Below are 288358 nucleotides of genomic sequence, written 5' to 3'. Positions count from 1 at the left end.
CAATGGCACAGGTCCACAGTGGCTGCTTTATCAAGGCAATGAAGGACATTGAGTGCCCACAGATCATATCCCAGCTGGAATCAGTGCTTTCAGGAAAGCACAAAGGAACAAGCTTGCAAAAGACCTCGAACAAACTGTGCCGAGAAGGCTGTGCTCTAACACTTATTGTTGCTACTCTGACATCCTATCACTCCTACATTGCTGTCTGACATAGGAATCAAAGCTCAGTGTATATTATAAGCTTTCAAGAACGACCAGAATTATTAAAACAAGGCTTTTCATTGTGCATTATTTCAACAAAATAACTGATCAGAGTAATAGATAATTGGTAGTGATGCCATAAGCCATGCAATTAACATCTGATTTGATTTGATTTATTATTGTCACATGTATTAGGAATCAGTGAAAAGTATTGTGTATTATTTCTTGCACGCTATACAACCAAGCATACCGTACATAGAGAAGGAAAGGAGAGGGTGCAGAATGTACTGTTAAAGTCATAGCTAGGATGTAGAGAAAGATCAACTTAATACAAGGTAGGTCTATTCAAAAGTCTGATGACAGCAGAGAAGAAGCTGTTCTTGACTCGGCTGATACGTGACCTCAGGCTTTTGTATCTTTTTCCCGGTGGAAGAGAGAATGTCAGGGTGCGTGGGGTCCTTAATTATGCTGGCTGCTTTTCTGAGGAATCGGGAAATGTAAACAGAGTCAATGGTGGGAGGCTGGTTTGCGTGACAGTCTGGGTTTCGGTCATGACCCTTCGTAATTTTTTGAAGTCTTGGGCAGAGCAGGAGCCATACCAAGCTGTGATACAACCAGAAAGAATGCTTTTGATAGTGCATCTGTAAAAGTTGGAGAGAGTCGTAGTGGACATGTCAAATTTCCTTAGCCTCCTAAGAAAGTAGGAGGTGTTGGTGGGCTTTCTTAACTATAGTATTGGCAGGGAAGGACCAGGACAGATTGTTGGTGATCTGACCAATGAGAAACCTGAAGCTCTCGACCCTTTCTACTTCGTCCCCATTGATGTAAACAGGGGCACGTTATCCTTTACGCTTCCTGAAGTTGATGACTATCTCCTTGGTTTTTTGTTAACATCGAGGGAGAGATTATTGTTGCCACACCAGTTCACCAGATTCTCTATCTCCTTTCTGTACTCCACCTTGTCATTGTCTGAGATCCGACCCGCTATGGTGGTATCATCAGCAAACTTTAAAATTAAAGTGGAGGGGAATTTGGCCACATAGTCATAGGTGTATAAGGGGTATAGTAGGGGGCTGAGGACACAGCCTTGAGGGGCACCAGTGGTGAGGATGATCATGGAGGAGGTGTTGTTGACTATCCTTCCTGATTGCAGTCTGTGGGCTAGGAAGCCTAGAACCCAGGCCATGGAATTCAGAGATGGGTTTTGTGGGAATAATGGTATTGAAGGCTGAGCTAAAGTCAATAAATAGGAATCTGACATAGGTGTCTCTGTTATCCAAGTAATCGGTAGAACTGTGACCCAGAATTACTGCTTAAACCCACTCCTGTTAATTTGCTGGTCTTTGTATTCTGTCGTCCCAAATAACTTATCCGGAAGCATAGAAGCTAAAACAGGAGTAGATCATTCAATGTTTTAAATTGAATGGCCTACCACAGAAAGAAGTTGAGGCCAAAAACGTTGTCCGATTTCAAGAAGAAATTAGATATAGCTCTTGGAGCTAAAGGGATCAAGGGGTATAGAGGAAAGTGGGGCAGGGGGTTGGAGGATCAGGATATTGAATTTGATGATTAGCCACAAGTATAATGAATGACAGAGCAAGCCCAATGGCCTACTCCTACTTCTAGTTTCTATGTAACATGCTCATTATCAAAGATTCTGTAGATAATAATAAATCACAATCAAATAAATTACTGGTTTTATAGGTATACCAGAAAATGTACTTTCAAATCAATGGGGGAAATTATTTTTTCCTTTGTTATTTATTCCTGATTATTACAATATTAATGAAGAAAGTTTTAATGCCTGCTGTCTTCTTCTAATTACATTTTAACCATCTATTGATTTTTGTACACTCGATATGATGGAAAGGATGTGTGCAATTTGAAAACTGGAAAGAAGTTATTGATAAATTTTTCCCACACTAAAGTTCCTCTGCATTCAATATATCCCCTCATACATAGTGGTCTCAGCGTTTGGGAACAACTGCCACATGGTAAAGATGTTTGAGGATTCAGGATGCAGGTGAGGAGACATTTCTTCACCCAAAGAGTGGTGAGCCTGTGGAATTCATTACCACAGGAAGTAGTTGATGCCAAAACATTGAATGTATTCAAGAGGCAGCTGAATATAGCACTTGGGACGAATGGGATCAAAAGTTAAAGGGATTAGGCTATTGAGTTGGACAATCAGCCATGATCGTGATGAATGGCGGAGCAGGCTTGAAGGGCCAAATGGCCTCCTCTTGCTCCTATGTTTCTGTGGCTAAAATCCAGAGGGGGATGGGCAGAGTAGACAGCAAATCACCTTAAAGCTGTGCCATCTACTTCTTGATCCTTTTATGAATCGGGGGCAGTTTCTCTCTGTCCACTCTGCCCATCCTCCTGAAGATTTTGAACATCTCTACCACAAGGCAGTTGTTTCCAACACTCTCAAACCACTGTATGAGGGGACATATCAGACACAAAAAGTCCTTATTCTCCATTCTTAATATTACAGAATGGAAACAGGCCCTTTGGCCCAACTTGTCAATGCCGCCACTAAGCCAGTCCCAATTGCCTATGTAATGTCTAAATGTTTTTTTAAAAGACAAAATTGTACCTGCCTCTACAAATACCTCTGGCAGCTCATTCCAGACACTCACTATCCTCTGGACCTTTTGTATCTCTCCCCTCTCACTTTAAATCTATGCCCTTTAGTTTTAGACTACCTTTGGGAAAAGATGTTGACTATCTAGCTTATCTATGTTCCTCATTATTTTATAGACCTCTTCAGATTATCCCTCAGCCTCCTACGCTCCAGAGAAAAAAAATCCCAGCTTCTCCTTAAATTTCAAACCATCAAGTCCCAGTAGCATCCTAGTAAATCTTTTCCACACTCTTTCCAGTTTAATGATATCCTTTCTGTAATAGGGTGACCTGAACTATACGTGGTTAAAGTTGCTTAATTGAAAAGGCTTAAAATTAGAGAATTGTTACTGCACAGAAGGAGGCTATTCAGCCCATCATGTCTGCACTAGCTCCCCGAATGAACATTATGACTTATTCAGCATTATGACTTACTGCCATTCTTCTGCCTTTCCCCTGTACCCCTGCACTTTGTTTCATAATCATCAAATGAACTCTCGAATGCCTCGATTGAATTTACCTCCACCACACTGCAAGGCAGTGCATTCCAGACCTGAACTACTGGTTTTGTGGAAAAAAAAGTCTTTTCTCACATCACATCTGCTTCTTTTGCAAATCATGTTAAATCTGTGCCCTCGTTCTCGATCCTTTTACCAGCAGGGACAGTTTCTCTATTCTGTCCAGCCCTGTCATGATTCTGAACATCTTTATCAAATCTCTTCTTAGCCTTCTTCTCTCCAAGGAGAACAGAACCAAACTCTCCAATTTATCCTCGTAACTAAGGTTTCTCATTCCTGGAACGATTCTTGTAAATCGCTTTTTCACTCTCTTAGATATATTCAAATCCTTCCTATAGTGTGACTCCCAGAACTGTGCACAATATTCCAGCTGAAGTCTATAGTGCCTTGTAGAAGTTCAGAATAATCTCCTCACTAATGTACTGTACGCTCCTATTAATAAAGCCCAGAATGCTATGTACTATTAATGGCTCTCTCCTACCATCTTCATGATTTATGCATTTAGACAACCAACTCCCCCTGTCCCCAGATTCTGTTAAGAATTGTACCCCTTATTTTATATTGTCTCCATGTTCTTCCTACCAAAATACCATACCTGCACCCTTGTCTTTTCTTCTTGATGAACGGTATGCTTTGTATAATGTGTAAGAAGCAATATTTTCCACTGTATGCCAATACATGTGACAATAATAAATCAAAAATACCTCATACTTGTCCACATTGAATTTCATCTGCCACCTATCTGTCCACTCCCCAACATGTCTATATTCTTTTGAGGTTCTACATTCTCCTCCTCACAGTTTACAATGCTTCCACGTTTTGTACCATTTGCAAAATTTGAAATTGTCCCTTGCACACCAAGATCTAGATCAATAATATATATCACGGAACAAAACGGTTCCAAAATAGACCCCTTGGGGACTTCTCTACCAACCTTCCTCCAACTGAAAAATATCCAATGACCACTACTGTCTGTTCCCTATTGTTCAGCCAATTTTTTATCCATATTGCTCCTGTCCCTTTTATTCCCTGAGCTATAACTTGACTCAAGTCTGTTGTGTGGCACTGTACTGAACACCTTTTGAAAGTCTATGTACACCACATCCACAGCGTTACCCTCCTCAACCCTCTGTTTCTCCTCAATAAACGTCCAACAAGTTAGTTGAACATGATAACTGCAAAGCAAAACATGATTTTGAGATCATCAGTGATACTTCAATCATACTCAAAAGGTGTAAGTAAAGAGTAGAACGAGACGTTTGATACGAATTTTCAGGCTAGGAAAAATAATTAAGATGGGTTCAATTTGAAAAACTTCACTTGCAGACAAAGCAATTGAAACTGAGTTCCTGCAGGGTGTAAATAACTATTGCAATTAGACTTTGTGGCACTAAAACAGCAGGCACTTGAATGCAGACATATATGGTCTGTACCCTGGCAGCAGATTAAGTAGATTGTGCGTTACACATTAGTGTGAAGAACTGATGAAAGATCACAGACTTAAAACATAAGCTGGAATTCTCCAACTATTCACGCCCTGCCACAGCTGCTAGCGAGGATGGAAAATTTGGCGCTCAGCCAACTCTCCATTCACTGCAGCAGGACAGGAGAATCCCACTGGCGTGAATGGCTGGAGAATCCGTCCATTTATTTTGCTTCTCTCACCACAGGTGCTGCCTGACCTGCTGAGCATTTCCAGCATCTTCTGCTTCTATTCCTGATCTTCATGAGGAACGGCTAAGGACTCTGGGTCTGTGCTCATTCAAGTTTAGAAGGATGAGGGGGGGATCTTATTGAAACTTAGAGAATGGACGTGGAGAGGCTGTTTCCACTAGTAGGAAAATCTGGAACCAGAGGGCACAACCTCAGGCTAAAGGGATGATGCTTTAACACAAAGATGAGGAGGAATTTCCTCAGCCAGAGAGTGGTGAATCTGTGGAACTCTTTGCCGCAGAAGGCTGTGGAGGCCAGGTCATTGAGTGCCTTTAAGACAGAGATAGATAGGTTCTTGATTACTGAGGGGTTATGGGGAAAAGGCAGGAGAATGGGGATGAGAAAAAAATATCAGCCACGATTGAATGGTGGAGCAGATGGGCCGAGTGGCCTAATTCTGCTCCTATATCTTATTGTCTCCAACACCTGAAATATTTCACCTTTTGTGCATTTGGTACCATGTTTCCGACGTCACAAACTAGAATGTCATCTGACGCTGAGCAACAACACAGGAGACTGCCGGCAAATGTCAACACTTTCGAGCTCCTCCAGCTTCTGAGCATTTGTCAGGAATACAGCGATGATCGTTTTCTCAGGGTAAAGTGGCAAAGTTCAAACCTTGCCCTTTTCAGTGGCGTCTCACTGCAAGTAATATAACTCAGAAAAATAACCACAAAACAATCTACTAGTTTACTTTGCTCTTGGGTTTTAAGTTGTGAAATTGACAGCTATGTACTGCTGCTGTTAAAAAAGCAGCAAGAATCTGTCTGTCACAGGAGAGCTACACCATGTAGACTGTGTTTGGGCCATTCCGCTAAAGTCTAGACACAGTGAAGGTGACTGAGCTGCAGATGGCTCCCTTGCCAGTTAAGAATAAAACCAGTGCCGGGAAAGGAAAGCTATGAGAGGGGTTAATTCAGAATGGTTTAAAGAAAGGAAACATTTCTCAGAGCGGCGAGAATGTTCACCACAAACTTTTATCAGAATTGAACCACGATGCTGACCTTGTGGTCACAGCCCGGGGGGGGCGGGAGAGATGTTGGATCACCTGTAATCATGGTGCTCCTTGACAGGACCAAACAGGCAGCATTAGGGGAGCCATGGCTATGAAGCAGAAACCAAATAGCTTGGAGATGAAAGGATAGGGGCAGCACGGTGGTGTAGTGGTTAGCACTGCTGCCTCACAACACCAGGGACACCAGGTTCACTTCCCGGCTTGGGTCACTGTCTGTGCAGAGTCTGCATGTTCTGCCCACGTCTGTACAGGGTTCCTCCGGGTGCTCCCCATTCCTCCCACAGTCTTAAAGACGTGCTGGTTAGGTGCATTGGCCGTGCTAAATTCTCCCTCAGCGTACCCAAACAGGCGCAGAGTGTGGTAACTTGGGGATTTTCACAGTAACTTCACTGCAGTGTTAATGTAAGCCTACTTGTGACACTAATAAATAAATTTAAACTTGGGATCATCATTCTGCAGTGTCTGAAGGACAACCCTAGTCAGTCACCCAAGTAAAATACTGCAGAGCCCACCACTTTTTGCTCAAAGTAAGGATATTATAGTACGGATAAATGACCAGGGAAGGGGCAGGGGAAGAAGAGAGGCAGATGAGAGAGAAAGAAAATGGAAATGGGACTTCAGGGAGTGAATTTTTGATTTAATTGTGCAGTAATGGAAAATGATTGATTGCGCAGCAACTCATTTACATCGCTTCCCGTTGAAGCCAATGCAAATAAAAATTGGGAGATGTGAAATAGGCTGCAGATTCGCTAATGCCTTTTTAGCATTGTCGCAGAAAGCCAGTAATGTTTTAAACAAGTGAAAAGGTATTTGTAAATCACTCTCGAGCAAACAATGCATAAGTAATGAAAGGCAGAACTTGAAAAGACATTTCCTTCTGCACTTCCAATTGTTTTACCCAAACAGGTTTTAAACTTGTTTTTTTTTCGTTGTGATGAGCTTGAGTGCTTGTTAACACAGATGTGCCAGATGTTGAAAGTGGGCCAGTGAGACTGGCTGTCAATCACAGCTACAATGAACTGTGGTGATGCCATCTCTCCACCTGTCTGCATGCATTTCATACACATTCCAAACCTCTTCATTAACCTGCAACCTAACCTAGAATTGAGAGGACAAAACTCTGGTGACTTCAGTAGAAAGAATTGAGGTGCTGACCATGTTTTAAAGTTCCTTTTAGTTTAATTAGATTTGATTTATTATTGCCCACCCCAGTCCAATGCCAGCATCTCCACATCATGATTTATTATTGTCACATTAGGGGAAGCTATGACCTAGTGTTATTATCACTAGACTATTAATCCAGAAACTCAGCTAATGTTCAGGGGACGCAGGTTTGAATCCCACCACGCAGATGGTGGAATTTTAATTCAATAAGAATATCTGAAATTTTAAATCTACTGATGACCATGAAACCATTGACCATTGTCAGAAAAACCCATCTAGTTCACTAATGTCCCTTAGGGAAGGAAATCTGCCGTTCTTACCCCATCTGGCCTTCACGTAATTCCAGAGCCACAACAATGTGGTTGACTCTCAACTGCCCTCCAAGAGCAACTAGAGATGGGCAAAAAATGTTGGCCAGCGACACTCATGTCTCATGAATGAACAAAAAAAATTGGGATTTAGTGAAAATTGTTTCTTGTGTGCTATACAGGCAAAACACTGTTCATAAAGTACATAGGGGAGAAGGAAAGGATAGGGTGCAGAACATACTGTTGCAGTTGCAGGTCGGATGAAGATAAATATCAATTTAGTATTGTTGAAAAGTCTGATGACAGCAGAGAAGCTGTTCTTGAGTCTGTTGGTACATGTTTTCAGACTTTTATATCTTTTTCCTGACAGAAGAAGGTGGAAGGGAATATATCTGGGGTCCCTGATTATGCTGGCTGCTTTTTCGAGGCAGCAGGAAGTGTAGAAGGAGTCAATAGATGGGAGGCTGGTTTGCATGATGGACTGGATTATGTCCACAACACAGAGCAGGAGCCATACCAAGCTGTGATATAACCAGGAAGGATGCTTTCTATGGTGCATCTTTCACTTAACATTCTACGTGGACGAACAGGGAAAGCACCCTCTGAATGTTGCAGAGAAGTTTGATGAGTATTGTTTGGAATATGAGAGACTTCAGCTACAAGAACAGATTAATGAAACAGGGGCTGTTTTCTTTCAAGAAAGGAGGGATGCAGGGAAACACCACTCCCTGCAAGTTCCCGTATGAGCCACACATCACTCCGACTTGGAACTACTACACAACCGCTTCACTGTCACTGTCAAAATCTCAGAAAACTCTCCCTAACATTACTGTGGATAGACCACAGACTGCATCGGTTCAAGAAGGCAACTCACCACCACCTTCTCAAGGGCAATTAGGAATGGGCAATTAATGCTGGCCTAGCCCATGTCCCATGAAAGAAATTTTTATAAAACCTCTGGTTCAGAATGCATACGCTTTTCACTCTAGCCAAAACCATGTGACAATATAAAACAAACATTTCTAAATCTTAGGAATAGTTTTAAAAGGAATTTTATATCATATCTTGTAACGTTGTCAGATTCCAAAATGTCACGTGATTTCAAGAAAAAATTAGATATAGCTTTTGGGGCGAAAGGGATCAAGGGTTATGGAGGAAAGGTGGGATCAGGATATTGGATTCGGTGATCATCAAAATGAATGGCAGAGCAGGTTCGAAGGGCCGAATGGCCTACTATTTTCTTACATTTTCTATATAACTGGGTCAAAGTGGTGACCTATGTAGTTCTGCTTCAGAACAGCAGATAAGAGTTAAGATAATCCCAACAAAATTCCATTGAATTCCCTTCAAAGACAGATTGGAAGTCTTTCATAACTTGCTACATTTGATATCCCATATCGAGAAGCAGACCAGAGAATATTTTTGTTAAACGATCCTCCTAATTCATAAGACGTCACACTTGCCTTCATCAGATTTGACATATTTGTGTGGACAGATCTAAACATACAAATTAGTTTTGCAGAATAAAAGACTGAAATGAAAGCAACTAATCAGAGGGTATTGAAATTGTAGCGATTGCCCGCCTGTCAACACTGTCGCCTGTAATGAAAGGACAGTAATTACACCCCATGTTGAAAAAAATTATAGTCACTAGCTGTTGTCACTGTCAGGGTGATCAGTAGATTCAGCTGTTAGCCCCCAAGTCTACGAAGCTTCCTGCAGATGGTAAGTGGGTTGATCTCTCTTTTGCTTGATTAGACAAATCTCACTGGAGCTAATTTAAGGCTTATAATGAGTACATATGGCTCGGGTATTGGGCTTTCAATATCTTAAGTTAAAAAGCCATTAAAGATAAATGCATGAGGATCATAAACATTTGTTTACCCTTGTGAATACTCAGCGCTTTTTCTGAAGGCGATTATTAAAACATATACATTTAAAGTAACTTATCTGTACTGAAAAGTGAATGACTGCAAATTGGCTAAATAATTGTGATTTGTACCTAATTAATCCTATGTAAATAGGAAGAGGTTACGTTGTGCCTGGGCTTAGGAACACCAAGTTTCCATTCACTCACTTACCTGTAATCAGCATCTCTCGGTGAGGCCTGGTAAATGGTGTGGGTCTGGGATGGCATCACAGTCAATAGTGTCTCACTCATATGAAGATGCAAACATGTGAATTAAGAGCAGGAATGGGCCATTCAAGCCTGCTCCAACATTTAATTAGATCATGGCTGATCTGATTGTGATCTTTTCTTCCTACCTCACTATACCCTTTGACTCCCTTGTCAGTCAGTTATCTAACAATAATGTGCAAGGTCCTTGCATCCACTGCCCTCTGCACAGTACTCCAGATGTGGCCTCACCAACACCCAGTGCAACAGTGCCAAAATGTCCCTACTTTTATATTCCATTCCCCCTTGCAATAAACAACAACATTCCATTTGCCTTCCTAATCATTGCTGTACCTACATACTGAATCAGGTATCAGGACTTCCGCATCTTAATTTGATTTATTATTGTCACATGTATTATTATAAAATAAAAGTATTAATCTTTGCATGCTATACAGACAAAGCCTACTATTCATAGAGAAGGAAAGAAGACGGTTGAGAATGTAGTGTTACAGTCATGGCCAGGGTGTAGAGAAACCTTAATATGGGGTAGGTCCATTCAGATGTCTGATGGCAGCAGGGAAAAAGCTGTTCTCGAGTCAGTTGGTACACGACCTCAGACTTTTGTATGTTTTTCCCGACGTAAAAAGATGGAACAGAGAATGTTGGGAATGCATGGGTCCTTGATGATGTTGGTTGCTTTTCCAAAGCAGTGGGAAGTATAGACTAAGTCAATAGATGGGAGGCTGGTTTGCGTGATGAACTGGGCTTCGTTCACAACCCTTTGTAGTTCCTTGCGGTCTTGGGCAGAGCAGGAGCCATACCAAGCTGTGATACAACCAGAAAGAATGCTTTCTATGGTGTATCTATAAACGTTGGTGAGAGTTGTAGCGGACATGCCAAATTTCCTTAGCCTCCTGAGGAAATGGAGGCGTTGGTGGGCTTTCTTAACTATAGCATTGACTTAATTTGTTTCCTCAGGAGGCCAAGAAAATTTGGCATTGCTTTATCTTTCTGTGCTGCAGAGTTCTGCAATCTCTCTCCATTTAAATATTGCTGCTGAAGTGGACAAGTTCACATTTTCCTACATTATTCTCCATCTACTTCATTTTCTGCCTACTCACTTAAGCTGTCTATATGCCTGTGAAGGCTTTATATTTCCTCCTCAAAACTTACTCTCCTACTCATCTGTGTCATCAGCAAATAGAGCAACCAGACATTCAGTCCAACCTCCAACTCATTGACATACAATATAAATATTGAGGCCCTTGAAATGATTCCTCTGGCACTCCGCTCATTGGATCGTGCCAACCCAAATGTGACCCATTTATTCCTACCCTTTGTTTGCTGTTGGCAACCCCATCCTTTATTTATGCCAATTTATAACCCCCTCACTCATGAGCTCTTATTTTGTGGTGACCATTGATGGGGCCCCTAGTTAACTGCTTTTTGGAAAGCCAAATGTACCACATCTACAGGCTCCCCTTTATCCCCTTTACAACATAATGAAGTGCAAAGTTATTCACGTTGATCATATGAATGAAAAAAAAGCAGATTTTTCCCCTTTGCTTAATTGTTGCATCCTCAAAGAACGTTGTTAGCCAAAAAACATTTCTCTTCCATGAAAATATGTTGACACTGCTTTATTGCATTAAGATTTTTGAAGTTCCCTGCTATAAAGTTCTTAATAGATTCCAGCATTCTCCCTATGACAGACATTAGCTAACTGCACTGTATGTTCCTGTCTTACGTCTCCCTACTTTCTTGAATAGAGCACTTACATTCATTATTTTTCAATCTGATGGGACCTTTCCAGAATTTAGGGAATTTTTGAAAATTAAAATCAATGCATTTACTTGCTCAGCAGCCACGTCTTTTAAATCCCAAGGATGAAGTCCATCAGGAGCTGAGGACTTGTCAGCATTTAGTTCTGATCATTTTCTTCATACCCTTTCGCTGGCATTCTAATTGATTTTGGTTCCTCCCCTTTGAGGATAAGGGGGTAAACCATTTAGAACTGAGGTGAGAGAAATTTCTTTACCCAGAGTGTGGTGAATGTGTGGAATTGAGCTCCACAGAAAGTAGTTGGGGCCAAAATATCTGATTTCAAGAAGAAATTAGATATAGTTCTTGGGGCTAAAGGGATCAAGGGATATGAGAGGAAAAGGGGATCAGGATATTGAATTTGATGATCAGCCATAATAAAAACGAATGACAGAGCAGACTTGAAGGGCCAAATGGCCTCCTCCTGCTTCTAGTTTCTATGTTTCTATTTCTCAGCTGTGATTTGTCTCTTCCACAGTGAAAATAGATTCAATTCCCTAATCTTATTCACCCTCTGCCAATTTGCTTAAATTTCAGGTAATAATCCAGAGGTTAATACTTTTGAGATTCTGCTCATTAATTTAGCCCCTAGCTGCTCATACTTCCTTCGCAGGAGTTCTTTCTCAGTGCTATCTATGTCATTAGCACCTACATGGACCACAATAATTGGATTCTCCCCCATCCCACTGAGGTTCCTCTCCAGACCCGAGCAAATGTCCAGGACCCTGGCAACACAGCTGTCTGGACTCTCACTCTCAACTGTAGAGAATTGTGTCTATTCCCGATTATGCTGTCCCTTACTGCCACCACATTCCTGTTTCCCCTGTTTAAATAGCTTCCGGTACTAGGTGCCGCATTTAGTTTTCTCACCCACACTGCAGCCTTCACTTTTATCTACACAGCTGTAAGAATCCTGCCACAGGCTTCCTCCTCCTGGATACCTTTTTTTGGACATGAGTGGCCAGCATTTATTGCCCATTCCAAGTAGCCTGAGAGCAGCTGAGAGTCAACCACGTTACTGTGGCTCTGAAGTTACATGTATGCCTGTCCAGGTAAGGACAGCAGATTTCCTTCCCTAAAGGACACTAGTGAACCAGATGGGTTTTTCCAACAAATCGGCAATGGTTTCGCAGTCAACAATAGATTCTTAATTCCAGGTATTTTTAATTGAATTCAAGTTCCACCATCTGCTGTGGCAGGTTTTGAACCCAGGTCCCCAGAACATTAGCTGAGTTGTTGGATTAATAACCTAGCGATAATACCACTAGGCCAGCGCCTCCCCTCTTCCTGCCAATTAGAGCTGGAGTAACTCCATAATTATGGGGAGTAACTTTTCTTCAATATTTCCATTTCCTGTTCCACGCACTTAATCAGACTAAGGAAATGTTTGGTGCAGATTACAGTCGGCAGGTTATGCCCCATTGAGCTGCAACTTTGAGGCCTACACCCTTTTCTTGACTGTTACCACAGCCTACCATATTATTAGCCCCCTGCTGTGTTTCTGTGAGCTTGTCCCCAAAGAGTGAAGGCTTGACAGTCTGTTTTGCCTCTCGTTTGCCAAAGTCTGCAGCTTCATTGACAATGTGGGCCAAAAAGCCATACACGCATGCACACACCCAAACCTCCAAGGCCCCGGGTTCAATTCCAGCCTTGGGTCACTGTCTATGTAGAGTTTGCACGTTCTCCTCACGGCTGTGTGGGTTTCCTCCGGGTGCTCTGGTTTCCTCCTTCAATCCAAAGATGTGCAGGTTAGGTTGATTGGCCATGCTAAATTGCCCCTTAGTGTCAGGGGGATTAGGAGGATAAATATGTGGGGTTACAGGGATAGGGCCTGGGTGGGATTGTGGTTGGTGTAGGCTCGATGGACCAAAATGGCCTCCTCCCGCAGTGTAGGTTCTATGATTCTACAAGAAGAGTGCAAGGAAAATAAGTGAAGAAGAATCCAGTTCTGAGCTGCATTTATTATCCCAGTGAGATCTCCCATGGTGCTTTTAAGTGTCGGAACATTGCTACCATGATTTCCTGTACAGTAAATTTCTGTTCGCAGACAGCCCATTGCTTGGACACTCGGTGAAACCATTTCATAAATTTGGGGAGAGGAAATTAGAAGCCAGGTTTGTGTGGGCTAAGGGGTGCCACAGAGAAAGCAGCCAGCCTCTCCATCACTGTTGTCAATGCAGAAATCATTTTAAGAGTGTAAAAACAGTTAAAAAGGGCCATTTGTACTCTGCAAGTTCTTTGCAGACAAGGCAATACTTTATCTCTACATGCGTTGCTTAAAAAAGAAAACAGGTTCATGACTCTTGCTGTTCATTAAGGTGAGAGATGTCAGTGCTGGGTAATGGAACAATTTTCTTTGAGTACTTACTGCGAGCATCAAACACCTGGGTACAGCTCACACAGGCAGGAAGTGGAGTTAAAAGTGAAAAGCTCCGTTAGAATCTGCTCTGATCCCAGCTTCAGAAAAGAGTATTCCTTAATACACCAGAGTGATTGCTTTTTCATCACCCACACAGAAATAGCCTGATGGCCTGGCTGAGGGAACGCTGCTAATTTCTCACAAAATGGTTGCTGAGTGCCTGTGTCTGTTCTGAAAGAAATAAAAGCTGACCGTGAGAGAATTAATAAACCGCTCCAAAAATGAAATAAAAGAGGGGAAGCAGCTTCTACGAATCCTTCGGGGAGAAAGGCCAAGGCACCCTGAGGGAACGAATGGGGTGTGCGTCACCCTATTCACTCACACAGTCACATTAAAATGGAGATCAGAAGGGCAAAGAGAGCGAGACAGAAGCATTGCCACAAAGGCAAAAACATCCACGGTAAGGAAATTCTTTCAATATTTCACTTTTAAAGGGGACAGAGAGAAGGTGAAGAGAATAGAAATTTCGACCAGGACTGAACCGAGGATGAAGACAAAGAATGGGGATTTCCTTCCCCCTCACTGCCCCCCCAACAAATCCCCCACCACCGACCCCACTGCCAGTTTTGTGGTGGTGGAGGCAGCCCTCCATATGTTGGTGGTGGAGTCTTCCAGTCCCACCGCTGTCAACAGGTTCTCTCATCATTCCCACCCTCCACAGTCGGGAAACCTGTGGCAGGGGCTTGCTGTCGGTGGGATCAGGAGATCCCACTGATGAGAATGGCCTGAAAATCCCACACAAAGTCGTATTCAGGTATATTATGAACTCTCTGCCAACGCCTTAAAAATTCTGAGTGCAAACAGTCTTTTAAAATGGCCACTGAAAATCATGTGACATTTTGGCTTTGGCACTCTGGACAGTCTTGAGTCTCATGCAAATAACCAATAAATGATGCACATTCATAGCTATCCAGGGAATTCATACATCCTTCTGTTTAAGGATGGACAATAAACAAAAGAACTGTAGCATTCCAGCTGGCTCTTCCTTTGGTTTAACCATGGACAAAAGAAATATGAAAACGCAATTGGTGCTAGACCAACGTGTATGGATTTCCATTGACATGATGTGGAGATGCCGGTGTTGGACTGGGGTAAACACAGTAAGAAGTCTCACAACACCAGGTTAAAGTCCAACAGGTTTATTTGACAAAGGGGCAGCTCTCCGAAAGCTAGTGGCTTTTGCTACTAAATAAATCTATTAGACTTTAACCTGGTGTTGAGAGACTTCTTACTGTGTTTTCCATTGACATGCCATTGTATTGTGATGGTCTCACATTCAAATCTAGACTGGGTGAATTTCAAAGAGTCAAATAACAACATGGGAGTTGTAATCAATATACACCAGCCCTTTTTGGAAAAGGACTTTGAATTTATATAAATCACAAGGTGAGGAGCATGTGGTCTGCTTTAAAAAATTAGCAAGAAAGTGCTCCGACGCAGAGATTCCACTGAGAGTTATCATCCAGTTGCAGGACATCCAAGTAGCCAAGGTAATAAACATCAATGCTTTGAAAGTGGGAGATTCCTAACAAAGGAAAAGAATTTCCATAATCTGTTCCCATTTTTACAGATGTACCATAGAAAGCATTCTTTCTGATTGTATCACAGCTTGGTATGGCTCCTGCTCTGCCCAAGACGCAAGAAACTACCAATGGTCGTGAATGTAGCCCAATCCAACTTGCAAACCAGCCTTCCAGACATTGACTTGTCTACACTTCCCACTGCCTCAAAAACAGCCAGCAAAATTAAGGACCATATGCACCCTGCATATATTCTCTTCCACCTTCTTCCGTTGGGTAAAAGAACCAAAATTCTTAGGTCACGTACCAACCAACTCAAGAACAGCTTCTTCCCTGCCGCTGTCAGACTTTTGAACGGACCTACCTCGCACTAAGTTGATCTTTCTCTGCACCTAGCTATGACTGTAACACTACATTCTGCACTCTCTTCTTTCCATCTCCATGAACAATATGCTTTGAATGTATAGCATGCAAGAAACAATACTTTTCACTGTATACAAATACATATGACAATAATAAATCAAATCAAAGCTTCAAGTTCACTTGAGATAAAGTAATGTTTATTTATTTGTCACAATTAAGGTTTACCTTAACATTGCAATAAGGTACTGTGAAATTTCCCTAGGCACATGTTCGGGTCAATGCACCTAACCAGCATGTCTTTCAGAATGTGGGAGGAAACTGGAGCACCCAGAGGAAATCCACGCAGACATGGGGAGATAGTGACCCAAGCCGGGAATCGAACCTAGGTCCACTAGTGCTGTGAAGCAGCAGTGCTAACCACTGTGCTATCTTGCTGCCCACAATATGTACTGGATATTTGACTTTACAGCTTACTGAAAGGCCTCTGCTTTACGAGACCTTCATGCCCAGTAAAGTATCAACTCATCGAAGAAACTACATACTGCTACTAAAGAAACTGAGACAATCATAAATTGTACTTGTATTGCTTTGTGCGAGTGATTAGTGATAGTGATGATAAATTACCTTTCTTATTTTTAAATTCACAAAGTTTCCTGCTGGGATTATTTAAATTGGGACAATCTCTGAGGGTAAGAAAACACACACTCCTCACTTTTAGAACTATTGATTATGTGCCATAAAGGGAACACATAAACATTGTCCGTTACAACAAGAAATTTATTATGCTAAATTAATACTTCCTCCTAATATTTATGAAGAAAAACCTGAGGAACATGTCATCCTTAACAGAGATAACCAAGGCAAAATGAATTACATTGATTGAAATGAGATGGAATTCCTAGACAAGCTAAAAGTTCCAAAAATAAATCAATCACCGGAGATCGATGGTATTTATCCTAAAATGCTAAAAGATGTAGAAAGATTTGTGAGCCATTAGCAGAGCCATGAACAATTATCGTGAAGCTGGCTGATATACAAGAACAACCACGTGACTGATAGCCATCAATTTGCTGCACACCAACTCCCTGTAACATAATGAATTCCAAAATCTTTACATCAGCATGATAATGCTTAATGCATTATAATTCATGGATGTATTTTTACCCATCCCAGATTGCTTTTCAACCGAGATGCCATTTCAGAAGGCAGTCAAAAGTCAACCACCTTGCTATGGGTTCAGAGTCACATGTAGGTCAGACCCGGTAAGGGCAGCAGATTTCCTTCCTTATAGAATGTGGGATTTTCTGACAATCATCATTACTAGATTTTTAATTCCCAACACATGCTGTGATAGGATTTGAACCTGGGTCCACACAGCATTTTGTTAGGACTCTGGAAAAGGTAGACTTCCCCAATGACCATAGGTTACTTTCCCCTATGAGGGGGAAAACTGACTGTTCATGATTTAACCTGAGGATCACCACACCATAGACAAGGGGCAAGGTTGACCCATCATGAATAAACTCAGCTGGTCTAGGAATTGAACCTGTGCTGTTGGCATCCCTCTGTATCACAAACCAGCTGTCCAGTCAACTGAGCTAATCGACTCTGGATTACTAGTCCAGTGACAAAACCACTATGCCACCGTCCACCATGTTGTTCATTATCCATCAGACAATTCCTTGTTGGTACCTAAGATTTCATAGAATCGCTACAGTGAGGAAGAGGCCATTCAGCCCATTAAGTCTACATTGACAGTCTGACATTGTATCTTAGACAAGCATTCTCCCCACACTCATTTACCATGGCTAATCCATCTAACCTACACATCTTTGGACACTAAGGGGCAATTTTGCATGGCCAATCCACCTAACCTGCACATTTTTGGAGTGTGGGAGGAAACCAGAGCACCCAGAGGAAACCTGCACAGACATGGGGAGAATGTGCACACTCCACACTGATGGTGACCCATAGCCGGAATCTAATCTGGATCCCTGGATCTCTGAGGCTGCTGTGCTAACCACTGTGCCACTGTGCTGCTGAGTTTCCTTAGCTTCTGGCTTAACAAAATGTCTTTCACATAGAACAAAGGTGCAGCACTTTGTAGATTCTTTCGCTTCTTGAGCTGACACTTCTTGAAAGCAGTCAAACAGAATCTCCCCTTTCTGGATCCATGTTGTTTACGTGGCCATTATTGTGCAGGTTATCAGTTCTGATGAATGGCCTGAAATCTTAACACTGTTTCCTTCTCTCCCTTGGATATTTCCAACATTTTCTGTTTTAATTCCAGCAAAATGTTCTAAGCTTTAACCAATAATAAAGGAAAATGGAATATGAGTTGGCTGGCACCATGAACACTAGGGTTAACTTTGGTTATGAAGGAAGCATTCAAGCTTTGGAGGCATTGCAGGGAACAGAAAGAGCACTGGGAGCCCAAGTTGTGAAAATACAGAAATATGAGATTTTCAGCCTTAAAACAAGTCACCTGAGATGTGATATGGGCAAGATATTATGGAAGAGGTAGACCTGGGACTACTTTAAACTGTGAAAGGGGGACAGGATGTTGGTAGTAGTGATAGCTTCAAACAAATATTTGACTGTTTATTGCTCATCCTGTTCTCCAATTGTAAACATAACTCTTCTTAGAAAGGAAAGCAACAGTGGCTCACAGATTTTAAGGTTTATTAATGTCTTCCAAAATTGAGAGAACAAGGGTTTCATTAGTAAGTCCAAAGACGTGCAGGTCAGGTGAATTGGCCATGCTAAATTGTCCCATAGCATTCCAAGATGTATAGGTTAGGGGGATTAGTGGGGTAAGTAAATATGAAGGGTTACTGGATTAGAGCAGGGGAGTGGGCCTGGGTAAGATGATCTGCCGGCACAGACTCGATGGGCCGAACGGCCTCCTTCTGCACTGTAGAAATTGTATTCGATGAAAAAATTCCGTTTCCTCCCCTCTGATGATATGACACCTCCAGGCATTAAGGGAAAGATTCAGCATTCCCTTTTACATTTCTCCTAGTGGCATCTCAAGGATGTGCAAACGTTCCGAAGGAGGGCAGGAGAAGAGGCAGGGGCCACGAGAAAGCCATTTGGTTCATCCAACTGCGCTTTTAATATCCCTAATGGCTTTGTATTTACCCCCCTGCCTGGAAGATTGTTCCACACATTTGTCAGAAGAGGCGAGATGCTGCCCTGATGCCAGGTTTAAAATGATGCTTCACTCATTTTTGTTGAATGGCCTCGGGTTCTCGTGGCTTTTCCGTGCGCACAGGCCCTCAAAGCTGCACGGGCAGGGGCCAGAGACCAGAGTGATTCGTGGAATAGACAGGATAGAAGGAGAAATAAAGAATAATTCTATTAAGTATAAATGGATAAAGTAATTAAACTGCCATTTAGATACACAGGGGTTGAATCTATTAGCATGCATTCTCACTGTTGAGATTGTATCATTTGCCATTTTCTCGCAGGTTTAATGGAAAACTCTTGCTGTTGATATGGTCCCATTCTCACAGTCTGTCAATTTATGCCGAACTAACTCTTGTTACGTGCTTCCAAAGTGATGAATGATAAAAGCAGTGAGGAATGCGAAATGTTTCGACTGTATGCCCATGTAACATTTAGCATTCTTAAGTTAGGTCTGTATTAGACCAGCTGCAATGCAGGACTTGCTCTGAATTAGCCCAGCAAAAAGTGGCTCAGCTGCATCATCACTTGGGCACCTCTGCGTTATTGATTCTTTCAATCCCTCCCTTTCGTTGGAGCATTACTGAATTACTATTAATTAGTGCTAAATGTACAGGCGGCTTTGTGCTGTAGCAACTGGCTCGTAAGTAGCTAAATTGCATTGCACTGGTGATCCATAACAGCCAAGAGCGAGAGAGGAGAAGCCATTATCCACCCATCTGTCTGGGTTAGTATTGAACCCAGAAACGCCCCAAGGTGAAGGGGCTGTTCTGACACACTGGGCCACCCAGGGCTTTTAGAAAGAAGATTGGATTATAGTGTGCCAAAATACTGTAGAAATGGAACTAAATCTGACCCCCTGGTGTGCAAATAACGCACCATTCTTCTTTAAACCCCTTGCAGGTTTGCAATTAAAGCGACAGCTTTTTCTCTTGTTTCATTTTGACATCGGGAACTGGGGCTGAATGTTATGTGGAAGTGAGTCCCTGGGAGAGAGATACCTGTGTGACGAATGTGGATTCTCCCATTTCCTCCAATTGAAAGGAGGGGCATTATTTTCTGAAAGAAAAATGGTGGGGTGGCACATCGTGCGGGAATAATGGCAAGGAGGTCGCCAACCCAAAGGCAGTATTGAGAGCCCAGGGAGAAAAAGAGGGCAAAGGGAATCCCAGCATTACACTGGTGAGATCAACAACTTAAAAAATAGAAACCACCTCCATCACCAAATGCCCACATTACAGAACATTCCCCTCTCCACCCCTCACCACAGAACTTGCCCCCAACACTACCACGGAACTCCCCCCCCCCCACTCCACGCCCCACCATTGGAACACTGCCCCCCATGCCACAGAACCCCCCCTCCCACCATGGAACACTGCCCCCCATGCCACAGAACTCCTTCACCTCCATATGAAACTCCCCTCTTCCCTGGTGGGGTTGGGGAGATTCTGTGGTGAATTCCCCACCACACCACAGAACTCGCCCCTCCTCTCACCACAGAATTCCCCATCCCACCATGGGATTTCCCCCATGCGCCGCCACCCTCCTCCATAGAGCACACCTCCCCCTCCCCCACATTCTCTCCCCCTGCCATCACTACCCGAGCACTGCTCCTTGGCAATGTCCCGGCTCAGTGGCAGTGTGAGGATGAAATGACAGTGCCCAGGGCAGTGTCCAGGCCATGCGTGACATGGGCAAGTGCCAGGGGCAGTGACCAGGCAGTATAGATGGCAATGCCAAGGTCAGTATCCAGGCAATGACAGGGGCAAGTGCTGGGGGCAGTGCCAGGATACTGTCTGGGCATGACCCATGTACCCCAGGGACTGTACTGACCTGTGCAACTCCAGCGGGCCATGGTGGGGGGATTAGCCCTGATGAACAGACCAACATGAATAGGCAATCCAGTGGTGGTGGTGGGGGTGCGGTGTAAAGGCCTGATAATGACATTTACGTCTGTGCAAATAGGGATCCTGACTTTCAAAGTCAGGATTTCCATCACATCATTTGCGGGGAGCAGGAACAACCAGTCAGGGAAATCTCACTGACATTAAAGATGTTCTGGGGTTCCTGTGGGAGTTTCTGCCCCTGCTGTGGAAAATGTCCCCCCAGTAAGTTTTGACTTTGGAATTTTGTGTCTGTAGCTACCCATATAGCAAGATGCACGCCACAACCTTTTTGTCAGAAACGGAATTTGGAGAAGTGGGATAGGCTGTGGGATGGATACACAAAGAGCAAAGGCAGAGACTGGATTTGCTTCCCTGGACTGGACAAGCATTTTCTCAGCAACGGGAGGATGGGACCTGTTGCTGTCAGCAGCTTTTAGGTGTCCGGATCGCCAACAAACTGTCCTGGTCCCCCCATGCCAACATGATAGTTAAGAAAGCCCACCAACGCCTCTACTTTCTCAGAAGACTAAGGAAATTTGGCATGTCAGCTGCGACTGTCACCAACTTTTACAGGTGCACCATAGAAAGCATTCTTTCTGGTTGTATTACAGTTTGGTATGGCTCCTGCTCTGCCCAAGACCGCAAGGAACTGCAAAAAGTTATGAATGTAGCCCAGTCCATCACTCAAACCAACCTCCCATCCATTGACTGTCTACACTTCCCACTGTCTCAGCAAAGCAGCCAGTATAATTAAGGACCCCATGCATCCTGGACATTCTCTCTTCCACATTCTTCTGTCGGGAAAAAGATACAGAAGTCTGAGTCATGTACCAACTGATTCAAGAACAGCTTCTTTCCTGCTGCTATCAGACTTTTGAATGGACCTACCTTGCACTAAGTTGATCTTTCTCTATACCCTAGCTATGACTAACACTACATTCTACACTCTCGTTTGCTTCTCTATGAACGGTATGTTTTGTTTGTATAGCACACAAGAAACAATACTTTTCACTTATGCTAATAAGAACATAAGAACTAGGAGTAGGAGTAGGCCATCTGACCCCTCGAACCTGCTCCGCCATTCAATAAGATCATGGCTGTTCTTTTTGTGGACTCAGCTCCATTTACCTGCCCGCTCACCATAATGCTTAATTCCTTTACTGTTCAAAAACTTATCTATCCTTGCCTTAAAAACATTCAATGAGGTAGCCTCAACTGCTTCTCTGGGCAGGGAATTCCACAGATTCTCAACTGTGTGTGAAGAAGTTCCTCCTCAACTCAGTCCTAAATGCTTCCCCTTATTTTGAGGCTATGCCCCCTAGTTCTTGTTTCACCTGCCAGTGGAAATAACTTCCCTGCTTCTATCTTATCTATTCCCTTCATAATCTTATACGTTTCTATAAGATCTCCCCTCATTCTTCTGCATTCCAATGAGTATCACTCCAGTCTACTCAGTTTCTCCTCATAAGCCAACTCTCTCAACTCCAGAATCAACCTAGTGAATCTCCTCTGCACCCCTTCCAGTGCCAGTATATTCTTCCTCAAGTAAGGAGACCAAAATGGTACACAATACTCCAGGTGTGACCTCACCAGCACCTTATACAGCTGCAACATAATCTCGCTGTTTTTAAACTCCATCCCTCTAGCAATGAAGGACAAAATTCCATTTGCCTTCTTAATTACCTGCTGCACCTTCAAACCAACTCCTTCAGATTCCTGCAAAGGACACCCAGATCCCTCTGCACAGCAGCATGCTGCAATTTTTTACCATTTAAATAATAGTCTATTTTACTGTTATTCCTATCAAAATGGATGACCTCATATTTACAAACATTGTACTCCATCTGCCAGACCCTCACCCACTCACTTAAATTATCTATATCCCTATGCAAACTTTCAGCGTTCTCTGCACACTTTGCTCTTCCACCCATCTTAGTGTCATCTGCGAATTTTGACACATTATACTTGGTCCCCAACTCCAAATCATCTATGTAAATCATAAACAATTGTGGTCTCAACACAAGCCCTGAGGCACACCACTACTCACAGATCGCCAACCAGAAAAACACCCACTCTTTGCTTTCTGTTAGTTAACCAATCCTCTATACATGCTAATATATTACCCATAACACTGTGCACCTTTATCTTATGTAGCAATCTTTGGTGCGGCACCTTGTCAAATGGCTTCTGGAAATCCAGATACACCACATCCACAGGTTCCCCATTGTCCATTGCACATGTAATGTTCTCAAAGAATTCCACCAAATTAGTCAAACATGACAAATAATAAATCAAATGACAGTAATAAATCAAATCAAAAGCAAGGCAATGTTGGAAGTAGTTGAGCAGCTGCATTGTGCCTAGCTGCCAGTCTGGGACACAGTTCAGGAGATGCATTAACGATCCAGTCAGGAAGAATGAGGACATTTATTGATTCATCGACATGCTGTGGCTTAAAGCCATTCTCCTCTCACCCATCCACGTATCCACCTCATCATTCCATTACTTCAGCAGCAGCACAGCTTTCAGTTTCTTTGATAGACACAGAAAATGCTGGATAAACTCAGCAGATCTGGCAATATCCGTGGAGAGAGAAACACGGTTAAGGTTTTGAGTCTGTATGGCCCTTCTGCAGTTCAAATAGGCTCGAAACGTTAACTGTGTTTCTCTCTCCACAGATGCTACCAGGCCTGATGAGTCTATCCAACATTTTCTGTTTTCATTTCAGATGAGGGAGGCGATGGCCAAGTGGAATAAGTGCAAGACTATTAATCCAGAAATTTAGCCAATGTTTTGGGACCCGGATTCGAATCCTGTGATGGCAGATTGTGGAAGTTGAATTCAATAAAAAATATCTGGAATTAAATATCTATTGATGACCACGAAACCATTGTCGATTGTTGGAAAAACCCATCTGCTTCACTAATGTCCTTTAGGAAGGAAATCTGCTATCCTTACCTGGTCTGGCCTACATTTAATTCCAGAGCCACAGCAATGTGATTGACTTTCAACTGCCCTCAGGCAACAAGAATGGATAATAAATGCCGGCCGGCCAGTGATGTCCTACGAATGAATAAAAAAAATCCACAGTGCTTTTGTTTTTATTTCACTTTCTATGCATTTCTTCACATCCCCATTTATCCATCACCTCATCGTCTTGATAATTGGATCCTAAGACAGAGGCCAAGTACATCTTAGCCGTCAGAACAACCTGCCTCTCTCTCTGCTGAAGCTCTATGGGATGTACCATGTAGAAGTAATGAGAAGCAGAAGTTAAAGAAATTGTAATTTACCAAAGTATTAATGCACATGGGTGACTGACAAAAATGTTCTTATTTTGTATGCCCCTTCTTTCTACAGTGGCATATAAAATTTATTGATTAGATCATAGAATCCTAAGTGCAGAAGGAGACCATTTGGTCCATCATGTCTGCACCAACCACAATCCCACCCAAGCCTTCTCCCCGTAACCCCTTGCATTTACCCTAGCTAGATGCCCCTGGCTAAAGGGCAATGTAGCATGGCCAATCCACATAACCTACACATCTTTGGACTATGAGAGGAAAATCGGAGCATCCGAGGAAACCAATGCAGACACGCGGAGAATGTACAGACTCCACACAGACAGTGACCCAAGCTGGGAATCGAATCTGGGTGAGGCAGCAGTGTTAACCACTGTGTCACCTTGCACATTAATGCATTCCGAGTGCAAACTCCTTTTCATGTGTTTAATGCTGAATGTCAGTATGTAACAAGATCCATGGGGTGGATGAGTGGTTCCAGGATTGTTTGATGCAAAGCAAGGGGCTTGGGTGATGCGGAGGGAGTGTGAGATTGCTGTGATTTTATTTGTTATTTATAACAATCAAAGTAATTCACTGAACCTTACAGCTGGGAAGGCAATACCAGGGATAATGAAACTGGCCACCCTGGTCTTGCTCTAACTGCAACTGTGGGGTGGCGATGACCTAGTGGTATTATCACTAGATTATTAATCCAGAAACTCTGCTAATATTCTGGGGATCTGGATTTGAATCCTGCCATGGTGGAATTTGAATTCAATAAAAAAAATCTGGAATTATGAATCCACTGATGACCATGAAACCCTTGTCGATTGTCAGAAAAACCCATCTGGTTCACTAATGTCCTTTAGGGAAGGAAATCTGCCGTCCTTACCTGGTCTGGCTTACATGCGATTCTAGCAATGTGGGTTGACTCTCAACTGTCCTGTGAAATGGCTTAGCAAGCTACTCAGGACAACTAGGAACAGACAATAAATGCTCACCAGCCAGCGATACCATGTCCCACGGATGCATAAAAAATATCCTCTCTGCTGCACAGTGTTGTGCAGGACACTACAATGTTTCTGACCATACTCACCAGGAAGTACAGGGGGATGATTCTTGTCCTATCTAAGCACTTGAAATACATCTTCAACATGGTGATTTCTTGTTCTATTGCAGACCTGGTGGTTATGTAGCTCTTGTTGGAGTACTCCTGTGCCTACATGGTGGGGTTCTTCCTAGATGTCAGGAGCCAGGCTTGAAGGAGTATGTATCTCTTGTCTTCTACCAGCCAGCTCTTCATTCTTGTTCCTGGAATGAAAAGTTACGAAATGTAGGACTGTTGCATAATGGGCGGCATAATGGCACAGTGGTTAGCACTGCTGCTTCACAACGCCCGGACCTGGGTTCAATTCCAGCCTTGGGTGACTGCCTGCATGGGTTTGAAATGGGTTGAGCCCTGCTGAGTGCCCTGTCAGACATGGTGGGAGTGGGGTTGAACCTCAGTTAAGGAAAAAGCCAGACAGAAGTGCCACTTTTGAAGACGGCATCAACAGAAATACTGTTCTATTGATATGCCTAGGTAACAGTGGTTTCTGCCTTCTGTGATCTCTGGGGGGGGCAGGTCGCCTTCTCGTCCTGTGTCGCCTTCTCGTCCTGTGTCACCTTCTCATCCTGTGTCGCGCCTTTCCTATGCGCCTGCTGATCTCACCACAGGATGATAATGTTGGCCTGGTTGGAATCAGATTCAAAGGAAAAATAAAATGATTTGAAAATCTGTTTGAGTCTATTTAATTATCATATAAAATCCTGCGTTTATCGCTGACCAGCCTGTGATCTAGATTATGCTGATTCCGGTTAGGATCCTTGTACACAGCCAAGCATCTCCCAATGAAATCCAGGACAGGGCCCATTGGAGCCAGTTGCTGTTTAGTTTTTATTTCTCTTTTAAATGTAGTAATCAGCTACACTCCTCCCACAAAACTAACCCCTTCAGTGAGTGATGAAACTAACCTATTTTTCATCCCGAAGGAAAAAAAGCAGTAAAACAGGGAAATGAGAATACTGGTCTGAACTGTTTTACTTCCTTCTGGGAATGTAGCTAAATGAAGAAATAATTGACTAATTCATTGAGATAAGAGTATCATGGACCAGGATGATCCATCCATTCATGTTTTACTGAGTGAATGGATTCAACCCACGCATCGTCTCCTGCAATGTTTCCAACCCCAGCACTGCCTCACAAAAAAAAATCTGCTGAAGCCAGTGAAAGTTTTAAAGTCTTTTAAAGTTTATTTATTAGTGTCACAAGTAGGCTTACATGAACACTGCAATGAAGTTACTGTGAAAATCTCTTACATTGAGGGAGAATTTAGCACGGCCTAACCAGCACGTCTTTCAGACTGTGGGAGGGAACTGGTGCACCCGGAGGAAACCCATGCAAATACAGGGGGAACATGCAGACTCCACAAAGACAGTGACCCAGGCTGGGAATCGAACCTGGGTCCCTGGCATTGAGAGACAGCAGTGCTACCATACCATACCTTGTCCATGTGACTTGTTCATTACAAAAGAAGGGAAATCAAGGGGAATATTGCAGGCGATTGTCCCCATCCCAACTTCGAACAGCCAGCTCAGGGACAAGACCTCCAAAGACACCCAAGGCTGGAAGATCCTTTCCAATTGTTTAATACCAACTGAGGAGATCTGAAGACATTAGGATTAAGCATGTTTTAAAATAGGATATGAAAGAAAAAGTTGAGTACAAAGCTAAAACTCCTTTAGTCAGGCATCCCTCAGTGACTGCTGACTCACACCCATTCCTGGGGAATATTATCTCTATGAGCTATGTGTAATGAAACCACGAATGCATTCTTTATTAACGGGTTTGCAATTCCATTACACAATGCACAGAGGAAATCTTAGCTCCTTAGTAGGTGTTCACTTGCTGTAGATGATAATCAAGATGCCCCCAATTTTCGCCTGGCAGTGCTATTTCCTGAGGCAATTTCTTCTCTTAACTGGCACTATAATTTTAAGCAGCAGTGGGTTTTATGGGGGCCACATTTTTGCCCACCTAACACTGGAGGAGGTCTCCAGTTTATCATTGCAACATCTGTTGTGAATCTGCTCACCAGCCATTTCCTTTCAACTCTTAATTTTATAAATAGTTTGTGGGCTGAAGCTAGGTATTTGCAAACTTCAAGATGGGGAGAGAGAAAGAGGTGGGGAGACCTGTTACTTTAAAACTCCCTTCTGGCTAACTGTATAGGGCTGGTGAAGAGAGACCCTAAGAGTGTCCTCCAAACAAAAAGAAAAATTATTCCTGCTACACTCGCTATTCTTTGCTCACAGTATAAAAAGAAGTCCACAAGGCATTTCTTCCTACATTGTGCACAATAAACTATGCCACAAGCATTTCCATTTCTCCGCAGAGTTCTCCAGTCTCTTGCTGTGTCCATGCACAAGCATCAAAACATTGCAATAAATCAGAATTGCTGGGCGTCTGTTGTTAATAGCAAGTATATGGTGCAGGCACACTAACTGCAGTAGGCATGCTGCTGCTGCACTGAGAGGCATTATGTTTGTATGTGGGATGAATATGTTGCTAGGCAGCAAGATACAGCAAAGATGCTCATAATGTCTTGTCTCCATCCAGCTGCGATGAATATTATCATGTCTTAGTTAAGCATGGAGGCAGGAACAGCATTTCGTTTGAATTTTGAGTAACCTCTGACATAATTGCAGCTCCCGTGTTCGTACCGGTTAAGGCCCTTTTCTGAATGTGACATTTCTGGATTTACAGCGAAACCGCAATTTAAAGTCTCCTGAATTGCAGGAAATGTAACATTTACTTTATTCCGACAATGCTATTAACTCCGTTTTGCTGCATCTAAACAGCTACTTGACGTTTGACATTGGTGTATGATTGTGTTATCAGAGAATGCTGGAAAGGCCAAGGGATGTACACATGACTTGCCTTATAAATCTTCATTTAACTTTGATAAACCATTATAACCACCAAGCAAGTCATCTAGTTAAGAAGTTTATGGCTCCCTATTAGGATGGTCATTAAATAACTATTAGAAAACAATACTGCCATCCACCATTGAAGTATTTAATGAGTTAACACCAATCATCAAATACTCATTATGTTTTAGGCAATAAATTCATTCAGGCTTTGAAACCTTCTGTTCTGGGTGTCTCTCCCTAAACCTGCAGAAAGCAAGTGCTTTTCAGCATCTCACAGACACATCCTTTGTGATAAAGATAAAAGTTTAATAACGTCAAATTTCTTCTTAAAACTTAAGTTGATAATTTAAATCACAATATTAGACTTTCTGCATTCTCTAAAAATATTTCCAATTAATAATTATGAAGATTTTAGGTCCATTTTAGAATTGAAGTTTAATAACACACAACAGCCTGATATAGGGAGTTATCTAACTATTAGTATTGTCAATGATGTGGAAATGCCAGTGTTGGACTGGGATGGACACAGTTAAAGTCCAACAGGTTTATTTGGAATCACAAGCTTTGAGTCCTGATGAAGGAGCAGTGCTCTGAAAGCTCATCATAGAGTCATAGAGGTTTGCAGCATGGAAACAGGCCCTTCGGCCCAACTTGTCATGCCACCTTTTTTTTAAAGCCCCTAAGTCAGTCCCAATTGTCCGCATTTGGCCCATATCCATTTATACACATCTTACCCATGTAACTGTCTAAATGCATTTTAAAAAGACAGAATTGTACCTGCCTCTACTACTACTTCTGGCAGCTTGTTCCAGACACTCATCACCACTGTGTGAAAAAATTGCCCTTCTGGACCCTTTTGTATCTTTCCCCTCTCACTTTAAACCTATGCCCTCTAGTTTTAGACTCCCCTACCTTTGGGAAAAGATGTTGACTATCTAGCTGATCTATGCCCCTCATTATTTTTATGGACCTCTATTAGATCACCCCTAAGTCTCCTACGCGCCAGGAAAAAAAGAGTCCCAGTCTATCCAGTCTCTCCTTATAACTCAAAGCATCAAGTCCTGGTAGCATCCTAGTAAATCTTTTCTGCACTCTTTCTAGTTTAATAATATCCTTTCAAGAATACGCTGACCAGAACTGTACACAGTATTCCACTTGTAATTCCAAATAGATTGCTGGACTTGAACCTGGTGTTGTGAGACTTCTTACCATATTAATGCTGCAAAATATTTGCACTTGGCCTGCTTAATCAAGTTGAATGGTCATTATGTTGGCGTTTTCTCCTTTCATTTGCCTTTATCCATTTTTTTGACCACTGAGCTACACAGCCTCACTCCAGCTTTAAAAACCTCCCCAAATCCCACTTCTTGGATCTAGTTTGCAATTAGCCGTCTTATTCTTCTCCTTCCTGGCATCCATTTTTTTTGATGCTTGTACCTGCACGATACGTGGACTGACCCATCATTGTCACTGCCCAGGGGAGAAGTGGGGGGGGGCGGCAGGACCTACTCACACTTGCAACACTTAACAACCTGTGACCTTGCAGTGGTTGGCACAGCATAGCAACATTCTTCTGCAAGAAGACTGCAGAACAAAACACTTGTTTATATTCTAGCCAGGGAGCAGCAAGAAAATATCTTTATATCCCCATCAGCCTAGTTATTTCATAATACTGTTTTTTCTTTCCTCCTTGTTTTTCAAAATGGACAATAGCTGGGTTAATAAAAAAGGCTGAACGCATGCTGCCTTCTGGAAGTTTCTGAGCAGCTTGAAAGTCAGCAAAGGCTAACACCTCACACCACAAGGAACGTAACATTCCAGCCAAGGCAACACAATCGATTAGCAGATGAGTTGTCAGCCCCAACCAGCTGCTTGGGACCCCTACAGTGGGAGTTTCCAGCCACACTCGCCCCAAGATCGGAAAGTACCACCGAGGTCAATAGGTCTGTGTTCCACCCCCTACAATTCCCATGGCAGGCAGGACAGGAAGATTCCGCCCCTAATCTCCAACATGGTGTTAATGGCCCCACTGTTACCTGCCTGTTTACAATAAGTTCCAACCAAGGGCCTTGTTAGCTGAATAGCTGAACCCAAAACCATTCTGGCACATTACCAAGATCTGAGCTGTGGGTGGCATGGTGGCACAGTGGTTAGCACTGCTGCTTCACAGCTCCAGGGGCCCGGGTTCAATTGCCAGCTTGGGTCACTGTCTGTGAGGAGTTTGCACATTCTCCCTTTGTCCGTATGGGTTTCCTCCGGGTGCTCAGGTTTCCTCCCACAGTCCAAAGATGTGCAGATTAGGTTCATTGCCCATGCTAAATTGCCCCGTAGTGTCTCAGGATGCGTAGGGTAGGGGGATTAGTGGGATAAATATGTGGGGTTATGGGGGTGGGACCTGAGTGGGATTGTGGTTGGTGCAGACCCGATGGGCTGAATGGCCTCCTTCTGCACTGTAGAGATTCCATGATCTCCATGAATAATGTTACAACTTTTGGATTTTATCCCTCGTCACTGTTTGACCTTAGACAAGAAGCAGGACTCTAGGTAAGCAGCCTATCTCTGTTTACCATTTAGGTAACTCTGTTTAGGTACATAAGAACATAAGAAATAGGAGCAGGAGTAGGCCATCTAGCCCTTCGAGCCTGCCCCGCCATTCAATAAGATCATGGCTGATCTGTTGTGACTCAGTTCCACATTCCTGCCCTCTCCTCATAACCCTTAATCCCCTCTCTTATCAAAAACCCATCAACCCGCATCTTAAAACTATTTAGCGAGGCAGCCTCCACCACTTCAACGGGCAGAGAATTCCAGAGATTCACCACCCTTTGAGTGAAGAAGTTCCTCCTCAACTCCGTTCTAAACCGCCCTTCCTTTATCTTGAGGCTGTGCCCCCTAGTCCCACTGTCCTTTCTGAGCGGGAAGAGTCTCTCCACCTCTATCCTATCCATCCCATTCATCATCTTATATGTCTCAATGAGATCTCCCCTCATTCTTCTAAACTCTAACGAGTACAAGCCTAGTTTATTCAGCCTCTCCTCATGGCTCAACCCCCTCAACTCCGGCATCAGCCTAGTAAACCTCCTCTGCACTCCCTCCAAGGCCAAAATATCCTTGCGTAAGTACGGTGCCCAAAACTGCACACAGTACTCCAGCTGCGGCCTCACCAATGCCCTATACAGCCACAGCAAGACCTCCCTACTTTTATATTCAATCCCCCTTGCTATGAAGGCCAGCATCCCATTTGCCTTCCTGACCACCTGCTGCACCTGCAAGCTGGGTTTTTGCGACTCATGCACAAGGACCCCGAGGTCCCTCTGCACCGTCGCCTGCTGCAGTTTTTCTCCACGTAAGTAATAATCCTTCCTACCATTATTCCTACCAAAGTGGACCACCTTGCACTTGCCAACATTAAATTCCATTTGCCATTTCCTGGCCCATTCGCCCAGCCTATCTAGATCCTTCTGTAGACTCTCACCACCCTCCGCACAATTTGCCTTTCCACCAATTTTGGTGTCATCAGCAAATTTCGACACCCTACACTCGGTTCCCTCTTCCAGATCATCTATATAAATGGTAAATAGCACAAACCCCTGGGGCACTCCACTAGTCACCATCCGTCAATCCGAATAGCACCCATTGACCCCCACTCTCTGCCTCCTATTTGACAACCAGTCCTCTATCCATGCTAACACCCTACCCCCAACTCCATGCCCCCTGACCTTCTGCAATAACCTCTTGTGAGGTACCTTGTCAAACGCCTTCTGAAAATCAAGGAAGACCACATCCACCGGCTCTCCTCTATCCACCGCCCTAGACACATCCTCATAGAACTCCAGTAAATTTGTCAGACACGACTTCCCTTTAATGAAACCGTGCTGCGTCTGCTCTATCAAGCAGTTTCCCTCAAGATGCCTCGCTATTTCCTCCTTGATGACGGATTCTAACATTTTACCTACAACAGACGTTAAACTAACAGGCCTACCATTCCCCGCCTTTTGCCTGGCACCCTTCTTAAACAACGGCGTAACATTAGCCGTTTTCCAATCTTCCAGCACTTCCCCGGAATCCAGCGACGTCTGGAAAATAACCACCAAGGCATCCACTATCACCTCCGCCATTTCTTTCAGGACCCTCGGATGCATTCCATCCGGTCCTGGGGACTTGTCCACAATCAGCCCCTCCAGTCTGTTGAGCACCGCCTCTCTAGTAACAGTAATGTCATCGAGACCCTCCATTCCTACCACCTTTCCATCTCTAACATCCGGCAAATTATTCACGTCCTCCTCCGTGGAGACCGAAACAAAAAAGTTATTCAAGACCTCAGCCATTTCCCCATCCCCTACCACTAAGTCCCCCTTCTCATCCTCTAAGGGACCAACGTTCACCCTAGCCAGCCTCTTCCTTTTTATATATTTATAAAAACTCTTGCTATCCTTTTTTATATTAAGCGCTAGCCCAGCTTCATAGTTTCTCCTACCCTTCTTTATCAACTTCTTTGTCAATCTTTGTTGTCATTTAAACCTCTCCCAATCCTCTTCTCGCCCACTACTCTTAGCTACTCTAAACGCCTCCGCTTTTAATTTAACACTTTCCTTCACCTCCTTCGTTATCCACGGCTTATTACCTCTCCTCCTACGGTCCTTTTTGACCATCGGAATAAATTTCCGCTGAGCACCAAGAAAGATCTCCTGAAAGATCCTCCACTGCTCCTCAGCAGACCTACCTTCCAACGCGCTCCCCCAGTCCACATTCGCCAATTCTTCTCTCATCCTACCGTACTCCCCTCTGTTCAAACAAAGGACGCGCGTCCGGGAACCCACTTTCTCCTCCTCCATCTGCACCAGAAACTCCACCATACAATGATCACTCTCCCCAAGAGGATCCTTCACCGCAAGTTCCCTAATTCTACCCGCCTCATTACATAGCACCAGATCCAAGATAGCTCGCTCCCTCGTCGGCTCCAACACACACTGTTCCAGGAAACTATCCCGGCAGCATTCCAAGAACTCCTCCTTGAGCCCACCACGTCCAACATGAGTCGACCAATCAATATGCAGATTGAAATCCCCCATAACTACAGCCGTCCCATTCCTGCATGCCGCACTTATTTGCGCGTTAACAGCCCGCCCCACCTCCAGATCATTATTTGGGGGCCTATAGACGACACCCACCAGCGTCTTCCTCCCTTTGCTGTTCCTAATCTCCACCCACAACGATTCCACGTTCTGCTCCTTGGCTCCAATATCATCCCTAGCAGCTAAAGCTAAAGAACTCTGTCCAGGTAAACTGCAAACTACTGGAACATTAGGACTTCTGGATTTGTGCCTTTTAGTACTAATTCAACTCTACATGCTGTTTCCCTTCATGGAAGTTCTCACTTCTGGAAATTCAGATCATCCTTTTTTATATATTCATTCTTGGGACACAGGCATCCCTGGCTGGCTGGCATTTATTACCCATCCTCAGTTGCCCATGGAGGGCAGCTGAGAGTCAACTACACTGCTGTAGTTCTGGAGTCACATGTAGGCCAAGCCAAGTAAGGATGGCAGATTTCCTTCCCTCAAGGACATTAATGAATCAGATAGGTTATCCTGACAATCGGCAATGGTTTCATTGTCATCAGTAGATTCTTAATTCAAGAAATTTTTTGTTGAATTCAAATTCCACCATTTGCCACAGTGGGATTTGAACACGGGTCCCCAGAACATTAGCTGATTTTCCAGATTAATAGTCAAGCAATAATACAACTAGGCCACTGCCTCCCTCAAAATTCAACCTGCTACCCTGTGATAAAAATTAAAATTATGGTTTAGCATGAGTCCAAAATCAGAATCCACTGCTGCATTCCTTCACAGGGTAAGAACATAAGTTCTTACCCTGTGAAGGAATGCAGCAGTGGATTCTGATTTTGGACTCATGCTAAACCATAATTTTAATTTTTATCACAGTCTTATCCTATAACCCTTTCTTTCCCTAATCCCTTTTTTATTGTATGAGTACAAAAGAAGTGAATGTTGCAAAACCCCTTTTCTGCATTTTGAGTGTGTGTAAATTGAACCAAACTCTCATTTTATCTTACCTTGGGTTTGCTGTGGGAACATTAACAGAGGATTGGAACACTCCAAACTGAAAGTCTGGAGAAAATACACCATCACTCTTAAACAGGGAAATCAGAAATCAAAGGTACTCTTGCACTGATGTTCATCCAGCAATAAGGATACCTCAGTAGCAAATAATAAAGAAACTAACTTCACAAAAGTAAGTCAAATAGAAGATTTAATAAAGAAACTTCATTACACTATCACTAGGCCCATAACCTGGACCATAAATGCCCCCCACAATTGCCATCTGCTTTCTAGTTATACCAGGTCAGCTGACCACTACACCGCTTTGCCATTGGTTACATATCTACCGGGTCAGCTGACCTTCACAGCATGTTATCATTGGTTACATTATAACAGATTCCAATGTTATCATTGATTACATGATGACAACAGGTACTGAGGGAAGAAATCAGAACCATTCAAGTTAATCCTCCCCTTTGTCCATAACAATGCATGGAATTTAGAAAGCGTCTTTTATACAGCCACTTTGGAAGTGGTCCCGTAGCAAATTTATGCAGAGCGAAGTCCCACAAACAATAAGATGCTGGTGAGAAAATAATCTGTTGGTTGGCAGATAAAGATTCACAGAATCGCAGAACTGTTACAGTGCAGAAGGAGGCCATTTGGCCCATCATGTCTACACCACTGTTGTCCAAGATATTGAGGTGAATACTTGTGTTCTTCTTTGATATAGTGCCACGGAATCTTTCATGTCCATCTGAAAGGACAGTCTAACTGCTCACCCCAGAAAACAGCACCTCCAACAGTGCAGACCTCCTTCAGTACCACACTGGAGCATCAGTCTACGTTTGCCACTCAAGTCTCAGGAATACAATTTAAACCAGCAATCTCTGAGATGTTAGAGGCACAAATTGGTGGCACGGTGGCCCAGTTGTTAGCAATGCTGCCTGACAGTGCCAGGGACCCGGTTTCAATTCCAGCCTTAGGCGACTGTCGAGTTGTGTAGAGTTTGCACATTCTTCTCGTGTCTGCATGGGTTTCCTCTGGGTGATCCAGTTTCCTCCCACAGTCCAAAGATATGCAGGTTAGGTTGATAGGTCATGGTAAATTGCTCGTTAGTGTCAGAGTGATCAGCAGGGTAAATACACAGAGTTAAGGGGGATTGGGCCTGGCTGGGATTGTCAGTGCAGGCTTGATGGGCTGAATGGACTGTACGGATTCTGTGATTCTATAGATCTATTCTAAATGCAACCAACTGAGCCACAGCTGATAATGTGTGCACAATGCTTAAATGAATAGCATTGAAATTCACACACGTGTCATAATCCATCATCGCAAATATTAGCATATTCGACAGAAAGAAGACTGTGAGTGGGATAATAAACCCTACACCATCCTTAGTAAGCTCCTATTGTTACTGCCACTGTTTCAAAGTGCTCACAGTTTGAATGGCAGAAGCCATGCAGGTGGATTATGGAGACAATGGAGACAGACATCAGAGATCACCATGGAGCGTGTATAGCTCTGGAGCACAGCAGACAGATGAGCAGCAGATTAGGCCAGGCGGAGTAGCTAAAAGAATGAACATCAGTGAGGTTCAAGAAGCCAGCAAACCTTTGCAGGGTGGCACAGTGGTTAGCACTGCTGCCTCACAGCAACAGGGACCCAAGTTTGATTCCAGGCTTGGGTCACTGTCCGTGTGGCGTCTGCACATTGTCCCCATGTCTGCATGGGTTTCCTCCAGATACTCTGATTTCCTCCTACAGTCTGAAAGACATGCTTATTAGGTGTATCGGCCATGCTAAATTCTCCCTTAGTGTGCGTGAATAGGTGCAAGAGTGTGGTGACAAGGGGATTTCTCAGTAATTTCATTGCAGTGTTAATGTAAGCCTACTCGTGACACCAATAAATAAACGTTAACCTTTATCACCATTTGAAAGTAAGCATCTGCTTATTACAATAAAACAGTTGTTTCAAACTGTATTTGATTTATTATTGTCACATTTATTGGGAGACGGTGAAAAATATTGTTTCTTGCACGCATATCATTTATAGAGTAACATGGGGGAGAAAGAAAGGAGAGTGTACAGAATATAGTGCTGCAGTTACAGGTAGGATATACAGAAAGATCAGCTTAACTTAAAGTAACTTCATTGCAGTGTTTATGTAAGCCTACTTGTGATACTAATAAATATGAATTTCGGTGTAGGGAAAAGATGCAGATTCTTTCAAATAACTGCATGCACCTCACTCACTTGTTGTGATTCTCAGATACAATCCTTTGCTGTGAAAAGTTGCATATCACTTTTTGAAGACATATTAACAAGGAACGTTTGCCAATAGCCAAACCATGGGGAGCAGGCAATAGAAGAGCCTGAGCTGGATAGCAACATTTTGATTTCCCTCAACTGTTCAAGTTACATTTATTGTAATTCACAGACATATTCCAATATATATAAATAAACAATGGAGATAAATTATAAATATTTATACCTGAATAGATCACAGCGATGTACCATGAATCTTGACAGCAACATGGACACACATACCATTTTTAAGTTCAGACCTGTCATGTTCTGACTGAGAAATATTTACCTGAAAATTAGGAACGATTTGCTCTTTTAAGATGTCTGAGCTCACATCAATTATTCAGAGATGAGCAAACAATTTTGCAAAGGGAATGAATGATATTCCACTCCAATTGAAATACACCAAATCATATCATGTGGGGTATACTGATCTCCGGAGAGTTTGCTAGATTGAGCTGGATGAGTTCAGAGTGAGGGCTTCATGTCTTGTTTTGTGGGCCATCATTGGAGGCACTTACGCAGATGGAGGCGCGGGGAACCTCAAGTGCAAGTGGGACTGGGATGGCAAAGGAGGGGGGGTAATTTCACCATTACAAGCTTTTATCTCGCCTGCTGCTTGCTTCCCATCGTTTGTGAATATGCGATGACGTGCAAGAAATTTAATGAGCCAGAGTTCTTTGCTGTGCTTGCCGGCAACAGCACAGAGACAATGGAAAAAGAGGAGGGCATGAAAAGCTGTCGACCTCTCCGGAGAATGAAACAAGTGTAAGGGAGTATGTCAGGAAGTCAGATTAGACAGATACAGTAACAAGGGAAATAGATAACACAGAAATGGCTGAAAGGAGGCAAAAACAGATGTGAAAGGTATCGGTGGATACCGTCGAAACTGAATTGCAAATAAAAGTTGATCATTAGGGAGGAGGTCAGGGTTAAGAGATTGAGGAGGACAAGTCAAAGAGGTGGGGAGAATACATGGGGGAAATCTAAACTAAACCTAACTACAAAAATTGTATCTAGATGGAGATTTTGCATTTACTCTCCTTGTTCAGATCACATCTGAATGAGTTACTGATGTAAATATGAATAAAGTGGATATTTTTTATAGTTTATTTATTAGTATCACAAGTAGACTTACATTAACACTGTAATGAATTTATGGTGAAAATCCCCTTGTTGCCACACCCCAGCGCCTGTTTGGGTACAATGAGGGAGAATTTAGCATGGCCAATGCACCTAACCAACACGTCTTTCAGACTGCGGGAGGAAACCAAAGTAACCGGAGAGAAAGCCCACACGGATGCAGACTCCGCACAGACAGTGATCCAGGCTGGGAATCAAACCATGGTCCCTGGTGCTGTGAGGCAGCCGTGCTAACCATGGCGCCTCCGTGCTGCCTGGTTGGTCAAACTGATCATTTAGTTCAACTCCACTTTCCGCTGTCTCCCTATATTCCCTTAGTGTCCAAAAACTACACACAAAACAGCCTTCATTTATTCACAGCAGTGTGTGCTTGCTTGTTATATTTCAACAATCGTGAAAGGACTTCTCAAATGCATCGTCACCAGTTCAGTGTCATAAATTTGCATAAAGATGGCTGACCAACAGTGATAACTGTGGCACTCGGCATTCAAAACTGCACCCTCCTGATGCCTCTATCTGGACTTGATAGAAATCAAACAGATTTTATGGGTTGCAAAGGAAACCCAGACATTGATGAAAGTGTTGTTCTACAACAGTAATTTAAATTCCGAATCACCATTTCCAGGTGCATTCATTTTTCCTCCTCATTGTTAGCTTTCCCCACTCTTGTGCCTAATTCTCTTGAAAAAGAGACAATCCACTCTCAGTCCTCTAATAACCCCATTCTTGGTAGTCTTCAGGGCGACACAGCCTCCCTGTCTATGGAGAAATGCCAAACTTTGTATTGTCTCCTGTGCTTGAAGGCATTGCTACACTCAGAAACGGCCGTGTTCATTTTTATTTTGGCACTGTGGAGAAGTGGTGGTTGTGAATTGTGTGTTGTATGCCCCTCATGAATTGTTTTTTATCTGACTTCAATGTAAAGGGAAATTGGACCCAAATTGCATCAGAGCAATGAGTCTTTACCACCACTATTCCTCTCCAGTTCCATATCCTGTCCTAGAATCCCCCTGCCCTCCCCCGCCCCACCCCATTGTGGCTCTGCATGAATGCATTCTGCCAAATTGGAATACGTATCACAATTTCTAATATTTTAATGCCAGAATTTCTAGTCACTCAAACCAAACCCCCATCCATTGACTCTGTCTACACCTCCTGCTGCCTTGGAAAAGCAGCCAGCATAATGAAGGACATCACACACCCCACACATGCTTTCTTTCATCTTCTTCCATTGGGAAAAAGATACAAAAGTCCAAGAACACATACCAACCGACTCAAGATTAGCTTCTTCCCTGCTGCCATCAGACTTTTGAATGGACCTATCATATATTAAGCTGATCTTTCTGTATATCCTATCTGTAACTGCAGCACTATATTCTGCACATTCTCCTTTCCCTCTCCCCTATGTACTCTATGAGCGGAATGTTCTGTCCATATAGTGTGCAAGAAACAATACTTTTCACTGTATCCCAATAAATGCGACAAAAATAAATCATATCAAACACAATTTGAAACATCTATTTTATTGTAACAAGCAGATGCTTACTTTCAAATGGTGATAAAGGTTAAAGTTTATTTATTAGTGTCACAAGTTGGCTTACATTAACACTGCAATGAAGTTACTGTTACTGAAAATCTCCTAGTCGCCACACTCTGGCACCTGTTCAGGTACATTGAGGGAGAATTTAGCACGGCCAATGCACCTAAACAGCATTTCTTTCAGACTGTGGGAGGAAACTGGAGCACCCAGAGGGAGCCCATGCAGACACAGGGAAACAATATCTCTCTTTTCCTTTTCTGAAGGCTGTGGAATGCTTTTGTAATCAGCCACTGTCATATCATTTTTCATGCATGAGTCTAGGCAGCAAGTTAACAAGCTGTTTGACAATTCAGATTATTGGGGCAAAGCCCGATTGTGTCCTTGTTCTAATGTGGCTAATTCTTACTTTGGGTCACAAGCAATATTGATTCACCACTTACTGAATTCAACAGACTACATACTCACTCACTTTATACTATCACCCAAATCTAAAAATGACTCCCAAAGGCTTCCCTAAGAAGGGTGGCAAAATTTTGGATTGGAAGATGAATTCCTGGTTGACTTTAATGCAAACCCCAATCATAAGACATAGAAGTAAGCCATTTGGCTCATTGGCTCCACTATTCAATGGAATCGCAGCTGATCTGACGTAATAACCATCATAAAATCCCTACAGTGCAGAAGGAGGCCATTCTGCCCATTGAGTCCACATTGACCACAATCCCTCCCAAGCCCTATTCCTGTGACCCCACATTTTTACCCTGCTAATCCCCCTGACACCAAGGAGTAATTTAGTATGGCCATTCAACCTAACCTGCACATCTTTTGACTGTGGGAAGAAACTAGACTATCCAAGGAAACCCACATAGACACGGGGAGAATGTGCAAACTCCACACAGACAGTGACCCGAGACCGGAATTGAACCCGGATTCCTGGCACTGTGAGGCAGCAGTGCTAACCACTGCGCCACCATGCTGCCCCTCAACTCTGCTTTCCCACTTTATCCCCGCAACTCCTGATTCCCCTAGCAATTGAAACAACCTAATTGAAGAAAACTAAATTAGAATAGGCTAGGAATTTAATCTGTTTTTCTTAAAAAATAAAAAAGTTAGGAAAGCATTTCATTTGATATGGTGATCTTTATTGCCACTTATTTCAAATTGTAATAACATATTTAGAAGAACATCCCTAGATAGCTGTATTGGGGAATTATATCATCGACTATGAGTAGTTTATATTTTCCAAAGTATTTATATCAAAACAACTTTGAGAATTTTAACTGATGCAAAAAAAAAGAGGATAAGAGGGCTAGTATTTCTCAATATATCAACCTTTGTCTGCAATAGGCCAGTTGTGTCACACAATTTGGCATCTACATGAAAGAAACAGTTTTGGTGTAAAATTGACCTGAGCTTTTTAATGTAGTTAGTGAGTGAAACTAAGTATGGTCAGAGACGAGGTCTACAATGATGCTCTCACATTATTTGGTCCCCAAACCCTGTCCGCTTATCTTCGTTTCATTGCTTCTGGCCTCACAGAATGTAACTTGCACTTGAATATCACTGCAGTGCATTCAGAGTTCCATTAACAGGAGCCTGGAATGTAACTCACATCCGCCAGCCCCACATCACTCTCTTGAGCCTGTAGCTAGCCTGCGATACAAAAAAAAATGCTAAGGCATTTCTACAAATTGAACCTCAGATATCTGCTGACACCCACTTTTCTACACTAAATGATACATGACACCCACTTTTCTACACTAAATGATGCAGCCATATAATTCATTCAGAACTCGAACCTTCAGTCCTTAATTTTCCAGAAATAAAAAAAAGGTGGGGGAGGGTGGAATCAGAGCAAATCTAGTGTGACAGAATACTTCCTAAATTGCAACTGCAGTCTCAAACATCTTCCGCTGTACAATTAATTCAAATCAATCAGTAGAGATTAAGATTAATGACACTCACAGCTCTGTCAAAAGGCTGGTAATAAGATACAAAATGAGTCACGGCAGATCTGACTCAAGTTTAAACTTGCTTGTGACATTAAAGAAAATTAACCTGTTTCTTCACTCTGAGACAATTATTGTAGATTTGGTGGGGGAGGGGGATATTGCTAAAATGCTGTTAATGATTAAAAAAAGCTCCCGATTAGGGCACCTCATTAGAAATTTTTAAATGTCAAGTACTATTAATTGCAGTGGATGTGTAAAACTATCATTTTGCATTTTATTCAGATGTAGGCAATAGGCTTCCAACCTGTGGCCCACCAAGAGGGATCTACAGATTTCTGTCTGTCTGGGACCAGTCATGGTCGACAGCACAGTCCTACACTCTTGGGTAATTTCTGATAGACTGGCATACAATTTCTGTTGCTGCATTACCTCAAGAACAAGTGTTCTCCAAATGTACTGCTTTCTTCTGGTGGCTGAGACGGTTTACCAAAAATTGAGACAGGGGTCTCCAAAACAATCAATATTTACAAGGAGTCCCCACTGACAATGCTAGCGTTGAATAGTAATTAGGTGACAGCTGGAACTGTACCATAAGACAGTATAAACTTGCACTTCACAGCATTTAACACCTGACATGTAAAAGATAGCACATGTTGTAAATTTCACCTGTGGACTTATGTTTAAAATTGCTCATTTAAAAAAGAAACTTTTTTTTAAGGTAACCCACCTGCTTCACAACTATGCCAACTATTCCCAAGCCCTGTGCCAAGGCCACTTTGTAGACTGAAATTAAGAAGGTTTGCCAGAGTAGCCCTGAATCACAGTATCCGATTTGTACAGCTGTCCCTGTGGCAAGTGCCTTGCTTCCACTTAATGCCTACCCAAAGCAGCCAAATTCTGCAAGGGAGTCAGAGCAAACACACATCTGAACATTGTATTGCCTACCACGTTCTGCTTATAATGCAGAAGCTGTATTCGAATGGATCTGAAGAACAAACGTTGCAGCTTACAGTGGTTAGAGTAAGAAATCTCACAACACCAGGTTAAAGACCAACAGGTTTATTTGGAATCACGAGCCTTCGGAGCGCTGCTCCTTCATCAGGGGAGAGCGGTTAGATGAGACAACCACCCTGTGCAAACTGATGGAGACTTCATGGCAGATCCTCAGCGGAGCTGTGTTAATCGTAACTGCGTCAAGCTGGATCGTATGGACTAGGAGGACAAAATGGGAGCAAAAAGTATAGAAATTAAGCCTAAAGACCGCACACAATATTTTATCTGTGACCTTTTCTTCCAAGTGCACTGTCACAAGGATAATGTATGTCAAAGTCATTCAGACAGCTTGTCAAGTTGAATCAGTCAAACAGAAGCCCTTTAAGCTTAGTAATTGACACAGTGCAAACTTTCAGAGAGTTTTTCATTCTTTGTTCTGTAACTCATCAGGTTATGAATGGAATTGTGTTTTTTAGATGAATTGCACTGTTGGTACATCAGCCCAACTTCCCCCACGCGGAATGGTGAATTTGTTTAACCAGAGGGTGAGTCCTAGATGATAATTCCAGTGATTGCATGTTGAGATAAGATGAGTCTGAAGCTAGCCTATAACCTTAAAATTTTGATTTGATTATTGTCACATATATTAACATACAATGAAAAGTATTGTTTCTTGTGCCCTATACAGACAAAGCATACCGATCAAAGAGAAGGAAAGGGGAGAGTGCAGAATGTAGTGTTACAGTCATAGCTAGGGTGCAGAGAAAGGTCAAGTTAATGCAAGGTAAGTCCATTCAAAAGTCTGCCAGCAACAGGGAAGAAGCTGTTCTTGAGTCGGTTGGTACATGACCTCAGACTTTTGTATCTTTTTTCCAACGGAAGAAGGTGGAAGAGAGAATGTCTGGGCTGCGTGGGGTCCTTAATTATGCTGGCTGCTTTGCCAAGGCAGGGGAAAGTGTAGACACGGTCAATGGTTGGGAGGCTAATTTGCTTGATGGATTGGGCTACATTCATGACCTTTTGTAGTTTCTTGCGGTTTTGGGCAGAGCAGGAGCCATACCAAGCTGTGGTACAACCAGAAAGAATGCTTTCTATGGCGCATCTGTAAAGGTTGGTGAAAGTCGGAGCTGAAATGCCAAATTTCCTTAGTTTTCTGGGAAAGTAGAGGTGTTGGTGGGCTTTCTTAACTATAGTGTCAGCATGGAGGGGACCAGGACAGGTTGTTGGTGAAATGAACACCTAAAAACCTGAAGCTCTCGACTCTTTCTACTTCATCCCTGCTGATGTGGACAGAGGCATATTCTCCTTTACTAGGATTATTCCCCCAAAACAGCAACGTCACACAGTGGTCAGGGGAACTGGGGGGGCGGGGGGGAGGGGGACACATTCTAGCCTCCCCCTGGAGTGTTTCTTGTGACAGGAGCATGGCGCACCATTTGTCGGAATCTTCTGGTCCCTCAACTGTCGATGGGGTTCCTCATTGATTACAGCCCACATCGCCGGCAAACCCACACCAGAACCAGAGGATTCAGCCGGTGTGAACAGCCAGAAAACTCCAGGACTCTGCCGGTTCCTCTCTGACACCCAGAGTGAACTGATTTAGGTACTCTTACACTGGTTTACTAATGCTTCCCCAACTGGGAGCCAGCAGGGCTTAATTACCAACTTAATGTTGAAATATGTTGTAACAGAATGCACAACTTAACACGCATCCCAGACATACCCTTTTCCATCTTCTTCCATCAGGAAAAAGATACAAAAGTCTGAGATCACAGACCAATCAACTCAAGAACAGCTTCTTCCCTGCTGCTGTCAGACTTTTGAATGGATCTATCGCGCAGTAGCTATGACACCCTAGCTATGACTGACACATACATTCTGCACTCTTTCCTTTCCTTCTCTATGAACAGTATGCCTTGACTTTGTAACATGAGTCATAGAACTCTACAGTGCAGAAAGAGGCCCTTCAAGTCTGCACTGACCACAGTCCCACTCAGGCCTTATCCCCATAACCCCATGCTATCCTAGTTAGTTCCCCTGACACTAAGGGGCAATTTAGCATGGCCAACTCACCTAACCTGCACATCTTTGGACTGTGGGAGGAAGCCGGAGTACTGGGAGGAAACCCATGCAGACATGGGGAGAACATGCAAACTCCAAGCAGACAGTGACCCAAGCTGGGACCTGGCACTGTAAGGCAGTAGTGCTAACTGCTGTGCTACCAAGCCACCAAACTCAAGAAACAAACATTTTCACTGTATACTAATACATGTGACAATAATAAATCAAATCAAAAACTGGATTTTATCCTAAATATCTTCCTACAGGAGATCATGAGTAGTTAATTCATGCAGATTCTCACAATGCAATTCAAGTGCTGTAGTCTTAGGAAAATGTTTTTGAGATAAGGCTTCCAAAGTTGAGGCCCTAACTGCTGGGATTAACACTAAAGATGGCACCTGCAGTTTAACTAGCATCCTGGCCACCAGTTACATCATGAGCACTAGTACCATTCTCTTTCAATTTTTTTATATTGGTCCTGGTTGGGCACACATTGACTGGCAGTGGGGGCAGTTCAAAGAGCAACTAACTGGTTATAAGGCACTCTGGGACATCTACGGAAATATAAAAGACTGTAAATATCATCCACAGTGCTCTCCAACTTGGGAGTCCTGTAGCGACACACAAAGGATGGCAGGATATGGAACAGAATCAACTGATTGCAATTCATCATTGCATTTATTTTGCTCCTGTAAATTTTCATGAAGTTCATGTTTGCTCTGATGGTGCTTTCTTGTCAGAAAAACCCATCTGGTTCACTTATGTCCTTCAGGGAAGGAAATCTGCCATCCTGGCCTGGTCTGGCCTACATGTGACTCCAAAGCCACAGCAACATAGTTGACTCTCAACTGCTCTCCAAGGACAATCATAGAGTCATAGAGGTTTGCAACATGGAAACAGGCCCTTCAGCCCAACTTGTCCATGCCACCCCTTTTTTTAATCATTAAGCTAGTCCCAATTGCCTGCATTTGCTCCATATCACTCTTTACCCATCTTACCCATGTAACTGTCTAAATGCTTTTCAAAAGACAAAATTGTACCCATTTCCATTACTATCTCTGGCAGCTTTTTCCAGACACTCACACCCTTTGTGAAAAAATTGCCCCTCTGGACTCTTTCATATCTCTCCTCTCTCACCTTAAACCTCTAGTTTTAGACTCCCCTACGTCTGGGAAAAGATGTTGATTATCTAGCTGATCTATGCCCCTCATTATTTTATAGACCTCTATAAGATGACCCCTAAGTCTCCTGCGCTCCAGGGAAAAAATTGCCAGTCTATCCTTATAACTCAAACCATCAAGTCCCGGTAACATCCTAGTAAATTTTTTCTGCACTCTTTCTAGTTTAGGGATGGGCAATGAAAGCTGACCAACCAGCAATGCGTATGTCCCAAGAACGAAAATGAAAATTGTCAACCCTGCAACTCAGTTATTTTGCAGGAAATTTTGCTGATTCCTGGGATGGCAGGTCTGTAATATGAGGAGAGATTAAGTCAGTTAGGATTATATTCACTGGAGTTCAGAAGAGTGAGAGAGGGTTTCATAGAGACTTATAAAATTCTAACAGGGTTAAAGAGGGTAGATTCAGAAAGAATGTTCCCAATGGCGGGAGGGGTCCAGAACTAGGGGTAATAGTTTGAGGATAAGGGGCAAACCTTTCAGTACTGAGGTGAGGAGAAATTTCTTCCCCCAGAGGATAGTAAATGTGTGGCATTCACTACCCAAAGATAGTAGTTGCGGCCAAAATATCTGATTTCAAGAAGAAATTAGATATAGCTCTTGGGGCTAAAGGGATGTGGGAGGAAGGGGGGAATCAGGACATTGAATTCGATGATCAGCCATATTCAAGATGAATGGTGGAGCAGGCTCGAATGGTCTACTCCTGCTTCTAGTTTCTGTAAGTGTTGCTGTGTGTACCCAAACTATCATTTTCAGATCATTTCACTCAAATTAAAATTTTCACAGCTCCCTCTGAATGAGGATCACGGTCATAATCCAGCACAAACATTTCAGTCGCAGTCATTGTGAAAAATAGTCAACATGTTTCCTAATGATCATGTGGCAGAATGGTTCTTGTGCTATCACATCGCTGAGAAATTGTTGCCCCATGTTGGAGTGAACTTCACTAATGATTACTTTGCAAGGAACAAATTCATTGTGACAAATCCACTGGCTCTCTTATTCACGATTCACTGAGGTGAACCAGCAATTAGACCATGTCCTGAAAGCCAATTTGGATTTCAGAACCTCAACTCAGTCAAGATTTTTTTATTATTCATTCATGGGACAGGGGTGTCACTGGCTGGCCAACATTTATTGTCCATCCCTACTTGCCCTTGGAGGGCAGTTGAGAGTCAACCACATTGCTCTGGAGTCACACGTTGGTCAGACCAGGTAAGGCTGGCAGATTTCCTTCCCTAAGGGACATTAGTGAAGCAGGTGGGTTTTTCTGACAATCGACTTTTAATTCTTAATTCCAGATTTTTTTTAAAAAATTGAGTTCAAATTCCACCATCTACTGTGATGAGATTCGAACTGGGGTCCCCAGAACGTTAGCCGAGTTTCTGGATTAATAATCTAGTGATAATACCATTAGGAAGTAAACCCTAGCCTAAGGCTAGGTTAGACTCTTAGGTGACCTCTAAAGAAGTACCATTATCATTGTGTCCAGGCCCACAGCGATAGTGTTTGTGTAAGGTCCCTGCAGACAGAATGTGTATGATAACAAAATAAAATTATCCACACAAAAAGCAGTTGCTGCAGTAGTTCTTTTGCTGATTATTTATTCATTGAATTCTGGTTGCAAATCAATCCTTGATTGCATTTTGCAATGTTTAACTTTTAAAAAAAGACAATTAAATAACATGTAATGTCAGCTTATTGTATATTTCTGTAATATCAACATAGGTGGTTAAGGCTCGTCAGGAAGCCAAACCCCAGTTTTCTGTCATTTCGAACACAGCAAAGAAACATGATTTTCAGGGGTTAAGTGCAAGATCTGATGAACATTGTAGGGAGTATTTTTAAATATGCATCAGCTGCGAGTCTATTGGAATCCAGAACAGAATTTAAGAGCCAGCTACTGTCCAAGCTGCAAGGCTAACATGGGCTCCTGCAGTGATGCCTAAAGCTGTGGCTTTCCTGTTCACACACAATTGAAGCTTTAGCTTAGGGCTCTTTCAGGATTCAAAGCAGGGGTCCCCAGGGGGCTGCAGTCATAGCCAGAGACATTGAAGCACTCGCTCGAAACATATTCAGAAGTTAAAAGCCATAAAGGGATATTTAAGATTCACAGGAAAGCGGAGCACACATTTGGGTTGAGCTTGAAATCGCCATTCCCGTCAGTCAAGGAAACCAATGCTAATTAATGAATAATGAAAATTACATTTTAGTAAGTGAGGCTAATCATGTTTGACATTTCATCATGCAGATAAAAACAAAATACTGGAAATTGAAATAAAGGTACTGGGAATACAAAACAGGTTGACCCAGATTGCTAAGAACTAAACCCACCAATTTAGCAGAGGTAGGACGAGGAGCAGGCAACCAAACCACCTGCAAGTCATTTGAACAAAGGACAAAGAACAGCACAGCACAGGAACAGGCCCTTTGGCCCTCCAAGCCTGCGCCAATCATGTTGTCACAAACCAACCACCTGTATCTGTCTATACCTTGCCTGTTCGTGTCTAACCAAAAGCCTTAAATGTCATTAATGTGTCTGACCTCAACCACCTCACTTGGCAGTGAAATCCAGGCCCCCACCACTCTGTGTAAAAAAACTTCCCTGCATATCTCCACTGAACCTTACCTTGAAGTTGTACCCTCTTGTAATTATTTCTATCCTGGGAAAAAGCTTCCAACTGTTCACCCTATCTATGCCCCTTATAATTTTATAAACTTCTTTCATTTGATAATGGTGTCTTCATTTTAATCCTTATTCAAGTCTTAAAAGGACAGGCAGCTGGGCTTTCTAGACCACAGAAAACTCAGCATCTTAACAAGGTGAGAATGGCTGGATCCATGAAGTGCCTTTACAGCACTGCTTGTGGGCCAGGAGCAGTTGGTGTGTTTCCTCCAGGTCCAACAACTTACCCAGTTAACATTTCTCAGCCAGAGATCTACCTGCTCCATCACTAATAAACATTGGATCCTCAAGATGCCCATCCAAATCTCCTTCCACCACAAAGGGAGCCTCCAACCTCCCCTCAAAATCTCGCTCAATTCCACCCCTTCTCCATCAGCTCTCAGAGATTGAACTTGTGAAGCTGGCTTCCACATGAGGGGTCTCCAATCAGCCCGCCTGAGAGCGGGAACCCCACTCGAAGAGGCCCTGCGATTAAATTGTGCAAAGCATTCTGGAAAGCTGCTCTTCCAGGTTTCCCAATCTCAACTCCTCAGCACAGAACTCCTATCCAGGCTAACGTCCAGGCCTATGTGGCCCAAATGAGTTGGGGTGTTCAACGTTTCAGCACTCGATTCCTTCACCTTCCTTATATAAATCATTTTCTCATTCTTCATGCTAATTACTCAAGCGGAGGCCATATAGCAGGCTTCCCGTTGGGTACCATGGCCTTCGCATGTCTCCGACCGCTGGATTGCTGGCATTGTCTGCTCTATGACAGAATTCAGCAAGTGGCTGAATACATTCTTTAAATAAGATTGAAGGGGGGACTAAAGTTTCCAAGCACCCTAGCCTCTCCTCCCCTTCCCCAAAGTGGGGAAGGGGCAAAGTGCCAATGCGCAGATGGTATCTTGGCATTATCCATTTGGCATTAGGCAGTGCCAAGAGGGTGGGGCCTCTGGGAGGGAGAGATTGGTGGACGTAGGGAGTCCTGCAGCCACATGACACTCAGGCTTTGTGACAGAGGGAGGGAGGTCAGTGATCAGGGCTGCCAGTGGGGAGGTGGGGTTGGGTGGGAGGAATCAGGAGATTGGAACTTCTGGGGGTTGATCAAGATTTCTGGGAGATGGGGAGTGCAAGGGAATCGAGGTGGACTGCGGTGGGCATGTGATTTTAAACATGCGGGCATGTCAGAGAGGCCAGCATTGGGCTGTAATGGGGAAATCAGAGCCATGATGGGTTGCTGTGCAGGCCAACAGTCGGAAGGCCAGCAGTGCAGGCTACTGTGCATATGTTGATCTCCGCTCTGACAGATCGGTAGTAGCCCGCTCAGCACTATGTTGCCGGCCTCTCCAGTGGGAATAGGCCCCACCCAAAGCTTTTTAAATAAGATTCACGTTAGTGCATTCTGCAGTGCACAGTGTGGGAGATTCATTTTCAGACTCCCTCTGAAAAAAACAGCAGGATAAGTTTTACACAAATCCAGCACTGAATTTTTTTGGGAGAATTCCACCCAGTGCGTCTAACGTGAGATCTTAGGCATCACAGTTTGAAGACCACCACATTTTGGGGAATCACATTTCACTGGGCAAATAGTAGTGATTACCTGAAATGAGAACTGTTATCACTAAAATATTCAATTTGACTAAATAAGAACACACGTCAAAAACCATTCAACTTCATTTGTCTTGCTTGTCCATCACTGTGCAAACTGATCATTCAAGTTGACTTCTTAGTTACTTGAAAAATACCATGTAAAAAATGAGAAGTTGGAACGATTTAGAGAATTTATTCTTGCTCAAAATTGTCTCTCCACTAAATTAAATCTCTAAAATTTAATCCTACATTAGGACCTAAAACTTTGACTACTGGGTCGAATTGATTGCACCTTCATTTTCTGCCAATCCTCCTCTTTCTGGTTTCAGATTCTTGATAGGATGTACTTAATTTACTATTGTCACATATATTGGGATAAAGCAACAAGTATTGTTCTCTGCGTGCTACAGAGACAAAGCATACCATTCATAGAGAAGAAAAGGGGAGGTGCAGAAAGTAGTCATAGCTAGAGTGTCAAGAAATATAGGTCCATTCAAAGTCTGACGGCAGCAGGGAAGTTTTTGAACTGGTTGGTACATGATTTCAGACATCTGTATCCTTTTCCCGATGGAAGCAGCTGGAAGAGAGAACATCTGGGGTTTGTGGGGTCCTTGATTACGCTGGTTGCTTTTCCGAGGCAGCAGGAAGTGTAGACAGAATCAATGGATGGGAAGCTGGTTGGAATGGGTTTCATTCATGACCCTTTGTAGTTTCTTGTGGCTGTGATACAACCAGTAAGGAGTACTTTTTCTGCATTGGAAGAGTTCCAAGAAGGTTTGCCAAATACCTGAAATGGACTGGTTGTCTCATGAGGAAATGTTGGACAAGCTAGGCTTGTTTCTGCTGGAGTTTAGAGTGAAAGGCTGTTAGGTTGAAACCTGTTAGATCCTGAGTGGTCTTGACAAGGCAGTTGGGGAAAAGAGTTCTGGATTCTCCAGAAACTATCATGGGGTCACTGCTGAGAAATAAACAGTCACTGATTTAAAACAGAGCTGAGGCTAAATTGTTTCTCTCAGAGGGTTGTCTTTCTCTCTTGAAAAAGGCGGTGGAAGCAGAGTCTTTCAATATTTTTAAGACAAAGGTGAATAGATTTTTGTTAAGCAAGAGGGTGATAAGTTATCAGGGTAGACAGGATGCAGATTTGAGGTTATTCAGTTACGTTAGCCATGACCGTATTAAAGGATGGGATAAGCTCGAGGGGCTGAATGGCCTACTCCTGCTTCTTGTTTGTACAATAGTAGTTCTTACTTCTGATCTTAAAAAGTACCATATTTTGGATGGGGTTTATTTTACGATCAGAATGCTTTGTTAACAAGGAACACATTTCAAATACCTAATGGTTTCTGATTAAATGAAAGGCCCTGGACCAAGTGCAGCATGGTGGCACAGCGGTTAGCACTGCTGTCTCACAGCACCAGGGATCCAAGTTCAATTGTGGCCTTGGGTGACTGTCTGTGTGGAGTTTACTCGTTCTCCCCGTGACTGCAGTGGGTTTCCTCCCACAATCAAAGATGTGCGGGTTCGGTGGATTGACGACACTAAACTGCGCCTTAGTGTCAGGGGGATTGGCACGATATATACATGAGGTTACAGGAATAGAGCCTTGGTGGGATTGTTATCAGTGCAGGCTTGATGGGCTGACTGGCCTTCTTCTGCACTGTAGGGACCTGGTGCTGACAAGAAGGATTATACAGCAGAAGGGGCTGTGATTTAAAAAAAAGGGGAAAATATATTAAAAAAATTGAAGTAAAAGCAGAAAATGCTGCATCCAGCAAGTCAGGCAGCATCTGTGAAGATAGAAACAAAGTTAATGTCGGCCCTTCATCAAAACTGAAGGTGAATTTAAAGTTGAAGTTTATTTATTATTGTCACAAGTAGGCTTATATTATCACTGCAATTAAGTCTGAAAATCCCATAGTCACCACACTCTGGCACATATAAAAGGTACACTGAGGGAGAATTTAGCATAGCCAATGCACCTAACCAGCATGTCTGTCAGACCTGTGGGAGGAAACTAGGAGTACCCAGAGGGAATCCAAGCAGACACGGGGAGAACGTGCAAACTCCAGACAGTCATCTGAGGCCAGATTGAACCTGGGTCCCTAACGCTGTGAGCAGTGCTAACCACTGTGCCACCGCGCCGCCCTAACAGCAGTGAACAGAATTGTGGCCTCGATCATTTGTCAGAATAATTCACATCTTCTGTGCCATAGATATCTGACAGTCAATTAATTTTATTTGCATAATTCTAGTTTATCAGTGAAATTAGGACTAGGACTCTGTAACAGCTGCTGCCCTGCTTAAAGGTTGTTCATGCACCTTTCCACTATAATCAGCCTCTCCAAGAAAAAAAATCCCAAACCAGCAATGTTTTCCTATGCTATCAGCCAAGATTCTAACCCAAAACAATACTCTAACGTTGCGTTTATGCAATGTGTTACACATGACTGAAGTCAAAACCTGTCCGCAGTTTAGGAAATTAGTTACATCTCCAATTATTTAGAATTAATTTTTAGGAATGTATTCTGTAAGTCTGTCAAGTGTATTGATACATTATCCCCAAGGAAAAATACTGAGGCTGGCATTGGAACTTAGAGCCTCAAGGTATGGGAAAAGCAATTAAAGCAGTTTATAATCTCGTTTTTTTAAAAAAAATCGTAGATATAGGCAGACTCCACCATAGAACTGAAGGATAAAAGTCAAATCTTGCAAATGCCAGTTGAGACTAGAAATTGGAAGGAATGTTTCCTCCCTACCTACCAAGGGTATGCAGAAAAGACTCTCAGAACAAGCAGTTACAGCAACGTTGATAAAAAACGGCTGCACGAACATTTGTTTAGGAATGAGACTGAAGGTTAGCGAGATAAGCACAGAAGAAGATAATCAAACTAAATACAATCAATTCTGCGCTACAAACACAATGGAAGGATTATCCATTGAACGCAAATACCGATATTTGAATAATGCAGAACATCGCCTCCGGACATTAAACACGCAGGTTAGAGGCTCTGAGGGGATGAATTCGTTAGTCAGTCAGTCAAAAAAAAGCAGGCAGGCAAGCTGGAGCAAATGGCATTTTAAAGTTCCCCGATTTGCTATGATGGCATTAAACTGGAGAACAGGCATTAAAAAGACACTTATTCCAGAATTCTATGGGAAGATAATGAATTGCACAGATGTGAAGACGTGTTAAATGTAGCCCCAGATGCACAAAGCCGGTTCATTTGTTAACTACGTTGCAATAATGCAATGTTAGCTTTTATCACACATTGATTCTAATCAAGCAGGGCTCATTTAATACAAAAAAATTAAAAAACATAAAACAAGCTGCCATTAACTTTGATTATATTAGTTAATTAATATTGCGATAGGTTTCTGGGTGGTGTCATTAACAATTCATTTAAAAAATATACTGGTCATTTCTGTTGCCCGGCCTGAAATCACTGTCACTTCCGTCACACAAGATTTCAGCTCAGGCCAATCTTGGCCCTGTTCCCAAATCTTCAGATAATTGACTACGAATCTCAAAATTGTCACTGCCGTTTTTGGTAGTCGTTTTGAAGCTTTAGAGCTTGATCTCTTCCCTCTCACATTATCATTACTCTCATCAGTTTGGGACATCTTCCATTTCCATCTTGCTTTTGTTAACAAAAATAGACGCAACATTTTCTCTCCCTCATCATTACCAGAGTTGGGGAATGGGTTTTGGCTAGCCAACTACTGGTCCGGTCCAATTGGCACAGCCTTTCTTCTGCAAAAACTCTGCTAGGACTGATCATAAATCTTAAGAGCCAGTCAGCTCAGCACGACATAGTTCCTCCAGTGGTCCAAGCAGCAGAACCATTGCTCCAGAAAACTAATGGTCTGCGCTCAGGTTTCTCATATACCTGCTGAGTACATACTTGGAGGTTGTGGACCAGAATTGTGAGTATTGAGTACATATGTGGACGTTGTGGATTAGAATTGAGAGTCCTGTGGTCAGCAGAAAGCCCTGGTTGCTCAGTGGCCGCCTTTTGGTTGTGATGGTTGAAACACAGCTAGCACAGTGAGTGGACTCACAAAATGAATGCACTGGGACTGCCATCAGGAATTGGCCTTTGTGATGTGTTGCCTATGATCACACACTAACTACATAGAGAGGGAGTGAATGAAATCCCCATTACATGGCAAGAGTTACTCGCTACGACAGACCTTAAACATTGGCGAAAAGAGATAGGCATATTGCAGCAGCTTTTCATCTTGCACTCAGCAGGACAAATGCAAAAACGCCAAATTTCAAACAAGAACAATTTATGAATTTTTTTTAAAGTTCATTTATTTGTCACAAGTAGGCTTACAACAACACTGCGATGAAGTTACTGTAAAAATCCCCTAGTCGCCACATTCTGGCACTTGTTCGGATACACAGGGAAAATTTAGCATGGCCAACGCACTTGACCAGCACATCTTTGGAGTGTGGGAAGAAACTGGAGTACCAAAGAAAACCCATGCAGACACAGAGAATGTGCACACTCCGCACAGACAGTGATCCAAGTCGGGAATCAAACCTAGATCCCTGGTGCTGAGGCAGCAGTGCTAACCACTGTGAAAAAGTGCTGACCGGTTGGAAAGTTGATTGATTGGCTGAGGTGCTGCCATGGAGAAAGCAACAGAGAACTTTAGGCTCCCCAAGCTCCCAGGTAATCCTAAAAAGATACAAGGCTTGAACATATTCCTTTCGTTTGCAGAGAATGGCTCCCTGTGCCTGAATGTGTGTTCCTTCAAGAAAGCACACCTTTAGGCTTCAGTAATGTCTCTCTTTTCCACAACATACACAGCAAGAGTTGACATGAGGTACATGCAGTCAATGGAATTCTGCAATTCCTTGCATGCTTGCTCTGCCTGCTTCATTTGGGCTACAGGAGATGCAATAAAGTAGTGTTTACTGACAGAAGTTCAATGGCCCCCTTTATGGATCACTTTTTGACCATGTTTTTGATTCCTCCTGAAATATTTCCCCATCTGATTCAGCTCATGTTTTGATTACACTTCCATGAAGCTCCTTGGGGTGAATTTCTGTTTTGAAGGCGCCATATACATTGTCAAGGCAGTACTGCAGCTACAAGAAGGTGGACAAGTAAATTGCTCATTTCTAGTTAATTAAACAATTAAACTGAGTGAGCAGAGATTGTGTTCACTTAACAGTTGGATTTGTTTTGCCTTAGAACAAAACATAGCTTTACTTCAGCAGAATGGCACCTACTATTTGCAAACAGCAGAATTCTTCAGGCAATAATTAAACTGAGTGATTTGCCACACACATACACAAACACGTAATTCTATAGTGTGATCAGATCCTCAAAATAGATACAAGAGTGGAACAAAATACTCCTATCTTTACACATATCTGATAGTGGAACCTAGCTGGTAAGATACTACTTTACAACACAATTGTTACACACGAATCTCTGGAATTCATTCCTAGGGACACTGCTTTAAGAAAAAAGGTAGATAGAATAAACCGATTTACATTTTAAACCACAGCCCCATTTTTGAAGATTTTGGTTGCCCTTTTCATTTATATACTTCAAGCAGCTTCATTCCCAAAGGATACCTCACTACTGAGGACAACCAGAAATATGCAGATACCATTCAATTCATCTTGCTCATAAAAAACTTTACCTGCAGTTAATTGCCTAGCCTTCCAGTCCCTGAAACCGTAATTAAGAGAGACTTGGCTGTGCATGATTTTGTACCATTTTGATCAAAGTAGAGTGAACTCAATTTACAAAGGGCAGCTCATTGAGAATGTTCGTAATTTGTTTTAATCACTATTGTCAATTGCACAAAAATTTATACAAAGGCTTATAAAGGTATTTTACATCTCTGTACAAAAAGAAGTTACATTGTGCATCAGAAGCACAGCTTGTCCCATTTTACCCACATGTTTGGGAAATGAAAACCTGTGATAAATTGGGCCAGCAATCGGTGCAAAGAAACTGGTACAAATCTCTACTGCAGCACAGAGTTCCAAAATTCAGTCAGTTGTCAAAAGGAGGTGCTCATTCCACATTAGTCTATAATATCATACATAAAGTGGATAGAAATGAACTCCAAATTAGTTGCCATTTTTATCATAGGGCAGAACTGTAATCAGGGTGAAGAAGAAAAAAAAGTTGTTAGTGGTATTAAGCCTTCAATTAATCATTGAAACATTCTGCAAAACTTACCAAGATTACAGTTCTAAAAATATTAAGAGCCAAAAAGGTGGGGCCTTTCTTCCTGATCAATTGAGACAGCATAGGTTAAAAAGTAAAACGACCCACTTCATTAAATGAAGAGCAACAATTATTTCCTAGTTAAAGAGGAGCTATAGTTTATTGAGCCTTCCTTCTACACCCCTGAAAAATAGCTCTAAATACACAAAGGAACAATAACTGCAAATATGTCTGAGTGAATGAATTCTGTCGTGACAATATAGATAGATGATGGACATCTGAGAAGTTTAAGTGAAAGAGAAACTTGCATTTATGTAGCACCTTTTACACAAACTTCTCAGTCAATTTTAAGTGCTTCTGAAACAGTCATTGAATCATAGGAAAGAGGCAGTCAGCATGCTCCCACAACAGCAAGTGATGGTTTATTTGAGGGATATCAGCTAGGATTCTGGGGATAAGTCCCCTGAATCTTCTTTAACGCAGTGCCATGGGGTCTTTAATGTTCACCCAAGATCTGAAGGGGTTTTGGCTCAACCTCTTGCTAAAAAGACAGTAATTTCAACAGCTGAGTGTCAGCCTAGATTTTGGTGTTCAAGTCCCCAAAGACACATTTGAACACTCAACCCCTGACTCAGGGTGCGACCTACTGAGCCATGGTTGATGTTAAGTGGGGGAAAAGCTGGAGGAAACAGGTATGTTTAAGTATAAACAGAGCCTAAAAATAATTTTCATCCACAATAGCAACAGGATTTACTAAAATACACAGCTGTTTTGTATTAGTAACTGAAAAATGCTAGTATAATAACTACAGATTTTGTGGATTAGAATATTTCTTCTGCTGGTGAGGCTGCAAATGGAATTGCCATCACCTTTAATCTACAGTATTACTTTTGAGGCTGAATTTTATCACAAGGATGCTATGCACCAGTTGGTGACAAAGTGAAGTTCTACATCTACCATTTAATATTGTTTTGATTGTATGTTTAAAAAAAAGCTTTTCATTAGGCCCAACATTTAATAATAGAATATTATGGTATTAACACTCAAGTATTTGAAAGAAATGGCATCGGACCACCTCTGAAAACCACAGACTATGAGGCCAACAACAAAATAAATTTGAACAAGTTAATTAAAATGCAGTTTCTCTCTGCTCCTGCTTTTATGATCACAATTTTGCTCAGTCTTTTAATAATGTGAAACCAATTCACGGTTTTCTGTTATTTACATTCTATTTAAATAACAAATACATCTTCAGAATGCCCACTTTGTGCAGCCTTTCAATGTGGATGGCAGACCAGATAAGGTTGCAGATGATGGTTCTGATAGCAAGCAACGCTGTCCAAAATCCATTCTCTGGTAACTACAATGGTGTTGTATTGTCTCTGGATTGCTGCAACAACATTACGACATTGTATATTTTCATTATTCATTTTATAATAGGTTTTCATATAAAGTGTCAACCATTTAAAAAGAATCCCTGTGAACATTAATTATCCCTCTCAGTTGCAGCACAGTAAACATTATCAATCTTTACTTGACCTGAAACACACACAAATGGAAACGAACCCATATCGTGAAACCAACCTCTAAGAAATTCTGGATGCAAATACTTGTATAAACTAATTGAACTCAATCTGTTGGAGTCCATTGCTCCACCACAGTCTTCCCAAACTTTTCCAGTCGCAGAATCCTTTTGCGCTCCCCAAGAATACTGAATAAATCCGAGAACCTTATTACAAACTAAAGAATTAAACCACAAAAAATGACTATTATTGTGCAATTAGTACAGATTTCTTTTATTTGTTCATGGCCAGCGTTTATTGCCCAATCCTGACAGCCAACCACACTGCTATGAATCTGGAGTCACGCATAGGCCAGACTAGGTAAGGACAACAGATTTCTTTCCCTCAAGGACATTAGTGAACCAGATGAGTTTTCAGAACAATTAACAATGTTTTCATGTTCATCACTATACTTTTAATTCCACATTTCTATTGAATTCTAATTTCACCATCTGTTGTGATGGGATTCAAACCCAGTTCCCACAGCATTACCCTGGGTCTCTAGATTACCAGTTGAGCGACAATATCACTGTGCTACAGCCTCCCCTAAATATTAAAAAGCAAACTTAAAAGCTGTTTCTTTGTCCTATATGTATGCATTTATTATAATAAAAAAGTTCTGTTATTCAACTTCGCTTATCCTCCTTTTCCCCTCACAATCCTCTCGGGGACCTCACCTCCACCCCGGTCTGGGCTCTTCACAAACCCACTCACCCCTACATACCACCACCATCAGCCAAACTGACAGTGGAATCCTTGCAGAGATCTTGTGGAACCCAGTGTGGAAACACTTGATCTACCACATGCCTATGAGACTCGTCAAATCTTGTGTTTTTTTGGGGGGAAAAAAATAAATCTACAACAGACATTATCTACTCACTAGGCTGGAAGGGCTGTGGAGATGGAAACAGCTTTTAAATTGGGTCTGCTCTTTTAGCACTCATTTATTTCTCTTCCATTCACCTCACTATGTTCTCACCTCTTTTGTTTTTAAGTGCAAAACACAAGCAGACATCTTGGACCTACAAGTAGGTCACCAAACCTGGAATTGTTTCAAACACATGTACCACATCCATTATTCAGCTACTACAGAGGAATTTGAGTTCAGCAATTTTTTCCCAGTATCACGAGTCTTTATTACAGGGATAGATTTGTTCCAAATAATAGGATATTTATCAAATGCAAAATTTAATCGCTGCAAAACAGATGCTTGCTGATAGTTTACTGTGCTTCAATAAAAGCATATGCCATGCAGTAATGGTATAGATTTAACTGTATACTCACCTTCATAGTCAGTATTTGCTGAATTAGCATCAGGCTGTACAACAACCACTGCAGTACGATCCTGACAGAAGCAAAAAGTATATAACAGGGACGAAACAGTTAATGAAAATTACAAATGGCAGTGTCAAAACCATTCCCATTTTATTAATAAGTGTTTCAAGCAGTTACTTTAAATTCTGTAAAAGGAGAAAGAAAACACTTTGTTCAAGGAAATAGCTTTTCTAAAATGCAAAATTTTCAGCATCCACTATTTCATCATATGAATATTTTCTTATCATATTTTGAGCTCTTCACAGATTTTAATGGCATTTTCAGATTAAATTTAACTATGCTGCTGGTCATGATAAAATATAGAATTCACACCCAATTTGCATACAATGAGATTTAATTCCAAACAGAATAATTTAGATGACATTTTTTAAATAAGTGACCAAACCAAAACATTTGCATTATAAAGCCACACAAATATATAATTTCTTATAATGTTTATTTCAGAGATAATGAGATCCTGATTTTCGAAGGCTGTGGTTGTAGCACAGTGGTTAGCTCTGCTGCCTCATAGTACCAGGGACCCGGGTTCAATTCCCCGACTTGAGTCACTGTCTGTGTGGAGTTTGCACGTTCTCCCTGTGTCTGCATGGATTTCCTCTGGGTGCTCCGGTTTCCTCCCACATTCTGAAAGATGTGCTGGTTAGGTGCATTGACCCGAACAGGGGCCAGACTGTGGCACTAGGGGAATTTCACAGTAATTTCATTGTAGTGTTAATGTAAGCCTTGTGACTCATAAATAAACTTTAAACTTTTAAACCCCTTGCATGGGGTTATGGGGATAGGGCCTAGGTGGGATTGTAGTCAGTACAAACACAATGGGCTGAATGACTTCCTTCTGCATTGTAGGGTTTTATGGTAAACGGTCATGTTTTATTTAGAGATTGATCATGCTGATCTTGGCTGAACAAAAGGAAGCATATCATAAAATATATAGACGAGGAGACAACGCAGTTCACATGATGAAGTCATCTTTCACCACAAACAGGCTCACATCTACCTGCTCGCTCATCCAATGCAAAACTATATCATCTTTCACATTTCTAAGAAAGGCACAAGTAATCAAACTGCACATTAAAATTTTTCACAATAACGGCAGACATTGAGAATTTCCACACACCCTGCACTATTGCCCCATTTGTGCTTCCATTTTTCTTTTGCTGGAGTGGTGGTGGTGGTAAGAAATTGCAGAAAAACTGCTGCTTAAAGAAGAAAGCAACCTGATAATTTGTCCCACAGCCTTTAATGTTCTAATGGACCAAACCATAAATGCAAAGATTTCTCAGGTTAATAATTTCAGCAATGCAAAAAAAAGTGCTAGGAGTTGAGGATGTTTTGGAGAAAGATTGGTAACAGAACCGGTGTGGGGTAGGAAGCAGAGGTTGAGGTCGAGTCATATACTAAGCTCTGCAACATTAGATTTAACCTGACCCCAAGTCAGGGAGAATGTTTGCAAACCCTTATGCAGCACCATCCTCAGTTCCAGAGTCATGTAAGGAAACCTTCATTGATAGTGACACGTAGCCGGAGGAAATGGAAAGGCAGTTGGAGAAAGTGCGAACAGCCTTGGGGGAATGTAAAAGCATCATAGCTTAACTGCTCAATTTACTCCCCAAATCATTAAGCAGACATAATGTAGTATTTAATAATACGGGATTTCAATTTCTCTCCATTAAGACACAAATCCAATTTTCTCATTTTAATGGTTCTATGACCTTAAGGCATATTATCTTGTACTTACAGGACTATAGGTGAATAAATAAGGTTCCTTAATTATGGAAGCACCGCAGAGTTCTACCAGCCACTCCAGTTGATCTGCAAGAGAGCAATATTCATTTATGACATGTCTCATACCTACATTTTAGTGATGGCAAGACTGGAGTTTCTTTTAAACTTCCAACACAATTCAAAATTAATTTGTTCAGCTTCAATTCCCAACGTCAGTTGCATAGGAAACAAAACAACTGAGGAAAAAATAATTATGCATCAAGTGTGACCTTATGCAGGCATTGTACAATGCCATTAATCCTCATCCCTGTGAAACATAACCATCTATGATCCTCATAAGAAGAGAATAATTAGAGTCTAATTTTCCACTGTACTGTTTGATATTGAAACCTTCTTAGTATTACTTGGAGTGCTTTGAACTACAAGTCCTCACTATTTCCAAAGCAAAATTTTACCTATTGGACTCTATACCCTGAAACAACGCATGTGCTGCGTCCAATTTTCTATCCATTAATTTTAATGGGCAAAAAAGAAAAATCAGGGGTCATGCCCCCAGGAAAACTCTACACTGTTAACATAAAACCAGATAATTACCCCTTGTATTTGCATGGAAAGTTGGCCGTCTTAATACAACAATAACATTTTTGTTTCAAAAAAAATGGAGGAAGCTTTTATAACACAAACACACATGCATAAATATAAATAGAATGGAGAATGATTTCTATACTGCAAAAAACTGACAACACTAAAGCAAGCCCTTCAGAGCATCAAACTTGGGCTAATGTCAGCTCTTTAATTAATCTAATTTCATTTTCCTATATCTTTTCATGTTTTTCCTTTTGAAATACTTATTGACTTCCTCTTAAACAACATCAGTGTCTACCTCAATATACATGTAATTTTCTAAATATTTCCTTTGTGAAATTCTGTATTCTAATCTTCAGTTTCGTTTTTTAGCAATACACTTCTGAATATATGCCCATCATTGCTGGTATGCCAATAAGTGGAAATGAAGCTTTTGCCTTGTTTTTTTAAAAGTCATCTCAAAAATCTTCAACTTTTGAGAGTCTCCATCGGGTGCTATTTGAACTTTCTCTGTTTAAATAAGAAAAAAGTTCTTCTTTCACTTTGGTAAACCCTCGGGGATTGTCACAGTAACTTCATTGACACCAGTTACCCTGCAATCCACAGCCCAGTCAGCGTGACTTCCGACATATGCAGCAAGATGCCAAGAAAGTGAGGGTGCCCAAGCTTATGGGCTATTGCTTCTCGGCTTTTTGGCTTGTGTCCTGCACTTGGTTGAATGTGAGCCTACTTGTGACTAATAAATAAAATTTACTTTATTCTACTTAGTCCATGGTCCTAATATACTGCCCAGAGTGGAATAGTACAATCTCTTGGGTCCATAAACATTACCATTTAACGTGCAATGTTTTTCTGTTCAGGGGCTGTGCTGCAAGACCAATGTCAAACTTCTGATAATTCAAATCCAGGACATCCACCTGATGGCACGGGGCAGCATGGTGGCACAGTGGTTAACACTGCTGCCTCACAGCATCAGGGACGCGGGTTCAATTCCAGTCTTGGGTCACTGTCTGCACACATTCTCCCCGTGTCTGGGTTTCCTCCGGGTGCTCTGGTTTCCTCCCACACTCCAAATATGTGCGGTTTAGGTTGACTGGCCATGTTAAATTGACCCTAGGTGTCAGGGGATTAGCAGCGCAAATATGTGGGGTTAAGGGAATATAGCCTGCGTGGGATTGTGGTCAGTGCAGACTTGATGGGCTGAATGGCTTCCTTTTGCATTGTAGGGATTCTATTCTATAACTTTACCACAGGTCGGACTTGGATCAACACAACTTATGTTTAGAGCAGAAAAGCTTTTCCATAAGTAGGTAGCTTTTATGAACTGCAACTTGCAATCATATGCATGGAAGAGGTTTAAGATCAAGAGTGATTCATTTATCGTCATTCTAAGTCACACAGACCACCGACAATAACTTTTGAACAGTTTTATTTTCTTTAAATACTGTGACTCCTGCCAATGCAGGATGCCCGATACTCAACGAAAACCCATTTTTAAAGCCTGTATTTTAAATGTGGTTTCAAAAAAGGGAAACAAGGACCTCAATCATCATGGTACACAGTCTTGTGGGATGATGGTGCAGATTGGAAAATTAAGTATGGAGGTCAGAATGCCTGCTTTTCTGTTCCGTTAGTAAAGGTGCCAACAGCAGTTATGTAGTTTTGGAACAATGCCGCCAGTTTTCCGCTTATTCTCCCACAGAGGTTTTCCTTTGAAACATAATATGGTAAGACTAACAATTCCTTTCTTCCCACCAAGATATTTGCATTCAATTCTCTCCTCTTCTTCCTTCCACTCCAGAAAATGCTGATGCTGAGCAGGAGTTACGTGTTTAAAAAGTCAGCTGGTTTCAGTGGTCAGGACTGCTGAGAGTTTGAATTTTGCTTAAAAGAAAACTAGAAACCGAATGAAGAGAATAAGCATCACACTGAGATGAGAGAAATGAGTCCTGGTCTCTGGTATAACTGTGCATTCACCACATTAGCATCAAACACAGCCCTATAAAACGTGGTGACAGGATGTGGGTGTCGTCGGCTAGGCTAGCCAATTCTTAATTGTCTTTGAGGTGGTGTTGGTGATCTGCCTTCTTGAACCACTCCTATAGTGGAGGTACACCCACCACGCTGTTGAGAAGGGAGTTTCGGAATTCTGACCCAGCAAGAGTGAAGGAACTGGGATATAGTTCCAATTCAGAATGGTGCGCAGCTTGGAGGGAAACTTGCAGGTGGTAGTGTCTTCATGTATCTGCCACCCTTGTCCTTCAAGGTGGTAGAGGGTTAGGGCTTGGAAGGTGTGCAGCAATGCATCATAGATGATACACACTACTGTGTGTCATTGGTGGAGGAACTGAATGTTGAAAGTGATCACAGAATTCCTACAGTGCAGGAGGAGGCCATTACTAATCTTATAATGGAAGTCTGACAAAACATTATTTATCCAAGATTCACAGAACCTCTCCCCTGTGCAGAATTGGTACAGTCAAAACTGGAAATTGAAGTCCACCAGCTCAAACAATCCTGAAACATGACATAGTTTTTAATACCCAAGATTGAAGAGTTTCCTCCTCAACAGAAAAAAGGAGGATGAAAAACGAGACGCCAGCAGGAGGGCAATAAAGTAGTCAAGTCCAGAGAAACAAAAAGTCACGGATGAGGGGTTCAGTCACAACTGAGCTGAGATAGAGGCAGAAGCGATAATGTTACGATTGCCGACACAGTAGTATTTTGTTAGAATGTGCAGATCAGATGATTTTCAGCTCAAGGTTGAATAGGCCACCAAGGCTGAAAATGGAATAACTCAACCTGAGAGAGAATGGATGGGGAAGAACATTAACAGTGGTTACAAGAGCAGATCAGAGGCTAGGAGTACTGCAGTGACTAACTCACCTCCTGACTCCCCAAAACCTATTCACCACCTACAAGACATAAGTCGGGAGTGTGATGGAATACTCCCCACTTGCCTGGATGGGTGCAGCTCCAAGAAGCTTGACACCATGCAGGACAAATCAGCCCACTTGATTAGCACCACGTGTATTAACATCTACTCCCTCCACCACCAATGCTCAATAGCAACAGTGTGTACTATCTACAAGATGCACTGCAGCAATTTACCAAAAGGTCCTTAGGCAGCATCTTCCAAACCCACGACCACTTCCATCTAGAAGGACAAGAGCAGCAGATACGTGGGAACATCAGCACCTGCAAGTTCCCCTCCAAGCCACTCACCATCCTGATTTGGAAATACATTGCCATTCCTTCACAGTTGCTGGGTCAAAATCTTGGAATTCCATGCTCAATAGTATTGTGGGTCAACGCACAGCACATGGACTGCAGCGATTCAAGGCAGCAGCTTGACACCATGCTCTCAAAAGCAATTAGGGATGAACAATAAATGCTGGCCAGTTAGCGACGCCCATGTCCCACAAGTAATAATAAAAAAATAGAAAATCGGTGGCGAGCATATGCAGCACAGATAAAAGACAATGGGTTCTGTTTTGATGCTTAATTTGAGGACATGGTGATTCATCCAAGACTGGATTATGACTGGTCATACTTTGACTTTGGGATAATGCAGGTGATGGCTGTGATTATAATTGTGAAAGTGATCCCAAGGTCTGCGGATGAAATCCAGAAGGCAGCATGCATAGGAGAGGGCAAACATAGATATTTAGGGGACTCTAAATGCAAAACACAAAAATCCTGACAAAGTCATTTTAAGAGTCCCCAATATGCTAAGGGTAAATAAAGCAAGGTAATCATAATCCTGTATTTTTGTTGTTGAACAAAAGCATCAGAAGTCTTTTTCTAAACTTGTTTACGAACTGCTTCATATGCAGATAAGTAAAAAAGAAACTTAATAAAGATGACAAAAACTGAAATCAACACATTATTACTAAACTGATGTTAAAAAACAAAATGTGTGGGCGCAGCACCGATGAAATGTCAGGTATAATGTGTCTACTTCCAGCTAATAGAAACTGAAGAAAGCAAGTTAAATTTATCATAACATCCTGAAGCTTGTTATTTACTAATGAACCATTATTAATGCTGTTTTCACTCTTTCGAGTGTTTGAGGAGGCATCCAAGAAACCTCAGATTACCAACTACTGGTGTGTGGTCTCCAAACAGTAGTTTATTTTCCTTTGTAAGGATGGTTTAAGGCATGTGGGAACGAGACCAAAATGTCCAGGAGATTCCTGCCTATTGCACAGCATGCTTTTGAAGTTTCAATGGGAATAAGCAAAATGACCCATGACCTCCAATAGAGGTAGCACAGTCGAAACCTCACCCCAGCCATCAAACAACAAAGAGCTCCAATATTCCAAAGCCCATCACGCAAGGTTAAACATGCACTTAACCAGTGAGCATGCAGCATACCGCAATCTGAAATTCCCATTGTGCACAACCAGGGTTGTGGACATTTGAAATGCAGTGAAAGTGATGCACAAGAAAGGAAGAGGTCTTCCTGGGGTCGCTTGCTGTAAATCATCCTTGAATGTGGTATATTTTATCAAGACATTTGCAAGGTCAATATCATCTTCGAGAGAGAGCCCATATAAAATCATCGGACTGAGCAAATACAGACATTAAACTTCAGTTTTTTTTTACAATTACCCTTTTACAAAACTGTAAAAAGAATGGCTTAAAATTGATATAATCCCTTATATCTTGACAGGCCGCTGCTTTCATTTGGTAAATAAAACTACTAAAGAAACCTTAAGCATAGCAAGTAGACAATTTAAGAATCTTGTAGTTGATGACCGAGATCAATCCTTGGCATTAATGAAGATATTAGTCAAGCATTTGATTGATATTTTAATAACTTTGAATGGAATTCACAGCTCAATTCAAGCAAATAAATATGTAATCTGATAATACACAAATACACCAAATTTCCTGGTAATCAACTGCAAATTACCATTTGTGACAACGACATCACAACCATTAACTCTGTTGTGTGCAGCAGCAACAACATGGATTGCATTAACAGCTGGTGCTGGAACTGGCAGCCAATACCCCGAACTACTGAATTAATCTTATTTGCATTGTTTCAATGACAAGTACATCCATCATTTGCTATCAATGACTTCCACAATTGTTATATCTGCTCAACATTCTCTAGAACATGAGAGTTTAAGATGAACCTACATAGCCGACAGCATAGTACACTTAAAGATGACAGTAGCAAGAGAAAATCTACATTTCAGAGATAATATATTCTTATAACTCATACTGCGGAACTCTTGATGAGTTGTTTGGGGGGGGTGGGGGGAGGGGAGGTTTGCATAAATGGCAAAGTAAGGAAAAATCTATTATGCAGTTAAGTTTATGTTTTAAGTTTAAAGTTTATTTATTAATTAATAATCAGGCTTACATTAACATCCCCTAGTTGCTAGACTTTGGTGCCTGTCCAGGTATATTGAGGGAGAATTCAGCACAGCCAATGCACCCAACCATAGCATGTCTTTCAGACTGTGGAAGGAAACTAGACCACTGGGAGGAAACCCAAGCAGACATGAGGAGAATGTGCAGACTCCGCACACACACTGACCCTCCAAACAAGAACTGAACCCAGGTCCCTGGCACTGAAGCAGCAGTGCTAACCACTGTGCTACCCCATTGGCATTGATAGCAAAAGATGGATGCACTTGTCATTAAAACATAAGCTTAATTCAGCAGTTTTGGATATTGGGGCTGCCAGTTTGTCAAAGATGGCACGAGTACAAGGCCTAGGAGCAACTTTACTCTCTTATCTTGGTAACGTTTACCAAGTGGTTTACCAAATTACCAGAAAATGAAGTAAAAGAACGTTCCATCAACCTCACCAATTGTGAGAAAACGTTTAATTTCCAGTTGGGATGTTAGTACTTGGAAAGAAAATCTTTTTTGCACGTGCGGCAACTAAGGGCATCATCAGATAACTACAGAAGAGCTCCTACCACTATCCCTACTGAGTGACATCACCACAGCTTCACCCATCACTATGAGCTTCAAGTGAGGTCAACAATTTAAAAGCAGATCCATGGATCTAAAACCCTCTAGGAACGGAATTCCATTCAGAGTCAAAAATTATGGTTCCAGGTTATTGAAAAAAAAACATACAACTCTCTACTCTGATTACTTGACAGTTGAATCTTTAACAGTAATTTCACCTGTTTGCCTCCAAGCTTCTACTGTTAGTCAGGTAATGGTTTTAATTAAAAGGCCTGATAACACTATCAGGAGTTGGAGAGCTGGCTGAATTTAAGAATGCAGGGGAGGACTTCTTTTTTATTTAAAAAGTGCTATTTTTTAATTCCTCTAAATGCATCTGCAGTTTTCATGTGTTGAAGAAGAAAACAATAACACCACCAACAATGGTGGGTTGGGCAATGTTAGGAGACATGGGTAAAGACAGATTAAAGCATACCTTCAGCATAAAGTGAAATGTGTTCACAGTATATCGAACCATTAGAGATGAAATTTCCAGGCACCCATGAGAGTGAAGCCCTATTAAACGTTATCCCACTAGGCAATCAAAAAGGTGACTTTAAAATAGCTGGGAGCACCAAATCAGAGGTTTACTTCAATAAAGATATTGCTCTAAGTATTTAATCACGCAACATAAAAAGTACATTATTGTGCAGATACACCTACACAAGTGCCCATATGTCAATCTGCCACCCATGCAATTCTGCTTTAATTCAATGCTCCATTTTTAAACAATTATGGATTCTGATGTTAAACCAAGATCCCATCTATATGTTCAAGTGGGGCAGTAGACCATGGCACTATACAAACAGAAGTAGAGATTTCTCTGCAACATGCAACACTGCCTTTAACGAGCATATTGAATGTAATTGCTTGTTGTGTGATTTTTTTTGTCTGCAAACCAGCTGTCACAATTGCCGATGCAAGAACAATGCTTCAACAATAATTTGCCAATTGTGTAGCACCACAGATGCACTGAAGGTGTGGCAAATGATTGTCAAATAGTTTTCTCTTTTCTGCTTCCGTTAGTCTGCTCATAAACACTATGGATGGGTTGAATGGCTTGCTTTTGAGCTGCCCATTCTATGTCAATAACAAAAATGACAAAACTTAAATGACAGGGATATTAATGAATGATGCAGACTCTTTTATGGTATTCAAGAAGTTTACCTGTGACATTAGGGCCGCACAGGTGGCAGGCACAGTGGTCAGCACTGCTGCCTCACAGAGCCAGGGACCCAGGTTCAATTTTGGCCTCAGGTCACTGTCTGGATGGAGCTTGCACTTTCTCCCTGTGTCTGCGTGGGGGTTTCCTCCTACAGTCCAAAGATGTGTGGGTTGGGTTGACCCTAGTGTTAGGGGGGACTAGCTAGGGTAAATGTGTGGCGTTATGGGAATAGGGCCTGGGTGGGATGTGGTTGGTACAGATTTGATGGGCTGAATGTCTTCCTTCTGTACTGTATGGATTCTATTCCATATGGTTGATTGGAAAAGTCTTACACGTACCAAGACAACTTTAGTTACAGATTTCCGGTTAGAGTGGATGTTATGGTTGTGCAGTACGGAGAAGAGAATAAAAGGGCAGGCGTCACTGCAGAACTTGTGCTGTTTGAAGAAAGCGCAGCGATGACAGCAAGTCTTCTGATTTGACTGCAGTGGGAAATTTGTTTCACCCATTTTATTCAGGAAGTACCTGGTAAAGTAGACTATAGGTTGCATGAGCATTTTTTGTTTGGGTCAGCTGTACATTCGTGAGTTGATTTTGTACTGATATTCCAGACTGCTTAAGGGTAATCGTAGTTACCATGGTTACAGTTGGCACTTAGTGAAGATGAGACCAGATGCACAGCTGTTTTGATTTATTTTTAAAATGCTGGTGGCTTGCAGGAAAGTAGTTTTGGTGATGTGGATGAAATTCTGTGTTCAAGGACAAAATGCTCTTCTGGGCTACAATTCTACAACCAAGAAAAAGGGTGTCTTATGTTTTGCTTTTGCTCCAAGTATTTGTTCCCATCATCTCCCCCCTCCCCAATGTTTCCACAGGAGACACCTTGCTCAGGTCAAATAGGTGCTCAGGCAACCTGTTTCCATAAGTAAGCCAAAGAGGTGCTATAAGCAGCTGCTTACAAAGGTGAGGGGTTTCACAAAGGATAAACTCTCCCTTCAGTTTTCCTCCTCTCATGAGAAACAGCCCAACCCTGCAGCATCGAGCATATTTAAGTAACAAAACCCACTAAGTGGACATTGCAGGCACTAAATGGTGTCCTAATACTCTGCATCATTATGCGGTAGAGTTGCAGTGTGCTGCCCAAGTACAACAGTTTCTTAGTCCCTCCTCTCCTGATTTCACCTCCAGAGTGGACACGGGCAAAGGAAGAGGTGACTCCAGCTGTTCAACACAGATCTAACGACTTGAATAATGATCACTTGGAAAGAGAGATAGTGTGGAAAACAAACTGGCACTTGTGGTACTATAACTCAACAACCAGCAAATAACAAAAAGAAATTGGGGGGAAGAAACTTTGCAATTTAAATTAGTGGCATTAGTTAAAACTGTCACAAACAAGGCTTAAATTAACGATGACAGTTGCATAGTTTGTATTTCTTCAAATTAAGGTTGAGTGGTGATTTAGTCAGGGGTATTTAAAACGATAAAGGAATTCAATGCTGTAGATACAGAGAGACTATTCCCTCTAGTGGGGGAAACCTAGAACTGAGTTAGAATGCTGAAATCAGAGCTTGGAGGAGGACAGAGTTTCAGAACTGATTCAGCTACACTTCCAATTGGCCATCCACGTTAAGTCGATTGAAATTTTAATGACTGAATTTGATTGATTGTTCTTAGGTTAGAGTATCAAGATATGGTGTGTAAAAAGCAGCTAAATTAATGTGAAGTACAGATCACCCATTTTCTAATTGAATGATTTGCATCTGATATGACATAACTGTTATACCATAGAAACCCTACAGAAAGAGGTCATTTGCCCCATTGAGTCTGCACCAACAACAATCCCACCCAGGTCTTATCCCTGTATCCCTACATATTTACTGCTAACCTACGCATCCCAGGACACCAAGGGGCAATTTAGCTTGGCCAACCAACCTAACCCGCACATCTTTGGACTGTGGAAGGAAACCGGAGTAACCAGAGGAAGCCCACAAAGACACGAATGTGCAGACTCCACATAGACAGTGAACCAAGCCGGGAATCAAACCCAGGACCCTGGTGCTGTGAAGCTCCGTGAAGTGCTAACCACTATACTACTGTGCTGTCCACGAGCGCAAACCATTTATACCTTTATGAAAAGTACCAAATATTTGTAAAACATGCTACAAGACAAAAATTTTTCACAAAATCCTCATGACGTACATAAACAGTTGTACATTGAATAGGTATATCACTTAATTAAGCTACATGGATTTTTTTAAAATTCATTGGACATGGGTGTCACTGGCTGGCCAATGTTTATTGCCCATCCCTAGTTGCACTTGTTCAGAAGGCAATTGAGAGTCAACCACATTGCTGTGGCTCTGGAGTCAAATGTAGGCCAGAGAAGATGAAGACAGTAAATTTCCTTCCCTAAAGTACATCAGTGAACCAGATGGGTTTTTACAACAATTAACAATGGTTTCATGGTCAATGGTAGATTCTTAATCCCAGATTTTTTTTATTGAATAGAAATTCCACTATCTGCTATGGTGGGATTCAAATCTGGGTCCCCAGAATATCAGCTGAGTTTCTGGATTGACAGTCTAGCAATAATACCACTCGTCCTCCCCCCTTCCACAATGCTATTGTCATGGAACCAGAAAATAAATCCAATGGCCGACCACATCAGCAAGCTCAAACACCAATGCTAGCTCTCTACATTGTCCACAAGCCATTATGAAAGATTCTCTATTTATATGTAAGATACACAACTACAAAAAGCAGTATATTGTGCCAGTAGTATAGGCCTATGTTCTAAACAGGCAATAACTGCATCAAAAAAGTTTTATGGAATCATTCCATTATTGAATGGATAATTCATACTGCACTTTTCAAATGTACATTTATAAACTTGAAGCCATGAATTCATTAGGCTCTGGTTTAGTATTGCCATGGACGAAGCATTGATTTCATAAGCTCATAAGATATAGGATCAGGATTAGGCCGTGAGGCCTATCGAATCTGCTCCATCATTCTTTCATGGCTGATATGCTCCTCATCCCCATTATTCTGCCTTCTACTTGTAACTCTTCAACCCATTACCAATTAAAAATCTAACTCATCCTTAAATTTACTCACTGTCCCAGAATCCACCATACTTTGGGGTAGCGAATTCCACAGATTCACAACCCTCTGGGAGAAGTAGTTTCTCCTCAACTCTGTTTTAAATTTGCTACCCCTCATCCTAAGACTATGACCTCTTGTCCTAGAATGCCCACAAGAGGAAGCATCTGCTCCACATCTACTTCATCCATACTTTTTGTCACCACAATTTGACTTCCCCTTCAGTCTTCTAAATTCCAGAAAGTATAGACGTAAACTGTTCAATCTCTTTTCCTACAACAAACCTTTCATCTCTGGAATCAATCTAGTGATTTAATGTTAATTTAGCATAAAACCGACACAAATTTACATTATGTAGTAACTGGCATGGATTTAATGCATTTTCTTACCAGAAGGCCAGAGTAACCTACCAAAATTTGCATGGATTTGAAAATCAACATTAATAGTTTCAGTCTGAATTACTCACACAGCAGTTTGACAGGTAACTGAGAAATTCTTACCTCTACTCATTCCTGTAAAAGAACCAAAGCAGCAAATCTCATATTGGCTTAAGAGCAGCTGAAAAACAATGTTTAAAAAAAAATTAACAAAAGCATTTGTGGTAATTTATCAAGAATAGATAATTGCTTCAATATTAAATGTAAACAACATTGCTTTTAATATAAAAGACCAATACAGCAAATGCTGGACATCTGAAATAAAACAGAAAATACCGAATAAACTCAGTAGGTCTGGCACCATCTGTGGAGAGACAAACAAGAGTTAACATTGAGTTCTTGTGACCCTTCTACAGAAGCAGGACCTGCTGAGTTTATCCAACATTTATCACTTTTATTGTTGTTTTCATTGTATTTCCACAGTACCCCTAACTTTGAAAGATGTCCAAAGCTTTGGGCACAAAAAAAGGGTTACGATTATAATTTTTGTAAAATTAAAGAGGTGAGAGATGTGAATAGAGAAAAGAGTTCAAGAAGGGAGTTCCAGAGAATAGAGCTGAGGCACTCAAAGGTTCTACCAGCGGCTAAGAAGGCTTTGAGCTAAAGCTTGCTGCTGGTTAAAACCACTAAAAATCACTTGCGGGCTTTTAAATTGGTAGCCAACCCACAACTCTCCACATTTACATTTCACAGCAAGTATATTAACATATTAACAGTATATTCTACTTCAGATGGCAATTGGCTGCAAAATAATTTTATTAAAAGAAATTGAAGCTATCAATTAACAAAAAGCCAGCAGAGACAGTTCAGTTTCAGCACTCCCACAATTTTTAATATATTGAATAGCAAATAACTTGCACAAGTTGTGAAAATAAATCATACCAATGGGGAGGGAAGGACAAGGGAAAAGAGCAGCTGCTATTTTAACTCTTACTTTTCCATCCATTGTTTTTCTTGCTTTTCTTGGGCCATTGTGGTTTCTTCCATTAATTACATCACCCCTCACCTCAAACATGTCCTGAAATATTTCAGAACAAAAATACATTATTGTAATAGCTTATAAAAAAAGCAGATATTTGACAATACCAAAATGTCTCAAGATATACAATGCCACACAATGTTTTGAAAGGTCTTACATGTTGTAATTCGCAGAATGTACAAGAGTAACAAAAAAATTAAATTCTAAAATTAATTTCTCAGGTTGCTTAGTAGTTTAGAAAACCACCTTCCCTACTCTGGAGCTTGGATTAAGATATTACTTTTCTTTCTCCTTGGTAAGGAGCTCATGTGAAAGACAGTTCAGAAATATAGAACAGAATTGTACAGGGAGCTAATCTAGTCTACAGGTACAAAGTTTGAGATACTTTTTTTATTTCATATTAATGGGGCGTAAGATCTACCCATCCAATCCAAATAGTGTTCTTAAGTCTTCTGAAGCAGACAGAGCCTGATACAACCTTTACCTCTGTTAACTATAATAATTTTAAATCAATTGGACCACTGAACTGATTACGTGCAAGAGTAGAATTTAATGCAGGCAACAGGGATCACCCTGCTGGCTGGAGAGCCAATGAGAGCCACATGTCGCTTTGTTTTGATCGTCCCTTTAAGGGCAACACAGCAGAGCAAGGGTCACTAGGCCTCAGTGACCTATCTGGATTCAAGAGTGGAGAATCATCCCAGGGGTAGGAACTCTTCTTGGGCACAGGGACTTTAAAATTAGCTGCAAACGTGCTGTTCTTAAAGACAACTGTAAATAAATCCCTTTTTGTTCACTCATGGGGCGGAATTTTCTCATCCCGCCTGCTATGGGAATCACAGCGGGCAGGACATAGACCATGCAATGGTCCGTTGACCTTGGGGCAAGCACAGCTGGAAAATCCCACCCACAAATTCTCAGAAAGTGCACCATTACATACTTTCACCCAGGAAGGCCTGTCACTCTGAATGAAAATAGGGCCTTTAATTTGGCAGCAGCATTTCTTTCCCAGGATTCAGGGCTTGCCCGCCAAGAGCTGCTGGCCAAAGGCTGAAGCCTTTCATTGCTTGGCAGTGCTACGAGGGGAGCAGTGGCTGTTGCCAGTAATACATCCATTTGAGCTTCCTCTCAATAAGTGCCCCCCACCAAACTCACCAAGGAAGAGGGTATAAACCTGTACCCACAGTTATTTTTATTGGTGATGGGAGAAGAATTAAGTATGAATCCACTTCAGTTTTCTTTTCCTCCTAATACAAGCATTTTGCAACATGGATATTTTGTACCCTCAATTTGGATAAAACACTTGATTAATAAATAAAATGAATAAACGAGCACTTTATGATTATGAAACTCTATATGAATTTGGGTCAATACATGGGCAATTCATCCAAACTCATCTATAAACTGTGTATTAGTTGCTTGGAATCAGAAGGGACTGTGGCACAATAATGTTGTTAGGTATCAACATCGCACTGTCAATGATAATAATGATAATAATGTTGTTAGGTATCAACATCGCACTGTCAATGATATCCCACTGCACATGATTCAGCTGGTGCAATGCAGATGTCATTGCAGCCAGTAGGTCTGTGATGTTAAAAGATAGCACTTAAAATCGATGACAAGACAATGCAGGGGCCAATATTCTTTATTTTATGAAGTGTAACGTTAAAGCTTTGCTGAGTACAATTTTCAGATACGCAAATCAAATTGAACTATTTGTAATCCAAATATAATTGGACCATCAAAACACAGACTTGACAGAACTGCAAAGTCGGTGGCATATTTGGACTTCTATATCTCAAACCAATAACTTTAAAATTGGTTATACATGTAATCTTCAAAAACAAGTTATGCTATGTCCATGTTGCACTGTACAAAGCTCATGGTAACACAAATAAAAGTGACAAGGTGGGCAGAGTTACACAGCTATAGTTTGTTACAGGGGCATGATGTGAAACCAATCCAATGTTATTAAAAACACAAGTGGCTAAAAGCATTAAATAAAACTGAGCCCTCAAAATACATTTAGGTCAAAGTCCTGAATTTACTTAAGAAAATAAATAGCCAAGGGTCAAAATTAATATTCATATCAGGGAGTTAGGAAAGGTTTAATGTAATGCATCAGGGATGACACAAGGCAGAAGACAGCAATGTCATCTATCTCAGCAACTATGGAGAGGTTTTAGTGCACTAATTTCTGCATGACTAAAACTATAAAATACTATTCATGTCAAAATGAAAACCAATGTTCTCAGTAGAGAAAAAAAAAGTAACCTTACCTCATCAATTACTATGCATTTTCTAAAACACTCGACAATCCCTGAAAATAAATCACTGCAGTCATTTTGCAAGCACAATACAATCTTAAAGGTTTTGGCTATATTAAGTACTTAATGATAATAGTTTTCAATCCAAAAGGCAATCATTGTTTTACACTGCTGGATCTCTAGGTGTTAGCTTTTGTTCAGCGGTAGAAATGTCACTGATTCAGAATGTCACAGCTTCATGCTCCACTTCAGAGTTGAGCCAATAACCTAAGCTGACCCTCTAACACAGTACTGAAGGAATGCTGCACTATCACAGGGGCAGCCTTTCAGATAAGGTGTTAAAGTGAGGCCTTATGCACCTTCTCAGGTCAACATAAAAGATTCCATGGCACAATTTGAAGAGCTCGAGCGTTCTCCAAGTGCACTGGCCAATAATCCATCCGTCAACCAACATCGACAAAAACAGGTTAGCTGTTCATTTGTCTCATTGTTGTTTCCAGGACTCTGCTGTGCAAGCTGGCAACCACTTTTGCCTATATTACAAAAATGATGACTCCTCCAAAGTACTCAGCTAGTGAAATGAAGCACTCTGGGTCATGCTGCTGATGTGTGGGTGCTATGTAAAAGTATGCAAGTTCTTTCACATTCTCTTTCACGTGCACTTCAGTTTAGGAATTTTTTGATTCTCTAATTAATCAACAATCACCAGTTTCTTATCAATTTTAGGCAGACACAAATAGTTTTAAAGTTACTTTTTATTAGTGCCACAAGTAGGCTTACATTAACAATGCAATTAAGTTACTGTGAAAATCCCCTAGAGTCACTGGTTTACAGCATGAAAACAGGCCCTTTGGCTCAACTTGTCCATGCCACCCCTTTTTTAACCACTAAGCTAGTCCCAATTGCCCACGTTTGGTCCATATCCCTCTATATCCATCTTACCCATTTAACTGTCTAAAAGCTTTTTAATAGTCACCACACTCTGGCGTCTGTTCGGGCAGCTATTACATTAGTTTAATGTATCAAAGTTTAAAAAAAATTGTACTTACATTGATAACTAACAACCCATCTCCTCCCTGCTATCCCCATGAAGTACTTCAGGGTCCTCTCACAAACTAAATCTGCATCTGAAATGGAAATTAGAAGACAAAGGTAGCATTAACATACCAGGTTGGCTTTGGCAATGATTTTTATTAAAGCATTTTTCCAAGACATACATAGCTGGATCACCGATTTCCCTTATCTACTATATCAATCTTCATCAGTAAGCTCACAAGTTGCACTATGCTTGAATTCTGAGAGATACCTTGTATTTTCATTTAAAAAACTAATCATGTTCAAATGGCACAACAGCACCATCTCATATTAATAATTCACAACATGTCAAGCTAAGTTGTTTTTTAATCCCATGTCAAATAAGCGGTTTGTTTTTTTTTACTGGGATCAGAGATGAATGGCAACCAAGCAAATATTAGACATTCAATTCTAGTACAATTGTAACCAAAATAGTGAGAAATTTGAGGCAAGCATTTTAATACATCAACAGGATGCCTAGGATGGCACAGTGGTTAGCGCTGCTGCCTCACAGTGCCTGGGACCTGAGTTAAATTCCAGCCTTGGGTCACTGTCTGTGTGGAGTGTGCATGTTCTCCCCATGTCTGCATGGGTTTCTTCCAGGTGCTCCTGTTTCCTCCCAAGGAATTTAGGGGCAGGGTATCCAAGAGATCAGAGTGAAGGGAGGAGGTTTGTATGTAATAGACCAGTTGGACCAAATGACTCAGTTCTGTCTTGCAACTTTCATAGAAATAGAATCCTTACAGTGCAGAATGAGCTCATTCAGCCCATTGAATCTGCACTGACTAACAGAACATTTTATTCAGGCCCTGTCCCTAAATTCCTCTACAATAAAGGCAAAATACTACAGATGCTGGAAATCTGAAATAAAACAGAAAATGCCCAGAAAGACTCAGCAGGTCTGGCAGCATCTGTGGAGAGAGAAACTGAAGTACCATTTTGAGTCTGTATGACTCTTCAGAGCTGAAGAAGGGTAGGAATATAATGAATTATAATGTTGGAGGGGTAGGTGGGTGGGGGGAGAGGGGGTGTGCATGGAGAAAGTGGAGCAGAATAGGTGGGAGACAGCGCTGTAATGGAAACAAGACAAAGGAAGCGTTAATAGTTTTGGTAAAAACTAAAAAAAAAGCACTACGGTAAGTTAGCAAGATATGTTAATAGCAAACCAAGGGTCAGCACTCTGAAAGCCAAGCACATTACAGTATTTACCCCGCTAATCTCCTTAATTTACACATGTTGGGGCAATTTAGCATGGCCAATCCAAAAAACGTGAAGCTGGGTAAAATTATAAGAGGCAGATACCTGTTTTCATGATGACATGCGTTGTACTGGGTGAAAAATTACTGAGGAATGCGGCTCCTGTTTTTCTTGCAAATGTTTCAACCAGCAACTGAAATGGGAGATGGGGGGGTGGTGGGGAGAGGAAAATAAGACTCATTTACATTCAATTTAATAACTTTTAACTTGGTATGTCATCATTACTTAAATTTAACTTCTAACACGTTTTAAAATAAAACATGATAATACCACTGGACATGAAAGTAAGCCAGAGGTTTACTGAAAAGTACGGTACAGAAATAGGCCCTTCGGTGCAGGCTTGAAGGGTTGAAGGGGCTGTTCCTGTGCTGTACTTTTCTTTGTTCTGTACTTTTCTTTGGTTGACAAGCTGTCTGCACACTTAAAGGCAGCAGTGGGGCAAAATTGGAAAAACTCTCATTTCACCCAGTTTTGATAATCCAACACCCTCACTGAGCACAACTCTCAAATTTATTCAACATAATTTCTTTCAGAATATAAACATAAAGGAAGTGAGATCCCTTGACAAATTAACAATGGGAAAAAAATGCCTTTTCAAAATCAAAACCCAGGAGTAAATCCCGAGGAACATGAATTAAAAGAAATTATTAGTGGCAGATGTGGTTATCCCACCAATTATGCTTCTTTTTTGTATGCTGGCAGCAAAAAGTGGTGCAGCTTGTAGATAATTACATCTCATTGTTTAACTGGGATACTCCGTCAAAGTCAGCGTGCTGTCACCAGCGACATTTCCATACAGAACTGAACACTTCAATGTCATGGTCGTCAGGTTTTAGCATTTCCCAGTTTTTTTAAAAAAAAATAACAACAGCCACATTCAATGGCTGAACATGCAGCTGACATATAAATTAATCCTTTATCCACTTTGGCTTAAAAATTGGTTTCATAGCTTTCGCTGGACGCCTGTCCAAAACAAAGATGTCAGCGTTTGTTTAGACGTGTGAATATGACATCCCAAGCGTTCCTGAATTCCAATTATATTTGCATTCCAGCTTTGTGTGCATGTTTGATACAATAGGTTACACCAAGGTGAGTGATATATTTCCAAATCCTTGGTTGTGGTGTCGAAGTATGTTGTGAAATGATTGGTTCTTGTAATAGTATGTGTCAAATACTTTAAAAAAAAGTCTGACCGACTTCCAATCCTTTTTCCTCCCTCTGCACACACTGTTTTTACTGACTGCTGAAAAGATTCTTCTGTGTGTCCTTAAGTTACATAATTTGTTCTGAGCTTTGGACAGCTGAACATCAGTTCAACCTTGGAATAGACAGCTAAGTGGTCCCACTGCACAAAGAACAAAATGAATAATTATGTATTGTACATAAAACAAAGGCCATTATGGACCACCAACTTCTGGAATATTCTAGATAACAATGAAATTTCCATTATAATGAACTTGTAACTGTAGATTAGACAGATAGCCTTCATAACACAGCTGCAGCAAATCATTAATCTGATATCATCGAAAATGTCACAAAATAGTACTCTGGTTTTAACATCACAATGATTTTCAGCTTTAATTTTACAGGCAAGTATCTGACTCCGTTGCAGGTTTACTTGCGTCATATGTCGTCAGAAAGTCAAGAATGAAATTCAGATACGTTCTGTCTCAAAACGTGCACCTCCACAGAATCTCTGCATGCTCTCCCAGTGTAAACCTAAGCAGATTATTTTGTGCATCTTGGTAAATTCCACCAAATTATTGGATAATTTAAATAGCTACGGTCATCACCTTGCTCACTTCTGTCACTCTTTTTTGGGGGAAACCTTTAGCTATTGAGAGCGGATGATATTGAGGGAATTGGCTTGGAGGCGTTGCATTAACATCTAAGTTGAAATACACCTAATTTTCTCCAAAGGCTTGTCAACTCTTGCTCTGCTGAAGGTGTTTGAATGTCTTAGTGAGATCTATGAAAATAAGGCAAAGTGTCTCCTACACTTCCCCATGTAGCTGATGTATGGAGAAGATCAAGGCTACAGTAAATCTGCCAGCATGGAAACTTCACTGCACTTCCAGGTACACTTGGTCTGCAAGGAGATGACATCTTTAAAGTATTACCCAAGAAAAGGCCTTCCCAGGACATTAAGGGGCAAGATGCCAAGGTGGTTGCTGTCTCCACTGAGATTGAAGTGTGTCTGCATCACACTTCTCCTGTGAAATGGAGATTAATGTCCCAGAGAAGGTCATAAGGTCAATTCAATAGATAGGACTTTGTGCATGAGCAGATGAGCTGGGTTCCATCCTTGCTAGGTATTTTGTTAAGCAGTCTATAGCCTCCTCAACCTCATGCAAGAATTATTCTTCATCTAATTCACCCATGAGAAAGCTGCGGGAATGTGTCAAGTGCAGACTGGGTGCTATCCATCTTATAGTAATGCTCAAACCAACTGGACATCTGTTCATTTCTGCCAGTGAGCACATTCTCACCTGCTAACTTGGCTTGGGTTGGGGGTGAAGAAGAGGGTCAACACTGGTGACGGGAGGACCAAATGCTCCCTCGATTTTGTCAAGGTCAACAAAACAAAGGAGATTGTCATCGATTTCAGGATGTGTAAAAGGAGAACATGCCTTTGTCTACATCAATGGGGTGGAAGTAGGAAGGGTCGAAAGCTTTAAGTTTTTAGGTGTCCACAATCACTAACAATCTGTCCTGGTCCCTTCATGCTGCCACTATAGTTAAGAAAGCCCATCAATGCCTCTACTTTCTCAGAAGACTAAAGGAAATTTGGCATGTCAGCTACGACTCTCACCAACTTTTACAGATGCATCATAGAAAGCTTTCTTTCTGGTTGTACTGCAGCTTGGTATGGCTCCTGCTCTGCCCAGACTGCAAGGAACTACAAAATGTCGTGAATGCAGCCCAATCCATCACGCAAACCAGCCTCCCATCCACTGACTCTGTCTACACTTCCTGCTATCTCAGCAAAGCAGCCAGCATAATCAAGGACCCTACGTACCCCAGATATTCTCTCTTCCACCTTCTTCCATTGGGAAAAAGGTACAAAGTCTGAGGTCACATACCAATCGAATGAAGAACAGCTTCTTTCCTGCTGCTGTCAGATTTTTGAATGGGCTTAGCTCAAATTAAGTTGATCTTTCTCTACACCCTAGCTATGACTGTAACACTACATTCTGCACTCTCCCATTTCCTTCTCTTTGGACGGTATGTTTTGTCTGTACAGCACGCAAGAAATAATATTTTTCACTATATGAAAATACACGTGACAATAATAAGTCAAATCAACATATTTTGTAAATTTTCACGATCACAGTCAGTTTGCATAACTTGACATAAGTTAATCCAGTGTTTATTTGTGCAGTTTCTCCCCATCTTTTTTAAGGCTGTCTTTATCTAATAAAGCGCCTCAGTCTCAAACTTCCACCATGACATTATGCACTGCACTATACAGTTTGATGGCTTTACGTCCAACAATTGCAGAATGAAGAATGGAGTGAAACAGAGTCTTCACCCCACTCTCTTTGGCACCTTCTCTGTGCTCCTGACCTACACCTTCTCTACGATTTTATGGTACAGTGGTTAGCATTGCTGCCTCACAGTGCCAAGGATGTGGGTTCAATTCCTAGTTTGGGTGACTATCTGTGTGGAGTTTGCATTCTTCCCACGTCCATGGGGGTTCCCTCTGGGCGCTCCGGTTTCCGAAAGCCATGCTAAATTCTCCCTCAGTGTACCCAAACAGGTGCTGGCCGAAGTGTGGCAACTAGGGGATTTTCACAGTAACTTCATTGCAGTGTAAGTGGAAGCCTATTTGTGACTAATAAATAAATGCAGGATATGGAGGGGTCTACTTGCTCACTAGGTCAGACAGGAAGCTCTACAATCTATCAAGGCTGAAAACGAGGATAAAATAATTTGTGTCTCCTCGATGCTTTGCTCTAGTCACTTTCACAGAAGCTCAGCTACGCAGTCTCATGGACTATCTCTCCCAAGCCTGGTCTTATTGTCCATTATAAGCAGCCCAATAATTGGTGATGGTACATCTCCATAAGAACATAAGAAATAGGAGCAGGAGTAGGCCATCCAGCCCTTCGAGCCTGCCCCGCCATTCAATAAGATCATGGCTGATCTGTCGCTGCTCAGTTCCACTTTCCCGCCCTCTCCCCATAACCCTTAATCCCCTCTCCTATCAAAAACCCATCAACCCGCATCTTAAAAATATTTAGCGAGGCAGCCTCCACCACTTCAACGGGCAGAGAATTCCAGAGATTCACCACCCTTTGAGTGAAGAAGTTCCTCCTCAACTCCGTTCTAAACCGCCCCCCTTTTATCTTGAGGCTGTGCCCCCTAGTCCTATTGTCTTTTTTGAGCGGGAAGAGTCTTTCCACCTCTATCCTATCCATCCCATTCATCATCTTATACGTCTCAATGAGATCTCCTCTCATTCTTCTAAACTCTAACGAGTACAAGCCTAGTTTATTCAGCCTCTCCTCATAGCTCAACCCCCTCAACTCCGGTATCAGCCTAGTAAACCTCCTCTGCACTCCCTCCAAGGCCAAAATATCTTTGCGCAGGTGCGGCGCCCAAAAATGCACACTGTACTCCAGTTGCGGCCTCACCAATGCCCTATACAGCTGCAGCAAGACCTCCCTACTTTTATATTCAATCCCCTTCGCTATGAAGGCCAGCATCCCATTCGCCTTCCTGACCACCTGCTGCACCTGCAAGCTGGGTTTTTGCGACTCATGCACAAGGACCCCGAGGTCCCTCTGCACCGTCGCCTGCTGCAGTTTTTCGCCCCGTAAGTAATAGTCCTTCCTACCATTCTTCCTACCAAAGTGGACCACCTCACACTTGCCAACATTAAATTCCATTTGCCATTTCCTGGCCCATTCGCCCAGCCTATCTAGATCCTTCTGCAGACTCTCCACACCCTCCGCACAATTTGCCGTTCCCCCAATCTTGGTGTCATCAGCAAATTTCGACACTCTACACTCGGTTCCCTCCTCCAGATCATCTATATAAATGGTAAAAAGCTGAGGCCCCAGCACCAACCCCTGGGGCACTCCACTAGTCACCATCCACCAATCCGAATAGCACCCGTTGACCCCCACTCTCTGCCTCCTATTTGACAACCAATCCTCTATCCATGCTAACACCCTACCCCCAACTCCACTTCTGATCACCAACACCCTGCTAGAAGCGGGGTGTTTGCCCAGAGACCCTGGTGACAGATAACATGTCCCTTGTAGAACATGACACATGCACGAGGAAAGCAGGTACTGCCTTTAGCCGATTCACAAAACGTTAACTGAATAACATTAAACTGACCCTCAAGATCAAGCTAATGGGTTACAAGGAAGGTTCCCAGCACCTTCCTGTATTGCTGTGAAACATCGACAACACACAGCTTTCAAGAAAAGAAGCTCAACAGTATCCATCTTTAGTACCTGTGGCACATTATGGGTATATCCTGGCAGGACAGAATCATTAATGTGACAGCCCTCTCAAAGTCAGAGCTACCATGTTGTTAAGCACTCAAACAGTGGTGCATTATTGGCTTGGGCACACGTGCAGGATGGAAAATACCCAAAGTCATATGGCAAGGTGAGGTAGCTGGAGCCAGATTTTCAGTAGGACACCCAAAGCATTTTGTTCAAAGATGCTTGCAAGCATGACACGAAGGCCCAGAAGATCAATTACTGTATCCGAGAGTTATGAGTTGACAATTAAGGAAAATGCTAACATCGCCTGTGGACTAACATGACCACTGGCTATGCCAACAGACACCAACACGAAAACAACAATCCACAATGGCACATGTGGCAGAATGTGCATTTCAAGCATCAATCTCTTCAGCCAGCAGCGTGAAGACTTCATGAAGACACCCCAACTGAAATGGATTTGTTTGATGCACATCCATCATCTTCCGTAACTGGAAGATGGAAGCCAGCCAGTGAACTGCCTCTGGGTTAATGATCTTAACTGTTAATTCTGTTCCCTCCAGCAGTCAGGTTCAGTGATTCCTCATTCTCAGTAAAAACTCCAAGAGATTTAATCAACAGGAAACAAAGGAAAGACATTAAAACAAAATCATAGAATCCTACAGAGCAGAAGGAGGCCATTCTGCCCATCAAGTCTAACTGTCCACAATCTCCACCCAGGCCCTATCCCCATAACCCCATGCACATAGCCTAGCTAGTCCCCCTGACACTAAGGGGCAATGTAGCATGGCCAATCAACGATAACCTGCACGTCGTTCAGACTGTGGGAGAAAGCCTGAGCATTCAGAGGAAACCCACCCAGACACAGGGAAAATGTGCAAACTCCACACATAGTGACTCAAGCCAGGAATCAAACCCAGGTCTCCAGTGCTGTGCGGCAGCAGTGCTAAACATTGTGCCACCATGTCACCCAAAGTTAATTCGTTATGTCAGCTTTGCTAATGGTACTGGATTTTTAAACTCGAGGAGGATTGATAGCTCATTGCTTTGAAAATACTAAAAATTTGACATAACTTAAAACTTACAATTTCGTTTTTGTTCAATCCTGAAGCTACAAAGGACATTTTTCTTTTAATGGTCACAACCGTGCTCTTGCTGGCATTCGCACTTTTGTTAAAAACAGGAGATGAAGTTCGTGAAGATTTGCTATGCTTGAAGCTTTTGGACATTGCCCTTCTGTCATGTTGGGGTTTCTCATGTTGGGGAGGTGACGTACTCTCGTCGTCAGCAACATCTTCTGTAGGCTGGCATCTTATCACAGACAAAACAGAAGGGCTACTTGCTGATGCCAAAACACAGTCTCCCTTTCCTGCACTCTCTAATTTGTTTGTCAACGTAACGTCTTTCAGCAGTTCCTCACCATCATGATTTCCTTGAAGAATAAACACATTCATTAGCAAATTGCAAAATATTAGAAGTTGTAGTATCATGGCATTTCTGAAGAGAATTAACAATCCTTGCTATTTTCATTGGGACTTTTGGCCTTTAATTTTGGTAAAATTATGGTGATCGTATAATCTGTTCTGGAGTCTGCCTGGCAGCAAGCCTGGGTTTGATTGTTAAAGGGGCCCAAGATTGTTTTATTGGGAAGATGATGCAAGATGTCTATGCTCAGGAGACATGGGCAGCAGCCTCTGTGTTTACGCTGGATAGGCTGAGAGTCTCTAAACCCCAGAAGAGTATTGAAAATGTCAGGTTGTACGCTTTATATTGTCCATTTAGTTCCAGTCTGAAAGAGATGGGCTCTCAAGGATTGTGAACCAGAATTTCTACCTGGATACAAAGCCCATGTGATTAATGTCACCATGGAAATGGGCTTTGAGAAGGGAAGAGTATCTAAGAGATTCCTGAAAACTCTCAGACAGTTGGTCTGCCAGACTCCAGGAGAGGGTGAGAAGCTATTGACGAGATGCTGTGGTTCATCATACAGGAATCTGGATGGGAGCTTGTGCAAGGATTGGAAAGATCCAATTTGTTGGGAGTTAAAACAAGGACGAATGGTTTGCCTAGCTTTAGCCTGAAGGATAAATCTCCAGAAAAACACACACTGAAAAACAGTTCTGGAGTTCAAAGTTTCCAGGCTAAAAATGGAAAAGATCCAAAACAAACTCTTGTGAATCAAGAATCACTTTGGACTGATTCTGGGAAAATTAAATATCTACTTAAAAGACAGTGTAACATATGCCAGCTAGAATTTTTTCTTTCAGTTGCGTTAAAAGTTCCATCTGCATTTGAAAGTATACAATGACGACAAATATGGTGTTTTGTCAATGCTTTTTGTCTGTTACAGTATCAGTTTTAAAATGTGAAACTTTGGTGTGACATCCATTCAAATATTAAATAGGAGTTTTAATTTCATTTTAAAATATAACAGTCTCCATGGAGATTGGAAAATGGTCCCTATAATAGTTACAACTCCTTAAAAGGTACATTACAATCATCAAGACCAACAACGAAAATAGTGACCAAAATGTCACTTTCCTCAAAAGAAAATTAAGTAATTGAACGTAATCTTCATCTTCATCAAGAATAGAGTTCTTTTCTTTGCAAAAGTTTTTTTAAAAATCAATTAATCTTTTCCTCACTCTAATTTGAAAACTTATTTTCTGGTGATCACTTTTCAGGACAAGGTATAGAATGTGACCAAACTAAAAAAAAATTCCACCATTTTGTAGAAATTTAAACCCATCTCAATTGCAGTGTAGTTAACTTGATAAAGTGCAAGAGCTCAATTCATCTGCAGCAGTGGGGAAACCAACAAACCTGGTTTCATTCTCAATCAAGCCAATAAACGGATCCATTTTAGTTGCACTCTTAATTTCTGGCTATCACTCTGTTGAGTATTTTGTGAGATTGCTAGAGCACTGTAGATATTAGCATTTTCTAAAGGTACAGGTTTGTCCCAGCTACAACACTGTTAAACAAAATGGATCAACATTATTAGTAAGACATCAGTGGTCAGAATTCTTCCCTCACTCTTTGGGGAGGCTTTCATCTGCAACAGGAGTGGCATTAGAAAGTTTGCAAACCAATGTTAACAGCACATTTATACTTGTGAATTGCTTCCTGAGTAAGTTATGTTCTTGATCACTATTGTGTAAAATTCCCCTAGTTATATTGTAACTCAGCGGCATCACTTGGTGTCACTGTAAATGATCCACACAGGTTAAAAAGTAGCAATGAGATCATAAAAAAACACAAAGTGAAGCGCCATAGGAGATTAACTAGCATGATGAGCTAAAGTTTTGAATGTGGAAGCCGAACCCCTCTGAACAAAGGAAGAAGACCATACATCAATTCTTATTTTATTCAACATCCACACACAAAACAGGAGAGAATAACAAAATTTCTGCAAAACCCTTAAAGGTCTACAAGTGTAGTGGGAACTCTGCAGCTCTAAAGCACTTAAGAATCAGAGGCATTAGGACAGGACATGGATGCAGACTGAGCTACATTTTACTCCATTCCCAGGCTGATCTTTACAGATTATATCAACTGCTTGTGTTTTTACTACATACAGGACATATTGAGTTTTTTAAATTCCAAACTTTTATTATTTATTAGTGTCACAGGTAGGCTTATATTAACACTGCAATGAACTATTACTGATCTGTGGTGGATGTTTTAATCTGTAAATACCTTCACTATCTGAGTTTGTGTGTTTCTTTATCTCCTCTTTCTTTTGTGCGGCATTTGGCGAGTCAGTAATTTCTCCCTGAGAGCCTGCTTTGGATTGGAATTGATGTGGCGAGTCATCCACTGCTTGAAGCCTCTCTGGTTTCTGTCTAATTTCCAAATCCGTACCAGATATTGGGCTGTCAAAAATAGAAAAAAAGCAGTTAAAAATGTCACAATATTAACATTCAGCATCATTCCCAATTCCTCAGATACTGAAGCAGTCCCTACAGCAAGGCCTGGACAACATACAGACTTGGGCTGAAAAGTGGCAAGTATCATTTACATGACACAAGTGCCAGGTGACGAGCATTTCCAACCAAAGAGAATCTAACCAACTCCTATTGATAGTTAATGACATTACCATTAATGAAAAACTAAATTGGACCAGCCATATACACATTGTGGCTACAAGAGCAGGTAAGAGACTGGAGATTCTGAGGCTGAATTAACCCACCTTCTGACTCCCCAAAGCCTGTCTACCATCAAAAAGAAGTCAGGAGTGTAATGGAACACTCTCCTCTTGCCTGAATGAATGTAGCTCCAACAACACTCAAAGCTTAATACCATTCAGGACAAAGCAACTTGATTGGTCAGCACCCCATAAACTTTAAACATTCACTGCCTCTACCACAGACTCTCAAGCGGCAGCAGTGTACATCAAGTGCAACATGCACTGCAGTAACTTCAAGGTTCTTTCAACAGCACGGTCCAAGCACATGACCTCTACCACCTAGGACAAAGGCAGCAGATGCATGGGAACATCTCCACCTGCAAATTCCCCTCCAAACCACACACCACCCTGACTTGGGTTTATATCACAGTTCCTTCACTGTTGCTGATCAAAATTCTGGAACTTCCTTCCTAACATCACGGCGTGTACCACCACCTTCAACGGCAATTAAGGGTGGGCACCAAATGTTGGCTCTGCCAGCAATACCCACATCCTGTTAAAGGATAAAAAAGCAGAAAGTTTTTGCAGACAATATTGACACAAGATATTATATTCATCTACATATTTCTCATTCCCAAGGTACCTAGAATACATGTACAAAATATTCCAAATTAACTTCTGTTTTGTAGCCTCAAAAGCAATGTAGAACTTCTTTGTGGGAGGATTTGGCACTGCAGATGTTCCTATGCCATGACAAGCTGCCTTTGTCCTTCCAGGTGGTAGAGGTCACACGTTTGGAAGATCTATTGAAGGTGCCTTAGAAAGTTGCTGCAAGGCATGCTGCAGAGATAATGCAGCCAGTAACAGTACTTTGGGAAAAGTCAAACACGTTGGCTCAAATTATTCTTGGAGAAAACAAAAAGGGAGACAATAGGAATGTACTTTCCAGTTAAGCACTATATAAAACATTAAACTTGTTCAAATAAAGTTTATTTATTAGTGTTACAAGTCAGTTTACATTAATACTACAATGAAATTACTGTGAAAATCCTCTAATTGCCACACACCAACACCTGTTCAGGTTCACTGAGGGAGAATTGCAAGGGAGCTCGGCCAATGCACCCAACCAGCCCATCGTTCAGACTGTGGGAGGAAGCCAAAGCACTTGGGAGGAAACTCATGCAGGCGCAGGGAGAACATGCAGACTCTGCTCAGACAGTGACCCAAGCCGGGAATCGAACCCAGGCTTGGTGCATTGCCCATGCTAACTTCTCCCTCAGTATACCTGAACAGGTGCCGGAGTGTGGTGACCAAGGAATTTACACAGTAACTGTGTTAATGTGAGCCTACTTGTGACACAAATAAACAAACTTAAACTTAAGGCTTGTCAGTGGTTTACTGTGATCCAAGTATCTTCTCTGAAACCAAACTAAATTCAGTAATGGTTACTCTTCAGGCAATTTTTTTAAAAACAAGATAATACACAAATTGTTTACAGAAGTATTGACGATGGCTACAGAAATAATTGTTCATTGACCTCTGTAATAGTTTGGGGAGCCCAGTTTAAGGGAAGGAAACATGGAGAACAGGATAAGGCATTTTCATCTCACACTAAACATGTTCAACACCTACGTGCTGTTTCTTTAGTCAATAAATATAAGCAAATTTAAACAAGTCCTGGTAGAACCTTACCATTCAGTCTCCTCTTTGTCCTCATGTGCAAAGACTACACTTGTATTTAGCAGTGGCTGAGGTCTTACAGCTTCAGTTGCTGGAAGAAATTGTGATTTTGAGCTGCTTTGCAAATTTTCAGGAAGCCCCAGGTGAAATTCAGCAGTAACTGTCAATATGAAGAATATGCTTTTAAAAAAAATATATACATTTACCTTTGCAAAGAAGTTGCAATGTGGAAGCTGCTCGTGAAGCCCAACCAGTCTGTCAGTATGTGAGGTTTTAGATAAGTGCTGGAATTTCATATTTGCTCATAAAATTTGATTAAATATATTCCACCCTAGGCCAATTAGGCTTCGCTGCACTGATGATAATGAAGAATTAATGAGCATAAATAATTCATAAGTGGATCATGAAGGTTTGCCTAACTGATAAAAATTAATCTGGTGATCCCCTGCTACCTGTGTAATAATAATGGATTGGTTCTTTCATTTGCCGCCCTCACCACTAAGTTAAGTACTTTTATTCTTTGACATTTTCTGGTCAGGATCTTCCATTGTTCTCAGGGTTGAATGGTTCAGGAGGCGTGGGAAAGCCAACAAGGGAGAAAATCAGGGAACAAAAGAGGGTTTGGGTCTTCATAGGAAAGCATACCTCATTAAAAATGATCTGTGTTGAATTCTACCTAAATGTAGCAGTAAGCCCATAACTTGCTGGAAGTAATTTTATAGCAATATGGAAGTGTCCTATAAAGTAGAAACAACTGAAAATTAATGGACATCATGTGTAAGCTTTAAAGTTAATGAAGTAGTTCAGGGTTTCAGGTGGGGGTGAGTGGAAAGTAGGGAAATAATGAAACCGTTCTCAAGACAGATTCTAGATTTGGATCATATGAAATGAGGACATGAACGTAAAGCAGCTTTGATACACAGAGTGCCGAATCTTTCTGTCCATGGAACATTTAGGGACTGAATTTTAAAGTCATAAGCTACAAGTAAAAATCATTGATAGCTTTTTTCAAAAGCCGCTTGGCCATGTCAAAGCTCTGGATGAAAACACAATTCAAATGCCATGTCATAGACAGCACAAGGTTATATTACAATTACTATCATGTAGCAATAAGTCTCAAAATTAACAGATAAAAATGATCAATTGTAAGTGCCATTGCAGTTAAGAGTTTAAAATCTTGCTGGAATGGCATCCTACATGCAGCCAGATCTCAGGCGAATCAACTGAATGTGTCTTTGATAAAAGCAATGGAATGATTTTGGATCTCATACCTTGTGGTTACCCACTTAATTGTAAATGGCAAAGTCAAAAGCCTCATCTGCTATCACCAGGTAGAATGAAACACATAGAATCAATGAAATGATTCTATCTAGATGGAATTAATTTGAAACTAAAATGGCAATGTTAAGTGTCTTTGTCATCAGCTCCCAAACATCCGTTTGCCTCTAGAACAGAGCAAAGGCGATGCCAGGTTTGTTAGCGACTGTTTGAGAAGGCAAATCAGCTTCTGAACCAAAGACAATCCTTAACAAATCATGCAAGGATTTTAATCCCATTCCTCTACTCATGCAATTCAGAAAATTTACTCTCTAGTACAGCGATATCTCAGTTGAAATGGGCTTTAATGTCAAGTTGTTTCTTTGCATTTATTCCAAATAGCATGCACATTAAATCTTTCAGGAATGCCACATAAAAAGAAAATAGTGAGCTTTAAAATTAGATTAGAACTTCCAGCGTTAAAGGTAATGAAGTCTGAAATAATTTAATTTTTTAAAACTGGCTCGTTCCATTCTAGGTTTCAGTTCTGTAGAGTCAGCTACAATTCTTATCAGAATGACTGGAAATTGGCAGCGAAAAATCACAGCTTATCTTAGAAAGTACTTTGACGAAACTATTTTTAATTGCACATTTAAATTGTATTCCGTGGAGAAAGATTTCAAGTTTCTAAGCGTAACAAATGATTCTTCATTGTATTCTACTCAATTTCCTCTACCACCTTGCACATGATTGCCCCTGTCCTGAAGCAATTATAAATCTGCTCAAAAAAACAGGCTCTAGATTTGGATCATCTAAATATGTAGACATGTCCTTGCAACTACTCCTTTGGTTTCAAATTGGTTTTGGGAAGTTAGATTTCAAACAGGACATCGATGGCTCTACGTAACACAACAAACGTTAAGATCACAATACACAAACTCCCCATCCTGTATAAATATGCAGTGGTTTTTAATTCGTTTCTGACAAACTACTCCATGGATTTTCATTAACGCAGCATGCAAGAGTATATTTTGCTGGTTCACCTTGTTGTGATTCCCTCAGAAACCAGCAGCATTTAAAAAGAAATATCAACTTCCAGTTTATAGCTGCATAAAAGGACAATATGCACAAGATCTCATGTTTTAAAATTTTTACTGTTAAATAAAACACAACTGACTAAAGCCCATTTTCTTTTAGTAGACAATTTATATTTTAAACTCGAGAAAGGAAAGTTCCCCTTTTATATGTACCATATATGGCACTCTCTGTGGAATTACAGTCCTTACAGCAAACAGTCCACAGTAACTACCAGTTTCCAACAGGTTTGTATGTCCCATTTTGCTAAGTAATAACTGAGTAACCAACAGCAGGCACCACCTTTAGCTTTTGGAGATTCCCACAAAGTGCAACAGCTGTAAACCTGATGATTATTTACCTCTGCCCATGCCATGGCTCCTAGAATCCTTAGGTGGCTGTGGAGTGTGTCTCTTCAACTAGAAACCACCTCCCTCCCACACCTGATAGCTCAGACTCTTCTCTGCTGACCATACCTGAACAGATTTCTGATAATCGCTTATTTGCAGGGAAGCCTGTAACCTGATCTCAAAAATAGCATCCCCAATGGCAACGAGAACCATATGAACCTTATATCTAGGTAGAAATGTTAATGCCTAATACTCCAAAATCTGTTTCTTTAAAAATGGACACTTAAAAATAAGTATTTCATGGACATTTGTGTCTAAGTAATGAATGGAAACAGTGGAGTAAGTCATCCAATGTGCTGAGTGCCTGCAAATACTCTTAAAAAGATAAACTGCATCAGGATACCTTTGAACTTGTATGTTTGAAATTATATTTGAAACTTGTACATCTGATGTGCTCTGTGTAATTTAACTAAGATGTAAATTTAAAATTAAAATTAGATATCCTTGAAAGCCCAACTCTCTTCCCTGAGTGAAACTAAGTGGACAGTTTAAAATAACTATTCACACAGCCTAACATTCACAACACTTCTTTGGGACTTGAGACTCTCAGGGTGGGATTTCACGATCTTGCTTGGGCGAGATCATAAAATCCTGCCCGAGTCCAACTAAGATTTCCAATCTGTGAGCCTTGCCCACTCTGGAATCAGGAGAGTAAAATTTTGGCCTCGGTCTCCACTGTTAACACACAGACTGCTGTCTTTGTCTTGAAGCATAAGTATCTTGTATCTTCTTTCCAGTTAAAGAGTCTAAACCTTCTTTTGATCATGAATAATCAAACCATCCAGGCTCGTCAGGTTTGATGTGGAGTTGCCAGCATTGGACTGGGGTAGGCACAGTAAGTAGTCTCACAACACCAGATTAAAGTCCAACAGGTTTATTTGGTAGCACAAGCTTTCAGAGCACTGCTCCGACTAACCTGATGAAGGAGCGACACTCCAAAAGCTCGTGCTACCAAATAAACCTGTTGGACTTTAACCTGGTGTTGTGAGACTACTTACTAACACTGTCAGGTAGATTTCAGAACAGGTCACATAATCACTTCCACTTTACCTTGGAGACACAACTCCAAACATAACCTTATAAACGCCACAACTGCAACAATCCAATTTAAATCACAAGGCATTTTCATCTGATATTTAATTTTTGTAAATGCCAGGAACAACATCTGCACAAAAACAGCCCAATAAAACTCTCAAAATCTACCACTCTGGCGTTATACAATTTTATTTATTAAGTACTTTACCCTTTATCAATCAACAAAGTACCTGTTCTATCTCGATTTTCAACCAACTCTGGATAGTCCTCTGGATGTTTTGTTGAGAGCAAGTCTTCAGTGTCTTGGCTTCCCTGTTCATCCAGGACTGCTTCGAGCACAGCCATTTCATGCTCGAGCTGTTTTATGTTATTCTGTATTGCATACCTTTGCTTGGGAGGTAAAACAGAGTTTCCGGTTGATATAAAATGTTTAATATTAAAAGAACTGTTCACTACATGCAGCTTGTGATTTTAATTCAATGTAATATTTTAGTAACAATGCAATTGCCATTCTATTATGATTGCAAAAGCCACTTAGGTCTTAACAGCTTCCAGGTTTAAGTGGAGGATTTTTAACCCTATTGCTATGCTGATGGCAGACCTCATAAAAAAAAATCAATTTTCACCTAAAAAATCAATTATTTTCCTAAAGTCCTGAGTGAGAACATACAAGCATGCATCAAGATCTAGGATAAGGCTACTTACTGTACCAAAAACCGACTTTCAATGAGACCACATATATATACACCATTAAGATCTTGACGCTACCTAATGTCACGAGAGAGGTGAATAGCTGCAGATGAAATTTCCAAGATGGGGCTTTGGGAACTTTGTAGCTCACTCCTTATGATAATTGGGTTATAACTCTTGACATTGATTTAGCTGATATTATTCAACTCTGACCCTCTGCTGGTTCAAAAGGAACTACCATGTTTTACATAGTATTTAACCATCTTTTTTCAACTTGCTATTGACCAAGAATTAAAAAGAAAATGGGAGAAACAGGATTGTTTTAGATGGCTGTCAATTCTATAGACTTGTTCTGTGGGAAAAAAAAACTGCTCTCTCACTTCCCTCACCACCAAACCACACCTCCCCCAACCCAATCAAGTCGTTTATCTTAGCATGAATTAGTGATTAGAGGTGATTTTCACTGCACATTTCAACTTTTGAATTTGATATTAATTTATACCATTGTGTTACCTGTGTGGTTAGAATTTCGCTCTCTGGCAAGGAGTCCTCTGTATAGCTGATATCACTATCATTGCCAGGTACCTTCACATCTTCTGCAGGCAAACACATTTGGAAAACTACAATTATAACAACTTATACTTGCATATTGACTCTGGCATAGGTGCATCTGAATCCTTAGATGTGGAAAACGAGTTCAATAAACAACATACTCTCACCCTGCACTAATAATTTATAGCAGTAGTTCTGTGTTTAAATCAGACACCACCAAAATAAAAATCTAATGCTCCATTCCCCCTCACCTTCTCAAAATTTGGATTTTCCCTGGTGCGTTATTGAGAGGATGCAATTTTGTACGTGGGCCGGGATTTTCCTAAAAGAGACTTAAGCGCTCAATGAGCAGGAAAATGGGAAAATTTCCCGCACGTCTTTTGGCAGTACATACCTGAATGAATCTCCAGAGTGCCTCAAAGATTCACGCTGCTAAGTGGGGGACAGGGTCTCATCCAACCCAAGAGGCCAGCAGCATAGTGCTGAGCAGACCAGGGCACATACTCCAATCTGTCAGTAGGAAGATTGGCACATGCGCACTGGCTCTCCCATTGCCAGTCTCCTGATTACTGACCTCCTTATTTCTTTTGCAGCCCCCTTCACCCATCGCCAACACAACCCCCTGAACATTTGCTGGCCAGCCCGACCCACTGCCTGCTGATGTCTCCCAGCCTGCTGCACTACTCAGTTGGGAGAATGCCAGCTGTGGAATGTGATAAAAAGCAGTAAAGGCATTCGTTGTATTAACTGTCCCACCTTTACAGAGATGCAGACATCAGATTGTGCCACCATTGTGTGGAATAAAATGTGTGGGTTGCAGAGATAGTGGGTGGGTGGGTGGGGAATGGTGGGTTGGGCCTGGGTAAGCTGGCGCAGACTTCATGGGCCAAATGGCCTCCTTCTGCACTGTAGGGATTCTGTTGAAAAATATTCCTACCTCCAAGGTTACCTTTGATCCTCTTTGCATCTTTCTTACTGATTATCGTGGTTTCTATTTCCACCTCCAGAACTATCTTTCCTTTTAACTCCTACAAGACAACCTTCATTAACAGACCCACAGACTATTTACGTCCATGCTCTCCTTGTACCGAATCCTAAAAAAGGACAGTAGCAGGTCTTGGTTCATCCATTACCTGACAAGTCTCTGAACAGTAAAAATGTATGAAAATTTAATATCTGTGACAATGGAGCCACAAAATGGAGAGACTAAGACCATTGCTGAACCTACAACATATCTTGGATGCACCTTCCAGCACATGTACATCTTATCGTTTGTCAACAAACGACAATATCATTGCAGATGAAAAATGGGCTTACTGTTATCAAAGGCAAAATACTGTGGTTGCTGGAATCTGAAACAAAAACAGAAAATGCTGGAAAAATTCAGCAGGCCTGACAGCACCTGTGAAGAGAGGACAGAGCTCTGATGAAGGGTCACCTTGACTTGAAACATTTGCTTTATTCTCTCTCAGGTAGATGCTGTCAGACCTGCTGACTTTTTCCAGCATTTTCTGCTCTTGTGTTGTTAATAGTACAATTTGTTTTTCTTTTTGAATGAAGTTGTGCTGTCTGCAGTTTCAAGTCAGACCAGATTTGGAATATGAAATGTCTAGTCGCCTTAATTGCTTAATCTCAATCTTTACGTGCAAATTTTCCTTGAATGGTTACTCAAAAGGGAAAAAGAGTACAAACCACTATTTTCTCAGATTCAAAGTTGGAAGTCACCAGAAGTTTTTGCCTAAAAAAATTGTTCAAATTTCCCAGCCAGCAGCTAAGTCACCAACAGAACTTTGCTGCCTCATGTCCAACACTTATGTTAAATGTTGTAGGTCAAGGCACATTCCAACCATGATAGTTTCCTAAAATGACTATTAATGGCTACCATACCTAAACAGCGTGGCTGCAGATATGGAGCTTCCCAAGTTTCTTCAACATTTCCGTCAACTTTTTCATCCTGATTATCTGATTCAGTTAAAGCATTTATTTGCTTGCGAGTCTTACTGCTCGCTTTTGGTCGTGGACTGGCATCAGGCGATGAACCATCAGAGTGAGAAGAGAACAGGTCAGGGGACTCCCCAGATTCTTGGCTTAGAGCAAGGCATTCATTTCTGGGAGAGCTCCCGCCATCTACATTTTCTTCTAATTTATTTACTTCAGTCTTTTTAACTGCTGTGCTGCTGCTTGGCAATGAAAAAGATTGTACGAGCGAGCCTTTTGAAGACAGGTGGATTGCGCTTAAGGGACTTTGTAATACGGATGGAGCATTTGACCCCAACCTATTGAATCCAAAAATTTGAAAACAGGGTAGCTCTTCATCGCTGGTTTCAGACTCTGAGGTCGACAGTTTAACTGGTCGCTTCCTCAAACGTTGAATCTGGTCTGGTGTTGAAGATTTCCCAGAGCTCCTCTTCAATTTCTCTCCCGCTGCTTCATTTTGTTTCAGATGTTCTTTGTCCTCTCCCATTTCACATTTACTTTGTACTTCATCCAGTTCATCCTTGCTTTTATTTAGGCTTTCTTCAGTACTCTGTAGCAGCCCATCAGGAGTCATGAAAGACATCTGTGAATTCTGCGGGCATTTGATGTTGCCAGTTTTATTTCCTCCAATAATGCTTTCTTGTGCATTAGTAAACATAGGCTGAGAGTAGTATCTTTCAGCATCAGTTAGTTTAACTAATTCACCTTCTGTAGAGCTTTCTACAGCCATAGGAACATTTTCAAGCAATTCACAATTTTTATACAACTCTCTCTCTTTTAACAATTGATCTGGTTTCTTTTCTTGATAAGTATCTTTTTCATTATTTTCTTGACTAAGTGGATCTCTAGTTAAAAACAATAATTCTGACTCTGGATGGGCATTGGAATCAAGTCTTGTACTTAAACCATCTTGCTGAATATCTTGGTTGATAGTTATTTCTAAGGCTCTGTCTTCAACTGTGTTTGGGCTTCTTTCAATACAAAAATTGTTGTTTGTGTTGCTATTCAAAGGTCCACTGACTGTGGCTTGGCTTGATCTATCAAAGTCAAATACTTTTTTCTCTACGTTAACCAGTGAACTACTGCTTTTTCTCAGTCGGTTGGTGTTCCGTTTTCCCTTCGATCTGCTACTTGATAGAGGCACCACCTCCTGGATATGCTGTGGAAGTACAGGAGGAAGAGGCGATCCAAAGGTTGAGGCTGTTGGAGGCACAATTTCAACAGAATCATGGCCTTCCCTGTTTGATAGCTGAAGTACAGTATCCAACTCAGACGTACAGGGTTTACTTTTAATGGCATCGGCAACCTCAGCTTCTTTGATCAGAGAACCAGCTTTGTCCAAATTCACGTTTCCCATTTCCTGATCTGTAGCAACATTTCCATCAGAATCTCTGTTTACTGCACCTCCTCTGTTGATCTGCTTTGATTTACAACTGGCGATAGCATCAGTGCATTTGGAGACTGGAGCTGTTGCACATCCATCTTCTACAGACTGACACTCTGGTTTTGACATGAGAATGAATGATCTTCGTTTTGATAATTTGAATGACTTTAGAAGCAACTCAGTGTTCTCCTCGCTGTCATCATTTACCTCCTTGGATCTTGTCTGTTGTTTGATAGATAAGCCTTCACTGCTCTTCTCTTCACTGTTTACAGTTCCTACTCTGGAATCACACACAGCCAAAGGTGTCGCACCATTCAAGTGCACTTTATCTCCACCTGTACAACTGGAATGTACTTTTAGGTCACTATGGTTTTCTCCAGGAACAGGCCGTAGTAGTGACAAGCTGGTTTGTGAACCCAAACCTTCCGAGTGCTTACAAGATGCTACTGTTGGACATTCAGCTGACATGGTAACATCCTCTGTTTTATCCCTTAATTGTTGATGCATACTCTTCGATAATCTTGACACATCATTGTCTTCAAGCTCCTCCATCTTAGAGTTCCCAAGTGATCCAGGAGAAGCTACATAATCTTGTTTTGAATAGCTATCATTAGATAACTGTTCATTGTAAGTTTGAACGATATCTTGCATGGGTAGACTCTCAGTTTCTACACATATCATTCCTGCGTCAGTATTTTCTTCACAAGGCTCTGCTAAAGGTTCAATGCCTGTATCAGGTGCGAGGAGTGAATGCAAGGTGGTTATTTTAGATTTCTTCCCTTTGTTTTTGTCTTGCAAGATCAACTTTTCATCCAGCAATTTTAATCTGCTGCTGCTTCTTCTGGTGGTCCTCATTTCTAGTTCAGCCTTCACTGGTTCTTCGCTACTGGGGAAGCTATCAATCTTGTTCTCATTCACGTCAATTGGGTTGCTTCTCGGACTTCCATCGGCCCTTACAAGTTGACTGACCAGCTGCAGAGGTTTAGTTTTTTTTCTCATCTGTTTTATTGACGATTTTTTGCCTTTTTTCCCCAAACCTTTGGCTATTTTTTTCTTCACTTCAGCATTAAGTTTGCATAATTCCAAGTCTAGATGCTGCACATTTTGCTTAGAGTCTTCCATCATGTCACCACAAACTGCGACTGCAGTCAGGGTAGTAACAGCTAGCTTATCAATTTGTTTAGTATCAGATGGTGCATTTTGTATTTCATCATTTGTCTCAGATTCAATGTTTGTAGACAGAGGAACATTCTCCTTGGGGTCTACTTGTCTTTTTTCATTCTGGACACCACTATCATAGCTGTCTTCTTCATTAACAGTCCTCTTTATGAAGTCCTCAGGATGGAGTCCAACGCTTTTCCTTTTTCCTTTTTGAGTTTTATTGCAACTGGTGTCAAAGACGTCTCCTCTGTAAGAAGCCAATTCATCACTTTTGCTGTCAGAATTAAAACTCCAGTTTACTGGAGCACTTTTTCTCTTGTCTCTCTTATAGGTTTTCCCAAAGATTTTGTTTTTAACATCAGTCGCGGTTATCTTCGCCACATTTTTTTCTTTTAAAGATGAGACAAGATCACATTTGACTTTTTCAGTATCTTCTGAACTAGAAGCTTCCTCACCAGAGGCAGGGCTCTCTCTTTCTGCTACGGAATCTGTCTCCGTATTCTTCTCACGTGGGTTAGAGTCAACACCAAGAGCTGTCACCTCATCAACATTAATTCTGGATAACCATTCACTGACTTTCTTGACAATTTGCTGGCCTTTTCTTTTGGACACCTTTGGAACTGATTGGCTTGCACCTCCATCTCCAACCACCCAAGTAGAAGTTTTCTGGTTCAGTTCTTCATCGTTAACCAACTGATTTGTGTCTTTTTCTAATACACATTTTTCTGAAAAGGGCATTGCACCGTCAGCGCAAAGTTTGTTTCCATCAATGCAATTTTGCTCATTTGCCCATTCTGCAGCAACTTGCAATGAACTCTCATTTGCAAAGGTCTTGCCAGGTGCCTCTGGGCTACAGAAGTTACTTTCAGATATGTTTTCAATCATTTGTTTTTGCTCTGTTTCAGATTCAGCTGCACAGGGATGATCGCCAGCGTCTGTGTTTGCAGTTTCTTCCGACACTTCATTATCATCTACAAATTAAACACGTTTTCAGACACAATAACTTAGGATTAGTTTTGATTGGCAAAATAGCCCTTTTTTCATCTCTTACTTTGCTTGTATAGATATTCTTAATGAGCTTAAAAGCTGAATTTAAATTCAAAACCTTGGAAAGCAACTCCCCCATTCCACCCTCCCCCCACCAGCCCCACAAAAAATTTCCAAGTTACCTGCTAATTGACTTTTTAGTGAAATTAATTAATTAATGTTCAGTTGCTGACAACAGAACATTAAGATCCAGAATAGGGAACAGACAGTTCTGGATTTGGTGATGTGTAACAAGACAGATTTGATTAGGCAACTTAAGGTGAAGGAACCCTTAGGGAGCAGTGACCACAATGTGATGATTCCCTGCAGTTTAAGAGGGAGAAGTTGGAATCAGATATAACAATATTACAATTAAATAAAGGTAACTACAAATATATGAGGGAGGAGCTGGCCAGAGTTGATTGGAGAGGGAGCCTAGCAGGGAAGACAGTGGAACAGCAATGGCAGGAGTTCTGAGGGGTTATTCAGGCGGCACAACAAAAATTCATCCCGAGGAGGAGGAAACGTGCTAAGGGGAGGATGAGGCATCCATGGCTGACGAGGGAAGTCAAGGACAGCATAACAGCAAAAGAAAACGCATACAAAGTGGCGAGGATTAATGGGAAACCAGAGGATTAGGAAGCTTTTAAAAACGAGCAGAGGGCAACTAAAAAAGCAATAAGGGGGAGAAGATGAAATATGTGTGTAAGCCAGCTTGTGATATAAAAAAAGATAGAAAGAGTTTTTGGGGAAAATGCTTTGGAATTCATAAGCGCAAAGGGACTTGCGAGTCCTTGTTCAAAATCCTCTTAAGGTTAACGTGCAGATTCAGTCAGCAGTTTGGAAGGCAATTGCAATGCTGGCATTCATGTAGAGAGGGCTAGAACACAAGAGCAGGGATGTACTACTGAGGCTGTATAAGGCTCTGGTCAGACCTATTTGGAGTATTGTGAGCAATGTTGGGTCCCGTATCTAAGGAAGGATGTGCTGGCCTTCGAAAGATTCCACAAGAATGATCCTTGGAATGAAAAGTTTGTTGTGCGAGGAACAGTTGAGGACTCTAGGTCTGTACGGGTTGGAGTTTAGAAGGATGGGGGGTGGGGGTGTCTTATTGAAACTTACAGGGTTCTGCGAGGCCTGGATAGAATGGTCGTGGAGACAATGCTTCTGCTAGTAGGAAAAACTAGTTCCAGAGGGCACAATCTCAGGCTAATGGGGCGATCCTTTAAAATAAGAAAGAGGAATTTCTTCAGCCAGAGAGTGGTGAATCTGTGGAACTCTGCCGCAGAAGGCTGTGGAGGCCAGGTCTTTGAGTGTCTTTAAGACAGAGATAGATAGGTTCTGATAAGGGGACCAGGGGTTATGGGGAAAAGACAAGAGAATGGGGATGAGAAAAATATCAGCCATGATTGAACAGTGGAGTAGACTCGATGGGCCGAGTGACCTAATTCTGCTCCTATGTCTAATGGTCTAAGATCACTGTTTTTATTTAATCATTAGGAAGTTTCATGTTAGAGATTTTTCCCCATGAAATGGAAAAAATTGATAGACAATAGTCTATCAATTGATACAGTCTATCAATAGTCTATAAAATAATAAGGGGCACAGATCAACTAGATAGTCAATATCTTTTCCCAAAGATAGGGAAGTCTAAAACTAGAGGGCATAGGTTTAAGGTGAGAGATACAAAAGTGTCCAGAGGAGCAATTTTTTCATAGAGGGTGGCAAATGTCTGGAACAAGCTGCCAGAGTAGTAGTGGAGGTGGGGACAATTTTGTCTTTTAAAAAGCATTCAGATAGTTACATGGATAAGATGGTTATCGAGGAAATGGGCCAAATGCGGGCAACTGGGATTAGCTTAGGGGTTTGAAGAAAAGGGCTGCCTGGACAAGTTGGGCCGAAGGGCCCATTTCCATGCTGTAAACCTCTATGATTCTAATACCAGCAAGTAACAATTTGTGAGCATCCAATATCATCCCTGGACCAAGCAATAATTAAGTTACCATAATCATATAGTTTGTGCTCCTCACACTGCTCCAGCAACCCTAGTCAGAGGATAGAACAACCAGCCTAAAATCTCCAAGAATGGGAACAACAATTCTTGGACAAAAAGCATTCTTGGCCAATGTAAATGGAATAGTTAACCGGCAAAGAGCAAGTTAGTGATGTAAAAAGATGTTTAATGCATTATTTAAACTCACCTCCCACACAATCCATGGCTAACGCCTCAATCTTTCTGTTTCTCATGGGCTCCCTCAATACAGGAACATCTCTGTTGACTTCCTCCTCTTCTTTATTAATACCATTCCCCCAAACCTCATCATCTGTCTCTTGGGCAAATACTATTTTTCAGTTACCCTCAGTAAAACGCTCTCAAACTCCCATTTTTTTCTGCCCCTGCTCAAGTTATCCCTCACCTCTACCTTTGATTTCCCTGTTGCAAACACTGTGCTATACTCACATTTTTATACCCTTCAGGTTCCTGAATAGAGGACATCTGGCACATTGCTGGTCCAGTCATTCATTTGCTATATTTAAGACAGCACGGTGGCACAGTGGTTAGCACTGCTGCCTCAGTGCCAGGGACCCAGGCTCAATTCTGGCCTCGGGTCAGTGTGTGGAGTTTGCATTTTCTCCCCGTGTCTGTGTGGGTTTCCCCTGGGTGCTCCGGTTTCCTCCCACAGTCCAAAGATGTGAGAGTTAAGTTGATTGGCCATGCTAAATTGATCCTGGTGTCAGGAAGGTTAGCAGGGTAAATGGGAATAGGGCCTGGGTGGGATTGTGGTCAATAGAAACTCAATAGGCTGAATGGCCTCCTTCTGTAATGTAGGGATTCTTTGATTCTATAGTATGTTAAGAATCATTGTGCCTCATTATCCTCAGTCAAGTCATCCCAATGGTCCAGGATCATCTTGGGAATAAGAGCAATTCAAACATTCCTGTACTTTATGGTAAGTGATGGTTCTTATTTCCTAACATCCTCCCCCAATCTCAAACTGATTACCATGTCCCAGCCCAAAAACCTATGGATTGCTTCACCACTGAGATTGAGACCACATGTAGTTGCCACTCTAACAACCTAGTCTTCCTCTCACTCTTCGTCTGGATTCCAAACTTCTCTCAGCTTTTTTTCCCTGCGCATTTCTCACCCTGCCTCTCCAAACTCATACCTTCTGCAAGAGCCACCTTCAGCCACAGCCTTTTTTTTAAACTGAGGCCTTCTGCACAAGTGTCATCCCTTTCCCATTCAAAATGGTGATCACTGCCTTCCTCAAAAAGTCCACCCTTACTCTATCTAGCCTCTCCCAATTACCATCCCATTTTTAAATATTCACTAATGAAGAAAATATGACAGCACTTCTTCCCTCCATGTCCATCTCTCGGAAAGTTCCCAGCAAAGTCGTTGAATCAACCCGCTGTATACCTCAAAGTATAGAGGCCATTTTAATGTGATAAATTATCCTCCTTGATCTTTGCAGTGTCTGAGATCCTGTCTTTTCTAGGATATTTAGCTTCATTACTACTATATGAATGTAACAGAGCTTCTCCAGCAAAAATTGCTCTCTCCACTCCCGAATTCATCTCCACTGAATCTTAAGATGTAGTCCATAACATTAGGTCTCAACAATAAATTGCAAAGCATTCCCACCAATTCCACTCACTAAACACATACTCAGACTGCACAATACAGGAGTGTCACGTCTGGCCAAAAGTGGAGTATTTGCCACTATTTCCCCACCCATTATGAAGATGTTAAGTTTCCTATCTCACTGCTACTTAATACTTATACGTGTCATAAGTAAATGGGGCGGTACGGTGGCACAGTGGTTAGCACTGCTGCCTCACAGCGTCAGGGCCAAGGCTCGATTCCTGGCTTGGGTCACTGTGCGTGTGAAGTTTGCATATTCTCCCCATGTCTGTGTGGGTTTCCTCTGGGCACTGCGGTTTCTTTGTTGGTAATTTATAGGGCGAGCCTGAACCCTATGTTTGAATGTATGAAAGATCTTAATCTTTAAATTAATGTCTGATCATCTATTTTCCAAATGCATTCTCCCTGAATTCCTAAGGATCAGAAGCAGCTGCTTATCCCAAAAACGTATGTTTGTCTTTTCATTACGTCACTCAGCATAATCCTGGCCCTACGTAATGTGTGTTGGCTTAAACATGCTTCTTGCAGAATTTTTCTAGCTGAGACACATTTCTTCATGTAGGGGTTCTCATTTTGCTTTCCAGGCATCCATTTTCATATACGTTCCACAGTTAGTTCTTCTCCCACCAGCAGGCCCACTCACCCTGTCTAAAGATGTGCAGGTTAGGTGGATTTGCCATGCTAAAATTGCCCCTTAGTATCAGGGGACTAGCTAGGATAAGTGCATGGGATTATGGGAATAGGGCCTGGGTGGGATTGTGGTGCAGACTTGATCGGCCGAATGGCCTCCTTCTGCACTGCAGGAATCTGTGTCACCTCTAGACTAGATTTGTGTAGTTATCTTCCTTGCCAATTTTCCACCCCCACAAACTCCAACATGTTGAAAATTCAGGCATTTGTGCCACAGTGATTCCTGCTTACCCATGGGCTCCATCTTCACTGATGTACAATGACTTTGTGCGTTTCAACCCAAAGAAAATAAAATTCTTGTATTATTTGTCCAAATCTTTTTCATGGGTCTGTCTCAATCTACTCCTTTAAGTTTGTCCAACATTAAACCTGACAATGGACTATTATATTCTCAATCTGGTCTTTTGCACATTGCTCCTCTTCTCACATCATCCTGTCATTACATCAATGTTTCAGTCACCTCAGACTACTCTCTGCACTGCCACACTAACCTTTCACCCCTCCTCTTGCAGCTTCAGGCTTTTAAAAAAAGTTTTAAAATTTATTTATTAGTCACAAGTAAGGCTTTGCAATGCAACACTGAAACGAGGTTACTGTGAAATTCCCCTAGTTGCCACATTCTGGCATCTGTTCAAGTCAATGCATCTAACCAGCACATCTTTCAGGCTGTGGGAGGAAACCGGAGCACCCGGAGGAAGCCCATGCAGAGATGGGGAGAACGTGCAGACTCCACACAGACAATGACCCAAGCCAGGAATCGAACCCGGGTCCCTGGCGCTGTGAGGCAGCAGTGCTAATCATGTGCCACCGTGCAGCTTAAAAATACGTGGATTGCAGGGAAATATCAGAGTGGGTGGGCTGCTGGTGGGAGAAGAACTGACAGTGGAACACATATGAAAATGGATGCCTGGAAAGCAAAATGAGAACCCCTACATGAAGAAATGTGTCTCAGCTAGAAAAATTCTGCAATAAGCATGTTTAAGCCAGCACACGTTACGTAGGGCCAAGATTATACTGAGCGACATTGTAATGAAAAGACAAGCATACGTTTTTGGGATAAGCAGCTGCTTCTGATCCTTAGGAATTCAGGGAGAATGCATTTGGAAAATAGGTGATAAGATGATAAATTAAAGATTAAGATCTTTCATACATTCAAACCTAGGATTCAGACTTGCCCTATAATTTACCAACAAAGAAAACCTGACCAGCTAGCCTTGAAGTCCACTTCTTTCAGACAAAAAAAGAGTCCGGTTCACACCGTTAGTTAATCTTCCAACAAAGGAATTGAATAATCTCCTTTAGAATATCCAATAAAGAGACTGTGCCTGTAAATTTTCACCCCAGGACCTTCAAGATAATGAAACAATATCTCCAGGACATCAATCAATTCCACATGACACAGAAACCAAATGATGCCAGGCACTTCTGTTCTGCGCAATATTGATCAGAATAAGGCGATCAAAGAAACATTGTAATCTACATAACTACCTACTTTCTACTGATGCCAGCAGTACAGGAGCCATCAGACTGCAAAAACTGCTTGATCATTTGGATTTGTCTTACTTTAATCAATTTCCTCCAGCTCTTCATCAAATAGGTGTTATTTATCAGTAATTGTTTTAACCACGAGATGGCAATAGGTGAAACTTGGGAGGTTGTAAATTACCAAAGTTTGACAATAAGTACTGTCTTGCCCAGAAGGAGAAATACAGAGATTTATACAGATAAGGGCAAGCAGAGAAATGATAGAAGAATGGCAGATAGTAATCGGTAGAGCAGCAAAACGGTTGAGGAGAAAATCCTTAAAAACAGTGCGGGAAGCCATGGGAAGTTGAGGTTGGGGGGAGGGGGGAGGGAAAGCAGCATGGTGGCAGCAGCAGCACAGGTCGGGAGGTTGTTGGGGGGGGGGGGGGGGAGGGGGGGAGTGGGGGGAGGGGGGGGGAGAGACCACTGCAGCGCAGGGGGGAGGTGGGGGCGCTGCAGCAAGAGGATGGCAAGCATTGCAAAATGAAATTACAGGAGAAACAAACAAACAAACAGCCATGTGGACTGAGTATACTGCTAAGCATTTAATTTTAATTAAAATAACTCACACAGTAACAGCCACTGTTCAAGTGATCAGTCACAGCTCAGAACAAAGTTGAAATTAAATAGAAAGGAGTAACAATCTTAAATGATTCTGAATTTTTATCAAATCCAAATGTGAGAAACATGGATAATAGTCAAGTGTTTGTAATACTAGTCTTTTGGTAGTACAGAACTTGGTAATTCTTAAAAGAAAAATAGAAATTTGTTGTTGATCATTGTATTCTTGTGAATTTCCTGGGTCCAAAACAACGTTAAGGAAATGAACAAATTTATGTTGTATGAGGAGTGTTGGTCGCCAAGTGGATTCTAACCGCTGTGTCATCATGCTGCCTACTTCAGTCTCACATGCCTATAACGGCATCATGCGTTCAAAGGGTTCTTGAACTAGAGACTGTATTACTGAAGGACAGATTACCAACCTGTCCTCCTTCTCTTAACATTCCATTCTTTTGGCTTCATGCAGGCCAAGATGACAATAAGGAGAGATCCCATACTGGAGGAGAGGAAGCCAACATTCTGGATATTCTGGAGGAGGACGCCAACATGTTAGTGAAAAGGACTTTAGTCGGTTCCTATGGGGAAGGCAAGATCAGCCTTCCCCAGGTGTTTTGGGGCGGGGGGGGGTACAGATGAGCCCCCCATAAAGGTCATCCCATCTTGACATTCTCAGTGAGTGATATTCAATGTTGTCTTCAGTCTGTTCATAAACTTTTAGTACAGGCTCTCTCATACAGGCACCATGTTACGGAGAATACAAATTCTCCTTACTCGATAAGGATCACATTCTGGGGAATACCTCACGAACATGTTTTCGCAAAAGAGGCAATGTTGGTCCAGGTTTCTGGCACTCAGAAGACTGCTGGATATCAATCACACATTGTTTTGAAAAGCCCATCATCAGACTTGGAATCAGTCATTTCACACAAGCTGGAGATGAAATGACAGGCAGTGGCAGAATTGCAAGAAGCAGTCAACAGACTAGAGCAAAGGATGGAGGAGTCTGTATGCATTTTGATGTCATGTCTCCAACATGCAAGCATCTAGATGTCTCAATGGAAAGGGTGGCGACTGCCTTGGAAATTCCAGTCCAGCAGATCTTGTTGGATTTGCACTCTGGCTGCATTCCATTGTTATTGTCTTCAGTGGGATCTGTGGCTAGCAAGAGGGCAGAGGTGGGCACCTGGATCTTCTCCCAGGTAGCCCTTCTCTTCAGAGTCAGGCAGAGGTCCTTGGGAACCCACAGAGAATAGGACCACCAGCTGGAGACTACATTGCCACTCTTTATTGGAAATGTATGCAAAATGTATTCGCAACCATTCTCTTTATGAGATAGCATGGAATTCAGCAAAAAACAGAAAATGCTGAATAAGCTCGGTTTACGTAGCGTTCATGTGACCCTTCTACAGAACATGGAGTTTAGCATCCTTACTAGCCATAGAGATGCAGTTATAATTACATTTCCAAATGGGAAGGCTGCCTTCGTTAAGCACAATACTTGCAGCCATGATGCTCTCTCCAACCATATGCGTTCTGTGTCTGCAAAATGTTTCTCATAAAAGTATCCACTACTGCATCAAATCTTTTAATGCAGCATTTCAGATGTTGAAGCCACTTTCACTTTCCAGATGCAAGGTTTGCCACTGGCTTTTCCAAAGATTAGGGACCATTGAATCATGAGGGTTGAAGATGAAAACCTGAATCTGAACTCATTCTTGATGTCACTGGTTATAAATTCATTTCAGTCCACAGGCATCGCACTAAGGGCCTGAAGGAATGTGGCTATGTCCAGGTGTACATATCTTAATCTTCCTGGAATCACGTGGTATCAATGTGGCACATTCCACGTACTGCATCTTCAGTCCCTCATCTCCCAATTCAGGTTCTTGCCTTCAGAGTCTGAGAAGCTCTTAGCCTGCTTCAGATCACCCTTTGGAAGCAGATCCCTCCCTTTGAAGCACAAGATTGTGAAGAATGCAATGGACGACAATTATGCAGGACATCCTCCTTGGAGTGTACTGCTCAGCCCCACCTTAGCAGTCCAAACATCCAAAGTGCACTTCACAATGCCAATGGCCTGCTTAACGATGGATCGTTTTACTTTATGCACCTCGGTGTATCTCTCCAAGTGACTCAGAGGGTGATGTGCCGATATCATGAATTGGGTGAGTCACCTTTGTACATTGGATAGGTCTAACCTTCTCATCCCCCAGATCCAAGGGTGGTCTCCTCTTGAAACTGGGCCAGGTAGTACAAAGCCCTTCTCCTCTTCAGTCAGATCACTATCATCAAGAAGGCAGCATTGAGTACAGAATTCTAGTCCATCCTCCTTCGCCCCAGGTGCAAGAGATTAATAAACATTGTCAAAATATAGTTGACTTCCTACTTGCATTCAGAAAATCAACGTCTCGTCACTAGCTTTTCATTGATACAACTCTGCAGCTGATGTGAATACTCATATTGAGTTGACCATGACATCAAACATCTCAATCCTACATGGAGGGAGAGGTTTGGGCACATTCATGAAATGTACTACCTCACCAAAGGCACTCTTGCAATGGATGATCTTGTTTGCTGATCAAGGTCATCTTGCACTTCAGCAATGACTGGGTGCCCTTTGGTCAGTCATCCATGCCAACTGGAGAAAGCACATCTGGCCGACATGAAGCAGCTGTGCTTCCTTAACAGTTACCTACATTTTCCAACTTCACATACCTCTGTTAAAACTCAAATGGACAGACTCTATTGTGAAGCTAATGACTCCTGCAGTTTCTTGTTAAAGTGCAACCAAAGGCAATGGCTCTAATTGCACCTTCTCAAGGAAGTCCTCCTCTTTCCTCTCAGCTGTGGCTCCATTTCAATACCGAGATTCCAAGCAGCTTGAGTGCGCCCCGTAAAGGGCCTCTCCCACTGACTCAGACACTTCCTGCGGAGATTCTTTCAGTTTTGATTTCAAAATGCAACACGTCTTTGGGCTCATAAGTTGGTGACAATGTGCTGTTAACGTCAGATCACCTTTGACCCTCCCCTAGTGTGTTTGGATCCCTTTGATCTTCCTGGAATCCATGGTGTGCACATGGAGCTCTCTCTCTGATCTTCAGCCTTGCCTAGGAATCCAATCTCAATTTCAATCCTCCCAACTGAACTCATGATTGTCGATGTCCCCGTGCCTCATGTGGGCCTCACTTTGTCGCATCTTAATGCTGAATTACAGCATTAGAGACCCCCCTCTGTATTACATATACCCCCTTCATAGGCTGCAGATACCTCCTCTAACTCTGACCATCCCATTTACAACACAGTACCAAGCCAGACAAAATCATGGCCACACACCATATACCACGCTGTGCCTTGAAAGAATTGAGCACAAAAGCCTTGTTGGAAGACAGTTTTCCAGAGAATGGAGGATTCAGAGCAATCCTACAGCCCCACCAGTGTAGCGTCTCATATTGGTGAGAACCTGGGCAGTGCTACTGCAGGTAAGCTCTGAATGTTGCTGTCACCTTGAAGTCGTGAGCAAAGTGAGGCCCAACAGCAGCACACCACTTATTCGCAAACATGATTCAGGCCGGTCTAATTTCCTATTTACATAGTGCTAGACAGGGAGGATGGTGTGGCATATTTAATAAACTTCATGACACAGTAATGCACGCAAATGACGTTGCTGCCAATGGATCAGTGGGAAATACAACCCACCCACCCACCATCAACTTGCCATTAAAGTGGTGAGGGGAAAATTCCAAACTGTTTTCCTGCTGATGGGAATCATTGTTTTTGGCCTAAGCCCAAATTTTCTGCTCCCATCTGACATGACAATCACCACAGACAGGAGGGGTAAAATTCCACCCAGTCATTGCAGCAGGAAGTGTTTAGCTCTTCACAAGAACACACACAAGAAATCTGGAAGTCTGCAACTTTGACAAAGATAACCGTACCCATTTCTGATGAAAACAGTTCCTCCAATACTGGTTTAGATAATTGTGATTTCTTTCCCTCACAAGGTTTCTCATCATTGTCACATCGATCAATTTTCTCCTTTTGAGAAGCAGCTTTCTTATTTGCGGGTTTTTGATGTGGTGTTGACCTGTGGAAGGAACCAAAGCAGCAACTTAAGAGTCCAGTCTTTGGTAAGTTAATTATTGGTATCCATGTGGAGATGCTGGCATTGGACTGGTGTGGACACTGTAAGAAGTCTCACAACACCAGGTTAAAGTCCAACAGGTTGATATGGAATCATGAGCTTTCGGAGCGTTGCTCCATTCCCCTTATGAAGAAGCCCTGATCTGAAAGCTCGTGATTCTAAATAAACTTGTTGGACTTTAACCTGGTGTTGTAAGACTTTTACAATTATCGGTAATGACAGTTGTTCATTCAAAACTAAGTGGAGTCAGGGTTTTGAAAAAGTATATATATTAATGGTTGTCAAAAACAATGTTTCAGGTGAAGGGGTTAATTAAATAAGATGCCAAGAGATCTGGATCAGAATGATTAATCAGTACTAGCAGAATGGGAAAGCACATCTCCATGATTGACCAGCTATAACATCAGGTTTTGTACCCATGGCTTCACACAGTAGCAGGTGCTGAGAAGATTTCTTTGATAAAAACAGGAAGCACTGGGAAAACTCAACAGGGCCCGTCAGCATCTGTGGAGAAACAGAATTGGCATTTCTGAGTCCAATATGATTCTTTTCTGTAACAGATGCTGCCAGACCTGCTGCGTTTCTGCCCCCCCATCCTTTCTGTTTTTATTCCAGAATCCATGGCATTTTGCTTTTATTTTGATTTATTTTCCTGCTGCCCATCTTTCTGAGCAGATGAGGAAATTAGCGTGGAGTTGCCATTAGTGGAAAAGCAACAGCACTTGCTGCTGACCTCAAAGAAAGTCATGGTGAAAGATTTATTCATCTCTTCCAAAACTTTATAGCTCTTACTGTGCAGTACATTGCAATGGGGCTTCCCAGTGTGGAGTTGCACTGATGTCATCACACTGTCTAAATGGTCTAGATCACATTAAAGAATTTTCATAGACAACCAACCAGGAAATGAAAAGCACTAAATTCCAAATCATTTAAAAAAAAACAGGGAGAAAAACAAAAGATTAGAGAATAATTAGTGTGAAGGTAGAAGCTGAAATATTCAAATATTTTAATATTTAATAGTTTAAAAATATTGTAATAAAATCATTATGGCCATATTTAATAATGCTCCACAATGGAGAATTACATTTTTCAGGGCCAGATCTGTCGCTGAGCTTTTGCTCACATTGCTGTTAAAATCCTAATTAAACAGTGTACAACTTTTTTGTGGTGTTTCAAAAGGCAATGTGAGCGCTAAAAGGAGAAGCTCTTACCACCTCAAATAACGTCAAAGATTGGTGGCTCTGGTAGTATGGGAGCACAGTGCAGCCTATGGCAGATGTCAATGGCAGAGCACAATTTCAGGATTTCAATCTTAAAGTTGCTCACGTGCTAAGTTCTCAAGTTGCAGGCAGTCTCAGAGGAGTAATGAGGCTGTTCACTGTCAACACAACATCCCACTCTAACAAGTAAAATCTGGGCCAATGTTAGAAAACCCACTTGTTTGAGAATTCAGAAAAGTATGTTGGTAAATAGCAGCAACTTCAAACGGCTACCCAACCAAAATTACAAAACCTGCAAGCAGTATTCAAAAAACACAAAAATCCGAATGGGTGACTAGTCAACAAAACCCTATCCTGGCCATTACAGCTAATATAACATTTTGCTGCAGTAATGAAATGGCAAGTCAACAAGCAAGCCCATCAGATCAAAAATTTGTCCAAATAATATCAATTATTACAAATAAAATTGTTCGTTCTTCCTTCATGTATCCAGATGTATATTAAGATTGATCACCTATTTTCACATTCCCACAATAAATAAAGATATAACAGTATTTCAGAAACATTTAACTTTGTAATTAATGTTTTTTTAAAAGTGCCATACAGGACATACTGCCCCTGATCTGCACAGCTTCACTTACTTTACATTAACATGTGTTTTGAACAAAGGCTCCTCGGAAGAATCCGAATCTGTAATACAGAAGACAAACTTCAAACAATTGTACAATGACTAAATGCTAGTTATCATTCAAGCGGCAGCATTCTCTATTCATACATTTAATCATAGAACTCTCCAGTGCAGAAAGAGGCCCATCAAGTCTGCACTGACCACAATTCCAGCCAGGCTCTACCCCCACATCCCTACATATTTTACCCACTAATCCCTCTAATCTAAGCATCCCAGGATACTAGGGGCAATTTTAGCATGGCCAATCAACCTAACCCACACAACTTTGGACTGTGGGAGGAAACCCATGCAAACACGAGGAGAACGTGCAAACTCCACATAGACAGTGACCCGAGCCAGGAATTGAACCCAGGGTCATGGAGCTGTGAAGCAGCAGTGCTAACCACTGTGCTACCATGCCGCTTTGCTCTCGTGTATAATCTAAACCGGTAATGTGGCGTTGCCAGAAGGACCATGTTCTTGCGCAAAGTATTAAATGACAACCTCATTCACAGTAGGGGAGCCAAAGCTGTATCCAAAAAGCAGGTAGGAAGGTCTCCCAGTGCCCTGGCCTGCATCTACTTTTCAACCAACGCCATAAAAAAAATGGTCAGACCCTTTATCTTCAATATAAGATTCACTGGTGCTTGGAAATTATTCCATGGAGCAATATAGGGCTTTTCCCAGGAAGGTGGCACAAACAGAATTGGCCAGAGCTCACCCACCAGCCGAACAACATCACTGCCAGTGTACTAAGGGGCAAACTAATTTTTTCCTCTTGGGTTTAGGTGGGAAAAGGTGGGTACTCAGTCCAGATAACAAACAAATCACATAAAACAAAGATCATCTCTTCATACTGGTCAATTAGAATTCTTACCAAGTCCAATGTAGACTGAAGTGCCCTCTATTTTCTGCCTTTTGTTTCTCGAGGAAACCTTTCTTACAAATTCAGGAGGGTCAGAGCACACCTTATGTACAAGAGAACAAGAAGCTACTTCAGAATTTCTTTAACATTCAATATGGTCATTTCCTGATAAACAATGATGGTGATGATGATAAAACTACAGTGATTACATCACAATTGTCAATATTTCAGTGTAAATGTCACATATGAAGCCCATTGACTGATGTCTGACACAATACCTGCCACCGACAAATAAGGTCAACTCAGAACTCCAAAAACAAAGAACACACAAAAAAATCACGTGGAAGTGACTGCAAGACTGTGGTCTCAACTCAGGCTTCAGAATTATCATATAAATTGATTGGATCATCATCTGAATCTCATAATGAAACCACTGCTGTGTGGCTATCTTAACAAACCATTATATTAACATGGGAAAGTTTTTCAGATAAAGTTAATACTAAGTTGCATAAATGTATTCTCAGCTGTAATCTTATGGTGAAATCGGAGGTTTGATTAGCCAGCAATGAAAATTTCTAACTGCCAACTCAAGCTGTTAAAAACAGAGGTCCACTACTTGCATATAAAAAAAAACTCTGTTCATTCCCTATATAGCTTATCCACCTCATGTTCAAAGAACACAAGGAAGTTAAGAATATGTGTGAGGGGAGAGGGAGCAGAAATAATTGTAGAGGCTGGGTGGTTAAGTAAGTTCAAGGTTGAGATAGACAGATTTTCAATCAGTAAGGGAATCTAGGGTCATGGGAACAAGGCACGGAAATGGAGTTAAAGATTGTCACAAACCACGCTACATTACCTGCAAGGATGTCCCAACTTGAAACATAGGTTCATGGTGGTGTATTTTTTTTGGAATATTGTGAGGAGTCAGATGAAACCCAGTGGTGTATTTTTTTTTGGAATATTGAGAGAAGTCATAGTGAGAAAGTAGACTAGTCATTGTATAAATAATTATTAAAGAATATTAATTTGAAAATAATAATACACAACAAAAAGGACTACAATACTCTAAGATACTTAAGTACATGAATAACTAAACACACACACAGTTTATGAAGAAGCTACCCTTGTTCCAAAATTGATCTACAATCCCTGAACTCACTAAAGACTTCCCTTTCCCAAACACCATTCAAATTAAATAACTCCAAGGCAAATTCAGCTTATCTAGTTACCACACAATACAAGGCTGATGATCAAAACAGCTTTTCCTGGTCTGGTGAAAATATTTAAACTGCCTTTACGAAGGTTTCCTGCAACGCTTTGGTTCTAAGACCCAGATACATTACAGCATCTCCGAGAAGCAAGAGATATTACAGAATCCCTTGGCTATGAAATGGGTCCTGGCTTATTGGTTGTGAGGTGTAGATTGACCTGCCTGCTTCCGAGGGAGTTAACAGCTATATTGTTTCCCTTTTTTATATATTTACATAAGAACATAAGAAATAGGAGCAGGAGTAGGCCATCCAGCCCCTCGAGCCTGCCCCGCCATTCAACAAGATCATGGCTGATCTGTTGTGGCTCAGTTCCACTTTCCCGCCCTCTCCCCATAACCCTTAATCCCCTCTCTTATCAAGAACCCATCAACCCGCTTCTTAAAAATATTTAGCGAGGCAGCCTCCACCACTTCAACGGGCAGAGAATTCCAGAGATTCACCACCCTTTGAGTGAAGAAGTTCCTCCTCAACTCCGTTCTAAACCGCCCCCCCCTTTATCTTGAGGCTGTGCCCCCTAGTCCTACTGTCTTTTTTGAGCGGGAGGAGTCTCTCCACCTCTATCTTATCCATCCCATTCATCATCTTATACGTCTCAATGAGATCTCCCCTCATTCTTCTAAACTCTAACGAGTACAAGCCTAGTTTATTCAGCCTCTCCTCATAGCTCAATCCCCTCAACTCCGGTATCAGCCTAGTAAACCTCCTCTGCACTCCCTCCAGGGCCAAAATATCCTTGCGCAGGTGCGGCGCCCAAAACTGCACACAGTACTCCAGCTGCGGCCTCACCAATGCCCTATACAGCTGCAGCAAGACCTCCCTACTTTTATATTCAATCCCCCTCGCTATGAAGGCCAGCATCCCATTCGCCTTCCTGACCACCTGCTGCACCTGCAAGCTGGGTTTTTGCGACTCATGCACAAGGACCCCGAGGTCCCTCTGCACCGTCGCCTGCTGCAGTTTTTCGCCACGTAAGTAATAGTCCTTCCTACCATTCTTCCTACCAAAGTGGACCACCTCACACTTGCCAACATTAAATTCCATTTGCCATTTCCTGGCCCATTCGCCCAGCCTATCTAGATCCTTCTGCAGACTCTCCACACCCTCCGCACAATTTGCCGTTCCCCCAATCTTGGTGTCATCAGCAAATTTCGACACCCTGCACTCGGTTCCCTCCTCCAGATCATCTATATAAATGGTAAATAGCTGAGGCCCCAGCACCGACCCCTGGGGCACCCCACTAGTCACCAACCGCCAATCCGAATAGCACCCATTGACCCCCACTCTCTGCCTCCTATTTGACAACCAATCCTCTATCCACGCTAACACCCTACCCCCAACTCCATGTCCCCTGACCTTCTGCAATAACCTCTTGTGAGGTACCTTGTCAAACGCCTTCTGAAAATCCAGAAAGACCACATCCACCGGCTCTCCTCTATCCACTGCCCTAGACACATCCTCATAGAACTCCAGTAAATTTGTCAGACACGACTTCCCTTTAATGAAACCGTGTTGCGTCCGCCCTATCAAGAGTCGGCTACCTATGTCTTTCAAATTCTTTCCTTTGTGGAGCTTAGCATTTCTATAGCCCTGAATCACCCAGTCATTTAGGTGAACTGTTTCTGCCTGTGGAATTTAACATTTCTATAACAGTCATCTACATAATCTGTCTCTACTACTGGAGCAATTCACACCTGATCATTTTTAGATGCTTTTACAGAATCATACAGTGCAGTAGGAGTCATTTGGCCCATTGAGCCTGCACTGATTACAATACCCACAACTCCTTACATCTACCCCAACCAGTCCCTCCCAACAGTAAGGAGCAATTCAGCATGGCCAACTGACCTAACCCGCACATTTTGGACTGTGGGAGGAAACTGGAACATGCAGAGAAAACCCACACAGACATGGGGAGAATGTGCAAACTCCAGACAGTGACCCAAGCAGGGAATCGTGCCTGGGTCCATGGCGCTGTGAGACAGTAGTGCTAACCAATGTGCCACCGTGCCGCCCCTTTATGCATTTGAAATGCTCTGATCACTTTGGCGGCTTGCCTGCCCCTGGAAATTCTGGCTGTTACTGTTGTTAGGCAAAATGTTGGCTTTTCAGGCCTTTTTAAATTCTTGTTACTGCTGCGAGGTAGATCCCTGACAATTATCATATCAGATCACTCATGATTTACTGAATGGTGGAGCAGGCTCAATGGGCCGAATGGCCTTCTTCTGCTCCTATATCTTATGGCATGGTCATCGCACCCACTGTTATTAGCATGCAAAAAACCTCAACAATTTGTGAGGAGGAAAACATACGCCACAAGCTGCAAATGCTCTCAAATTGCTGGACAAGTTGCACCTATCGCCAACCTCCCCACGAAGGTCAAAGCATTGCTGGGTTTGCACCGTAAATGTGAATGAATCTCATCATAGCTATTTAAAGCAGGAATTTCACGCTGTAATGACTCTGTTAATGACATGATGTACGGTCCTGACAGAGAACTAATAAAACTGTAACACTTCACTTCTGCCCAGTACTAATTTGTTCCTGCTGAAAACTTTTTATTTTTCCTGCATCTTCCCTTTGCTCTTTCTTTCCCTTTCTGCATCTGATCGGACCCCAACACACCCCATCTCCCTCTCCAATTGCAACTTTTCTTTCCATCCGCAAATGTCATCGCTGAAGGAAATAGACCAGTGAGTCCAACATTCAAGATGTCTGAGGCCCTGCTTCCCTATCAAAATCGTGTTTCCAGCAACAAGCAACAAAAAATATTACCCCGAAATGGAGAGAGAACAAAATCCAACTATTTGATCCAATACAACCATAAAGCATTAAATAAATTATTGCAGTACCAAAGTGCGATTCTTGGAGATTCCAGTAGCTATGACATTCTGTGGTGTATTGTTACTCCAAGTACCGCTGTCATCTTGCCATAACTGTCTGTAAGCATCGATCTCAGCTGGAGTTCCTTTTGGCGTGTTGCCTATGGAGACTGTTCAAAAAGATGCAAGATTATTAAAAAAATCCAAATATTACATTTATTACTCAACATACATTCAATCATCTTAACAGATTGCTTTTTAATGGTTTTATTCCATGCAAAAAAAACCGGTAGGTACACAGAAGAGCACACAATATTTCTAGTCTTCCTTTTGTTGTTTCAAAGAGACGTGTGATTTTCAAATGCATCATCTCAAGGTCAGCAGCTAAAATATCGATTTTAAAACTGATTTCAACCACCCCCAATCATAAAACAAATATATGTTAAAGATGAAACATTTAATCTCAACAGCAATGAAAAGCACATCATTTTTTATAATTTAAAGTTTGTAGTCAAAAATGAGCAACTGCACTGCACTGAGAAACATCAAACAGTCTAACATCAATAACTACCCAGAAAATAGTAGTAAAACCATTTCCAGCTTCTGGGTAACTAATGTACAGGCCCAGGCCAACTTGCCTCCACCTCCTCCCCTCTCTATTCCCATCCCACCCAAGATGCTGCCGGGCTTCTGACTCCCCCTAAGGGATTTCCCTCAGTCCCTGAACCCCGAGAAGTACCTTACCCCTAGCACAGCTCCCCCAAAATCCAACGGAATCCACTCCACCAACCCTCCTGCCCCCAGCCCCGCAGGGGACACCCAAGCTTCCAGAGTGTCCCCTGAACTTCCACTCCAACATTGCCTGCACTGCCCCCCCCACCACCCCGCCCCCCAGGTGTCTTCCTTTATTCCAGGGCCTTTCCCCTCACTCCCAAATCATCTGGGGACCAACACCCCAACTGTCTGACAGCCCTCAGGCTGCATCCCCTCTCCCCCTACCTCCAATTCTGCAGTGCTTGACTGAGGACTTTCGGGGGTGTGCTACCGGGCACATTTCTTGCCCGTATTTGGAAGGTCAACATGACAGGTTTGAGATTTCCTGCTAAGAAACTAGGAGCTAAGAGCAAGCAACCCACTGCCTTTAGCAAAAGTTCAGGTCGATGATAGGTTGATGGAGAAAAAATAATAGTGAATTAGCTTCGAAACATATTTAGGGAATTGCATTTGTACATTCAAACATCTGAAAATTTGGAAAATGTCTATTCATAATCAATTAACATAAAAGAGGCACATTTAGTACTTTTTTTAAAGATCACAATTAAAATGGAATAAAGTTAATTTTAAGTTGGTTGCCAATTTCATAAATAATTTGTAAAATCAGTTTTGATGCTTCAATACATTCCTTCTCAAAGGCTCGAATTCTTGCTTCAGAAGATGCTGAATTTATTTCTTGACCAAAAAAAAGCTTGATATCCTGTTCAACTAGAAATTCAAACTTTCTTAATCCAAATAGTTAATGACAGTGGTTAGTACTGCTGCTTCACAGCACAAGGAACCCAAGTTCAATTCCTAGCTCAGGTCACTGTTTGAGCAGAATCTGCATGTTTTCCCTGTCCGCCTGGGTTTCCTCCAAGTGTTCTGGTTTCTTCCCACAGTCCAAAAGATGTGCTGGTTAGAATACATTGGCCATGCTAAATTCTCCCTCAGTGTACCTGACCAGGTGCCAGAGTGTGGCAACCAGGGGATTTTCACAGTAACTTTATTGCAGTGTTAATGTAAGCCTATTTGTGACACTAATAAATAAATTTAACTTAATTTTAAGCACTAACTATTCATTTTGTTATTACCTATGTTACGTAATTCAAATTACTTGATGTGCAAAAATAAATTAACTTAATAAAATATACTACAGGGTATTAAGAAGTCACAATTAGGAATGAAAGGGCATAATACAATAAGCCATAGGATGTATATCTCTTTCAATTCCATTTCTAAATCTCAATTTTTTTTGGTATGCAACACAAGGCTTTTTTTATAATGTCTTCTGAGCTGCTATATGGAACTAGGCAACATATCATTTTTTGATAATTAAGTTTAACTTTGCTTTTACTCATCCATGTGTGAGTGTAATGGATTTGAAACATTGATAAACACCAAAGCAGCAAGGCTGGCAAAACTGGTACAACAAAATTAGCATGACAAGTGTGACTTGATTAAGCACAACACAGAAAGTAGAGCTTTGGAGATAATCTAAACGCTTCTTTCAAACAAGGCTGCATTGAATCTCCCATTGTCAAACAGATAAGTGGGATGCCTGCAAACAACTTATTCTTCAATTTTGCTTCTTTAAATCCAGAGTAAAAGTTTAAGGATTAGAACACAAGACTAATGAGAATCCTAAAAGACAGTTAGGTTATCTATCAATGCATTCTATGTTATGTGACTAGTTACAAATCATGGAATGATAGTGATGGATTTCGGAACAACTATATTCTACAAACTATTCCATCATTTTGACCTATACTTACAACCTCTATTAGTCAGGTGTTGTAGCATCTCAATCATAGACTCATAGGGAGAATTCTTGCATTACTTATAGTGGGTAGATAACCTTCAATAATTGTCTAGAATTACTTGTTGTCAAAGTGATATCTGAGTATTTGGGGTTATTGCAAGGTCCGAATTACCTTCTTATTGAAAGGGAGCTGGGAGCTCCAGGTCCCAATAGGCCTCAGGTGTTTTGCACGTGTGCAAATAGCACATGTATAATCCTCGGTTTTGGAGATTTTCAGGCCAAGGTCAGTGCATCTCCATGCAAAGAAAAGAGCACAAAAACCCCTAGCACGTGACCCAGATACAGATCACGACCATCAGAGAACAATCCCAGACAGGGAGAGTACCGGTTAAAGAGAAAGAGCAAAGAAATAGGTTCCGAGCAGAAAAAGGGTGATGATGTGGAGATACCAGTATTGGACTTGGGTGGGCACAGTAAATAGTTTCCCAACACCAGGTTAAAGTCCAACAGGTTTACTTAGAATCACATGCTTTCGGAGCACTGCTCCTTCATCAGATGAGTGGAGAGTTGGGTTCACAAACACAGGATATATAGACAAAGACTCAATTACAAGATAATAAAGAAAAAGGGCAGTGATAAATACAGTTTAATTAATGAGGGCTCAGAGGAAGCCCTGGAAAATCAAAGAAACCAGCAAGCATTGATGATTCAGTGCTGTTGGGGCAAACGTGCCCACTTTGGAGCAATAGTATACTCTCTGCAGTGTACCCGAAATGCTGAAATTGCGCTGCAAGTTAGTGCTGGAGTGTAGATTTGGGAATCCTGGGGATTGGGATCTCAGGAAACAAGATCAAAAACTTGTGAGGTGGGCCATTATTGAAGCCATCACAGTTGGACCAAATTTTGTATAGACTTCCAAGGTTAGGTCTTCAAAAGATGAAGACTGGAATCCCTAAGGAGAGAGGGACAGTTTCAATGAGCTTGATTGACTCATGTTGGGATGGTTTACTGAGAACTTTGTGGAACCTGCCTGGTCATATTTTCTACTTAATGTAAAGTGTGGGTGTCAGATCACATGTTCCTGATATTAATCCTGAATGTTTGATGATAAGTTGTTTTACCCTACTGACTTTGTCTAGTAAAATTTATGTTTGTTTGTTCAGAAACCATGGTATTTTGTGGTTTTATTCTCTCATCAAGTGTCTTGGATTTCAGAAATTTTGTCTATGTTACTGGCCCCTATCCGGATTGTACCAAACATTTGAGGGTCTGGTTCAGGATCATAACGTACCCAAATTGAAAACTGTTCGATAGCATCACAGGTGCACAGGTCTCAAAATGTCATGAATAAAATGCTGCTTTGACTCCTGATTTCTGTGATTTACCATGTTTTAAGAAGCATTCATGTTTATTTGTTAGTAACTACATTTTCCCAAAATGTAAACCAATGAAAAAGCCAAATTGTGTTCCTAGGACTGCCTTACACTTAAAAGGACAAATATAAAAAAAAGCATTGAAAAGAAATGTGAACACTTTGGAAGAAAATAGTTTCATGAGTTATTATGCCGCTATGCATTCAAGTCCCGGAACTGTAATTTTAACTCAAAACACTAAATTATCCTCATAGTTGTTAAAATTTGTTCTTGGGTGAAATTAAATTGGGGATGTCAACCCAAATTGTATCAACTTCCTTTTCTCCACTATTGAAGTACAGCATTAATCCATTGATCAGAGCACATTAAATGTTTGCATGAATATTGCAGACTGCTCTCATCTCCCTTCGGTTTATAACTTCTGGATCCATTTAATTTTGTAATAACTTTCCAGTTTTGTTCATTTTCCTGCCCATTAGTCACCAGTTCAATATGTACATCTAAGAACTAAAAGCAATCATTCTCCAAAATATACTTCTTGGGGAAAACAAAACACACTTCTTAGGTGCTGAATGCTATGAAATGCAAGAATTATCTCAGAAATAATAAAAGCAGTTTACATACTTACATTCATAACCTGTATCCAATTCGAAGGCATGGATTGCTTTCATAATACCCTCTGTAAGTTGCTTAAAGCGCGTGCTTTCCTGCAGACTCCTAAAACGTGTGGTAATATTCCTTTAGTATTTCAAGATTGATCACGAGGTACACGTCATGATGGAAAGTGAATGTCGTTTAGATATCAAGTGTAAATTAAATGTTATACAATCACTTGCACTAAATCGCAATCAATGATAAAACATAGCAAGAAAGAGCAGCAATAAAAAAACATACATCTGAAAACACTTCACTGTCATCAAGAACAGTACTGCAAATATTAAAATCTACTGATCTACCAAAACAGACAAATCGGTGACCCTTATAATTTTCTTTAATCCTATTTCTCTCGTGAGCACTAAGATGGCTATAAATATAGTGAACACTCCAATAAAATTGCTACCTATATTCAGAATAAGTCTAAAATATAATTACATATATCCATACACATTTCCACTGTGCAATTTCTGGATTGATCTCAACACGATAATAAGACACAGTACCATTGAGCTTCCATTAATTGCACACTCATTTTTCTGCAGGTGCTGAAATGTTTTCCTGATTTTATTTATTTATTACCCAGGGGAATATGAGCATTGCTGGCAAAGCCAACATTTGCTGCCCATCCCCAAGTGTCTGGTGTTGAGCCATTTTCTTGAAGGTTTGTAGTCCATGAACTTAATAGATTGTCTAATTATTTTCCGTGTTTTATTATCTATTCTAATATTGCCAAATGTGAACACTCAGTGTTAAATGCATACAGAAATTTTGTGGATGTCCTTTTAATGTCCTTCCATTATATTTGAAGTCTCAGAATTATCCATAAAATTGCTCTTCCCGCTGACACTGAGAAGACAAATTTGAATGCAAAATCCCATAACATGCAGCACTAACATTTGCGCTGAATACAAATTCAAGTCCTAAGTACAGTTTGGTATGGATCTGGAGACGAAAATAATCAAATTGAAAGCATCTAGGAATGTGCGTCTAAAGTCTGACAGACTGAAGTCTCTGGGTTTGTGAATGTCTCCTCCCCACCCCACCAGAATGGTTCACTCCAGCGGAGTTTACTACTACTCCCCACTAACAGGGAACATGAGGCTGACCCCTCACCAGGCAAGACTGTTCCCTTCCTGTTGGCGAACACTTCAGTGGTCACGGGCATTCAGCCTCTGACCTTCGGGTAAGCATTCTCCAAGGCGGCCTTCACAACACACGACAGCGCAGAGTCGCTGAGCAGAGACTGATAGCCAAGTTCCGCACACATGAGGATGGTCTCAACAGGGATCTTGGGTTCATGTCGCACCTGCTGGAGGGAACAGAGGCCATTGAGCCCTACCAGTAGGATGGGGAATCTTAGTACTGCCCATTAGGCAGTGCCAAAGCCTATTACGGCCACAGCGGCGGCAATCATAAGACGTGGGGGAGGCCCCCACTGCCATTCTGCAAACGAATTGGTACATCCGTGGCACAGGGTGGATGGCAACCAGGGCTCCCAGAGGTTAAAGAAGGGTGAGGGGTTGGGGGGGGGGGGGGGGGAAGAGAGAGAGAGAGAGAGAGAGAGAGAGAGAGAAAGAGAGAAAAAGAGAGAGAGAGAAGATAAACAAACTTCGGGGCAGCGATGCAGGGTCATGCGGCTGGCCAGCAATTGAGCTGGCTAGCTTTTGGGGGCTGGAAGTGTGGGCCCGTTGTGCTTGCGTCGATCTCCGCACTGACAGGTCAGTGCATGCACAGTTGCCCACTCACAGTATTATGCTGCTGACCTCTCCACATCATGACTCTCCAACAGGAACAAGCTTTGCCCACTGATTTTCAGACTGAATCTCCCCAGGGCACTCCGCAGTGCTTAGAAAGTTGGAGATTCATTCTGAAAATCCTACTAAAAAAACACCAGAGGGAATTACTACTGTTTTCACATAAATTCAGTACTTAGAATTTTTTTGGGGAGAATTGCCCCCAAAATGTAATAATTAATGAAAAACGAAATGCAAAAACAAGAGACTATGAACATTGAAGTAGTGGCATTGGGGGAATATTCAATGAGTCAGGATGTATAAGAGTCACATTTCTTTATTCTTATTGGGATATGTTGTCTATCTCTAAGTTCCATTTCAGAAAGGGCAGTTAAGAGTCAACCACGTTGCTGTGCACCTGGAGGCACACAGAGCCCAGACCAGGTAAAAATAGCAGACTGCCTTCCCTAAAGAACCAGGTGGGGTTTTTTTTTTAGAACAATTGATGGTTTCATGGTCACCATTATTAAGACTAGTTTTATGTTCCAGATTTATTAATTGAATTTAACTTCCACCAAGTGATGGTAAGATTTAAACCCATAACCCCAGAGCATTAGCCTGGGCCTCTGAATTACTAGTCCAGTGACATTACTATTATGCCACCATATTCCCCAGGTGTATGGAGCAGATAACAACAAAACCTACAGAGGCACATGTATGTGGAGCATAAGCTTTACCGGTGTAACCCAAGATACACCAACGCATAAGCCCTTGGGCAAATTGTCTTCTTTTTCTGGTGAGAGCATCCTCCAATATAGTACATGAACAAAATCAGGAACAACAATTTTTACCTACCTCTTGCTAAACGTGTTGTTACACAATGGACACTGTATAGTACTTTTCTTCTTATCAAAAAGCTTCAATATACAGAACCTTCATAAAATTAGAAAAAAAATTAAAAATTAGCTGGAGAATAAGTGACAGAATAACCAATGTTTTACTAACTGCACTGAATCACTGCTCTATTGGCAATTTTTCAATGAAAACATGCACAACATAACATTCACAAATTTTGTTTCATTCATTTATTAATTAGTTTCAGTATCACGTCTCACCATTGGTACTCATAGCAATCAAAACCAGATGATTTTTAAAAAATACTTTCACATATCCAGTGGCATTGCTCACTCGAGCTAAAGCAATGGACGGTGGGATTGGGGTGACCACACCACCTTGGATACCTCTTCCCTGTTCATTGATCAGAATTGGAACAAGTGATTGACATAGGGTAAACTCCCAGCCCCTGGAAATGAAGCAAATTATCAGTTCCTTGGAAGCAGATGTATTTTCAGATGGAAGTTAGACCGAGCGAGATGGGGGAAGAAAGAGTTTCCCGACACTTTGGCTGGAGAGCAGAATGCTTTTGTCACAAGTTACAGATGTTAGCATACTGCCTTATCTGTCAGTTTGTCCTCTGGGGTCAGTAAACCGCTCAAGTCACAGATCTTTACTTTTCCTATCTATTTAACTGATGTATCACATTTAAACTACTGCTCCAATTAAACTACTTTAACATCACTTATGGAGTTCTCAACTGCCTAATGTGTGATTCCAGAATCTTAAAACTATTTGTAAATTTCAGGCCTTGTTTTAAAAATAAAACATTGTTTTACATTTTACAAAGTGTGGCAGAGGAGGTGCAAGATTTTTGTAAATTCCAATAATTTAACGTAATTTTTTTGTAATTAAGCATTTTGACTAGCTTACCTTTCTTCTTTAAGCAGTTAAGAATGGTGACAGTTTGAAATGCTCTGCCTGGGAGGGAGTAGGGGTGAGTTAACTTATCCTTTAAAAAGTCTCTGGATGAGTAATTTGCATGTCATAGATTCCCGACAGTGCAGAAGAAGGCTATTCGGCCCATCGAGTCTGTACTGACCACAATTCCATCCAGGCCCTATCCCCTTAATCCCATGCAATTCCCTCCCCCGACACTAAGCATGGCCAGTCTACCTAATCCACACATCTTTGGACTGTGGGAGGAAACCGGAGCACCTGGAGGAAACCCATGCAGACACGGTGAGAATGTGCAAGCTCCACACGTGACCCGGGATAACATAACATGACATTCAAGGCTATGGGCCAAGTGCTGGTAAATGGGATTAGGTGGGAGGTCAGGTGTCTCCCATGGGTCGGTGCAGACCCAACAGGCCAAAGGGCCTCTTCTGTACTGTATGATTCTATGAGTTATATTTTAACATGGAAATACATGAGTCTCTCTTCAAAACTAAGGGTTTAGCACAAACCTACACAGAGAAAGTCCTATAATTCAAATCTAAATAATGCCATGAGATTGGATTTAAATAATTGGCACTCAGTTCAAACAGAGCTGTCAGTAATATAAATGGCTGGAGTAGAATCTCAGCATTTTGTTTTAAATGAATTGTCTAACTCAGGGGGCGAGGGCGAGAGAGAGAGTGTGTACATGTACACACTTAAATACATACAAAAATGCTAATTCAGCAGAATCATAATTTACAATAGAGATTTAAAAATGATGACTGCGCTGCGAAAGAGCATAGTTTCTGCTGTAAATACAATCCGTATACGTTACTGTTACTTGTTGGTGTAATGTTAAACACATTTTGAACAAACTTGCATTTATGTACTTTTCACAACCACAGGTTGACGCAGAGCTTTACAGCTAATTAAATACTTTTGAACTGTAGTCAGTCATTGTTGCAATGTGGGAAGTATGGCTGCCAATTTGTACTCAGCAAGGTCCTACAAATACAGTGTGATAATGATGAGGTTATTTGTTTTTGTGATGTGGATTTAGGGATAATGACTGGCCAGGACAACAGGCATAACACGCCAACTCTTCTTTGAAATAATGCCATGAAATCTTTTACATCCACCTAGAAGCACCTCAGTTTCAAAGTCCCATCCTAAAGATTGCACCACCAACGCTGCAGCACTGATCAGTATTGTATTGGAACATCAAACTTCATTTTTGTGCTCAAGTCCTGGAGTGATGGCAATTCAATCATGGCCGACTCCCTTGACAGTCAAGGTCTGCGATAAATGTCTCTTCACCTGCACGAGTTAGCAAGTGCCGATTCAGCAAGCAATAAGGCCAGAAAATCTGTCAATCATTTATTTTTAAACTTAACAGGATTACTAAAAATGTCTTCAGATGAGTGCATATTTTACTTACCGACAGAACTGATGATCACATTTTGTAGAAATTGGTTCTTTCATCAGTTCTAAGCTAATACATAAATGAAAGGGTTAATTCATGAATGCTACGCAACAGCAAAAAAAAACAACAACCAACAACTATTATCACTATCTGGTTACAGCATAGGAAGCCATTCAATTAGAATCATAGAATCCTACAGAGCAGGAGGAGGCCATTCAGCCCACCAAGTGTGCACTGACCACAATCCCACCCAGCCCTATCGCCATAATCCCATGAATTTACCCTAACTAGTCTCCCTGACAGTAAGGGGCAATTTAGTATGGCCAATCCACCCAGCCTGCACATCTTTGGACTGTGGGAGGAAACGCACGCAGACGTGAGCAGAACGTGCAACACACAGTCACTCAAGCCAGGAATCAAACCCGGGTACCTGGCACTGTAAGGCAGCAGTGCTAACCACTGTGCTATCATGCTGCATTCTTAAGTCCATGCTGGCTTCCCGCAAAAGTAACTCAACTTGTCCCACACCACTGACTCAATACCTCTGGAAATTCCCTCTCCAAGCCACAATTGAAAATATTTAAGATTTGCAAAGCAGTGTGTAAAGATCTCATTACTTTAATAATGAATTTATTTGGAGATGGCAGATAAGAAGCACCCCTGCATCGTTAAGGAGAACAGCACCATGTCCATTCACAATTCTTGAAAAATGAGATTTCAAAAGTGCAACAAACAGGACATAGCCAACTGTTGGCAGACTGAACATGCTGTCTAAAGCAGTCAATTAGATACAAATTTCAGGCAAATTGTATTCAAAATAAGCAAATGACATATTCTGGTATTTCAGAAACAGGCAAAATTATGACTCACCATATCGGACATTCTAAATTCTTCAACATTAATGAGAGAACCTTGTGAACACGTTCAATCTCTGACTTGCACAAAGACATTTCTGTCTACTTTGATTTGATGACCTCTGCAAATAAATTTATACCTTATTAGAAAAAGAACTATTGGACCCTTTGGATCCTTTCCCCAAGATTAAGTGTTATATATAAACTGCAATTTAATTGAACATTATCACAACTTGTGAATTATATGAATTGTATAATCACTTACTATCATTTTTGCTGCTTGATTTCTTGAGGCCATCTCAATAGAATATTAATCACATAACTCAAAAGGAGGATAATTAAGTATTTCTGCAGTTGTAAAGACATTGAAACCTGATACCCAATACACAGATATCATGCAGCAAGATGAGCACAGAAAGCAGATCTAGTTAGTGCAACGAGCTGAGTCCAGCACACAGGTGCAGACGTCTACAGAAAGCAAGAAAGAGACAGAGGGGAGCTGCTCATCACACTCAGGAAGGGGGTCAGATTTTCTATTTGACAAAAAGAAAGATCAAATGTATTATGAGAGCTGGCTATAAAGGTCCAAGGGTGGGAAGGTTGTGTGAAAAACTCAGACGGTGCTGGGTGTTTTCCCCAGAAATGGTCTTGATGATGATAATCTTACTCATGAAACTCACAGGTGAAAGCTGTCGTTGGACGGACCTCCTGTCCTACCCTGCGTGAATAAAGAATGTCAACCTCTGGAGCTCTGTCGCTCCATAGGTACATTGGGGAGACCATGCAGACGCTACGACAACGGATGAATGAACATCGCTCGACAATCACCAGGCAAGACTGTTCCCTTCCTGTTGGCGAACACTTCAGTGGTCACGGGCATTCAGCCTCTGACCTTCGGGTAAGCATTCTCCAAGGCGGCCTTCACGACACATGACAGCGCAGAGTCGCTGAACAGAGACTGATAGCCAAGTTCCGCACACATGAGGACGGTCTCAATAGGGATCTTGGGTTCATGTCGCACTATCTGTAACCCCCGTGACTTGCCTGGGTTTGCAAAACCTCACTTACTGTACTGTCTGGAGACAATACACATCTCTGTAACCTGTGATCAGTGCTCCTTCCACTCACATTGTCAGCCACTTCAGGTCTTGAACAGCAGGTTAGGTGTAAGGATTCGCATTCTAATCAGTAATCTCTAAACTGTCTGTGCTTTATATGCTCTGTCTGAGGCCAGAATTCTCCATTCACCTGACGAAGAGGGAAACCTCGAAAGCTTGTGAGTCTATTATCAAATAAATCGGTTGGACTAAAACCTGGTGTTGTCAGACTTTTTACTGTGTTTGCTCCATAGTGCCACATTTGTGAAAGGAGTGATATGAATGCTTGAGGTTGTTTAAGACATAACTTTCTTGTTTCCGCTGTTCAAAATGAATATTACTGTCTTATTTGAAGTATTTGCCTGTAATTCATGTTTCATTTGTATTGGTTCTGTTTCAAGTTAAAGTAAAAGGTATAATGTAAAACAGTATTGATTATTTCTTCATTTCAAGGTCACTCAGTAAATTTGGCTACTTTGGTTTACAGTTCCCCTGTATTCGCTCCCTAAAATTTCTTGCAAATCTCATTAGTGCAAGCATGAGCATAAACAATCACGGTCCAAGGAAAGTGCCAAGCTAACGCCATATAATCCTTTGCCAAATATTTTCCTTGTGTCCACTTAGATTTCCTCCCACAATTCGAAAGACATGCTGTTTAGTTGCATAGGGTGGCAGAAGGTTAGCACTGCTGCCTCACAGCGCCAGGGACCTGGGTTTGATTCCCGTCTTGGGTGATTGTGAGGAGTTTTCACATTCTCCCCATGACTGCATGAGTTTCCTCCCACAGTCCAAAAGACGTGCTGGTTAGGTGCACTGGCCATGCTAAATTCTCCCTCAGTGTACCCAGGCACCGGAGCATGGCAACTAGGGAATTTTCAAAGCAACTTCATTGCAATGTTAACATAAACCTATTTGTGACTCTAATAAATAAACTTTAAACAAATATGAAAATTAAAGTTTCTAGCTATCACTCATACAGATTTAAGTACAGCAAACTTAGTACCTTGCTAATCTGGAAGCTACTGATTTTTAATAGTACATACTGTCGCCAGTGCAATTGCAGATTTGTGGTGGTTCACATCCCCACCCCTGTCCAGCACATAACCACCCTACCATCTAGCCAATCACCCTCCCCCGTGGCTGAAATTAGAAAGAAATTTGGCACAGAAATTGACAGGCATATGGAAAAACAGCAAGGAAATCTGAGTATAGTGCAATTAGTCGTACAATATACTTGTGACAGCGTTCCCTCAATCTTTTATGTTTGTTATTGTGTTGTAAACCAACCTCACATGTCTCTGGACACAACTACATTGGAAATTCCATTCCAGCACGTTGCACCAGTATATCAGTGCAACAAAGCACAGAGCAAACAACTTATTAACTAGATCTCACTCATTCAAATCCAATGCTCACCTTCTGTTTATATCTTAACTGTTATAACTTCTTATACCTTTCTAACTCAAATATATGCTTGGTCTTAGAAATACAGTTTGTGTTGTATAGATTTCCCCAAATCATTGTGACTCCCTCACTCACTATAACTGTGTCCCAATCTTTCATATTGTCTAGATTTTGTTCTTTGTCTCAGTATCCAGAGATGTCTATACCCCATGGCCCAGTCTCTCCATGTGACCCAAATCTGCCTCTCTCCCTAACTTCCGGTTGCTCCATTTCCTCCTGACTGCAGAATCAGAGATATAAATTTTCAATCCAATTCGAAATGAAATATATGATCCATTCAATATCCATTTTATAAATCAAAATGCCATGAAATACAAACTAATCTCCCAAACTGATGAAATTACTACAGAAATCTTAGCCACTGGAAACAGCATTATGAATGAGGTGGCACGGTGGCACAGTGGTTACTACTGCTGCCTCACAGCGCAAAGGACCTGAGTACCTTTGGGTCACTGTCTGTGTGGATGTTCTACTTATATCTGCGTGGGTTTCCTCTGGGTGCTCTGGTTTGCTCCCATGGTCCAAAGATGTGGTTAGGCGCATCGGCCATGTTAAATTCTTCCTTAGTGTATCCAAACAGGCGGAGTGTGACAAATAGAGGATTTTCACAGTAACTTCTTTACAGTAAGCCTACTTGTGGCTAATAAATAAACTTTAAAACTTTTTTAAATATTCCACATTTCACACACCAGCTCCCATCCTTTGCATCCAGAAACAACATATCCATGCATTGCACCTTTTTCAAACTAAACAAAAGCTTGGGGGTCAGCCATTCCTTGTCCTGGTTCATTCCTCCATGGCAACATGCCTTGTTTCAATTCAAACAAAACCTAGCAGTTAATCACTCCATGGTGAATTCACCACGATTCTAGATGGGCCTGGGTAAGACGCTCTTTTGGAGAGTTGGTGCAGACTTGACAGACTGAAGGGCCCCCTTCTGTACTGTAGGATTCCATGGTACCAGGGTTCTCTTGCCAACAAATTAGCATCCTCTTTGCACACAGTATAAATTGTTTGTCCCTTTGACATTTGTTATTCTTACATCTGGCCTGATGAGAGCAAGACAAAAAGCTTCAACAACATGTGCCTTTTCAGCAAACCCAAGTTCTGCAGAATCACGGAATCTTACAGTGCAGAAGGCTGCCATTTGGCCCATTGCGTCAGCACCATCTCCCAAAAGACACCCAACCAGTCCCATTCTCTAGCCCTATCTCCATAGTCCTTCAAATCAACAGTTTCAAATATGTATCCAGCTCTCTTTTAAAGCCTCCTGTGGAATCTGTTTCCACCACTCCCTGCCATGCATTCCAAATCCTAACAACTGTGAGTAAAAGAAATGTCTCCTCATCTCAGTCTTAGCTCTCTAACTGACCGTCTTGAAATTGTGGTCCCCTAGTCACTAGCTAATGGAAACATAATATCATTCTTTATCCTGTCAAAATTGTTCATAATTTTGAACACCTAAATAAAGTCACCTCTTAATCTTCTCTGCTCCAAGGAGAATGAGGTCAATTTCTCTAATTTTCCTTGTATCTAAAATTTGTCATCCCTGGTATCATTCCAGTAAATAAATCTTCTTTGCACACTCTCTCAGGCTTTAAAATTCTTCTTTAAATGCAGTGCCCAAAACTGAATGCAATACTCCCAAATGTGGTCTGACCAATGATTTGTCCAGGTGTAGCATCAGTTCTTTCCTTTCATACTTGATGCCTCTATTTATAAAGCCAAGGATCATATAAGCTTTCTGAATAACTGTTTCGGCTTGCCGGGCCACCTTCAGAAAACAACGTCCTTTAATCCCTCTGCTCCTGTACTCCCTTTGAAGTTGCACCATTATCTGTACTCCCCTCAACTCTTTACTACCAAGTGACTGTATATACTCTCTGTGGGGGACAACAACTTGCTTTTGTATGACACCTTTAATACAAGATCACAAGGTGCTTCACAGCAGTATAATCAGATAAAAAATGACAATTCCAGAACAGGGGACAGTAGGATGAATGATCAAAAGTTAGGCCAAAGGCCTAGAGAGTCTCAAATGAAGAGGAAGAGGCAAAGAGGTTCAGGGAGACAATTTCAGGCCTTAAAGGCCCAGGCAGCTGAAGGTTGGGCTGCCAAATGATGAGGTGAATGTAACGGTGAATGGACAATAGGGCAGAGTTTGAGAAACACAGTCTTCTCAGAGTTTAGAGATAGAGAGAATGAGACCTTGGAGGAATCTGAACACGCGGGTGAGATTTCTTTTCAAAGCATTTGAAGGATAGGCCTTAGAATACAGAGGTGACGGATGAGCAGGACTTGATGCTTCACTGGTTAAAAGATAAGAAAAGATGTGCACATGTATGGGCGCGCGCGTGTAGTGTGTGTGTGTGAAGAAGCACACCAGAATAATCGAGCCTGGAGATAACAAAATCACAGTTTATCCAAACATACAAAGTAGAAGTAGGTCTTCAGTTCCTCAAGCTCGCTCCACCATTCCATAAGATCAAGGCTGATCTGCTGAAGTTTCAAGTTCGACATTGCTGTCTACTCTAGACAATCTTTGATGTCCTGCACTAACAAGAATTATCAACCTCCACCATAAAAATGTTCAATAATTCCGCCTCCAGCAGCATCTGAGGTAGAGTGTTCCAAAGTCGCACAAGCTTCAGGAAAAAAAATCATCTGTCTGAAAAAAAGGTGGCCTTTAATTTTAAAACAGAAGCAGATGGGCTGAGATAGGGGTCATTATGGAGATGGTTGTATGTGGCATTGGTAATGAAAGTACAGAGGTGGTTGGATGCACAACAAATGGTTATGGAGGATGCTTGGGTTGTGAACAGTATGGTTCAAAAGACAATGATGTGGAACACCCCACTCACCTGACAAAGGGGCAGAGCCCCAAAAGCTAGTGGCATATGCTACCAAATAAACCTGTTGGCCTTTAACCTGGTGTTGTGAGACTTCTTACTGTTAAGACAATGGCCAGGTTAGGGGACAGAGTCAGTGTGATTTGTGAATTTAAAACATCTTTAGTCATCCTGGTTATTAATTGCTCAAAGTGTATTACCATCACTGAATCCCCCACTATCAACATCCAGGGAGTTACCATTGGCGAGAAACTCAACTGGACTAACCATATAAATACTGTGGCTACAAGAACAGGTCAGAGGCTTGGATGTGACAAGTAACTCACCACCTGATCCCCATAAGCCTGTCCACCATTTACAAGGCGTTAGTCAGTAGCGTGATGGCATACTCACCACTCGTCTCGAGGGTATAGCTCCAACAACACACAAGACAGGTGACATCATCCAGTACAAAGCAGCTCACCTGATTTGCACCACATCCACAAACACTCCCTCCTCCACCACTGACACACAGTAATAGCAATGTGTATCATCGACAGGATGCACCACAGGCACTTACCAAATACTCTTCGACAACACCTTCCAAACCATGACCACTACTATCTAGAAGGACAAGAAACAAGACATGGGAACACCATCACCTGCAAGCTCCTTCTAAGTCACTCACCATCCTGACTTGGAAATATATTGCCCATTCCTTCACTTTCGCTGGATCAAAATCTTGGAACTCCTTCCATAAAAGCTCTGTTGATGTACCTACACCAAATGGACTGTAGTGGTTTAAGGAGGCAGCTCATCACCATCTTCTCAAAGGCACCCAGATAAAGATGGGCAATAAGCATTGCCCTCTCCAGCAAAGCCCACGTCCCTTGAATGAATTTTTTAAAAAATGCAGTCATGGGAGTGGTTTTAACCAGATTTTTTTAACCAGATACTTATGCATATGAAAAATCTATTGCAGTTTCCAGGAATCAAGGGAGTTTAACACTTACTTCCCGGTCACTAAACACAAGCTCCTCAATGTTCAGGTTTACTTGTGACCTCCGAGGAACATATACAAAACTCACAACTTGTCTTCAGCAATACCACAAGAAATCACAGTTTAAAAATTAGTCCACTTTGATTCAAGCCCTCCAAATAAAACACAATTCTTGTTTAAGCTAGGAGGAGGGCATGTTAGATTTGGATCTGGCATGCAATTGCCTTCAGTCAACAGTTGGTTCAATAATTTCCAGTCATAACTTCTGCTCCCATTTTTTACTTGCTGGTAGTGGTTCCAGCACCTCTCGATCTACTTTCAGTTTCTGTTCTTGTACGACTGCCTTTTTCCATCCTTTTTCTTACACAATCATCCCTTTCCTTATTTCTGCATGATCGCGCATATTCCTCTTCCTTCATCACTGCTTCTGTTCATTCATTTACATGTAGTCTCCCAAAGCACCAGGGAATCTCTCAAGTGCAGAAGGTAGCCATTCAGCCCAAGTCTGCACGACTCTAAAAGCATTTTGCCCAGGCCCACGCCCTTCCCTCCCTCATCCCACAACTCCGCACGTTCACTATGGCTAATCCACCTAACCTTACACATCTTGGGAAACCAAGGGATAATTTAACATGGCTAATCCACATAACCTGCATCTCTTTGGGCTGTGGGAGGAAATCAGAGCACCCAGAGAAACCCATGCAAGGCAAGTCATTCACTCACTCTGCTGATACTACATCCTAAGCTATTTTTCTTGGTCTGTTTTTTGTTGGTGATGTTGCCATCACCTACTACTCTCAGGGGCAAGGTGAAATGATCAGTTCCCAGTCTATCTCGGCCACAAGAATCAAACCTGCACTGCCAGCATTGCCTCTGTACTTCATCAAAATCCAATATATTAAGATAGCTTTTCCCAGTTCTGATAAAAGGTCACTGATCTGAAATTTTTAACTGCTTCTTTCTCTACAGATGTTGCCTATTCTGCTGAGTATTTCCTGAATGTTTTTGTCTCTGATTCCCAGCATCCACAATATTTTCGCCCTTGTTTATTTCGACAGATTCAATTGGTTTCACACACCTTAAATCTTTCTCAATATCCACAACACTGTTACGAAACAGTTAACTTTCTAAACACAACCAGTCCATGTAAATCCACTGCGCAAAATCTAAATTATTTCAGCATTGAAATAAAGTTCACTTGAACGAGTTTCTCAATCGACACAACACTTCCTAGATCAACATCCAGGCAGCAGCATCATCATCCCACAATAACAGAAAAAAATTGCTGGAAATACTTAGCAGATCCGGCAGCATCTGTTGGGAGAGAAAACATCATCCCACTTCTTTAAACAGCAAAAGGAAACAGGCACTGGAGTGTGGCAACTAGGAGATTTTCACAGTAACTTATTTGCAGTATTAACATAAGCCTACTTGTGACACTAATAAATAAATAAGTGAACTTTAAAACTTTAGAAACAATCTTTTTCTAAGATAAAAGTAAAATCTGCAATGCTAGAATCTGAAACAAAAACAGAAAATCTGTGCAGTTTCCCACCATTGACTTGTGATTGTAATAGGAGTAAAAGACAGTGAGAAAGAGGACAAAAACAGAAAATCTCAGCAGCTCCGACTCAAAACATTGGCTCTTCTCGGTCTGCAAAGATACTGTAGACCTATTGAAATTTTCCAGCATTTTCTGTTTCTGTCCTCCATAGTGGAGGACATGCCCCTGTTTACGTCAAAGGTGATGAAGTGGAGATGGTCGAGAGCTTCAAGTTTCAAGGTATTCAGATTACCAACAATCTGTCCTGGTCCTCCACGCCAATGATATAGTTAAAAAAGTTCACCAATGCCTCTACTTTCTCAGAAGGCTAAGGAAATTCAGCACACCCACTACAACTCATCTATTTTTGCACCATACAAACCAGCCTATCTTGGTATGGCTCCTGCTCTGGCCAAGACCGCAAGAAACTACAAAGGGTCGTGAATGAAGCCCAATCCATCATGCAAAACAATCTCTCATCCACTGACTCCGTCTATGCTTCCCGCTGCCTCGGAAAAGTAGCCAACATAATCAAGGACCCCAAGCACCCTGGACGTACTCTCTTACATGTTCTTCTGTCGTGAGAAAGATGCAAAAGACTGAGAACACATACCAACCAGCTCAAGAATAGTTCCTTCCCTGCTGCCATCAGACTTTTGAATGGGCCTATTGTATATCAAGCTGATCTTTCTGTACATCCTATCTGTAACTGCAACACTATATTCTGCACCCTCTCCTCTTTCTTTTCCCCATGTACTATGAAATATGTTTTTGTCTGTATAACTCACAAGAAACAATACTTTTCACTGTATCCTGGTACATATGACAATAATAAATAGAACCAGATTTTTAAACAAGTGGTTTGAACAAGTTTCTCAATGACATAGCACTTAAGCTTTCCTCAGATTACCATCAAGACAGCAACAAAACAAAAGTACTGGAAAGATTCAGATCTTTGGTATGATTTACTGTCACATGTATTCGTATACAGTGAAAAGTATTGTTTCTTGCACGCTTTACAGGCACAGAGAAGGAAGCGAGAGAGTGGAGAACGTAGTGTTACAGTCATAGCTAGGGTGTAGAGAAAGATCAACCTAATGCAAGGTAGGTCCATTCAAAAGTCTGATGGCAGCAGGGAAGAAGCTGTTCTTGAGTTAGTTGGTACATGATTGCAGCCTTTTTTTATCTTTTTCCTGACAGAAGAAAGTGGAAGAATGTCCAGGGTGCGTGGGATCCTTGAGTGCGCTGACTGCTTTTCTGAGGCAATGGGAAATGTAGACAGTGTCAATGGATGGTAGGCTGGTTTAAGTGATGGACTGGGCTTCATTCCTGACTCTTTGTAGTTTTTTGCTGTCTTCGACAGAGCAGGAGCCATACCCCCAAGCTTCGATACAACCTGAAAGAATGCTTTCTTTGGTGCATCTGTAGAAGTTGGAGCGAGTTGTAGCAGACATGCCAAATTTCCTTAGTCTCCTGAGAAAGTAGAAGCATTGATGGGTTTTCTTAGCTATAACTATTGAGATATTATGGGGTTAAATATCGCATACTCCTGCGAGTTGATTTTGAAATGACAAGCTTAAGACATCTGTGATTAACAAACTTACCAATTAACAGTTCTCTTTCTTTCAACATAACCATATTACAACCTTAGAAATGGTTAACCTGACTAGAACAAAGGGTATTTTGTGATTAGCTATATTGTATCAGACTGCATGTGACCATAAGGATTGTAAAAGTTACATAAAGGGGCGCCTTTGCTACCTTTCAATGAGTGGAAGTTATGTAGCAAAGGCTTACCAGCTTGCATATGTAAGAAGAATAAAGAACTTTTGAATCGGACAATGATTGGCGTTTGCCTTTGTACCAAGGATGGAAGAGTCTCGCTAAAAATGAACTTAGCACTATAAGTCTGACAGCATCCGTTGGGAGAGAAAATGTCATCATCATCTGATTTGTTTAATCTCTTGGATTTCAAAAGATTAAAAGGAAATACCCACTAAGATAAAATTAAAATACTATGGATATTGGAATCTGAAACAAAAACAGAAAATCTATGCTGATGTATCAGCTTGGTATGGCTCCTATTCTGTCTAAGACCACAAGAAACTACAAAGAGTTGTGAATGAAGCCAAGTCCAACACAAACCAGCCTTGCATCCATTGACACTGCCTAGGAAACACAGTAGGAAGTCTTACAACACCAGATTAAAGTCCAACAGATTTATTTGATAGTAAACGCCATAAGCTTTCAGAGCATGCTACCTCCTCCCTCCCATTACCATCCTCCCCCAACTCCCTCCCTCCCATTCCGAACACACTGTTCTGAAAGCTTGGGGTGTTTACTATCAAATAAACCTGTTGGACTTTAATCTGGTGTTGTGAGACTTCTTATTGAGTTTACCCCAGTCCAATACCGGCATCTCCACATCATGACTGCCTAGGAAAAGCAACAGCATAATTAAAGACTCCAGGCACCCAAGACATAGGAGCAGTTGCAAGACTGTCAGAGACGACAGAAATCTGGGATCAAATACTAACCAAAGCAAGAACAGCTGCTTCCGTACTGCCATCAAACTTTTGAATGGACTTATCGTATATTAAGCTGAAGGCAAATTGTTGTGGATATTGGAATCATAGAACCCTACAGTGCAGGAAGAGGCCCTTCAGCCCATCAAGTCTGCACTGACCACAATCCCACCCAGGCCCTACCCCCATATCCCTACATATTTTACCCACTAACCCCTCTACCCTAAACACCTCAGGACACTAAGAGGCAAGTTTTAGCATGGCCAATCAGCCTAACCCACACATCTTTGGACTGTGGGAGGAAACCAGAGTACCCAGAGGAAACCCACACAGACACTAGAAGAATGTGCAAACTCCACACAGACAGTGACCCAGACCAGGAATCGAACCCAGGTCCCTGAAGCTGTGAATCTGAAACAAAAACAGAAAATGTTGTTTGACAACATCAGTGGAGAGAAAATAGAGCTAACGAATCAAGTCAGGATGACCCTTCATCAGAATTGATCTTTCTGTACACCCAAACTGCGACTATAGCATCATATTCTGCACCCTCCCTACGAACGGTATGCTTCACCTGTATAGCGCACAAGAAACGGCACTTATCACTGTTTCTCAACACACAGACAATAATAAATCAAATCCTATTACAATTACACATCAATGATGGAAAGTAGACAGATTCAGCCATCGCTCCACTGATCGCCCTCCAGGCTTTCCAGTCAACCTTCACTAACAAGACAAATTCTAGGGGCCCTTTACTGGAAGCACAATGCGCGCACGTTAGGTACCCTTGGCCTCTTTTAAAGTCAAACTAAATAAACAAACTCAAGTTAAATCAGGACAAAGTAAAAGGGGCAACTTCCCAAAAGGAGGTGGAACAACCCGAACAAAATCAAAGTACAAAGGAAACTTGAAAACATCAAATTAAAATATGATTATTAGGGTCAATAATGCACCCCAACCCCTACATTAGGACACCTTGGAACGATGAAAAATTGGATCGGTGCACGGCGACGATTCCCAACTAGGCCCAGCCGTCTCCCCTCAGATCCGAACACTGTTTACAACCTGCGCCATATTTCGGGTTTCCCGCGCCACCAGCCCGCGCCTCACGTGACATAACACGCAACGTCACGTCTCCCTCGCCCACGTGACACGAGCAGTGACGACATGACGCTGTACATCACATGACATCCACTCTTGACGTCATGACGCAGCCGGCCTGCCGATTGTACATTAAAAACTCAGTCGACGTCAGCAGCGCTTCAGGTTTGAATTCAAAGCGGATTTTTTTTATTTGCCGTCCCGCTTTTTGAGATTCAACGTCCCTCTCTTTCGTTTTTTTGACGAAAGGTGAATTATATCTTTAGTGAAGTGTGTGGGTTTTGACGTCAGGTGTTGTTAGCTGACCAGGAGGCGGCCAATGGGCGGCCGTGTTTACCCGGGACCGCGGGGGTTGCTGGGTGGTGTCAGGGCTCTGATGTAAACAGAAGCAGCGGCGGCCTCTGTTCACTGAGAGGCCGACAGAGGCAGGAATTACTGTGAGTGGCTCGCCGCCACCTTCTCAACCATCCAGAGTGGGGGAAGGGGGGAAGGGGGGAAGGATGGAGCAGCAAATTAAAGTTAATGTGAGCTGCGGTGGACAGACCCAAACTTTCCTAGTTTGCGACCCTCGGAAGACGACCTGGGCGGATCTAGAAGCTATGGTGAGTGAGTGAAGGGACGCCCTCCTTTCCCCCCCCCCCCCCACCCCATCTCGTTACCACCATTTCCCCTCCCTCCCCCCCCCCCGGTCCCGTTACCACCATTTCCTCTCCCTTCCCCCCCCCGGTCCCGTTACCACCATTTCCCCCCCCCCCCCGGTCCCGTTACCACCATTTCCCCCCCCCCCCCGGTCCCGTTACCACCATTTCCCCCCCCCCCCACCTCCCGTTACCACCGTTCCCCCCCCCCCCTCCCGTTACCACCGTTCCCCCCCCCCTCCCGTTACCACCGTTCCCCCCCCCCTCCCGTTACCACCGTTCCCCCCCCCCTCCCGTTACCACCGTTTTCCCCCCCCCCCTCCCGTTACCACCGTTTTCCCCCCCCCTCCCGTTACCACCGTTTCCCCCCCCCCCTCCCGTTACCACCGTTTCCCCCCCCCCCTCCCGTTACCACCGTTTCCCCCCCCCTCCCGTTACCACCGTTTCCCCCCCCCTCCCGTTACCACCGTTTCCCCCCCCCCTCCCGTTACCACCGTTTCCCCCCCCCCTCCCGTTACCACCGTTTCCCCCCCCCCCTCCCGTCCCCACCATTTCCCCCCCCCTCCCGTCCCGTTACCACCGTTTTTCCCCCCCCCCCCCGCCCCGTTATCACCCTCCTCCCTCCCTCTCATGAAATCATCATGAGATGATTTCTCATCTCACCCAACCAGCTGAGCTGAGAAATTAAAATCAACTGCTGGAAAGGATCACTAAGTCTGACAGCATCTGTGGAGAGAGAAACAGTTAATGTTTTGAGTCCATGACTTGTTGGGAAGCTGACGTGTAAACATGGACTCTAATTACCTGGTTGCAGAGGTCAAGGCATAGCTTTGATTCCAGTCATTGTCAATTCACTTTCCATGTTTGATATTTTTGAAATTGGATTTTTAGAAATTATCACTCATGCTTTTTTTTGAAATGTACTCAAATGTTTTTCCTTGTAATAATTGATAAATGTTTTGGTATGAATTATTTGCAAAATTTATCCTGTGGTTTCTAGGTTTAGTAAAGTTTTTAAAGTCAGTTTAAAATCATCGTGTCTGTTTCTCAAATCAAAATAATTTTTTTGACCTTTCTGATCTGTAGCAGGCATGAAGTAATATGTTTGATTCATCCTAAAGTAAAAGCAAAGCAAGAGTTTAAAATAAAAGAAAAAAGTTGTTGTTAAACTGAGCAGGCCTGGGAGCATTTTGTGGATAGAGCAGCAGAATTAGTGTTGAGTGCAGAATGACTGTTCATCATGTCTTTGATTTATCAAGTTTTTTGCACAGTTCAAGAGAAACCACATCTATGATTCCTTGTACAATTGATTCTGATCCATGGGTGTTAGTTAAAAGAACATTTGGTTTGTAGTTGTCAGTACATTTATAACAAATAGATATAAAGATTTATGGTACGTTGTGACACTGTTCATTGTTTTCAAATGAATAAAAATTAGATTGTGAGGTTGCTTGGATATACATGAACATATCCCGTTCATTAGACAGATCATGGTGTTGTGGCATTGCTATGGATCTAGGAAGGAATAGTTTCAGATGTAAAATCTGTTCATGATACAATGCATCCCTTGGTATGTGCTTGTCATGTAATGCTGGCTAACAAATCTGCAGTTTAAAAGCCTTTTCAGGTAGTGTTAAACTTATTCTGTTAACAGGATTTTGAGTGGTGCTTGCGGTTGGAGAGGCTTTGTTTTTCATATATTCCTGGCCAAAGCTATGCTGATTGAAAACACCCAAATTCCTGGGAATTGTCCTACTGTTTTGGTCTATCACAACTTCCTGTATTAGTCGAATCTTGTGTTGTGCAGGTTTGTCTGTTTATTCTCTTGTATGTAAGCAATCACCTAATAATCCAATTGGCTTATACTTGTACATGTCGAGTCGTAATTCATTCCAAATGATTTTAAAACATTGTAAGAAGTGGAATATTCCCTCAAATAATTTAGTATTTGTGTGTTTGTAACCTGTGAATAGTTACAAATATTAAAACCTGCTAACTGACAGTTCAGCGAATTGATGGAGAGAACAAATGTGTTTAGTTTGTTACAAGAATTGTGCTTCTCTTGAGATTTTGTAGGTCATTATCAAGTTGCAAGTAAAACCCTTTTAACAGCCCTTTGTCTTAATTTGTCCTCTAGTTAATAAACCAAGTTGCTAATCCTTTATTTGCATCAAACATTATTGTGTTTGTAAATAATACTGATTACAGAACCATGAGCAGTTTGGAGATATCTAATTTAACTCATTTAGAGCACCAAATACCAACATTAGATGGGGGAATCTGCTTTTAGCTAAGCTCTTAAAAGTATGAGAACAGTCTGGAATGACATTCCCGTACTCAGTGCTCTTATCTAGTATGAAAACACATTAAAAAAGATGTACTCCATTAAGTTGCTATGTCGTCTTTGTATTATTCTTTGAAAAGGGTAATAAAAGCATAGCCATTTGATCTAGGTTATTCGAGTTGAGTTTTTTAATTATACAATTTCAATTCATTTATCCTGCTGACTTCCAGTCATCCAGTTAGGTGGAATTAACATAATACTAAGCCAATACTCTGCCCTCTCAAATGCTGACATGTAGCATCAGTGGTTGATAACTTAAACACAATCATTTAAATAAGGTGGCTTCTTTAAAGTATTGCTTCCTTGCGTAACACTAAAGATATGCTGTAAATGTCTTGATTAATGAAACATTTTTTGTTTTTGGTATATAAACAGCATAACAGGGTGCAGCTAAAGATGAAAGTCACCCAATAATTACAACCCTGCTTCAGCAAATTTCTGTGTAAAGGTCAGGTTGCCTGTCCAGAAAAGAGTTACAAATAAAAATCTTTGTAAAGTTTTACATTTGTTAATCCCCTATTAGATTTAGACAAAATATTAATATGCTGCTGGAGGATGTTTTGTTTTATAAGCCTTTTATGAGACACTGTCATGATCTCAGGACTTTCAAGGTGTCTCACAGCATTTGTTGTACTTCTGTAGTGTAGTTGTTGATGTAGAGGAACTCGATGGGAAAGTTGTCCAAGGTAGCATCCACAGCTAACAATAGGGTAAATGAGCATAGAACATTACAACACAGTACAGGCCCTTCGGCCCTCAATGTTGTGCTGAGCTATGTTCAATAAATGTGAAATAAGAGGAACCAAGGGAGAGTATGAACACAAATACATGAGAACAGATTAGTGGCTAACAAGGACAGCACAGTGGTTAACACTGCTGCCTTACAGTGCCAGGGACACAGGTTCAATTCTAACTTTGACTGTATTTTTAATAATTCTAATTGAAGGGTCATATAGAAGAGGAACTATCTAATTTTAGGCAAACAATTTGACTAGGCAATATTTAACACTGTTGTGTTGAATAATAATTTCACTGTAGAATGTAAGAGGAGACGAAATGGAAACCAGAGTAGGCCCCTCAACACTTCATCTTGTGCCACCACCATTCATTAAGATCATGGCTGATCATCTGCTTCATCCCTTCCTTTCCACACCATCTCTGTGTATCCATTGGTTCCCTTACAGATCAATAGATTATATGATACTACCTTTAAGGTACCCACCAATTGAGCATCCATTATCCTGTGGAATGGAGAATTCCAAAAATTCACAATCCTTTGAGTGAAGAAGTTGCTCCTCTCCTCAGTCCTATATGGCCAATTCCTTATGACATTGTGACCTCTGGATCTAGATTCTTCTGCCAAGAGGAACATTCCAGAATGAACTTTGTCCAATTCCTTATGATTTGGTTTCAACTAAATCACCCATCATTCTTCTAAATTTTAAAGACTATGGGCCTAGTCTGTTCACTTTCTCCTCATAGGACAGTGCTCTCATTCCAGGAATCCATCTCAGGAGTTTCATTGCACTCCCTCCAATACAAGTATTTATTTCCTTCAGTAAGGAAACTAAAAGTGTGCACTGTGCTCTAGATGTGGTCTCACTGTAACAAACTTGATTATTTGTATGCTCCAATCCCTTTGTAATAAAGGCTAAAATGCCATTCACGCTCCTAAATGCCTGTTGTACTTCTCTATGATTTGTGTATGAGGGCACCCAGATCTCTCTAGATACCAGCATTCCCAGTCTCTCATCAAGAGATGAATGTAGGCCACAACATTAAAAATTATTCACTGATCATAAAGTAATGGCATGGAATTAATTTCATCCACTTAGCTGAACGAGCAGAGACCTTGGTATGATGAGTCTCGTGAAAAAAGACTCCCTCGTCACAGCAAAGTATCAGCCTAGATTGTGTTCAAGAATGGAGTTTGAACCAATAACCTTCCAACTTGAGTGAGAATGATATTGCCAAATCAAACAAATTTAATTTAAAGCTCAAATATTAAAACTTGTGCAATAATAGACTCTTTATGCTGTGTGTGGAGCTAACTGAGTTCATGTAGAGAATTGCACTTTTCTTTCCAGCTCCTTTCTTCCTTCCCATATTGGATTCTGTTCAGGTTCATAGCCCCTTAAAATGCCATAAACAAGTGCAGCAAACAGAATGTTGGTCTTCATATCTGAAGGACTGGAGATGGGGGATGCAGATGCTATGCTGCAGTTGTACAAAACCCTAGTTAGACCCCACTTAGAGTACTGTGAACAGGCATGGGCATCATACCTTTTAGCTCTGGAGGGAGTTCACTAAAGGTTTACAAGAATGACACCGGGACTTCAGGAGTTAAGTTACGAGGAGAGATTAGGCAGATTGTTAATATAATGCATAAAAAAAAACTTAATTTGAATTGTCTTCAATAAAATAATCTATGGTATATAGTTTGGAATCCAATTCATTGCAGAATTTGATGTGTTATCTTTTATACCATGTGGATCAGTCTGTAAAAGCATGCCAATGAGAGAAAATCTTCACAAAACTATTGACAGGCAATTTGACTCTTGAAGGAACACTGATTTTAACGAGGAACAGACCATGAGATAATTTGATGCATTTTACGTTTAAAATTTCTCAGTTTTCATTTGAAGTTGAGCAATCCTGGATTGCAATACTTTTTGATGTTTTTTGTATCGAGAGTTTTCCTGTAAATATGTTCTGACGAGTTGATTGAAGTATACCAATGCAGTAAATTTGGGTTCAGCAACAGTGGTTAACCATCAGATCAGCTTGAGGAGAAAAATTGGCGTCAAACTTGCATGAAAATATTAATTTGAGTCTGCCTTGTAAGCTGAAAAACATGTCAGAATTGTGGAAGTCTTATTGGAAAAGCTGTGGAACTAACTATGAATCTAGTGTAGTGCATCATTGAAGACTAGATACATGTAATGATGTAACCTTTAGTTCTACTGTCTGCATTGTTCAATCCAAAAGTTAGATTTGTGCTGCAATGTTTCAGATGTGGGTGTAGCAGAATGCATTGGGGAATCGTGCAAATGAAGTGAGTTGACAGATGCTGTATCTTGGACGTGAGTGGAAGCTTTTAAACACAAGTGATACCAGTCGCAGCTCACGTCAAGTTACCAGCTGGTGTCCATGGAATAATCACTCCTCAAAACGATTGGTGATTTAAAAATCATTTAGGAATTGAATTTTAGCCATGCAACCTGAAAACAAATCTACCTTCATAGACTGAAGTTATACTTGTGTATGCATCCATCAGACACGCCCAACATCATTATGTACGGGAGTTGCAAATGGTGAGATTCCCACCAATGTTGTGAACTGAACAAGGTTCTGGTGGGCTGGGAGTAGCGTAGGGAAATTATTGATAGACTTTGCAGACTGGGAAATGTTAATTTGTTATTCTGTAACATGCTGATGATTGGTTCTTTATTATTTACTTTTGATAGGTTGTTGCAACCAGAAGGTTAACACAAATATCCATCCAGGAAAACCCAACAGCTGCCCACCCACCCCCCCCCCCCAAAAAAAAATTGCAATATCAATATCCAATTGTTTCTTGATTAATTGCAAAGTTTGTTTTGCTGATCAAACGTCCACTCCACTCATTGATCATGTTTTTTTTTGAAACACTTCCTGAATCACTTCCTAAATTTACCTTTAACTTGTTTGAACCCAAGTTTCTCTTGTTTATCCTGATAATACAGGTAAGAGACCAGTTTTCATCTTTTCACCAAAAAAACTTGCAACTGAGTGCAGCAAAGGTTCACCAGACTGATTCCTGGGATGACTGGATTTTGTATGAGGAAAGATTGGGTCGACAAGGCCTACATTCGCTGGAGTTTAGAAGAATGGGAGGGGATGTCATTGAAACATTTGGGGCTGGACAGTCCAGATGTAGGATTAATGTTTCCCCTGGTTGTGGGGTACACGTGTCTAGAACAAGGATATGGGTCTCAAGATATGGGGCAAGTCATAAGGACGGTGGTGAATCATTGGAATTCTCTATCATGCAAGGCTGTGGAGGCCAACTCAAAGATTTCTGGATACTAAAGATTTCAAAGGGTATGGGGGGGTGGACAGTGGGAGAGTGGTTTTGAGATTGAGGATCAGCCATAATTACAGGCTCAATGGGCCAAATGGTCAAATTCCTCCTATTTTCTAAGTTTAAGACTTCAACACTAGAAGCTGTCACTTATCTTTGACTGAGCAATCATTTGATGTAGCACACACCTGCCGGTTATAATATTTACCCAACTTTCATTCCATAGATTTCAGATTTCAGCCCCATGATGTTTCTCACCTTTTTTTGGTTCTGCAAGGAAACATTGGCTTGTCATTCCAGGCTCCTCTTACAATGAATTACCTGGAAACCTGTTTCATGTTCATCCAAATGATTGATTTCAGCTTTAATGATGTACACTGTATAGCATTGGACATACCATAAGGATACATATATACTAAAACTATCCTCTGTTCATGAATTTACTTGCATGTTGTTTAGAATATTGTTATATGCCTAATAGTTTGTGGCCAAATAAGTCATCAAGATCAACATACAAATTACACTGAAATGTAATTTAGATCCTATTCATACTTTGGTTCCATAAACCTTGTCACCTAAACAACAACATTTTTGAAGATTCAAAATACATGCTTAATTAATTATTTATAGGCCTACTTGTGTGCTCATGGATTTCTGGAGCACTTTTAGATGTCTTGGTAGACTTTACTGATAATTGACTTGGGCCTTGTACCCGAACAACAGAAGTAAGTAAATTGATACGACTTGTAGAGTACTCTGCAATATATGTTCACTATCAATAGTTTTTACCTGCAATTTATTCCTTCCCCATTTGTGGGAAGGAAGTGCGTTTACTACCTTTGCTTGGTTGTCTTGTGTTAATTGTGGGGGATTGCCTGCAGGGGTGGCCTGAGCTTGGCTCCTCCCTTCCTAACCCACGTACTGCAATCAGTATGGCAACAACACCTCCTCCATGATCATCTTCAAGGCTGTGTCTTCAGGCCCTTACTGTACTCCTTATACACCTGACTTTGGCCAAATTCCCCCAACTCAATTTTCAAATTTGCTGATGACACCATTGTAGTAGATTGATCTTAAACAATGATAAAAGATAGTACAGGACTGAGAGAGAATCTGGTGAACTGGTGCGATGACAATCTCTCCCTCAATGTCAATGAAACGAAAAAGATAGTCATCAACTTCAGGAAAGCGTAATGGAGGACATGCCCCTGTCTACATCAATGGGGACAGAGTAGAAATGGTTGAGAGCTTCCAGTTCTAGATGTACAGATCACCAACCTGTCCTGGTCCCTTCCCCCCCCCATGCTGACACTATTTGGCATGTCTGCTATGATTCTCACCAAATTTACAGATGCACCATAGAAAGCATTCTTTCTGGTTGTATCACGCTTAGTGTGGCTCCTGCTCTGCCCAAGACTGCAAGATACTCCAAATGAAGCCCAGTCCATTATGCAAGCCAGTTTCCCATCCGTTGTCTCTGCCTCAGAAAAGCATCCAGCATAATTAAGGGCCCCACAAACCTTGGGGTCTTTAATTACATCATCTTTTTACTTCAGGAAAAGATACAGAAGTCTGAGGTCGAGTACCAACTCAAACAGCTTCTTCCTTGCTGCCATCAGACTTTTGAATGGACCTACCTCGCACTGTTGATCTTTCTCTGCACCACAACCATATGACTCTAACACTACATTCCATAAGACATAGGAGTAGAATTAGGCCATTTGGCCCATCAAGTCTGTTCTGCCATTCAATCATGGCTGGTATTTTTCTCATCCCCATTCTCCTGCCTTTTCCCCATAACCCCTGATCCCCTTATTAATCAAGGACCTGTCTATCTCTGTCTTAAAACACTCAATGACCTGGCCTCCACAACCCTCTGCAGCAAAGAGTTCCCCAGATTCACCACTCTCTGGCTGAAGTAATTCCTCCTCTGGACCCAGAATCCTCAACTGTTCCTCATATGACAAGCTCCTCATTCCAGGGATCATTCTTGTTTACCTCCTCTGGACCCTTTCCAAGGTCAGCACATCCTTCCTTAGATATGGGGCCCAAAACTGCTCACAGTACTCCAAATGAGGTCTGACCAGAGCCTTGTACAGCCTGTATCATCCTCAAGGCTGGAAGAAACCATACTTTGTCACATGCATTAGTATACAATAAAATGATAAATCAAAATCACAACAGAATTTCTTACAGCCATGTGGATGGTGCGTGTAATTTCTCTTTGCAAAAAATGGTGGAATGTTTGCTTTCTTCAGTCACCAAGCTAATGAATAAGAGGCAGCTTTGTAAGCAGTGGGTTTTTATTCCTATCATTGAGAAATTTTGGGCCGGAAGCTATTGTGAGGTCAGGCTTAATCACTGGTTTTCTTGAATATTATAAATCTTTTTCTAGGTTTTGAAAATATTTCAGAATCTGCAACATTAACTGACTAGGGACATTTCAGAAGTTAATTTGTTTGGATTGATTTCAGTTGGTCACAATTTAAACTTGTGACCTTTAGTCTGTTTTTAAGTGACCTGCTATAATGTAGCTGCCAAATGGGTGGCTCTGAGGTTAGCACTGCTGTCTCAGTGCCAGGGATCCAGGTTTGATTTCTGGCTTGGGTCACTGTCTGTGTGGAGTCTGCACGTTCTCTATCAGCGTGGGTTTCCTCTGGGTGCTCCAGTTTCTTCCCACAGTCCAAAAGACATGCCAGTTAGGTGCATTGGCCATGCTAAGTTCTGTGTCTTGAACAGGTGCCAGAATGTGGCGACTACGGAACTTTCATGTTCATTGTGGTGTTAATGTAAGTTTACTTGGGTCATGAATGACTAAACTAAACCATCTCCCCCAAGCTAGAGAGGAGAGAATAAGTCTGCTGTGAAGTACATATGTGGATGTTGGAAAGGTCACATCTGATTGCTTGACATTTCTGGTAAAACAGGCAGCAACAGTCTTTGTCCAGATTCATGCACTCAAAAAACAATGGGTGATACTCATTGACCCTAACATTCCATTTATAGAATAAATAAACCACTTGTGCATTCCTATCTACCAAACTGACCAAGGCACATAACGCTCTGAGTAAAGATGGTCCACCTGTTAGATTTAAATTTCATTGCCATCATTGTCTAATCTCTACCTTTCTCCAAAGCCATCAGTTTGCAGTTTTGATCATTCTTCATTGCGATTTGAAATCTAAATTATTTTGTATAAGTAGATGGTACAGTGGTTTGTTAGCACTGCAGCTCAGTTCCAGGGATCTGTGTTTGATTCCGGCCTCAAGTGACTGTCTGTGGCATTTGCACGTTCTTGTGTGTACATGGATGTTTGCTGGGTGCTCTAGTTTCCTCCCACAGTCCAAAGATTATGCGGGTTAGATGAATTGGCTGTGGTAAAGTGGCCTTTGTATGTGTGTGTGTGTGTGTGTATGTAGGATTATCTCCTCTGCGTTGGAGCATGCTTCAGCAGCTCCTGCAACCAAACTGATGCCAAATGTTGCGATTTGGGTCCCCATATGGGTGGGCGGGCAGGGTGGGGAAGGCGTTACCTTTGCTATGAGCCAGTTCATTGCAGAATTTAACATTTTCGAATGGGGACAAGAATCTGTACACGATGGACTCCATTGTTTCAGTGTTACACAAAGCTTTAGCATTGTTCTCTCTGTACTGACCTTGTAGTTTTTTAGTGTTAACTTGGTGCCCTAATTGCAGAGCAATCTGGATAGCATTTGAGGATGGCCAATTGCAACTTTTAATGTAGAAATCAATACTGTAGAATGAAGTGTAGCATTTTTAGCTGAGTTCTCTGCAAGTAATCCTAAATGCAATTTATTATACTTCATCCACAAGATGTTTTTAGAATTTTTATGAAAAGAAGCTTGCATTTATCATGTCTGAAAGGAATATGTACCTTTTGAAAATGAAATGACTTTCTTAAAAAGTAAAAATGTTTTTAAAAATTAAATATTGCCTTGAAATTGAATTGTACAGATTTCAGGAGATTGGTGCAAGTCTGTACAATATCTACTTACCTGACCTTTCATAATCAGACTAATTTTTTAAAACTATTTTGGAAGTGGGGCTTGACAGTTTCTGCCATTTCTGATTAGTAGAAATGCATTGCTTCAGCTGTTAGCTCCTTAATAAACAGACTTCACTGATCACACTGATTAAATGTAATGCTGATGTTTCTGGCTTCATACATTCTTAGCTCTGCATTAAAAACTTGAATACAAAACTTGTGACCAGTTGCATTAAAAAAAACTTAAAACAAGACTTGTGACCAATGCAAAGTAGTAGAAATCAAGTGTTATAAGATCAGAGCAGAATACTCTCATTTTAAGCATGATTTGTCTGAGGAGATTTGTTTCTGCCATTGACAGGGGACAAAAGGAAATCTGATTTGAGTGGGTTAATTTGAGGCAATGCTGTGTTGCCTCCCCACTGACCTGACGAAGGGGCAAAGCCCTGAAAGCTAGTGATGTTTGCTACCAAATAAACCTGTTGGACTTCAACGTGATATTGAGAGACTTCTTACTGTGGTTGCCTCCTAACATCCAGTGCAGATTAGCTGGTGAGATGGTAATGGGTTTGTATTCTATCTGGGTCTAGTAATGGAAAGCCTCCCTAAATATGTGCAGCACCACCCCACCCCAACTGACATGTGGTAATCACTCACCCTAGAGCACAGAAACTGGAGAGGAAGCATTGACTGTGGCAGCAAGTACCTTGAGTATTGGCAAGTGGAGGTGGATGCCAAGTGGCAACAGCAGAAATAATGTGCAGCATTTCACCCACTGCCTGATCAAGCACCCCCTGCCTCACTTGGCTCCAGGATTAGACTATTTAGCCGCTGCAAAAACCATCCCCCACCAAAAAGTTTGCTAAATATGGACAAGGATGTGGTGGGCTGTGTGGAATGGTGGGAATAAAAATGGGTAGGGAGGGGATGGAGAAGAGTCTGCTGTTGCGTTTTGTTTTAGGTGAGTTCTCAATCTTAATTTGAAATAATGGTGCTAATTAGAACTAATTGTTGCCTTCTACTTTCAACAGTGCTGTTTAGTAATTCACCTCCCACAAACTGTGGTGCTGGAGAGTTGGACTCAATGTGTGAGATGTGTAAAGTGTTATTATGGGTGACATGTTCTATAACTGATATTTTCTGTATTTTAACTAGTATATTTTAATTTTTAGGTACAAGTTTCCTTTGATCTCAGCAATATGCAGATGAAGTACTTTGATGAAGATAATGAAGAAGTGAGTTCCTGTTGTGCATCAGTATCTTGTTTGGTTCTAATTTTGGCTCTTCGTTGACAGCACTATTTAGAACATTAATCGCAGAAGCCATCACAATTAATGTAGTCTTATTTTCTGTGCTGAGCTGTGCTTCCCAAGGAACTCCTGATGCTTTCTGTCTGTAATAACGTGAACCTGTGCTTGAATGTTATCTTAATGACCAAATAAGATTATTTATGTGGGGAGGGGTTTGGGTTATCTTGGCCCAGGTGGCTGAGAGGACGCACCAATGAAAGACTGGAGCTCTGAATTCCTAGCAGATCTACTAAACTGAAAATTGAGCCAGTGCTGCAGGGCACCATTGATGAATGGCTAGCCGGCCTGGGTTATTAATGGGATGTGTCAGAATAAATTTGTCTCGGGGCTTAGATAAAGCTGACTCATAGTTTGGTTAGCTATATCAACAGTGGAAGCTTGCCAGCGGTCTGTGCTGGTTTGGAGTGTGGAGGATTTTTAACTATTTAAACTCCACCTCTTTTCCTGTGCATGCATGAGGTCCAAAGTCTTGTCAATCTGCAACAAAACTCTGAGATTGAGTACAGTGTGTCCATAATTGCACTTCAAATGAGGTGAGCTGAAACTACAGGTGTAACTTTCTCATAACTTGAACTGGAGGCATTTGTGATGGGTTTCTGCATGAATCAAATGCTCAGCTAACCAAAATGCATGTTATCACATATTAACTATGTGATACTGTTTTAATGTTCAGCTCCCAACTAACTATCTCTAGTGTGTTTAAGGAATGGAAATCTGTGTAATTCAATACCTTAATCATTAGCTTTGTTAGTGATTATTTTTGTAAAAGTAATGTTTGGAATTTTTTTGAACTATATTTTATTTCATGATCTTTTTCCCCCTTTAGGTGTCTGTTAACAGTGCAGGTAAGTGCATATTATAATTAAATTTGTAAATATAAAAAACTGTCAGATTATTTAACTTAGCATAGTGCACATTTTAAATATTTAACAGTATAATTTTGTTTGGCTTCAAAAACTTGTGGCTTGCTTGCAAGAATTTGAAAAGTGCAAAATAATTAGTTGTGCAGTGATGCCAGTACTTGTAATGAATAAATTTAAAATCTAAGTTTTTTTTTCACCCCTTTTGTTTCTGTCTTCACGGAGGAGGACGTGAATAATTTGCCGGGTGTTAGCGATGGAAAGGTGGTAGGACTGGAGGGTCTTAATGACATTACTGTTACTAGAGAGGTGGTGCGCGACAGACTGGAGGGGCTGATTGTGGACAAGTCCCCAGGACCGGATGGAATGCATCCGAGGGTTCTGAAAGAAATGGCGGAGGTTATAGTGGATGCCTTGGTGGTTATTTTCCAGACGTCGCTGGATTCCGGGGAAGTGCCGGAGGATTGGAAAACGGCTAATGTTACGCCGTTGTTTAAGAAGGGTGCCAGGCAAAAGGCGGGGAATTACAGGCCGGTTAGTTTAACGTCTGTGGTAGGTAAAATGTTAGAATCCGTCATTAAGGAGGAAATTGCGAGGCATCTTGAAGGGAATTGCTTGATAGGGCAGACGCAACACGGTTTCATTAAAGGGAAGTCGTGTCTGACAAATTTACTGGAGTTCTATGAGGATGTGTCTAGGGCGGTGGATAGAGGAGAGCCGGTGGATGTGGTCTTTCTGGATTTTCAGAAGGCGTTTGATAAGGTACCTCACAAGAGGTTACTGCAGAAGGTCAGAGGACATGGAGTTGGGGGTAGGGTGTTAGCGTGGATAGAGGATTGGTTGTCAAATAGGAGGCAGAGAGTGGGGGTCAATGGGTGCTATTCGGATTGGCGGTTGGTGACTAGTGGGGTGCCCCAGGGGTCGGTGCTGGGGCCTCAGCTATTTACCATTTATATAGATGATCTGGAGGAGGGAACCGAGTGTAGGGTGTCGAAATTTGCTGATGACACCAAGATTGGGGGAAAGGCAAATTGTGCGGAGGGTGTGGAGAGTCTGCAGAAGGATCTAGATAGGCTGGGCGAATGGGCCAGGAAATGGCAAATGGAATTTAATGTTGGCAAGTGTGAGGTGGTCCACTTTGGTAGGAAGAATGGTAGGAAGGACTATTACTTACGTGGCGAAAAACTGCAGCAGGCGACGGTGCAGAGGGACCTCGGGGTCCTTGTGCATGAGTCGCAAAAACCCAGCCTGCAAGTGCAGCAGGTGGTCAGGAAGGCGAATGGGATGCTGGCCTTCATAGCGAGGGGGATTGAATATAAAAGTAGGGAGGTCTTGCTGCAGCTGTATAGGGCATTGGTGAGGCCGCAGCTGGAGTACTGTGTGCAGTTTTGGGCGCCGCACCTGCGCAAGGATATTTTGGCCCTGGAGGGAGTGCAGAGGAGGTTTACTAGGCTGATACCGGAGTTGAGGGGGTTGAGCTATGAGGAGAGGCTGAATAAACTAGGCTTGTACTCGTTAGAGTTTAGAAGAATGAGGGGAGATCTCATTGAGACGTATAAGATGATGAATGGGATGGATAGGATAGAGGTGGAAAGACTCTTCCCGCTCAAAAAAGACAGTAGGACTAGGGGGCACAGCCTCAAGATAAAGGGGGGGCGGTTCAGAACGGAGTTGAGGAGGAACTTCTTCACTCAAAGGGTGGTGAATCTCTGGAATTCTCTGCCCGTTGAAGTGGTGGAGGCTGCCTCGCTAAATATTTTTAAGAAGCGGGTTGATGGGTTTTTGATAAGAGAGGGGATTAAGGGTTATGGGGAGAGGGCGGGAAAGTGGAACTGAGCCACGACAGATCAGCCATGATCTTATTGAATGGCGGGGCAGGCTCGAAGGGCCAGATGGCCTACTCCTGCTCCTATTTCTTATGTTCTTATGTTCTTATGTTCTATGCATCTGTTTTCACAAAACGATCCAAACAACCCTGAGTTTCAACGAGTAAATTTCTTAGTATGCAAGGGTATCTTCTCTATACAAAGAGGCTCAGGGCACACTGGGTGCTCAGTATTGCACCTATTGTCACCTTATTTCCTAACTGACCAGGTTGAATTGATGTGTTTTGTATTCTGTTATGATTCATACCTTTAATTTAAATTAACCTATGCATCTGGCATGTAATAATGAAACGTCCAATAAAAATGCACACTTAAATTATCTAACCTCAAATGTTTTCACGTGGATGATTTTGACTATTCGGGTGAAAATAGGTCGAAATGGTTCTAATACACCCTTTCAAAGTCTTGATTTGTCACAGTTTTGGGCCTAATTGTTGATTGCTGTGACTTGATCTTGCCTGGAAATGCTGAAACAGACACCTGCAGGTTTAACAGTCAAGCGCTGACTGAAACTCTTTATGGGCTCAACTCTTGGTCCTTCATGCACTACAGCTAATTACATATACATAGAACACTACAGCACAAACAGGCCCTTCGGCCCACAAGTTGCGCTGATCACATCTATACCTACCACCCCATAGAACTATCTGTAACTTCCAATGCCATTAGATCCCAGATACTCATGCAGAAGTCTTTTAAAAGACCCCCAGCGAGTTCGCCTCTACCACCACTGATGGCAGCCGATTCCACTCACTCACCACCCTCTGAGTGAAAACTTTCCCCGAACATCTCCGAAATACCAGAAATCAGTTGATTTTGATTTATTATTGTCACATGAATTAGTATTGTTTTTTACACGCTACACAGACAAAACATACTGTTCATAGAGAAGGAAACGAGAGTTCAGAATGTAGTGTTATAGGCATAGCTAATAACTATGGTATAGTGCATGTTGGATATTTTATATATTGTATACTTGCACTCATTTGTGACAATTTTTAAAAACCTATTGTAATTTTTTTCTCTAACAGAGGAATATGAAGAAGTTTTAAAGGTAATTGTATTATTTAATCCTGTTCCTTTTGCTTAATTTTCCACAACATTAAGCATTGTTATTAACTTGTATGCTAAGGAAAATGGTTCAGAATACAATGATAAAGATGACATGTGCACTGACATTGATATGCGTTTGATCACAAAGCAATTGTATTTCCTATAATTTATCTTGCAATCAGTAATTCTTTCATGTGGAGATTATTACTACTGTTGACTATGAAGTCACTTAAATTCGACACCACCTGCATTCAAACACCTTCCAACGGTTGGTTGAATATATGAAGACTTGAATTCTCTAATTTACCAAACAATACTAATGTAACTTTATCATTTTCATTTTCCTTTTCTCTTTATTACTGTTTCCAATGTTATGTCCTACCACTCAGCTGAAGGCACAGATTCTTTGTGGTCTAGTTCTACCAGTCAATCTCCAGTTCCTTGTCTAATTGATTCATTCTCAAATCATTTGTTCAAATAAATCAATCATGGGTGGGGAGGGGATATCATAACAGCCATTGCTCTTGCGCACAAGTCTTAGTCGACAGTGAGTAGGATTAACTAGGCTAATTTCTGTATCCAATCCTGAAACATAGAGCCAAATTGTAGTTCACCTATCACCGCCCTACTTAGACCAGCTACCTCAACAAAGATGGGGATCAAATTGGAGTCCTTCATTGTCGATATAGTTCAGCCACATGGAATAGTAGAGGAACACATCCCAATTTTTAGTCATTGTTAGGTATGAAATAGTTGGGTTTAAGGTTTTAAAACTAGGATTAGTGTCATTGAATGACTTCTTTAAAAAAGTGTAATTCTTCAATGATTTGTTGATTTTTCTTTCCTAAATGCAGCATTTTATTATTTTGTGATCTCTGCTGTTAATGGTAATGCACTCCACCTGTAGTGCACGTAATGGATCTGCAAGCGTTATCTTGAGTGGAATTTTATTTTGCTTGTTCCTTGGGTGTGAACAGTGCTGTCATGTTGGTTGACTAATTCAGAGGGAGTTCAAAGAACAGTACAGCACAGGAACAGGTCCTTCAGCCCACCAAGCCTGTGCTAATCACATTTACCTATCCAACTGCTTATCCCTTTGTTCCCTATCAGGATAAGTCATAATTGTGGCTAACGTAACTGCCTCAACCACCTCACTTGGCAGTGCATTCCAGGCCCCCACCATCCTCTATGTAAAAAAAAAACTTGCCCCACACGTCTCCACTGAACCTTCCCACCCCCCCCATATTGAATTTGTGCCCCCCTTGTAATTATGAATGGATTCAGCAGTAAACCAAACAGTTGAACATTTTCCCTTTCCTTATTGCCTTGTCTTTTATTAATAATCCAATTTATTGAATTCAAGTTCACAGCTTGGCAAAATTTGAACTAGCATCCTCTAGCCTGCTCTTACTATTTTACCATAAGCACTACAATTTCCACTGCCTGTTGAATATCTGAGTTTTTTTTAAAAAGTATCAGTGACCCATTTGATAAAGTACTTTTTAGAATTGCAAGTGCTCTGTGATGTACTGTCAAGTTGATTATGTAAAATGCTGTGGTCTCTATCTTATTTTATGCTTTTTATGCTCCTTTTGTAATTAGAGTGCAGTTAAACAAGGAAATAAAATTCAAATGAATGTTTATGAAGTAAAACAACAGAAGGAAAAAGCAGAAAGCCAGTGTGCAAAGCGAACCTTTGAAAATAATGAAATGAAAGTATCTCAGAACAAGAAAGCTAAGAAAAAAGAAATGAAACAACATTCACAATTGGCACAAGTCATTGGCCAGGACATGAAGGTCAAAGAAGAAGCTAAAAAAATGGTATGTTTTTATAAATGTTAGAAATTTCAATGCCAAACAAGCAAGTTAGTGGTTAGACTGAACATTGCTTCTCTTTGATATTCATTCACACTGGGATTGAATTAGAATGCAGTGTGCCAAAGCATCCCTCCTTTAATTTTCCCCTCATTTTTTTCCTCTCCCCTTCCTGATAGAGAAGCCTGTTTGTAATCTTTTTCCCAACTTTTTTTATATCCTCACCTGCCACTTGATTTGCATTCTCAAGACACACGTCATTCCATACAAATTTCAGGTGACCTGCTTTCAGAGTTTAAGAGCCTTTCTTTAGCTAGCTAGACAGAGCTGCCCGAAATAGGGGAGAGAAAAGAATTGCTCCTTGTGGAAAAAACACATTGCTTTGGCTTCCTGTCATCTCACTTGATACCACAGACTGGGAGATGAAAGTGTAGTTATGGAGCTGTGTGTTAATACCATATTGCAGCTTGTTGATGTACCACTTTGTTTTTGAGATCTATCAGATTTGTGTTATGAACCAATGGGCAGTAAATAAGTAACAATTATACAGTCTGAATTTCTTATTTAAGGATTTTTTTCCTATCCTAATGGTGCAGCGATGTACAACTGCATACACTATTTTCTTGCAATTAACACAAGGTAACTTTGTGTACTTACCATTATTCTTGTAGGTGATGCCAAAAGATGTAGATATAGAGAAGGATAATTGGCGACTGCCTCCAGTTTGGTTTACACAGTACATGGAAACAGTAAGTATAGGCACATTTCACATCTAGAATGAGATTATAAGGCATAATTTGAAAGCCCTTATTGTGTGAAGCACCACTAGCTGAGCACAGTTGAACAGGGATTGGACTGTAACTTTGTAGCACTGATTCTTTGCATTTGTGTCTCTAAATTGCCAACTGTCTTGTAATTTCTGCCATTCTATTTCTAAAGTATATATTATAGTGAAGAATATACATTTCCAGAGCTTTAATCTGTTTCTCAGCCACTATAGTTCTTACTTTTTAGGGCTGGCATAACTTTTGTTTATAGATTGATATTTTGTGGTAATCTTGTAATTTACAAGTTTGTCAGGCTATCTTGTCTCTTTAACAGAAGAAGACAATTAGGTTTTGTACAGTTATTTTTGATTTTAAAGCTCAAGTAACATGCAGTCAGAACCTTGAAAGTAGTGAAGTATAAAGCAACACCATAATGTAACATTGACAATGTAAACATTGCTGGCAAACATAGAAGATTACTAACAGAACGTTGACTCAATTGCAGTTATCTTTCTATAATTGTTACTTTGTGATCTGAACAAAATGAGTCACACCAATTGGCATTTGTTTTTCTTGTGTTGTGCAATCTACCTGCATATACTTGTGTTTTTAAGACAAAATAAGTTGTCCCCTGCCAAACAGCAAAACAACAACTTTGGATCATCTTTCATGACCTCTTGACAGCCTAAAGGACTTCACAAAAATTGATCATTTTGAAGTGCCGTTACCTTTACGATAGCTAGGATTATGACTAATGATATTTAATTGAGAAATCAATGTTGACCAGAACACTTGAAGAATCTGCCTGCTCATTGAATACTTCCATGTGATTTTTTTTTAGAAATACATTTTGGGAGTGTAGGAAAAGCCTCTGCTTGTTGTCTCCTCTGAAATTCAGCACAGAAGTGTTGGGCAGGAATGTGCTAAAAGTCTCTGGGTTGGCACTTGAACTCATAACCTTGACATGTGCATTGAGCAGAAGTTGACAACCTCAGTGTAGTCAGAACCTTGAGGGGACAGCTCCTACTGGCATCGTGTTTGTGTGATACAATTTCTCTTCTATATGACAGATTAGCCCTGATAGGTTTGAAAGCTTCATTTCAGCTGTTTGCCTTAATTTAGACTTGGGCTTGCTGGGAATAAAAATGTCAATTCAGTTTAAAAGAAAAATCCAATAATTGATGCAGTTTTGCAAAGCAAGCTGCTGTTACACTAGACAGAACATAAGAAATAGGAACAGTCAATTGACATTGTCCAGTGATTGATCTATGTTCACCTGACCTGAAATTTCTTTACTGGGGATTTGTCTCATTTGCAATGTAACTGAAAAGACCAAGAGACCAAAAGGGAATTGTTTTTTAATGTAAGTAGTGTATTGTTGAGTCATGAGATTCTACATAAGAACATAACATAAGAAATAGGAGCAGGAGTAGGCCATCTAGCCCTTTGAGCCTGCTCTGCCATTCAACAAGATCATGGCTGATCTGAAGTGGATCAGTTTCACTTACCCGCCTGCTCACCATAACCCTTAATCCCCTTATCAATCAGAAAAGGAAGGTGAATGGGATGCTGGCCTTCATAGCGAGGGGGATTGAATATAAAAGTAGGGAGGTCTTGCTGCAGCTGTATAGGGCATTGGTGAGGCCGCAGCTGGAGTACTGTGTGCAGTTTTGGGCGCTGCACCTGCTCAAAGATATTTTGGCCTTGGAGGGAGTGGAGAGGAGGTTTACTAGGCTGATACCGGAGTTGAGGGGGTTGAGCTATGAGGAGAGGCTGAATAAACTAGGCTTGTACTCGTTAGAGTTTAGAAGAATGAGGGGAGATCTCATTGAGACGTATAAGATGATGAATGGGATGGATAGGATAGAGGTGGAGAGACTCTTCCCGCTCAAAAAAGACAGTAGGACTAGAGGGCACAGCCTCAAGATAAAAGGGGGGTGGTTTAGAACAGAGTTGAGGAGGAACTTCTTCACTCAAAGGGTGGTGAATCTCTGGAATTCTCTGCCCGTTGAAGTGGTGGAGGCTGCCTCGCTAAATATTTTTAAGACGTGGGTTGATGGGTTTTTGATAGGAGAGGGGATTAAGGGTTTTGGGGAGAGGGCGGGAAAGTGGAACTGAGCAGCGACAGATCAGCCATGATCTTATTGAATGGCGGGGCAGGCTCGAAGGGCTGGATGGCCTACTCCTGCTCCTATTTCTTATGTTCTTAAATCTATCTACCCATGACTTAAACATATTCAACGAGGTAGCCTCCACCACTTCAACGGGCAGAGATTCACCACTCAGAGAAGTTGTTCCTCCTCAACTCTGTTCTAAACTGCCACCCCCTGTATTTTGAGGCTGTGCCCTCTAGTCCTGGTTTCCTTTCTAAGTGGAAAGAATCTCTCTACCTCTACCCTATCTAGCCCCTTCATTATTTTGTAAGTTTCTATAAGATCCCCCCCTCAGCCTTCTAAACTCCGAGTACGGGCCCAGTCTATTTAATCTCTCGTCATAAGCTAATCCCTCATCTCCAGTATCAGCCTTGTGAACCTTCTCTGTGCTCCCTCCAAGACCAATATATCCTTTCGCAAATAAAGGCATTCGGTACAGAGATTGCTAAATTTATCAGTTAATTACCAACAAAATAGTGGTGGGTCATTTATATAGAAACACTACAGCGCAATACAGGCCCTTCAGCCCACAAAGTTGTGCCGAACATGTCCCAACCTTAGAGATTACTAGGCTTACCTATAACCCTCTATCTTACTCAGTTCCATGTACTTATCTAAAAGTCTCTTAAAAGACCCTATCGAATCCACCTCCACCACTGTTGCCAGCAGCCCATTCCACGCACCCACCACTTAGTGAAAAACTTACCCCTGACATCTCTGTACCTACTCCCCAGCACCTTAAACCTGCGTCCTCTTGTGGCAACCATTTCAGCCCTGGGGAAAAAGCCTCTGACTATCCACTCGATCAATACCTCTCAACATCTTATACACCTCTGTCAGGTCACCCCTCGTCCTTCATCTCTCTGAAGAGAAAAGGCTGACCTCCCTCAACCTATCCTCATAAGGCATGCTCCCCAATCCAGGCAACATCCTTGGAAATCTCCTCCGCACCCTTTTCTATGGCTTCCACATCCTTCCTGTAATGAGGCAACCAGAACTGAGCACAGTACTCCAAGTGGGGTCTGACCAGGGTCCTATACAGCTGCAACATTATCTCTCGACTCCTAAACTCAATTCCTCGATTGACGAAGGCCAGTACACCATGCACCTTCTTAACCACAGCTTCAACCTGCGCAGCTGCTTTGAACGTCCTATGAACTCGGACCCCAAGATCCTTCTGATCTTCCATACTGCCAAGAGTCCTACCATTATTATATTCTGCCATCCTATTTGACCTGCCAAAATGAACCACTTCACCCTTATCTGAGTTGAACTCCATCTGCCACTTCTCTGCCTAGTCTTGCATCCTATCAATGTCTTGCTGCAACTTCTGACATCTCTCCATCCTACCCACAACACTTTCAACCTTCATGTCATCAGCAAACTTACCAACCCATCTCTCCACTTCCTCATCCAGGTCACTTATAAAAATCAGAGTAAGGGTCCCAGAACAGATCCCTGGGGTGCTCCACTGGTGACTGACCGACCTCCATGCAGAATATTACACATCCTGTGTTCGAGGGTGGGGGCCATCCCCTCGTCGCCATACCAGCCCTGTCACCATTCCACCACCTGTTCGGTGACACTGAGAGAATTTAGCATTGGTCAATGCACCTGACCAGAATGTCTTTTGGATTGTGGGGAAAAACCTGAGCAGCTGGAGGAAACCCATGCAGATACAGGAACAATGTGCAGAGCCTGCACAGAGTAACCCAAGCCGGGAAATCGAACCTGGGCCCTAGTGATGTGACGCAGCAGTGCTAACCACCATGCTGTCTAACTTGAAGCATAAAGTATGTGAAAGGTTTACCAAAAACTTTTCACTTTGGAGTCATAAAACAGGTGGGGAATTAAATTAAAATATCCAGCTCAGAGAAACTGTAAGGATGGATTGTTAGGTTAGTTAGTAGAGACATTAAGATCACTTGTTCTGCTGCAGAGGCCCTCATCAGTGTCCACAGGGGCACTAAGCTGATGGTGTCCAGACATATTTACATGGGCATAATAATGGCTGTCATTCTCTATCATAGTTGTTTCATTCTGAATTTGTCTGGCTAGACTCAAGGCAGGTCTTAATCTATTTCTGATATGTTTAACAGTGATTTGCAACATCAGACGATCAGTCTGATTTGTACTACCCTTCGGAAATTGTATGTAATATTTAAATGCCTTCACCTGAGCCAACTTGAATTGGCTATAGTTATCCCAGCTGATATAACTGGATGGGATGATTCCAAAATGGAACCTGGCTTACCGACTGTAACGTTTACACTTTACGTAGTCACGGAACCACTAATTTGCTTTAACAATAAGAAAAAAGCATTTATTAAACATTAGAAAAATTGGATTATGATACAGTACTACTACTTTACTCCCCTTTGTATTAACAAATACACGCATTTTAAAATTAACATGGATTATGAAATATATCTTAAACTACAACTGTCTCAGTAACACAGCGTCCCTTTTTAAACATATTGGATTGGCTGTGGTCAGATACACTCACTTCATTCTGAACCCAAGTTAGTGTCTGTGGATTTCTTCTCCGAATCCTCCTAGATTGCCACATGAGAGCTTCCAAACTCCACTCCCAGAAAACGTGCTTTAAAAACTTCTCCAATAATGCTTTTCCTTAGCTGTTTGCATTCTGAAATCCAGAAAATTTCAGACCAGGTTTTACAAGTTACTCTTAACCAAAGTTTCCACTTTATCCATTCCAGGATTTTGCATTGACCTCTCAAATATTTCTGTCTTCAGTTGGACAAACTGTTCACTATTGCTTATCTCAATTCCCAGACTGTACTGAAGTGACATTAAATGTTTCATTTACCTCTGAAGTCTGCTGTCCAACTTTAAATCTAGTTACTGCAATTGTCTTTTTAACTCAACACTTTGCTTACTCTTCCTTGAATTCTTCTGAACAATACCTTGGTCTCTTCAGTTGTCTCAAACATTCTTTCTGTTCCAATTCCCTTGTGACCTGGAAAGTAACTTGTTCCGTACGAAGCCTGCATCTTTGCAACTCCCTTGTCCTTCTCTTAGCAAATTTGAGAGATGTTCATTCCCCAGTGTCTTGTCTCCAACTGCAATGTATCTCGCTAAACCTTAAAAAGCCTTTTATTCCCATAAGAGTCTCCAATTGCTAAGCAATGACTGCTACTTCTATTTACTCTTCACGCCATCGCCCTCTTCACAGTATAGCCCTTTCTATAACTGTTGCTTTCTATGATCTAAAAGGCAGTCTGAAAAGTGTCATTGCATTGTAGTTAATTGCTTGGAACAAGAATACTAGTGTGAAATGGTATTGTGGACACTGGAAGTCTGAAAAACTGAATGCTCAGCAGGTCAGATAGCATATTGGTGTTCTTTGATCAGTGACCACCTTATCAGACTGATTAGTGACAAACTAATTATCACAAAAATTCATCTTGTTCCTCTGTAAAACAAATTGGGAATATGGAAATTTCATAGAAACACTGCTATCCTTCCATTAATCTCTCTGCTGTTTTGTAAATGCACAGCATATGACTAAACCATTTTCTCATTACACCTCTTTTGTTTGCCATTGTGTTTTACATGTGAACCTAATTGTATTTTACATTGGACTGCATTGTTGTTTAAGTATACTTGAGCACATAAAGAGACACAGTAACTAGTTTGATTGAGTTGAGGCCTGTTAGTGAAAATTTACTCCGGCATCATCCTTCATCTACTCATTTTCCAGAAAAGAACATAAACAAGTAGCATAAAAAGAGAGAGGGGCAGAACTTTTGGGCTGCAGCATCACCAAAGGGTGAGATGTTGAAATCTCATTGCTTTATCCATCCTTCTCTTAACTGACGCGCACACAAACACACCCATGATTTTCCAATGAGCTGCTCTCTGCATGAGAATCTGCTGGTGGCGCAAAGGCTAATTGTTTGATCCCAAAATATTGCAGCCACATTTTAATTTATTTGATTTTGCTATCTGGGCTTCTGCTTGTATACTTTCTAATTTCAGTTCAAAGATAAATTTGTGAAAGAAGCAGTTGACCAGATCTGTTGTGACTTCTTTGAGAAGATGAGCATTCACCAGCACGTGGGTGACCCATTGAATACCCCAGCGGCGGTACCTGTTCAAGTTCCAGAGGCCCACACAACACAGATTGGCCACTATGATTGGCTCATGGCTTGTAGCAACTGCCTGTCTCGCATTCTTGGAATACGCTACCAATGCAGGTAATGTAAAGTGTAAATTATACTGTGTCTCTACTTTGTGCATACACAATATAGCAGAAGTGCAATTCATTTTGGAAAATAGTGTAAAATAGGCAATTTGATTTGATTTTATTATCACATGTATTAACATAGTGAAAAGTATTGTTTCTTGTGCGCTATACAGACAAAGCATAGCGGGCGGAGGTGATAGTGGATGCCTTGGTGGTTATTTTCCAGACGTCGCTGGATTCCGGGGACGTGTCGGAAGATTGGAAAGCGGCTAATGTTACGCCGTTGTTTAAGAAGGGTGCCAGGCAAAAGGCAGGGAATTATAGGCCGGTTAGTTTAACGTCTGTTGTAGGTAAAATGTTAGAATCCGTCATCAAGGAGGAAATAGCAAGGCATCTTGAGAGGAATTGCTTGATAGAGCAGACGCAGCACGGTTTCGTTAAAGGGAAGTCGTGTCTGACAAATTTACTGGAGTTCTATGAGGATGTGTCTAGGGCGGTGGATAGAGGAGAGCCGGTGGATGTGGTCTTCCTTGATTTTCAGAAGGCATTTGACAAGGTACCTCACAAGAGGTTATTGCAGAAGGTCAGGGGACATGGAGTTGGGGGTAGGGTGTTAGCGTGGATAGAGGATTGGTTGTCAAATAGGAGGCAGAGAGTGGGGGTCAATGGGTGCTATTCGGATTGGCGGATGGTGACTAGTGGAGTGCCCCAGGGGTCGGTGCTGGGGCCTCAGCTATTTACCATTTATATAGATGACCTGGAGGAGGGAACTGAGTGTAGGGTGTCGAAATTTGCTGATGACACCAAGATTGGTGGAACGGCAAATTGTGCAGAGGGTGTGGAGAGTCTACAGAAGGATCTAGATAGGCTGGGCGAATGGGCCAGGAAATGGCATTTAATGTTGGCAAGTGCGAGGTGGTCCACTTTGGTAGGAATAATGGTAGGAAGGATTATTACTTAAGTGGCGAAAAACTGCAGCAGGCGACGGTGCAGAGGGACCTCGGGGTCCTTGTGCATGAGTCGCAAAAACCCAGCTTGCAGGTGGTCAGGAAGGCGAATGGGATGCTGGCCTTCATAGCAAGGGGGATTGAATATAAAAGTAGGGAGGTCTTGCTGCGGCTGTCTAGGGCATTGGTGAGGCCGCAGCTGGAGTACTGTGCGCAGTTTTGGGCGCTGTACTTACGCAAGGATATTTTGGCTTTGGAGGGAGTGCAGAGGAGGTTTACTAGGCTGATGCCGGAGTTGAGGGGGTTGAGCTATGAGGAGAGGCTGAATAAACTAGGCTTGTACTCGTTAGAGTTTAGAAGAATGAGGGGAGATTTCATTGAGACGTATAAGATGATGAATGGGATGGATAGGATAGAGGCGGAGAGACTCTTCCCGATCAGAAAGGATAGTAGGACTAGGGGGCACAGCCTCAAGATAAAGGGGGGCGCGGTTTAGAACGGAGTTGAGGAGGAACTTCTTCACTCAAAGGGTGGTGAATCTCTGGAATTCTCTGCCTGTTGAAGTGGTGGAGGCTACCTCGCTAAATATTTTTAAGACGCGGGTTGATGGGTTTTTGATAGGCAAGGGGATTAAGGGTTATGGGGAGAGGGCAGGAATGTGGAACTGAGCCACGACAGATCAGCCATGATCTTATTGAATGGCAGGGCAGGCTCGAAGGGCTAGATGGCCTACTCCTGCTCCTATTTCTTATGTTCTTATGTCTGTAGTGAAGGAAACAAGAGTGCAGAATGTAGTGTTACAATCATAGCTAGGATGTAGAGAAAGATCAACTTAATGCAAGGTAAGTTTATTCAAAAACCTGACAGCAGCAGGAAAGAAGCTGTTCTTGAGTCAGTTGGTACGTGACCTCAGATTCTTGTATCCTTTTCCTGAAGGAAGAAGGTGGAAGAGCAATTGTCTAGGGTGCTTGGGGTCCTTAATTATCCTTAATTATTAATTTGCTATCCTTGTTCTGTACTGCCACCCACGATGAATTTTACTCCCAAAGCATTTGGTTCTATTTCCTCCAGTGGACTTTGAGCATCTTTTTTTAAATTGAAGTGAAAACTCTTTTTTTTTTCAGTTCTTTAGGTATATTTACTAAGTCGGACTTTAAACCCAGATGGCTATCTCCTAAATATTGAAATTTTCATATAGGACCACTAGTTTGTCATTGGAACTCCCATGAAACACAGGAAGATGTTGAGTTGGATCCAAAATTGGCTCAGCAACAGGAAACAAAGTGTCATGTTCAGTGAATGTTTTCAGGAATGGAAAGCAGTTTCCAACGGCATTCCATTAGGCTCAGTGAGGCCCTTACTGCTTGTTGTATGTATGCATGATTGGGAAGTTTTTAGTTGGCACAAAAATCTAGTTGATGGTGACGGATAGCTGTTGTCTGCAAAATGATGCCAATGATTTGGTTGAGTGAGCAAAACGTGCCAGATTGAATTCAGTTTGGAGAAATGAGGTAATGCATTTGAGGATGGGGAGCAAAGCAAGGGAATACTCCAATAAATGAGACGAAATTGAGAAGGGTAGAGGAAGTGAGAGGTCTTGGTGTCAATGGGTCCTTGAAGGTGGCCGGCCAGGTGAAGAAAACATATGGAATGCTTTCCTTTATTGAAAACAAAAACAAGAGTGTAATGCTAGTTAGACCACAACTGGAGCTTTGCGTATAATTCTGGTCACCACATTAGAGGAAGAATATAATTACTATGGAGAGAGCTCAGGAGATTTTCAAGACCATTGCCAGGAATTGAAAATTGCATCTCTAGAAAGATTGGATAGGCTAAGGCTGTTTCTTGAAATAGAGGAGGCTGAGGGATGACTTAATGTGTACAAAATTATTAGGGGCTTAAATAAGGTAGACTGGAAAGACCTGCTTTCCCTAGCTGTGACCTCAATTACCAGGGAGCATGGATTTAAGCTAAATGATAGAAGGATTAGAAGGGACACGAGGAAAATATTTTCATCCACAAGGTGATGGGCATTTGGAATTGATAGTTGAGACTGAAACACTGATACCATTTAAAAGGTATCTGAATCTGCACCTGAATTGCTGCAACTGGTAAGGCTATAGGCCAGGTGCTGGGATGTTTAACCTCCTTTTTGGCCTTAAAGGTGTTTGAGTGCTGATGTGTGGCTAATTAGCTGCAAGATGGGCATTAAATCTAGACTGGGGCTCCCCCATAAAGCTGGAGTGGGATTGTCCCCACCTTTCTGGCCTGATGTTGGGTCTCCACCAGCCCAACCAAGTTGCACATCAGTCCAAAGTGATTTTTGGCCTTGCAGTTTTGGAGCGTGTTTCTCAAATGAACTGACCTTGTCAATTGACAATGAATATGGCACATGCATGGTGGCTGTTTGGGAACTTATTTTGGAAGCCTTTTGAACAAAACTGCAATTATATGTAGCAAATAGTACTAACTGGGAGAATTATTCTCACATCAGCTAAAAATGTAATAAATTATCACTAAATGTTTTACTGCAATGGGTTTTCAAGGAAAAAAGTCATAAAATTGCTTTTAATACTAGAGACTTAGTTATTGAGTGTTTTGAATATTAAAGTTTGCATTTTTGGAAAATAAAACTGAGTGCAATTTAAATTTATTTTCATAGCATTTGCCCTACATACACCATCTGTGAGTCATGTGAAGCTAGTAACTATAGGCATGACCCTAACCACCCATTGCTAAAGCTGAGAAAACCTTCAACATCTTTGTCTGAGATCACACCAGCGCAATTTGTTGGAAATGTTATCCCTGGTGTAGCAGAACAAACAAGGTAATGTCAATTTCCACTTATTTTAGCATTCTACAATTTACCTTCACTAAGATTCTGCCTAGTTATGAAGAAATACAAATACATTGAAGACTTGCAAAGTAGGTTCATTTTCATCTGAACAATAGGATTGAAGTGTTAACAATTATGACAAAATGGAACAAGTAGATAGGAACGGACTGCTTTGCTTCTGGAAACAATCCGGAATGAGGAGGCCATTGATGAAATATTAAAATGTGGACATTTGGAGTTGGAGCAACATCCTATTGTAAAGATGGTAGTTGAGGAAAAGGCAGTTGTTAAGTGACGACCAGATTGGGATTAACAGAGCACTACAGCATAAACGGGCCCTTCAGCCCACAAGTTGCACCGATCATATCCATACCTACAAGGCCTATCTGTAACTCTCAATCCCATGTACTCATTCCAGAAGTCTCTTACAAGACCCCAGCGAGTTTGCCTCTACCACCACTGGCAGCCGATTCCACCCCCACTCACCGCCCTCTGAGTGAAACATTTGCCCCTGACATCTCCTCTGTACCTGCTCCCCAGCACCTTTAAACCTGTGTTCTCTCGTAGTGACCATTTCAGCCCTGGGAAATAGCCTCCAAGAATCCACCCTATCTATACCTCTCACCATTTTATAAACCTCTATCAGGTTGCCTCTCAATCTTCATCTCTCCAGGGAAAAGAGACCTAGCTCCCTCAACCTATCTTAAAGCATGCTTCCCAATCCAGGCAACATCCTTGTAAATCTCTGCACCCTCTCAATAGCCTCCACATCCTTCCTGTAGTGAGGCGACCAGAACTGCGCACAGTCCTCCAAGTGGGGTCTGACAAGGGTATTATAAAGTTGCAGCGTTACCCCGACTCCTAAACTCAGTCCCTCGATTAATGAAGGCTAGTACACCATACACTTTCTTGACCACATCCTCCACCTGCAAAGCTGATTTAAGAGTCCTATGGACCTGGACCCCAAGGTCCTTCTGCTCCTCAACACTGCTAAGAGTCCTACCCATGATATTGTACTCCTTCATCCCAGTGGACCTGCCAAAATGGACCACTACACGTTTATCTGTGTTGAAGTCCATCTGCCACTTCTCCGCCCAGTCTTGCATCCTATCTATGTCTTGTAACTCCTGACATCCCTCCAGACTATCCACAACACCACCAACCTCCGTGTCGTCGGCAAACTTACTAACCCATCCCTCTGCTTCCTCAGCCAGGTCATTTATGAAAATGACAAACAGCAAGGGTCGTAGAACAGATCCCTGGGGCACTCCACTGGTGACTGACCTCCATGCAGAAAAAGACCCATCCACATCCACTCTCTGCCTTCTGCAGGCAAGCCAGTTCTGGATCCACAAGGCAACGGCCCCTTGGATCCCATCCCCTCTCACCTTTTCAAGAAGTCTTGCATGGGGGACCTTATCAAACACCTTGCTGAAATCCATGTAAACCACATCCACTGTTCTTCCTTCATCAATGTGATCAGTCACATTTTCAAAGAACTCAACTAGGCTTGTAAGGCATGACCTGCCCTTGACAAAGCCATGCTGATTATTTCTGATCATACTAAACTTCTCTAAATGTTCATAAATCCTGTCCCTCAGTATCCTCTCCATCAACTTAGCAACCACTGAGGTCAGACTCACCAGTCGGTAATTTCCCAGGCTATACCTGTTCCCTTTCTTGAAGTGGGTATGCCGGCGTTGGACTAGCGTAAACACAGTAAAAAGTCTGACAACACCAGGTTTTAGTCCAACCGATTTATTTGATAATAGACTCTCAAGCTTTCGGGGTTAGTCCCTTCGTCAGGTGAATGGAGAGTTCTGGCCTCAGACAGAGCATATAAAGCACAGACAGTTTAGAGATTACTGATTAGAATGTGAATCCTTACACCTAACCTGCTGTTCAAGACCTGAAGTGGCTGACAATGTGAGTGGAAGGAGCACTGATCACAGGTTACAGAGATGTGTATTGTCTCCAGACAGTACAGTAAGTGAGGTTTTGCAAACCCAGGCAAGTCACGGAGGTTACAGATAGTGCGACATGAACCCAAGATCCCTGTTGAGACCGTCCTCGTGTGCGGAACTTGGCTATCAGTCTCTGTTCAACGACTCTGCGCTGTCGTGTGTCGTGAAGGCCGCCTTGGAGAATGCTTACCCGAAGGTCAGAGGCTGAATGCCCGTGACCACTGAAGTGTTCGCCAACAGGAAGGGAACAGTCTTGTCTGGTGATTGTCGAGCGATGTTCATTCGTCCGTTGTCGTAGCGTCTGCATGGTCTCCCCAATGTACCATGCTTCGGGACATCCTTTCTTGCAACGTATCAGGTAGACAATGTTGGCTGAGTTGCAAGGGTATTTACCATGTACCTGGTGGATGGTATTCTCACGTGTGATGATGGTATCCATGTCGATGATCCGGCATGTCTTGCAGAGGTTGCTGTGGCAGGGTTGTGTGGTATTGTGGTCACTGTTCTCCTGAAGGCTGGGTAGTTTGCTGCGAACAATGGTCTGTTTGAGGTTGTGTGGTTGTCTGAAGGCAAGAAGTGGGGGTGTGGGGATAGCCCTGGCGAGATGTTTGTCTTCATCAATGATATGTTGAAGACTCCGGAGAAGATGTCGTAGCTTCTCCGCTCCGGGGAAGTACTGGACGACGAAGGGTACTCTGTCCACTGTGTCCCGTGTTTGCCTTCTGAGGAGATCGGTGCGGTTTTTCGCTGTGGCGCAATGGAACTGCCGATCTATGAGTCGAGCACCATATCCTGTTCTTATGAGGGCATCTTTCAGGGTCTGGAGGCGTCTGTCACGATCCTCCTCATCTGAGCAAATCCTGTGTATACGGAGGGCTTGTCCATAGGGAATGGCTTCTTTAACATGTTTAGGGTGGAAACTGGAGAAGTGGAGCATTGTGAGATTGTCTGTGGGCTTGCGGTACGGTGAGGTGCTGAGGTGTCCATCCTTAATGGAGATGCGTGTGTCCAAGAATGCAACTGATTCTGGGGAATAGTCTATGGTGAGTCTGGTGGGGTGGAATTTGTTGATATCATCATATAGTTGTTTCAGTGATTGTTCACCATGAGGCCAAAGGAAGAAAATGTCATCGATGTATCTAGTGTATAGCATTGGTTGAAGATTCTGTGTAGTGAAGAAGTCTTGTTCGAACCTGTGCATGAAGATGTTGGCATATTGAGGTGCAAATTTGGTCCCCATGGCTGTTCCATGTGTCTAGATGAAAAACTGGTTGTTGAAGGTGAAGACATTGTGGTCCAGGATAAAGCGGATGAGTTGTAAAATTGCATCTGGAAACTGGCAGTTGTCAGCATTGAGTACTGAGGCAGTCGCAGCAATGCCATCGTTGTGGGGGATGTTGGTGTAGAGCGCCGAGACATCCGTTGTGACGAGGAGTGTACTTCAGTGGTCACGGGCATTCAGCCTCTGACCTTCGGGTAAGCATTCTCCAAGGCGGCCTTCACGACACACGACAGCGCAGAGTCGCTGAACAGAGACTGATAGCCAAGTTCCGCACACATGAGGACGGTCTCAATAGGGATCTTGGGTTCATGTCGCACTATCTGTAACCTCTGTGACTTGCCTGGGTTTGCAAAACCTCACTTACTGTACTGTCTGGAGACAATACACATCTCTTTAACCTGTGATCAGTGCTCCTTCCACTCACATTGTCAGCCACTTCAGGTCTTGAACAGCAGGTTAGGTGTAAGGATTCACATTCTAATCAGTAATCTCTAAACTGTCTGTGCTTTATATGCTCTGTCTGAGGCCAGAACTCTCCATTCACCTGACGAAGGGACAAACCCCAAAAGCTTGTGAGTCTATTATCAAATAAATCGGTTGGACTAAAACCTGGTGTTGTCAGACTTTTTACTGCCCTTTCTTGAAAACAGGAACCACACCTGCAATCCTCCAGTTCTCTGGAACTTCTTCCATCACCGTCAATGATGCAAAGATTATTGCCGGGGCTCTGCAATCTCTTCCCTCACCTGCCACAGTAACCTGGGGTACGTCCCATCCGGTCCCAGCGGCTTATCTATCTTGATAGAATTTAAAAGTTCCAACACATCCTCTTTCTTAACGTCCATGTACTCAATCTTTTCAGTCTGCCGCAAACCTGCAGTACAACCTCCCAGATCATTTTCCACTGTGAATACCAAGGCAAAATACTCATCGAGCACCTCTGCCATTTCTTCCGGTTCCACACAAACTTTTCCCCTTCACCTTTTATAGGTCCAATTCCTTCACTTCTCGTCCTTTCACTCGTCACATATTTGTAGAACGCCTTGGAGTTCACCTTAATCTTACCTGCCAAGGCCTTCTCGTGACCCCTTCTGGCTCTCCTAATTTCCTTTTTTAAGCTCCTTCATACAACCTGTATACTCCTCTAGATCCTTAACATCTCCTAGCTCTGTGAACCTTCTGTACACCTCTTCCTGACTAGGTTCATCACAACTTTCGTGCACCACGGTTCCTGCAACCTACCAAAACCTCCCTATCTCATCGGAACGTTGTCGTGCAGAGCTCCAGACAAACATTCCTTGAAAATCCGCCACCTTCTGTACGTTCCCCAAGAACATCTCCTTCCAGTTTACTCATCCAATTTTCTGCCTGATGTCTTCATATTTCCCCTTACTCCAGATAAACACCTTCCTAGCCTGCCTGATCCTATCTCTTTCCAATGCTATCGTGAAGGAGATGGAATTATGATCACCATTAAGGGAAATAAAAACAAAGCATGTGAATGTAATGAGGGAAGTTTACTTGTAAGGAGGGTGATGAATGCAAACATAGCCTGTTTGGGCTGAATAAAATAGCCATGTTTGTGTTTTAATGTTTGGTGTAGTTGAAACGCCAGCATTTTTTAGTTGACAACAAGAAACTGATAATGTCAGCAAAATGGAAATGAGCAAATCAGATTTGTGATGTATTTGGCAGTGTTGGGGTGTGGTGCTTCGTTTCTTGTGTCCAGAATGGTGTCTGTATGGAGTTCTGTTATGATACTATCTGTGTATAACTTCATTTTTGAAGGAACCGTGCCGAAATATCACATTGTTTACAAAGTCTTTGTCTTGACTTTCTAACCAGCTTGTGAACATGAAAGCCCTCAGATTTTATTGGAGAAAGGTTTTGTCTGTATCAGCTGTGGCCTAGTGGCTAATGCATTCACCTCTGAGTCAGAATGTTATGAGTTAGTCCCATTTCAGAACATGGAGATCTCTGCTGACAGTCATGCTTCCCTCATTACGGAGGGAGTCCTGCACTGTCTGAAATGCTGCCTTTTGAGTGAGATATTAAACTGATCTGCCCTCTCCAGTGAATGTAAAAGATCCTATGGCACTATTTTGAAGATACTTAACGCTAAATCAGTATTACAAAAATAGATTATCTGGTTGCTATCACATTGCCATTTGTTGCATGCAAATTGGCTTTCGTACATTGCAACAATGACTACGCTTCATTTGATTTAGAGTGCTGTGGAATGTCTCAAGTCTGTGAAAGGTGTTCAATAAATTCAATGACCTTCAAGGGTCATCCTTGGCTCTATGCCCTCTCCACTGATGCTGTCAGCCCTGATGAGTTTTTCCAGTATTTGCTGCTGTTCCAGATTCCAGCATACACAGTATTTTGCCTTGGCCAAATAAATGCAAATCTTTTTTTTTCTTCTGTCTCCCTTGCTCACTTGCTAGCGCTGTCACTTCATTGTCACATTCAATATGGTTTCACTGTTCAGCATGTTCCTATAACTTCCTTCTGTATCCTATTAAGTACTTTTCCTTCAGGATAATGTTAGGTTGATCACCATATTATTCAAATCTAAAAGTTCCTACTGGATTCTGAAATGTATATTTTCAATTTTTGATTAGGCTGCAGAAACAAATAGATAAAACCTTTTTGAAAGCAGAAAAGCAAAGGCTGCGAACTGAAAAGAGGCAACGTAAAGCAGAGTTTAAGGAGATTAAAAAACAGCTAAAACTGCAGAAAAAACACTTGCAATGGAATGGTGTACATCTTGCAGAACATATAAATGAACCAATACAAGAACATAAAGGAGTTCAGCGCACTTCAGCAGTGTAAGTAGAGGATCATTAGCTTATTGGGCACCATTGCATTATTTTTAAATGTATTTACTCCCTTTTTGAAAGCTGCATATAATTTTGCTGTTCCATTTTCTTTTGTCCAAAAAAGTGTCTTAAGTTGTATAGAATGTTGTATAATATAATGACCATACAATATAATTTTAACTATGCACAAATGATATGCCTAGGGTGGCACAGTACCTAGCACAACAGCCTCACAGCATCAGGGACCTGGGTTCAATTTCTGGCTTGGGTCACTCTGCAAACTTTGCACATTCTCCCCATGTCTGATTTTTCTCCAGGTGCTCAGGTTGCCTCCCACAGTCCAAAAGACGTGCTGGTTAGGTACATTGGCCATGCTAAATTCTCCCTCAATGTACCCAAACAGGCACTGGAGTGTGGTGATTAGGGAATTTTCACAGTAACTTCATTGCAGTGTTAATATAAGCCTATGTGTGACACTAATAATTCAACTTAAACTATCTTAATCAAAAGTTACCCAAAAGGTGGTGACTGTGTTCTCCATGTTAATGATATTTTGTGAATAAAACCAAACATTCAAAAAATAGACCATCAAATGACATTGGCACTGGCAAGTAATGCAGTCAGGCACAAATGAGCCTAAGTGATTTATTTTTGTTGTTACTGGTCTTTAATGAGAGTGCACAGGACGGACAGAATGAGTTTCCTGAAGCAAAAATCTTTTTAACTTGGCAATTCTGGTTAGACTTTCAGACTGTATACTGAGAGGCTATATATTTTTTATAGGTGTGAGGCCTTGCAAACCAGCTCAAATTTGAACAAAATTAAATTCAAAGACAATTTGTGCTTTTGTTCACATAAGAACTTGGTTAGACTGCACCTAGTGTACTGAGATTATTAGTCCTCAACCTGGGGAGAGATGTTATTGTCATAGAGGGACTGCAGTGGAGGTTCACAGATTTCACCAGAAGATGGTAGGACTGGCCTGTGAAGAGAGACTGGGGAAACTGGGCTTGTATGCTTTTCTCCTGGTTGGGGAATCTAGAATTAAGGTGCAAAATTTTAAATAAGGGGATATCCGCTTAAGATGTTCAGAAGAATTTATTTAATTCAGAGGCCTGTGGATCTTGAAATTCTTTACCCCAGAGGGCTGTGGAAATTCAGTCATAGAGCGTGTTTAAAGCAGAGATTGGCATTTATTAATCTGTCAGTGACATGAAGGGACATGGGGATATTGTGGAGAAATGAGGTGGAGTGGATGATTAACCATGACTGTGTTGAATGGCAGAGCAGCCTTGACAAGTTGAATGGCTGACTCCTGCTTCTATGTTTGAGACTTTAATCAGCAGAGAGAGTAATTTTGTGGAGGCAGCATTTTCAATACTGCGTCATTCACAATTTGTGTAGTATATAAGACTTTGGTTGGTGAGCATTTTTTGGAGAAGTTGACTAATCAAGTATCAAATTAATATGACGAAGGAGGAGGCCATTCAGCCCATCAAGTCCATGCTACCCCTCTGGGGTGCAGTGCAAGAACCCAGGTTCACTTCCCAACTTAGGTCACTATCTCTGTGGAGTTTGCACATTCCCTCTGTCTGTGTGGGTTTCCTCTAGGTGCTCTAGTTTCCTCCCACATTCTGAAAAACATGCTAGTTAGATGCATTGACACAAAACAGACGCTGGACTGTGGCAACTAGGGGAATTTCACAGTAACTTCATTGCAATGTTAACGTAAGCCTTACTTCTGACAAATAAACTTTACTTTTACTTGGGCAATGCAGCCAATCCCAAACCCTTCAAATTTATTTCCCTCATCCATCCAATATCCTTTTGAAATCATCAATCATCTCTTGTTTCCACCACCAATATGGACAGCGAGTTCCAGGTCATTACCACCCACTGCGTTTTTTTAATGTTCTCCACATCTTTCCTACCTAATATCTCTTGCTCAAAGCCTTAAATCTGTTCAATAGGCCTTGTGCCATCAATTATTGGGGATTGTGTTTTTTGCCTGCCTTTCCTAAACTTGTCATAATCTTCCACACCTTTTGTCACACCTCTCTTCAATCCCTGTTTGCTTTAGTGAAGACTGTTCTAGAACCCCTTACAGATGGACTCTCCTATTCCTGGAATCATTCTGGTAAATCTCCTCTGCACTCAAGGACGTAACAGGACTGAAATCCACAGGGCTGATTTGTTTGGATTTCAGATCATTTTGGTTTTCAGTACCACATATAAGCCTACTTGCGTTACATTAGCCTAAGCTTAGTCGAGCTACAAGCTGGAATTCTCTGATCTCGCATGCCCTTCTACTGCTGCAAGAAAGAACAGAGAATTTGGCGCTTATTCTGAAATAAATAAAATGGCTAATGAGCTATATCCCTGAATAATAAATGAGGTAGCTGTAGTAATTTCTCATCCATGGCGCAACTTGCAATCCTGCTTTTAGGAAAGGGTTCGATGTACTGGGAGGCACTCTTCAATGGTTCTTCCAGCTTCATCTGCTTTATCAACATTGATTTTTGTTTCATAGGTTTGTTTTTTATTGACGTTATTTCTTACACGCTTCAGCCCATCACACATTTTAATGTTATCTATGCGCAATTTCCTTACAGTATTTACTGGTATCACTGTTCTTAGCAAGTTGATCTTGACATAACACCATTTCTGCAATCCTCCCATCGGTGAACAAATCCATAATGGGAGCACGGTTATCAATGTTAAACACTTCTTCAATATCCTCTGCCTCCAGTGTATTCTCATCCCATTGATATATCTTCTGCATACTCAAGGAGCCGGTTTACCAGATTGATTTCCTTGTTCACATGAAAACCTTCAAAGTATTTGTCAGTGAACTCTAAGCATGGTCACTAGCCAAAGGTTAATGCCTTTTTTCAATAAGGCACCAGACATTAGCAGATGCATAGAAGGTGGCCTTAACTGTAAACTCCTTTTTGGAAGCCTTCCACCCACAGGCCTTTGTTTATACCATCAAGGATACTATTTAGAGTCTTTATATTTGCACTTCATGGACCGAAGAATGCCTTGGTCCATTGACTGAGTTAATGGTACAACTGAAACTTGTCCCTTGCTACCCAGGCTCTTATTGGCACAATAGTGAACAGGTGATGTCTGAATACGCTTGACGCACCAAAGATATTTGCTCTTCCCATTTGCTGTGCAGCCAATGTGTTGTATTCACGTGCACCTTCAAGCACCTTTTTGTCATGGCAGATCTTGGTTTGCTATATGATCAAAAGGCCAGTCAGTGGCAACCTCTTCTGTGCTGATCCACTCCATCATAACATGATCATGTTCATTTCTCAACCTATGCAAAGTTTCCCTATTATTCACTAACTTTTGTGAATCACTCTGAACATAAAATTTCAGCAATTTGCCCTGCCGCTTCTTTAAATCGTATATCATGGTGATACCATCCCCAAACTCCTCACGCAGTTGCCTCTGAGGTACAACATCCTCAATTTCTGCAATAACCCTACATTTTTAGCAATTGATAAATTTAGTTCCTTTTCCTTTGCTGGTTAGCCATAAGGAATATTTTGACATGTTTGTCACACAAATCACAAGGTAAAAAATGCAGACAAATAACCAAACTTCATGCACTAAAGGTCAAGTGCAGACAGCGAGGTCCATGTTGGCTCAGATTGTGTCAGCTCTCGTCAGGGACTTCCTGCGCTTAAGGTCGATGGGGTTCAAAGGGGTGCAGTTTTTGGATGTTTAGTTTTTAGACTTGGAGTAAAAAGTACTCAACCTGTATCAAAATAAAATATTCTTGCTTTTACTCTGTTTTTGTTTCATTTTGCAGGCCAGTTATTTCAATGTTGGGAGCTGAATTTGTGGATGAGAATTTCCCTGATGGCACTCATGTTCAACCAGGAATCAAATTCATCAAACACTGGAGAATGAAGAACATGGGCAATGCTAATTGGACATCTGCCACAAAAGTTAATAGCTGTTTCTTCTTTGTTCCAGTTCAGCAGACGTTTCACTACATTTGATATGGCAATGGAAGAGTTGAATCAAAATTGTGTTTTGAGGCTATTAATAGCTCACCTCGAAGTCCACTGTGACAATTGGTAACATCTAATAGACTGTCATATCAGAGTTATAAATATTTGTTCACAGGTAGACAAGATCATTATACATAGTTCCCATATGTTCTGCTTTTTTTAACATTAGGGCTTTTTTCATACTTTTATGGTTTTCTCCTGTAAGTTGAACCAGTTACTGGAAGTTAAATAAATTAGAGTGTGGGGAAAATTATTTTTTAAAAAAAACATTCCAAAGCATCATTATGTGGACATGGTAGATGCATGATCATTAAAAATGAAGGTGGACGTGGAACTTGTTCTACACAGATCTTTGTTTGTTCTCCAGCTACTGAAAGTTAACATTAAAATGAGAAGTAAACAAATTTCCTTGAGTAGACGCCTTGCACCCAAATATGTCTCTTCATGACTATTATCCTAGATTAATGTCAGCAGTTAAAAACTGGAAAGTCCTGCCCAGTTGTTGGCTTGTGAAAGGGGAGAGTGGAACATTTATTAATATAAAATCAGATATACTTTGTTCTAATCTTTTAAAATAGTGAAATTAATTACATTTATTCTTTTGCTGTTTTAACAGCTCCAGTTTATGTGGGGTAACCTCATCCTGGCTTTCCCTGCTAAAAAGGAAGTTTCTGTTCCATTTCTACAACCAGGAGACATTGGTATTGTGTCAGTGGAATTTATTGCACCCACCTTTGAAGGCACCTACACGTCTCACTGGCGTTTGACTCATAAAGGAGAACAATTTGGGCCTAGAGTATGGTGTAGCATTATTATTGACTCCCCACTACTCAATGAAGCGCTCAATATAAATGAAGATTCTCTCTTTAGCTCCATCAAGACTAGATTTCCTGACTATCAGGTAGGTTGAATGGCTTTGATATTTGTTTCAATATGGATTGTTTCATTGTTGTTAAATTGTTTTGTGAATTTGACTGACCAGATTGTATGAAAGTATGTATCCTGCTTATTTCAAACATTGCAAATTTTTAGAAAACCACAGCAAAGTGCCCACGTTTGTCAGAAAGCATTCTTATAACTTGTTCAAATAAACACAATAGCAAAATATTTGGTTTGATAGGACTTCCTTGTTGCTATGGAAATGGTAAATATCTTTATAAATTGTTCCTATAACTGAAATATCCGATCACTGTTTTGTACTTGAATGCACCAAAGTCTAGGGTATGCTACCTGCTGTTGTTTACAGCCTGTTGACTCACTGGTCGACAATGTGGAGTTTGGGTTTGCAGTGACGTTTCCCCATGACCAGTCTTGTGCTGAAATCTCTGCAGTTTTATAGATATTGACCTCCTGCCCCTATCTCACCTGCAGTTGTCCATTTGTCTGTTTACCTTTTTTTGCCCAAGTTTGGACAAGGGAAAGATGATTGCCCTATCACAGGCTCTGCCGTCATCTTGATTGAGATCAACTGTTTCAGCAATCCCACTGGTTTTTACTGGCTTGGATTAACCTGTAAAGAAATCATTTCTATAAATAAGTGTATTAAATTTTCTTCTTTAGGATGAGGCTTCCTTGACTGCAAGGGCTGAGGAACAGCATGTTCCTGATCCAGAAGAATTGGAATCTGCAGAAACAGCAAACACAGCGGTATAACACATGTTTTACAGGGATGAGATGCAATGCTTATGGGACATTTTTTAGAAAGTGACATTGATTTTGTTTTTCTTCTAATTTTATTCCTACTAAAGATTTGAGGTCATGCCAGCACATTCTAGTGACTTAACTAAGCGGCCATACTACTTGTGAACTAAATCATGGGGCTCAAATTTTCTGCTGATTATTGATCCAAAGCAGTCATGTGGCCTACCGTGTCTTGTCATAGCCTCCCCCCACACAACTCCCTGTGGTCAAGTGCACCCAAATTGTATTGCCCTGAATGAAATAGCATCCAGCATTCTAAGGTTGGTGCAAGTAGCCATGGGGTTTGAATGTTGAGGACCTTGCATGCATTGATTTCAGAGTATTGGCATGCACAAGCCACGTCAGCTGCTTTAAAGATTTTCTTCTTTCAGCTTAGTGGTCATTCTCTTCATCCACCATTGTGTCTGGTCAACTTTCTGGTGGAGGTGGAAGAGCCTGTCTCCTACATTCTAACTAAGCTGAAGTTAGAAATTTGCCTGAGCTGAGGGACCATTTCTCTTGTGGACAAAAGTTCTATCCCATTGATAAAACTCAAGCCCTTGTGTGTCAGCAAATAATTTCAACATATGCGCATTGCAGCTGATCCCAATTCTGACCTTGTGCAAAATCAGCAAACATGCTTTTTCTCACTCTCACTCTCACTCTCTCTCTCTCTCTCTCTCTCACACTCTCTCTCTCTCTCTCTCTCTCTCTCTCTCTCTCTCTCCCAAAGATTAAGGTAACACTTTCGTGGCCTCAGTGGAAACCTTTTCCATGGATAGCTTTAATTTATTTTTTAAAAATTGAATCTACAAGTTTGCAAAAATCAACACTGACCTAATTTCTGTAATCTGAATGCTAACTGAAGTTAACATTAAAGCTTCATTATTTCCAGGGACTTGTTTGTTTTTCTGTAATCCCAGAACACTTTTTGGGTTTTTTTAGCTTTGTAATGCTCATAGTTAACTCTGCTGCTGCCAAGTTTCTTCCTCTCATCTTCAATAGCCCCAAAAAGTCAGCAAGAACTTAAGGGAAGCAAAGGATAAAAAAAATCAGCCATCTAATCTCATCAGTACATTAATCCAATGATGGTGCTTAATCATACTTCTGATTAACATTAATCTCAAAACATGTTTGATTAATTAATCCCGCTATTATTCTTTTGAGTATGAAATTTTCCTTGTCAAGTTTAAATTTATCTTTTTTACTAATTTGACTGGATATTCTTTGGTCCTCCTTCCTTGGTATGAGCAACATCCTTGCAAAACTGAAGAAAGTCATGGAGTTTTTTTTATTTCAAGTAGTGCCCTTTTCACAGAGGAAAATTATAGTCGCAATTAATGTTTGTAACTTTTATGTACCAGCTCCATGTTAGCAATCCTACTTGAAGGTCTCTGTGCCCCAGGGGTCGGTGCTGGGGCCTCAGCTATTTACCGTTTTTATATAGATGATCTGGAGGAGGGAACCGAGTGTATAGTGTCGAAATTTGCTGATGACACCAAGATTGGTGGAACGGCAAATTGCACGGAGGGTGTGGAGAGTCTGCAGAAGGATCCAGATAGGCTGGGCGAATTTGCCATTTCCTGGCCCATGGAATTTAATGTTGGCAAGTGCGAGGTGGTCCACTTTGGTAGGAAGAATGGTAGGAAGGATTATTACTTACTTGGTGAAAAACTGCAGCAGGCGACGGTGCAGAGGGACCTCGGGGTCCTTGTGCATGAGTCGCAAAAACCCAGCTTGCAGGTGCAGCAGGTGGTCAGGAAGGCGAATGGGATGCTGGCCTTCATAGCGAGGGGGATTGACTATAAAATTAGGGAGGTCTTGCTGCAGCTGTATAGGGCATTGGTGAGGCCGCAGCTGGAGTACTGTGTGCAGTTTTGGGCACCGTACTTACGCATGGATATTTTGGCCTTGGAGGGAGTGCAGAGGAGGTTTACTAGGCTGATACTGGAGTTGAGGGGGTTGAGCTATGAGGAGAGGCTGAATAAACTAGGCTTGTACTCGTTAGAGTTTAGAAGAATGAGGGGAGATCTCATTGAGACATATAAGATGATGAATGGGATGGATAGGATAGAGGTGGAGAGACTCTTCCCGCTCAAAGGACAGTAGGACTAGGGGGCACAGCCTCAAGATAAAGGGGGGGGGGTGGTTTAGAACGGAGTTGAGGAGGAACTTCTTCACTCAAAGGGTGGTGAATCTCTGGCATTCTCTGCCCGTTGAAGTGGTGGAGGCTGCCTCGCTAAATATTTTTAAGACGCGGGTTGATGGGTTTTTGATAAGAGAGGGGATTAAGGGTTATTGGGAGAGGGCGGGAATGTGGAACTGAGCCACGACAGATCAGCCATGATCTTATTGAATGGCGGGGCAGGCTCGAAGGGCTAGATGGCCTACTCCTCCCATTTCTTATGTTCTTATGATGATGTTAGAATTGGGTAAAAAGTCTGAGAACACCAGGTTTAAGTCTAACTGATTTATTTGATAGTAAACTCACTAGCTTTCGAGGGGTTTCCCTCTTCAGGTGAATGGAGAGTTCTGGCCTCAGACAGAGCATATAAAGCACAGACAGTTTACAGATTACTGATTAGAATGCGAATCTTTACACCTAACCTGCTGTTCAAGTCCTAAAGTGGCCGATAATGTGAGTGGAAGGAGCACTGATCACAGGTTAGATGTGTATTGTCTCCAGACAGTACAGTGTCTGGACAGAGCTCTGACAGCTTCATATGCTCTGTCTGAGGCCAGAATACTCCATTCACCTGAAGAAGAGGGAAACCCCTCGAAAGCTAATGAGTTTACTATCAAATAAATCGGTTGGTCTTGAACCTGGTGTTGTCAGACTTTTTACTGTGTTTACCCCAGTCCAACACTGGCATATCCACATGATGTTAGAATTGGCATTTTTAAAAAAGACATTTGGCTGAAGATAAAAGTTGGTTATTCAGTGGAATACAGAAATACTTCCCTGGATTTTCTAACCCTTTTTGAACCTCTTCAATTTTCCCCAAACCCCTTGTCACTTTACCTTCAGTCTTGTAATTCATTTTATGTACATACAAAATTACATATATTAAAAGGTATGTGAATGGATGAGTATTGTATATCCCATGGATGACCATGAAATAGTTACAGCTGGAAGCGATGTGGACATATCAGTAGACGCTAGTTAAAATGCTGAGCAGCAATAAGCTGAACAAATAGACTATGAAGAGTAGCGAATGCATGGGAAAAGTAACGTTTAAATGGTACAGTATGTTGGATAAGACTGGGTCCTGTTTCTTGTCACTGAGATATGAGGATTTTATTCAAGCCCTGGTGATTGAGAACAGAACCAAAACATTGACCCATAGTGTCAGAGGATGGCTGAAACTAGAAAAGCCTGTGTTCCATAGCCTTGAAAGAAAGCGATTGTAGTAAGAGATCTTTGGGTATATGCAAGTTAATAAACCGTACAGAAATGTTAAATATGGAAGGTACTTCTAATTAAATTTGTACATAAATGCAAGGGACATGAATTCAAATTATTAACATGTAAATTTAGGACTGATTTCAGGAAGTTATTCTGCATCCCTCATGAACAAGAACTGGACTTGCCTTCCAACAATGAGTCAAATTGAATGTTTTTTTTAAAAAATCATGTTTAAAGGACCCTTCCTTTCTTGAAAATAAATATTAGAATGTTAAGTAGATAACTTTTATCCATCTTGGAAAAGCTATAATTTTCTCTTTAGAAAGAAGTTTCCTCGACTGTCAGCACTGAGAAGCAGCCAATTGTACCATGTGGTGAAGAAACAGAGTCTGCAAAAACAGCAGTTATAGCATTGCCCAAATTGCAGCGGAAGGACCAGAACAGGGACTTTTACACAATGGTGCCTTCTGTAGACCTTCTGACTGCACAGGTATATATCATGTGCTATAAAACTTGGACTGTACAGAACGTTTTCTGATTTTGATCTGTTTCTTGCATAATTAATTACATGTATTAGCATGGCTTACATATATTGAACTGATGCAGGGGGCAAATGGAAGATTCTGCTCTAAACCAACAGATTTAACTTTTGTTATTGCCCATGTGATAATGGGTCTAAATTCAAGTTTGCCAATTCTAAGAGCACTATGAATGTGGTAAGGAACTATTGTAATTTTGTCATCTTAATGTTCCAGGACTTGCTCTCATTTGAACTGTTGGACATAAATATTGTACAAGAAATGGAACATGTACCAAATAACACCCCAGTTGGTAAGAATTTAAATTATCCCATGGTCTAAAGAGCATTGGTCCATTTTCATCAAGTCTCATTATTTAACTGCTATCTTGATAGAAGATCTCATTCGTTGATTTAATTTTGATAATGTTTTAATCTTAACTGAAGTTTTAGATATATTTTAAAAATGTTAAATGTATAAGACCATAATCACAACAGTTGTTTTGTACAAATCTGATTGTGACTGCAGTGGCCACTTGGATGTTGTTACTAGTCAGTTATTAATTTTCAGTCCATCATTAGCAAAACTCAATCTGAATCCCACATATCACATCTATGATTCATGTTAAGTTAAAAACTACTGGCATGATCCTGGCCAAGCATTATTCCAGTTGATGAATATTTTGGCTTTTTTGGCTAAGATCACACTAGCATGATCTGTTGAAAACATTTGTCATGGTGCAGCAGAACAAGCAAGCTAATGTTACCCTACAGTAAAATTGACTTCATAAGATTTAACTTCACTAAGGCATGGTCTGGTATGAAGAAATAAAGATACAATGAAAGAAATAAAAGTTGAGCCTTTCAGAATAATTCTTGTTATACATGATAGAAGTGATTATTCCAATGTCCAAATAGCTTTGAAAAAATTGTCAACTGTTCACGTATGCTAAATTCTCCCTCTGTACCCGAACAGACACCAGAGTGTGGTGACTGTGGGATTTTCATTGTAACTTCATTATAATAATGTAAGCCTGCTTGTGACACTAATAAATAAACTTAATTTTAGTTGGTAGTGACCAGCTGTTCTCTGAATTTTAATTCCCATTCCTATAAATTGTAAACCTATGTAAATCATTTTGGGACATGTTAAATATGCTTTGAAGATTTCTTTGGACTCTATCCATACTTGTCTTAGTATTCCATTCTTAGCTACTATCACTGGTATTCTGTACTTGTGGCAAGATGCCTATTAAAAGATGCTTTGTGGCTATTAGCATTGTGACAGGATTATGTGCAGTGAAACATTGGATTATTCACAAATTTGTGCATATAATGGATGTATAATGGCTAAAAGTAGTGGACGAGTAGAAGATTGGGAGAGGTTTAAAAATCGACAAAGATTGACTAAAGTTGATAAAGGAAGGATAGACTATGAAGTTAAACTAGCGCTAAATATTAAAAAGGACAAAGTTTTTACAAATATATAAAGAGGAGGAGGCTGGCTAGAGTGAATGTTGGACCCTTAAAGGATGAGGGGGGATTTAGTGGTGGGAGAGGAGGAAATGGCTGAGGCCTTAAATAAGTTTTTTGCCTCAGTCTTCACGGAGGACGCGAATAGTTTGCCAGATATTAAAGATAGAAGGATGGTAGGAGTCGAGGGCCTGAATGCGATTACTGTCACTAGAGAGGTAGTGCTTGATCGACTAGCGGGACTGATGGTGGACAAGTCCCCAGGACCGAATGGAATCCATCCCAGGGTTCTGAAGGAAATGGCAGAGGTGACGGTGGATGCCTGAGTGATTATTTACCAAAATTCACTGGATTCCGGAAAAGTGCCGGAAGATTGGAAAACGGCTAATGTTATGCTGCTGTTTAAAAAAAGGTAGCAGGCAAAAGGCAGGGAATTTTTGGCCGGTTAGTTTAACATCTGTTGTTGGAAAAATGCTTGAATCCGTCATCAAAGAAGAAATAGCGAGGCACCTAGAAAAGAATTGTTTGATAGAACAGACGCAGCACGGATTCGTTAAGGGGAAGTCGTGTTTGACGAATTTATTGGATTTCTGAGGATGTGACTAGTGCAGTAGGCAGAGGGGAACCGGTGGATGTAGTGTTTCTCGATTTTTTTTTCAAAAGGCGTTTGATAAGGTCCTGCACAAAAGGTTGCTTCAGAAGGTTATGGGGCATGGAGTTGGGGGTAAGGTGTTAGCGTGGATAGAGGATTGGTTGCCTAATAGGCAGAGAGTTGGTATCAATGGGTGCTATTCTGATTGGCGGTTGATAACTAGTGGAGTGCTGCAGGGATCGGTGCCGGGGCTTCAGTTATTCACCATTTATATAGATGATCTGGAGGAGGGGGCTGAGTGTAGGGTGACGAAATTTGCTGGTGACACAAAGATGAGTGGAAAAGCAAATTGTGCCGAGGGTGTGGAAAGTCTGCAGAGGGATCTAGATCGGCTGAGCGAGTGGGCGAGGACCCAGCAGATGGAGTACAATGTTAGCAAGTGTGAGGTTATCCACTTTGGCAGGAATAATAGTAGGAGGGATTACTATTCAAAGCTGCTGCATGCTACGGTGCAGAGGGACCTGGGGGTCCTTGTGCATGAGTTGCAAAAACCCAGTCTGCAGGTGATCAAGAAGGCGAATGGGATGCTGGCCTTTTATAGCGAGGAGGATAGAATATAAAAGCAGGGAGGTCTTGCTGCAACTGTACAGGGTACTGGTGAGGCCGCAGCTGGAGTACTGTGTGCAGTTTTGGTTGGCGCACTTGCGCAAGGATATTTTGGCCTTGGAGGGAGTGCAGAGGAGGTTCACTAAGCTGATACCGGAGATGAGGGGGTTGGACAATGAAGAGAGACTAAATAGACTGGGTCTGTACTCGTTGGAGTTTAAAAGGATGAGGGGGGGATCTTAGAGACGTACAAGATAATGAAAGGGATGGATACTGTAGAGGTAGAGAGATTCTTCCCGCTCAGGACAGCAGGGCTGGAGCGCACAGCCTCAAGATAAGGGGGGGACAGTTTAGAACGGAGTTGAGGAGGAACTTCTTCACTCAAAGGGTGGTGAATCTCTGGAATTCTCTGCCCATTGAAGTGGTGGAGGCTACCTCGCTAAATATATTTAAGACACGGGTAGATAGGTTTTTGGTAGACAAGGGAATTAAGGGTTATGGGGAGAAAGGAAAGTGGAACTGAGCCACTTCAGATCAACCATGATCTTATTGAATGTTGGGGCAGGCTTGAAGGGCTAGATGGCCTACTCCTGCTCCTACTTATGTTCTTATAAAACATTAACAGCAGAAATTTAAATAAGTTAACTTTAGACCCCTTCATTCACTTTTAATCTTGTTTTTTTGATAAGTCAGTGCTGCATCTACTCTTTACTAAAAGTATTAAAATAATTTGGGATAATATGATTCTGGCTGATTTCTATTTCAGGTGTTTTCTAATTATCAAAATACAGATATCTAATTTATAAACTGACATTGATAAAGAACAACAATTTGAGATGGCCTGTAGATTAACCAGTCAGTGTGCCAGAGGACTTAATTGCCTGCTGGTAGCTGATTTCTATTCTGTAGAAATGGAAAGCAGGAAATTATTAAACTTTTATGAACACTGGTTAGGTGAACTGAGTGATGGGTGGTGAAAGTGCAACAACAAGATTGACCAGGTAGATACCATAATTTGCTTTGCGACTACTAGGTAACTCTGAACAAGAATAGGCCCTTTTTCCTAAAGAAGAGAAGACCTACTGGAAGTATTTAAAATTATGACTGGATTTGATGAGGTAGATGTAAAGGAACGTTTTTGCTTGTGGGGAAATCCAAAACTAGGGATTGTAAATATCAGTCACTAATAAATCGAATGAGGAGTTCAAGAGAAGCCTTTTTACTCTGGTTGTGACTAGATTGTGAAACTTGCTATTGAGGCACAAAGCATAAACAAATGCATTTAGGGAAAAGCTACATTAGTATGTGAGAAAGGACTGTGATTATGCTAGCAAAATTAAATGAAGTAGACTGGGGAGTAGTTCATGTGAAACATAAATATCAGTATAAATTTATTTGGCTGAATAGGCCTATTTCCGTGCTGTAAATGTTATCCAATTATAAGAACTAGAATTTTTGCAGTTTACAAATGATTCCATCTATTAAAGTATTTACAGAAGCATATAAGGCATCACTGTTAAATTTTCATGAAATCCTTTCTTCTTCTTTACACATTACAGCTTTAAAATTTAAACTTCTGCTTTTATTTCTAAGACATGACTCCATGCATGTCACCTTTGCCCCATGATGGCCCACTAATAGAGAGGCCAGGCCTCGGTCAGATTGAAGAGGAAAATGAAGCTATTCTCAAGTCGCGGTTTGGTAAGAAAATGTTTTTTTTTGGTTTAAAAACTATAGACTTGAATTGAGCCAATTGAATTGCTGTAGTTATTCAAAACCTTTTATAATCTGAACATAACCTCCTTTGGCACTGAATCTAGCTTGCACTAGACTCTGCTTTCTCTGTACTGAATCATCAAGAGGTTAAATTCCACCTCGTGATGGAGTACAGTCAAGTTGTTTCTCATTTCTGCTGAGTTTCTTTTTTCCATATTAAATTGGCAAACTTGAAATTTTTTCTCGTTCTAATTGTTTATCTTAGTCATCCATGAATTTTCAGCTGTGTATTTTTTCTTCCCTGAAATTTCTTGTACTTTGTCTTGTGACACATGTTTGTTGTCTATTCCAGTTAAATCAGGAGATGATATCTAATGTGCCAACTTCTTTAATCTGCTGATTACAGTGCCAAATTAGCTTTTAATTAACTAAAATGACTAATTTAAAATGAGATTTTAGGCCCAGATTTTTGTGGTGGTAATAAGTGTCAATATTCGCACTGATTTCTATGTTATTAAAACTGACTGTAATTTCAAGAGCGCATAGAAATTCAGAATTTGTTGTCAGTGATTCTCTCCTTGATGCGTCTGCAGTGGTCTCACTTTAAAATAACCTTGAAAAAGATGCAACTTGTTGAATGAGATGTAAATAGGTTTTTAATTGTACAGACTTCTCAATTACCCAAACACCCTCTAGTCCAGAAAAATTAATTTTGTTTGTACATTTCTCCATTATGAAAAATCCAACATCTTCAAAACAAAATATCCATATTTGAGATTCTGTCTTGGATCAAGTTGGGGGAATTAGCTCAAATGGTAGAGTGTTTACTTTGCATGTGGTGGGGTTGATGCCCATGGTCTCCACTTTGGGTGGCATAGCAGTAAGCACTGCTGCCTCAGTACCAGGTATCCAGGTTCAATTCCGGCCTTGGGTCACTGTGGAGTTTGCACATTCTCCCCATGTCTGCATGGGTTTCCTCTGGGTGCTCTGATTTCCCCTCTGTCTAAAGATGTGCATTTTGGTTGATTGGCCATGCTAAATTGCCCCTTAGTGTCAGGAGGATTAGCAGGGTAAATACATAAGGTTGTGGGGATAGGACCTGAATGGGATTGTTGTCAGTACAGGCTTGCTAGGCCAAATGGCCTCCTTCTGCATTGTAGGGATTCTAAGTAATCATTTATTTTCACTGCATGAAATTTTAAATTACAGGTGAAGTGCTTCTGTTCTTTTAACTTCATAGTTTGCTGTCTGTGCTTTGAAATGTGTTTCAGTAATGGGATATATAATGGAATGGTATTTTGCACATCAAAAGGTTTGGAACAATTGGGTGATTTTGCAACTTGTTCTGAATTGTAATCTTCAAAGCAAATGAACTAAGCAGAGAATTGAAACAAAGTTCTTTCTGAAACAGAAATTGTGTACAGTGTGCACTTGAATTCGGTACATTTAGTCACGTGGTCTAGCAGCAGAATAAAATGACCAAGAACTGCTGAAAATTGTGATAGTAAAAGAAAATTTGGTGAGAAATGGCAAATGGAGTTCAAAACAAGTGTCAGCTGTTGCATTTTGGAAAGTCAAATTAAGGTAGGACTTTTAAGAAGGATTGTGGAACAGAAGGACCTTGGAGTTCATGTGCACGGTTCTCTAAAGATGGAGTCACAGGTAGATAGGGCAGTGAAGCAGACTTTTGACATGCTGGCCTTCATTAGTCAGGGCATTGAGTACAGAAGTCGGGAAGTTGTGTTGCAGTTATATAGGGCATTGGTGAGGCTGCATCTGAAGTATTGTTCAGTTTCAAGCAAGATGGTAAACTGGAGAGTGCAGAAGGGATTTACAAGGATGTTGCCAGGACTCGAGGCACAGTTGTAGGGAGAGATTGGACAGGCTAGGACTTTTTTCTTTTGAGCGCAAGAGACTGAAGGGTGATCTCAGATGTATAAGATCATGAGAGACATGATTTAGTATTTTTCCCAGGTTGGAATCAAGAAGTAGAGGGTCTAGGCTTAAGATAAGAGGGGAAAGAATTAATGGGAATCAGAGGAGCAACTTTAGAGGATGGTACGTGTGTGGAATGAACTGCCAGAGGAAGTGGTTGAGATAAGGACATTGACAACATTTAAACAGATACATGGATAGGAAATGTTTGAAGGCAAAGGGGTTAGTTTTGATGGGCATTTTGGTTGGCATGGACCATTTGGGCCAAAGGACCTGCCTCTGTGCCGTTGATTGATTATATGAAAATCATGAAAGGCTTTCATTAAAAGAAATTCATCACCTATAGATGTACTTCTAACCCACACTGATTTGTCTTGCCTACTGGGCAACTAATAGTGTGCAATAAATGCACCACTCATTCCAAAAACAGGTTAAAGTAAATTTAATAATGGGTGATACTGCAGTCTTAATACCCATGTACTAATATTGCTTATCTAGCTCGCAGTGAACATTGGATTATCACTTTTTGATGATTTGAAAAATGCTATTTACAATTTATATGGAGGAGGCCTTGTAGTGAACTTGTTTTGAAGTATTAAAAAATCTGAAAAGTTGTATTTCTCGATATTGCACCTCATAACTCCTGCATTTTTTTACAGGACTGTTTCCAAATAGGGATCCAGTTTTTAAATTTTGAAAATGGAATTTGGTAATTCATTGTATTTTTGATCGCCTTATCTCCCCTTCCAGATGGGACACTAGTGGGGCAGTCAACAGATAATCCCCAATTCGAGGAAGGAGAGGAGGACATCAGCGGAACTCAATTTGTCTGTGAGACAGTTATTCGTTCTCTAGCTTTAGATGAGGCACCTGATTTGCTGCCACGCCGCAGGGGTAAAGCAGACAGTAAGCATTTGTAGGGGATAAAAAGACTAACTAATATTGACTTGAATGCTAAATTTAGCATTCTGAATTTTGTGGGGCAAATATGAATAGTTGTGGACTTGATTGGCATGTAGAATTTCTAGAAATACCCTGCATGGAAGACACTAGTTTCCTATGTGCTTAGCTGCCTTTAAGCAGTTCCACTTGTTAAGTAATAGTTTGACATCAGAACTTGTTTTTGAAATGGAAAATTGCTTAGAATATAAAATGTTTCTTTAGTCCTCTATTCTGACATCTGATTTCCAATTCAGTTGTTGGATTAACATTACCACTTTATAATTTGCTTTAAAAATAAAATATTTTGTTATTTAAACTCATTGAAATAATTAGATCAAAGATCAGATTTTATCTTTTCAGCACTTACTGTGTAACGTATTTTTGGAGTTGCACTTATGCTACTTGTTTAGCACATTTGTTTGTTTTTACATTAGGACATTAAATTAGCAATAGTTCTTATTTCTAAGTAACCTCTTCCATACAGTGTTGAGAAAATTCAATCAGTACTTGATCATTTATCTAATTAGTCATGGATTTGAAACATAAATGGAGGCCAGTTGTTTCCAGTAATATTGGAGGATGACGACTATTCAACAGTTTGAATTTACTAGAATTTTGTTTTAAGTTTTTTTGACAAAGGTGAGATGTAAAATATAATCAATAATGGGGTGTGCTTGGAATAGATGCAGGAAGTTTTAGAATTCTATCTCCATATGACAAATTATCATAAATACATAGAACTTCAGTAATAACAATGTCAGATTTGGAGCTAATGGTATCATTGCTTTCTGACTGTTCTGGTAATTGAGACACACTGGAAGAGGAATTTAGGTGACTTGGTAGCATCTAACCATGCATATAAATTATCCATTTATCCCTCAGCCAAACTGTTAATTGTGTGTTTTTAATTTTAACAGGTGCCTCCCAGGATCTGCAAGAAACATGTTGCTCTGATGTTGGCATCAAAGAAGGAAAACCTAGTAGAACCATTGGGACCACAGCTCCTGCTTCTAGACAGACTGAAAAACCTTGCAATGAAGAGGTGCTACCAGGGAAAGGTAACTGAACAAAGGGACATCAGTCAACCATTAACCTCTAGTATCTTCTGCCACCATTCAACAAGGTCATGGCTGATCTGTCACCTAATTATTTGGCCCATTTCCCTTAATCCCTTGATACAGACATCTATCAATCTTAGATTTAAAATTAACAGTTGTTTTTCCCTTTTACTGGTGGTGCCTAATAAACAATTTCTCACATACTTGACTCCCTTTTCATTTGTTTTAAAATTATTTACATAGTCTTTTCCACCTGAGTCCTGAAGCAGATTTAAGAGTAGTTTGCAAGTATTCAAATTAATTCAACTACTGAACACTGCAGTAAGAAGCTAGACATACTTATTTTGGAAAACTGTAAGAATAAAATGAGGACATTTTAAATTGCACTTCTTAAAGGGTAAGACACTTTTGGGAGATTTTTAATTTTTTTTCATTTATTGGATATGGATATTGCCAGTTGGACAGCATTTATTGCCCATCCCTAGCTGCCTTTGGAGGGTATTTGAGAATCAACCACATTGCTGTGGCTCTGGTGTCACATGTAGGTCAGACCAGCTAAGGAAGGCAAATTTCCTTTCCTAAAGGACATTAATGAAACAGATGGTTTTTTTCTATAATTGACAATAGTTTCATGGTCATCAGTAGACTCTTAATTCCAGATTTTTTTTATTGAATTCATATTTCACCATCAGCCATGGTGGGGGTTTGAACCCAGGTCCCCAGAACATTTAATTGATTTTTCTGGATTAATTGTCTAGCAATGTCACCACTAGGCCATCACCACTGGATGTGGACGTCGCTGACGGGGCTAGTATTTATTGCCCATCACCTTAATTCCCCTCGAGTTGAGTGGCGTGCTAGGCTATTTCAGAGGACATTTTTTTAAAGAGTCAACTAGATTGCTGTGGGCCTGGAATCATGTGGGCTAGTCCAGGTAAGGATGGCAGATTTCCTTCCTAGATTAATTTTACAATAAACAGCAATGGTTTCACGGTCATCAATTCTGGATTTTTAGTGAATTCAAATTTCACTATCTGCTGTGATGGGATTAGAACCTGTTTCCCTCAGAGCATTTCCCAGGGTCTCTGGATTGTTAGTCCAGGGCCATCTCCTCCCACACCCCTGCCCCCCAGTCTTCCTGTGAGAGCAAAATATGACAACTAACTATATCACACTAACACCTTCATTTTACCAAGTTTCCTTGATTCCTCCCATCCTCAATTTTCCCATGCAACAAGTCCTGGAGAGGACCTGCCTGTATCTCCTGGTTTACTTCAGTTTATTTCAGTGAAGGCCTGTACTTCAGATCCTTTGGAGCCACTGCATAGCCAGGCAACTCTTTAAAAACACATAATTGGGTTGCAGTTGAGTTCTGCTAAATTTTAATGTTGTCCTTGTTATCTTTTTATTTGGCATTTGCAAGCATGATCAAAATTGTGAAGTAAAACCAAATGTATCACCAGTATTGTTGTGGAGAACCAGTATCAAGTCCTTCAATTCCGTAGCTGCCACTCTTGAGCTTAAGTGGAATTGAAATGGATGGTGAGATAAATGAGCTGTTGTTTGCTTCTGACTTGCAGATAACCTTGAAACTGATGTGGCTGATAGTTCCAGTGAAAACTTTGAAGAAGAAAAATATGAAATACAAAGCCAAGTGTCTTCAGACTGTTCAGAGGATTACATTATCATCCTACCCGAATGTTTTGATACCAGTCGTCCACTGGGAGAATCTTTGTGCAGCTCAACGTTTTCCCAACCTGAAGAAATAGAGGATGAGATAGAAGTGGTATCAGATGCTGAGGTTGCTGAGAGTGAAAGTGCAGTTGATGAAAGCAGGCCTCCATTGCAAAATATTAATGATATGTTGTGTACATCTCAGACACTGGATATGGAACCCCTTAAACCAGAGGTGCTGTCTACTCCTTTGCACCATCAAAGGTAATATTATTCAGTAGGCAGTGCTCTGCAGTTTTCAGTTCAAAATGACCTTATTCTATAAGGTATATTGATGATTTACTCAAATCTCTAAGTTGATTGCATTCCATCTACACATGTAATCTTGTTTGATCTTTGTTTGTTCCTGCAAACTCAAGTTTTGAAATTTCATGAAGTCACAACACTTGTCACCCCTGGGGCCAGAGTGATTCACCCCAGTGTAGTTTAAAGTAGTTCCCCACTAATAGAGAACCAGCGGCCTGACCCCGCTGGAGTGAAGTGGGAAGACAGTCAGCCCCCACCCCAACCCTGCCAAGGTGCCCCCTGGCCATTGACACCCTGACACAGCCTAAGGGGCAAAGTGCCAGTGTCCAGGGGAGATCTTGGCACTACCCATTGGGGCAGGCTAGGTGGCAGTGCTGGGCTGACTGTCAGCTCCCTGGTGGGAGGCTAGTGATTAGGCCATGGGGGTTGGAGAACCAGCAATTGAGCTGGCCAACAGTTGGGAGGCCATTAGTGTGGGACCACTGCACAGATGCTGATCTTGGCACTGACAGATTGGTGTATGTGCAGTAGCCTGCAGTGTGCTGCTTTCAGCTTCTCCTGCAGGGATTCGGCCTCTCTTCTAGTTTTTAATGATATTCCCACTAGTGATCCCTGCAGCGCACAGTGTGTAGGCGATTCTTCTCTGAACTCCCACTGAATGACTCCAGCTTTCAGGCATGTTCAACTCTGAATTTTTTTGGGGGAAAATTCCAGTCCCTGTTTCTGTATCAAGCAAAGTAGAGCAGTTCCCTCCACAAATTAAGTGAGTGCTGAGTTAGCTAATATGTTCAGTTCGTATTCCTGGGTTAGAAACAAGAAGCATTCTGGTTCCTTGTATTGATATCAGGTGGCTATTTATGGCCGCATGCATAGTGCTATATAGATCAAATTATATTGTGTTCGTCTAATTTAAATAACCTTGATCTTCCCTGTGAAAATACACATAAGTAATGTTCTCAAGGTGCCCCAACTAGAAATCTATGCATGCAAGAGGTTAGGAGAGAAAATGGGTGTCAATTTGAGTTTGTATTTTATTTCAATGTAGCCTTGTCACTAAAATCTTTAGCAAATCTTCAAACCTCAACCTTGCTTGGGTTTCACCACATCCTTGGCGGGAGGGGTGGAAAAAGGTGATTGCCCTGAGTAACAATTTGGCTTGGTAATAAACTAAAGTGATCCACGTGGGCAGTAAAATTTGAATTTTTTTCGGTCTGTTTAAGGAATGATGGCTCAATTGTAAATTCAAATGAAGTTCATTCTGATGCATCGAAAGTGGCTGATGTTGAGAATCCTGCAGTTAGATCACCTGTTCTTCAAGAAAACAATGGTAATAAATAATATCAGTTTCAAAATGTGTTTTTAGTTACTTTATTGCTTCATTGTGATTATACGCCACTGGTCTTTTTCAGCTTCAATTCCAGTTTTCAGTTGCAGAATAGTTCTATTGGTATAAATGGTGCTGCAAGTTTAAAGATAATTATTCTAATTGTTTTTGATTATTGAAAAAAAACATGAATCATGGAAATCTGAAATTTAAAAACAAGGATTGTTTTGATCAAGGGTACTAAGTGAGTGTGGTGTTAATAAAACATAGCTGTTAGTCTGGTCTGAGTTTGTTTCTCATTGCTGAATACAAAATTTGAGGTTCTAAAACCCAGTCATCTGCAGGTTTAGCACACAAATGCTGGTTAATCATGATTTTTGTGAATCCGTGTACGTGGGTTCCAAAAACTCACTTGCAGTGAAGGTATGCTTGCTGATGCACAGGACCATGTTCCATGATGGCACAGGGACCAGTTCAGATGACACATGTTCTCAGATGCAACATTGGAGCTCTTGGTTGATGAGATGCAAAAGACCCCCCTCTTCCTCCTGTCCCCCTTTCCTCCAGCAGTTGGTACTGCTGTGCCTGGCTTCTTCATCTCCCTTTCAGACCAATGGGGACCCCAAGTCAATTACTTTTATTTCTCATTGTGTCAATAGGGTCAATTAGTTCAACATTTACTCTTTTTAGGTGAAACCCTCAATTTCCAGAATTAATTTTTTTGGAGCACTAGTAAAGCCTCGACAAAGTGTCCTGGAAAGCATTCCATGTTTTAAAGGCCCTGTTCAAACCTCCAGCAATGAAGTGAACAGTAAAAGGCTGTAAACCTTTATGTAGTGTGCATAATCCTTTACCATAAATTTGTTTATTCCCAATCAGCTAATTGCTGTTGGGAGAGGGCTTTAAGTCATGCACTATCCACTGAAATGTTATTCAGCCTTCATAATGAGCGCTAGCAGGCAACTTAAAAGGTGGTCACCTGCCTAATGGTATGGGTCAAAGAACAAAAACAACCCGGGAGACAGGCCCTTTGGCCCAACGAGCCCGTGCCGCCATCTTAACACCGCCAGTCCCCCCCTCCACCCATGACCCTTATCCAATGTTTTATGGCCATCCACACTGAGGGAAACTAATTTAGGGACAATTTATTACTGCCAATCAGCCTAATAGCACATCTTTGGGGTGTGGGAGGAAACCGGAGCACCTGGAGAAAACCCACGCAAGCACAGGGAGAATGTGCAAACTACCACAGACACTGGCCCAAATCCATGTGTCTGCACAGCAATCAGTGATAGTCACTGAGCTGTCGTCTTGCCCAGTATCTAGTCCAGTTTAAGCACATACTAACGACATGAAGCACTAGGCCAATCTCGAACAACCAAGAGCAGCCCAAGTACGACACATCGCGTGTATGCCCCTTGTTGGACACAAAGCGGACCGACTTAAAACCTGTGAATGAAAAAGAGAAAAAAAATTATTATTGTACCATATCCATTTACCTTACCAGGGACTCCCAATGCTAATGACCCTTATTTAATACAATCTCCTATATCCACCCATCCCCAACCCACTCATGTGCCTGTCTAAGTTACTCTTAAACAACTCTCTAGCGTGTTTGCCTCCACCACCTTGGCAGAGCATTCCATACCCCCACTACCCTCTGTGAAAAACCTCCCTCTAATATGTGTTATACCTCTTCCCCCCTCATCTTAAGCCCATGGCCCCTTGTCCTGTGTGTCTCTACCATAGGAAATAGCTTACCTCTGTTTATCTATACCCTTCATAATCTTATATACCTCTATTCGATCCCCCTCAGTCGCTGTCTTTCAAGGGAAAAGAGTCCCAATTTATTCAATCTTTCCTCATACACCAGTCCCTCCATTCCAGGCAATATCCTGGTAAACCTCCTCTGCACTCTCCAGAGTCTCCACGTCCTTCCAGTAGTAAGGCGACCAGAACTGGACGCAGTATTCTAAATACGGCCTAACCAACGTTCTGTACAACTGCAACATTAGACTCCAGCTCTTATATTCTATACCCCTTCCTATAAAGGCTAACATACCATAGGCTTTTTTCACCACACTCTCCACTTGCACTGCCACCTTCAAAGACTTGTGCACTTGCACCCCCAGGTCTCGCTGCGATTCACTGTGGAGTTTGCACATTCTCCATGGATTTCCTCCCATAGTCCAAAAGATGTGTTGGTTAGGTGCATTGGCCATGCAAAATTGCCTCTTAATGTCCTGGGATGTGTAGGTTACAAAGATTAGCAGGGCAAATATATGGGGTAATGAGGGGTAGGGCTTGGGTGGGATTGTGGTCGGTGCAGACTCGATGGGCCAAATGGCAGCCTCCTGCACTGTAGGATTCTATGATACTAGCTATCCTCCGGATGCTGTCCAGGGCAGGTTTTTTCATTCTTTTACCAAGTTAGCTAAACTGGCATTTTGACTTCAGAAGCCACCTTAGCCACTTCAGAGGCTAGTTAGCACCTAAAGCAGTTGGCAAACAATCATTCTCCTCCCCAAAATGGTGAATTTACCCAGATCAGCATTTTAAAAATGCCAGGTGTGAGCAGTCATCAGTTCTGATTTTACTTGCTATGCATTTGTTTTAATTCCATATTTATTATAGTGTCTCTAAAATTGATTTTTGACAAGCTACCTGGATGGTTGTACAATTAAGATGCAGTCTTCCAGTTGGTGTTTATAACATGATTTGTTAAAGCTGTCACCATCTGTCAGCTTTTCTGATGGTGCAATGGAGAAAATCTTTTATTTTCATTATAGTCAACAAACTTTTTCTTTTGCTTTTACTCATGGTTCAATCATTGTGCTTTTTGTTCACAGTGTCTACACATTTGGAAGTAGTGTGCGCAGAGCCACCACAGACCATGAACTGTAGACAGTGCCCACATTTAAGGTGATAATACCATTCACTAGGAAAACTTCATATTCAAAATATGCTTGTGTAATACAATAGCTGCTTGTTTTTGCAACTAACAGGCTCCAGTCAAGTTATGCTTTCCAGTTATGCTGTCTATAGTTTATGAATAGGAAAAGGGTGATGAAGGAAGTGAGGCTAATTTGGGACCAAAAAATGGATTTATGCATGGAGACAGGCATTAAATGAATACTTTGCATCTCTCTCTACCAGGGAAAAAGATAGCATCTAGACCTTGGTGAAGAGGAGGAAATTGAGTCACTGGAAGAGTCTAAAATTATTAAAGAGGGAATGGTTAAGTTGTCTAGGTAGGTTGTTAGGATCTAGATAGGCTGGGTGAATGGGCCAGGAACTGGCAAATGGAATTTAATGTTGGCAAATGTGAGGTTGTCCACTTTGGTAGGAATAATGGTAGGAAGGACTATTACTTACATGGCGAAAAACTGCAGCTTGCGACGGTGCAGAGGGACCTCGGGGTCCTTGTGCATGAGTCGCAAAAACCCAGCCTGCAGGTGCAGCAGGTGGTCAGGAAGGCGAATGGGATGCTGGCCTTCATAGCGAGGGGGATTGAATATAAAATTAGGGAGGTCTTGCTGCAGCTGTACAGGGCATTGGTGAGGCCGCAGCTGGAGTACTGTGTGCAGTTTTGGGTGCCGCACTTGCGCAAGGATATTTTATCCTTGGAGGGAGTGCAGAGGAGGTTTACTAGGCTGATTCTGGAGTTGAGGGGGTTGAACTATGAGGAGAGGCTGAATAAACTAGGCTTGTACTCAGAGTTTAGAAGAATGGGGGAGATCTCATTGAGACGTATAAGATGTTGAATGGGATGGATAGGATAGAGGTGGAGAGGCTCTTCCCGCTCAAAGGACAGTAGGACTAGAGGGCACAGCCTCAGGATAAAGGGGGTGCGGTTTAGAACGGAGTTGAGGAGGAACTTCTTCACTCAAAGGGTGGTGAATCTCTGGAATTCTCTGCCCGTTGAAGTGGTGGAGGCTGCCTCATTCAATATTTTTAAGACGCGGGTTGATGGGTTTTTGATAGGCAAGGGGATTAAGGGTTATGGGGAGAGGGTGGGAATGTGGAACTGAGCCACGACAGATCAGCCATGATCTTATTGAATGGCGGGGCAGGCTCAAGGGGCTAGATGGCCTACTCCTGCTCCTATTTTTTATGTTCTTATGTCTGTACTTAAAGCTGAAAAGGCACTTGAAATGGATGAGATGCATCCAAGAGTATTGAAGGATGGGAGAGGGGAAACTGTGGAAACACTGGTCACAGCTTTTTGATGTACCTCAGACTCTCGGGTGGTGCCACAGGACTGGAGGGTTGCAGATGTTGCACTGTTTTTTTTTAGAAAGTAAAAGTTAAGTCCAGCAAGTTAGTCAGTTTGTTTCTGGAAGTTTTCCCAAAGTTAATCAATTGGAACAAAACTAATAGTCACTTGGACAAATGCAGGTTAATTAAGAGAAGCTAGCATGGATTTCTTAAAGGAAACTAACTTGATGGAGATTTTTAAAGGGGTAGTGGCAGGGTTGATGAGGGTCATGTTGTTTGTCAATGAACTTCCAAAAGGCATTTGATACTGTGCTGCACAACAAACTGGTGAGTAAAGTTATGACTCATGGAATAAATTGGGAAGTAGTAACATGGATATGAAATTGGCTAAATGAGAGGAAACTGTAGTAATGAATCTTTATCATACTGGAGAAAGGCTTGTAATGAGGTTCCCCAGGGTCAGTGTTGGGATCTGTGCTTTTCCTGATGTATGTTGATGACCTAGATCTTGACAGGGTAGTTTTAAAATTTTGTATATAGTACAAAATTGGGAAGCATCGTGAACTGTGAGGAAGATGGTATAAAACTTCAAAAGGACATAGACAAAGTAGCGGATTGGGTGGTCAAATGGCATGGATGGCACGATGACACAATGGTTAGCACTGCAGCCTCACAGCACCAGGGACCCGTGTTTGATTCTCGGCAGAGTCACTGTCCGTGCAGAGTCTGCATGTTCTCCCCACGCCTGCTTCGGTTTCCTCCCACGGTCCGAAAGACATGGTTAGATGCATTGGCCAGGCTAAATTCTCCCTCACTGTACCCGAACAGGTGCTGGAATGTGGTGACTAGGAGATTAACACTAATGCAGTTTCTGTGAAAATGTAAGCCTACTTGTGACTAATAAATAAATTTTAGATGGAGCTCAATGTAGAGAAATGCGATGGTTTAATTTTAGCAGGAAGAACATGAGAATATAAAACAAAGGGTACAATTCTGAAGAGGGTTCAGGAGCAGGGGGACCTGGGTGTATGTGTTTATAAGTAATTGAAGGTGATGGACTAGGTTGAGAGCATGGTAAATTAAGCATTCAGTATTCTCGGCTTCCTTAAAAGGGGCAGAGTACAAGAGCAAAGCAGTTATTTTGAACTTGAATAAGACACTAGTTCATCCACAGCTGGGGTATTCTGGTTTTGGGTGCTGTACTTTAGGAAGGATATAAAGGTATTGGATACAGTGCAGAAAAGATTCACAAAAATGGTTCATGGAATTTCAATTTTCAAGATGGATTGAAGAAGTTGGGACAGTTTTTCTTGGAGAAAAAAGGAGATTTAATAGGGGTATTCAAAATCAACAGGGATATAGTGAGGAAGAAAGAAAAGGAAATGTGTGGGAGCCCCTTGGGAGAAAGTGGGAGAACGGTGCTAACTGAATTGTTCATTTGGAGAGGTGACATGATGGGCTGAATGGCCTCTTTCTGCACTTGGTGATTCTGTGATGTCTGCTAGGATTCTGCATCCAGGAGAGAGGAACAAAAACTTTGAGAACATATGCTTTGTTCCTGTATTTCAGAGTAGCTCTTTTTAAAAACCCCAGCTTGAACTTGGTTAGCAGAACTAACCAGCATTGTCCTTACAAACTGTGTTCTAATTTTTAAAATTTCTTTGTAGACACCATAGCAGCATTGCTGGTGAGCTGGTGAAGGGAGCCCTGTCTGTGGCAGCCTCTGCTTATAAGGCTCTTTTTTCAGGGGACACCAGCGTGACACAGGTAATTTTTTTGTTTTCTTTAAGTAAAACTATTTGGACACAGTTCACAAGATTTTTAATGCCTTTACAGTTAATGTGATTATTGCGCTTGTATGACAATGAGTAGTGTCCATTTCTACTTGTAGAGCAGTGCTGCAAGTAGATCTTTAAATGATGCAATTGCAGCTATTTGTAGCTGAGTTTTCCCAGTTGATGCTTAGCTTTTATGAAGGGTCATCCAGATTCAAAGTTGGTTCTATTCTCTCTCTCCACAGATGCTGCCAGACCTTCTGAGATTTTCCAGCATTTTCTATTTAAGTCTCCTTTGTTCATAAGAAATCCAATTCCTTTCTGATGAGCAATGTTTTTAACCATGTAATGGTTATGTTGGATTAGTATTTTGTTTATTGATTGAATTATATATTAATGCAGCTTGTGGGAATATAAAATTGCTTCTGCAAATTTTTAATCCTGACCCACCCTTTGAGGGAATTGTCTGGAACCATGCAGTTCCATTTATGGAATTGATTTGCGTGTTTATCTTGGACCGTTGTTATAAACTTATTAGTCAGCTAATGAATAGCAGAAGCATGCATACTTTAGCCAGAATGTGATAAGCATGGGGTGGGAGAGACTGATAAAGGAGAGGTGAAGAATAGTTTGCAGTAGCTTCTTTTATGGTTGTCATGATTCACCTGATTCAGGTTTTCACTTAAATTGGGTATGTAGATGGTATAATTTGTCTGTATTGGTAATTATTGGTTACTAGATACCAATCCAAAAATAGTACTGGCTTGCTTATCTCTCAAATGATTTGTATTATTTTGACAGATAAGAGTTTGATCCTATTGCTCCCTTTACCCACTGTGTATTCTCCAAGAATGGTGTATAGATGAGTTGCAAAATCAGGTTACAGACATTGCGAATGTCTTGACTGCAATTGACAATGTTCTACAAAATAAATGCTGCATCATGTTCAGGCATCTGGAATAAATGTTCTGAACATAAAGGCATTCTTTTGGTAGGTGACTAGAATACTGAGAAATTATCCTGAAGGAAATAGTTGAGTTTTAGGGTTTGATACTTGAATCTTGCAATTTTTAGGAATGAGGATTGAATTTTGTCAGGATGACTTAAATTTTGACATGATACTCCAAATGTGGGTGGTGGTAAATGATGATTTCATTAATGTTTAAAATTATTTTAGTGCCAAAAGTGGGCTTACATTAACACTGCAATGAAGTTACTGTGAAAATCCCCTAGTCGCCACACTCCACCTGTTTGGGTATACCCGAGGGAGAATTTAGCAAAGCCAACACATCTTTTGGTCTGTGGGAAGAAACCAGAGTACCCGAAGGAAATCCACGCAGACATGGGGCAAACCTGCAGATTCTGCACAGACAGTGACCCAAGCTGGGGAATTGAACTGTGGTCCTTAGCGCTGTGAGACAGCAGTGCTAACCACTGTGGCACCACACCACTCCAATGTGCACAAATTGAGCATATCTAGAGAAGTTCCATCTGTGAATGATGAAGAAATGGATGCGATTTCCTATGAAAAAGTGTAACTTGTGTGATTCAGCACAAGAATGGTGATGTAGATCACAAAATAATGGGTAGTGGATCTTTAATTTTAGTGAACATGTTGACAAAACAATTGATATAGTCAGGGAAATAAACAATGTCAAGGGTTTAACTAGGGCTGTGGTTCCTAACATGAGCCACATCCAAAGTACAATTTGGTCTCTCTATTTTAGAAAGCTTATCTCCCAGACTCCTGCACTCCAATTCTGGCTTCCTTGACTAACTCCGTTTCAATCACTCCACCACTTTGTAGTCAGGCCTTCAGCTGCTTGGGCCCTCACCTCTGAAATTGTCTCATGAAGCCTCTGCACATTGCTATCCTCATTTAGGATTCTTCTCACACTGATAAATTTTGACCGCGCGTTTGGTTATCTGCTACTAGCTCCCTACGTGGCTAGGTGTTGTGTGTGATTTTCTAAAACTCCCGTGAAGTGCCTTGGAATGTGTTATGTTGAACGCGCACAATAAATTATTGTTGTGGCATCAGATTTTTGGAGAAATGGAAAGAAGAGCTGCTCGATCCATTCCAAGGAAATGGAGGCTAACTACAAAAATATTTTGTCCCAGAATAATGGTAGAGGAGAGGGAAAAGTTAAGGACAAGGATACTTGATTTGTGGAGGAACATTATTTTAGGTAGTTCATAAATTGCCATGAGCAGATTAAATGGAGATTAAAGTTGGCAGATTGAACAGTAACTCAATAGTAAGAAATATTTAACCAGGAAATGCAAAGGGTTCAAATGAAGTATTTACAAAGTCGTTGAGTGTGGAGAGGGTGGATGGATTAAACGTTCCCTACCATTACTAAATAGGGAAACTTGACAAACAAATTTGGATTGCAAAGATTCAAGAAGGCCGCTCACTCTCACTTTGTTGAAAGCAATTGGAGATGAAAAGTAAATGCTAATCTGCCAGCAATGCTCATATCCCATGAACGAATAATCCCAATTATGAACAGACACTTCAATGAAGATTGAGCTGATATAGATCTTCAATATGATTGGACATCTACTGATTATCTAGAGGATATATGTTAATGATAATCAGAAAAGGCAGATAAATGTATCCAAAGCTCAAGGCTGTTGTTAAAGAATGTCTTCAAGCAGCTGGTAAGTTAGAGAAATGCCTTTCTGAACTCAACTTGTCATGTGTTTCCCTCTGCATAGGCCGAAGCAACAGAGAATCAAACGGCATCCATGATGGATATTCTTTTTGAAATGGGATTTTGCGACAAACAGCTAAATATGAAACTGCTCAAAAAACATAGCAACAATCTCATTGATGTTGTCACAGAACTTCTCCACATCAATGAGAACGACTGGTATGCTAACCGCCACTGAAACACTGGATACATGGACCACCACTTAGCTAACATGGAGCTGCCACATTTTTGTGCACAATAGCAGTAATCAAGGATAATATCCACATGACTATATCAATATCCTGAATTCATTTTCAGCAATGTGCTCCGTTGCATTAACACTCAGTTCATTTACTATTGAGAAAAGAATGCGCTTGCTTTCTCTATTCCATATTAATCCACATTTCACTTTTTAAGTGTGTGGGTTTTTATAAAGTTAAAACCAGAAGAAACGCAGCTCAAGATGTGTCTCGGTCTTTGAGTCTGTTTGATTATTTTTGGAAAATTTATTTCACGTTGATGCTGATATCTTCAAGTTACACTACATTCAATACATTAAACGTGTCTCTCATTAGTTTTGAAAAGCAATATTCCATGCACAGTAGGATTCTGGATATAACTAATACTACAGCAAATCTGTATCAAATCAGTGCTTTAGGGACCCTCTGTCATGAACATGCTTCTTTTATTGTAACTCTTCCAGGGAAGAACATTCTGTTAGCATAGTGTAAGCCTATTTCTGTATTTCATCTTTTAAAATTTGCTACAAAATTCAAATATTTAACCTGCATTAACAATAATAGCCATTTGCCATAGCCTTTAGTTTAAGACAATATTGAGTTATGGGAAGTTGTGTGAGATAATATGCGTAGAACAAAACTGAAAATGTCATAATCAGACTGTTTTAAACAGATGACAGTAGGAAAAGCTTAATTTGAAATACAGTTCTGTTCTGGTGGAGTAGATGAAACATTATATTTTAATCTTTATTTATGTGTCCTTCCAGTCGTTCCAATATGTGGAAGTTGTGCATTTCAAAATGATCATTGTAGCATTAGTTGCCAATCTATATATGCATCTAAAGATCTGGTGTTAACTGGATGTTTTCAGTAAATTAGTCTTGGCTATATGGCAGAGTTGGCATTATATAGTCTAACATTCTGGCCATTTTCATGTCCAGTTTTAATAACAGCACACAATGTTTGGATTGAAACTACTTGTTTGGACTTTGAAATGAGGTGGCCTCTTTTTCCTTTTCTGTTTTAGAATTGAGGTAGAATTGATGCTTGCATATTGATTCAAATTCTAAATTCGTAGGAACCAGTTCTGCATGTGTTGCCATTCACACAATTATTCCCCACCCAAGGAAGCAAAACTTTTTTTTGTCTAAAAAATGTAGTCGATTAAAATGTCTGAAAACCTCAGTCAATAGATGATTGGGATTTTAAGAATTTTGCTAAAGATTCCTCAAATGGTTTTGGTAGTTTTAAAAATGTTATGTGGATATAGTTAACTCCTAAACATGTACCCAAAGATGTAAATGCTTGGTTAGGAATGCAATGCCAACTGTTCTTTTGCTGAAGAAAGAATACATTGAATAATTCTAGAATCTTCATTTGATTTTAAAATGGCATTGCTCTTTCCCTTTACCCCTCACCTATCAAGAGCAAAAGTTGGTCAGCTCAGCCTGTTAGTTTCCACATTGAATTGATATGTTAGTGATTTAGACATTTGTGACAAGGACAGATGTTGCTGGATTCATTAATCATTTAAAATAATGAATCTAATTTGTGGTATAATGATGGATTTTTCATGTTTTTGAATTAATACAAGCTGAATTAATTGGTTACTAATCAGTTCCCAAGGAAACCCTGTGCTTTGAGTAGCTGCAAAAATAAATATTGGTTATTTTGAAGGAAATTAAACAAGCAGTTAACATGCTGGCAATATAAAAGGCCAGCTTTCTTGGTAAAATATTTTGGGCAAAGAAGCAACTCACTATTGGACCTTTTTTACTTCAACAGCAAATCATCAGTGATAAAACAAATCTGTAAACTTAATTGTGAATACAGTTTATGTTCACCTGGAAAATGACTGCAATGAAAATTTTCAGAGCTGCCTTTTATGATAAAAAGCATTACATTTATGAATTTGCTACAGAAATCCACATCCTGAATTTGATAAATACTTTTAACCATCAATTTTAACTATTTTGCTGCCCAGATAAGGAAAACATCAGGATATTTGCCATTGCTAAATATAAATAAGGCTTTGATGTGGAGACTGCAGCAATACTTATTGGTGGACTTTTTTGGTTTATGGATGTCTTCTAATGCTCAAAAGTAAGTGTGTTGACCATAGGAATTTCCACTTTAGCTGCTATTGAAGTTGTCTGTTCAGTAAGTTCGTGCTGCCGTACATATGTTGTATGGCAAAGATGAATATTTTGTTATTTATGTTCTACAATTTTCCACATTGTCCCAAGTTTTTAAATGTCATGAGCATGATGATGTACTTAAGTGTTTCTGTTTCAAATAATTGTGTGATCCTAACCTAGAACTCTTGAAATTGGCACGAAGTAGGCTATAGAATGCAAGAAAAAGTTGGTGTTTTTTCATAAACATATTTTAGCCTTATGACATGACTTACAGAATAACTTCTGTCACACTATAGAAGTTTAAAACATGACATCTTGTACCTTTTTTGAAAAAACACACAGTATTCAAGCTGTCATCAATATGATAACAGGATGTAAAACTGAAATGCTTATGGATAGATCTAAGACTGCATACCGATACCCTGGTCAACAAGTTACACATGTGTTTTACACATTTTCACAGCCAGACTTCAATTATCTAGAATGGACTAAATGATGGATGCATGCTTGCATTCACTCAGGTTTTTCCTTGATACTATTTCATCTTACAATTTGTGGCTGTTAACCTTACATAATGGGACTAGGACTCAAAGAAAAAGTCATTTTTAAAAAATAAAAACTGGAAGCTAAAATACATTTTCATGTTCAAGAACATAATAGATATGCCATACGTAGAAACCATTGAACCATTTCTGCAGCTCATCCACCTTATCACATCCATGAATCATTTTTTGCACATAATTTATCTCAATTTGAAGTATATTAAGATTAAAAATTAATGCTTCAGTAACTTCTGGCTTTATTTGCACATTGTCTATGTTTGCATGTAATTGTTTTAAAACCAATTTTAGGAGTATAGACTCGTGCATATATGCTCAACATTCTTTACAGATCTGTATTTTTCTGTCCTTTTAAAATGTGATGTAAATGAAGTTTGATTCCTAGATACATGAACCAATAAAAAAAATTGTTTAAATAAAATGAGGTTAGTAATTCTCTTGTTTCAGCATTTGTAATAACCCAAAACAGTCAAAATGACAGTGATTTTTGTGTTAGGCATTTAAGGGTATTCTGGGCTTTCATTAGAGTTTGTCATTCAGCATGGATGTGATACTGGCCCATGACTGCTAAGAAAAATGTGAAGCTTCTAGACAAAAAATTATTTCCAAGATAATACATTCTTTCAAATGTAAAGTCTATTTTGCTGTCACTGTCCTTCAGGAATGAGCAAAAGTTTTTTATTTGGTTGAAGTATGAATCCCTTTGTTGTCTTTGCTCTCCATGCAGTAGACAGGTTCTCTACTTGTAGATAACTCCAAACTGAAAGTGTTGAGGCGATCTGCAATGATTTCCCCTTAGCCAACTGTATAGCTAAGGAGGGGATTGTGGAAGACTAGGAAGCAACCTACACTGTCCCTTCTGCCAGTTTTGTCCCTGATCAACTCACCTGACTTCAATATATTACAAGCAACACAAATTTTCCACTTACCAATAGTCCCACGTTTTTCCTTCCCTTTGCCAAGCAATAAAGGTTACTAACAATCTTAAATTAAGAAAAACCACAAAATAAACATTCCAAATTAAATTTATAAATCAAACCATATTGTATAAAACATCAACTAATCACCAAGGTGCATTCTCTTAGTGCCTGCCCTCCATGTGCTATCCTGCCTCAGTGCTCCTCTGCAATGTTACACCAATGGCTCCTGCATAGCTGGTGGCTCTGTGGGAAACTGCAAGTGATCCTTGCAGGACTACCTAAAGGCTTTGTGGACTGCACTATCTCAGCATGGGTGGCAGTGGCTTGGCCTGGCTGACTGGCAGCATTAAGGGCACTGATCAAGTAACAATAATGGCAGTGAATTTTGTCACTCGGAGCTACTGCAAATTCCTGGGACAACACCTCTAATGTTCAATCTGTTGGGATACAGATTGGTGGACTGTTGTGACAACTAAACCTCTTTGAACACTGGTACCCACAGCAATTATGTCAGCAGTCAGAGTTTGTGTGTCAGCAAGTTAATATTGCATGATTTCGGTCTGAGTTTCTGGCGTAGCGACCAGACAATGGATGGCTTCTACTTCAGCTTCAGTGGAAGCTGAGATGTCATCAATCAGACACATAGCTGGGTTGGCAAGTGTGTTAATGCAGTTGGCCACCACTTGCATACTAGTAAGAGAGGCTTCCACACTCTCTGCAAATTTGTGCTGAGTGGATGCTAGACTCCTCTATACTTTTAACGGCAGGTATGGTGGCACAGGGTGAGTGCTGCTGCCTCAGTGCCAGGGATCTGGATTCAGTTCTGACCTTGGGGTGACTCTGGAGTTTGTGTTCACCCCATTTCCTGTGCACATTTTGTCCAGGTGAACAGGTTTCCTCTCAAAAATGTGCAGGCTAGGTAGATTGGACATGGTAAATTGACCCTTTAGTGTCCAAAGATGTGTAGATTAGGGAGATCAGATAAATATGTGGAGTTACAGGGAATAGAGCATTGTACCAAGACACTATCAGAGTTGATGATATGCAGGGCTGAATGGCCTCCCTCTGTATTTCAAGGATTCTATAATTAACATTGGTCGCTGTCTTTCTGGTAGGAGTGCCAATGCATTCCCTTCAGCCTCCTCCTGTATGCCATCCCATTGAAGTCCTTATCTGAGTCATCTGCAAAAGAATTTGTGCACAGTCTTCCCCTCTGGTACCTGTTCTACCCTTGTCCCCTACCCTAGTTGCAGTCCACTCATCCTCAGTGTCTCACCAACTGCAGACCCAGCCTTTAAGCTATCTTCCAAAGTGCACAAGGTCAGTATCTGAGCTGATGACATCAAGTGACTGTGCTTCTACATTGTCTTCCTGCTTTTTCTCTCATCTTACACAACAGTAGGTTGAAGTTTTGGATACTTGGAAGGAGCAAGTCAAAAGTGTAGAGTTATGGTAAGGGAAATAGGGGAGAGAGCACAAGTCAGCAGCATCTAAATTAGATAAGAGATTTATGTATGAATGGTAAGTAGGGTGTGGGAAGAATTGGGCCTAAGGATACCATCTTTGGTTCCTGCGTCAGCCTTGGCCAGTCCAATGTCTTTTCCATCAAGTTTAGGATATGCAGCCATGCATGTCCCTACTGGTTAGGTTCGATTGTTGCCCATGGTCATGTCCCACCTTATCCTGCAAAGGAGATGGAAGTGTTTCAGTGAATATGGTACAATTGTTTTTGGAGATCATGGAATCCCTGCAATGCAGGAGGAGGCCATTCAGCCCATTGAGTTGCACTGACCACAATCCCACCCAGGCCCTATTCCCATAACCCCTCACATTTATCCTGCTAATCCCCCTGAGAGTGAAATTAGCACGGCCAATCAACCTAACCTACACATTTTTGGACTATGGGAGAAAACGGCGGGGGGGGGGGGGGGAAAGGTGGGAAAGGGGGGCAGCCTGGGGGAAACCCATGCAGCCACTGGGAGAATGTGCAAACCCCACACACAGTGACCAAGGCTGGAATTGAACCTGGGTCCCTATGCCGTCATCAGATGTGGCTGTTCTGAGATTGAATGATCAATAGTGTGCACACACTTTATGTGGGTGTGAGGCTTGCAGCAGTCCTAAAGGTGTGAGGGTGTGATGATGCTGTGAATGTCAGGTATGTGCCATTGATTTGGGATTATTGGCAGGTGAGTGATGGTATGATATATTAAACAACATAAGGCTGATGGTGCAATTGGTACAATATAGCATTTGGTGACTCATTCACTGACCTTGGCTACTTGCAAAGCTATTGGAAATTCTTGAGGCACAGCATCCAGGTCTTTGGGCTGGACTTCTGGCTTTGATCACCATTGCCATCAAAGTTTGTCTGGAGGGTCTAGGTCGCCTGTAGACTGATCACATCTCTCCTCACCGCCTCCAGGATGCTCTCCAAAAAAAAATGGAACCTGCTCTTGATCGTATTTTGCCAATATGAAATATTCCCTCCTGTCTTGACTTCCTTAACCGTTTCCAGCTACAATTTCACATTCCCTTTTGAGATGCTGACCGGCTGGAACTTAATCTCATCTTTCACATGTGTGTATGTGCGCGTGTCCCACCAATTGGGTATAAGGCCACTCGACAGAGTGCTTAATGCTTACTGCACGTAACAATTATCTAAGCTTGCAGGCAGCATGAAATTTCATGTATCAGAAGTAACAGACATAAAATCTTGCATCATGATTCTGGAACCCCTTTTGGGCCATGTCCAATTTTACTGCCTTGGTTTCCCCAAGAAAAATCGATCTAAATGCAGGATATATATATATATATATAAAATATTATACAAGTTTTTGTATTGTTGGCAGTTCCCAATGAGATGCAGCCATATTAAATCACAGAATATAAATACACCCTGCAAATTGACACAGTTGTAACAGATTGGTCTATTACTTAACAAAGAGTAAGCTATGTAAAATGATGATATTGGGCCCATACTAACTTTGAAGGCTGACATCCCTAATAATTATTCTGTGCTCAAAAGATCACAGATCACAGATCACCGATCACCAATCACCATTGTACAATATAGTCCTGTTTGACTGAGGTCATGTTGACTGGTCTTGAGCTGTGCAATCAGTGGTTCCACATTCGATCATTGAGTGAACTTTCTTACAGGAATGTAGGTCTTGTACCTCTTTTTGAACCAGCACAAGGTGGGGAAGCATTTAGAATTAACTAGTTTAATTGTTCCTCTTCATACCAACCCCTTCCCCACAACCCACTTCATCTATTTTCTTCAAGTCACTAATTTCCTCCTCTATCCACCCCAGTGTCACGTGTGTTAGGTTTTGTCCTCATGCAAGGAATTACTATTCTACTCCTACTCGAACTACTACTAGGGTGGTGTAAGAAATTGCAGGGGCTGGGAACATCTGAAATGTGGAGCTTATTCAAGGAGCAGCTACTGTGAGTCATTGATTAAATATGTACCTGTCAGGCAGGGAGGAAGTGGTCGAGTGAGGGAACCGTGGTGTACTAAGGAAGTTGAATCTCTGGTGAAGAAAGAAGGAGGCTTATGTAAAGATGAGACGTGAAGGCTCAGTTGGGGCACTGGAGAGTTATAAATTAGCCAGGAAGGAGCTAAAGAGAGACTTAAGAGCTAGAATAGGACATGAGAAGACTTTGGCAGATAGGATCAAGGAAAATCCTAAAACTTTCTACAGGTATGTCAAGAATAAGACTGGTTAGGGCAAGATTAGGGCCAGTCACAGACAGCAGTGGGAAGTTGTGCACAGAGGCTGAAGAGATAGGAGAGGCACTGAATGAATATTTTTCATCAGAATTCACGCAGGAATAAGTCAGTGTAGTCGAGGAGAATACTACGATACCAGGTAGTAGACTAGATGGGATCGAGGTATATAAGGAGGAGGTGTTAGCAATTCTTGAGAGTATGAAAATAGATACGTCCCCTGGGCTAGATGGGATTTACCCTAGGATTCTCTGGGAGGCTAGGGAGGAGATTGCAGAGCCTTTGGCTTTGATCTTCATGTTGTCATTGGCTACAGGTATAGTGCCGGAAGACTGGAGGATAGCACATGTTGTCCCCTTGTTCAAGAAGGGGAGTAGAGACCATCCTGGGAATTATAGACCGGTGAGCCTTACTTCTGTTGTGGGCAAAGTTTTGGAAAGAATTATAAGGGATAGGATTTCTAATCATCTAGAGAGAAATAAATTGATTAGGGATAGCCAACACGGTTTTGTGAAGGGTAGGTCATGCCTCACAAACCTTATTCAGTTTTTTAAAAAGGTGACCAAAGAGATGGATAAGGGTAAGGCAGTTGACGTGTATATGAATTTTAGCAAAGCGTTTGATAAGGTTCCCCATGGTACGCTACTGCAGAAAATGCAGATGCATGGGATTGAGGGTGATTTAGCAGTTTGGATCAGGAATTGGCTAGCTGATAGAAGACAGAGGGTCGTGGTTGATGGGAAATATTCAACCTGGAGTTCAGTTACAAGTGGTGTACCTCAAGGATCTGTTTTGGGGCCACTGCTGTTTGTAATTTTTATAAATGACCTAGATGAGGGTGTAGAAGGATGGATTAGTAAATTTGCTGACAACACCAAAGTTGGAGGAGTTGATGACAGTGAGGATGGATGTAACAGTTTGCAGAGGGACGCAGGTAAGCTGCAGAGCTGGGCCGAGAGGTGGCAAATGGAGTTTACTACAGAAAACTGAGGTGATTCACCTTGGTAAGAGTAACAGGAGTACAGAATATAGGGCTAATGGAAGACTCTTAGTAGTGTTGACGAGCAGAGAGATCTCAGGGTACATGTGCATAGCCTCCCTGAAAGTTGGCACTCAGGTTGATAAGGTTGTTAAGAAGGCGTACGGTGTGTTAGCTTTTATTGGTAGAGGGATTGAATTTCGGAGCCGTGAGGTCATGTTACAACTGTACAAAACTCTGGTGCGGCTGCACTTGGAGTATTGCGTACAGATCTGGTTGCCGCATTACAAGAAGGATGTGGAGGCATTGGAAAAGGTGCTGTGGAGGTTTACCAGGATGTTGCCTGGTATGGTGGGAAGGTCTTATGAGGAAAGGCCGAGGGACTTGAGGTTATTTTCATTAGCGAGAAGAAGGTTATGAGGTGACCTAATTGAGGCACACAGGATGATCAAAGGATTGGATAGGGTGGACAGTGAGAGCCTTTTTTCTCGGATGGTGATGGCTAACACGAGGGGACATAGCTTTAAATTAAGGGGTGGTAGTTATAGGACAGAAGTCAGAGGTAGGTTCTTTATTCAGAGGGTAGTAAGGATGTGGAATGCCCTGCCTGAAGCAGTTGTGGACTCGCCAACTTTAAGGGCGTTCAAATGGTCAGTGGATAGGCATATGGATAACACTGGAATAGTTTAGGTTAGAGGGTCATTAGATTGGTTCCACTGGTTGGTGCAACATCGAGGGCCAAAGGGCCTGTACTGTGCTGTAATGTTCTATGTTCTATTATGGTAATATGTGAATGTCTGGTTTCTCGCATTAGGTTAGTCATGAAAACACCAGACCAAAGGCAAACCTTATTCTTAATGAGAATAGAAAATGAAATTTGTTTGATTTAAATTAACTGAGATACGGAAAAGTCCTATACTCTCCCTTGTCTGAGACAACTGTGTGGGTGACAATGCCCTAATGCAATTATCTGATGTTACTTGTCAGTGTGACTGCTTTCATTCTGGGTGTAGTTTGTGGCTCTGACCACATGGTGATGATCTGGAACAACTTTAAATGCCAATTACTACTTCTATAAATTTAAATGTTCTACAATATAAATGAGGCTCTGCATACAATGAAATATATTGTTTCTTGCGTGCTATACAGACAAAACATATATCGTTCATTGAGAAAGAAATGAGAGAGTGCAGAAGTGAGTGTGTTACAGGCATAGCTACAGTGTAGTGAATTCCACAGATTCACCACTCTCTGGGTAAAGAAATTTCTCCTCATCTCAATTCTAAAAGGTTTACTCCTTTATCCTCAAACTGACTCCTAGTTTGGATTTCCCCACCATTGGGAGCATTCTCACTGAATCTGCTCTGTCAAACCCTGTTAGAATTGTACAAGCTTGTATGAGACCCCTCTCACTCTTCTAAACTTCAGTGAATATAATCCTAACTGACTTTGTTCGTCCCTCATATGACAGACCTGCCTTCCCAGGAATTAGCCCGGTAAACTTACACTGCACTCCCTCTATAACCAGCACATCCATCCTCAGGTAAGGACATCAAAACAGCACATGCTACACCAGATCTAGCCTCACTAGTGCCCTGCACAATTGTAGTAAAACACCCCTATTCCTATATTCAAATCCTACTGTTATATTGGCACTTCTCTGACAGTGTGGAAGCCAGTCAGGTGTTCTTGCACTTTATCTGAATGTGTGGGTCCATGGCTATAGACAGGAGCCTAGGCCAACTTTCACCCAATGTCAAATGTAATACCTTTGACACTGGCTAATTCAGCTAAACTAATGTTGAATTGTGTGCCAGAATATTATCAAACGATGTGAGCAATTCTCTGATAATTGAGTATACAGTAGCTTCAGGGCTGCACTGTGTACATAAGTACTGTATCTTTTCATTAAATTTTATTGTAAAGTTTGAGTTAGTGGGTCTGTACTTTGTTTTGTTTCAATCTAAAATACTTCCTATAAAGTTTTTAATGAGACAATGTTGCTCATTACATATGAACATATACTAAAATCAATATTACCACCTCTGCATCGTGTGAACTGAAATGTCTAAAAATATACTCTGATCTTGTTTAACTTCCTTTTCTTTCTTTTTGCTTACTAATAGCTGTGTTTCTTATGGTGAGAAATAATGGGTGAGAGTTCAAGCCACAACCACATATATTCTGCACTAACTCAGCTGATTACATTTGAGATTCTGCTCAGGATTTGATTGGTTCACATTGGCAACATTACAGACCACAAGATGTTGCATATGTGACCCCTGGCGGAAGTGATATGTGACCAACATTCATTTATAACTGTCCTTTATAGAGTCATTGAACTTTGCAACACAAAGCTGTTCAGCCCATCAAGCACTTATCTATTTTAATCCCATTTTCCAACATTTTGTCCATAGCCTTGTATGCTATGGCATTTCAAATGTTCATCTAAATGCTGCTTAAATATTCTGTGGGTTCCCGCCTCTACCATGCTTTCAGGCAGAGAATTTCAGATTCCCACCACCCTCTAAAAGATTTTTTCCTCAAATTCCCCCTCTACATTTCCTGCCCCATACCGTAAACTTATGCCCTCTGGTTATTGACCGCTGTACTAAAGGGAAAGGTTTCTTCCTATCTGCCATCATAATTTTGTACACCTTGATGAGATCTCCCTTCAGCTTTCTCTGCTCTAAGGAAAACAACCCCAGCATAACCAGCCTTTCTTCATAGCTGAAATGCTCCAGATTCCAGTAAGGGACATGTGACCCAAGGGCAAACAGGATCTTGCAAATTGTGAAGTCTAGGCATTTGTTCATAAGTTCAAGACATTTTATGGAATCATAGAATCCTACAATGCAGGAGGCCATTTGGACCATCAAGTCTGCACCAACCACAATCCCACCCAGGCTCCATCCCCATAACCTCATGTATTTGCCCTAGCTAGTCCCCAAGAAATGAAGGCCCAATCTACCTAACCCATACATCTTTGGACTGTGGGAGGAAACTCACGCAGACATGATGTAAGCCTGTTCTCTCTCTCTGGCTTGTTATTGCGAAACATACCATTATAAACATAATGGCCCATGAGCTTTTGGGGGAAAAAAAAATCCCATATTTTATGTTAGGCTGATAATCCCTTTAAGCACTAGATTTCTCTAGGTGATCATTTCCGGTGAAGCATTTGGCTTCCAGTAACTGATCATGTGATCACATTGCAGAGGAGATTAACAATAGAAAGAGAGATCAACAAGAATTAGATAGTTTGTTGGTATAGCTGTGGCCTTGAGCAGGATTTTAGTTTGTAGAACAAACTTGTTTCTTTCAAGCAGAGTTCAGTTGAAATTGTGTGTTGTTTGAGTTTAAATCTCTTGTTAACTGAAGGACTCCTGACAGTGAGTTGGACTTCTGGGATACTGAGAAGACTTTGTTTGTTTTAGATGCAAGACTCTGAAGTTAAAAAATATTAGAACCAGTAGAGTTCTGACCTGAGGTATGTTTAAGATGCTACTGATGAACTGGGAGTCTGCAACTCTGGTTTGGTTGGAGGAGACCTGAAAGGATAATATGAGAAGTGAGCAGACTCGATCTAAACCCTTATACAAATCTTAATTCTTTTATACAGATCATTGAAATGATTCTCTGACCAAATGATTAACATTCCAATTTCAGGTAAGTATCATGCTTGATATGGGTTAAGTAAGGTACCTGCTCATTAGGTGAGCCAGTGCAGATGCAACAGGTTAAATGGCCTCCTGTGCTATAACAATTCTTTGACTTTGCATTTTGCTGTAATCTGAAAGACGGTGGTGTACAAATCACTTGCTACGTCTACCTAGAAAGCAAATGTCAGAATCATGGCACAGAAGGAGGCCATTCAACCCATTGCAAACATGCTGGCATTCAACAAGTACTCCAGTCAGACCCATTCCCCTGCTCTTCTCACTGTAACTCAGCAAGTTTATTTCTCAGGTGCCCATCAATTTCTTTTTGAGATCATTGGTTGTCATTATCTCCACCATAGGGAGCAAGGTCTGGGTCATTACCACTCACCTACTATGTAAGGAAAGGTTCTTCCTCTGTCCCATTATTGCCCACCACCTTCAACCTGCCTGTTGATCTTTGAGCCTCGGATGGCACAGTGCTGCTGCTTCACAGCATCAGGGACCCAGGTTCAATTTGGGCCCTGGGTGACTGCCTGTGTGGAGTCACCATGTTCTCTGCATGTATGTGTGGGTTTCCTCCCTCACTCCAAAGATGTGCAAGTTAGGCTGATTAACCATGTTAAATTGCATCTTAATATAGGGGACTAGCAGGGTAAATACATGGAGTTACAGGGATAGGGCCTAGATGGGGTTGTCATTGGTGCAGGCTTGATGAGCCGTATGACCTTTTGCATTGTAAGGATTCTATGAACTTTCTTTGCCTTCTTTACCTAAATTGGCATAGCCTTTACACCCCTCCACTTTGTCTCCTTTGTTCCAATTGGATGCAATTGGAGCTTATCTAAATCTGTAAGCATGCAGCTAAAATTCCTGTGACTGTTTTGATTTTTAAAAGAATCTCCTCTTCACCTGCTCCAAAATGGCCACATTTCCATTTAAATTTAATGCCTGGGCAGCACTTTGTTTCCTGACTATTTGAGTTTGAAAAGTGGAGTGGGGTGGGGTGGGTGGGGATGGTGGTATTTGAGTTGGGGTGGAAAGGTCCTGACTTTGAGTTTTGGGGGTGGGGGGAGGGAGATTTCCTGACTCTTTGAGTTTTAGAGAGGGGGATGGGTCCCTGAGTATCTGAGCTAGGAAAAGTTCCTGACTGAGTTTCAGCAGTAAGAAGTCTGACAACACCAGGTCATGAGTTTCAGCAGTAAGAAGTCTGACAACACCAGGTCATGAGTTTCAGCAGAAGCAGAGATGTTCCTGAATATTTGACATGGGGGTAGGGGTGCTGTTCCTAAATTTGAGTTGTACTAGGGGGAGGATTCCTGACTATTTGAGTTATTGGGGGTGGGTCCTGACTTTTGAGTTGGGGGGGGGGTGGTAATTCCTGACTATTTGAAAAGGGAAAAATTATTGATTTGAGTTTTAACAGAGGGAGAGATTTCTGACTGTTTGGGTTGGGGCGATGTTCCTGAATATTTAAGATGCAGTAAGGGGAGGACTCCTGCCTATTTGAGTTGGTGGGTGGCATTCCTGACTCTTGGAGTGGGAGAAGGAGCTCTCGCAGGAAGGTGGGAGGAAAGTATCTGCTGTTGTTGCAATGGAAGGCTGCAGTACTCGGAGTGGCCGGAGCGGGGCGGTGGAGGCTGCAGCCAGGAGCCGGGGGTGGGGGAGAGGAGCGGAGGGGGGCGGCAGCGGCGGTTGGTGAGTAAAATTCCGACTGGGGGTAAACGCGGAGCGAATAAACCCCCCCGACCGCGGGCAGGAGAGGGAGGGGGGCGTTAATAGAGACTCGGAGAGAGTCCGTAAACCATGTCGCGGGATGACGAATGGTGACAGTGGCCGTGCAGCAGCGAGCCCGTCCCCGGGATCCTGGGCCCCCGGCCTGTTCCCCCCCCACCCCACCCCACCCCCACAGAGACCCCGCAGGCCCAGGGCCACCGGCCTTTCCACCTCAGAGACCCCCACGGTCCCCGGCCTGTCCCTCTCAGAGACCCCCCCAGACCACCGGCCTTTCCCCCCCCCCTCAGAGACCCCCAGGTCCTGGACTCCCGGCCTGTCCTCCTTCAGACACCCCCAAGATCCCTGGCCTGTCCCTCCTCAGAGACCCCTGCGCCCCCACGGCTGCTGGTTTGTTTATGTGCTCAATTGGAGCCCTTTGCACAATGCAGCCCAGCCTCTAGCTTGCTGTTCACCCCCACCCCAGGAGGTTGTATAATTGCTGTCTATTTGACCCCATTGTGGGGGGGGGGGCGGTGATTGGTGTTTTTTCTAGTGTGGATTTGGGGTGGTTTTTATACTGGAGGTTTCCTTCCTGTGCCCCAGTTTCCACAGGGTTTGGAGCAGCAGTCCTGGACTGGCACCTTTTTTTTTGTTTATTCTGCTGCTTTCATTGCTCAGCTAACATTCCAGATCTAAACATAGCAGCCAAAGTAGGCAAATTCAGCCCTTCCAGCCTGCTCGCCATTCAGTCAAATCATGGCTGATCTCTCCCTGGTCTCAAATCCACCTCCCCATATCCCTTTTATCCCTTTATTTAATTAGAAATATATTTTTCCTCCTTGCAACCATTCAACACTTCGGACTCCACCGCGCTATGGGGCAGAAAGTTCCACAGATTCACCACACCCTGCGAGAAACAGTTTGTTTTCAATCTTTCAGCTTTTCAGTTTTACTTCTTTGGGGGGGCTCCTCTCCATCTCTCTGAAGTTTTTTTTCCCCCATATAACACTTGTGAATTTTCACCATTTTTGGCATTGATTGTCTTATTTGTAAGTTGTATTATCTATTGTGACTTTAAAATATTCATCAAACCCCCCTCCCTCACACCAATTGCCCAACTCTCATCTTTCTATTCCTCCCCAATCCTTTTCAAAATCCATTGGCCTCTTCTGTCCCAGTTAACTGGCTTCAGGATTTATTGACCTTCACAAATTGGAATTTAGTAAATTTGCTTGACAATGTGGCCGAGTGGTTATGGCGATGGACTGCTAATCCATTATGATTTGCGTGCGTGGGTTCCATGTGGGCATGGTAACACAGTGGGTGGTATGGTAGCACAGTGGTTAGCACTGCTGCTTCACAGTTCCAGGGTCCTGGGTTCGATTCTCGGCTCAGGTCACTGTCTGTGTGGAGTTTACACATTCTCCTTGTGTCTGCATGGGTTTCCTCCAGGTACTCCGGTTTCCTCCCATAGTCCAAAGATGTGCGGGTTAGGTTGATTGGCCATGCTAAGAAATTGCCTCTTGATGTCCAGGGATGCATAGGTTAGGGGGATTAGTGGGTATAATATGTAGGGATATGGGGGTAGGGCCTGGGTGGGATTGTGTTCAGGGCAGACTCGATGGGCCTCTTTCTGCACTGTAGGGTTTTGTGGTTCCAATGGTATCCTCGCATGAGATACATTGAGTCTATCTCCATATTTGGTCCACTTATTGAGCATAAATTGTGAACTGATCATTCGTTCTGGGTCAGTGATGCGATCGATAATGCCTTTGACCACAGATCAGAAGGTTCCCCGGTTTGAACCCTGACTGGCTGCCAGTCGGTGCTGTGGCTTAATTTGTAAAGATGTAGCGATGCCGTTATTGGACTGGGGTGGACAAGATGAGAGGTTACATAAGACCATGTTATAGTCCAACAGGTTTATTTGAAGTCACAAGCTTTTGGAGCATTGCTCCTTCGTCAGGTGAAGTGGAGCAAGGTATGCAGGCACAGAATATGTAAACAGAGTGATGGTAGCCCGACACTAACAGGTAATCAAAGGATAAGTACAGACAGTGCTGAATAACAAGTCTTTACAGGTAATCATGAGTGCAATGCAAGCAGTTAAGTATAATCAGCATGTGTAACATGTCGACAGGCTGTATAACAAGTGAAGGGATGACCTAAGAACTGATAACTTAAGGCAGAGAGATAATTCCAAACAATCAAAGAATGAGATGGCGCTGAACACTATGCAAACTAATTCAGGTGGAGAGATTATCAGCCGTAATCAATGTGCATAATGTCAGAACAGACAGTCAAAGAGATCTTTCCCCCACAGAACAGTATGGTGGGGTTACATGTAGCGCGACATGAACCCAAGTTTACAAATTAATGAGTGCGTAACTCGGCTATCAGTTTCTGCTTGGTGATTCTGTGTTGTCATGCATCTTGAATGCTGCCTTGGAGGAAGCTTACCCAAAGACCAGAGACCAAATAAATGTCCTTGGCCACTGAAGTGTTCTCCATCTGGCAGGGAAAACTCCTGCCTGATTGTTAAACGGTGTCTGTTCATCCCTCATCGTGATGCGTGCACAGTCTCACCGATGTACTATGGCTTGGGGCATCCTTTCGTGCAGCATATGAGGTAGACTACATTGGCTGAGATGCATGAGTACATATCGTTAACCTGGTGGGTGATGGTGGTATCTGTGTTGATGATCTGTCATGTCCTGCAGAGGTTACTGCTTGCATTTGTCTAGCACTCATGATGACTTGTTTTTCAGCTGGCCAACACTGTCTGTACTTACCCTTTGACACTCTTGACTACCTGTTAGTGTTGGGCTACCGTCACTCTGTCTATATATTCTGTGCTGTGCACCTTGCTCCACTTCACCTGACAAAGGAGCAGCACCCGAAAGCCCGTGATTTTAAATAAACCTGGTGTCGTGTGACCTCTCAGCTTAGTTTGTTAAAATGCTTCTAGTTAACAGGAGATTCAGAGTTTAAGTCTCATGTGCCTCTGTCCGTTTGGTCTAAGGAAAGCATTGGGAAGAATGCATATCCACCCGCATCCTGAGCCTTGCAGCCATCCTAACTGAATTACTATCTCTGATTTCTGTTCTTCTACACCCCTCCAATTTTCTGATATGATGGCACGGTGGTTAACACGCTGCCTCACAGTGCCAGGGACCTGAGATCACAATTAATGAATGCGGAACTTGGCTATCAGTTCAGTTCTGATCTCTGATCTCTGTTTGTGTGGAGTTTGCGTGCTCTCCCCATGTCTGTGTGGGTTTCCTCTGGGTGCTCAGGTTTCCTCTCCCAGTCCAAAGATGCGTGGGTTTGATTGATTGGCCATGCTAAATTGTCCCGCTCTGTCAGAGAGACAAGCAGGCTAAATATCTGGGGTTACGGGGATAGGGTCTGGGTGGTGTTTTGTCAGTGCAAGCTTGATGGGCCAAATGGCCGCCTCCTGCACTGTAGGGATTCTATGCTTGTCATCACTTCCCTTGCACTACCAATGTAGGCTGCACATGCAGTCATTACAACAATTCTTTTCTCAAATGACTTCCATCTCCATTTGCCTCCTTGTCCTCAAATCCATTCCCTTTGATCCTATTACGGGTGTTCTCGCTCTTTTTACCCTCTTGTTCATTATACATATTTTCAACAGGCTAATGGCTCTTGAGACATTATTTTAATGTAAGTAGACCAGATAAAGACTTCTACAAGATTAGGATGTAAATAAGGGCAGCATGGTAGCACAGTGGTTAGCACTGCTGCTTCACAGCTCCAGAGTGCTGGGTTCGATTCCCGGCTCGGGTCACTGTCTGTGTGGAATTTGCACATTCTCCCCATGTCCACGTGGGTTTCCTCTGGGTACTCCGGTTTCCACTTGCAGGTAGACCAGAACTTGGGACTGTAAACATAACTAACAAACCTAATAGAGAATTTGGGAGAAATTTCTTCATCAAGAGATTGTAACTTCATTGCAGTATTACTGTAAGCTTGCTTGTGACTAATAAAATTTTAAACCTGCTGTGTAAGCTTTAAGGAGGTAAGAACAATGACAATCTTGATGAGTTGAGCTTATAGTGGGGTGGATATGAACAAGGAGGTTACTTGAATGGTCAAGACTTGAGGTAACAAGGATATGAGTGAGTCTCAGAAGCAACTGCATTGGAAATCTCCCTATTTTGAATCTTGGGAAATATAGGGAGAGACACAGAGTTTTACAGCAGAGCAAATATGCAGAAAATTTGCACTTCAGATCTGAGGCAAGGCATATAAACCCATAGTTTATTTTTATACTAAAAGTAGCATAATGCATTCTGTTATCTGTGCCATTTAATTTTCTGTTCTGCCCTAGGGAGTATTAATTGCATTAACGGTTGTCTTGCTTTGAATTGCCCCTCTGAAATGTGTAAGAACTGAAAATAAGGGCAGCATGGTAACACAGTGGTTAGCACTGCTGCTTCACAGCTCCGGAGTGCTGGGTTCGATTCCCGGCTCGGGTCACTGTCTGTGTGGAATTTGCACATTCTCCCCGTGTCTGCGTGGGTTTCCTCTGGGTACTCCGGTTTCCTCCCACAGTCCAAAGGTATGCGGGTTAGGATGATTGGCCATGCTAAGAAATTGCCCCTTAGTGTCCAGGGATGCGTAGGTTAAAGGGATTAGTGGGTATAATATGGAGCGATTTGGGGGTAGGGCCTGGGTGGGATTGTGTTCAGTGCAGACTCAATGGGCCGAAGGGCCTCTTTGTGCACTGTAGTGTTCTATGATTCTAATTAAACATATAAGCAAAGCGTGAACACATAACCACCAACTGGATCACTTTGGGTCATTAATCACAGACTGTACTATTAAATCATCAAATCGTATAAACATTATAGGTACAACCGTGTTGAGATGGACTCCAAATGAGTGTTTCCTTTACATGGAGTCACAATTATCTCCTGACATGGATTTGAGACTGCAACAAAGTCATTTAAACATAGCTCAGGAAAGGCAAAGGCATTTCTCCCCAACTTCTACCACCGTGACATGGTAGCACAGTGGTTAGCACTGCTGCTTCTCAGTGCCAATAACCCAGGTTCAATTCCCAACTTGGGTCACTGTCTGTATGGAGCGTGCATGTTGACCCCTGCATGGGTTTCCTTTGGGTGTTCCGGCTTCTTCCTACAGTCCAAAAGATGTGTTGGATACGTGCATTGGCCCTGCTAAATTCTCCCTTGTGTAGCTGAACAGGTGTCAGAGTGTGGTGACTAGGGATTTTCACAGTAACTTCACTGTAATGTTAATGTAAGCCTACTTGTGACAAATAAACTTTAACTTTAACCACCTCAGTGTAAATTAAAATCTTTGGTCCCGTATAAATATGAAATCAGGTGAAACTCTGGTAGAGGGAGTGACAATCAGGAAGGAAAACAGTCTAGTACCATGGGAAAATCGGTTGTGATAGCAACGTGTGCATACCCTCTGAGACAGCTTGCTGCTTGACGTTGTGTTAATTGCAGACTTAAAGTATATCAGTGTGACGGTGACACAACAGGATCATTACAGATCAACATTGTACCACACATGAGAGATGTGTTTGTAAGTAAGATGGCTCACTTACCTAATGGATTATTAGTATCTGGAATGCATCACCTGAAAGGATGGTGGAAGTGGATTCATTAGTAACTTTTGAAAGGGAGTTGGATAAATACTTGAAGGGGAGAAAATTGCAGGGCTGTACAGAAAGAGCAGGGGATTTAGTAAATTATTGAAAGAATAATGATCCCTCTCCTATATTGTTATTTTTACCTTCTATTTTTGGATAAAATCAACCAATCATAGACTTACACATCCGGCAAGAAATTTAACTTGTGGTTTGTGGATTGAAATTACAGTGTTCACATTTACAGGGTTACCTTATAGACTGGTAAACACGCTACCACCTCCTGCTTCCTGATTGCTAGTTCAAAATAGCCTCCCATGCTGTGATTGTTCCTTTTTTTTTAGATTCCTTTTGTACAAAGATACGCTTGGAGAAGAGGAGATACAATCACAGATATTCTGAATGACCAACTATCCAAAAGAAAGGTGAGCATAACTTGGAGCAAAAATATACATTTGGGAATTTTTTTGCATTAATTTCTTGCAACCGTGTAAGTTTTAAGCTGCAACATGTATATAATGAGAAATTGGTTAGTGTCCTTTCAGTGTAAAACTGTCCAATCATGTAGGCAGAATCATAAACTGCAACAAAATCAGGGCCTATTTCAGGTTGCACCACAATGAATGCAATTTTATATCTGTCTGTTAGATCATTAAGCTGGCAACTGTCTTCCGCAGTTAGCTCCTTCACTTAACTACACTACTTTGATGCTTTAGAGAATGACAGATTGTGGAGTGAGGTGAACAGAACTCCCACTTAACTGACAAAGGAGCAATGCTCTGAAAGCTAGTGGCTTTTGCTACCAAATAAACCTATTGAACTTTAACCTGGTGTAGTGACACTTCTTAAATTGTGGAGTCACAGCCTTCAGTGTATTTACCTTTTGCTTTTACTAAGCAACAAGTCCATACTTCAAGAGCTCTTTTTTAAAATTCTACTTTCTCAGAAGACTAAGGAAATTTGGCGTGTCAGCTATGACTCTCACCAACTTTTACAGATGCACCATGGAAAGCATTCTTTCTGGTTATATCACAGCTTGATATGGCTCCTGCTCTGCCCAAGACTGCAAGAAACTACAAAAGGTGGTGTATGTAGCCCAATCCATTATGCAAACCAGCTTCCCATCCACTGACTCTGTCTACACTTCCCGCTGCCTTGACAAAGCATAATTAAGGACCTCATGCACCCTCTCTTCCATCTTCTCCCTTTGTGAAAAAGATAGAGCAGTCTGAGGTCACGTACCAACCAACTCAAGAACAGCTTCTTCCCTGCTGCTGTCAGACTTTTGAAACTTTCTCTACACCCTAGCTATGACTGTTACAAAACATCCTGCATTGTCTCATTTCCTTCTCTATGAACGGTATATTTTGTCTGTATAGCATGCAAGAAACAATACTTTTCACTGTATGATAATATATGTGAATAATAAAACAAAGCAAATCAAAATAAACCAATCGCTTGGTGATCAATAAGGCAAGCACAACGAGGCATTATAAGTTTGTTGCCTGAGACAAACTTGCAGAAAGAAGCTGGTTTGAACTGAAAAATCATTTGGGCTTAAAAAGTTGACTTGATGGAAGGAATGTGAAACTAAATAGAAAATAAAGACCAAAAAAGGGAAAGAGCTACAAGAAATTTGAGGGAGGAGAAGGAAAGATGTGGATTTAGGAGAAGTACCAGCCTTTGCTTATAAGTTTTCCTCCTGCACACCACCATGATCTCAGGCTCTGCTGTTTTAACTGGCTGCTGGTTAGAAAGCTCACGATAGGCATAACTTTGACGTGCACTTTTTCCTCCCTTCCTCCTTACAAAGGTGACCACATTTTTTTTTGAATGTTTGCATTACAACTCAGTATCCAGCCTTTTCACTGATATTCTGCAACACAAATGCGTTCATCTTGAACCTCAGGAAGGTATTGAAGGATTAAAGATGTGTATGTACACACGTGGACTGCAGTGATATCTCCTGCAGGCAGCAAAAAGCTGGGTCACCTTTGGAATGGTAAGTGCAGACAGTGGAGAAGTAGCTGGACAGGTACCTCATTGCATTTCAGCATCAGAATTCGAAACAATCTTCTCATTTCATTCCAGCAGTATTCATTTTAAATATGTGGAAAATCATTTTTCTCAGATTTTAAATTTAGTGACATGAAAAATTAAAAGGTGCAGTCGGAGAATTAAAATGTTTAATTAATACAATGTTCACTGAAGAAATATTATTCTTATGGAGAAATTTAATGAAATATAATTAGATCCAGAGTAATTTTCAGATGAGCATAATTGACAAACCAAAGTGTCTATACATGACAGCCATGACAGTGGGATTCTTGTACACATCCATGCATACATTTATATCAGAGTCTTGCAGAAAGCTGTGCCAGACTTTTTGGAAACTAGGTACAGGAAGCACATATACTTCTGGGTCCGGTGGCATGGATGCCTCCTTACACATCATCTAGCCTTTGCTTTGCTTTGCTGAGATCAGGAACACAGTGGAAAATTAATTCTATGAAATACCAGATTATGGAATTGCATGTTGCTGCTCCAGTACACCAAACCTTCAACGTTGCTGGTTATAGCTTTAGTTTCCATCAGTGTCAGTGATCAGAAATTTGGCTGAATGACATTTATTGATTGCCCTCATGGTCACAGAAGCCAGTCGATAATGGCACCTGAACCATTGATTTTTTAAATTTGTTTTTTATTTACAAGGATAATTTTTCTGCTTTTATGTATGACCACCCCCACCTTTTAATGTACGTTATTCCCAACAGCAAGGGACAGGTAAATAATCTATTCTGAGGATTGGCTGACGTGGTGAACTTTGGTTCCTAATTGGATATGTGCATATTTGTTATAGGATTAGCTCAGGATCTCCCGCATAAGTTCCAACAAAAAGGAAGTTGAAAACAAGATCTTTTCTCCCAGGTTTAGTACTTTAAACAATATTTCACTTGAAGACAGATCTTACCCATTTTGATTTTTTATTTTTATGGCATTTTCTTAATACATTTACAATTTTGTTAGATTTTCTACTTTTCTTTGCTCTGTCTTGAAAGCTGTAATTATATCATTAGATTTTACTGTTAACGTCCATTATTTCCAGAAGCTTTCACTAATTTCCTTTTCACCTACTTTCACATATCTCAAACTTTTATGGATCCAGATAGGTAATGATTAATATGTGATTGCACTGGAAGTACTCGAGGTTTTGGGATTATTGATAATCATGTATCCTTAATGAATATTTGTAATTTGCAGTGCAAACAACTTGGAAATTAGTAATCCTTAAGAGGTTGTTCCCTAACCTTTTAATTCCCTAATTAGATACAGAAGTCTGAGGTCATGTACCAACCAACTCAACAGTTTCTTTCCTGCAGCCATTAGATTTTTGAATGGACCTACCTCACTAAGTTGATCCTTCCGTACACCCTAGCTAGGACTGTAACACTACATTCTGCACTCTCTCCTTCTCTATAAACAGTATGCTTTGTATAGCATGCAAGAAACAATAATTTTCACTGTATACTAATACAAGTGACAAGAATAAATCAAATAAAAAATCTTTAGTTCAGAGTCAAGTCCCATACCCCGTGAGATCTGCCAATGGGTGAAAAAGACTACACAATGCCATCAGATATTTGACTATCATTTTCTGTGTTTGTTGATTCTGTTGCTTTATAAAAATTATTGCCTTATGAAATTTTTCATCTTAACAGCAGTGCTTACCGGTGGCTTGCTGGCAAACTGCGGGTTTTCCATTGATGGATATCAATAGGGGTGGCACAGTGGTTAACACTGCTGCCTCACAGTGGCAGGGACCTAGGTTCGATTCCTGGCTTGGGTGACTGTGTGAAGTTTGTACATTCTCCCCTGTGTCTGTGTGGGTTTCCTCCGGTGCCCCGGTTTCTCCCACAATCCAAAAATGTGTGGGCTAGGTTGATTGATCATGGTAAATTGCTCCATAGTGTTAGGGAGATGTCAGGGGGAATAGTAGGGTAAATATGAGGTTGTGGGAATAGGGCTTGGGTGGGATTGTTGTCGGTGCAGGCTCAATGGGCCAAATGGCCTCCTTCTGCACTGTAGAGATTCTGTGACTAAGTGGAAAACAATGGATGTTGAGCAAAAGTGCCATCTTGTGATTTTCCTGTAAGTTGCCTGCTACTTGCACAACCTTGCTGCTAAACACGTGTCTCAGTTCACCTGACCTCACTTCCTAACATTTATATATTTGGAGGGGGTCCCACACAGATGATCCTTGCACATTTTGAAGCCACTGCTTTTCAGGCTACTGATATTTTCATCCTTTCTATTTACTTTCTGTTTTCTTTGCGTTTCATCTTTTTTAACTTTTTGCCTTTTCCCCCTTAAACCTTAAAAGGTTCTGGCAGTTCTGTCAGTACCTTGGCTAGTGATAATTCTTCTTATGTAAGCTTTACAATTGGAATTGACAAACCAGTACTCCACCCAGGATTTTAGCCAGGTCCAGTCAGCTGTGTGTGTGTGTGCGCGTGCCCGCGGGTTTGGCTGTGTGTGTACACAATCATAGGAACCATTTTAATTTCCTCACCCTTTTAATTACTATTATAACTCTGGGATCAGATAATTCAAGTCAGATTGGAGATCAAAGTTGAAACTTCCAGTTTTGTACAGCTAATTTGTTCAAATGGGAACTTCTGGCTATGATCAGTGTGAGGTGGAGATGCCGGCATTGGACTGGAGTAAGCACAGTAAGAAGTCTCACAGTACCAGGTTAAAGTCCAACAGATTTATTTGATAGCACAAGCCAAAAGCATTTGGAGCAGTGCCCTTCATCAGGTGAGTGGGAGTTGTGTTCACAAACAGGGCATATAAGGACACAAACTCAATTTACAAGATAATAGTTGGAATGTGAGTCTTTACAGGTAATCAAGTCTTAAAGGTACAGACAATGTGAGTGAGAGAAGGTTAAGCACAGGTTAAAGAGATGTGTATTGTCTCCAGCCAGGACAGTTAGTGAGATTTTTCAAGCCCAGGCAAGTTGTGGGGGTTACAGATAGTGTGAGAAGAACCCAAGATCCCAGTTGCTGCTATCCTCATATATACGGAACTTGGCTATCTTGGTTCCGCACACGAGGATGGCCTCAACCGGATCTTGGGTTCATGTCATACTATCTGTAACCCCCCACGATTTGCCTAGGCTTGCAAAATTTCACTAACTGCTCTGGCTGAAGACAATACACATTTCTTTAACCTTGCTTAACCCTCACTCCACTCACATTGTCTGTACCTTTAAGACTTGATCGCATTCCAACCATTATCTTGTAAATTGAGTTTGTGTCTATATGCCTTGTTTGTGAACATAACTCCCACTCACCGGATGAAGGGGCAGTGCTCTGAAAGCTTGTGACTTGTGCTACCAAATAAACCTGTTGGACCTTAACCTGGTGTTGTGAGACTTCTTACTATGATCAGTGTGACAGTTTGCCTCTTTCTAAATACACTGCAGTATTAATGTAAGCCTATTTGTGACTCTAATTAAACAAACGTAAACAATTTGTACACGGCGAGGTCCTACAATTAGCAATGTGAGAATTACCAGATTTTCTGTTTCTGGTGGTGTTAGTTAAGGCATAAATATTGACCAAAGCACCAGGGAGAACTTACCCACTTTTCTGTATTTATATGTAATAATTGGTTCACTAACATAAGGATGAGAATCACAGTATTTGGAAAGTTTACTGAATTTAAGAATTTGAGTACTACCAGCAAGTGCTGTCCTTAAATGGGAGCAGTTGTAACTTCAAAATGACACAAGATGGAGCTGTGATGATTTCTTTTTTTACATCTTCAGATTCTGAACGGCAAGTTAATGTTGGCCTGGTCAATGGCGAAATAACTTGTTGGGACTGCGCCCAAGTTCAAAAATGCGAAAAAGTCACTCAATCCCAAAATCTTCTGTCTTTGTACTTCCAGCCTCATGTTCTACTTTAGTCAAGATATTTACACAGAACAAAAGTTGTACTTCAAAGCACAAAGCTAGCCCAGTATGTTAGTTCCAGTGTAACAAAACAAATCACCCACTTTGTGATATGGGTTCTTAATGTTTATGCTTTGAAATGTATTTTTAAACATTTTCAGTACTTATCACCATAAGGGTATGATTCTATATTTTTGATTTCAGGACAAATATAAGAAACCATGGGTAAATCATTTTCTCAATTACCTAATTTCCCAAGACAAAGCAAGAAAGAGGATACCACACATATTGTGCCCGAGACTAATGGAATTGTTCCCGAGAACACAAATGAAGTACATGACGGTAATGGAGAGGCCAATTCGCATGTTCCATATGTAGAGTTTGTGGGAAGAGAGAGCATCACATGTCCCACCTGTCAAGGGACAGGAAGAATACCAAGAGGTAGGTAATTTTCTTACCAACATTAGTACGATGTTTGGTGCAACTGGCAAAATGTGCTTGATCTTTCTTTTCCCAAATAGAAACACCTTGCCAGCAACAGTTGAAGGAGAAGGAAATTTTGTTGTCGGCATAACCAACCAATTGGGTAGCACAGTGGTTAGCACTACACTCTCATAGCGCCGGGGACCTGTGCTGGTTAGGTGCATTGGCCATGTTAAATTGTCCCTCAGTGATCCTGAACAGGTGCAGGAGTGTGGTGATTAGGGGATTTTCACAGTAACTTTATTGCAGTGTTAATGTACAAATAAATAACATAAGCAATAGCAATCCAAACGCTTTCTGTATTAGTGCAAACATTGTTGATTGTCCTTCTGACAACCCAAGGAAGACCGGGGCCAGTGTATTATAAAATACTACTGTAATAATATTTATATTATAACATAGTAATAATATTAGCAAGACTTAATCAGCATTTTTTCTGTGCTACATCCTTTTCCATAGGTTAAGTGTGTTGTAAAAGGCATGCTTTCTGATCTTAACTGATGTTACCTTAGAAGTTGTCTGAATCAGTGTTGCCAGTGCTAGTTATTTATTGGAGAGATCCTTGTTTTCTTGTTTTATGACTTGGACTCTCTCTAAATACCTATTGTTCAAATCCAAGCAAATGTCAGTTTCCATAGAGAAGTTTAGCATTTCCTATGAACAAATGTGACCATTTGTACAAAGTTTGTAGGCAGTGGTTCTTTGGGAAAGCAATGAGTACTTAGCATTGAGGACTAAGTACGTGGTGCTAGTATACCTTCCTGATCTCTCCAAAGAATGAAAAGACTGCACTGATTGACAGCATTGACCAAACTATCAATCCAACGTTACTAAGGAGTAAGATTAAACAGAGGCTGCATTACTTCATTTTATTACATCTGTTTAAAATGAATAAAGGTTCAAAATCTTTGCAGTTGTGTTTTGTAACTTGGACTTTGTGTATTTGATATGTTTTAAATGGGCTCACTGAGCCTGTCACAAGAATTGTAGCAAGTAGGAAAACAAGGAAAACTAAAGCTTGCCAATTTAGCTTTATCACATAAGCCAATTACTGCGGATAATGGAAACCTGAAATAAAAACAGAAAATGTTGAAGATTTTCAGCAGATCAGGTGCGTCTGTGGAGAGAGAAACACAGTTAATGTTTGATGACCTTTCATTGCTTTCTGACCTGAAAAATTAACTCTGTTTCTGTCCCCTCAGATGTTGCCTGACCTGCTGAGTATTTCCAGCATTTTCTGTTTCTATTTTAGTTCAACTTAATGTCTCTTTTCTCTGTGAAGTTGAAGCAAAATACAGCAATGTAAATAACGGTTCTATAAGAAATCAAAACCATCAGTCAAACTAAATTTAAAAGTCCTCCGGTTGTTTCACAGAATTCCTGACTCGAAAGCAATTCACGAGTCTTCAGGGCAAACCTAATCTGCCAATTTGATGACAGTCTAACCCAATGATGGGATAACTATTATAATTGCAAATATTTTAGATTATAATTTGTAGTAAACTGATTTTTTTTATCACCTATGTGTTCTTTATCATCTAACACTTGGTAAACAGAAATTAGTCATTCCCCACTTTGAAATAGGCACCTACATAATAGGCAGGCATGATTCAGTCCTGCTAGTTTCAGTTAACGTTCCCACAGGATAGAAATTGCTCTTCAATAGCTTTAAGTGAAATCATTGTTGAATTGACTTCAGAATGGGCCTATTTACAGCAATAAGATCTTGTAGTTTTAAAAGAACAGGCTGAAAACTATCTGATGCATAATCAATGTAACACTGCCTTTATAAAACATTCTAAAAGAAAAATAAATTATGTCTTTAAAACTTAAAATGTCCCAAAGCACTCCACGCCAATGAAGTATTTTTGAAATCTAACCATTGTTGTAAATTAGGAAAACGTGGTAGCCAGTTTGCGCACACACAGCAGTGATATAAATGACCGATAATCTGTTCTGGGTGGTGTTGGTTGAGGAAATGTTAGCCAAGAATAGTATGGTGGGATTTTTTACAGCCATTTAAAGAGCCTCAGTTTAACATCACATCTGAAAGATGGCACCTCTGACTTTGCAGCAGTTTCTCAGCACTTCGCTGGAGAGTTAGCCTGGATTACTTGTTCAAATCTCTAAAGTCGGGCTTGAACCCATGATCTTAAAATTCAGAGATAAGCATGATAGCACACGCTCCACAGAAGTTCCAGAATTTCACATGAATACTCTGGGTGATGATATTTTAAAATTCTTGTTTTTTTACATTTCCAGGCCAAGAGAATGAGCTGGTTGCTCTGATTCCTTACAGTGACCAGAGGTTGCAGCCGCAACGAACGTCAGTATTAATATTTTACTATTGCAACAATTTAGTGTTTCACCAACAGCCAGAACTGAAATCTTTCATTATACAAGAAGGAAAGCGGTTTCAAAGTTGGGATATGATTTACTTTTCAGGAAGCTTTCTGTGGCAGTCGCTGTGGTGATCAGCCTTCTGATTAGCGGACTTGCGATCTTCTTCCTTTTCCCACGTTCCATTAAAGTGGAACATGTTGGCATAAAGTCAGCCTACGTCACTGATGACAAGTTGGAAGATAGAGTTATTCTCAAAATAACAGTAGGTTCATCATTTTTAAATGTAATTTAACCTCCTGTGGTGTAGGAATAGTTTGGCACCAAAAGGGGCAAGACCTATGCAACGTGGCTCCCAACATCTATACCTTATATTGCGAAATTAAACAATATCTGTTATTATTGGTCTACGCTGAGGTTAGAATTGAAATAAATGGAAGTCATACTTGTGGAGAGTAGGAGTGAAGGGTTCCATTGCGGGGCTCTGTAAGAAATGCAAGGAGTTGAAGATAATTAATCTTAGTATTAATAATGTTCTGAACTAAAGCACAATGTTTCCCTGACAGAGGAAGAAGTATTTTAAAATTTGCATCTTCAGCCCTCCCAGGATATGTAATCTCCCCCATCAAAATGCAAGGCACCGCTGTGATTTCATCAGATCCCCTCAGAACAATAGGTCCACCTGCCAGTTTATTCAAATGGAAATTCAAATGGAATTTGAACAGGATCTATGATCTCTAGGTTAGAGATCCTGAAATTTTGGGGCCTAGGTATCAAAAGTGGAAAATGCACAGTTTCACACTGATGTGGAAATGCCAGCGTTGGACTGGGGTGGGCGCAGTAAGAAATCTCACAACACTAGGTTAAAGTCCAACAGTTTTATTCTGAATCACAAGCTTTTGGAGCACTGCCCCTTCATCGGGTAAGTGGACTCCACTCACCTGATAAAGGAGCAGTGCTCCGAAAGCTTGTGATTCCAAATAAACCTGTTGGACTTTAACCTGGTGTTGTGAGGCTTCATACTGATTTCACACTGTCAACACCCTGGCAATTGTTACTATTGATTAAAAACTGAACTGGACCAAATATGTAAACTCTGGGTACAAGAGCAGACTAGAGGTTGGAAATTCTGAAGCAAATAACTCGTTTTGAGTCTTCCCAAAGCCTGTTCGCCTATCAACAAAGTACAAATCAAGGATGTGGTAGAATATGCTTGTCTGGATGAGTGTAGCTTCAACAACATCAAGAAGCTCAACACCATTCAAAACAAAACAGCCTGTGTGATTGGCACACCATCCACCTCAAGTGTTCACTTCCTCTACTACCAATGCACGGATGAAGCTGTGTGTACAGTTGACAAGATACACTACAGCAACTCACCATGGTTCCTTTGACAGCACCTTCCAAACGTGCAACTCTATGGCTTAGAAAGAGAAGTGCAGCAGCCACATGGGAACGCTATCACCTGCAAGTTCCTCTCCAAACAATACCCCATCCTAATTTGGAACTATATCACCATTCCTCCACTGTTACTGAGTCAAAATTGTGGGTTTCCCTTCCTAACAGCACCGTCGGTGTCCCCTACAATGACTGCTTAGGTTCAAGAAGGCAGCTCACCACCACCTTCAAGATCAAAATTCTGGAATTCCCTTCCCAGCCAGAATGTGAGTGTACCTGCACCAGAGGGGTTCAAAAAGGCAGCTTAGGGATGGGTAGCAAGTATTGGTCTTGCCAATGATGCCCACAACCCATCAGAAAAAAAATCACAGACTGACAGAGACTCCCTTCCTATTCCATGTGGAAAAGTTAGAGAGCAGTATGTGGCCATTTCTATCCTAAGATTGGATTGCATGCAAGTTTCTGCTTCCTGGTTGTAATGATGGGTTGTGAAATGGTTGGACAATTTCGGTTGAGCCCAGAAGATCCTAATGTGTAACATAAAACTGCCCACAGCTCAGCACTAATTGGTACAAAATTGCCATTTCACTGAAGAGTCAGATTGGTGGCTGTTGTGGAAATAGAAATTACAGAAAGAAAGGAATTCTGAGATTATGAGGAAAGTGTGCTGTGGTATTTTACATGTTTCATGGTAGGCTCTTGATGTGCCACTTCGTTTTCTCTTTTGCAGAATATAATAAATGTGACAAACTACAACTTCTACAGCATCAGTATTACAGATCTCAATGTGCAGATTGTGTTTTTTAATGAAGTCCTTGGAACTGTGAACATCAAAAACACTACAGTTTTCAGGCCTTTGGGCGGCGGCCAGGTAATGAATATTGACTGTTACCTTGGATGCTGTTGGTGGATTGATCTCTTTATTGCTTTGCTAATAGTGATGTTAGTCATGTTTTCAACAGGGTCGGAGGGTTTCTTTCTGCTGGACTGGCCAGTCTCTCAACTTTGCCTACAGTGGGCTGATAACTTTGAGTCTTGTTGCGAATACCTGGTTTCAAATTTCACAAGGATTACAGAGAGACAGGGTGTTAGGAAATTCAGAGATATTTAGTCACTGTTACTGTTTTGAACACTCCAAATGGCCCTCCAGTCTCCTTTGAAATTGTTTATTGCACCAGAGCAGCACATGAGCATATCTAAAACTTGCATCCACTAATATCACCAATACTTACTTATGGCCTAGTTTTTGCTCACTTGTATTAAGCTCTACTTCTGTAGCTTGTTGAAGCAGATGTGGTCAGATTTTGGGAATCTTTGGGAATCAGATTGTGGTGTTTACAGTAAAGTTTTCAACTTCAGACCCATACTATGTGGTAATTTTGAGCACTGATGTAAATAATAAAAGCAAAGTACTATGGATGCTGGAAGTCTGAAATATAAACTAAGTACTGACAATGTAAAGGAAGACTGGGAGTTACTGCTACACTTACGATTTTCACTTCAACTACATGTCTGTTGATAGCACAAGAAGTGCAACAGGAAACTGGTGTTAACAGAATTCTCACAAATGATGACTGCCTTTCAATCAAAAAATGTCAGCTGTTTTTAAGGCAATTTGAGGATACAATGTCTTCCATCCTAGCAAAAGTCTCCTGATACATCTATACAGAAGAGAGATTGGAGCCATAACAGGGCTGATTAGGGGAAAAAAAATTAGAGAGGGGATATTGGACTCTCAAGCATCAGTCACAGTAGAATACAAGCGCAGGGATGTACTTCTGAGGCTGTGTAAGGCTCTGGTCAGACCTCCATTTGGAGTATTGCGAGTAGTTTTGAGCCCCATATCTAAGGAAGGATATGCTGGCCTTGGAAAGCGTCCAAAGGAGGTTCACAAGATTGATCCCTGGAATGAAGAGCTTGTTGTATGTGGAATGGTTGAGGACTCTGGGTCATTACTCGTTGGAGTTTAGAAGGATGAAGGGGGGATCTTATTGAAATTAAGGCCTGAATAGAATGGATGTGGAGAGGATGTTTCCACTTGTAGAAAAACTAGAACCAGAGAGCACAACCTCAGGCTAAAGGGATGATCCTTTAAAACAGAGATGAGGACTTTCTTCAACCAGAAAGTGATGAATCTGTGGAACTCTTTGCTGCAAAAGGCTGTGGAGGCCAGGTCATTGAGTATCTTTAAGACAGAGATAGGTTCTTGATTAATCAGGGGATTAGGGGTTATAGGGAAAGGGCAGGCGAATGGGAATGAGAAAAATATCAGCCATGATTGAATGATGGAGCACACTCAATGGGCCGTATGGCCTAATGCTACTCCTATATTTTATGGTCCTAGGCCTAAGTAGGCTTTTAAGAAATGAAAATTCTTTGTTACAAATATATTTTAAGTTTTACTTTCTGTTTTTCTAATATGTAGCCCAGATACACACAAATAAACCTTTTAAATTATTGAGAATCACTAGTTATTAATGAATCCTACTAATTCAGTATGCATAAGTTATCATTAATAAATTAGTGACACAGACATGGGGAAGACGTCATTATTCAACAAGATTCCTTCTCCTGCTGTTGTCAAAGTTATCCAGCATTTCATTTTCATTAAATATCTTTTTGCAGTTCAAACACTACTGAATTTCATCAATTTTGGTGAGATTTATATCTGTAACTAATCATTTTTATCCACATCATTTACGCACATTTCTTTTCCCATCTATGTTTTATTATTTCATGTCCCATTGGTGTTTTATGTAATGCGATTATATCTTGTTCTGTTTTGCAGATTTTCTATGAGGTGACTGCTACATTAGAAGATTCAGGCATGTAGTAAGTATTATAATGACAAATGTGTTTTGTAATTGACTGGCCAAAGCAATGAGATGGCAGTAGTTTAACAGCAACAGTTTCCATTTAATTCTGTACAATTAGGAGGAGGTACTGGATTAGTAATCTGGAAGCCCAGCAGATGCTCTGGAAGCATGGGTTCAAATCTTTCCACGGCAGCTGGTGGAATTTAAATTCAATTAATAAAATCTGGAATGAAAAACTAGTTTCAGTGATAGTGACCGTGAAACTATCATCAATTGTAAAAACCCAACTGATTCACTAAAGTCTTTTTAGGGAAGGAAATCTGCTGTCCTCACCTAGTCTGAGCTACGTATGACTTCAGACCCACAGCAATATGCTCAACTCTTCAATGCCTTCTAAAATGGTCCAGCAAGCCACTCTGTTGTATCATAACGCTACAAAGTCTAAAAGGAGCGAAACTGAATGGATCAAACTCGGCACTGGAAATGACAATGGCACGCTCAACCCTGTCACCCCTGTAGTGTCCTCCTTACTAACATCTGGGGACTTGTGCCACAACTGGGAGAGCTTCCCCACAGATCAGTCAAGCAACATAATCATACTCACCAAATCATACATTACAGGCAACATTCCAGACACCATCACCACCATCCTGGATTTGTCCTGTTCCACCTACAGGACAGACCCACCAGAAGTGGTGGCACAGTGGTATACAATTAAGAGGGAGTCCTTAACATTGTCTCCAGATCCTGTTAAATGTCATGGGATCAAGCCAAACATGGGTAAGGAAACTGCTTATTACCACTACTCCAATCTACACCAATTAGAAAAAGCACTGATGGTGGCATGGGCACTGAATGATCTCTGGGTGAAAGAGTTATGTCCAACACCAAGAATGACTCAGTAGCACCACTACCGACAAGCTGGCCTAGTCTAACAGGATGTAACTGCTAGATTGGGCCTGCAGCATCTAGCAAGGGGACAAAACCCACTTGCACTCATTCTCACCATTCAGGTCACATACGCATCCTTCCATGACAGTATCAGTATGAGTGAACACCCACACTCTTGTGGAGACAAAATCCCATCTTCATACTGAGGATACCCTCCATTGTGTTGTGTGGCACTAGAACAGGAGTGAGATTTCGAACAGATCTAGCAATTCGGGGGCTTTCGTGAGATGCTGTGGTCCATCAGTAGCAGCACAGTTGTATTCAATGACAATCTGTAATCTCATGGCCAGACATCTCCTCAACTCTGCTATTACCATCAAGGAATCAATCCTGGTTTGATGAAAGGTGCAGGAGGTCATGCCAGGAACAGTGCAGTGTTAAGCTGGTGAAGCTACAACACAGGACTACCTGTATACCAAACAGTGGAAGAAAAGGTGACAAACAGAGCTAAGCATTGCACAGCCAACGGATCAAATCAAGGGTCTGCAGTCCTGCTACGTTGTGAATGGTGGTGGACAACTAAACAAATAACTGGAGGAAGCTCTACAAATATCCCTATCCTCAATAATGGGGGCGCCTAGCATATCAGTGCAGAAGATGAGGCTTATGCATTTGCATCTGTCTTCACGCAGAAGTGATGTGTGAATTATCCATGTTAGCATCCGGCATCATTTGGTCTTTAGCTATTGCAATTTATTCCATGTGCTATCAAGCTAAAGTCACTGTAAAGGCTATGCCTCTTTGACGCATTCTGGCAATGGTACTTGAGACTTATGCTGCAGAACTTACCATGCCCCCAGCCAAGCTGTTCCAGTACGGCTACAATACTGGCCTCTAACCAGCAATTTGGAAAATTGCCCAGGTATGTCCTGTCCACAAAAAGAAGGATGAATCTAATTTGGCCAAATACCTCTCAATCATCAGCAAAGTGATAGAAAGTGTCATCAACAGCACTGTCAAGGGACACTTACTCAGCAATAATCTGCACTCTGTTCAGTTTGGGTTCCACCAGGGCCCCTCAGTCCTGACCTCATTACAGTCTTTGTCCAAGCATGGTCAAGGGAGCTGAATCAACAAGTTAGATGAAAGTGACTGCCCTTGACACCAGGACAGTATTTGACGGAGTATACCTTAAGGAGCCCTAGCAAAAAAAACTGTCATTGAAAATCAGGGGAAAAACTCTGCACTGATTGGAGTCATATCTAGCACAAAGGAAGATCATTGCGGTTGTTGGATGTCAATCACCTAAGTCCCAGGACATCACTGTAGGAATTTCTTGTGGTGATGTCCTAAGGCCAACCGTCTTCAGCTTCTTCATCAATGACCTACTTTCCGTCATAAGGTCAAAAGTGGGATGTTCACTGATCATTTCACAATGTTTAGCACCATTTGCATTTATGGTATAAATAATCATTTAAAATCAATGAATGCTAATTATGGGGAAAGATCAATTACTTGATGGAATTATGACAATATGCAAATTAAGATGTTAATAAGTAATTTGTTACACACATCAGAGAATCTATGATTGTTTTTCTTTTTGTCTTTAAGCCATTACTGCACAATGCCTGAAATCAAAGTGCACAATATTGTGATCTCAATACAGTAAGTACTGTAAGATTAGGCCTTTTCCTTAAATGGTACATTTCTGAATGCAGAATTTAATCCAAGTAAATGAATCTGTAATTCACTTTCTTTTAACCAGAAGTTTTTTTTTTAACTAAAATATAGGCAAAATACTGCAGATTTTGGAATCTGAAACATAAACAGAAAATGCTGGAAAAACCCAGCAAGTCTGGCAACATCAGAGGTCTTAAAAAGTCAAATGGACTTGAACAGTTAACTGTTTTCTCTGTCCACAGACGTTGCTAAATCTGTGGAGTTTATTCAGCATTTTCTCTTTCTGTCCCTATTTTCTTCCCTTTGCAGAGCATGCGTTCTGTGCGCCCATATCTAAAGGGAGAAATGGAATGGTCTCACTCACAAACTTGTGTTTGTGTTCCCTCCTAGCATGAAGGATGGTATATTCTGTTCTGCACAGGCATGTTGTTTCCATGCAATAGTGACTCCCTGACCAAAGCCAGACAATTTGTTTTTGTAGTGACTTTCATGTAAATTTGATAATTGAATGGAAAGGCTTTTATCCTGGATTATTGGTTTAAAGTACTGCTGTGCATATGTGCGATTACAGTTCCTTTAGCATCCGGCCCACTTTGCACAAGCAATCTGACCTTTTGTAGAGGTCAGCTCTTGATGTAGCGTAGTGGTTATCACGTTCACCTCACACACACACACAGTACCCGGATCGAAACTGGGCAGAAACACAGTTGGATCTTTCTCATTAAGCGTAAGCGAGGTGTGCGTGATGTAAGTTCATTGCTCAACATCATGCAAATCCGATGGCACAGTCATGTTGTATTGGCTTTGACCTCGGCCTCAAATGCATTTACCCAAAAAGAAGTACCTAAGAATGTGCTGTTTCTTCCAATTTGGGACTGAGTTGGAAGTTACAGCCTCAGTATATCTCCCTGTACAGAAACAGAAATGGTTTCAATTACATCCTTCATGTTTTCCATGCCCCCAAGTATCATTGCACTTTGAGAAGCTGCTACCACCATCTAGTCACTTTAAAACAAAAGTACTTGTGCAAGCAAATAATTTAAACATGGATCTGTTAAGTGTAGAAATCTTTCTGAAATATAAGATGAGCTGCAGCCATCTCTGAAGCTGAAATGGATCAGCAAAGTAAATGCAGCTTCAACTTTCCTAAAACATGTATAAAAATAATAGCAGGAAACAGCTGAGAGTTTTCTTTCTTATTCTTTTCCATCTTTTCCAGAGCAACGGTGACAGCTTGGTACTTGTCGCACTCTGAGCAAGTTTCCTTCGATGCCTACCAATACGTTGACTGTGGCTCCAACACCACCCATCTTCACAGTCCCTTCTACCCTTCCCAGGACAACCATTTGCATGAGCTGCTCAGTTAACGGAAATGGTGCTAGTGCCCTTTACAGTAAAGGCTTCCAGCATGGCCCAAACACTTCCTCTGTGTAGATATTGTGCTCCTGGACTGATGAGACAATCCATCAGTCAGTTCTGCACCCGTCTGCCTAATTATTTTATAGTGCTCTGTGTGGCAATGTAACACTTGTAAGAGGAGTACCTTAATTTGGGATATTGAGCATGTAATGGTGATTTGATAATCTGACAGTTTTAGTTACAGGAAGTTCTGCGGAACTACCAGAACTGTAAGATAAGTTTAATCCATCTGGGGAATGAACAGGGTCTGAATTGTGAACTGATCTTTGTTGATCGATTTCAGATAAAATAATGCACTTTTTGTAGCCTCCAAATATAAATGTATAATTCCTTAAATAAGTCACTATTTGTTCATTAGACCATTGCCTCCTATTAGAAGAGATGGGAATATACAGAGAGCTTCTTTTGTGCAACATCTTTAAACATCCCTCTAGATAACATCTGGGAGATTCTTGTGTATTTATAGATCATGAAGATTGGAATTCCTGTAAAGATACATGTATGTACAATTATCAAAATATTTAGACCACAGAAATGCAGGATATCTACTAGCAAACATGGAATGATGGAATATGCAAAATAATTTACCAAGCAAAGCTGGTTGTGCAATACTTAAGGTTTGGAACATTCTGAGTGCATTATTTGGTGTATTCCAGAAAGCTACATTGTTTAATATATTTCAAACGTTGTGTAACTCTGAAAACTAAAGCAAATTAATATATTTTATATAAAATATTCAGTGCAGGCCCTGTATGGTTCAGTGGATAAACACTTTGTGTATTGTGGTACTGGGCCACGTTAGTCAAGATGATCCCATTTTTGACCCCTGATGATCTCAGTGTAGAAAGAAGAGTTGAAAGATTAAAGTGCACGGTTTGGCTTACTGTCCCCTGGGCTAGTGATGGAAAAGTAGACCATGGTTTCTGCTCCAGATTGTGAATGCTGGTGAATCTTAAGATTGGGCTCAACTCTGATGTTCCCTATAATTGAATTGGCTGCAGACATGAACTGACAGTCCCACACGTGGAGCCAAAGTGTGGCCATGGGACCATACCACCATGTGATGCCACCTCTTCAGCAATAGAGGGAAGAATACTGGAGAGGAACATTTTTAAAAAGCAAGTCTTATTGTTTAACTAAATGCTTAGCCATTAAACGGTCAATCCAAGAAGGTGTCTCCAGTCCATTAGCACTAAAGTAGTTCTGAGTGTGACTGCATCTTAGCCACACAGAGCAAATAAGCCTATTTTAAAAGCCTTATATTTATTATTGTAGTTAATAGCAGTAATTCACTATTTTCTCTGTCACTTATGTAACATTCTCTCCTGTAATACATTGGAGAGCGCATTAACATTTTCCACTTGTGTGCATACTTCAAGTACTTTGGGGGTGGAGGAACAGCAATTAACACTGAAGGTACCGTAATGTTCCATCCATTTCATGGTCATAATTTGACACAGTCTAAGTGCAGTTGTCATCCATGCTCAAACACTTTTTTAATCCTGTGAGATTTAAAGCAGGATATTGTTCTTGCCCCAAACTAACCAATACAGACCCCAACAAGCCCTTGTCCAAGATGTATTTTGGTTGGTGTTTGGGAAGAATTCATTATTACCATACATGGTTCTCATGAGTGGTCGCTGCCCATTGCATTGGATTTCCTGTAGAGAAATTTTTTAAAAACATATTTTGTCACTTAAGGTGTATCTTCAGCTATAACGACCAACTTAGTAATTAATTGGTAGGATTTGCTTCCATCAAATTTGCACACAAATACACCATGTGCTTTACTGCAGGTCTACATGTTTCACCAACCACAATTTGCAGACATGTGAAATCTTTTGCATTATGTCCAGTCACTATTTTGCAAATTACTCAATGTTTTAGCCACCTGGAATATTGCTTTCTGTTTGCATCACCAATGGTTGTAATATTGTCTCATGTCCCTCACAGACAATTAAGTGCTGAGAAAATGTCAGTATTTCTGGATTTAAAGAATAATTCTTCACATTCCATGATTCAGGCCAAAGTATAATTTTGCCGTATCCACGGTTCAGTTATAAATCAGTTTCTCAGCTAAACTCTCTATTCACCCATGTTATGGGTTTGGTGACACCAATGATCATGCATTTTCTGTTTGCAATAGAAGCATAAAATTGAGTGATAGACAAGGTTTGCTTAGAAGAAGAAAGACTTGTGCAAGTAGATTTTGTGGGATTTAATCCCAGTATAGTGTTCTGTTGCACGTAACTACATCACAGAAAAGTCACTTAATGTTATAGGCTCAAACCTGTCCGTCTATCTAGTGTTGAAATTATTAACTAAAATAGTTGTACAAAAGCCTGATTAAACCAACCTGTTCTGTTCCTTATGATGGTCTTTGATTTCTGGTTAGAATGACACACATTTATGGCATCTTGCATGCATTTGACATATCAGATTATTGCAGAACGAATGATTTTATAAGACCAAAATTGTGAGCATGTTGGATATGTGTTGGTGGTATACAAGGACATGCTGTGTTATGAATCCTTAAAATTTACCCCATGTTTCTGATGGTTTAAATTGAGAATTTGCTAAAGCTACGAAACTTTGGGTTGGAGGAGAATGAGAGGACAAGGTATGAGAGAGCTGTTAGCACTTGTGGAGCTCGCCCTCATCAATCTTCAGGGAATTAAAGGAAAGAAAGGGAAGTATTTGCTTAGGTATGAGTGCTAATATTAGTGAATGAGATGTATTAAACCAGCTACTTCAATTAAAATAATTTAGTGGTATACATAGTGAGTAGGAGAATTTGCATTTTGATAAATAGTGCACTCAGTCTGCTTGATTTGCTGCAGTTCCTTGAATGTGAACGTACTAAGTATACGAGTTTCCTCATTTTTCTATGGGTAGTATGATCACTTTCATGTAATAGGTACATTGTTTTGTAATGTAAGGACATCATATTGTGTTAGCAATTATGAGTAACTATCCACAAGTCACAAACTTAAAATTTTGAATATATTTGCCATGACATTTTTTCTTTGGATTACTGTGGCATATTTGTCTCCGTATCTCTTCACTTTCATCATTATTATTATTACAGCCTGTGGGATGTGAGCATTACTGGCAAGGCCAGTTTTTAATGCTGATTCCTAATAGCTCGAGAAAGTGCTGAGTTGCCTTCTTGAACCACTGCAACTCACATGGTGCAGGCAGTGTCAGTCCTGTTAGGGAGGGAGTTGTAGGAACTTGAAGTGAGCAGAATAGCGTGTGTACAGAAAGTGTTGTTAGTACACGTTGATATGGCAGCGTGCTGTATTTTATTGTGCCGTGATGATTTCTGCTTAAGTGTATATAATTAATGTAGCCTGATGCCACACAATTATAACTACCAAATAGAGAAGTGGTGTGCAAACCTGAAAGGCTCAAGACACACGATAAAAATGTTCAAAATTTGAGCCCTTGAGAACCAATGTATGTGATAGAAGAAATGAAAATAAATTACTCAGACGTGCCTAAGTTAGTAAATTCATGGTTTAACGTGATATTTAGCTGTGCAGAACAGAAAGTGTCAGATTTGATGTCTAGTCTGTGTCCATCTGAGCATGGGCAGCATTGATATGTTACAGGTAGTCTCAGTGCCCCTGCACTAGGTAAGTGAAGTATTGAGTTCCTGCTTACAGTCCACCAATTCCTGCTAGTAATTGCACATGATGTGTTTAGATGGAAACTGGCCTCTATACTTGAATAATCCACCATTATTCACTGTCTTGGACAAGACAAGAAAACTGTTGGCACTTGTGGAACTTTCCTGAATCAGAATCTTCAGTAAATTGAAGGAGAGAAAGGGAAGCATTTGATAACTTGCTTGGCTATGCATGCTAACATTAGTGACTAAATATATTAGGTACTTCAATTTAAGTAATTTAGTTGATAACTCCGTAATCTAATGAATATTTTAGATGAAGGAACTAATTAAAAAAAGTTTGTAATTAGCATGTTATTTTATTTTACTGTGTGTTGTGTTTCACCCATTATTTCTGGATAAACCTGTGATACTGAAATAATCACAATACCTTACTGCACATCACTTGAGCTTACACTGCACCCCAAAATGGCATCTAATATAAGTAAAGCAGCCGTCATGCCACTGAATCCAGTCAACTTGCTTCTATTTACATAACTGCTTTCATCTTTTTACCAGAAATAAAGCTGTGAATTAAATGTTGAAATTTAGTCCTGAGCTTCAGGTGAATTTAAGCTTGGTTTTGCTGCTTTGCAATATGATCTGAGCCCCTGGATTAAGTTTCAATTTTTTATTTCCTCTGCAGTTATCATTACTCCACCTCATTAAGCATACTAAAGATACCTTTCACTGGCAGCCCAGGATAACTAATAAAGCCTGTGAAATATGTCACCTTTTTGCAATTAATGTCATAATTCTGTATTACTGCTAAATCGTGGAATAAGCACAAGCTTATTAAACTACAGTTGGTAAACCACTGCTCCTGCAGTGAGACTTGGTTTAATTAGCTGTTATGAATTAATTCCTCCACTCAATGGAAGAGAAGTTTAAGGCTCTAGTCAGTAATTGAGCCTGACAGTGGACTTGAGATTTTGTTGGTTAACTCGGTAATTAAGTGAAAAGGACTAAGACAATTTCTCATTGTCAGCTGGATAAACGATTCATGGAATTTCCCATGTTAGTGCGTTTGGGAGTGGTACTCCATGTTTTGGTGTAGAACATCCTATCTTGAAAACTCTGCTGCCACGCAAAAAGCTGTTCCTGAATTGGGCATTGTATGTAAACTAGTGTGAAAACCTTCAGTACCAGGTTTATATTCTCAGATTATAAAATAACTTGTTCTGCTAATTACTGATGACATAACATCATTTCGTCACCAATTATTATTCAGTACCTGTCGGAATGACATTTTAACACGGTAACCATGTACCTGAAGTCTAAGGAAACCAGAAAAAGAACAGTGTTGGTCTTGAAGATCCACCCATTTGTAAATATGGGAAAAGGGTTCTGCATTCGTTCTTTGCCACTAGTCAATGTTCACAGCGAAAAGATAACCGGTTAATGAATTTTTGATGTACTCTGCCTAATAATATGTTACTTTAAATGTAGAGTTCTGTAGAAAGTGGTGTATCACATGGAGTATTATTTTAGATTTGTACTGCCCTATGTTTTCAAACATTGTCTTGTAATTGTGGATTTGTTGCTAATTAAAGAATAATTGAAATTTCTTTGTGATGTTGAATTAATATAGATTCATAGTGATTTGTAATTAATAGAAATCAGGCATGGTAGCTCAGACAATTGTAACTCTGATATTAACTGTCAACATTTTACTTAGAAATTACTGATTTTGAAATGAGTTAGAAAGATCAGAGGGAAAGAGGGAATGAAATTCTATCACATTGGGGCTTGCATGCATCATCAAATCCAAATCCCAATGTTTTCCCTGATAGCAAAAAGATGGAATTCTCTGAATAACTGAGCCTACCAATTTTTTTAAGGGGAAGTGGGTGTCATTGGCTGGGGCAGCATTAATTGCCCTCAAATTGGCTTGCTAGGCCAATTCAGAGGGCATTTTAAGAGTCAACCACATTGCTGTGGATTTGGACTCAGCTGTAGGCCGGACCAGAAAAGGACCAGGTGGGTTTTTACAACAATCAACAATGGTTTCATGGTCACCGTTAGTCTTCCCAATTTTTATTGAATTCAAATTTCACCGTCTGCCATGATGGGTTGCAACACCAGATCTGCAGAACACTATCCTCGGTCTCAGGATTGCGAGTCCAGTGACAATACCACTACTCCAGTGCCTCTATTCAATGAGAGAATCAGTTTATATTAGCTTTCATTTTGATTTTTATTGAATTCAAAAACTGCTTCAAATTCAAATTCTCATGGCCGGTCCCAGGTTTAGAATGGTTTCATGGCTGCTATTGTTCCTTACAACAACTTGTAATTATACCATCAACATAAAATGTCCTGGTTTCATGGAATTGCTTGTACAACAAAACTTCACCATGTACTACATAATGTGACACTAAGACAGATGGCCAAAAGAGAAGTTGTAAGGGGTGTCTTAAATAATGCTAACTACATATGAATATAAGGAGTACAGTTATGGGATGAGGAAATTAGAGATAAGGATGAGGCCATGAAATATCTGAAAACAAACCTTAAATTCAAGACCAGAGCCAATGTAGATCAATGGAGCACAGGAGCGAAATAAACAGGATTTGATGTGAATGAAGACATGGAGCTGCTGAGTTTGGACTGACAAGTTCACTGAGGGTAAAATGTGGGATTCTGATCAGGTCAGATTGGAATAGTCAATGATAATCAAGTAATAAAAGTCTGAAAGGGTTTTAGCAGCAGATGAACTGAGGCAGGCACTGAGTCAATCAATCAAGTGGAGATGGAAATTGGCATTCTGAGTGATGGTGCAGATAGATGGCTGGGAGTTCACCCCAGGGTAACAGACGACACTAAGTTTGTGAACAGTTTGGCTCAGTTTCAGGCAGTTGCCACAGGGAGGGATGGAATCAGTATCTGGAGAACACAGTTAATGCTGGGAACTGAAGGTAATGACTTTGATCTTTGCAATATTTCATTGGACATTTCTGCTCACTATTATTGATATTGCTATCAATCAAGTAGCCTTACAACTGAGCATCAGTGAGGGAGTTGTGAGAGGTGGTGGAGAGGTAGAATGGGCTATCAGCAGCAAACATGTGAAAACTACTTTCAATTGATATCACTGAGGTGCAGCATTCAGGTGAGAATTAAAAGGGTTCCAAGGATACTCCTCAGGGGTGTGAGAGATGGGAAAGCTACAATTGATGATGATACTCTCGCTATGATTCAATTTTCAAAAATGGAACCAGTCGAGTTCAGCCTACACATTGGAGGAAGTGGATGATACGATCAACTGTGTCAAAGGATGCAGGCATGTCAAGAAGGATGAGGAGAGCTAGTTTACCTTTACTTAGATAACATAGGTTATCATTAGTGCCAATAAGAGCTGGTATAGGTATAGAGTGGCAGAATTCTGATTGGAGGGACTCAAAGTGATCCCTCCCACGGGGTGGGAGGAATGTGTTCTAAGACCTCAGTTGAGCAGGAACAACATTTTTTTGTTTGAACCACTAATAATTTAATCCTAACTTCGCATTATAACAACAAATCTAATATTCTTAGATGTTCATGGCAATGCAACTGTGTTACATCTACTTATTCTGGCATCTTTTTATGTGATGCATTTGATCAGAAGACAGCACTGACAGAATGTTCCACTTCATATACCCAACCAAGGAAGGCCACACACAATGCTCACACTGCTACTGGAGGAGAACCTCATTGCTTCACTAAAGAAACTTTACACAATATAATGGGTCAGATCTCAAACAATGATGAGACGGAGTACAGGAAAGAGAATCTGGTGAAATGGTGCGGTGACAATAATCTCTCCCTCAATGGCAGTAAAACAAAGGAGATGGTTGTCAAATTCAGAAAGCGTAGTGGAGGACGCGCCCCAATCCACATTAACGGGAATGAAGTGGAAATAGTCAAGAGTTTCCAATTCTAGGTGTTCTGGTCCCTCCCTGCTGATGCTTTGGTTAAGAAAACCCACTTAAAACCTTTACTTTCTCAGAAGGCTAATAAACTTCAGCATGTCCACTATGACTCTCACCAGTTTTTAAAATGCACTATAGAAAGCATTCTTTCTGAATGTATCACAGTTTGGTATGGCTCCTGCTCTGACCAAGACCGCAAGAAACTAGAAAGGGTTGTAAATGTAACAGTCCATCACATTAAGCAGTCTCCCATCCGTTGACTCTGTCTACACATCCCGCTGCCTTGGAAAAGCAGCAGCATTTTCAAGGATCCCACGCACCCTGGACATTCTCTTTTCCATTGTGAAAAAGACACAAAAATCTGAGATCATGTACCAACTGACTCAAGGACAGCTTCTTCCCTGCTGCCATCAGATTTTTGAATGGACTGATCATATATCAAACTGATCTTTCTCTATACCCTAGGTATGATTGTAACACTATATTCTGCACCCTCTCTTTTCCTTCTCTATATACTCTACGAATGATATGTTTTGTCTGTATATTGCACAACAAACAGTATTTGTCACTGTATCCCAAATACATGCCAAATCAAACATCAATAAAAGTGCTGACGCGTCGCTTTTACTATTCTGACAACAGTTTCTCAAATGAGAGCCACATAATCTGTTTAAACACCAAGGTGCTGGTGTAAATAATGTGTTAAACTGTTCTGCACAACTTAAAACTTGTGTGCACAATTCCTCAATGACAAGCTCCCAACCTCAGCTACTCCAAGATCAGCATTGATCACAGAAAGGGAAATGAATAAATGAAGCAGTGCTGTGGGATATTAGTAACATACGTATAAAAATACTTGGATGAAATTCCTAACATAAGTTAATTTATTTCATGTGGGTATGTTGCTGGAATCTTTACTAATGATATTACACACACTGATTCCAACCCAGAAGTCAGTCAAGACTTCTCAAGCAATTTCAGCAAATTGTTTTAGAGTTGTTGGCCAAACCTGGGAAGAATGTGTGCTGCTCAGGAACAGATCAAGAGGATGGAAAATACATTTTGAAATCAGAGTCACAGAATCTTACAGTGCAGAAGGGGGCCGTTCGGTCCATCAAGTCTACACTGACCACAATCCCATCCAGGACCTATCCATATAACCCCATGCATTTACCCTAGCTAATCCCCCTGATAGTAAGGGACAATTTAGGATAGCCAATCCATCTAATCCGTACATCTTTGGAGTGAGGGGGGAGACCGGAGCACCTGGAGGAAACCCACGCAGACATGGGAGAATGTGCAGACTCCGCACAGACAGTGACCCAATTGAACCGAGGTCCCTGGCTCTGTGAAGCAGCAGTGCTCACCACTGTGCCACCGTATTGCTATAAACCTCGCAGACTTGCTTACAAGAGCTCATACAGGGGCATGGAGATGTGTAATAACCTTCAGGATTAAACAAAAGTAGTTTTGGTGACAGAACCCTAGGTAATTGAAAAGGAAAGGGAGAAGCATTGTGCTGACAGTTGACAAATGACAAATAATGTTGAAAAGATTTTATTTACTTGAGCTTTGTGGGCTGGTACCATGGTGGCTCCACAAGCTGAACGTAACAATCTATCCAATTTTACTTCCTGGAACTGTCCATTTAAACCTTCCCAGTTGGAGGGAAGAGTTTTCATTATCTGAGATTATCGTGCCTGATGGTTCAATTCTTCACCATTGCTGATTATAATCTGTGGACTAAAGCACAAAAAGGAAAAGAGAAAAGGAGGCATTAAAATCATAATGGTCTTGATGTTCAGCAAGCCAGACCTCTTATGTTGAGGTCTGTGCTTTGTTTAGCATAACTAATGAGTTTTTCTTTCAATCTGTATATATTATTCAGGTTCTCTCACGACACTCTTGATACAATTCAAGTATAAGGCAATCTTTTTGTCAACTACGGACTAAAATGTGCATTTCATGCATGACATGAAAGTACAGATGAACAATAACCCTTTTTACCTCTTTAGTTCACAGCAGCAATTGTGCGGGGCACCCATTAAGCTCCCCCTTTTCTCCGAAAGGCCATCACACTACCGTTAAGACTGAAACAGACAAATCTATCTAAAATCATCATTTTCATTGAAGCAAAAGAATGCAGTAGATAATCTGCAAAATAATGCTCAGCCTGCGGAGTGTTGAAGTTCTGGAAATAGATTCAGTGTTCTTTCCAGGGTTTTTTAAAACTGAGTTCCAGTTCGGGGCTTATGTGAGATACTGTGTCGGGGAGGTTGGTGCAGACTTGTTGGGCCAAATGGCCTCTTCTACACTGTAGGGATTTTATGATCCTAAGGGACGCAGAAAAATCCTACAACTCTTCCAATTATCTTTGAAATCCAAAGACAAATTTGGACACACAAGATTGAGAAGCTCTTTTCCATTGGGGTAATAATCAAGCCTATCACTCAAGTCAATAGGATATGAATAAACAATCATACTGGCTTCCCGTTGAAAGTAAACATTCATATCAAACAATATTCGTTCTCTTGTGGATCCAGTGACTGTTTGATTTGGATGTTTAATCCACAACATGAGATGTCATTTGCTTGTATACACATGACAGCATCAAATACCCTTGATAAATGTAGATATACCTAGGCCATTTTTCACAGAAACATAGAATCCTACAGTGCAGAAGGAAGCCATTCAGCCCATCATGTCTGCATCGGCTACAGTCCCACCCAGACCCTATCCCCATGTATTAACCCTAACTAGTCCCCCTGACATTGATGGAGAATTTAGCATATCCAATCCACCCTAACCTGCACATCTTTGGACCGTGGGAGGAAACCAGTGCACCCAGAGGAAACCCACGCAGACACAGGGAGAACATGCAGACTCCGCACAGACAGTAACACAAGCCGGGAATTGAACCTGGATCCCTGGCGCTGTGAGGCAGCAGCGCTAACCACTGTGCCACCCGTGTAGCATAAGGCAGTTTCCCTATAAAAATCAAATAACTCTTAAAAGTGTAACAATTTTAAATGCACTTTTTTATGTCAGGCAATGATAAAATACAATTTATTAGATATAATGGAGCTGTGCTTTCTTCACAGGTCCCATGGCTCACATGGGACATAGTTAGCCATTGGGGCAAAGCCTCCTAACTCCACAAAGGCTGTCTACCATCTACAAGGCATAAGTCAGGAGTATGGTGGAATACTCTTGATTTGTCTGGATGAATGCAACATCTACAACACTCAAACATGACACCACCCAGGACATAGCAGCCCACTTAATTGGCACCACGTCCACCACCTTCGACATCCACTCCCTCCTCCATTGATGCCCAGTGGCAGCAGCTTGTTCACGATGCTCTACAGCAACTCACCAAAGCTCCTTTGACAACATCTACCAAAGCCGCAACCTTTACCATCTAAAAGGACAACAGCAGCAGATACAATGGAACACCATCTCCTGTAAGTTCCCCTCCAAGCCATGCACCATCGTAACGTGGAATCATATCACCATTCCTTCACTGTCTCAGTCAAAATCCTGGGACTCCTTCCCCGTACTGTGGGTGTAATCACACCACACGGACTGCAACGGTTTAAGAGGGTGACTCTCAATGGGAATTCGGGATGGATAATCAAAATGCTGAAAGAATCAAATAAATAAAAATCACAGACAGGAGCACACTTACCGAGTATCTTCTGATACGTTTGTAACCAGGGGTCTGAACCGCAGTTGAAACTTCCGGCTTGGGAGCTTCCAGGAAAAGAGTAAATTTACATTCATATTAGTGACATTTGAAATTGACCATTTCTTGCCCAACCTGTCTCTGATCCTTACAATAATTATTCATAATCCATTAAAGTTGCAAAGATATTGCAGCCCTCATCATCTCCTCTAAGTAGCCATTTCCAATGCATGATCATGAAAATAGTGATAGGCTATTCAACTTTGGGGCCATCTCCCCGATCATAAACGTTCACAATATCCATGCCTACATCAGCAATGGGAGCATTAAATAATTGGCCCCCATCCCTTCCGTGCCACAGTCCTGATTCAGTTTAGCTAAGTCAGTACAGACTTGATAATAAATCTGGGTGCCTTCCCACTTGTAATAATCAGTATAACATCCCATCGTGCATTTAGAAACACAATAACATAAAAAATATGAGAAGGTGGTGGCCATTTGGCCCTTCAAGCCTGCTCTGCCATTCATTATGATCATGGCTGATCTTCCAACTCAATAGCCTGACCCCATCTTCCCCCATATCCTTTGATCTCCTTCACCTCAAATGCTATATCTAACTGCTTCTGAACTACTTACTGCAATAAAGAATTCTACAGGTTGACCACTTTCTAGGTCAAAAAATTTCTCCTCCCCTTTGCCCTAAATGGTTTATCCTGTATCCTCAGATTGTGACTCCCTGGTTCTGGACACCCCCAACAGTGGGAACATCCTTCTTGTAACTACCCTGCCTCGTCCTGTTAGAATTTTACAGATTTCTATTCTCCTAAACTTCAGCGAATACAATTCTAACTGACTCAATCTCTCCTCTTATATCAGTCCTGCCACCCCAGGAATCAGTCTGGTAAACCTTCTCTGCATTCCCTCCAGAGCAAGAATATCCTTCCTCAGATAAGGAGATCAAAACTGCACACAATACTCCACGTGATTCACCAAGGTCCTACATAATTGCATCAAGACATCTCTGTTCCTGTAGTCAAATCCTCTTGCTATGAAGGGCAACTTACCATTTGCTTTTTTTACTGCCTGCTCCACCTGCATGCTTACCTTCAGTGACCGGTGTACGAAGACACTCGGGTCTCATTGCATATTTCCCTCTCCTAGTTTGTGGCCATTCAGGAACAGCCTTCCTGCTTTTGCTACCGAAGTGGATAACCTCACATTTAACTGCATTATACTGCATCTGCTATTGATTTGCCCACTCACTCAACCTGTCCAAATCACACTGAAAGATCTCTGCATCCTCCTCAGAGCTCACCCTCCCACCCAGCTTTGTGTCCTCTGCAAATTTGGAGATATTACATTTAGTCCTCCATCTAAATAATTAATACATATATATAGTGAATCGCTGGGTCCCAGTACTGATCCCTGTGGTACCCCACTAGTCGCTGCCCGGCATTTGGACAAAGACCTGTTTATTCCTACTCCGTTTCCTGTCTGCCAACCAGTTTTCTATCCATATCAATAACTGTGCCCAAATCCATGCGCTTTAATTTTACACGCTCATCTCTTTGTTGAAAGCCTTCTGAAAGTCTATATAAATCGCATCCACTGGCTCCCCCTGATTAAGTCTGCTAGTTACATCCTCAAAGGATTCCAGTAGATTTGTCAAGTATGATGTCCCTTTCATAAATTCATGCTGACTCTGTCCAATCCTGCTACTGGTTTCCACGTATTTTGCTCTAAAATCTTTGAGAATGGGTTCTAGAATTTTCCCCACAACTGACGTCAGGATCACTGGTCTAAGATTCCCTGTTTTCTCGCCACCTCCCTTTTTAAATAGTGGGATTATTTATTTATTAAGCTATTGGAGAAATTCCAGTGTATACTTTAAACTATTAAGGTGAGTGAGGCTACCATCTTCATTACCATAAAACATCTGTCATTTTTGTTGGTAAATTTGCTCCAAATTTGACTTTCTTTCTGCAGTGTAAACCCAACAAACTCTGAATTGACTCAGAAAGCAGCTCAACCTTTGCTCCAACAACAGGAGCAATTCAGAGACATAAGGGGAAAGCAGTCACCAGGACTCAACACCTGAATCTACTACACACAGACAGACACACACACATTGCACACAAAACATGCACAGGTAAGAAGTCAGTGCTCCTGGGTTAGGGACAGGATAGAATGGAGAAAATGGCAACATAAAACTGAAAATAAAACACCAGCAGGGGTTTGTTTTACAGGAAATGGATGAAAGTAAGTTAAAAGTCAAAACCTACGGGACAGAATTGGAAAGAAGACAAGTCAAATAGTGAATGGGGTTATCTTGTGTTTAGATTTTAAAATTCAAGGAGAAAAGAGAAAGGAAGAAATTCTACACTTCTGTTGTCATAGAAAGAATAAGACAGAATAGCAGCCGCGAGATGAGGTTGATTCTGACCTCATGAATGAAACGAGGAGGGAGAGAGTGTAAGTTTACAGTATCGTAATTTAAGAGGAATAGGATAGGAGAGTTTCGAATAACACTCAGCAGAGTAGAAGGTAACAGAAAACCAGCAGGACTCACACAAGGAAAAATATTTCCATTGAAGTATATACTTCACTGTATTTGTACCTTTGTTTGTCATCGATTGATTTGAAGGTTTAGACTGCTTCCTTTTTATAAGTTCATCCTGAAACAATAGCAATGAAGTCAAATTTTATTATTGTGGATGAGCAGAAGTCAAACATCAGGTCAAGAAACTAGTCCTGGAAAGTAATAATAGATAAAGGACAAGGACACCAGTATTCTCTGGTCTCAGCTTAACGCTAATTATTAGTGTTGCCAACTGTGATTAAATGTATCCCTGGAGGAGCCATCACATGACTGGCCCCCCGCATAGCCAACAGATCCATCCTTCTGATGCACTGCTGTTTTGAATCATAGAATCCATTCATTGCAGAAGAGGCCATTTGGCCCATCAAGTGCACACCGACACTCTGAAAGTGTATCTTACCCAGGCCCTCTCCCCTGCCCTATCTTTGTAACCCCACACATTTCCCATGGCTAATTCATCTAACCTACACATCTTGGGACACTAAGGGGCAATTTAGCAATCCACCTGAACTGCACATCTTTGGAGTGTGGGAGGAAATGGGAGCACCTGGAGGAAACCCACATGGACAAGACACAGGGAGAGTGTGCGAACTCCATACAGACAGTCACCTGAGGCTGGAAGTGAACCTGGGTCTCTGGCACTGTGAGACAGTAGTACTAACCACTGTGCCGCCACCAATTGCTAACAAAAAGACTCATTACTCAATGGGATGATGCTTGACTCTAAGCCAAACAGCACCCCCCCACCCCCCACCCCCCACCACAATTTTCAGTATTTTTCAATCTGGTGAAGATGAAAGTTCAAAAAAACTGCCTCAATTTTTAACAAAGATCCTGATGATTTTTCTCCAGAGTTACACACAGCAGTGTCCTGGAGATTAGTCAATTGGTGGAGACTCCTGGCCAATTCTGGAGGTTTGGCAACCACTTTTAGCCATGTTACTGTGGCAAGGCCACAGGGAAAGGATCTAGCTAATTTTTAAAGGAGAATGTACACAGGAAACCTGCCTGCCCCTGCACATTCTCCAACAAATAGGAGTTATCATTGTTCATCATAGATCTCTAGAGTGCAGAAAGAGGCCATTCAGCCCATGGAGTTTGCACCAATCACAATCCCACCCAGGCCCCATTCTCATAATTGTTAACAGTGCTGTTACTGTTAAGACTATTCTTGGAGTGGGACTTCAGACACCATGGGACTTCAGCTACAAACGGAGCAAACATTTGTGAGAATTCACTGAGGCTGGCAGTGGGCGGATTGCTCAACCAGCAGCCTTACCAAACAGCTTTCGGTTACAGCAAGGGATAAGAGACCCCAAGAACAGTGCTCACTAGCATGGGCTCAAATCAATTAATTTGTTAAAAAAATTGCAACTTCCACCTTGACCACTATTGAGATGTTTGCAATTGCATTAATCAACACACCATGTGATTGTGGTTCTCAATGAGGAGCTGAGCCATACTGATGGGGGGGAGGTGGAATGCTAGCTTTGATCTGTGCTAATTAAGTGCAATATGTAATGAGTTGGCAGGGAGCAACCCGAGGTTAACAAAGTGAGAAAGTCAAAGTTCTCATTACCAATCAATTGATTCCTGTTGGAGAAATGTGAAGATGCTGGAAACACAGACAAAAATTGGTCTTAAATAATTCCAAAGAAGAGTCAAATTGGCCCCAAAATGTTAACTCTGTTCCTCTCTCTACAGATGCTGCCAGACCTGTTGAGTTTTTCCAGCACTTTGTGTTTTTATTTACAATCGCTTTCATCCGTTGTATTTTGCTTTTATTTAGATCTTTGGTAACATGAGCTACATATAAATATATAGAATGAACAACATAGATTTGACTCAAATGGTCCAGCCAGCGTTCCACACAGTGCTATTGACCTTCGATCACAATGAGTTAAGTGTGCAATTGTCTTTACTTTAACCCATCATTTATTAGATATTGATGGTGGGGCTGCTGTGTCTCTTTCAAATAACCTGATAAACTCAGGGGTCAATTAAAATACTCCTCAAAGGGATACCGCATCAAAGCAAACAGAATCTCAAAGGAAACTTAAAATATTCAAACAAAATGTCATGAAAGGAGTTGATAAAACACCCCAGTGCCTGCGGTTCCCCTTAGGCACAGAAAGCCTTGATGGTGCTGGCTCTCACACAAGTGCTCCCTCTCCGAGAACACCCAACAGGGTACGTTGCCATGGAAGAGGGGAGGTGGCTGCTGTGTAGTATTTGCACCTTTTAAAATCAAATCTTTGCCAGTGTGTTGTCAACATTGGGATAGCACAGAGATTGACGCAGTTTTACCTGCGCTTGTAAGCGCAGTGGGAGGGCAGCACAGTGACACAGTGGTTAGCAGTGCTGCCTCACAGCGCCAGGGACCCGGGTTTGATTCCTAGCTCAGGCACTGCCAGTATGGAGTTTGCATGTTAGCCCCGTGTCTGCATGGGTTTCCTCTGGGTGCTCCGGTTTCTTCCCCCAGTCCAAAAGACGTGCTGGTTAGGCGTACTGGCCGTGCTAAATTCTGCTTGTGTACCCGAACAGGCGCCTGAGTGTGGCCACTAGGGGATTTTCACAGTAACTTCATTGCAGTGTTAATGTAAGCCTACTTGTGACCAATAAATAAGCTTTACTTTTACTTTGCTTTGAACAACTGGCATATGCTGTGCCCACACATACTCAGTGTCGCAAACTATTGCAGTGCCACCTTACAGCCAGGGGACAGCGAGAAATCAACAAATTTGGAATAAATGTCTGAATCACAAATGCACCGACTTGCCAATTTAGTAAATAGAATGCCTGTCTTCAGGTTCTCCTTGATGTTAATCTATTTGGTGCATCACCAGTTGCAGGTGTTGATCAAGTTGACACTGTAACTATTCCCTGCAGCCAGAGTGTTAGTAAAGAGCCATACCTGCTGCGCCTTGACTCTTTTATCTGCAATCCATTGCCTGCGCCTTCCTTCCCAATGTTGGGCAGAAGCCATTTCAAAAGTTGCGGAGCTGAGTGTTTACCTGCGGCTGAGAGGGACCGAGGGTGAAATCAAAATGCAGCAAGCCCGGGGAGAGACCCCGAGAGCGGAGCAGCCCCGGGGAGAGACCCCGAGAGCGCAGCAGCCCCGGGGAGAGACCCCGAGAGCGCAGCAGCCCCGGGGAGAGACCCCGAGAGCGGAGCAGCCCCGGGGAGAGACCCCGAGAGCGGAGCAGCCCCGGGGAGAGACCCCGAGAGCGCAGCAGCCCAGCACTGACCGGGAGCTGCTCCCATACACACACTGCCACTCACTAATTACAGCTGTTGCTCGGCAACAGGACGCCAGCAGTTGTCGATGGAGGGGTGTGTTTGTATGTGTGTGTGTAGTCTGTTCTCAGTTAATTTCCTGCAATAAATGCAGTCGTTCCCCTCGCTAACTTTGAAGTTTTATGTTCTAACGCTGCTGCCGTCCAAGGCACATTGAAAGTTGAAGCCACAATGTTTACAAAGTGATTTCACTTCCCTCCGCCCCCTCCTGCAGACTATTTGTCTGAGTGCAGCCTGTCAAACCCAGCACCATCCATCCCTGTACTTCAGAGGCATCAGGCTCAGGTCTCCCGCCCGGCACACACTCTTCCCCCTCCCTTCCAACCCTCTCACACTCTGCTCCCCACCCCTCACAGTCTCTCCTCTCCCCCCCCCTCACACTCTTCCCCCCTCCCTTCTGCCCCTCTCACACTCTGCTCCCTCCTCACACTCTCTCCTCCCTCCACCCCCTCACACTCTCTCCCTCCCTATCCCACTTACACTCTCCCCCTCCATTCCTCTCACAGTCTCTCCCTCCCATCCCTCTCACATACTCTCCTCCCCCTCCATTGCTCTCACACTCCACCCACATAAATTCTCCTCCCCTCCATCCCTTTCACACTCTCCCCCTCCATCCCTCTCACATTCTCTGCCCCCTGCCTGTCACACACACTGTTCCTCCACCCCTCGCACACTTTGTGATAATTGACAATGGTTTCATGGTCAGTGTTAGATCTTTCAATTGCTGAAATTTTTTGACCACAAAAGAGCCTTTAAAACTTTACCATGGGATTGCCACCTGATAATTGTGTTTTTTTCTGATGCAAATTAACTTTGAATTGTGGCTTGAGTTAACTTCAGCTGTATCAGCTTCAGTGGGGGGGGGCGGGGGGGGGTATTTGGGGGTGAAGTAGGGGGAAATGGTGGGTGAAGTAGGGGGAGATGGAGGTTGAAGTAGGGGGTGGGAGGGTGCAGGAGGGGAGATTTGCGGGGTGGAGAGGAGAGATTGGGATTGAAGGATGGGATGGGGTGTGAAGGCTGGGTGGTGGGAGTGCGCAAGGCTTTGGGGGCTGAGGGGTGGGAGATGCAGAAGAGGGATGGGGGGGGCTGCTGAGAGGGGATTGGAGAGTGAAGGAAGGGGATGGGAGCGCCATCCAGACTTGAAACATTGGCTCTATTCTCTCTCCACAGGTACTGTCAGGCCTGCTGGGATTTTCTAGCATTTTCCATTTTTGTTTCCGATTTCAGCATCCGCAGTAATTTGCCCAGCTCTCACCCCCAACCCTATCTGAGACCTGCCCTATCCCCGAGGGCTGAAACCTTCACACCCATCCTGACCCCAAGGTCTGATCACCATCTCCCCCCACCCCACACACACGTACCCTCACACACCCTGGACTTGTAATCCCCCTGATCTTTGACCACTCTTCGACATCTGATCCCTGACCTCATCCATGACCCCTTTCATACTGCCACCTATAGACCTGTCCACCCTCCTTGGCTTCATAAAGGCAAACATCTGATTGTTAAGAGACAGGGTGACTTATGTGACACTGAAAACAAGAGAATATATAGTGTTGATGTGAAAATTGTAATAATGCAATGTTTTATCATATATACTCAAATGTTCACCCCTCTGTATCACTCCTTTTCAAGGCCAAATAGCCAAGTTTATCCTGTCTCTCCTCACAATTCAGACCTTAGTTCAGTTAGGAATTAGCTGCATGGGTGAGTCTACATATTTTTCAGTGGTTAAGGTCTCTGTTTTCAAAACTTAAGCTCAAGGTTCAATCTGACCAGAACACTACAGTTTTAGCTGCCTCAGCCAGACTTGACCTCAGGAGTAGAATCTGGGGTATGCCATCTAATAAGACTTTCCTGTCCATTGGGGATGCAATTTTATGAAAAATAAATCAAGAAGAATTGCCATTTTGACTCCATTTTTAAAACTATTTCCTGATTTTTGGATGTCACTGGCTGGGCCAGCATTTGTTGTCCAACCCTAATTGCCCTTGATCTAATTGGCTTGCTACATCACTTCAGAGCACAGTTAAGTGTCAACTACATTGTTATGGGTTTGGGGCAGCATGCGGGCCAGATCATGTAAGGATGGCAGATTTCCTACCTTAAAAGACATTATTACATCAAATGGATTTTTACAACAATTGTCAATGGTTTCATGGTCATCATTACTGAGACCAGCTTTATATTCTAGACTCCGCTGCCTCGGAACCGCAGCCAATATAAACAAGGATTTCATGCACCCCAGGCATATGGGGTGGCACAGTGGTTAGCCCTGCTGCCTCACAGTGCCAAGGAACCAGGTTCAATTCCAGCCTTGGGTCACTGTCTGTGTGGAGTTTGCACATACTCCCTGTGTCTGTGTGGGTTTCCTCCGGTGCTCCGATTTCCTCCCACACTCCAAACATGTGCGGGTTAGGTTGATTGGCCATGCTAAATTGACCCTTAGTGTTAGAGGATTAGCAGAGTAAAGAGGTGGGGTTGCAGGGATAGGGCCTGGGTGGGATTAATGCCGGTGCAGGCTCGGTGGGCCGAATGGCCTCCTTCTATACAGTAAGAATTCTATACTCTCTTCCATCTGGAAAAAGATAGAAAAGTCTGGGTGTCACGTACCAACTGACTCAAGAACAGCTTCTTCCCTACTGCCACCAGACTTATGAATGGACCTACCTTATATTAAATTGATCTTTCTCTACACCCAGGCTATGACTGTAACACTACATTCTGCACTCTCTCCTTTCCTTCTCCCCTATGTACTCTATGAACCGTATGCCTTTTCTGTATAGCGCACAAGAAACAATTCTTTTCACTGTATACCAATACGTGTGACAATAATAATTCAAACCAAATCAAATTTATTTGAGTAAATTGGTGTTCCCATAGCATAGATTACTAGTCCAATGACATAACAACATCATGACATATCAGCATCTCCCCATGAAGATTGTTATTTGCTAGGTTATTACTGTGCAGATAATTCTCCAACTTTGTTTTTACGGTCTCAAGAACCTTCTTAAATACTGTTCCAATGCTACATTTAAAAAATAATTTGTGGGATGTGGATGTCACTGGCTAGACCAGCATTTATTGCCCACTGCAAATTGCCCTTGAGAAAATGGTGGCAAGCTTCCTTCTTGAACCTCTGCAGTCCCTGAGGTTTAAGTACTACACCCACATTGCTGTTAAGAAATCCCAGGATTTTGACCCAGTGACAATGAAGGAATGGCGATATATTTCCAAGTCAGGATGGAACCTCCAGGTGGTGGTGTTCCCAGGCACTGCTGACCTTGTCCTAGATGGTGGTGGGCATGGGTTTGGAAGGTGCTGCCCAAGAAATGTTGGTGAGTTCCTGCAGTGCATCTTGTAGATAGTACACACTGTTGCCACAGTTCATGGGAGGTGGAGGAACTGAATGTTAGTGGAAGGGGTAGCAATTAAGCGGGCCGCTTTGTCCTGGATGGTGTCATGCTTCTTGAGTGTTGTTGGAGCTGCACTTGTCCAGCGTATTCCATTAAAATCCTGACTTGTTTCATTTTAGTTGTTGTACAAGTAGGCTTACGTTAATGAAGTTACTGTGAAAATCCACTAGTTGCCATGCTCTGGCGCCTGTTCGGGTACACTGAGGGAGAATTTAGCACGGTCAATGCATCTAATGGGCATATTTTTTGGAATGTGGGAAAAAACCTAGAGGAAACCCACGCAGACACAGTGGAGGGGGAGAGGGGTGGGCGGTAAGTGCAGACTCTGCACCCAAGCTGGGAATCGAACCTAAGCCCCTGGCGCTGTGGGGCAGCAGTGCTAACCACTGTGCCTTGTGGATGGTGGTGGACAGCCTTTGGGGAGATAGAAGCTGGATTCCTAGCCTTTGATAATTTTTGGTGGATATTATTAAGTTTTGAAATCTGCTAATTAAATGTAATAAATTCCTTCAGAAATTAGGTTGGAAGGAAGTAAGCGATCAACCGCACTGCTGACTCTCTGGGCAGACTCGATGCTTGCTACCCTGCTAGGAGTGACTACTGCAGGGCAAGAAGTTTGAGAAAGCTCCCACTGGCAACATTTTGTAATGTTTTCCAGACCGTGTTACTTTCATTGACAATGCTGATCGCAAACCAAAAGTACTTTGTCTCCACAGATGAAAGCACCAGTTTGAAGAATAAATACACATTAACGTCCGGCCCTAGTCACACAAATTTAAGGTTTGCAAACCTCCGTTATTCTTTCAGAAATCAGTGTTCACCCGTTTGATGGAAAATCATTTTGAGTCTGGGCTACTTTAACAGACCGCAATGGGTCACTTGTGCACAGGAATAATATTTGTATCTATTTTATTTGTGTTAGGAGAGACGCGCTGGTGTCAGGAATTCACCAGGCGGCGCTCATACCCCATTATGAAAGAACAAGTGACAATCCGGAATGCAATAGACAATTCTTTGAGGGATGGAGGTGAAGAGAAGGGTGGGGGGGCGGAATAAATAACAAAAGGCACGTTTGTGAAATGTACAGTTTGTAATGTAAACTATCCGCTTCGAAACCGCTGGTCCTTAAGAAAAACATTCAGTGAGTTCTACCATAATCACTCTTGCTTTTCGATAACAGTATAACTGGGAATGCGGGTTTCCGTGTTTAATTTATTGAATGGGGGGCATGTTCATTTCACATTGCCACTTCATGCTCCCTTCTGGAACTGGAAAAATTTATCAATTTTGCTTCCAATTTCCGCCCCTCTATCACATTATCCATCTCTGACACTTCTCTTCCCTTCCTTAGGACTAGGGGGCACAGCCTCAAGATAAAGGGGGGGGGGGCGGTTTAGAACGGAGTTGAGGAGGAACTTCTTCACTCAAAGGGTGGTGAATCTCTGGAATTCTCTGCCCGTTGAGGTGGTGGAGGCTGCCTCGCTAAATATTTTTAAGACGCGGGTTGATGGGTTTTTGATAGGAGAGGGGATTAAGGGTTATGGGGAGAGGGCGGGAAAGTGGAACTGAGCAGCGACAGATCAGCCATGATCTTATTGAATGGCGGGGCAGGCTCGAAGGGCTAGATGGCCTACTCCTGCTCCTATTTCTTATGTTCTTCTTGGTCTCTCTGTCTCCATTTCTGGTGATAGACTGTCCACTAATATCCATTACACCTACTCCTACCTCGATTACAGCTCTTCACACCCCACATCATGTCAGGACTCTATCCCATTCTCTCAGTTCCTTCACCTCTGCTGCATCTGTGCTGATGATGCCATTTTCCAAAATAGCACGGCCGATATATCTTCCTTCCTCCTCAATCATGGTTTTCTACCCATTGTGGTTGACAGGACTCTTGACCACATCTGATCCATCCTCCAGGCCACTGCTCTTACCTTCTTCCCTCCACCGCCCCCCCAGAACCAGGATAGGGCCCCCCTTGTCCTCACTTTTTACCCCACCAGCCTCCACATTCAAAGGATCATCCTCTGCCATTTCCACCAACTCCAGCATGATGCCACTATGCAAAACATCTTCCTCTCACTCCCCCTGTCAGCATTCCACAGGGACCCTTCTCTCCAGGGTACCCTGGTTCACTCCTCCATCACACCCAACACCTCACCCCCTGCCCATGGTGTCTTCCCATGCAATCGCAGAAGGTGCAATAACTGCCCCTTTACCTCCTTCCTGCTCATCGTCCCAGGTCCTAAGCACCCTTTTCAGGTGAAGCATTAGGGTTAGGGTTAGGGTTAACCCTAACACTTCACATGCACCTCCTTCAGCCTGGTCTATTGCTCCCAATGAGGTCTGCTCTACATCGCACAGACCAAATGTGGACTGGGTGACAGCTTTGCAGGTCACCTTCGGTCCGTCTGCAAGCAGGACCCAGACTTTTGTGTCGCTTGCCACTTCAACACACCACCCTGCTCTCCTGTCCACACGTCCGTCCTTGGCCTTTTGTAATATTCTAGCAAATCCCAGCCCACACTGGAAGAACAGCACCTCATCTTGTAACTGGGCACTTTACAGCCTTTTGGACTGAACAGTGAGTTCAACCACTTCAGAGGATAAACTCTCCCCTCCACCTTCACCCCATTTCCATTTAATTTACTTCATTTCATCTCATTGTCCATCGTAACGCTCTCCTTCTATCCACACACCCCACCCCCTCCCCCGCCACCTTCCTTTCAGGCCAACTGCCACATTCCTCAGGCAGTCCTTTACCGAGCTATGCTTTTGTTCGGCCATTCACACATTCTGATCACTTAATGGACACTTTCAACACCTTGTCAGCCTTTTGCATGCTCATTTACATTTCCTTTTTCCAATTCCACCAGCCCTCCCAGCCCTCAGAATCTCTGCTGACTCTTTCCTTTTAGCTCTGACGACGGGTCCTCCAGACTCGAAACGTTGGCTCTATTCTCTCTCCACAGATGCTGTCAGACCTGCTGAGATTTTTCAGCATTTACCTGTTTTTGTTTCAGATTCCAGCATCCGCAGTATTTTGTGTTATATTATGTTGTGTTGTTACTGTAAGACTACTTGTGTCACTAAAACTTTAACTGTTTGCTGTCTACCTTGTATCTCTGACAGTGTTTAATCGGGGAGAACACTCAATGTGGATGCCAACAGTGTGGGTTCAATTCCCATGCCAGCTGAGGTTATTCATAAAGGACCCACCTTCTCCCCTCACTTGAGATGTGCTAATCTTCCAGGTTAAATCACCACCAGTCAGCTCCTCCCTCAAAGGGAGAGTAGACTATGATCATCTGGGAGTACGGTGACTTTAATACAAAAAGTTTCCTATGACGGTTATTTGAAGAAGAAGTGAGCTAGCCATACTTAAATCTCCCCCGATGCTGCTAAAACAGATTGTGTGGCTATTTATCTCATTGATGTTTGCAGGGATTTGCTTTGTTCAAATTGACCACCATGTTTATCTCAACATTACCTCAGTAGCTATAAAGCGATATGGGACACCTTGAGATGTGAAAGGTTCTATATAAATGTAGAACATAAAAGATAGAATAGAACAGCACAGGAACAGGCCCTTCGGCCCACGATGTTCTGCTGAACAAGATGCAAATTAAATTAATCCCTTTTCTGCTCAGCCCTGATGAAGGGTCATCCAGACTTGAAATGTTGGCTCTATTCTCTCTCCACAGATGCTGTCAGAACTGCCAAGATTTTCCAGAATTTTCTGTTTTTGTTTGAAACTACTCCTTTTGGCCTGCTCTTGGTTCATATCCCTCTATTCCTTGCATATTCATGTGAATCATTGAATTCCTACAGTGCAGAAGGAGGCCATTCAGCCCTTCGAGTCTGTACTGACCACAATCCCACCCAAGCCCTATTCCAGTAACCCCATATATTTACCCTGCTAATTCCCTGACACTAGGGTCAATTTAGCATGGCCAATCAACTTAACCCACACATCTTTGGAGTGTGGGAGGAATCCAGAGCACCTGGAGGAAACCCACACAGAAGCAGGGAGAACATGCAAACTCCACACAGACAGTGACCTAAGACTGGAATTGAACCTGTGTCCTTGGTGCTGTGAGGCAGCAGTGATAACCACTGTGCCACCATGCTGTCCCAATCTAAGATAAGGGGCTTATTTAAAAGCCCCTTAAATGCCCCTATCATATTTGCCTCCACCTTCACCCCTGGCAGTGCATACCAGACACCTACCACTCTCTGTGTAAAACACTTGCCCCCCCGACTCAATGTTAACAAATTTTACGTTGTGTTTGAACAAACTTCTGATGAAAAGGTGGTGAAAGATATTAAAAGGTTTCATCAGATCCAACTGAGGAAAACCCTCGATGTCAACAGTTAACCTTGTCATTTTTTTTGGTATTTGTAAATCACAGTCAAGGAGAGGATTTCTTGGAATCACCATCTCCACTCACACAGACAAAGCCTGTCACATGAGGAAGTGCAGTTGTGCGTAAAGATTTATTTCTCAGTTGTGATGGTTTTGCAGTCTGAACTCAGCTGTCACCGTGTCCTCGATAAAATGGGATTTCTGAAATGTCTGTGCTCGGGACAAGACAGTGGAATTGGTCAGTGCCTGCAGTAAAATTACAGGGAGAGCTAACGGCGCTAAAAACATGATCTTTGACAGCTTTTAGAATTTCAAATGTGCCTTTATATATAAATATTTTGTGTGTACAAACCATTTTATCTGACAGTGGTCAATATTAATAAGATACAGTATAATAAATGTACCTGCTGTCATAATGTATGACAATTGATATAGTGTAATCTGGGGTGGCATGGTGACACAATGGTTAGCACTGCTGCCTCACAGCGCCAGGGAGCTGTATTCGATTACCAGCTTCGATGACTGTCTATGTGAAGTTTGCACATTCTCCCTGTGTCTGTGTGGATTTCTTTTGGGTGCTCCGGTTTCCTCCCACAATCCAAAGATGTGCGGGTTACATGCATTGGCCATGTTAAATTCTCCCTCAGTGTACGTGAACAGGCGCCAGAATGTGGCAACTAGGGGATTTTCACAGTAACTTCATTGCAGTGTGACTGTAAGCCTACTTGTGACTAATAAGTAAACTTTAACTTTATTGTTAAAGTTAACTGGTCAAATATCTTCAGCTCTGCAGTTTTCCATTTCTGCTTTGAATACCCAAAACCACCTTTGCTGTATTTTTACTCAGCAAAAACTTTTAACACAAGCCATTGTTAACTGCTCCATTTTATTAGAATTGCAGGATATAGGAAATTATCTGTTAACTGTCTTACTAATATTTACGGATTGTTGATCTGCTTACAGTGGTTAGCATTGCTGCCGCATAGCGCCAGGGACCCAAGTTCGATTCCTGGCTTGGGTCACTCTCCGTGCAGTCACTGCACATTCTCCCCATTTCTACTCCGGTTTCCTCCCACAGTCGGAAAGATGTGCTGGTTAGATGCATTGGCTGTGTTAAACTCTCCCTCAACGTACCCGAACAGGCGGCGGAGTTTAAAGTTTTTATTTATTAGCCACAATTAGGCTTACATTAACACTGGAATGAAGTTACTGTGAAAATTCTCTAGTCGTCACACTCTGGCGCCTAGTCGGGTACACTGAGGGAGAATTTAGAATGGCCAATTCACCTAACCAGGACATCTTTCGACTGTGGGAGGAAACCGGAACACCCGGTGGAAACCCACGCAGACACAGGGAGAACGTGCAGGTTCGTTACAGACAGTGACCCAAGCCGGGAATCAAAGCCAGGTCGCTGGTGCTGTGAGGCAGCAGGGCTAACCACTGTGCCACTCCTGGAATGTGGCGACTAGGGGATTTTCACAGTAACTTCATTGCAGTGTGGTAATGTAAGCCTATTTGTGGAACTAATAAATAAACTTACAAAATGTGAAGCAAAGTTCACTTGACTGATAGTTTCAACGTGTTGGTTTCAATTCATATTACGCACAAAACATTCAGCTAGCACGACACAAGCATAGACCTGTTAACCTTACGCTTTCACTGAAGGCTGCCAGACCCAAGTTGGAACTTGCCATGTAATATGTATTGAGAGAGAGCAACACATGCAGTAAGAACAGAAGGCTGTAAACAACTGTAGACAAGTTGTTTTTGTGACTACAAACATCTGTTCCTGGCTTTATTTTTAATTGACTTATTTTCGACTTTTTTTGTACAGTAATACCATGACTCAACACTAAGTTTCCAGACATACACAAGAGCTTTGCAAACGCCCTAACTTGTCCCAAAAGACTCATGGAACATAAGCAACAAAGTTCAAATGCAATTTCAATTTTGCAGTTCACTATCTGAGAGATTTGCCTGCTGGAGAATGTGTGCTTTCGCCAGGATCTTCTATCCATATGTGACCACAATTTTCTGCTCATTTGCTTCTTATAGAATTATCGAATCCCTACAGTGCAGAAGGAGGCCATTTGGCCCATCAAGCTGCACTGACCACAATCCCACCCAAGCCCTCTCCCCATAACCCTGCTAAACCCCTGACACTAAGGGACAATTTAGCATGGCCAATCCAACTAACGCACACACCTTTGGAGTGTGGGAGGAAACTGGAGCACCCGGAGAAAACGCACAGACACAGGGAGAATGTACAAACTCCGTGCAGACAATGACCCAAGACCAGTATTGAACCCAGGTCCCTGGCACTGTGAGGCAGCCGTGCTAACCATGGTGCCACCGTGCCCTCTTCCCTTCCCCCGCACCCTACCCTCTTTGAAAACTGAAGTAATCCCTCAGAGGCCAGTCTTCCGTCACCATCACCCTTTATTTACAAATAAAGTGCTGCTGGCAACAACAGAGTGCAGGTCAGCCCCTTTGCCTGCTGTCCTGAGTGGACATGATGTGGGTATGCCAGCGTTGGACTGGCGTAAACACAGTAAAAAGTCTGACAACACCAGGTTTTAGTCCAACCTATTTATTTGATAATATTCTCACAAGCTTTCGGGGTTAGCGCCTTCATCAGGTGAATGGAGAGGTGAATGGAACTCTCCATTCACCTGACGAAGGGGCTAACCCCGAAAGCTTGTGAGTATATTATCAAATAAATAGGTTGGACTAAAACCTGGTGTTGTCAGACTTTTTACTGTGTCCTGAGTGGAGCCAGCTGATTTTAACTCTGCTCCCCTCTCTCCCTCCTCCCCCACTGCTCTTCCCTATCAATGAGCTTCTACTCACTCAGGGGAGCTTGTATGCTACGAGATGCACAGGGAGCCTATTGATGCTCCCACATGGCCATCATGACAAAACCCTATCCCTTTACCCAAGTGTCTGGTCACCTATTTTAACATCTCTTTCTTTGGTTTAGTGTCACAGTTTGAATGAAGAGCCTTTGGAATGTGTGACTATGAAGAAGGTGCTGTATAAGCTATTGAAGGACCCAGGTAAAACATTATCTTTTTTTGGAAATTAAAACAGAAAGTGCCAGAAAAAACTCAGCAGGTCTGGCAGCATCTGTTAACTTTTTGAGCTCCTATGACATGGAAGCGTTTTGTAGTTCCCCTAACTCCCACCCTCCCCCTTCCCACACTCCCTCCTCCTCTCTGCCTTCCCTCCCCCGCAACCCCCCCCCCCCCCCCCCCCCCCACCCCCCCTTCCCCACCCCTTCTCTTCCAGCATGAGCTCCTGACTGATCATCTTTTCCTGGCCCAGATCACCTTTCAGTGCTTCATAAGTCTGCAAGGGTTGTCAGCAATAGTAGGCAAGCGACTTAACCATGGGGCCAGCACAACCAGCTTTCATTCTGTCCCGACACAAATGTAGACACACATTTATCCAGGGCCATATGATGGTCATCTGGAATGGTTACTCTTTCTGCCTGAAGAGAAAGGGCGAATGAGGCTAATTGTAAAACATGTAAATTTTCTGGTTGGGGTTAAGGTCAGAAACTAACTGGAATTTCTTGACACACATTATTTGATTCAAATGCTCACCCAGCTGTTGGAGAATTGGGGAAAAGAAAGGTGCAATTGCCGTGTTCTTTGATTTTCATAAACCTAAAATCATGGGGAGCGCATCTGTGATTTCTCAACATGTATTCTAATGGTCCAGTGCCAGGAATGTGTATTTCTAAACTTGCCCCATCGTCTTTAATGATGCCATTCTTTTTCTGGTGCTGCTAACACACGAACGTTACTTCAGTGCATTTTGCTACCCAAGGTGCCAATGTTGAGGTTTCTCATCAACAATTTGGATTTTCAATATCAGCCTGAAAAACAGATCAGATTTATGTCTGTCACATTGTGACCTGGGTGAAATGTCATTCAGCTGCTCCTTTGCTCCTGACAGGCATTGATTTGAAGATAGCTTCCAATTAAGTAGTCAGAATTTTATTGGTCTTGTTTCCCACTCAAAAATGGAGTGAAGGTGAACAGAAATGACACTTTACTCTTTATAAGTGAAACTAATAAGGTATGAAACAAATATAGATACTAAGTAATATTAAATTTAATTTAGAGAATATAGATGGGAAGGAGAAGGTGGAATCAAGGCATGCAGAGATACAGCCATAGCACTATTTGAGAACAGCCAAGAGTTCTTGCGGTGTCATGTTCAACATTCCAGTCTCAAACAGTACTGACCAACATTCAATCCTCAATCATTACTGACCAACATTCAATCCTCAATCAGTACTGACCAACACTCCAGCCTCAATCAGTACCGACCAACATTCAACCCTTAATCATTACTGACCAACACTCCAGCCTCAATCAGTACTGACCAACCTTCAACCCTCAATCCGTACTGACCAACACTCCAGCCTCAATCAGTACTGACCAACATTCAACCCTTAATCATTACTGACCAACACTCCAGCCTCAATCAGTACTGACCAACCTTCAACCCTCAATCCGTACTGACCAACACTCCAGCCTCAATCAGTACTGACCAACATTCAACCCTCAATCCGTACTGACCAACACTCCAGCCTCAATCAGTACTGACCAACATTCAACCCTCAATCAGTACTGACCAACACTCCAGTCTCAATCAGTACTGACCAACATTCAACCCTCAATCCGTACTGACCAACATTCAACCCTCAATCAGTACTGACCAACATTCAACCCTCAATCAGTACTGACCAACACTCCAGCCTCAATCAGTACTGACCAACATTCAACCCTCAATCCGTACTGACCAACATTCAACCCTCAGTCAGTACTGACCAACATTCAACCCTCAATCAGTACTGACCAACATTCAACCCTCAATCAGTACTGACCAACATTCAACCCTCACTCAGTACTGACAACATTCAACCCTCAATCCGTACTGACCAACATTCAACCCTCAATCAGTACTGACCAACATTCAACTCTCAATCAGTACGGAGCAACACTCCATCTAAATCAATCCTGATCAACATTTCTTCATCAGCCAGTACCACCTAAAATGTCCAACTGGGATTCTGCAATTGGGATGATTTTATGTACAAACTACATGTTCTGCCTGTCTGAATAACAGACATTGCACATAAAGTAATTCAACAGGAGCCCACATTTACTTAGTATCTTCAATGAAAGTGAAAGTCCGATTCCACAGATGTGTAATAAGACTAAAGTCAGACATTGGCCAAAAAAAAGATAAGAACTTAGTCAATGATAACAGTTTGAAGATATTGAAGAAAGAGAGAGCTGTAGAGAGACACAAAAATTTAGAGAGGAATTCTGGAGTTTAATTCCTAACTTGGTCATCAATGGTTATGTGTATGGTGTGGACAATGTACTAGATATAAGAGTTGGAGGAACATAGAGTTCTTGGAGAACTATAGGACTGGAAGAGGTTTAAATAAAGGATATGACCACAGAGGGAGTTGAACATGAGCATGAGAATTTTGAACTCAAACACTGATGAACCTCAAGTCAAAATCATGCAGTGAGCACAGGGCTGATAGATATGCAGCATAATTCAGGTTAGGATTTGGGTAGCGGAATTTTGGATGAGCACAAGTTCATGGAGAGTGAAAAACAATAGGCCAGCCAGAAGGACACTGGAATAGTTAGATCTAGACAGAACAAAAGCTTGGATGAGAGTTTCAGTGCCAGATGGATTGAGGCAGGGCACAGACAGGCAATACTACAGGGATAAACATTTATAGTCTTGATGATGGAGAGGATCGGGCATTGGAAGCTTAACTCAGGGCTAAATAGGATATTGAGGTTGCAAACAGTCAGGTTCAGCCTGAGACAGGCGCCTCAGACAAATATGGAATCGATGGAGAGGGAAGCAAAGTTTGTGACAAGGACTAAAGACAATTGGGAGAATGTTACAGCTCTACTGATGACCGAGCACCAAGCAACTGTCCAATAACAGAGAGGTGTTGGGAGGGTTAGGCAAAGTGGTGGTAAAGTAGAACTCTGTGTCATCATTCCCTGTGGAACCACCTGACTTTATCATTTAGAATCTTACAATGCAGGAGGAGGCCATTCAACCCATTGAGCCTACACTGACAATAATCCCACTCAGGTATATCCCTGTGTCCCCATATATTTATCCTGCTAATCCCCCTGACGCTAAGGGGCAATTTAACAAGGTCAATCAACCTAGCCTGCACATCTTTGGACTGTGGAAGGAAACTAGAGCACCCGGAGGAAACCCACACAGACACGGGGAGAATGTGCAAACTCCACACTGGCAGTGACCCGAGGCTGGAATTGAACTCGGGTCCCTGGCGCTGTGAGGAGTCACCGAGATTCTTCACTCAGATTGAAGGACCGTTTGAATATCTTGGCTCTTTTATCTGTGTTCACCTGGTGAAAGGAATGCTGTAGTGTTTGGGAGGCAGTGCAACACTTGAGGAAGCCAGTTAAATTAATGGAAGGATTGGTTGAATCAATTGGGTACTGTTCTGATACTAATTATCGCCAAGAAGACACCTTTTAATCCTTCACTGCCCTAGTCTTGTGTACCATAAACCAACTGTTCGTGGTTATAAAGCAAAAAGCCGTTTGGATTTGGTTTTATCCTACTCCTGAGGCTTTTGCTGAACTGTGGGTACAGATCACTTCCTAATAGTAACATTTCTTCATAGCATCTGATATAACAACCAGATTAAATACTGGAGAGAAATTTCTAAAATCTTTTTCTTTCTTAAATCTTGCTGTAAAGGAAATAGCTGTGTGTTTCCCTGTATTCCATTCCCTGCAATGTACTCGAAGCTTCAGACAACTATTTGTATTGATACATCCTACAGATAAAGGTAAAGCAATGCCTTGAGTAACTGAGCAAAGCCAGCTGCACTCATTCTGAGGGCTTCAGTCTCGTGGCCGACTATGTGGACTTTCTGATTTTTAATGTCAACCTGTGAATAAAGAAAACAACTGACTGCGGAAGCAATGGACCTGTTTTAAAAGCTGCCATTTAGTTAACTTCTGTAATGTTAAGACAAAACAAATCATCGGGTGTGCAACCAAAATGAGTTCAGATTGTACGTGGGTGGTGCAGTGGTTGGCAGTGCTGCCTCACAGCACCAGGGTCCCAGTTCTGGCCTTGGTTCACTGTCAGTGTAGGGTTTGCACTTTCTCCCCATGTCTGCAAGGGTTTCCTCCCACAGACCAAAGATGTGTGGGTTAGGTGGATTGGCCATGCTAAGTTGCCTGTTAGTGTCAGGGGGATTAGCTAGGGTAAATGCTTGGGTTTCAGGAATAGGGCCGGGGTGGGATTGTGGCCAGTGCAGACTTGATGGGCTGAATAGCCTCCTTCTGCAATGTAGGGATTCTATTCTATGATAACCACTGTGCCGCAGTGCTACCCTTATCTTTGAATGATGACGCTGAAGGATGGCGTAAGGATGTGAGGTGGTTGGGGGCTATGGATAGATCCTTGGAAGGCTCCAGAAATAACAATTTGGAGTGAAAAAAGAAGCCCATTGCAGGAGTCTGTTTGACTCTAATTGAATAGGTCATTTTAACAGTTTCATCCTTATTTTCAAATCCCTCTGTGTCCTCACACATCCCAACTCTTTAATCTCCTCCTGCCCAACAACACTTCAACCTGCATTCTCCCAATTTTGGTTCCTCACACATTTTAATTGCTTCACAATTTGTGGCCATGCCTTCAGCTGCCCAGGTCCCAAGTTCTGGAATTCCCTCCATAAATCTCTCTACCTCTCTTTCCTCCTTTAAGACACTCCTTCAATCTTTCAAGTCTTTGGCCATCTGCTCTAATAACTCTTTATGTGGCTTGGTGTCATATTGAGTTTGTTAACATTTCTGTGAAGGTCATTGTGCTGTTTCACTTTGTTAAGGGTGCTCTGTAAATGCAGGTAGTTATCAGAACAGTGTAACCAGGCACAGCTGATCAAGGGAGGAGAGTTGTCTGAGGATGAAGAAGAAGGTTAAGAAGAATGAGGAGAATTGGCATACCCCAGTTATCAGTATATTGGATGCCTTTTGATTCTAGTGCTGTGGCAGAAACCTGTATGAAAAAGGTCAATGTTATGGGTGGCATGGTGGCACAGTGGTTAGCACTGTTGCTTCACAGCGCTAAGAACTGGGTTCGATTCCCAGCTTGGGTCACTGTCTTTGTGAAGTTTGCACATTCTCCCTGTGTCTGCGTGGGTTTCCTCCAGGTGCTCCGGTTTCCTCCCACAATCTGAAAGACGTGCTGGTTAGATGAATTGGCCATGCTAAATTCTCCCTCAGCGTACCCGAACAGGCGCCGGAGTGTGGCAACAAGGGGATTTTCACAGCAACTTCATTGCAGTGTTAGTGTAAACCTATTTGTGACACTAATAATAAACTTTAAGGTATAAAAGCAAATTACTGCAGATGTTGGAACCTGAAAGAAAAACAGAAAACGCTGGAAAATGTCAGCAGGTCTGACAGCATCTGTGGAGAGAGAAAAGAGCCAATGTTTTGAGTCTGGATGACCCTTCATCAAACATGCAGTTGTGGGGTAGATGGGCACAGATTTGGAACAGGCATGAGACATTTCTGAAAGGGATAATAATTGCTATATAAATCGAACCATTTTTAAAATCCTCGCTGTAATATAAGGCACTTCTTTAACCTTATAGCACATGGACAGAAATCTTCAAAAGAAATCAAGCCTTAAGGTAAAAATCCCTTGGAGATTCCGGCACAGCAGGGGTTAATGTCCAACAGTTATTGGGATAATTTATTAAAAATCAAATCAGTGATTTCCATCTGCGGGATACACATTCAGGAAGACTCCATGCACAGTGCATTTGAAGATCGCCCCTACAATTTCTCCTGAGAACACTTTTTATTAATTTAGGAGATGTGGGCTAGGCCAGTATTCAATGCCGATCCCTAATTGCCCTGGAGAAGGTGGTGGTGAGCTGCCAATCAGATAAGATCATCAAAGCTAATAATTTTGCATCAAGTTAATAAAGGACAGTGGCTGTATATGCAGATGATATCTTGCTTTAAGTACATTTAAAAAAGAAAAAATCCTTATTAATGTCTTGGACAAATTAATCACCAGGCCCTCATTATAACTCGTTATCTAAGGAGAGATATATTTCGCCAGGAGCTCTGTCAGGATTAACCTGTCAAATTTGGAGACTAACAACTCACATGAGTGCTCAGGCGGGACACCATTGACGTCAAGGAGGGTTGGGGCCCCTTTAAGAAATGTCCTTGTAGGTGTTGCTCCGGGTTAAAGCAACGTCAGAGGGAATGTGTTTCACTTGCCACTGATGTGAGCGAGTTACTCTGAGAAATCCCGTGGAAAGGGGTGGCACTCTGATCTGGCAGCTCTGATGTGTGTAGAAAGTGCCTGACAAAACTGCTACATGGAAAATCTACTCCGTGGAGCTTTCCCTCCGACCGAATCTTTACCAAGAGAATCACAGTAGCTTCTCCGCGAGGGGACAAAAGGTAAAGCTTTAATGTTTTTTTAAAAATCAACCTCCCTTTTAAATCACCAGACTCGCATTCAATTAATGTTTTTTTAAAATCCGCATCCCGCACCAAAAATAAGTATTGAAGGTGCTGTGGCTCCTTGCTCAGTGTAGGGTGAGTTATTTCAAATGGAATAGGTATACCTGTCACTACTTTGTAATCCAACCTGTACAAATTACAAAGCTTTGCAATTACACGGGGGACGTGCAATTGACAAAACATTGTTACCTTCGCCCCATCAGAACTGTGCAATTTCAGAAATCGGATAGTTGGAAGTTTATTGCCTTTTTTCTAAAAATAAATAATTATTGTTAGATTGCCCGCTCACCCCCTTATTTTATCTCCCAGTTTTTTTTTGTTTGAAATGCAGATTTCAGTCTCTTAATGGTGTCCTCCTCACTCATTGGCCTCGACACGTTATAATCAAAAAAAACATCTTTGTGCCTACCCTTGATCTGAACGCCTCAACCGATCCATTGGAGAGAGAGCTTGCCAGCAAACCTTGGATTGTTACAAATTAAACCCTTCTGATAATTGAAACAAAGTGCCCTGGAGGGATGTAGTTTCAAAGACTTGTATTCATTTATTGACTTTTTTTGGATGTGGCGTTCTGCCTGCCATTGATTATATTGGTGAACAATTGTTTATTTTAAACGCCCGTAGGGAAGGGGAGGAAAAAGAGTTGCAAAAATATTGCCCGCTACGAACCTTTTTAAAACCCAGATGAATGGACTAGGTGTATTGTTGCTGGTCTGTGTGAAGCTAGGACCCAGCAGAAACCTTCAAAAGGCTGGGTCCATTGGTAGAACACTTCAGAGTGATGTGTTAATTTGGTGTTTGCTTTGCTCTGACCGTAATGGATTCTCGCTGAGTCTAATCAGGAAGCATGTGATTAGTAAATAAACAGAGATCAAAGGAGTTTACGCTTAAAACCGCCGGGAGTGTAAATAAACCCGGTTTGATGGTGAGTGACACACACAAAAAAATGCTCCATCCATTCAAGCCAAAAGAGAAGAATCTCGTTTACTTTGATCTTCTTCTAAAATGTTGGTCAAGATATTGATTCCGTTTTTACACAGAGCTCGACATTATCATTTTATATGACTCCCAGCCTAGTAAGGTCCCATACTGTTTGCAATGGCAATTATACTCGCAAAGGCATTTATATTTAAAATGGCATTCTTAAAGAGGCAGGGAGTGCAATATTGAAGACTTGTATTTTAATCTGTACTCCAAACGAGTTTTCACCAGCGGTGTTGAGGGTGGTACAGTGGTTATCACTGCGCCAGGGACCTGGGTTCAATTCCCTGCTTGGGTTGCTCTCTGTGTGGAGTCTGCATGTTCTCCCCGTGTCTGCGTGGGTTTCCTCCAGGTGCTCCGGTTTTCTCCCACAGTTCAAAAGATGTGCTGGTTAGGTGCATTGACCATGCTAAATTCTCCCTCAGTGAACTTGAACAGGTGCTGGAGTGTGGCGACTTGGGACTTTTCACAATAACTTCATTGCAGTGTTAATGTAAGCCTATTTGTGACTAATAAATAAACTTACTTATTTACTTGATTCAGTTACATTTAAGGTGTAAAAGGAGGAGGATTTAAATTATGGCTTCACTAACCAGATGTTTACTTTATTCCCCTCTAAATTAGCAGTTAAATTGCATCCAATGAACTCAGACTGGCTTTGAAGAAGGTGCCAAGAATCTCCGCCTTGTCTCCTACAAGATTTAAAAAAATCAACGGTTATTACTTGGGAGCCTTTTCTGTTCTTAAAGGGGAGTTGACGAGGATATTTGGCAATGGGGAATCAATTCTCTGAGCTCACACCCAATGGAACCTTCTTGCCTCCTTTCCAATCCCTACACGTGGTGGTGATTGGTTTGGATTCAGCTGGGAAAACCACATTGCTGTACCGACTGAAGTTAAGGGAGTTTGTCAACACTATTCCTACGAAAGGCTTCAACACTGAGAAAATCAAAGTGCCCGTCGGCAACTCGAGGGGCATCACTTTCCAGGTCTGGGACGTCGGTGGCCAAGAAAAACTGAGGCCTCTGTGGAAGTCCTACACCAGGCGTACGGACGGCATTGTCTTTGTGATTGACTCCTCCGAGATGGAGAGGATGGAGGAGGCCAAGGCTGAGCTCCACAAAATTTCCAGGAGTTCGGAAAATCAAGGAGTGCCGGTATTAATCTTTGCCAATAAGCAGGATCTACCCGGGGCGCTCTCTGTGGCTGAGGTGGAGAAATCTCTAAGTTTAAATGAACTGGGTGCATCCACTCTGCACCACATCCAGAGTTCCAGTGCGGTGAATGGACAGGGTTTGCAGCAAGGCCTGGAGAGGTTATATGAAATGATCATTAAACGCAAGAAGATGCTCAGGCATCAGAAGAGAAAGAGATGAACAGTGGACCTCATTCCATAATCAATTAAGACATTCTAGAATAGCTCATCAATAGGGTCTCCTAAAGGATTAACTCAATGGTCAAAAGCACACTACTTGCCAAAAATCTATATTCAAGGATTTTTAATTGACCCAAATTTGACTGTTCAATTTTCCAAACACCCTCCCCAAGAACCAGTGTAGCATATACAACAGTAATGAGAGATATCCTGTGATCTAAGTGCTTATTAAGATAAAAGGACCAAAATATGAGGGACAAGTGTCAAAATAGCAGATGGTTGGTGAGGAGTTGGACTGACGTAAGCCAACCACTATGTGAGGACAGAATGATTGGCATCTTACAGAATGAAGACCGTTTTTAGGGATTGATGTTTACAATTTAGAATCTTCAGCATTATGGATATTTATGTAATGTTTTGATTTGCAAATGAATTCCTGTAACGTTTTGGTTCTACTAGGCTAACCCTTTTACATTTAAGCTGGAGGATCCCAGAGAAGTGGCTGGAAGGTTAGATTATTTGAGAGAGGACTGAATGTGTTCTTTCTCTTTTTTTTTTCCCTCTCCCTCTTCTTCCTCTCTTTCAAAATTGCTTAGTCTCATCTGGAACATGACAAAATGTTCTGTGATTCACTGACGTTGTTCTGATGCTACTTTTATTATATAAAGTGTCATGTAGCTTTTTGTAGACAGATGATGTGCAAGCCAAGGACAATTGTCAAAAGCTGCAAAAGACATTTAGTTCTGCAAGTGTTTCCAGAGATAACAAGTGGACTGAGAGGGGAACTTTATATAATTTTATTTTTTGCCTGAAAATGTAATTCAGCTCCATGTCCCAAACACTTGGGAGTACCGAAAGCAGTATTTCATTGAATGAATATGGGGTGCAATAATTGCAACTACACTCCTAACAATGTGAAGTAGTTTCAGTCTGACACCCAACTTTACGAAGGCCAAATGGCGTGAGGCTGCTCTAAGAAGGCTTCTTGATGTCTCGTGCTTTTAGCTGCAGTAAAACTCTTGCCTGGTGTGAAGCTGTGTTTTTAAAAGGTGCCAAGGCAGAGAAATTTTTTTTTGATGTTGAGAGAGCGAACGGGAGCTGCCTTCACTCTCTTGCCTATTGGAGGCTTTTCACTTGCTCAAGCACATGTGATGAGGATTTAGTTGGATTGTATAGTAAAACTACAGTCTGGTGACTGGTATGCTACACATCACTTGATACCTGGTCTGAAACCAAAAGCTGCAGTGTGCTTCATATCCCAGACTACAGATACACATGAGCCACTCTGCTTGAGTGAAAGAAAAGATGCCAATGTCACTACTTTTCATTTGAAATATTTTACATTATTAAAGCATTCCACTTGGGCTTTCATACTGAAAAATACTGGACCTTGCTGTAAATTTTAAACTGTGAAATGAAATGGTGATTTGTACATTTTCTTTTGTACTTTGATAAGTTTTTAAATAAAGAATTGTCTTTGGTGTTGAAATGAAATGCTAAAAGATGTATTTTTTTTCAAATAACTTTACCTCTACCTCTAATTCAGAATCTGTCCCCTTGTGTGATTTTCAATTATCTTTTAATGGATGTAGGAACACACTTACCTCAAATCACCAGAGAAAAGGGAAGAGTTAAAATTGACAGCTTGCATTGATGAATATTTACTACATTTAATCTAATAAATGTATGTACTTGGGTCACAATTCTCATTCCGTTTGTATGTAGAATTTTATTTTAATGGCCATCTAAGTCAGCATTTGATACATTAGGGGTCTTAAGGCTAGCGTTTAGCCTGAATGAGGCCAAAGATGTAATTTATTGCTGTGATTGTGGAGAAATTGCTAGGCAAATGTGCTTTTGCTTAACAAGGCCGATCCAGTCAATTATTGGCCCATCACTGAAAATAATGAACAAATATAAAAATAGTAACTGGTTTTCAATGGGGCAGTATGATGGCACAGTGGTTAGAACTGCTGTCTCAGTGCCAGGGGCCTGGGTTTGATTCCCAGCTTGGGTCACTGTCTGTGGAGTTTGCACATTCTTCCCATGTCTGCATGGGTTTCCTGAGTGCTCCAGTTCTTCCCCCAACATTCTGAAGGATGTTTTTAGGTGTATTATCCTGAACAGGTGCTGGATTGTGGCAACTGGGACAATTTCACAGTAACTTAGGCTTACCTTTAAAGTATTTTCTTGTGATCAATAAATATACTTTAAAACTTTATGGGGAATATTCTGTGACAAATCCTCTTACTACTTTCAATGTTTTTGCAGATAAAATAATGGCACATCCTTGTTTTGCATTTTATAGTTCAGACTTTGAGAATGTATTTACATTGATCACAGTGGAAGATGCTAGTGGTAGGAAATTGAACATTTTCCTTTTCAGAGAAGCAGTACTAATGTCAAGCACTACTGTACCAGGCTAAGAGCAAGAGACCTTAGTGACTTAGGGCCAGTGTTGTATTATATGAGGAGATTTTTGTAGCGAGCATCTCTGCCTCTTGAACCAGAAGCTCTGGGGGTGAGTCCCACCCCAGGGCTTGATGGTCAAGGAAGGCACATTCATAATGCGGCCAAACAGGTTGAGTGTCAACCTGCAAATCCTTCCAAATGTGTCAATAACTGATGGTGAGAACGGAAGAGACTCTTGGTCAGCCATGCTTGATATGAAGTGACATGCATCAAGATGTAAGCGACAGACCAGTGATCTGTTCTGGGAATTATTAGTGATGGAAATGGACAAAAGTCAGCCTTAGTGCATCACTAGGTGTGAGAAGAGAATTGGAATTGTATTATATGACCATATTCATTAGATGTTGGATGGAGCTTACCCAGTCTAACTTCACAAAAAGCCATTGCAGCCAGCTGGCTCCCTGTGAAACTCTGATCCTACATGAAACGTATAATTAAAAGCCCCAGGAATTCAAGGTCAAAACATAGACTAAAATAAGAAATTGGTTAAAAAGTAAAGTGTATTCGTGGGAGTTGTAACATTTGATTAGGAGAGTGCTGAGTAGAGTCCCGCAAGGATCAATCGTTCAATTCCTATCAGTTGTCATCTCCATATATGACCTGTTTACTGAAACGAAGTAGAAGATGCTCCAATATTCTGCCAACACAAAACAGAGCAATAGAATTGTAGAGATAGTAAATACAGCAAAAGGATTTATGCAATTGAGCAAGCATAGGGCAAAACACACAATGCAAACTATTACATAATAGGTCATTAATTGTGAAGTGCAAAAATAATGAAATTGAATAAACATAAAACCTTCAAAAAATGTAGTATAACACACACAACTTTTCAATGTCTATTCAATGTTTTGAAGGAATGAAAAATAACTATATTTGGATGTGTATAGCCAGCATAGTTAAGTATAGGTATGCTAAAGCTCCACAATGCACTAGTCTGACCAGCTTTTAAAAACCTGCATTCCGTTCTAACACTAAGCCGCAAAACATTTACATTTGAAAGGAACAGAAAACCGTAAAGGAAAATGAAAGGAAAGATTAGAAAAACCTAATGAATAATAGTTAAAATTGGATCTCATCTGATCATAGAATCCCTAAATTGCAGAGGTATGCCATTTGGCCCATTAAGACTGCACTGACCACAATCCCACCCGGACCCATAACCTCACATATTTACCCTGTTAATCCCCCTGCCACTAGGGTCAGTTTAGCATAGCCAATCAACCTAATCCTGCACATCTTTGGACTGAGGGGGGAAGCTGGAACACCTGGAGGAAACCCATGCCGACACGGGGGGAATGTACAATCTCCACACAGACAGTGATCTGAAGTTGGAATTTAATCTGAGTCGCTGGTGCTGTGAGGCAGCAGTGCTAACCACTCTGCCACCGTGCTGTCCATGATGCTGAGAGGTTGTTTCCCCTTGTGGGAGAGTCTAGGGCCAGTGGGCGTAACCTTAGAGTAAGATGTCACCCATTTCAGACAGAGATGAGGAAAAATTTCTTCTGTTGGAGATTAGTGAATCCATGAAATTCTTTGTTCTACAGAGAGCTGTAGAGACTGGGTCACAATGTATGCCCAAGGCTGAGATAGACAAATTTTAATCAGTAAGGGAATCAAGGGTTATGGGAATAAAGCAGCAAAGTGGAGTTGAGGATTGTCACATCAAATCAGCCATGATCTCGTTGAATAGTAGAGCAGACTCGATGGGCCAAATAGTCTAATTCTGCTCCTACATCTTATGGTCATCAAAATATGTCAAATATTAAATGGTATATTAAGATAGACTTGATTCTTACTGTAAGGTATGGGAAGAATTGGGACCAAGGAACATAATGGAAGTTAGATCAAAATAAACTTCAAAAGATATTAAAAAATGTACCTGTTATATATATTCAAAGAGTGATACATATTTGGAATAAATTGGCAAGTATAGAGGGAAATACATTGAGATTGTTCAAAATGCAATAAAAATATAGTTGAAATGTTGAGAGGGCTTGTCCTGACAATATCTGTTTTAATCCCTTACTTCAGAGTAGATTATCATCTTCACTGCCAGGGCAGATATGTGCAGGGTCCATGATACAATAAGAGATTTTTTTTACTGTAAAGAGTCTATGATTCACCCCACCAGATATAGAGCAGATGAAGATGAAATCTATGTCTGTGCCTCTGTTTTTACATCTTGCCCTTGTCTCCCCTTTCAGTCGCTTATGTTTGCATTTCTGATTCTATTGCATGTTGCATCTTGCTCATGTGTGAGTCTGTCTTGGCGTCTCTTTGCTTTCCCTTTGCAAGCGTTGCTCACCACAATTTACATGAGACTCTCGCAGACACCCTTCTTGAGGCGAATCACCTAACTTCCATTCAGTATCTCTCACCTCTCCTGGCTAGTATGACCAGAAACTGAGAACTCACCGCATCGTAGACTTGGGCCAACATGCTTCGTCACATCACCCCGGTTCAAATTTATTAATTGCAAGTTCATAGAAACAAGAGTAATTTGGCCTATTAGAACCTCACAATGAAGTTTCAATCTGTTTTTGACTTTCTGCATCACGTGTCAGAGTGTTGAATAAAGTGACTGGATAGGCTGCAATTTCTGGGTGAAAAAAAACAAGAGCATTATTCCGAAATGAAGATAATCCTTTGCCATCAGCTTTTCTGAGCTAAGCGTGGTGCCAGTAATTATAGTTTAAGTCAACATCAAATGATGTTGCCTTCAGGCAAAATAAAATTTGAGGCTTCAATTGTTTCTGCTTTTCTCCTCAGACCAGATGCATCTGGTAACTGGAAGAAGTCCAACTGCTTTTTCTAATTATGGTCTATTTTGGGTCAGAGGTGTGACATGAAAACATTTTGTACGAGTTAATTGGATCACAGTCGATTCTTCATTTAAAGTACTTACCAACATTGGAACACATTTCTTTAATCAAATCCTTTTCAGCTCCGATTCTGTGCCCTATTGTCTCCTCTTATCCTGAAGGCATTGACTTCCTCCTCATGAAGGGACAATTTGCAATTGGCTGTCACCATTTTGTACCATGCTTAAGTGATCATTATTTGATTTGATTTATTATTGTCACATTCATTGGTACACAGTGAAAAGTATTTTTTCTTGCACACTATTTAAAGCATACCATTCATAGAAAAGGAAACAGTGGGAAGTCTCGCAACACCAGGTTAAAGTCTAAAGGTTTATTCGGAATCACAAGCTTTCGGACTGCCGCTACTTCATCAGACGACTCACCTGATGAAGGGGCAGTGTTCCAAAAGCTCGTGATTCCAAATAAACCTGTTGGACTTTAACCTGGTGTTGTGAGACTTTTTACTGTGCCCACCCCAATCCAGCGCTGGCATCTCCACATCATAGTGAAGGAAAGGAGAAGGTGCAGAATGTAGTGCTACAGTCATAACTAGGGTGTAGAGAAAGATTAATTTAGCATTGCTAGAGAGCTTATAAGAGTTAGTGTTTTAAAAGCATAGAATAAGAGTAAAAGATAGAATTAGAAGGTATAGTGGGCACACATTGCAAGTTGCCTTGCTCCATCTCCATCTTGGATACAGTTATACATGTTGTACTAATGATGATTATCTGTGGATCATCTGACGGTGAAATTTTTCAGCTGAGTTTGATCCGATTTTTACCTGGCGTTCCGATCACACAATTTCTGATCATTGTACAGCAGTCAGAACTAGGAAACTGGTCAGTACTTTCTTCCCCATTCTAGTTGCAGCCAACTATAGTGTCTCTATCATTGCCCTGGCTAAAATCAGCTATCGTAGCACAGATAATTCACCTTCCTGTTCTGTACTATCCAGAATCCCCAGCTTTACTTTGAAAGATTAAATTGATTTTGAAAGCACCTTTTAGTTTGTGTAGATTAGGAAAGAAAGAAATTTACATTTCTTCATTACTTTTCATCTCCTAATGAAGATCCAAAACCCTTCAAAACTAATGATGTGTCCAGTGAACACACCAGGGGTCCACAGACAGTAAATGAGATAGAAACATAGACACATTAAAACTAGAAGCAGGAGGAGGCCATTCTGCCCTTTAAGCCTGCTCTGCCATTTATTTTGATCATGGCTGATCATCAAATTCAATATCCTGATCCCACCTTCCTCCATATCCCTTGATCCCTTTAGCCCCAAGTGCTTAATCTAACTTCTTCTTGAAATCACACAACATTTTGGCCTCATCTGCTTCCTGTGGTAGTGAATTCCACTTGTTCACCACTCTCTGAGTTAAGAAATTTCTCCTCACCTCAGTCCTAAAAGGTTTAACCTTTACCCTCAAACTATGACCCATAGTTCTGGACTCCCCCATGATGAGCAACCATTTAATCTGTTTGGATTGTCTATAAGTGTTGCCTCTTCAGGTAGTGTCATGGGATCTTCTGCACCCACCTGGACAAGCGGACAGGGTTTCAATCTTATTGGCTGTGTGTGTCTCAGAGAATGGAACATTCCCTCAGTGCCAGAGGCAACACAGCTGAGCTTGTCCCTTTCCAAAAAATCCTCCTCCGGTAGGGGATGTCACGACACAGTGAATTCAGTGTTGGACTAGATTATGTGCTCGAGATCTGTGTTTGGGCTCGAATCCATGGGGCTTTGTCATTCACAGATGATATAGCACTGCTGACTGAGCCAAGGTGACAATTAGTGCAGTGAGCGACAGGATCAAAAATAGTCAATAATACTGCTTTCGGGAGAAATGCCAAGGAAATATGTCAGGGAGTTCATTAAGACAGCAATAGAGGTGTCAGCAGCTATAGTACAACTAGTTCGCTAGTTGGGCAAAGACAAACATGATTGTTAATGTGTTATTTAGGGAAGGAAAGGAGGGTAATGAGTGAAAGAATGAAATAGTTTTATAACTATCATGAAAACATTGCATATTCTATATTAAGAAAATTAAATGAAGTGACAGAATGGTAAATTATTGCTTGCAGAGTTCATCACTATCATTACCTTAGAGTTGAATAAATATATTTTGCAGAAAATGCCTTGACCAATTAGAGTCCACTTGCCAACGAATCAGCACCCTCTTCTCATACAGTAGAGAGTTGTTGTTTCCCCTGATATTAGTATCCTTGTGATTGTCCTGCTGAGTACAAGGGGAAAAGCTTCGACAAAAATGTCATTTTTTTGGCAATACTCAAGCTTTGTACTATCAAACGGCTAGATACATTTTGGTAAGATTTTGTGTTGGTATTAACCTTGAGAGATTGAATAGCTTTCAGTCTTTGGATAGCGTCAACAGGAATCATTTCCAGAATACGTAGAGCTTAGAGCAGGTGAAGACTCAAGCATTCTGAAGAGCAACTGAGAATGGACAATAAATGCTGTGATGTGGAGACAACCTGTCTGGAGACAAAACACACCTCATTAACCTGTGCTCAATCCTTTCTCCACTCACATTGTCTGCACCTTTAAGACTTGATTACCTGTAAAGACTGACATTCCAACCATTATCTTGTAAATTGAGTTTGTGTCTATTTGCGAACACAACTCCTCACTCACCTGAAGAAGGAGTGAACTCTGGAAGCTTGTGCTACCAAATAAACCTGTTAGACTTTAACCTGGTGAGGCTTCTTACAATAAATGCTGGCCAGCCAGCGAAGCCCGTGTCCCACGAATGAATAATAAAAAAAATTCTTGAAATACATTCTCGGAAGACTGACCCAGTGTCACCTCAGTGAGTGTTTGCTTCCCGTGGACGAAACGAAAACGTAATACACTATAAGTGGCATTAATTGCTATTTAGATGTTGCTGCAAGATTTTTTTCTGCATTTTTTAATCGTTCTGCTTCATAACATGGCATTTTTCTTTCGCCTCCCCTGAAGATGTTCTGTGTGTGTGTGTGTCAGTGGGAATAAATTTTAATTTTGCCAGGTTGGCTTCCCATTATACCAAAATACCTGACTTCCCATTCTACTGGATTGAGGGGGAAAATAAGGGGAAGCTGATTGACCACCAACCATCCCTCACTTCCTCCAAAGCTAAATTTGACCTCCGCTGACGAATTATCATGTTCCACAGGGAACATTCTTCCACGTTGTAAACTGCATGCAGATAACTTGGGGATATTCAAAAACAATAAAGGCCAAAACTTAGGATCCTGCAGTGCAGAAGGAGGCCATTCAGCGCAACTAGCCTGTACTGACAACAATCCCACCCTATCCCGTAATCCCACCCAGACCCTCTCCCCATAGCCATACTTATTTACCCTGCTAATCCCCCTGACACTAAGGGAGAATTTAGCATGGCCAATCCATCTAATCTGCACATCTTTGTGGGAGGAAACTGGAGCACTCGGAGGAAACCCACACAGACATGGGGAGAACGTGCAAACTCCACACAGACAGTGACCCAAGGCCAGAATTGAACCCGGGTCCCTGGCACTGTGGGGGCAGCAGCGCTAACCGCTATGCCACTGTGCCGTCCCATGCAGCATTGTGTTTAAATGTGGTAATATTCCAACGAGTTAAAGAATCCATACTAGTCCATTTTTTTTGTAAACTGTGCAAATTTATAGTTGCTTATCAAAAAAAGAGACCAGCGCCAGCTGGCAGTATGGGAATTATGCAAGGTGCAGAGCTGCTTTAGCACACAATGAGGTCACCTTGCTTTTGCATGAGAATTTGTGTGGGACAAAAAATGGTATGTGACCTGTGGTAGCCCAGCACAACAGTTACATCAGACTGTGTAAAAAGAAACGAATACCTAGGCAAGCAGCCATTGCATCTATTTGACAGGATGTCAGTCCCTGGAGCCCATCTGGTTACATGAGAAACGGAGTCAAGTGACAAGTTCCACTATACATCACCTCAGGGAATCGCAATGGTAGCTTTGCTGAGTTTCTGCCCTCATAAATTTTCTTACTAAAAAGCCGAACCTCCCCTAAGGTATTTTGAATAAATCCTATATTAACTCTTTAACATAGCAAGATTCATAAGGGGATCCTCTGCTTGGGCTGCAGCCAAATACAGATAATTTCCATACTGGAAGAGCTGTACAACACTGTTTACAAATAGTCAGTTATAAAAGATAATGACTTTGCTATTCATTATTAATATCTATGCTTGAGTTTATATGACATGATCTGTATTTATATGAGATAATTGATTCCTGGGAGGATTCCACATAGAGAGCAACAAAGAGCCCACTGTTCAGTGTCTGTACCTTTTCACGCCAGGAGACAGCAGATGAAACCCTTTCATGTAGGTGCCAGAGAGAGACAGTGCCGAGAATAAACACAAGGTAGGAGGCAGGCAGTAAACTATACAGGAGCAATTCAATCGAGTGGTTCTGATAACCTCAAGGTCTTTACAGCGTGGTTTAACTCATCAGCAGAACAAGAGATTAAATTAGATACTTGGGTTCTCCTGTAAATATTTGTTATTTATTATAATATGTGGTGTACTCTGCTGCGCAATTCTCCCCCTTCCCCCACCTTGTGCTGAGGGATGATCCCGGGGGACCAGCGCTGTGGTACCTCAAAAGTGTCTAGTGAACCGAGGCAGTGAGTGTTTATGTGTGTGTTAGAGGCCGGTATTACAGTCAAACCTGATCCTCCTGCCTTCTTCAATAGACATAACCTAGTATCCATTTTTAAGGTGTACAAAATTATTGTTTGCAAAAATAAACACAAAGATCAATGTTGATCAGCTGCACAGAAATCTGTTACGATATACAACTTGTTTAACAAATAATGACAATATGACATATAACCTTTAAGCATAAGCAACTTTTAGGGGTGAGAGTTTCTACCTGTGTTTTTTTAACCTGTCTACTCTGGGAATCAAGGCTTAACAGCAATTGTGCATCTCTGGTTACACAAACCTCACTGCCTCCAATCATTTAATAGAGAAAACTCATACTTGATTTGATTTGATTTATGCATGTATTAGCACACAGTGAAAAGTATTGTTTCTTGTGCACCATACAGACAAAGCATACCATTCATAGAGAAGGAACCGGGAGAGTGCAGAATGTTGTGTTACAGTCATAAGCTGCAGAGAAAGGTCAAGTTACTGTGAGGTAGGTCCATTCAAAAGTCTGATGGCAGCAGGGAAGAAGCTGTCCTCGAGTAGGTTGATATGAGTCCTCAGACTTTTATATCTATTTCCTGATGGAAGAAGGTGGAAGAGAGAATGTTCAGGGTGCGTGGGGACCTTGATTATGCTGGCTGCTTTTCTGAGGCAGCGGGAAGTGTAGACAGTGTCAATGGGTGGGAAGCTGGTCTGAGTGATGGACTGGGCTTTGTTCATGACCCTTTGTAGTTTCTTGATTATATTACAGCTTCAGTAACATATTGTTGAAAAATCTTTATTTGTGGAAGTATAAGTTCAGTTTTTACATAAGCAAATGCTGCAACACACGATTCTAAAAACCTGAATGAACAATTGGTCTGTTTGTGATGATATTGGTTGGTATACGAGATCTTACTACATGTTAATACACCATCATCCAGGAGTTCAATTTAACAATAAATGTAAAGATCATTCCCTTGTCCTGGTAATGTGTGACCAAGTCTTGCAATGGGATGTGAGCCTTCAACATGCTGACCCCGATGTGAAGTCTCGACCAACTGATCACCAGCCAGGAACTGAATCAATTCCATTGCTCAGAGCTATAGTGTAGGATAGCTCAGCTGGCTGGACAGCTGTTTTGTGATGGGAATCACAAAGAACAAAGAACAACCCAGCACGGGAAACAGGCCCTTCGGCCCAACGAGCCCGCGCCGCCATTTCAACAAAGCATTTTCCTACACCTACCCTGCCCCGTGTGTATGTGAATGGTACCCCTAATGTAGCCAGATTCAGGGGAGAATAGTGTAGGGTCAATTTGGTAAAACCAATCAGCCTAAAAGCACATCTTTGGGGTGTGGGAGGAAACTGGAGCACCCGGAGGAAACCCACGCAACCACAGGGAGAATGCACAAACTCCCACAGACACAGGCCCAAATCCATGTATCTGCACAGCTAGCAGCGATAGTCAGTGAGCTGTTGTGGTGGGAGCAACGCCAACTGTGCAGGTTCAATTTTTTTTCTGGCCATTTGTGGGTTATGCATGTCGCTGTCTGGCCAGCATTTATTGCCCA

General features: G+C 41.6%; 4 protein-coding genes and 1 long non-coding RNA gene across 11 annotated transcripts; 3 read left to right on the top strand and 2 right to left on the bottom strand.

Moving 5' to 3' along the window:
- Positions 1–55427: 55427 nt before the first annotated feature.
- Positions 55428–138390, bottom strand: LOC145359213 (breast cancer type 1 susceptibility protein homolog). The gene is made up of 23 exons (XM_080213689.1): positions 138285–138390; positions 126866–126971; positions 126011–126064; positions 123652–123729; positions 121035–121123; positions 116549–116688; positions 112441–112531; positions 111538–111586; positions 109471–109619; positions 95451–99056; positions 93525–93607; positions 92552–92711; positions 88558–88705; positions 86436–86611; positions 83822–84168; positions 77320–77407; positions 75993–76070; positions 74956–74996; positions 72629–72712; positions 71758–71815; positions 60443–60516; positions 58654–58714; positions 55428–57197 (listed from the first exon to the last, which is right to left on the bottom strand). The coding sequence occupies exons 2-23, from the start codon at positions 126943–126945 to the stop codon at positions 57085–57087; spliced, it is 5847 nt and encodes a 1948-aa protein (XP_080069815.1). The 5' UTR covers positions 126946–126971; positions 138285–138390; the 3' UTR covers positions 55428–57084.
- Positions 138391–138899: 509 nt separating this feature from the next.
- Positions 138900–206683, top strand: nbr1a (NBR1 autophagy cargo receptor a). Of its 5 annotated transcripts, none has more exons than XM_080213318.1 (22): positions 138900–139012; positions 150634–150696; positions 151598–151616; positions 154549–154571; positions 156173–156391; positions 157057–157134; positions 163308–163525; positions 167125–167289; positions 173169–173375; positions 177190–177328; positions 178011–178295; positions 178955–179041; positions 182803–182970; positions 183236–183311; positions 187262–187369; positions 190070–190150; positions 191179–191319; positions 192900–193257; positions 194520–194626; positions 197473–197545; positions 200509–200608; positions 203338–206683. In XM_080213318.1, the coding sequence occupies exons 1-22, from the start codon at positions 138911–138913 to the stop codon at positions 203509–203511; spliced, it is 2991 nt and encodes a 996-aa protein (XP_080069444.1). In that variant the 5' UTR covers positions 138900–138910; the 3' UTR covers positions 203512–206683. The 5 variants fall into 5 exon arrangements, with proteins under 5 accessions (XP_080069444.1, XP_080069443.1, XP_080069442.1 ...); XM_080213317.1 differs by having other exon boundaries at positions 190070–190213; XM_080213316.1 differs by having other exon boundaries at positions 190070–190225.
- An 8671-nt stretch (positions 206684–215354) lies between these two features.
- Positions 215355–245127, top strand: tmem106a (transmembrane protein 106A). 3 transcript variants are annotated; one of them, XM_080213478.1, is made up of 9 exons: positions 215355–215374; positions 223248–223328; positions 229067–229303; positions 231608–231671; positions 231791–231950; positions 233814–233954; positions 235872–235915; positions 238402–238455; positions 239690–245127. In XM_080213478.1, exons 3-9 carry the CDS (start codon positions 229084–229086, stop codon positions 239835–239837), a joined length of 831 nt encoding a protein of 276 aa, XP_080069604.1. In that variant the 5' UTR covers positions 215355–215374; positions 223248–223328; positions 229067–229083; the 3' UTR covers positions 239838–245127. The 3 variants fall into 3 exon arrangements, with proteins under 3 accessions (XP_080069604.1, XP_080069603.1, XP_080069605.1); XM_080213477.1 differs by lacking the exon at positions 215355–215374 and adding an exon at positions 217226–217241; XM_080213479.1 differs by lacking the exons at positions 215355–215374; positions 223248–223328 and adding an exon at positions 225771–225831.
- A 3890-nt stretch (positions 245128–249017) lies between these two features.
- On the bottom strand, positions 249018–256969 carry LOC145359148 (uncharacterized). The gene is made up of 4 exons (XR_013889550.1): positions 256669–256969; positions 253773–253830; positions 251159–251223; positions 249018–249213 (listed from the first exon to the last, which is right to left on the bottom strand). It is a non-coding gene; the product is annotated as an uncharacterized LOC145359148 (long non-coding RNA).
- A 17197-nt stretch (positions 256970–274166) lies between these two features.
- Positions 274167–278257, top strand: arl4d (ADP-ribosylation factor-like 4D). Its single transcript, XM_080213525.1, has 2 exons — positions 274167–274357; positions 276026–278257. Exon 2 carries the CDS (start codon positions 276175–276177, stop codon positions 276775–276777), a length of 603 nt encoding a protein of 200 aa, XP_080069651.1. The 5' UTR covers positions 274167–274357; positions 276026–276174; the 3' UTR covers positions 276778–278257.
- Positions 278258–288358: the final 10101 nt, after the last annotated feature.

This window comes from Carcharhinus amblyrhynchos, chromosome 27 (assembly GCF_965287045.1).
Source record: "Carcharhinus amblyrhynchos chromosome 27, sCarAmb.v2.hapA, whole genome shotgun sequence".
NCBI classification, from domain to species: domain Eukaryota; kingdom Metazoa; phylum Chordata; class Chondrichthyes; order Carcharhiniformes; family Carcharhinidae; genus Carcharhinus; species Carcharhinus amblyrhynchos.
Note: the sequence above shows the minus strand (reverse complement) of the source record. Positions and strands in the feature narration are given on the sequence as shown.

What these genes read in the sequence shown, in the direction of transcription:
- LOC145359213 (XM_080213689.1), bottom strand. Translation starts at nt 126,945, where the DNA reads ATGTCTTTGTGCAAGTCAGAGATTGAACGTGTTCACAAGGTTCTCTCA. An exon ending in AACAACACGTTTAGCAAGAG is followed by an intron (nt 121,124 to 123,651) that starts GTAGGTAAAAAT and finishes CACACGTTTTAG; the next exon opens with GAGTCTGCAGGAAAGCACGC. An exon ending in TTCAGTCTACATTGGACTTG is followed by an intron (nt 111,587 to 112,440) that starts GTAAGAATTCTA and finishes TCTGTATTACAG; the next exon opens with ATTCGGATTCTTCCGAGGAG.
- nbr1a (XM_080213316.1), top strand. Translation starts at nt 138,911, where the DNA reads ATGGAGCAGCAAATTAAAGTTAATGTGAGCTGCGGTGGACAGACCCAA. An exon ending in GGAATACGCTACCAATGCAG is followed by an intron (nt 163,526 to 167,124) that starts GTAATGTAAAGT and finishes TTATTTTCATAG; the next exon opens with CATTTGCCCTACATACACCA. An exon ending in GTTCAGCGCACTTCAGCAGT is followed by an intron (nt 173,376 to 177,189) that starts GTAAGTAGAGGA and finishes TTCATTTTGCAG; the next exon opens with GCCAGTTATTTCAATGTTGG.
- tmem106a (XM_080213478.1), top strand. Translation starts at nt 229,084, where the DNA reads ATGGGTAAATCATTTTCTCAATTACCTAATTTCCCAAGACAAAGCAAG. An exon ending in AGGTTGCAGCCGCAACGAAC is followed by an intron (nt 231,672 to 231,790) that starts GTCAGTATTAAT and finishes TTTACTTTTCAG; the next exon opens with GAAGCTTTCTGTGGCAGTCG. An exon ending in TTAGAAGATTCAGGCATGTA is followed by an intron (nt 235,916 to 238,401) that starts GTAAGTATTATA and finishes TTTGTCTTTAAG; the next exon opens with CCATTACTGCACAATGCCTG.
- arl4d (XM_080213525.1), top strand. Translation starts at nt 276,175, where the DNA reads ATGGGGAATCAATTCTCTGAGCTCACACCCAATGGAACCTTCTTGCCT.